At 38.7% G+C, this 288358-nt stretch overlaps 2 protein-coding genes across 3 annotated transcripts; one reads left to right on the top strand and one right to left on the bottom strand.

Moving 5' to 3' along the window:
* Window positions 1-68113: 68113 nt before the first annotated feature.
* On the bottom strand, window positions 68114-69958 carry LOC307098490 (C2 calcium-dependent domain-containing protein 4A-like). The gene is made up of 2 exons (XM_079769338.1): window positions 69847-69958; window positions 68114-69319 (listed from the first exon to the last, which is right to left on the bottom strand). Exon 2 carries the CDS (start codon window positions 69268-69270, stop codon window positions 68173-68175), a length of 1098 nt encoding a protein of 365 aa, XP_079625464.1. The 5' UTR covers window positions 69271-69319; window positions 69847-69958; the 3' UTR covers window positions 68114-68172.
* A 16452-nt stretch (window positions 69959-86410) lies between these two features.
* Window positions 86411-276987, top strand: VPS13C (vacuolar protein sorting 13 homolog C). 2 transcript variants are annotated; one of them, XM_079768767.1, is made up of 83 exons: window positions 86411-86546; window positions 97657-97700; window positions 101405-101447; window positions 103386-103481; window positions 105078-105179; window positions 120646-120755; window positions 123615-123674; window positions 128739-128798; window positions 129650-129730; window positions 131120-131177; window positions 132942-133069; window positions 134306-134412; window positions 134958-135129; window positions 137399-137461; window positions 142957-143086; window positions 145118-145212; window positions 147215-147357; window positions 148456-148648; window positions 149679-149793; window positions 150396-150532; window positions 152019-152142; window positions 153754-153871; window positions 154808-154937; window positions 155983-156061; window positions 157111-157250; window positions 161930-162083; window positions 163665-163744; window positions 166412-166471; window positions 170393-170555; window positions 171848-171964; window positions 172861-172964; window positions 173143-173310; window positions 173824-174128; window positions 177296-177443; window positions 178168-178279; window positions 183180-183316; window positions 185186-185342; window positions 187756-187835; window positions 188299-188358; window positions 189036-189192; window positions 190830-190946; window positions 192218-192321; window positions 192710-192877; window positions 194307-194611; window positions 196230-196377; window positions 205166-205316; window positions 205691-205800; window positions 208850-209019; window positions 210835-211085; window positions 212299-212528; window positions 214190-214282; window positions 217610-217975; window positions 218365-218451; window positions 221194-221349; window positions 221518-221782; window positions 222944-223104; window positions 225924-226045; window positions 226874-227168; window positions 229444-229833; window positions 231602-231706; window positions 233422-233586; window positions 235096-235224; window positions 235500-235633; window positions 237676-237802; window positions 239012-239247; window positions 243358-243499; window positions 244542-244682; window positions 245776-245857; window positions 246123-246192; window positions 246748-246859; window positions 246984-247097; window positions 249404-249543; window positions 251423-251504; window positions 252533-252646; window positions 253938-254013; window positions 254392-254555; window positions 256933-256978; window positions 259326-259449; window positions 259931-260045; window positions 264919-265007; window positions 273063-273186; window positions 274464-274547; window positions 274867-276987. In XM_079768767.1, exons 1-83 carry the CDS (start codon window positions 86447-86449, stop codon window positions 274954-274956), a joined length of 11124 nt encoding a protein of 3707 aa, XP_079624893.1. In that variant the 5' UTR covers window positions 86411-86446; the 3' UTR covers window positions 274957-276987. The 2 variants fall into 2 exon arrangements, with proteins under 2 accessions (XP_079624893.1, XP_079624894.1); XM_079768768.1 differs by lacking the exons at window positions 251423-251504; window positions 253938-254013; window positions 254392-254555; ... (5 more) ...; window positions 274464-274547; window positions 274867-276987 and having other exon boundaries at window positions 252533-252647.
* Window positions 276988-288358: the final 11371 nt, after the last annotated feature.

Here is a 288358-nt window from a genome sequence, read left to right as displayed (position 1 = left end):
TATAAGAAGAGATGAAATAAATAGAGAAGAGTAGAGGACCTAGGACCAAGCCTTGGGACAAACCAACATTTAGGAATTCAAGACTAGAGGGAAAGTCAGTGCAGGAGACAGGGAAGCAGCAGCCAGTGGGGCAGGGGAAAGGCCAGGGGAGTGTGGAGTCATGGCAGCCAAGATAGGAAAGTATCCGAGAAAGAGGGGATGTTCTACCCATTTAAATCCTGCAGGGAAGTCAAGAAAAATGAGAAGAAATACCCATTGGCACGGGTAAGATGAAGATTGGCAGTGGACTTGTGCAGAGCAGTTCTATGAGAGTAGTGACAACAGGAGCCAGACTAGAATGAGTTAAAATGTGAATGGAAGGTGAGCAGGTATAGACAGAAAGTTTTGAAAAGGGGAGGAGGGGGAAAGGGCTGTAGCTCGAAGAGAAGACTACGTGAAAGAGATTTATTTTGTTTTAATGTAAAAGAATCCAACCCATGTTTGGAATAGCCAGTATAGAGGGAGATATTGACAGTGAAGAGAAAGAAAACCAGCAATAACTGTAGGAGTGGAGTCTTTGGGAAAGCAAGAGAGTGTCCAGAACATACTCTTGCAGGAACATGGGTAGAAGCAATGATCAAGAACCCATGTTCCTAATCCGTATCTTGTTCCATATCTCTATGTATCATCCACAGCATAATTCCATCCTGAGATGGTGTAGGAAGCGGTTATAGGGTTAAGCCTCGGACTGACCTGCTGGCAAAGTCGCAAACAAGTCCCAGCTTGGAGGGCACAGCCCTCTTAGCATAATTAAGCTTGATCTTGTAACTGCTCCCTAGATCTTTCCTGGGTAGCTAGTGGGCTGTGGGAGAGGCAGCAAGTGCTGCCAAAACAAGTGAAACTTACAAGAACATTGTAAATTACCTTGTTTGTCCCTAACTAGAAATAAAGCATCAACTTTGCAGTCTGGATCATTCTGTGGCCTCAGCAAGGCACAGAAGATCCACCTACACCCAGCTTATTCTCTTGTCTGTCTTTTTTCTCCATCCTTCACTGCCCTCCCTCAGGCTTGCCGAACCTTTGGCTGTGCTGGCGCGGCACAAAGACAGGTCCCTCTTGTAGTCTACGATGTTGGCCAGCAACAGCTGTGACTACTCTATGATTTCTCCTTAGAGTCCAAGCTGGAGAAAAGGCTTTGTTTCTGCAAGCACTCCCATGAGATTGAGGAAGAACTTACCCAGAAGGCCCAGCAAATTTCTCTATATACAGGAGTCCCTCCTTACCTGCGGTTTTCTCTCCATGGTTTTGCTTTCTGCAATTTTAGAAAGCAAAATCATAGTCTGAAAGTATTAAATGGAAAATTCCAGAAATAAGCAATTCATAAGTTTTAAGTTGCATGCCATTCTGAGCAGAGAGCGTGATGAAATCTCCCATTGTCCTCTTCCATCCTGCCCAGGATGTGAGTGAATCATCCCTTTGTCCAGCATTTGCATGATGTAGATGCTACCTGCCCATTAGACATTTGGTAGCTGTATTGGTTATCAGACCCACTGTCACAATAACGAAGTGCTTGTGTTCAAGTAACACTTATTTTACTCAATCATGGCCCCAAAGCACCAGAGTAGTAAGGCTGGCAAAGACAAACCTTAAAGTACTTCTTTTAAGTGTAAAGGTATGCCTGTATAGGGAAAAAACATTATACACACACACACACACACACACACACACACACACACACACACACATATTTCAGTACTATCCACAGTTTTAGGCTTCCACTGAGGGGTCTTGGAACATATCTCTTTGCAGACAAGGGGACTACTACATTTTATTGGCTCAAATTGGGTTGCAATCCCAATCACAAACCATTCCCTGCAAGGGGAACAGTGCTAGTCTTACAGTATGGGGCCTATCTGTAACTGAGTGCAAGATCAGTGATTACTGAGGCAGATGCTTCTTAGGAAGTAAGAAAAGGGAAATGAGATGGAGTTTTAGAAAGAGCAAGAAGTCTGAAATAAACAGGACCTAGTTTCAAATCTACACTCTGCTACCAGGTATGATCTTAGGGCAAATGCTTAACTTCTTTGAACCTCAGTTTTGCCTTTTCTAAAACACTAGGTGTGAAGATGGCAAGAGTTAAATGAGATAATTGCATTTAATCAAAGCAAGATTCATGGTAACAGGAGTAGGCACCCTTTTGTTTTCAAATATAAATTGAACATCCCCTCTTCCGCTCATGCAGATGAGTATAATTTTGCTGAATGGCTTTTATGTACATCTGTGGTTCTCGTCTTAAGCCTGTACAAAGGGCACTCTACTGGGAACATGTTTGGGTGACTGCACTAAATGACACAAACACAAAGAATTGCATCTTTCCATTCCACTGGTTGGACAACTTCGGACTCCATCTGCCATGTTCCAGAGAGAGGGGAACAACAGCTCAGCTGATGTGTGCTTCTAAAACCCAGCCATTGCTATGAGAAGTTTTTCATCATTGGTGAACATTAAGGCCTTGATAAGATATCCTTATGTGACCAGATACTAATTTATTCTCACAGGGAAAATCCATATTTTATTTGGCAAAAAGAATAGGGTTTCTTTTCTTTCCTTTTTTTTTGGGAGGAGTGGGGGGGTGGTGGTGATGGTGGTTTGGTGTGTGTTTGTTTGTTTTCCACATTGGTAACAGTTCATGATTTTAAAAAGAAGCAGTGTCTCCTGTCTCCATCTGTTTGTCAGGAGGCGGTGCTTCATTTGTCTGAACTGTCGGAGCAGCAGCAGATCTTTGTCTCTTCCTCCTCCTGGTCACCTGGACCAGAACCACCATATCTTCCTCCTTTATTCAGTCTGCTCTGCACTTCCCTCTTCGACATGATCAAGTTTTATTACTTCTAAATAACCTGAGATTCACAGAACAGTCTTCAAATCAATACAAATACCCTTCACCCAGATTCTATAAATGTTAACATTTTTCATAGTTGTTTATATTATAAAGTTCCTTTATTTAGAAATAAAAGGGGAACTTCAATGTGTTATTCCTAAAAATAAAGATATTCTCTTCCATAATCCTATATAATAAAAGCCTAATATGCAAATCGATCGAACTGTGGAATGACCGGTCACTATGACATGCACTAACCACCAGGGGGCAGACGCTCAATGCAGGATCTGCCCCCTGGTGGTCAGTGCGCTCCCAACAGGGGGAGCGCCAGTCAGCCAGAAACCAGGCTAATGGCTGGCGAGCACAGAGGCAGTGGCGGGAGCCTCTCCCATCTTCGCTGCAGGTGGGAGGTAAGGAGTGAGGGGTCCCAAACTGCGAGAGCCCCAGACTGCAAGAGGGGGGATCAGGCCTAAGCCAGCAGGCGGACATCCCCTGAGGGGTTCCAGAGGATGCGAGAGGGCACAGGCCGGGCTGAGGGACCTCCTGAGTGCATGAATCTCATGCACTGGGCTTCTAGTTCCGTAATAAAAATTGGGGAATTAATATTGACTTAATACTATTAGATAATCTATAAATTCTATTCAAATTTGTTTAATTGGCCAATAACATTTTGGCCTTTTTTTTAGGAAAAGAAAATCCTCCATCACAAGTTGCAATTAATTGATTTATGTCTGTTTAATCTTCTTTAATCTCAAGCTTTTGTGAACTTGACTTTACATGCATAAATTTCGTTCATCCCCACAACAATCCTATCCTTATGAGGTGGGCATGGAAAGAAAAATAAGGCTCAGAAATCAAAGACTAGATTTTCAAGTGAGGCAATTGCAGAGCTAGACCTATAACCCAGGTTGTTCAAAGTCATGTTAAGAGCATGAATTTTGCAATTCAACTGTCTTTCTTCTATTTATGAGCCAGGTGACCCTCATAGATTTACTTTTTTCTCTGTGCCTCCATTTCCTTTTGGAAATAGAGATGACGTATCATCTACTTTGGAGAATAGTTAATTCTTGTGAGGTTCAAGTCAATTAATGTGTAAATTACTAGCCTATTCCACGCCTTTTTATAGATATCAAGCACCTGGTCATACTATTCCCATTACAATAGGATTGAGATGAAAGGATCTTTGAGGAACCCAGAGCCAGAGTAGGAACTCATTTTTAGCTGGAAGTCTAGATGCCTGGCTGGACTTCTGTTCTGGTCCCTGACCTTGTCCCAGTGTTGACCCCCACCCCCTAATTGAGGTAACCCCGGATCTGCTCTGCCTGATCCTGCCTGCTGTGGAGATGTTGAGCACCTAATTCTGTGCACCTGGCCCTGGAGTGATCACCTGTGACACGGACTGCAGGTTTTAATTACATGAGTGAGTTTGAGGAAAAAGCCGCTATGTGCTCCTGAAGCTGTTTGCATCAGTACCTCAGGTGACGGGGGTGGGGGAGCCATGCTGGGAGAAGGGAGGGGGTTGCTGGAGAAAACCCCTGAGGTAGGTGAGGGGGGGGCAGATTTTCATCTATGGAGGGTGTGATTTAGAGATAAGAGACCATTTTTGCCCCTCCTCAGAGCAAATGAAGAAGAATCAGTGATGGGGGAACTCATGTACTGGCATGAGCTGGTTTCTCCCCAGCATCTCAGCAAGGAAGGCTTGGACTCTGTCCCATGTGGTAAAAAGGCCAAAGCTTTTTCTGGAAGTGAGGTCCTCTGAGAAAGAGAGCAAGGGCAGTGCAGGGTCTCTCAGATTCCCAGAGCAGAACCAGCCCTGGCTTCAGAGGATCAGGCTTACAGGGTATCTCACTCCCCTGTGCCAGGTAGGAAGCCTCTATTGAGGTCTTGTCAAATCGCCCTGGGGCTGAAGGCCTTAGGGGGTAGGCATCTTCCGGGATGGGCTGTAGGCTTCCTGGTGAGCTGGGCAGGGGAGGCCACGCTGCAGCTGATACATGTAACCTATACGCAGAGCTGTTTGGGATCAGAGAAAGGCAAGGGAGCAAGGGAGCCAAGGGCACTGACAAAGGAGTGGGTGGTGCAAGTGGACAGGGGAGTGAAAAGAGGAGGGTGACGGGCAGAGTGAAGCAGCCCAGGAGCAGCTTTGTCTGCCTGAGACTGTCAAAGGAGGTAATTGGCATAAGGGATGAGAACAGGAAGGAAAGAGAAGTGTGATCAGGGAGAAGATCAGGACTCTGTTGAAATGGACAGTTATTGGCACTGCTTTTGGAGGAATGATCTGGGTGGGGTGCTGCAATTTAAAAATGTATAATTATTTATCAATTCATTCTGAGTACAAGGCATTGTTATAAATCCTCTGAATTTATTAAGATAGTTCTTCCTCATGGCAACATATTCCTACTTTGCAAATGAGCAAATTGAATGACAGTGAAATGTAGTAACTTGCCCAAGGTCACATGACTAGGAAGGGGCAGAGCTTAGGTTTGAAACCAGGCATGCTGGCATGAGAGATCAAGCTCTTAATACTAGCTCATCTCTGTAGAAGACCAGATGGAAGGGCTGGGGTCCTGCGGCGGGCCAGAACAGGTGTGTTGGGGAGTTGAGCGACAATGAGATGATAAAACAGAGAATTTGAAAACAAACTTCATCCATCTCACAACCTTTCTCCAAGCACAAGCCTGAAAAAGTGAATCCTGCACAAATCAGGCATTAGAGCAGGGGTCCTCAAACTTTTTAAACAGGGGGCCAGTTCACTGTTCCTCAGACCGTTGGAGGGCCGGACTATAGTTTTAAAAAAACTATGAACAAATTCCTATGCACACTGCACATATCTTATTTTGAAGTAAAAAAACAAAACGGCAAAAACACCCGCATGTGGCCCGCGGGCCGTAGTTTGAGGACGCCTGCCTTAGAGAGACTGTCCTAATGCAGTTTACTCTGCACCAGGAACCAAACAGAATCTTTTCTGAAGATTGATATCTTAAGGGCACTTTAACATCAAATAAGAAGTAGCTACATTCTTTGAAAGGGGACAAATAACACACCAGTAAGCAGAAGAAGAGTATAAAAAACTTCAAGAGCCCTGAATGGAACATCTGATGTGAGGTTGTTTCCATGTTGATCACGTGACAGGAAACTCCAAACAGCTTAATCAGTTTTGTTCTTTGTGTTTCCATTCACCACAATGTGGTCATGGCCATAATGTCAGTTTTGTTCCAATGAAAAGAAATACAGAAAGGGAAAGGTGAGGAAAATAGGAGAGGGTGGAGGGAGGGGAGGAGGGGAGGTTTTCTGATGTTCTCAGCCTCCTACAAAGTGTGCTATAGCCTGTACTGCCACAGGCCACCACTGGGTTCCCATTCTCCAATAGAGGAGAAAATGGGGTTCCTCCTCTTTTAAAAAGGAGGGAATGTTTATGGAGCATTAGAGAAGGTTTATGGGGCACTTACTCTGTCCTGCCTTCAAGGAACGTAGAATCTTATAGGAGAGAAGGCATATCTATAAGGCAAGATGAAGTGGAAGCTGTCCAAGGAGGCAGATGTGCAGATGAAGAAGGCTGATTAGCTCTGATTTTTAAGGGCCCCCTCCAGGGCTAGGGTGTTCTCTTTCTCCCTCTTGGCTGCCTGAGTGGGAACACAGCACCTGGGACTCGCCCTGATGGGATTTAGCTCAGTTCACAGGGCGCTTCCCTTCTACACACATTCAGGGCATCATGAGGGAAGGTGATCCAGGTGGAGAATTTGATTTTCATAGAGGTTCACTGGGTCTGCTCAGGGCATGGGGGGGCCTGGACTGACAGAATGGCCTGTGGTAACCTGTATGTGCCTGGGAGGCTGGGCCCAGGCCAAGGCTGAGGATGCAAAGAAAGGGGTCTCCATCTTGTTGGAAGGCTGGCTTACTGGAGCTGGAGAGGGCAGGTTCCGTCTCGGGGTGTGAGGAACAAGGAGGAGAGCCTGTGAGCAGGAGGGTTGGGGGCACACATCCTAGTAGGATCTGCAAAACAGTTAGTTGCACCAGGTCTGCTTCCCCATCCACCCCCAGCCCAATTCCTCCAGGTCTGTTCCCAGGAACTGAATATTTGTGAAATGGATTCTATTTTTACACCTTCCTGTATTATGTTTCCTGAGATGTTTTTATCATTTCTGCTTGGTCCTCAGTTGTGTTTTCACAAACTTGAGCTTTAACAAACCTCTATTTATTTAGTTTTAACAAACTTTCTCTATTTCTCTTTAAGTTTGCTTTGCTTTTCTTTTTAAATTTTGCTTTTCTTCTTATGGATTTTCCTACTAATTTTTTTGGAGGTAGAGTGATGTCAGCCCATCTGAGTCTCATTAAGGCTCATCCACTTAAGACCTGTGTGACCTCAGGTAATTGACTCAGAGTATATCAATCTCAATTTTCTCATTTGCAAAGTGGGGCTAATAATAATAACAATAATACCTACCTAATTTAGGATTGCACTGAGAGTTAGAGATAATACATGCAAAAACTCTGGCATAATGCCTGGCACAAATTAAGCACTTAGTAATGGATAACTACTTACGTTGTCTTTAAAAAGGTCCTTTCTGTACTTTTTAACACCCTGGTAAACAAACCACAGGACAATACTAGGAATTTGTAATTCTCATACCGTGAGAATTGCTCAGAACTTACAAAGCTTTCAGGAATGTCCTGTTTTGGGGTTGGAAGGCGGAGTTTAATATTTCATGGGTTGTTTAGATGTGACAATCAAAATAAGGTCAGTTTTCATTGTGAAATGAGATCCTGTTTATTGTCTGTCTTAACACAGTAGAATCAAATTTCCACAAGATCAGGATTCATGCCTTGTCTTACTGAATACTGTATCTCCCCACCTAGAATGGTACTTGGAAAATAGGAGGCACTCAATAAATATTCTTTAATTGGTAAATGTATGATCAGATTATTTCTAGTAAACTGTTTAAGGAAGCAAGGAAACATGTCTATATCTATAGATCCATTCTTTTTAGATCTCTGACAACATTGGTAATCACACTCAAGGTAAATAAAAGAATGCCTCATCTTGGGGCCTGCATGGGAGGACACCCAGGCTGAGAAAGGAGTGCTGTGAACTAGGGGAAGCCCACTATGTGTGACATGGCCTGAGAGGCACAAGAAAGAATTATAGAATTCTCATGGCAGCCAAAGAAGGGCTCAGAAGTAGCTGAGAGCCAGCTGGTTCACCCAGAAAGGCCTGGTATCAGAACCATGGAGAAGCAGAGTGAGGGGACCCAGGGGCCAGAAGCCATGGTGAGGCATGACCATCCACAGTGAGGCTAGTTCATGTAAACGACGACGAGGTGAGGACCAACCACGAAGCCACTGCTCAGCAGAGCCAACTGCTCCTGACAATGGCTCTTGGCACAGACACCTCCCCATGGGAAAGAGAGATGAAAGGTAAAGAAAGGTGGAAAATCATGAACTGACTGAGTTTAAACTCTGAATTCACCATGTTTAAATATGGAATTACTGAGTTACCTTAAACCCAACACACACTTTTTGTAGGAAACAGCCAGACAAAACGACTTTTATGATATCTAAAGTCAAGTGTTTAAAATCATGTGATTTAAAAATAACATGACTAACAAAACAAAATCTTAAAACATGTGCTCTCTAAAATCTTGTGAATTGGTCTGCCCTGGCAGGTGTCAAGGTCATAGTTCATTTGATAACTAATTATCAGAAATGCAGCTGCTTGTTGGAATTATAACCAGATTGAACTTTGGTCTGAGTTGGCAGTTTCTAGAGAAACAGGTGGCCTAGGTAAAAACCTGGGGTTGGGTTACATAAGCCAGTGTCTGGCTTTGTTTTCAATGGGGTATTATGTCTGAGGGCAATGACATGCAGCTGCTGCAGGTGTCACTTAAGCAGGTTTCTGATGGGTAACATGAGACACTTGGATCTCAATGGCTGCTATATCTTATCATTTTGTTGCTCTTGTTTTTCCACAAGAGCACCACAAGATGTGTTGTTCAGCTGTATGCAGAGCATGTCGATGGGGAATCTGGGTTTGGGGGCACTCTGGAGTTCTGGAGGAAAATTTGGTGCCATGAATAGGAGGCTGAGGATAAAGGAAACTTCTAGGCACCAGAGTCAAATGGGAAATATATAGGAGATGAGACCTGAGCAAGAATTGGGGTGTTTCAAATACCAGCGGCAATCAAGGTATCAGACCTGGGGCTAAATTAGCTGCTAAGACGACTTGATGCTGAACTCCACAAGGTGTGGCTGGTCTGGTTAAGTGTTTTCACATTGGGTCAAAATAGGGCGTTGGAGCTTGGAGGAAGGTTGACTCTGCTGGTGCAGGTCCTGCAGCTTTGGCCTGGAAACAGGCGGTGTCCGAGAGTCTGGACCAGCATCTGCTGCCTTGAATTACAATGTAACAAGGTGATGAGTCCCACATGCCTGTGTGTCCTATCGCTCCAAGACTGGTGGTCAGGGACCATGCTGCATACTTCTTTCTATCAAACACATCACTCATCTTTTTGTTGGTACTCAGGAAATGTATGTTGCAAATGGATGGGTCTGGGTTCCTTCAAGTTATAAAAAAGATTGAAAAGATCGCCTTCTAGGTAGTTTGCTAAAATCATATGATTTTAAAAAACTTGACTTTAGATATCATAAAAAAAGAAGTTATTTTCCTGGTTTCCTGCATATCAAATGACAAGAAAATAATCATGGAGCTGGAAGCTGGGTCTAGAAGGTCTCACTGGGAAAGGGAAGTATATGAGACAGGGTGGCTCTTGGTCAAGTCAGGGAGCATTAGGGACACTTTGGAGATGCTCTTACTCTTCCCTGCCATAGACTCCCATGGACTTGGATTCCTCTGGAAGATGGATCTAAAGGCAGTGCTGGACTCTAGGCTCTGCACCACTTCTCAGTTACAGTAACAGCACATGTGCCTTTCATTTTAGGTTTTTCTCACCAAATACTCATGTCCTCTATCTCCCAGAAAGCCCATGCTCAAGGACCTCTCTCTCCACTGGCACTTCTGAATCCACCAGCTTGGGTGCATAGGACAGGCCCAGGAGTCCTTCTTAGCTCCCCATGATTGTCATTGTAAGGAAGGTCTAGACTTCCTTGTCATGATTCAGAGACAATGGGAGAGATGTAGAGATTCTTCATTTGGGCCCAGGAAGGCCAAAGTGTTTAGTGTGGCCTCCCCTCTGAAGCTCCTGAAATTCCAGAGCAGGGTTGGGGAGGTTCACAGGAGCTGAAGGGCACCAGAGTGCTGGAGACAGAGGGAACCAGAGAATGAATGTGGGTCTCAGGGAGGGCCTGAGGTCCCACTAAAATCAGATTGAGGGTTGGAAAGGAGAGTGGGGTCAATCAGATGAGTTGGCTCAATTCAAAGGCAAAAGGTCGAGGGAGACACCAAAGCTCTGACAAGATCATGATTCACTTTTGAAATAATTATTCTTTCTTTAGAAGGTGGAAAGAACCTATATGAAGTCTCAGTGCAGAATATGAAAAAATAGTTTAGATTTACACCTGTGTTGATTATTTTACTGTTTGTAGCCTCCATGTTATTGCCATGGTAGTATCTACCCACACTCAGTGTGCAATGTGGAGATCCCTAACCAGGATTCAAGGGCCTGGTCTCTTCATTGTAAAGCCACTGATCTCTCTGATCCTCGGTCTACTTATCTATAAAATCCTATCTAATAAAAGAGCAATATGCAAATTAAACAGCACTCTGCTACACCCACAAGCCACGCCCACAAGCCAATCAGGAGCGAATATGCAAATAAACCCAACCAAGATGGCTACGGCCACAGAGAGCAGGAGGGAGGCTTGGGTTTCCCCGGCAATGGAGGAAGCCAAGCTTTCTGCCTGCCCTTGCCAGCCTAGGCCTCCACTCAAGGCTACAAAGTTTCAATGATAGAAGATACATAAATCCAAACAGAAATGGCGGCAGCCATGGAGCTGGAAAGAACAGGAGGCTAAGGTTGCCCCCAGCAATGGAGAAAGCCAAGCTTTCCACACACCCTGGCCAGCCCAGGCCTCCGCTTAAGGCTACAAAGTTTCAATTTATAGAAGATACATAAATCCTAACAGAAATGGCTGCCGCCACGGAGGGAGCAGAAGGCTTGGCTCCGCTCCAGGCTACAAAGTTTCAATTGTAGAAGATAAATAAACCCCAGATACCAGGGCCTCCGCTTGGGTCACCAGGGGATGTGGCCGGCCTGCAAACCACCACCAGCCCCTTGCCCAGGCCGCCCCACACCCCAAGGGAACCCCCACCCTGATCCGGGACACCCTTCAGGGCAAACCAGCTGGCCCCCACCCATGCACCAGGGCTTTATCCTATCTAATAAAAGAGTAATATGCAGATTGACCATCACTCCAACACACAAGATGGCTGCCCCCATGTGGTCAAAGATCCTGGCCCCATGTGAACACAAGATGGCCACCACAAGATGGCCAGCAGAGGAGGGCAGTTGGGAGGCACCAGGCCTGCAAGGGAGGGCAGTTGAGAGGGACCAGGCCTGCAAGGGAGGGCAGTTGGGGGCGATCAACCCTGCAGGGGAGGGCAGTTAGGGGTGACCAGGCCGGCAGAAGAGGGAAGTTGGGGGCAAACAGGCTGGCAGGGGAGCAGTTAGGCATCAATCATGCTGGCATGGGAGTGGTTAGGGGGTGATTAGGCTGGCAGGCAGAAGCGGTTAGGGGCAATCAGGAAGACAGGCAGGCAAGCAGTTGGGAGCCAGCAGTCCTGGATTGTGAGAGGGATCCCACATTGGAGAGGGTGCAGGCTGGGCTAAGGGACACCTTTCCCCCAATGCCCCCGTGCACAAATTTCGTGCACCGGGCCTCTAGTAGGATAATAACAGCACTCTCAATGTACTGTGAGAATTGGATGAAATAAAGTGAGCAAAGATATTTTTTAAGCCCAGGGGCCAAAACAATTGTAAGAGCAAGAATTATAATTATTTCTTTACCCAGCTATGGAAAGATGTGGATCTGGAGGGGTTGTTATGCACAGAAATCATTTACAAGATTATTTCACTTGTTGTTTTGTTTTTTTTCTTTCATGTGAGATAACAGTAGGGCCTCTGAGGTCAACTTTTAAAAGGGAAAGAAAGACATCAATGAAATGTGGGAGCCGAACCCAGTCTTTTGATAAGATATTTACATTTCCACTGGATATTAATGGACACGTGTCTTAAAGGAAAAAAGGCTTTCAGGTCTTGGTAACAAGTTACCTGAACCACATTTCTTAACCACCTCTCTTTCTGCTTGCCCAGAGAAACAAGGGCTCTGTTGCTATTGGTTACTCTTTTCTTTCTTTCTTCTAAATACTAGTATCTTGATAATCCCATTACAATTCCACCACTCTTTAGTATTTTGTAAACAGTATCTTTATGGGATATTTTTAATTCCAAAGTTTTCAAAGAATTCTGATGATGTAGTTGTGCAGTGTTAACAGTGTGGACCTGTATCAAAGTGGAGATTTGTGATGGAATAGGGGCTTCAGGGGCTTACCCACAAATTGTCAAAATGATAAAGAGAGTGAAAGATGTCTACTAATGAAAATAAAAAGAGTTCTTAAAGAGATGGGTTAACCTGAATGAGGAAAGTTTTAAGTGTGACACCAGGGGGAGGTCTAATAAAACCACCAGGAATCCTAGTAAAATTTTTAAGAATAAAGATAGCAATAGTGGGAATAATGACCAGTAGAAAAGCTAAAGAAATAGAATCATAAGTGTTGGGGTCCCCAATTATAAATAATATGCCTTTGTTGTACTGTCTTATAAAAAATAACTTACTGAGGTTATTTCAATTTGAAGGCTATGCTAACATTTCAGAAAGTTTAAAATCAGAGGCGCTATCTACCTACCACCTTACCACAGCAGTTAGAATCTGTTCATATTCCCTTCCATCTTTGTCTCTTTGCTTAGTTTTCAAAATTACAGTTGTACACTTCCTACAATGTCATACATTTTCACAATCTTCATAATTATAGTTTTAAAGAATATATTTTATTTTTTGCTTTCATCACTGGTTTCTTCCCCTTGTCCTACAAACATACTCAGATTTCTTCATTGTAAAAAAAAAAAAATGTCTTCTTAAGCATTTTATTTTAAATAAAAAGATTCAGTATATGTTTCCAAGTGAAATAAAGCAAAGCTAAGGGGTCAAAGCAAACATGGAAGGCTGCTTGCTCTTTAGTAAAATTAGACATCCTCTTTGGGTGTAGCGAGTATTATTTTTGAGATTTCTCTACTTCGGAAGGGTTATAATCCTATCAACAGCAAAGCTTTTGTGCTCTTTTGAGCAATTCTTTGGCAGCTTTCTCTTCTCCCTAGGTATAGTAGTTCTCAACCTTTCTAATGCCGCGACCCTTTAATACAGTTCCTCATGTTGTGGTGACCCCCAACCATAAAATTATTTTCGTTGCTACTTCATAACTGTAATTTTGCTACTGTTATGAATCGTAATGTAAATACCTGTGTTTTCCGATGGTTGTAGGCGACCCACAGGTTGAGAACCGCTAGCAGGGTTGCCTAAGACCATCGGAAAACACAGATATTTACATTACGATTCATAACAGTAGCAAAATTACAGTTATGAAGTAGCAACGAAAATAATTTTATGGTTGGGGGTCACCACAACATGAGGAACTGTATTAAAGGGTCGCGGCATTAGAAAGGTTGAGAACCACTGAAGGAACTCTTGTCTTCCCCAAATTGCTTCTTAATCTAATGAAAAGTTATTTCCATGTTATGCCCAAGGAGCCAAATTTATTAAGTCATAGCCTCAACTTTCTAATTCAACATCTACTAGGTACCCATTGTTAGAAGATAAACTGGGGCATATTAAAAATGTTCAGAGCTGCAGTGGAGAGAGAAAGAAGACAAAAGGCAGGAGGATCTTATTTGACCAGCATTTATCTGATTTTAGTTTCCTCTGACTTGGCAAGTGTTTAAGGCCCATTTTCTCTTTTGTGGATTTCTTGCTGGGGGTGGAGCTGTGTCTTCTGGCTGGTCTCTTGGCAGCTCCTCTCTCCACCCCTCTGTCTCAGTACAACTTCAGCCCTCATTCTGCCAAGGCTACTCTCTGGGGTGAACCTCCAGGTCGCAGGTAAGCCCTTTCTGCCAGGGCCCCCATCTGGACCTGGGCAAACACCAACACTTCCTTGGACCTCCAGGAGGTTCAGCCCACTCCGCTGCCCCAGACTGTTCCTGCCAGCCTCTCCTCTTCAGCGGTCTCTCCCACCAATGGAAGCCCTTTGAGCAAGCCTTTCATGCACCTGAGGAGAGGTGGTGGGAAAGAAACCCGCCTTCCCTCCCATCCCCCCACATCCCTTCCTCTTTGGAGTGGGGGCTGGGATTCAGCGCTGGCAGTTCTTTAAAGAGACGCTCAGGTCTCCAAGTTCCCTCCAGCTCTCCAACTTCAACTCGGGTTTGCAAGTGCTAACAGGGTTTCAGCCACCTCCTTTGAAAACAAAATCGACACTTTGCCCTGCTGCTGTTTAAGTAACAGGCACATGATTTTTTTACAGTGGCGGTTGGGGGGACCAAACCAGGTTGCACTGGGAGATAAGACAAAAATAATCAGCTCACTAAGTCTGGTTCTAGTCCCCTCCATAAACAAAGCCTTGAACTTCTCCAGTAAAGATAGGTTTCCAGCCTCTGTAATCCCTTCTTCTCCAGACTCCAGACGGGGGTGGGGGTGGCGTAGGGTGGCGGAGTGGGAAGGTTGGGGGGAGCTGTCATTTGACTTCTACGGACTCTAGCAAGAACTTTACCTTGACTTTTGCAAGGCTGACATCTGAACTTTTGTTATGACTTTGAGGCTACGATAATCATGTGGGGGAAGTCGCTGCTTTCTACCATGACAGGCTAATATAATGGAGGTAACCTTGCTAACCCTGAGAGTGTTTTCCCCAGTAAATATGTACCACAGATTTAGTTTTATTTTTTTATTTTTGCCAGCCCGTCCTTCTGAAGTCTAACTCCCTTGAGCTCTTTTAAAAGTAAACTTCTTTCCTTTCCTACATGCTTTTGTCTCTGAATCTTCTTTTCTCAAATCCCACATAGGCTGTCTAGTATTTCACTTTGGAATGTGGGAGTAATGGTACCTATTGTCTTGGAGTTTCAGCCAGAACTGAGATTGGCATCACTCCATTGTCATTCCTGGCCCACAAGTCTATGCAGGACTGGGATTCAGAGATGGATCATTTGAAGCCAGTCCATTTGCTGCCACACTTTGGTCTCCTGGGTGTCATGGAGGTAAAGTGCCCGAGTTTCTCTTCTGGTTGGTTGTGTTTAGACTTTCATCTCTCCTGGAGCAATGGAAGGTGTTGTCGTCATTGCCCCCTTTTGCCTTAGGTGACTTCAGGGAAGGAGACTGTGGCGGGCTGTTGTCCCAAGGTCTCTAAAATTCCATCTTGGAAGAACATTGATTCTAAGGAAAATAAGTCAACACTAACCTCATTTTACAAAGGAGTTTTAGCTCAGTTTGAGATTATCCAATAGTGTCAATACCTGGGTTCCAGCTTCTATAATTTGCTCTCCTTCCATAATTGGTGATCATTTAATTCCTACACAGAGGATTCACCTCCCTCCCTCCCACCTGTCACCCCCAATCACCTGGTCCAATCCAAATGGAGGCACGTGATTTTCCACCAGCTTCAGTCCTGGGTTCTGGGCATTGAGAACCCCTTGATGAGAAAGTGCACTCCCCTTTCCCATATACCCCATTCTTATCACTGAGCCTTGACCTTGGTCTCTATACCTAAATCCCTCTTCTAGTAAACTGCCCATTACCCTGTTCTCTTCAAGGGGCTTTGACTCGGAACTGGAGGAGAGATCTCTTCTGCCTGTCTCAAATTTTAGCCCGGTTTGTCTCTGGGTTCCACTCACTGGTTGGCATGCCCTGACAGTGTCATGTGAGCATCCTCATTCTCCTCCATTGCCCACATTTGCCTCTGCTGTGCCAGTTGAACAGCATACCTACACACCAGGTGCAGCCTCCCTGGGCACTCAGTTCTCATAGGCTCTGCTCTGCTGATGAGAAGCCTTTGTCTCAAGTACTTATTGCAAGTGCCTCCATGATGTCTCATTTTCTGAGTGACTGACTGGCAGAGGCATTTTTTTCTTAATATGGAGATGAAAAAAATGTTAATGGCTTTCCAGTTACCTGGCAAGGTGGGACTGATTGCTGTTCCACTTTGTTCCCAATTGGCTATTTCTAAAAATTGTTTAGTTTCCCACTCATGTGTTGCTTCCATAACTTCAATAAGGGGTTAGGACAGGCCACTATACAAAGGGCAAATTGAAGGGATTACCAAGAATCATAGTGTCCTTTCCTTTCATCCAAGTCTCTATTCCCACCTAATAGATTTATCTCCCACACGTTGTTTCTTAGAGCCGTGAGCTGAGAACAGAACACCTTCCAGATGATGTGCAGTAAGTGTGGACCAGAGAGAACATCTCCCAGTGGAAGGGCCCCGTTAGACCTACTGAACCAGGCAGACTGCCTAGCTCTTCCTTTTCCAGGCCAGGTGCTGTCCCATCACTGTCTTCTTAGCATTGCCCATCAGCTCTGCCATTTTCAGTTTGGGCCTCTCCCCTGCTCACTTCAAGATGCCTCCTGTCTCAATATTGCCCTTGCACCTGCACTTGGTACCTAGTGCCCAGATTTACCTGATGCACCTCAGTATGTCTCTGTATACCTACTCCATGCACCCCATCCTATTGAGCCTGACCTGAGGGGTTGTGAGCTCACGATTGTGCAGAATTAATCCTATAAAAGGCTAATATGCAAATTGACCAAATAGTAGAATGACCGGTCGCTATGATGTGCACTGACCACCAGGGGGCAGATGCTCAACGCAGGAGCTGCCCCCTGGTGTCAGTGTGTTCCCACTGGGGGAGCACTGCTCAGCCAGAAGCGCTCATGGCTAGCAAGCACAGCAGTGGTAGCGGGAGCCTCTCCCACCTCCACGGCAGCGCTAAGGATGTCTGACTGAAGTCAGTCAGACATCCCCCGAAGGCTCCTGGACTGCGAGAGGGCGCAGACCAGGTTGAGGGACCCCCTGAGTGTACGAATCTCTTGTACCGGGCCTCTAGTATTAGCATAAAAGCCCTAGTAAGTTTATCTGGCCTCATGCCCCTCATCCTCATTTTTTTAAAAATATGTCATAAGCATCAAAAGTATCCTAGGCACTATGGAGACCTGAATAGCTCACAGTCTGGTGAGGGGAGTGGACTTGGAACCAAATAATTGCCATTCACGCCGAGGCCGGTTTGGCTCAGTGGATAGAGCATCGGCCTGCGGACTCAGGGGTCCTGGGTTCGACTCCGGTCAGGGGCATGTACCTTGGTTGCGGGCGCATCCCCGGTGGGGGGTGTGCAGGAGGCAGTTGATCGATATTTCTCTCTCATTGATGTTTCTGGCTCTCTGTCCCTCTCTCTTCCTCTCTGTGGGAAGTCAATAAAATATATTTAAAAAAATAATAATTGCCATTCAGTGTGAAGTCAAGTTCATTCATAAAAATGGACAGTGATTTTAAGGTGGTCTCATTCCCAGGTGAAGCATTGTATGATGTCAGGCATTGTGCTAAGTGCTTTGGTTCATTCAATATGAGTATGAAGTGGAATGGGCACCATGACAGTTGTGTGTGTATATTACATGTGTGTGCGCTCACTCACAATCTCCTAGGCTTATCAAAGCCAGTTTTCCTTTCTGTGATATCAAGTGTAGGGCCAAGCCCACAGGATTTAGTCAGAAGCTGTAAATTCCCTTCCGGACTCTGCCAGGAGATCTGGGAAAGGCCATTTAAATTCTCTGAGTTTCGATTTCCTCATCTTTGAAACAAAAATCAGATCCTGCCTCCTGGGTTGTTGTGAGGATAAAGAGGTAATAGATATGAAAATAGCTTTGTAAACCCCAAAGCGTGGAACACGTGTGATTTGCAATGACTTCAGCCAAGGGTCAAAATGCTTATTAGAGCAGGCTGGCTCCCCAGCCAGCCTTGTAAATGCCTCTGGCTCTTGGAGAACTCGAGGAACCCACCCGGCCACGGAGTCTCCTCCCACACTTTGTGTCCTGCACACTCAGGGTGGAACCTGCCTGCCCTGCTGCTCAACTTGCAGGGGATGTTGGCTGCTGCTGGGAAACTGAGAGGAGGCAGTGAAGAAGGGGCCGCAGGCCAGGAAAAATAGGAAGTTGGTGCATTTGGACAATGATGGGGGTTTTTTTTTGGCTGCGAGATAAGAGTGTTTTTGTTAGCTTAAGGGGGGCAGGGGGTTCATGGCAGTTATCTGAACGGGCCTTGTTTGTGGATGGCTCTAGACTTTGAGACCTGGCAAATGCTGGCACTAAGCGAAACTGAAGTGTTTTTAACACAGAGGAAAATCCCCAGCCTCCTGACTATGGCTATAGTGCTAAGGTCTGCAGAGGGAACAAGCTCCCAGGCCAGGGTGTACCCACTTGAGGAGGTCACAGGGGTGCACAGGCCCTGTCACTTCTGTTGGGCTTTGGCTTAGATAAATCGGGGTGGGGGGGGGGAGCCCTGAGAGTGCCAAAGTAGAGGCCTGTTCCTCTCTCTGGTCTGCAGTGAACCACCCCAACAACTAATCAGGGGACAAGGGAAGGGCTTGTCATGGCCCCAAGGCTTCAAGGTGAATTTTCAGACACAGACTCTGCACCCCTCTTGTTGATGAGCTCCCCAATCCAGGGGCAACGTCCTTTGTGAGCTAGCCCAGTCCAACCCTCTCTCAACCTCCTGTCCATCATGTGCCCTTCACTCTCCGCCATTCCCTGATCCTTCAGGTGCCCTTTTCTGTCTCCATCCCTTTGCCCCTGCTTGGCGTACCTTCCCCATCTCCTAAGCCTGTTGACTTTCTCATGTGTGACCCACGCGTGCTCTGAAGCCTTCTCCATGCTCCCATGGGGACTTACTGGCTTACTAGTCAGATATTGAGACTCCTTTTAGAGGGCCACCCGAGTAAATTAGAAGGATCTCAGGCTTAAAAATATAAACAATTTTATGTTTGCATGGTACATGAGGATTCGAGAGTGAACTCCTAAGTATGATTGATTGTCTGGGATGAAGCGGAGAAGGGAGCTTGCTGCACACTTCTGGTAGTTATCACAATTATGCCCAGATAAGCTCTTGACAAAGGAAGTGCTTACCTTAGCAATGACCAGCTCTCCAGCTGTGCTAAGTGCTCAGTGGAGCGCTGCCAATGCTGGGAACTCCGGATGCAAATGTTTTATGTTCCCCGAGCGGGAATAAGCTGCTCTTTCCCTCTAGGGCGCCTGCACTCTGTCTAGCGCAGAACACAGCTGGTTGGGTGTAAGTGTCAGGTGTCTTCTGGCTTCCTTAGTCCTACTCCCAGCACTCGGGGTCAAAGGTAGTGAAAGGCAGCAATAAAGTACCCTTGGGTTTTTATTGAAACTCTTGTCATAAGTACATGCTGTTTGTCATGAGGTCTGACCCAACATAAATAAGAGCAAAATGCATCATAGTGAAACCGCAGAAGTGGGAGGATACAGAGAAGACCTTCGAAGGGGTGAATGAGATGAGAGGTGATAAAGAGACAGGTGATAACTAGAGGAGGACTAGGAGAAAGCGACTTGCTTTGGTTTTGTTTGTGGGTTTTGATTCTGAAGATCAGAGTGATTTGAGGCTAGTAATACGAAGACTTTAAACATTTTAAAAGGTTTAAGATAGAGAAGAAAACTTCTCCAGAATCTCACCGATGACCACAACTTCAATAACCATTTAAGCTATTATTTCCAGGCCTCTCCTTCAAGATCCATATTCTTAACTACCTACTTAACTTTAGCCTTATTTGTAATATCTTAGTTTCTTAAACAGAGAATTCATTAGTGTGGTGAATGAGTATTTGGAAATTAATTTAAAACTATGACCCTCAGGATAGGAGGAAAGCAAGTTCTTTTATTTTAATATATTTATTTATTTTTAAATATGTTTTTATTGATTTTAAAGAGAGAGGAAGGGAGATAGAAACATCAATAGACTGCCTCCTGCATGCCCCCTACTGGGGATAGAACCTGCAAACTATGTGCCTTGACCGAGAATCAGGCCGGTGACCTCCTCATGCTTGGAACAATACTCAACCAGCTGAGTCACACTGCCTGGGCGAAAGCAAATTTTTTAAAAGAATCAAGTCCAGAGCATAGATGACATAAGGATTAATCTTGCATTGAGAGGAGTGAGCGGGGTAATCATGAGTAAGGACAGAAGGAAATTAATATACAAAAGATAGCATTTTCCTCTGTGAAGCAACTTGCCCATCATTTCACCTGCTGGGCACTGTGAGAATGCCTTTTTCAAACCTTTGCAGATTGGGGGTAAAGGGGGGGGGGGTGGGGGGATATTCTCGGCCTTCATTGAAAGCAAGTGTGACCAGGTCTCATGCTCCACCTATTAGTCACTTGAACTTGAAGAACTGGTACTATGTAGCCATCCTGGCTAACTCCTCATGCTGAATTCCACGAAAGCAAGCCTCTTCTGCTCTGAGCCTAGCAAAGCTTCCAGCAGTGAGGCTTGCTTTTGTGGACTGGCCGAGGTGTAACACCTGAGTGAGTCTACTTGGCCTAAAGGACCAGGAACGGCGCGGACACATGAGAGAGAAGATAAGCTGTCAAGTGTCAGGGAGTGTGGGACAGAGAGGGGCTGAGGATGGCGTGTCATGGGAGAACTTGCTGACCAATGAACTTAGAATAATTGCCTATTTCACTGAGGCCCCAACTGAAGTTCTTAACCATTCTTTCCACATGTAAGTGGGAGATAAGGAACAATTTTCAGTTTCATTTACCTAAAATATCGCAACTTCTTTAACTCGTGGTACTACTGAAAAACGACTATATACATCTGAATTTTCCCGGGGACACATGCATTTCCAACAGCTTGCCTATGACATTAGTGACTCAGGAACAGTCAATATTTGTACTGTGGTACTTAAGGTTGCAAATCATTGTCAGTAAAATACTGAAAACAAAGCAGTTTCCTAACCCCTGAATATGCTTCTTTTTCTGCTATTGAAGCCTTTATCTTTGTCTTTTTGTTGAGAAAGAAGCCAGCGTGCAACAACTACCTCATCCTAGTGACTAAGAACACAGTTTCTGAGGGAAACTCTCAGAGTGTGAATCCCGATTTCACTATTACAGCCATGAAAGCCCTTCAGATTCTTTGGGTCTCAGTTTCTTCATCCTGTCTAGTGTGAATAATAGTAGCATCGGTCCCACAGCAATGTTGTGAGGATGAAATGAGACAATCTATGCAAAATATTTGTCAAGGTGCCAGAAACTAGTAACTACTGAATGCATCCTGGTCATATATAATATACATATTATACATGTTAAAAGATTCTGGGTAGCCCAGCCAGTGTGGCTCAGTGGTTGAGCATCGACCCATGAGGTCACTGGTTCAATTCCCAATCAGGGCACATGCCCAGGATTCCATCCCCAGTAGGGGGCATACAGGAAGCAGCCCATCAAAGATATTTCTCTCATCATTGATGTTTCTCTCTCATCAATGTTTCTATCTCTCTATCCCTCTCCTCTCCCTCCCTCTCTCTCTAAAAATCAATAAAAACAATTAAAAAAAAAAAAAAGATGCAGCATAGCCCTAGCCGGTTTGGTTCAGTGGATAGAGTGTCAGCCTGTAGACCAAAGGTCCCAGGTTCGGTTCCAATCAAGGGCACATACCTCAGTTGCAGGCTCCTACTCGGCCCTGGGCCCTGGTCAGGGTGTGTGCAGCAAGTAACCAATTGATGTGTTTCTCTCACATCGATATTTCTCTCTATCTTTTCCTCTCTCTTCCACTCTCTCTAAAAATCAATGGAAAAATATCCTTGGGTTATAAAAATATCCTCAGGATTAAAAATAAAAATAAATAAAAAGATGTGAGGTTGTCCATGAACTACTAAAAATAAATCAGTTTAGAACTTGAAAGGAATGCTTGAGATTTATAAAAGGATGGCAAACATGTAACACACTTACCATCATTCTTTTTCACGAACATCCATAACAGACATCAATAATCAACTCCAGAATTCTTTCCTAATGCTACACTGTTGATTAGTGTCAGAGCCTGAACAAAAACACAGTATCTGGTTGCATTGATGATTATACCCATTGCTGTATAATTTATAGCTTTATATAACATAAACTTTTAAAAGGATCTAAAAAATAAATGCTCTTTGAAGGAAAAGATTATTTAGAAGAAAAATTTGTGGGCTGAAGAAAATGGGAAATTATTGTTGTCTATATTTTAACTGTTTTCTTTTTAAAAAATATTTTTTATTGATTTCAAGGGAGGAAGAGAGAGGGAGAGAGAAACATCAATGATGAGAGAGAATCATTGATTGGCTGCCTTCTGCACACCCCCTACTGGGAATCAAGACCGCAACCTGGGCATGTGCCCTGACCTGGACTGGAACCTTGACCTCCTGGTTCATAGGTCAACGCTCAACCACTGAGCCATGCCAGCCGGGCTATATTTTAACTCTTTTCAATCTTGATTATTGGTCATGGTTTGGTTAATGAAAGAAATTAAGCTGACTGCAGCCCTAGCTGGTTTGGCTCAGTGGATAGAGCGTTGGCCTAGTCAAGGGCACATACCTTGGTTGCACGGCTTGTGTGGGAGGCAACCAATCGATGTGTCTCTCTCACATTGATGTTTCTCTCTCTCAGTCTCTCTGCCTCCCTTACACTCTTTAAAAACAAAAAAAAATCAATGGGAAAATATCCTCGGGTGAGGATTAACAAAAAAATTAAGTTGACTACAGAAACCATATATTCTGCAGCTTTCCAAGGGACTTTGCTTACTGTTTCAACGAACATATTTGGTGCCAGCTTTATACTAAGCATTGAGAAGATAAAATAGTCATAATATGACCTTCACTTTCAATAAGCTCAAGAAACAGTAGGGGAGACAGACATGGACAAACTGGATGCACCCCAGCGGCGTACAGGGAACTGCAGGAAACAAAGTGCTCAATTCTACCCACAGGGGTAGGAATCAGGAAGGCTGCTTGACCTGAATCTTCAAGGAAAGAGTAACCTCATAACCAAGAGATTTTGGAAAATGTTAGCAACCACTACTAGCAAACCAGAAGTGGCGTTTTTGGATGATGGAATATGTGTGATTTGAATTTACTTTGTTAAAAATTGCTTTTAGTAGCCCATATGGGTTTGTTAAGGGAAGGCCAGAGTAAATATTGTTTCCTGCTATAAGACTAAGCGCACAAAACAATGTTTGCCACAATCATATTTTCAGGAACAGATTATTTTATATATTTGCCTGAGGGGCAAATATACTTCCTAGTCTAACAGACTCTTCCTTGTGTGTCTATAGGGTGGATATCAGGGAGTTCAGAGTTTGACACTGGCTGAACCAGTATGGCTCAAACCTGCATGGAACCACATGCAAGACCAAACTGATGGTTTACCCTGTTTGACGTCATGGCCTTAAAATCAAATTTGCTTACCCTCATTCTTTTATTGTTAAGCACACTCTGGTTATTGTTCTGCTGTTTAGGTAAGAGAGAAAGATAAAGAGCCTCTATCCTGAAAACTCTGGGTTATAAACTAACTCATGGTATCTACAGACCAACCATCCAAATGCCCTTTGGCAATTGGTGACCAATGAAACCCAGTGCCAAGCAGGTTGTCCAACTTGTTAAGGCTAATGTTGGTACACCTACTTCTTAAATTGTTTTTCCACTCTCTTTGGCAGGGGTGAAAGGGAATGCGTTCATTTAGAAAGGTCAAGAAAATCAAGCTCGCCTGGATCTACCCCAATGTATTCCATGGCAAATTGTCATTGACCTAGATTCTGTGCAAGATGATTAAGAGTTGCTGACCCAGTTTCCACGTTGCCTTTACTTTCTCTTTTTACATTTGAATTGCCTAGGTTACTGCAGATGCTAAGAAACAGAGGTCCCATTGGGTAAAAAGACTTGGTGTGAAATTGCCCAAATGCTCCATGAAGAACCCTTGAAATGAAATTTGTGGCCGAGCCTGGGATATTCTTGTGTAGTATCAGACACAGATTGGACTTTTTTTCTATCATAAGGAAATTTGGCTAAAACAAATGTCATTGTACCCAGTGGTAGCTCTGAGTACCTGAAACCGTTATGGGGTTGGGGGCATGACTGGAAATTAAGATGGATTAGGAATGACTCTTTGTAAGCTATGGTATGAGGGAGGGGGCAAGAGTGGACTGAGGTGAATGGGCACCTTGAGGCCCCTTCAACAAGTTATTGAATATTCATTTAAAGAAGTCGCCTGTGAAACTAATACAAAATAATACTGAATGTAAACTATTATTGAAAAAAAATTTAATTAAAAATATATATAATAAATCAGCCTGCCTGGGAGAAGAGAAACGAAGCAGGTCTGTCACCACCAAGAGCCTCTTCTCACTGGCCTGAGCTGGTCTACTCTGGATCCAAACTCCTAGACCTCACTAGCAAGCAAAAATTCAAAAGCAGCTGAGGTTCTTATTACCTGTTGTTACCAGAGCACACCCCTTGGTGTATGTAGCATCTTATTACTACACTAGAGGCCCGGTGCACAAAATTTGTGCATGGAGGTGGGGGTCCCTCAGCCAGGCCTGCACCCTCTCCAATCCGGGACCCCTCGAGGGATGTCTGACTGCCAAGTTAGGCCTGATCCCTGCTAAACCAGAAGTCAAACATCCCTCTCACAATCTGGGACCGCTGGCTCCTAACCGCTCACTTGCCTGCCTGTCTGATTGCCCCTAACCACTCTGCCTGCCTCCCTGATTACCCCTAACCACTCTGCCTGCCTGCCTCATCACCCCTAACCACTCTGCCTGCCTGCCTCATTGCCCCTAACCATCTCTGCCTCCCTGCCTGATCGCCCCTAACCACCTCTGCCTGCCTGCCTGATCATCCCTAACTACCTCTGCCTGCCTGCCTGATCACCCCTAACCACCTTTGCCTGCCTGCCTGATTGCCCCTAACTGCTCTCCCCTGCTGACCTGATCACCCCTAACTGCTCTCCCCTGCTGGCCTGATCTTCCTGTCTGGAAGGACGTCCAGAAGATGTCCAGTCTATCCGGTCTAATTAGCATATTACCCTTTTATTAGTATAGATACAGTACTGAGAGGAGTTGCAGTAACTACGATGTTCTCCATATCACTGCATTTCTGGTGGGGCTTCAACACCCCTTATGCACACTGTCCTGGGAGAACAACTGGCTGGCCCATCCATGCTGTATTGAGGGTAGAACCAGTAATGCCAGGGAAGAAAAGCCAGATGCCTGCTCTGAGTCTGCATGTGGGCTCAGCCAGGGAGATGGAGTCTCTGAGGGCACATAGGGCCAGCTGAGCATGGCTGGGCAGGACTGAAAGCCAAGTCTTGAGAACAGCAGGGCGGCCAGGAGATTGAAGCAGCCAACTCTGGCTTTGAGGCTGGCTCACCAAACAATGGTCCCATTGTGCTAAGTGCCGTGAAGTACAACATTTTAAAACATAATAAAAATATTAATTTTAAAGACATGTGAGCCTTGACATTTGGAGTTTCTCACATTAGTGACAAACTCATGTGTGTTGCATTTTGGACTTTGACTCCATGCCACTTTCCTACTTTCCTGTCCCTTTTTCCCTCATTTATTCACCACATGTTTATAGAGCATCCACTCTGTTTTAGCACAATTCTAGGCACTGGAGGTGGGATGGTGGGGAAGAGAAACCCATGCCCTGCTCTCTTGGACACTATGTTCTACTGAAGAAACAGACAAAAACAAAGATGTAACTATATACTATATATTGTATATTATGTTATAATATACTAGAGGCCCAGTGCATGATTAAATCATGCACGTGTAGGGTCCCCTACACACTTTCGCTTTTGATCACAGGGGAGCTGGGTGCCTGTCCACTGGTGCACCTGGCCTTTCAGAAGCCTCTGGCACGGCGGAGGCTTCTGAAAGGCCTGGTGCCGGAGCGGACAGGCACCCAGCTCCCCCGCTTTTGATGGTCCAGCGGCGGGACGTGAGCTCGTTGCCCCAGAGGCCCCTTCTGTGCCGCAGCACAGCCATGGCACAGATGCTGAGCTCACGCCGCCGCTGGTGATGCGAGCTCAGCGTTTCGCCGGCCCAATCGGCCACCCCGGCCACCCGAGTCCCGCCCCCCCGCACCTCCTGGCCAATCGTGGGCATAGCGAAGGTACGGTCAATTTGCATATTTGTCTATTATTAGGTAGGATTGCAAATCCTATATAATAAAGAGGTAATATGCTAATTATACTGGTCAGTGGAACAACCTTCTGGAACCACCTTCCAGAACAACCATTGGGTAGAGGGTGGGGCCCCAGGGCCGCAAGACAGCCGGGGCCATGAGAGCTGAGGCAGCTGGAGCTGTGAAGGCCTGTTCTTGCACAAATTTCGTGCATTGGGCCTCTAGTCTATATATATAAAAGCCTAAGTGACTGAACGACCTAATGACCAAATGACTGGTCAACTTATTGCTATGACATGCACTGACCATCAGGGGGCAGATGCTCAATGCAGGAGCTGTCCCCTGGTGGTCAGTGCACTCCCACAGTCAACCTCCTGTGGCCAGCCAACCTCCCACGATCCCTCCCCACAGCCGGCTGGCCCCTCCGCCCCCCAATCAGCCCCAATCAACGACCAGGCCAAGGGACCCCACCTGTGCACAAATTCATGTGCTGGGCCTCTAGTCCTATTTAATGAAAGAGTAATATGCAAATTAACCATCATTCCACTATACCCACAAGCCACGCCCACCAGCCAATCAGGAGCGGGTATGCAAATTAACCCAACCAAGATGGCTGCGGCCACAGATTGAGCAGGAGGCTTGGGTTTCCCCGGCAATGGAGGAAGCCAAGCTTTCAGAACACCCTGGCCCACCCAGGCCTCCACTCAAGGCTACAAAGTTTCAATTATAGAAGATAAATAAAGCCCAGATACCAGGGCCTCCCCTTGGGTCGCTGGGGGCTGTGGCCGGCCTGCAAACCACCACAGGCCCCTCGCCCAGGCCACCTCATACCCCAAGGGAACCCCCACCCTGATCCGGGACACCCTTCAGGGCAAACTAGCTGGCCCCCACCTGTGCAATAAGCCTCTATCCTCCTATCTAATAAAAGAGTAATATGCAAATTGACCATCACTCCAACACACAAGATGGCTGCCCCCATGTGGACACAAGATGGCCACCACAAGATGGCCAGCAGGGCAGGGCAGTTGGGAGGGACCAGGCCTGCAAGGGAGGGCAATTACGGGTGATCAGGCCTGCAGGGGAGGGCAGTTAGGGGCAAACAGGCTGGCAGGGGAGCAGTTAGGCATCAATCAGGCTGGCAGGGTAGTGGGTTAGGGGGTGATCAGGCTGGCAGGCAGAAGCGGTTAGGGGCAATCAGGCAGGCAGGCAGGCAAGCAATTGGGAGCCAGCAGTCCTGGATTGTGAGAGGGATGTCTGACTGCTTGTTTAGACCTGATCCTACTGGGCTCAGGCCTAAATGGGCAGTCGGACATCCCTTGAGGGGTCCCAGATTGGAGAGGGTGCAGGCTGGGCTGAGGAACACACACCCCCGTGCACAAATTTCATGCACTGGGCCTCTAGTTACACTATAATATACAATATATTGCATTATGTTTACATATTTTTAAGGTGGTGCTGAGTCTTCCCAGGGGATGAGGGAATAATGGAAAAGAGAGAGGTGTCCCTTGCATTTGTGCTCCTCAGGCTCAGAACATGGGCTAGGGAATCAGTGTTCTGTTCAACAGGAGCAATGCAGGAAGTGTGGTGAGATCGGAGGGGGACACTTGTGCCCTAGCTGAGGTCACTGCAGTGTTCCTAATCCCTCAAGCTGTCCTTATACATCCTGAAGGCCCATTTCTTGCTTTTTTTAATCGATTGAGTTTTGTTTGTTTCTTTTTAGAGAGAGAGAGAGAGAAACATCAATTTCTGTTGTTCCACCTATTTATGCATTCATTGGTTGATTCTTGTATGTGCCCTGGCTGGGAATTGAATCCACAACCTTGGTGTATGGGGATGATACTCTAACCAACTGCACTGCCTGGCCAGAGCCAATCCTACAGGCCTAATTTTTTAGCCTGGCTGGACTGCAGAGAACCGTGCCAGCAGTGAGAGGCAGCTCGAACTCAGGGCTTCCTGCCCTCTCCATGTGCTTACATCCCGGTGAACTCTGGATATCAGTTGTAGCAGCCTGGTGGGACTTCTCCATCAGAGATGACATTGTGCTGGGTGGCAGAGCCACCCTTATGGCTAGTGAAAGGACAATAACTCCGGTCTTGTGCTCAGCCAGAGGGACTCATCTCTGGTGACCTGGCTGGTCACCTGGGTTGTAGAGAGAGGGGAGATAGGGTGAGGAGGAGCAGACATATCTAGATGGGGTTGACACACAGCAAAGGGACGTAGGGAGAGACTGCTAAGAGGATAGAGTTACTTTGGGGAGTGATGAAAATGTTCTGGAATTAGAAAATGGTAATGATTGCCCAACTTCGTGAATATAAAAGAACCATTGAATTGTACCCCTTTCAAGGGAGAATTTTGTGGTAATTACATCTCGATAACAAAAACATCTCCAAATTCAGCAGAAAGTAGTCATCTGACTTCAGCTGTTACCTTCTTCCTGTCACACCACAGACACCTCTTACTGATGTTGTTTGTTACCCTAGCTTCCATCAAAGGAAAACACCATAAGTCCAAAGCTATTTGACCAATTCTGCCCAAGGATTTCCAGGGACTTTGGGTTCCACTTTTGCTATTGGCTCCGTCATTTAATCCCAGTTCAGGTAAAAATAAGAGCAGTGCATAACAGGAAGTCAGGGCCAACGCCTGTACACAATAACACAAGTGTGAATTACTACAAGAACAACAGGTTTCTGAATCATTGTTGTGATGAGTAAGTGGGAAGAAGGCAAATCAGGTCACAGTACTGATGAAGGTGAGAGCTAAAATATGTTTCCCAAACTGCTGAATTCTGGAGTGGCCTGGGATGGACCGAGATTAAAGTCAGTAACCCCATATTCTAAACACGTCACGGCAGAACTAGCTTGGTAGGAGAGAGAAGGGAAGGAAGCACATTGAGCAGAAGGTGAAACTTTCGTTGGGAGGATGAAAGTGTCTTCTCACTGCTTCCTACAACCATGCCCACTCGGCTCCTAGATAGAGATACATCAAGTTCTTAAGCCCACACACTAGGTGTGGGCTTCAGGGTGGGAGAATTCTGAGTTAAATAGTTTGAAGCTTTGTAGAACAGAATTGCAGACACTGAGGTCATATATCAACAAAACAACCTTATTTTTCTTTTTGCACTTCACTAAAATAATAGCAACTATACTATTACTAAACCATCAGTAATATTTTTGCAAACATTAAGTACTAATTCCTTATAAATGTTTTAGAATCTGCCTTCATTGCAGTTTCAACGATAGGCTTATGTATACATTAACTTTATACACATAACTAGAGGTATTTGAGTTTCTTTGTCTGATGTTATGACTTGAAGCTGGTGACTCTTGTCATCAGTACCCATCTTGTCCCAGAAGCCCACTTAAATGCATGCCTTAACTCACTTCCTTCTCACGAATGACGAAATGCAGATAAATGACTTGGCTTACTTTTCCTTGTCATTCTTTATCTCTCCCCAGGATGCTTTGAAAGTAATTTTACTCCTGCTCTGCTATGTGAGCTATCATCCTTTTCTCTCCAGTAACCCTTTTGTTTTTCCTAATTATATCCAAAGCAGTGATGTGATTCTCTGTTTGCTGAGAAGGTGTATAGAAGGAACTATGCAAATCCCAAAATTTGGCAAAAGGAAAATGCATCACTAGGATGTAATTACCTTAATTATGTTAATTGGGGGCGAGATGGAGAAATGCTGATTTAATTATGAGCAAGTTAAATACAAGAATTTATCTCCCTGCTTTCTGAGAATCGGGCTATGATTTATCCAGCTTCATATTTCCAGTGCATGGCCTGGTTCCCTGTAGACTTCCTAGTAAAAGTTTGTCCCAGAGATGAATCAACAAATACATTTGTAAAACAGAGTCGGGATGACTAAAGTGCAGGATGAACTTAGGCTTGAGGAACTCTAATAATGACTGTTGTTTTTATTTGATTCAAAGCAGGAAGAACTGCAAAAGCAGGAGCCTATTGTTTGGGGTGGATGATGTAATGTTTACAGGTGACAAAGAGGAAACACAACTGTTTTTTAACTTTGCTATTCTATAAAGGTTAGCTTGATAGAATCTGCAGACTGAAAAACATGGAGACCAGGAAATGGAAGCCCAAGATTAGGGAAAGGAAAGGCAGGGAAACACCTGACTATTTTGAGTAAGTTCATATCCTGGTTCAGGCAAATCACATTCAAATGGACTCTAATGCCTGTCAGTTGTCTTTGAGATATTATGGAAAAGAGGAAAGTCCTAAAAGATTGGAGACAGGAAGACACTGTCCTAATTGTCAAAAAAGGAGAGAAGGTGGAGTCCAGAAACTTTGCAACTAAGTGTTAAATGAATGCTTTGTGAACTCAGTCCAGCGAGAAGAAATTCATCAAAAGCCAGCAGTGGTTCACTGTAAGTCATGCCCAATGACCTTTATTTCCTTTTAAATAGTACTATGAGGATGCTTAGCTTCTAAAGGAGAAGACTATGGGGAAAAAGAGAGATATATTCATGAATCTGAATAGGAAGGTCATGACTATAGGAGAGTGAGAGGCAGCAGCAGGGTCAGGGCAGGGAGGACTTGTTGAGATACTGGGAATCTCACAGAGCAGGGATATGGCCAGGCCATCGTCACAGGACCAGGCTCCATGGTAGCAAGGACTGGAGGACTAGAGGCATTGACCAAACTGAAGTCTTGAGTAGAACTAGGTCTGAACTCAGGGAAGTCAGTATAACACCAAGTTGGGTGGGAATGGGGACAAGGGGTCATGGTACAGGCCATAGAGCCTCTCACACTGCCGGGAGTCCAGTGGAGATGGGACCAGAGCAAAAATGAGTGGGAGCAGGAGAGGGTGTTGGGTACAGTCTGGGCCACCTTCTGGGCTGAATGGATGGGTTGCATGGATGGTGTGCTAGACTAAAGGACCAACAGTGGGACAGACATCCGTAGGGAGAGAATGACTGCTGACCAAGAGATACATATCAGGGCCTGCTCTGTGTTAATGTGTGTGGGTGATGGCAATTGAAAGGATGAGACATGAGGGAGTTGCAAGTTGATTACTACTTGATAGTCAAATGAGAGAAATGAAGTAACCCCTGGGAATGGAGATGGTGACTAGTGCTCACAAGCTTTGAAGCCAGAGTGACTCAGGTTTGAATCCTGGCACTGCCACCAGTCAACTGTGTCCTCAGGCAGGTTTATTTAACTCGTTGAGCTTCCCTTTCCTCTCTAGTGTGAAGGGGACAATGATACTGACTCTCATGTTGTTGGGAGGACCAGTGGATTCTTGGGTGTCTTGCTTCATATTCTCCTTTCCTCGTTTTCATTTATTTTCTCCACTGCAATAGGCTGGTTGCAGCGGAATGCAGGGTCAGGGGCAAACACTCCTACAGGAAAATCTGACAAAGAGGGTGGAGCCAGGGTTGACAGCTCCATGGCTGGCAGGCAGGTCATGGCCAACAGCTGTCCTTCCAGGGCCATTATTTCAATAGATTATCCCCTTGTTCAGGGGATGGAATATAGCCTCCAGCAACATGGTTGTACTTAACAACTCCCTTCCCCTCAAGGAAATGATGTAGAACCGTGGTCGGCAAACTGCGGCTCGAGAGCCACAGGCAGCTCTTTGGCCCCTTGAGTGTGGCTCTTCCACAAAATACCACGGCCTGGGAGAGTCTATTTTGAAGAAGTGGCATTAGAAGAAGTTTAAGTTTAAAAAATTTGGCTCTCAAAAGAAATTTCAATCGTTGTACTGTTGACATTTGGCTCTGTTGACTAATGAGTTTGCTGACCACTGACCTAGAGCTCCTGGGAGTTCAAATAAGATTTGTCTATGTTTCCTATTCACAGGTCAAGGTGTCTCTAGACACTAACCATCTTCTTCTTAGCAACCATGTAGGCCAACTTTCTTGCCTTTCCCACATCCCCTTTATTCTCAGACTTGGTGTTTATACAGATCTCCCTGAATTCAGACCTAGTTCTTCTCCAGACTTCAGGCATCTATTCTGCTCTCCTCCATTCATGGATATTCTTGGTTCAGATTTTTGGGAATGCCTTGGAAAAACATACACACATTTTCAAAATAGATAAACATACTTTTGAAATGATGGAGAAACTAAACCATAAATCCAGATGCACATGGAGAGGTCACCCCCTCCCAGCATGAGAACATACCACAGCAGTACCTGTAAGCATTGCATTAACGATGCAAAGCTTCCTTCTCATCCTATACAAGTTTTTGGTCTTCCGTTTTGGGGGCAATATAGAGCTAAGACACCTTGTACATGAAGTCATAAAATCACCCTCAACAATGATTATGCAAGCTTTTAAGAAATAATTTAGAAAAGCTAATAATTTAGAGAAGCTAATTAGATTTTAAGCAGTTTGGACTTCCCAGAGCCAAGAGTGCAGCCACAGTCACCTGGGAACATCAGTACATCCATCAGCCTGACCTGGGTGTGTGATGGTGAGCTTGGGGTCTGGCTGGGGGCAGGACCTGAAGCACTGGTGGGTGGATGTATGCCACTGTTTGACCATCTTCTCTACAAGTCGCAGACCTGACCATTGGCGTGTCAGTTATGGGTATTGTTGGACAGAGCCATCCCTATATCACACTTCCTCTAACCTTCCAACACAAGCCATATGATGCTCCTACCAATGTGTCTCCTTAAATTGTTGAAAATGCACCTTGTTCCCCCAGGTAGGTCCTGTCTCCTCCTGAGCTCAGCTTCCTAAGAAATATCCCAGTTCCCTCCCAGTATAGTTCCCGGCTTTTGTTGAGCTAGTTGGAGAGGGTTTCTGTGCTTTGCTCCCAGGTTGCACAGGGATAAAATGACAGTATTTGCTGCGGGGGGTTGGCGGGGAGGAGGGTCTGACCAGAGAGGAAGGTGCAGAGTTGCCTCCTGAGCCCAGGGCAGTGCGAAGGTGCCTGTGGGAAGAAAGGGACAATTGGTTTCACTGAGGCAGCACAAGAAAAGCATTTTAAATAGCTGAGGTGTGAACGAAGGTGCAAGTTATTATTACTATTTTTTAATTATACCTTTTTTTAAATCCTCACCAGAGGATATTTTTTCCATTGATTTTTTTTCAGAGAGAGTGGAGGAGAGGGAAGAGGGGAAAAGAGGGAGGGAGGGAGGGAGGAGAGAGAGAGAGAGAGAGAGAGAGAGAGAGAGAGAGAGAGAGAGAGAGAGAGAGAGAGAGACATCAATGTGAGCGAGACACACATTGATGGTTGCCTCCCACACACGCCCTGACCAGGGATGGGGACCAAGCCTGCAAATAAGTATGTGCCCTTGGTTGGCAGTTGAACCCACGACCCTTCTGACCACGGGCCAACACTCTAACCACTGAGAAAACCTGGCTAGGGCTGGAATTTATTTGTTAATTCAAAGTTTGATAATTGTCCGTTGGTTCCATGATTAGAAAATGTGGGCTTACCCTTTGAAAACGGAGCTTCACAGCTACTGCTGGAAAGGCTTTGTATTTTATTCTCATGTTTACCACGTCTCAGCTCAGCAGGGAGAAAACAGAGCTCATCGGTGACTTTAATATTAACACGTACAGGGAGAAACATGAATAGTGTTTGGCTCAAGCAGAGAACACACAATAATGAGAGAAATGTGAATAAATTACTCTGACAGTGACTCAGTAATTCCGATGCCCCAAATGAATCATTTGTAGAGGCCAAACAAATATTAATACACAGGACATTGTCCTAAACAGAGGGACAAATCTGACATTCTTTAATAGCTCTCTTTGTTATTTATGGTAAAAAACACACATGAGCTTTGGAACATGTAATTTTATTGCTGAAATCAACAAAAGCTGGCCTCGGGCCAGTGCTTAGAATAGCTGTGACAACTATCTGGCAGATGGAGAGATTATTGCCGCAAGCCTCCTGGGCTCGCCCTTCTCTTGGCCCAGACTCAAACCTGGCCCCCTACACACCACCTCCCACCCAGTCCGTGGGGCATCGTCCTTTTCCTTCCCCACCTTTACTGAGGGGCTTCCCCAGTGCAGACCCAGCATCTGCACCCCTTGGTGTGATGGATCTTGGCTTCTGTCTTTCTCAAACACCAAACCAAACTAAAAAACAAACAACAAAAACCATTACTTCTCCATGCTCCACCGCACAGGCTGAGTCATAAAGGCCTCTGGTCACTTCGGGACTGTTCTCTCCCGTGTGGGAAAGGATTCCGTGCTTGGCTGCGTGTCTGCCGCTGCCTTCACTGTGGTGTGCGGGAGTCTCCTGGCACCGTGGGGTGGTAGTAAGAGCACTGATAGAGGAGGCTGTTGAAGGTTTGGGTTCTCTCTGTGGTTCTGCCGCTAGTGGGCTGTGTGAGCTGGGCAGGACCCCGTGCTTCTCTGGGCCTTGTTTCTCCCTCTGTATCGGGCTGGGATGGGTAGGGATCAGGAGCTTTCCAACCACTTTGCAGAGATGCTTCAGGGGACCTGCAAGCTCACTGAAATATTCAAGTGTCTTTCAACAGTAAGAAGACGGCAAGAATAATCAAATAGATTGTATTCTAATTTTAACCACAGGAGAGATGAGCCCATTAATTTGTAGTTCCATGTGAGCTTGTTCTGTAGCCTTGGAGACCATCTTGTCTGGACATCTCCCATGCATACATTTCAGTATCGTGTAGATGTGCACTGACCTGGAAGGCTGCCAGTGCTCAGCGGTCTTGTCTTAAAATCAGGGCTGTGCCTAAGCAGAGCTCCTGGGTGTCTCCCTGGATCCCAGGCCTTGCCAAACTCAGATGCATCTGCCTGGAACACACTCTCGGTGCAGAGTAATTCTCACTTGTGCAACGATTAGTGAATGCCAGACATGTTGCGATGTACAAATATTATGTTACAGATCATTTGAGCAATGATGGTGACTTCTGGGTGCTTATTGCCACGTATATAATCTTCAAGCTTTAAGGACATATTTATCAAGGCATCTCCTAAGATTGACAGAAGATTGTGGAAAGACTGGAAACATTAACAGGTACCTGTGTGGCTGGGTTTTCTTGAAACTGAGGAACCGAAACAACAAGTTATTGTAGGTGCTAGAAAACGTAACTTTCACCTGATGTCCCAACTCCCAGACAGCCTCTTGTTTATACATTTTTCAGATTATAATGAACAGAAATGATAAGTTTGAATTAAAATAGATGCATATCAATAAAAGATATGTATATGTTTTATAAACATCAGGATCCAAGGTAAGATTTAGTTTAAAAGACGAGAGATCTTTCCTACTAAACATGCTTGCAGTCCCCTGGGAGAATGGACCTTATGCTTCTGCCATTTCAGCTGAGGCCACTCCTGTACGAGGGAGGCCCCTATTTGGTGTGATTTGGGGCCACCAGAAGGGTTGTTGCTGTTGATGTGGCTTTCTTTACCAAGAGGCAAAGCCTTTCTTTTCTACAATGAGACTGAACAGTTATCATGCCATGCGTTTGGAAGAAATGTCCAGAGAAGTAGAAATTCACATGAGGTGGGAAAGGTTGACATTAGCACCTTCCCAGAGAGTTGGTTTTGGCTGCTGTGGAGCCTCTGGGTACAAACAAGGGACAGAACGGGAATTTCAAGGACAATGTAAACTGGAATTTTCTGATATTCCTCATGGTTTTGACAACAGAATTTTTGTTCTAATTCTAGAGAAGATAATGTCTTGGCAATTGGGGTGGGGTGGGGGGCTCAGTATTCATAGAGTCCCAACTCTGAACTCACTGTGCTTGGGGACATTGTCACATGTGTCATCTCTTCATCCTGGTAACAACTTTGCAAGGTAGATACTATTCTTTCCAAATGACAGAGGAGGAAGTTGAGATGCCGAGAAGTTAAATAATTTGCTCTAAGTGCTCTGCCTGGTAAAAGGCAAATGGGGATGGAAAGCCTGGTCTTCGCTTCCCATCGCACAGTAGGCACAGGGAAAGCCCGCAGCCTCTCTTCCTTTTGCTCCAACTAGGAGACTGTGCTTGCCAGGACACCCGAGGCGTGTGCTCCCCGCCAAGAGGGACAGACGCCGGACGAAACTGGAGGCAGCTGGGTAAGCACTGTAGGGCTGAACTCATTAGTGCTCAGGTTTGGCCTTCGCAGGGAATCACACTGCACCCTGAGCTGATTCCCATCTTCCGGTTGTTCCCTGGAGAAACGTGGACTAAGCTCCAGGGAAGGAAACCTTGAGGGAGAAAGCAAGCTGAGTCTGAGTCTCTGAGCCTGTCCTTGTGGAACTTCCTGTTTGTTACTGATTGATAACACTCACAACAACTCCTCCTTGCAGCCCCTCCTTCTAGTTACTGATTTAACCAGGGTGTGGTAACCTGATGTGGCTGCTCTTCCATCCACAGGCTTTGCGGGCGTCACGTCCTGGTGGGCAGAGGCTGCCCCATTCAGCACCCTACCCACTCCCAGCACCTGACACACCAGTGCTCAAGCACAGTTACCCTCTGCAGAGATGGGGCCCAGGAAATGCACTAAAAAACAAAATCTCCACTGGTAATTTTGTTGTAATATAATCAGAGTTGAGACTCACTGACTTAGTACCTAATAGGCGGTTAATTTACTTTTCTTGAGCAGCCCACAGGAAGCGTGGTCTTGTGCAAACATGGCGGTGAATATAAAGAGGCTGCAGCTGGGGGCACCAGCTAATTATCCTCCTGCCGGCAAGAGCCTGAGAGGCACATTTCCATGGTCACTGCACGTTCAATCTTTATTATTTAACTTGTGGTTGAGTTTTTGGGGCCCCCTCCAATTTCACACCTGAGGCGAGTCCCAGCTCAGGGATACCTGTTGCTTTCTGTCCAGTATTTATTCCACTCTTCCTTGGCAAAGTTGCCTTTGAAAACAACCCCTCTGTCTCTATTCTTAACTATGTGGTTTGAGTGGAACTACCCTACCCCCAGCTCCAGAATGGGTCGTGATTGGCTTAAACCAGACACACATCCCTTCCCCACAGGATGGTTGGCTCAAGGGGTGAGCAATGGAGCTGGTCCAAGAAGAGTGAACCTAGGGCTTAAGCTGGGAAGCGGGAATGCAGACTTTCTTCTCCTTGGGTTTGTGGTGTGAGGATGTGTGGCCAGGAACTGCTGGGACTACTAGACTTGAGCTTGACGCTCTAGGCCGCCCTCTGTATCCCGCCATAAAAGGAATGCAGGGATGGATGCAGGTTCTGTGAGGTCTGGAGCTTCCACAATTTCAGCACTTTCTTTACGAACGTGAACACATAATTACAAATACATAAGTATAAATGTGAATTAACTCAAATGAGAAAAGAAGTCATAACAAATTGAAAAGACCTGACAAATGCCCCAAACACAAAATCCAAGTAAACAGCAAACCATTTTATTAATATCTGACACACCTCTTAAGTACTTTTTCCATGCTTTGGCTGCATACTATTTGATCATATCTTTATATTGCAATGATTTAGCAATATCATTGTTATAGAGAGGAGAAAGTGATAGCCTTTCCTTTAGTATGGGAGGTTAAAATATTTTATTATCGGTAGTGTAGAAAAGCTAGTTTCAGTGTCATTGTTTATTATTGGTAATGTCATGTAACATTTTTAGGATTACTGTCAAATATGGGCAGTTTGAGCTTCATTAGTTTCGTGGTGATTCGATCTCTTACCTTTTATCCCATTCATTTCCCAACATAAACTACATATTAGATAATGCCTCACTGCCTCTAACTATCTAATATAAGACTTTGGCAGATTTATAAAACATAAAATGCCCTCTCCAAGGTTTCTGGGATGCTTAGGAAGGGCCTCATATACTCCTGGTAGCTATCTTGGGGTAGCCGAGCATCTATTCACCCTATTTCTACTGACAGTGTTTTGGGTCTTCCTTCCCCTCTCCTATTATGTAGTTGAATGGGATCCCCCTCTGAATGTCCAGGTTGGAGCACATGTCCCATACCCGAGACCAGCAATACTGGAACATTGCATTCCTCCTGGCCAGCACCTTTGGCCCTGGGATTGGCATGAGACTCAGCGTTCTCCACACTCAATTAATCTTTGGTTGAAACTTGGGGAAGAGGCATTTGCTCTCTCCTGAGAAGATGTGAGGTCTGAACAAGTATTTAAAATGTCCAAAGGATTGCAGGAGTATGTGAGCTAGGTTGGAAAGAGGGCGAAATTGAGCTAAATTTGCCTTCTCTGGTCCTTTTGGGAAAAGGGAACTAATGTTCCATTATAACATTGACAGATGCCAAGGTTACTGCCAAAGGAAAGGAGAGACAGGAAGGGAACTGAAGAAGATGAATAAAAAAAATGAATTTGATTATCTTAGAAAGGGGAAGACATCCAGCTTCTTAACCTTTAAAAGTAAATGATGGGCCTAGCCAAGGGCAAAACAACACATGACTTTACAGCCAAAAAGGTTACTAAATATTAGCCAATGGCCCATCTACTTAAAGTCACATAGAATGTCTAAGTTGGGAGGGCCCTTCTTAAAAGCCAACATTTTTAAATACTTCGATTTCATGAGTAAAAAGTAAGTTTCATATTCAATAGGAGTCTCACTTGTAATTTGTATTAATCTTGCTTCTCAAACTTCCCATGACAGGGGGAATCCCCATCTATATATAGAGATCAAGGAAACTCAAAACAGAATTAGTCATGCAGCCTTATGATCTCCCATGGTACTTTCCAATCCAGTCCTTTGCTCAGTCTATGTTAGTATGTTTATGGATCTATCTTCCCCACTAGACCTCAAGCTCCTTAAAAAAATCTTGCTTATATTGCATGTTCCCCAACAATGCCTGGCACATAATGGGCACTCAAAATGAGCTAGACAGACTTGGGCTTAGAGTCTCAAAGTTCTTTCACTGGCCGAAGGGATATTCTTGGACAAATTTTATTTTAAGCTTGTTTCACTGTTATTTTATTTTAGTGAACTATATTAAGCTTTTAATTTGGGAAAAAGATTTCTGCAAATCATTAGTCTCTAAATCAGGTCCCCAAACTGCTAGCCCTCTCTAACCAGGACTCCTTATACTTTACTAAAGTGGTGGGGCTTATTAGAGAGAATCTTTCTCATTTTCCAACTGCTTCATTTAAAAACATTTAAATATAAATGTTTATATTTAGTCTCAAAAACGTGTCTCTCCTCCTTTCAAAGGTTATCCTCACTACCCATGCTCTTAATCTCATTTCCTCATGGACAAATTATTTTAACCTTTATGAAAGCTCCCAGCACACACTCGTAGTTGAATGGGATCCACCTCTGAATATGCACTCTTCCCTCTGAATGAATGAAAGTAAGGAAAACATTGATAATTTCCCAATAAACTATTAAGGAGAGGTGTGACAAGAATCCGTAACTTTCTACTATTAGTCTAAGAGTCTGATGTGCCAATTTTTCTTAATCAAGAGGAAGCCATTAATGGAATTTGTCTGCCAAATCCAGCTTTCTCATAGTTGACAGGGGAGCTGTAACCCATAGCAACTCCTAGCCATGGCGGATAGAACTCCATCCAGAAGGAACCCATGCACAGCTGATTAAATATTTGAGCAACTCATTTTATAATGTGACTTCACTAAGTGCCTACCTATTGCACCAAAGCTGTTGGCAATTAGAGGGCTCAGAAATTGCCTCAGAATGCAAAGGCACATCCTTCACTGCTTAAAATAGAAAAATCACTAATGCTCTCCCGAAGGACGCAAATAGAGATGTTGGGACATATGCCATTTTTAAAATGACTCAGCCCAGAGACAGGTTCATGTCAATGGGACTTATCCGAGGTTGCCCAAATGTTACATGACAAGCACTTGTAAAGCATAATTTAGAACTTGTGCTCTGGTAGTAAAACCCAACGAGTGTAGGTAAGGTTGGGGTTCTCATTCATGTTAAGCTCTTGGAGAGCTTTTGAGTTGTCCACAGCTGCTTGACTTCCTCTGACGTCAATGAATTAGGCAGACTTCCTTTTAAACACATTTTTAAAAAAAGAATCTAATGAGTGAGAATTTTCCACTCAACTGGAGCATGTTGAGTCATGACCAGGGTTTTATTTTTTTAGGAAATGGAATGGAATGGCATAGAATAAAAAATATCAGCATCCATCAAATGTAGTAAGAGTAAGGGATGTTCCATGCAACATTTTGTTTTTATTTCATACATGAAATGTATTATTATATAAATGTATTACTTATTGTGAGTCATGATTTTTAAAAAAATAGGAAGCCACTGAATTTGAGGACTCTTCTGTTTTTAAGGCAGTTTAACCAAATATTTGTCTTCATCTATTGCCACAAATACTTCAGTGAAAATTAAATACTGTCACAATTCAAATACCTACTATTTGTTGGATACCTATTACATCCTGACAGTGTGGAAGAGGCTAGATATCCCTATTTTAGCATTGAGGAGTCTAAAGTTTAAAACTGTTTATTAAAAAATAAAAAACCCTGTTAATTTATCTGTCAAACATCACACCACTTGCAAATACCTCTCTTTAGGCTCCATCTCCCTTTCTCTATGCATGGCATTTTAATGAAAAAACAATTAAGGCATTCTTAAAATCTGTTGATTTGGGTTTGGAAGAGATATGGCCCTCTGGAGTCGGTTATTGGAAATTTGCCCTGCACTCACAAAGATCTGGACCTATTGGGAGAATGCTGGGAAACAGGAGCAAAAGAACAGATGTACAACTGCCTAAAGACTGACTCAAATGATCCAAGGAAGATAAAAATCGGAGACATTTTGCATCAACTCTGAAACCAGAGAAAATACCCCCTACACGTATGCTTGGAGGAATTTCTGTCACATAAAATCACACAGGCCAACTCATAGCTTTATTTACTGAGAAAGTAGCAGTATATCATGGAAAATCCTGGCATATATCCCTTACTAGCTCCTACATTCCTTAATTTAGAGGAGCAAATTTCAACCAGTGTGCCTCAAGAATTTTTAAGACATGCAATAAGTATCCAACTATTTAGTCAGGGGCACTGACTTCTTTTCCCTTCCCGTGGTCGGCGAACTGCGGCTCGCGAGCCACATGCGGCTCTTTGGCCTCTTGAGTGTGGCTGTTCCACAAAATACCACAGCCTGGGAGAGTATTTTGAAGAAGTGGCATTAGAAGAAGTTTAAGTTTAAAAAATTTGGTTCTCAAAAGAAATTTCAATCGTCGTACTGTTGATATTTGGCTCTGTTGACTAATGAGTTTGCCGACCACTGCCTTAGACTATCAAATTAAAAAAAAAGACAACAGCCAACACAATAATAGCCATCTGGTGTGAATGAATCAAAATTATACTTTTTTTGTCACATCGGCAAAAAAACATATTTTTTATTGTGCCACAGAATTTTAGTAATTAGTTTTCCTGTGCCATAAGATGAAAAAGGTTGAAAGTTACTGATTTCGAGGGTTGATAAGCTACCATCTCTAGCTCTAATCTCTCTACCTCCTTATCAACACATGCCAAGAAACACCAGGGGTTGGTGTATCCTGGGCTTGCTTGCTCTTAGGATGTTTCCTTCTTCTCTTCCCCTTCTTAGCTCTGTGTCATTGGGGAGGAGGGTCATAGAGAGCAGAGTAGGGGGGCCAGCAAAGGTAGCTGACCTCCGCAGGTTTGTTTCTCAAGTTCCCACATCAGCTGGCTGCTACCAATGGGAGGTACGGGTGGAAGAGATAGGCGGGTAGAAGGGAGAAGCTGGAGTATTTCTTGGCTTCCCTCTAACTCAGAAGGCATCTCCAGCAGCAGCTCTATTTCCTCTGTGGCTCCAGCTCCTATTGGACAGGCCCACCATAGTTTCAGTTTCTCCTGTTTGTCCTTCGTCTAGAGGTCAGAGTGCTTGCCTGCTGTAGCTAATCTCTGAGTTGCCTCATCACACTTTATTGGTTCTTTGCTTTTATAACACTTGTGTAATTTGTTTCCTGCATTAAAGTCCCATGGTTCCTATTTTTCTGGTTGGTCCCTGACTGATACAGTGGGGTGGGTGGGGCATAGGCCCAGAGTCATGGTCTGAATCCTAATTAGGTTCAGCTGGATCACCTTGCTACATGTTTACCTGATATAAATAACTACAGCTGAGTGAGTGGGTAAACAATCAAAGTGTCTGAGAAACTACTGACATGCGGGCTCCATGGAGAACACAGGCTCTGGATCTTGGATGACCTAATTCTGCAAAGCAGCATCATAACTGCTCTCCAGCTCCAGTTCTGTGCAGTGGACTGACGTCACTGCCTGGAGCACAGGGCTAGCTGAGCCTTGTTAACAAAGGGGAAGGAAGGGAGGAAGCACTCCGTCACCAGCTCCACCGTCCCATGCATATTTAATTGCTGTGCAGTGGCTGTGGCCAAATACAGGTCTTGCCTGGTTGTAAGAAAGGATACCCGGGGCGGGGAGGTGGGGGGGGGGGGAGGGGTGTTCCAGCCAAAGTGTATTCTTCACCTGGCCTTGGCAGCTTCTTTCTTCAACTAGTGGCCCGGTGCACAAAATTCATGCATGGGTAGGGTCCCTAGGCCTGGCAGGTGATCAGGGCCAATCAGGGCCTTCCAACTGCTGTCTGGGGCCTTCCTTCATTCTGTGCACACACACGCACCCACCCCCCTCACCCCCCGGGTTGGTCAGTGCATGTTATAGCGAGCGATCAAACTCCCAGTCTCCCAGTTGAACTCCTGAAGGGACACTTTGCATATTAGCCTTTTATATATATAGACTAGAGGCCTGGTGCATGAAATTCATGCATGGGGGAGGGGGGAGGGAGGTCCCTCATCCTGGCCTGCACCCTCTCCAATCTGGGACCCCTTGGGGGATGTCCAACTGCCAGTTTAGGCCTAATCCTAAACCAGCAGTCAGATATCCTTCTAGAAATCTGGGACTGCTGGCTCCTAACCACTCACCTACCTGCTGGCCTGATCCCCCTAACTGCCCTCCACTGCCAGCCTGATCCCCCTGACTGCTCTCCCCTGCCGGCCTGATCCCTCTAACTGCCTCTGCCTCGGCCCCACCACCATGGCTTTGTCTGGAAGGACATCCATATTACCCTTTTATTAGTATAGATGACATATGTGCTGAAATAAAATTCATAGCTAGTAAACCTACCTATGCTTATAACTTAAAAAAGGAATGTAACACCACAGCTATAATATAATGGAGAAACAAAATAAATGCAATAATGATACAATTTATTTTAACATATAAATGTAAGATAGGATTTCACCAGAAGACATCAGGAATTGGTAAGATGGTTGCACCTGTGCATAATAAATGAGATGGGCTGTAAGAGAAGGAGCCAGATAAGACCCCACTCAATATTCAAGATGTAAAGGAGAGAGAAAGAGCAGTAAAGGACACTGAAGTAGGAACTAGTGTTAGGCTACATAATAAGAACAGACCAGAATTATTTTTCTGTGATAAGAGAAAGCGGGAAATAACCTTAATTGACGTAGAGATAACATGCCAAGATAAAGTACATACTGACATAGTGGAGAAAATGAGGAAGCCTCACTAATGAGCTGGGACTTATTTATAGCTGTAATATCAGTTATTGCCCTGGTTATGAGGTAGACTGAGAAGTGACACAGCTTCATGGAAAACACGCTTCCTATCTTGAAATCCTGCCAATTGTGTGGTTTATTTTTAGTCCATCTCTAATCTCTATATATAAAAAGCCAGCGACAGGAATGCCGTAATGACTGGTCGCTATGACGCCCACTGCAGCCAGCGAACTAGCCTGACTGGGGGGTGGGGCTGGCCAGTCAACCTCCCATAGCCCTTCCCCACTACTGGCCCCACCCCTGATTGGCCTCTCCCACCCCGATCCAGGGTGGGACGGGTGGCCAACCCCCCATGGCCCTTCCCCCAGGCTGGCCCTACCCCTGGTTACCCCCCCTACCCCAATAGGGGGAGGAGCCAGCAGCCAACCTCCTGAAGCCCCTCCTGAAGCCCAGCCCCGCCCAGATCAGCCCCCACACCCCAATCAGGGGCAGGGCTGGCCAGCCAACCACTTGTGGCCCTTCCCTCTGGCCAACCCCCCCCATGATGGGCCCCCACCACCCTGATTGGCTTGCGATCCCTCTCCCCAGCCAGCTTCACCCTCGATCGACCCCCCCCCTCCACTCCAATCAGGGGCAGGGACGGCCAGCCAACCACCCATGGCCCCTTCCCTGGCCACTGACCCCCAATCGTCCCCCCCCAATTGGGGGTGGGGCTGGCTGGCCAATCTCCCCCTGTATCTTCTTCCCAACAGTCCCGACCCCAATCCAACCCCCATGGGCCAGCCGGACTCCACCTGTGCATGAGTTCATGCACTGGACCTCTAATACACAATAAAGGTTTTGGGGACCATAAACTTCAATAAGTGATAGAGAATAAAAGGTGGACTGGAAAGAAGAGCAGTGACTCAGGAGTAGACATTGAAGGTCATTACTAGGGTAAGATGGGGAATAAAGGCAACCCTAAAATAAACTTCAATACTAGATTTATTTATCGTCATTCTAAATAATTATAAATAATGATGGTAAAGTTGTAAATAGTAAAAACTTTTATTAATGATTTGCCATGAGATTCTTGCATTTTATTAAAAATTTTATTAAAAATTGCATATTTTAATAATATTTGGATCTTAATCAGCTAAAGAATCTGCTAAACCTGCTAAAGGAAGTCTCAGATGTCTTTTGTTACATTTCTCCATGGGACAGCTGAAAGTGCAGACTAACAAGGTGTGTACAGCACACAGCAAGCATGTGGTGTGATTCTCCACAATGATGAGCACCCTCTTGGTATATTTCCAAATAAAACAAAGCACAAATGTCCTCTGATTTGCATAATAGTTGTATTCTTGGAAAGATCAGTGTTTATATGAAAACACGGCAAAAACAATTTCATGTTATATGCAAAACAGAGCTAGGTTCTAGGCTCATCTATACTAATAAAAGGGTAATATGCAAATTTGTCACAGTGCCCTCACAGTAACAACCAAATAGCAGGCTGCATGGGGCGACAAGGCCGGCAGGGGGCTTAGCGAGGGACGACCAAATGACTGATCAGCAGGCTAGCAGTGGGGGCAGTGAGGGGTGACCAGGCTGGCAGAGGGGGGCAGTAAAGGGCGACCAGGCTGGCAGAGGGGGGCAGTTGGGGGCAAACAGGCCAGTGGGGGGATAAGTTGGGGGAGATCAGGCCAGCAGGGGGGCAGTTGGGGGCGATCAGGCTGGCAGGGGGAGCAGTTAGGGGTGATCAAGCAGACAGGCAAGTGAGCAGTTAGGAGCCAGTGGTCCCGGATTGTGAGAGTGATGTCCAACTGCTGGTTTTGGCCCGATCCCTGGGATCAGGCTGAAACCAGCAGTCGGACATCCCCCAAGGGGTCCTGGATTGGAGAGGGTCCAGGCTAGGCTGAGGGGACCCCCCTCCCCCCGTGCTTCTAGTATAATTATAAAAAGGTTTTTCCACTAAATACCAGCTGTAACATTAAAAAATGAAGCCAGATTTGAGAAAATTCTCAGTCTACCCACCAAATGTGGACAGTGTTCCTCCAATCATTGTACTAATCAAAAAATCCTCCTCAAATTATCGATTGCTCTCTGAGATATACCATCCCATTGAGAACCACTGCTTTAAGCCATGAAGGGGTCTAGTCTGCCTGTTCTGCAGTTGTTTCATATGTAGCCTATCTCTCCTCTACACTGGCATGCTGTGGGCAATTCCAAGGACTGAGACAACAGCTGTTCCCTGCTGCCTGGCCCGTGTGGCTTTCCTAGGATGAGATCCAGCTGCTGTGGTCCTGCATGTCATTAAAGGCTCACTCTCTCACCTACTAGTACACTCTCCCTTTCAGAACAGTGGCCAAGAGCCCACTGACTGGGATGTGAATAGAGAGAGTGAGCAGCAGAGGTTCCATCACGTGCCACACTGAGACGAAGCAATACATTGTCCCCTAAACTTTTACCACAAATATGATAACTGCTTATTTAGCAGGATTCTTCTTGCTGCTTCCCCCCATTCCAGGGATTTAAGTGACTCTGAATTAAATTAATAAGCACCTATTACTCACCTACTATGTGTAAGGCTCTGTTCTCAGCACTAAGAGGGAAATAAATATAAGAGATCAAGACATGGCCCCTTGAGAAGCTCCTAATTGAAGTTTGTAAAAAAAGGCATATTGCCCTGGTTGCTGCTTTAGGTCAGCAACATGATGTTAGATAATGTACTTAATCTCCCTGCAGATGGTTTTCCAATAGAGATTCAACTGGACTCCTACTAATGTCATAAAATGTGTGAGATATAAGGATCTGGGGAAAGATAAAGCAACTTAGACATTTAAAAAGGAGGGGCGTATATGATTTCCTTCTACATAAACATAACTCCTTTAGAACCGGAGTCTTGCTGGGAAAGTACAACCTCTTGCCTTTTAAGAGACTTAATTTTATCCTGGGGCAGGTTGAAAGATATATCACTTTTTTGGAGTGTCTACTGAGCATTTTCTTCTAGTAATTTCCTGGTGATTTTCTTTTACTTTTCAGCTAAGAATGTACATAGGCTGTGCCCTTCTCAGGGAAAACTACAGGCTTGTAATAAGAAAAAAATCAATGACTTTAATTACCCCTTTGACATAAACGCAAGAATCATATCTTCCTTTATGAGCTCCTCAACACAGCTCTCATGATTCAAGTGCACTAATAAAGTTCCCATCCCAGGAAGATGAGCAAACCATGCAAAGTCCTTAGGAAGATGGGCCTGGGATCCTTCACTATACTAGTCAGGGTTCTCGGTCATAAGCCATTAAAACAGACTCCAGTCATTTAGGCAGAAAATAAATTTATTGGAAAAATATCCATTTCTTATGGGATTTCTAGGGAGACTGGAGAATCAGTTTATAATATGAGGGGAACAAAAGGAATCTGTGTAGTCAGAACAAGAGCTCAGGGCACATCTGCCACTCAGTGAGTCCCAATCAATAAAGATGCTGCAGCAGCATAAGCCCTAATGCTGGCACTGCCGCCCCTGCCTGGGAGAGCCTGGGCTGCTGTCACCTGGCCCTGCTTCTCCGAGTCCATCTCTGGAGACATCGAGTGGCCATGCCAAGGTCACGCACAGGCTCCTGCTCTAGTTACAAACGAGGCTGGAAAAACGAGTCTGGCCTTTTCAGCTTCTGTGGTGACAGCTAGGCTCTGCATTCTCCCAACCCTCACACCGAGGGGATTCTGAGACAAAGGAAGACAGTGCAGATGCAAGGTCGTTCAAGACAGGCAGACGTTCATTTCTCTCATGGCATGACCAAGGAGAGTAATCAGGACATGGATGTGGTTTATCTTATTTTAACCTTCATCACTTTTTACATCTTCATCCTTTTCTAAAAGTAAATGTAAAAGTCCAAGTAGCATTTGCCTGTATTTCCCCAAGAGCATGTGTTTGTAAATAAGTGTCCTTTTTTGTTATTTAATTTTTAAATTAAATTTATTAGGATATTACTGGCTAATAGCAGTACATAAATTTCAGGTGTACAGCTTTCTGATCGGTGTATCTTTGAGAAATCAGTGTTACACTGCACACTCTATTGTGTGCTCACCACCTGAAGTCATCTCCTTCTGTAACCTTGTATTTGACTCCCTTTATCCTCTTAATTCTCCCTCCACCCCCTGTCCCCTCTGGCAACCACCATTCTGTTGTATGTATCTATAAATTTGTTTTTTTGTTTATTTTATTTGTTCATTTGTTGCTTTTGGTTTTATATCCCACATATGAGTGAAATAATAAGATCCATTGCATTCCTATGTACTAACAATGAAATATCAGAAAGAGAAGTGGAGAAAACATTTGCATGTGCAAATGCAACAAAAAGGATAAAATAACTAGGAATAAACTTAAAAGGAAGTGAAGGACATGTATACAAGACTGTTGAAAGAAATTGAAGATGACACAAAGAAATGGAAAGATATTTCATGTTCATGGATTAGAAGAATTAACATTGTTAAAATGGCCATATTACCTAAATATCTTTTTCCTTGCTTAAGAACTCAAGACCGGGGAATATAAATTGGTTCAACCACTATGGAAAAAAGTAAGGAGGTTCCACAAAAATTTAAAAATAGAACTATCATATAATCCAGCAATCCCACTTCTGGGTACATACCTGAATGAAAAAAAAATACTATCTTGAAAAGATATCTGCACTCCCATGTTTGTTGCAGTGTTATTTATAATAGCCAAGACATGGAAACAACCTTCGTGTTCATTGATGGATATACGGATTAGGAAAATATTACACACACACACACACACACACACACACAGGGATATTATCTATAACTAGAGGCCTGGTGCACAAAATTCATGCACGGAGGAGGGGTTCCCTCAGCCCAGCCTGCACCCTCTCCAATTGGGGACCCCTTGGGGGATGTCCGACTGCCGGTTTAGGCCCAAGGGATCGGGCCTAAACCGGCAGTCGGACATCCCTCTCCCAATCTGGGACCACTGGCTCCTAACTGCTCACCTGCCTGCCTGCCTGATCACCCATAACTGCCTCTGCGTGCCTGCCTGCCTGGTTGCCCCCAACTGCCCTCCCCTGCCAGCCTGATCTTGCCCCCAACTACCCTCCCCTGCAGGCCTGATCTCACCCCCAACTGCCCTCCTCTGCTGGCCAATTTGGTTCTGATTGTTCAGTTTCTATGCCAGTCAGCATCAAAAGCTCTGCCTGTGAGGCAGCCATTGGCTCCCCACAGCACCCAGATTTGGTTCTGATTGTTCAGTTCCTATGCCAGTCATCATCTCTGGGCCTATCAATGGGGCCTGATCAGAAAGGCGGGACTGATCAGCAGCCCGGTGAAGGCCTGGAGAGAAATGGAGGCACGGCTGCTGGCCAGACTGGGAGAGAAAGAGAGAGGCAAGTGCTGATTAAAAGCTGCCACAGAGGCAACAGATCAGTCCCTGCTTCCTTCTTCAGGCCTCTCTGGCCCTGATTCACAGCTCCCTCAGCATTCAGTGCTGGGGCACCACACCTGCAGCAGATGGTCTTCCAATTGGTCGAGCCTTGGTCTTTACTGGTCGTTATGACCCAGGGTTTTTATATATTAGGATAATAAAGTGTAATATGTTAATTAGACTGGACAGCTGAACGTCATTCTGGACTAAGCTGTGGCAGTGGGGGCGATCAGGCAGGCAGGCAGAGGCAGTTAGGGGCAATGAGGCAGGCAGGTGAGTAGTTAGGGGCGATCAGGCAGGCAGAGGTAGTTAGGGGCAATGAGGCAGGCAGGCAAGCAGTTAGGGGCAATGAGGCAGGCAGGCGAGCAGTTAGGAGCCAGCAGTCCCAGATTGCGAGAGAGATGTCCGACTGCTGGTTTAGGCCCGATCCCGCCTGCGGGATCGGGCCTAAACCGGCAGTCAGACATCCTCCGAGGGGTCCCAGATTGCAAGAGGGTGCAGGCTGGGCTGAGGGACCCACCCATGCACGAATTTCATGCACAGGGCCTCTAGTCCTATATAATAAAGAACTAATATGCTAATCAGACCGAACAGCAGAACGACCATCCAGGCAACCTCTGGACAAAGCTGGGGCTGTGAAGGCTGGCCGAGGCTGCGAGGGGCTGTGAGGGCTGGCCGAGGCTGCAAGGGGCTGTGAGGGCTGGCCAAGGCTGCGAGGGGCTGCGAGGGCCGAGCCCCTTGCCTGAATTTCATGCATTGGGCCTCTAGTTCAACTATAAAAAGAAGGAGGTCCCACCCTGCTAGTGTGGCTCAGTTGGTTGGCGTCATCCCATGCACCAAGGGGTTGCTGGTTCAATTCCCAGTCAGGGCATATGCCTGGGTTTCAGGCTCCATCCCCAGTAGGGGGTGTGCAGGGGGTGTGCAGCCAATCAATGTTTCTCTCACTCACTGATGTTTCTCTCTCCCTCTCACTACCTCTCTCTAAAAAATCAATAAAAACAACAACACCTAAGCAACTGATAAAAAGAAAGTTATAAATTTAACAATGATCTGAATAATGTTTTAAAATTTGTTTTATATTGACAGAATATCTTCTTTACTTTGTTGTTGCTTTTGATTTTAAGCTTCCAAGTTATTATACATAGTAATTTTTTTTCTTCACAGAGAATGCTATTTGATTATTAAAATGATGTATCCAGGTGTGGCAAAGTAAGCTTGTTTTTATGTACTGATGGTAGGTGTTGGAGGACTCACATCTGTTGTTTTTGTCTCCCATTCATGCCCTCTCTCTTCTGGGACAGCACCCCTTTCCTGACATGAACTGCCCCTCCACTTCTCCATGTGGTTCTTGGTACCACTGCCCACTGCTGAACCCAGGGCCACAGTGGTTAGCTTAGGGAGGTCACAGTCAAAGGCTTCCCTGGGGATTGTGTTGCTCTTCTTTCTTTTGGGGTCACTAGGCTAGTTTGAAATATGCTGGAAATGTTGACAGCCATAGCCTTCACCTCCTTTCCCCACCACTCCACGGCAGAAGCCTGAAGGAGAGGAGGAGATGGGGGGGCGGAGGGTGAGGGTGGACATAGACTGCGGTTGCTGTGGTCAAGCATCTTTTGAAAATCCACATTTCTGCCATGCTTGACAATACCCTTGTGTACCCCCTTGCCAGTGTAAGGTGACAGTTATCCATATCCTATAACCAGTAATAAACCATAATAGTATGAACTACAATAGTGAGTACTCACGGAGCTTGTCTGATGTATTAAGCTTTACTGAGCCCTTTACCTCCAGTGTCATATTTTGTTCTCACAGCCACTACAGAATTTTTATAGATTCAATCACTACTTCTAGTTTATAGTTGAGGAAACAGGCGCAGAGAGGTTAAGAAATGGGTCCAAGGTCACAAAGCTCGTAAGAGGTAGAGCTGGGATTCAAGTTGAGGAAGTCAGACCCCAGAGCGTCAGTCAGGTTTCTAAGCTTCCAGTGGGAGAGATGCAGACACAGGAATTCATGCCTCCTCCTTGAAGCCCTCCAGCATTACACAGGCCACAGTGAATTTCTGTGTCACAGCTTTATTTGTACTTATGACCACTTTACCGAGTAGTTAACATGAGAAGCAGTACAAAGTTGTATTTAAGAGTCTGGGTTCAAATTCTAGCTTGGCTTCCTATTAGCAGTGTGACCCCAGCCTCAGTTTACTCATTTGTAAAATGGAAATAAATATGGTAACTAATTCCTGATTAAACATGTTAATTATTAAATATGTTACTATATGTAAGGTATTTAGAGCAGGTTCTGTCATATGAAAAATAGCTATGTAAATGTTAGCTCTTACCATCCAGGTGGTCTCCAAATGTTTCTGGTGCCTTCCCAGGTAGAGTTTAAGTTCTATGAATCCTGGATCCCTTGTTGCCCTGGCATCCTCTAAAGATGCTGGTATACAGTAGGTACTTGTGGGTTAAATATTTGTGGGGGAAGTCTGCCATGTTTTAACTCAGTGTCTCCTCTCATAAGTATTATTAAAGATGCATATGGCAAGAAAGCTCATTTGGAATTTTGCTTTTTACTCCCTAAATTTATAATATCTATGTCAGTGGAAACCTACAGTTAAATGTTTTTGTTCTATAAAGATAAAAAAAATGCAGAACTGAATATCAGGCATACTTTCTGGGGAACTTCCCACTCCTGGCTCAGCATTTGGAAACCTGCCATTCTTCCCAGCAACTGCTCCGACAGGAGGTGACTTGGGGAGGAGTGGGAAAGGGAGGGAGCCGGAGAGGAAATGTGAGTTCCGAGAAAACAGTCGTCTCTTTCAAAATATCATGGCAGGATGAGGCGCGTCACGTCCAGCTGACATTTCCACTTTATTGAAGAGATACAAACAAGTGATCCGGTGAGGGCTTCGGCCTTTATTGAATCAGTGCTAATTGCCCTCCGGGCTTAGTGAAATCACAAAGATCACCAGGCTTAAGCTTCTAGAGTCATCTTTGGGATGAACAGCTTTATCATTTGTCAGCTGGTGACAGCCATTAGTAGATCATTTCCCTCTGCAAGCGGCTGTGCATGAGCTCATAGGGCCAATTCCTAATGTTTTAAAAAAGGAAAGAGCAGAGTAGCAGAGGTGGACAGAACTGGGTTCAGAATCTTTATCTGCCTCCCATAGCTGTGAGACATTCCAGAGTCTCCCGTGTAAAATGGACATAAGTCACACCTACGTTTCTAGATTGCAGTTAGAATTTGAGATAATATATGGAAAGCACCTACACTGTGCCTTGCAAATACTGAGTGCTCAAAAAGTAACTTTCATAAAAGAAATGATGCCAAAAGGCAATAGAAAAAACAGTGGGGTTAAATGTTACTGTTTTTTTATTCAACAATTATTCCTAACTAAGCAGATTTGGGCCAAGCTATGTCCTATGGGCTTCATTACTGGTAACGTTTTCTGTTCATGTCTGTATTTTCACTGGTGCCTTCTGAATATAATTTAAGAGAACGGTTCAAAATAGAGTGTGACAAAACAAACATCCATCTATCTTGAACCTCTTGGCAATTTTGCTGTTATAGTAAGTACTAGAGGCCTGGTGCATGGATTCATGCACCAGTGGGGTCCCTTGGCCTGGCCTGCGCCCTCTCTCAATTCAGGGCCCCTTGGGGGATGTCGGACTGTCGTTTCGGCCCAATCCCCACAGGCCAGGCCGAGGGACCCCACTGGTGCACAAATCTGTGCACCTGGCCTCTAGTATGCATATAAGATCTTTAGTTAATCTCTTCCTGCCCTCCCCGCTACCTCCTTCCCTCTGAGATTCATCAGTATGTTCCATGTTTCCATGCCGGTGCATTGAGTGTCTGCCCCCTGGTGGTCAGTATGTGTCATTGCTACCAGTCTAACGGTTGAACAGTTGAAGAAGGGTCGCTTAGGCTTTTATATAGAGAGATTGTGGAATTACTGGCACAGATTTGAATCACAACAACCTATTTCCCTTGAGAACCCACTACCTGTAATAGAGTTATCACAGGACAGTGCAGAAAGCATAGAGACAGCCTGTGGAGGGTCTTGAGGTGACAAGTGGATGCTGTACCCTTTATATCATCCAGAGGAGAAGCAGGGATGGAACATGCACACCAGAGACCACTTGCCTGCAGGGAGGCCTATGAGGCTATTCTCAAAGCCAGAATGCTAGGGTGGAGGTAGGTTTGGGGTAGACTTTGGTGATAACTTCTAAGCCCAAACATATTTCATTACCCAAAATTTAAATGTTTTAGGCTGAAAAAAAGTTAGGTCCATCAGATCATAGGCTACTCCTTGAACATTATTGTTCTAGCTCCCCTGGAGATGGGGACCAGAGCCAGTAGGACACCCACAGATTTGCAAACTGTATTCCTAGAAGTCAGGGGGATTCCAGGAAGTACCCCGGAAGCAGCTGTGGGACTGAGCAGGAGGCAGAGGGGTGGGACTGGGACATAGTTTCTACCATTGGTACTGCTACTGCCCTGGTATGCGCCACCTCGTTTCTGGCCTGAATTAGGCAATAGCCTCCTAAGTGTTGCTTTCATCCCCAATGCCATCTGGTTTATTCTCAATGCAGCAGCAAGAGCGAACCTGCTAAAACATTACATCAGGCCACCACTTCTTGCCTCAGAACTCTTCAGTGGCTCCCCATTTTACTCTGCAAAAAAGCTAAATTCCTGACCGGATTCATCAAAGCCTTACACAGTCTAGCCCCCACTCCACCCCACCCCCCCATTACCTCTCCAGTCTCCTCTCCCACTGCGCTCCTCCTCACTCTCTGCACTCCTGCCACCCCCTCTTCGCTATCCCTGCAATGTGCAGGTGTGATTCCATGCAGGACCTTTGCTCAGGCTATTCTTCTCCCAGATATATGCTTCGTGGTTTCCTCACTGCCTTTTCAAATCTTTGCTCAAACCTCACATTCTCATGAGGCCTTCCCTAAATTCCTTCTCTGTTTCCCCCACACCAACTGAGCACTCTGAATTCTCCTTCCTCTGGTTTACTTTTTTTTTTTTTCTTTTCTATTTTACATATCACCTTCTGCCATACCACATAATTGGTTGATATACTAGGTTTCTTGTTTGTCTGCCCCCACCTTGCTAAAAAGTAAGTTCCATATGGGCAGGGATATTTGTCTGATTTGTTCAGTGATGTTTCCCAAGCCTTGGCACACTACCTGGCACATTAATAGGATTTCAAAAAATGCTTGCTGAATCAGTGAATGAGTGAGTGAATGAGTGAATGAATGAATGAATGAATGGGTTTCTGGGTCTATCACCTCTTCATCAACCAGGGCAACTTCATCTTTTAAATCAGCTTTGATATTAGGCTTCTGAAAAGGATTCCACTTGAAGAAAAGACAGCAGCTAAAAAGCCCATTCAGAAACCCTCTGGTCCAATCCTCCCTTTACCTGGATGGGGGAACCCGGACCAGGGGAGTCACACATCCAGTTAGAGCAGAACTGGAAGATGACCCATCTCTCCTGATACACAATCTCAGCCTTCCTCAGTCTGTTTCACACTCATCATTTCCACTTAAATGCCTTTCCTGCTCCTGTCTTAAATCTTTACACCTGCTTTTAGAAACAACAGCATTTCTCTGTTAGGAAATAGTAACAGGAGCTGTGCTCTGCAAAGTCGCTCTCCCTTTTTCGAAGCTTTGATTTCCACAAGTGACAGGTTTATAAGTATGTGATAAGCTGAGTTTTCTATTTCCAGCTCAACCAGCCCAGGTGTGGTTAGGTTTATTGATGCTGTTATTACCAATGATTAGCTGCTTTTTTTTTCTTCTTTATGGCAACCCCACGTTCCTAGAAATTTTGCAGGCATTGCCCACGTATGCAAAGGTGAAGGAAGTGGTAAACATCACCATCTGTTCTGTATTTTCCTCCTCCAAAGTCCTCCCCCCCTTCTTTTCTCCTTTATGGCATTTTATGGGGAAGCAGTTGGTCAATCATCTAGCCACAAAGTGGACATTGTTCTGTTTCCAACTTTAAATTAAAAAAGAAGAAGAAAAACAAGTTCCACAGAGGAGTAGCTAATGTTTAGTTCAGTGATATTTTGTTGTTTAGGAAGCAGTTTGACACAGAGGAACTACATTATAATGCTACTCACAGGATTATACTGGAGATCCTCCTTCTAGGTATCCCTGTCTACAGGCTCAGATCTTACAGAAGAGAGGCCCTTTGGTTGTTTTATCTAGAGATCCATAAATTATATTGGTTTCTAGTGTGTTTTCTCAGTAAGGCTATTGGAATATTTATCTCCATATTAAGTATTTTTCAAGTTGGCAATTTACCATTTTATTTTTTCCTTATTAAATCCCTCAATTCACACTTAAGCCCATTTACAAAAAGAGAGGGCAAATTTCCCTTTTATTTCAGTACTAGAGGCCTGGTGCATGAACTCTGTGCATGAGTACAGTCCCTAGGCCTGGCAGTTGATCGAAGTGCGAGCGTCTGGCGTGGAAGGGCAGGTCCCAGCTGACCTCTGAGACTTGGGCCTCTGGGCCTCTGGGCCCCCATGCATCCCCCTCTGCCTGAGTCACGGCTCCCAAGTCCCCATGCGGAGATGCGGTAAGCGCAGCTGGATGCTGCGGGCTGGGGTGCAGCATGGGCCTCTGAGCCACCCAGGGGCACTGCACGGAAGCCAGGTGTGCAGTGTGGTCTCTATTGGCCTGCCTCGCAGACCAGCTCCTACGAGAACCCACAGGGAGCCAGACCGGCCCCTGTGGTCCTGGTGGCTGCAGCCCAGCTCACCTGAAAGAAGCCACATGGGTGTGGGGTGGGCTCCTTGAAGGCACCTGGCACCTGAGCACGGGGGCTTCCCTGGCATGTGAGCCCTGGCATCCTGGGGAAGGCTAACAGGGGGAGTGAGAGCGAGCTCAGCAGATACCCTGCATTCTCACTGCACCTCCATCCCCAACACCCCCGCCCCCAGGTAGCTAGTGAGAGGTCGCAGCCCCCACCTGGGCACCATGGGAGATTGGTCAATGCCACACACCCCCAGTTCCCTGTTACAGTCTGCCTTGGCTTGGTGCCGCCCTCTCACCTGCTTCACCATCCCTCTGAGGTCCTGCTCTCTTCGGGGCCCATTGGGGCCAACAGCACCTCCACTGCTGCCCGCTGCCAGCACCACATCACTGACACCCGCCATGTTCCACGCTGCCCCCTGATGGTCAGCGCACATCATAGTGAGTGGTCAAACTCCCAGTCAAACTCCTGGTCGAGGGGGACAATTTGCATATTAGACTTTTATTATATAGGATTAGGTTCACCCCAGAATACTGTTTGAAATTATTTGAACTTTATTTTTTAATCTTTAGTTTACCAATTTTTAAAAAAAATTATTTTACTTTTAATTTGGGTTACAAATACATAACATTACATTGTTACTTTACAAACTTGAATCTAATTTGATCTAAAAAAAGACTTCTGAAACTATCTTATGTAGTATATTTTCTATTTATTAAAATTTTATACAGCTGGGATATTTATATTTTTTCTTTTTTTACCTTGATATTTTAAAATATAATTTTCCACCTGAGGGACTAAAAATAATTGAACTAGTTAGGATAGATCTATAGTTCAGGACAATAAGTATCTAACAATGTTTGAATTCTGTAGCAATAGTTTGCCTGTGTTTTGAAGTTCAGGAAACTTCTTAATTATAGCCCTTGATTCGGCTCTAGACCAGAGTTTTAATTTGCCTTCTATAAATCTCTTTCTGGCCTAGTCATTTTACAGTGGGATTTTTTTTTTTCCCTGAGAAAACCTTGAAGAAAAGGTAGCTTATTAAGGAGGTCAGGTAAAGTTGAGTAGAAAGAGAGAGAAATGCAAGTGTAGGTTTTAGAAGGTTACAAAGGCTTTGAAAGAGATTGTCTTCCATTTAGGCTTTTGTTTTGAGGCCTGGGATACCAATTAAAGAAGGGAATATTGATTATGTGTCTTTCTATCAAAAGTTCCCTACAACAACTTGTTACTCTAAGTCAGTGGTTCTCAACCTTTTTAATGCCGCAACCCTTTAATACAGTTCCTCATGTTGTGGTGACCCCCAACCATGAAATTATTTTCGTTGCTACTTCATAACTGTAATTTTGCTACTGTTATGAATCATAATGTAAATATTTGTGTTTTCCGATGGTCTTAGGCTCTACAGCAGCAGGTTGAGAACCGATAGCAGGATCGCCTAAGACAGGTGTCCTCAAACTACGGCCTGCGGGCCACATGCGGGTGTTTTGCCGTTCTGTTTTTTTACTCCAAAATAAGATATGTGCAGTGTGCATAGGAATTTGTTCATAGTTTTTCTTTTTTAACTATAGTCCGGCCCTCCAACGGTCTGAGGGACAGTGAACTGGCCCCCTGTTTAAAAAGTTTGAGGACCCCTGGCCTAAGACCATCAGAAAACACAGATATTTACATTACGATTCATAACAGTAGCAAAATTACAGTTATGAAGTAGCAATGAAAATAATTTTATGGTTGGGGGTCACCACAACATGAGGAACTGTATTAAAGGGTCGTGGCATTAAAAAGTTTGAGAACCACTGCTCTAAGTCAAAATGTTTTACTTTTACCAAGAAAATGTAAGAATCTTAAGAATATGGCTTTATACAGGAAGCAAAAGCTCTTTTAGGAGGAGGCCGAGACTTTGCTATAGAAAAACTCAACATGAAAAGAGAGAGGCTGCACCGAAACTGGTTTGGCTCAGTGGATAGAGCGTCGGCCTGCAGACTGAAAGGTCCCAGGTTCGATTCCGGTCAAGGGCATGTACATTGGTTGCGGGCACATCCCCCCGTTAGGGGGTGTGCAGGAGGCAGCTGGTCCATGTTTCTCTCTCATCGATGTTTCTAGCTCTCTATCCCTCTCCCTTCCTCTCTGTAAAAAATCAATAAAATATAAAAAAAAAAAGAAAAGAAAAGAGAGAGGCTGCTGTGATCAGTCAATAGTACCTCCGTACCCCAGCCACACCAAGGCAAGGAAGGGATCATATGATCAACAACTCAGCGGGGACCTCAGGTAAGGAACAAGCAAAGTGAATGTCTGAATAAAGGTTTTGCAGGGGATCTGAAGCAAAGTTTGACCAATAGCTTTTCCACAAATTGTACCATGACTTAGAGCAAGCATGTCAAATTTGCAGCCAGAGGGCCGCATGCCTCATTCATTTGGACCGTGTTAGCCTTTGAATTTGAAATGCTTGATTTAGAGCAGTGGTCGGCAAACTGCGGCTTGAGAGCTGCGGTTTGCTGCTCTGTTGACTAATGAGTTTGCCGACCACTGACCTTAGACTCTCAATTCCAATAATTATAGGCTGTTGTTGTTCCTTGTGAGTAAGCCCCTATCCCAGTGGTCGGCAAACTCATTAGTCAACAGAGCGGCAAACCACGGCTCGAGAGCCGCAGTTTGCCGACCACTGATTTAGAGGACTTCTTTAGAGGACTTCTTTTTTAAAATTTATTTTATTTTATTGACTTTTCACAGAGAGGAAGGGAGGGGGATAGAGAGAGTTAGAAACATCGATCAGCTGCCTCCTGCACACTCCCACTGGGGATGTGCCCGCAACCAAGGAACATGCCCTTGACCAGAATCGAACCCGGGACCCTTCAGTCCGCAGGCCGACGCTCCATCCACTGAGCCAAACCGGTTAGGGCGATTTAGAGGACTTCTGATCGTTAGTCTTCAGAGCTATCTTGGATTGGAGACTTAGCAGGCCTATGCCTGGATCTCTTCTTTATGGACTTCATTCTTAAACATTTAACAGAAAAAGACAAAACAAAACTAAAGCACATGGAAAAAGACAAAACAAAACTAAAGCACATGGAAAAAGACAAAACAAAACTAAAGCACATGTAGACAATAGCAAAACAACGCAAACAACAGGAGAATAAGAAGGTTTATGGTAAAAATATTTATCAAATGATATACTTTCAAAACAAAAAGGTGCTAATGACTTTATACAAAGTCTTAAGTCTAATTATTTACCAAGTGGTGCATCTCTAAACCAAGAGATCTCACTATTTAATACAAAGACCTAACCCTAGTAATCTTAGCAAGTCACCGAAGCAAGGGAGAGACCTACTTGCTTATAATGAGCGGTGAGAGCTCAATGAAACTAGTTAACACTTAGATTGTTGTTGAGACGGACTCACCTGGTAACAGAATCGGAAAGACAAATGGGGTTTGGGCACAGGGGGCCCAATGAGTGCCCATGTTGGTCTGACAGTTTCCTGGAACACTGTCAAGCCAGTTTCAAAATGATCTTAGCAAAACCTCTAGAAGCATTAAAAGATCATAAAAGAGCCACTCAATATTTGAAAAAAAAATCTTTTTTAAAGCTGAATTGTGTATTGTATGTAGTAAGAGAGAACTATGCTGAGCAGACTGTCTCTCTTAGTACGGCAGTCTGATAATATGGTGTAGGAGTTTGGAGAAGCATGGAGTTCAGGGATTGGAGGCCTTTAGAAGCATAAATGTGGTGAAGTTATCTGTAGAAACTTGGTTACTTATCTGAGAATGTTGTGGATTGGCTGTCACTCTGAGGAATGTTCATCGAAGTGAATCCATCCCTGACTGGCTAAATGCCAGAAGTGAGGGTTGACACTGATTGGGTTGGCCTACAAAAATATGTTCATCTGCAGCAACTTGTTGATCGGTTAAACAGGTTTAATACCAGTCTGCTTGTTACCAGGGTTACATAACTATCAGTCTTTTCCTAAATTAATAGGAACACTTTTTTTTATACTCACCCCTAATTGAAATACCTACCTTAGTCTAGGTCTAGACCCTTGGTCGGCAAACTTCAGCTCTCGAGCCACATGCAGCTTTTTGGCCCCTTGAGTGTGGCTCTTCCACAAAATACCAGGGCCTGGGCGAGTCTATTTTGAAGAAGTGGCATTAGAAGAAGTTTAAGTTTAAAAAATTTGGCTCTCAAAAGAAATTTCAATCATTGTACTGTTGCTATTTGGCTCTGTTGACTAATGAGTTTGCCGACCACTGGTCTAGACTATACGTCTATTTCCCCACTACGTCCTTTATTAATGTAATGTTTCTTGAAAAAGCGATTTATCATTACTAAACTGCAGGCTCCTCATTTGTATGCTATGGCTAATGATACCTACCTCCAGGATTATTGTGAAGATTAAATATTATAATGATTGTGAACTGTAAATAAAAAACATCCTGAAAATATAAAAAGCACTTGAAATCCTCTCAAAATTTGATAATATATGCCAAAATGATATGTGAATTCTAAACTATTTATATTATTATTATCATGTCCTGTTCCTCAAGACCCAACTCCAATGTTCTTTCCTCCAAGAAAATATTATTGATTATCCCAAGTCTTTATTGATTTTCATATTCTCTGGATTTTGACATTTATCATCTGTACCATTCAAATTAGCCCTTATAATGAATCCATCTTGATTTATTCATTGTAATTCCTATTTTCCCAAACTAATTTAAAGTTACTTAGAGCAAGAATCTTCTCTTCATTAACATCAAGGAATATCAGAGCCTAGAATTCAAGAGCCCAGAGTCAGTAAGTAGTAGTAGTAGTAGTAGTAGTAGTAGTAGTAGTAGTAGTATCCACACTTCCTTGTGAATTGATACAGGATGCAGGCATAGCTAATCAATCACAGAGCTCTTTCCCCCTTCTATCCCGCAGCCCAGACTTTACTATTCTTTTGCCATAGCACTCCTGCAGTAAAGGCCAAAGAGGAAGTGACTTGCTCATGGAGTATAGAACCAGAGTCTTTTACTCTTTCTTCAATATCACTAAACACGCTGCATTGTTAATATACCCAACGGTGCCTGACACAGTTGCTGAACTCATACTTGGTGCTCCACAAACACCTATGACCATCCCTTTTAGGACTGAGATTACTCAGGTGTTTGGAAAGCAGAGAATTCCTACAACACTGTTGACATTGTAATTTAATATCATTGGGTTGGCCAGGGGTGACAGCTTAATTAATGATTGTGAAATATCTGACATTTCAGTTCAGTTTGTAAGTTTTAAACTCTTGTCTTTCTATAATGAGGTCCAAAAAGGATACCCCAAATCTGTTAAAGTACATATTTCCCCTCACTACCTGCCAAAATCTGCACCTTTCATACAAATGAAAAGAGTCAGTAAGTGCACAAAATCTCCCTGGTTAAATACAGCAATGGAAAAATATACCAGTCACATTCACAATGAAAATTAGATTTAAAAAGCATTAAGTCTAAAATCATATTTGCAATGGAATTAGTTTATTCTCCTCAGATTATTTAAAACTGAGTTTGATTCATTTGAGCTAATTCTGTTCTTCCTGGTTCTCTCTCCAGGCACTTAAGTGGACACTTAACAAAACAATAATTAAAGGAAGTCTTTTTTTGTTTTTTGTGGTTTTTTTTTAAATCCCAACACAAATAGCATATTTGCTCTTTGGAGGCTGGTGTGTAAACCAGACCTTGATGTGAGAGAGAGGGGAGGTTCTTGATTGGAAGCAACACAAGCCAGGGAATCCTTTCAAAAAGAGTTCCTAAACCCATTAATGTGTAACAGTAATAGTCTTATTTACCATAGCAACCAAACCTTCCTTATTCCTTTTCACTTGCCATGTTATCTCTGGGCATTCCGTGCCCTCTACAAACAGGTTCGGTTCTTTATAATCACAAGCCATTAAGTTTAGGAATTTTCTCTCCCTACCCCCACTGTCCTTCCTTTCCCCATTTTACTACATAAAAGAAAAAAGGCAACTTATCAATGTGTATTAGGAGCTATACCAATGATCATAGCCTTTGATCCTGAAATCTCATCACTTAGAATTTATTCTGAGGAAAAAATCAAAAGAAGAAAAAAAAGTAAATAAATTGGGGAGAGTGAAAATAAAAAACCTCAAAATAAGGAAATTTATACATTAATTATTATATACATAGTTCAAAGGCTATGGTACCAAAGACAAATAGAAATATGAGCAACTCTTAATTATAACCATAAATTAAAAATAGAAAAAATTAGTATGTATATATAATATTCTTGGAACCATATAAAAATAGGTATACTTATAAACAAAAATGGGAAAATAAGTAGTGGACAAAGAAAAAAATTATTTATATCAGAGTGGCAGAAGAATGGTTGTGTTTTGGTGGTCATCATTTTTCAAAACGTTCTTTAATAATACAAAAACCTAACTATTCACCGGTGTAGTTAGTATTATGGCATATGAAAGCTCTAGTTTGGGAGTCAGGAAATCCACTAACTGGCAATATCATACTGGAGAAACCTTTCACTCTCTGATCTTACTTTTTTTACCTATAAAATAAGGGTACTGAGCAACTTGTTTCTAAGTTGACTTGTAGTTTTAAGTTCTATTATTCTTCATGAACTTGCTTCTTCAAGTTGATGTTGGAAGTGTTTTAAAATGTTTAAGGATGGTAAATATTTGTCAAATTTCAGGACTTTGGTCTAATAAAGAAAGTCTCAAGCTTAGAGAGATGGGTTACATAAAATAAAAAGTAATATATCTATCTTGGTTCAAAACTAGTCATTTTTTCTTGAACATAAGGCTTTGATATATCAACTTTTCAGAAAAGCTTAAACTTTTAGCCTTTACTTACATAGTTAATCATGCAGTAAAATGTACTTAAAAGATGGAGAAATAGCCCAGCTGGCATAGCTCAGTGGTTGAGCATCTACCTATGAACCAGGAGGTCCTGGTTCAATTCCTGGTCAGGGCACATGCCTGGGTTGCAGGTTCAATCCCCAGTGGGGAGGCAGTCCATCAGTGATTCTCTCTCATCATTGATGTTTCTATTTCTCTCTCCCTCTCCCTTCCTCACTGAAATCAATAAAATAAAAATAAAAAAGATGGAGAAATAGTGTTATCCACGGGTAATGTGATATTATGAGTGAATAAATCATACCTGTTGACATAGGATGAGCTGCTGTCTTCTAATTGTTGCAAGGCACAATGATATCTGTATTTTAGTTTTATGTGCTAAGAAGTCAGCAAGTCAAAGTTCTTAGCACATGGCAATATGATCACCAAAGGTGCTCCCAGGAGCTGTTGGGGACCCAAAAAGCAGTGTTTCAAGAACACATTTTATGTATCTTGGATCCAAAACTTAGTTCTTTTTCTAAGGCTGCCATTCTCTCTTTTCTCTTTAAAACCAAATCCAGCCCACCTCTTGGTGGTACCCAAGGTCTAGCAGAGGCTTTGTGTTCGTACTCATATGGTTCCAAATCATTGGCTTCCCCTTTACCAGCTGTGTGAACATGCACCTTCTCTGAGCATCAGGAGTTAAAGTCCTTCCTCACACATCTGTGGAACAAAGGGATCTAATAATTAATGTGTCTCTAGTGTAGTGTTGGGGATATGGTGAGTATGAAATAAATGTCAGAACCTTTTTCATTTCCCGATTATGTTTTTTTTTAAATCCTCACAAGAGAGAGGGAGGGAGGGAGGAAGGGAGAGAGAGAGAGAGAGAGAGGGAGAGAGAGAGAGAGAGAGAGAGAGAGAGAGAGAGAGAGAGAGAGAGAAAGAGAGAAACATTGATGTAAGAGAGGAACATTGATTGGGTACCTCTCTTTTGCACCCCAACTAAGGATTGAACCCACAACCTAGGTATGTGCCCTGACCAGGAATTGAACCCACAACCTTTTGGTGTGTGGGAGGATGCTCCAACTAACTGATCCACCTAGTCAGAACCCAATTCTGTCTTTTTAAGAATCCTTGTCTATAGTACTGTTGTTTGTAACACAGACTTTGGTACTTTGTAATGTTTCTCAAATGATTCATACAAGTATAACTTATCTATTAAATCTCTTAGTTATAGGATCCCAGCTACAGGATATGCACCTATTGGATATTCTAGAAGTTTGGGGGAAAGTCCTGTAACACCATCCATTATGAAAAGTCCTAATATTTATTGAGTAGTTCTACATAACAGGGAATTACTTTGAGGACTTTGAATACATTATTTCCTTTAACCCTCACAAAAAATCCCATGTGGTAGGTAATATTACTGCCTCTTTACTAATGAAGAAATGACATTTGGAAAGGCTATTTAATATGACCCAGAGACACAGATAGAAATGACAGCTGAGATCTGGAATTCATATCCCTCCAAGTTTGAATATAAACTCTTCTTAAAATATAAATTTGCTATCAACAACCAACACTTGTAGAGTTGCTACAGAGTACCCAGGGCCCATTATTCAATACCAGATTTGTGAATGAAGTGGCTTTTTGACTAATGACTGATAGAAACTGGATCTGTAGCCCTGTCTAGCTCTGATGTCACTAAAGAGCTCATATTTCTGCTCCACCAGCTGCAGGGTGACACAGAAAGGAAAGGAGGGATTGTTGACTCCTTAACAAAGGTTATCTCTATTAACCTACCTAGGAGAAAAACAAGTGTCTACCAGTCCTATCTCCATTCAGACTTTTCTCTAATGATGTAATCGTTATTTCCTTTAATTGACTCTCCCAAGATGTGATCCTACTCAAAGATAGATCATTTTTACTTGTATTGGTTTTAAATGATAAAATTAATGGCTTTGGGAAAGAAAATCAGTGACTCATTGAACTTTAAAGCTATTGAGTTTGGCCAAGGTGGCTTAGTGGTTGACGTCAACCTATGAACCAGGAGGTCACAGTTCAATTTCTGGTCAGGGCACATACCAGTGTTGTGTGCTTGATCACTGGGGGCATGCAGGAGGCAGCCAATCAATGATTCTCTCTCATTATTGATGCTTCTATCTCTCTCTCCCTCTCCTTTCCCCTCTGACATCAATAAAACAAATTTCTCCCCAAAAAAGCTATTGAATAGACATTAGGATTGTGGGAAGGAGTGGTTAGCATACTTTTACCTCCAGGAACTCCACCAGGTTCTCATGGTGAAGAAGTAAGCAAAAACCTTAGTAGTAACCATTTTGAAAAACTCCCAGTGTGTTATCTCTAACAAAGTCTAGTCTACATAGAAAAGATTTTACCAAAACCTTATTGACTTGGGGAGAAGAGCAATTACTCAAGTCCAACCTATCTATGCTTCCCATCTCACCTAGAGAGGAAAAAGTAAAAAATAACCACAACAAAATTTGTTAAGGTCACAACCCAGGGACAAAGGCCCAAGAAAAGACTGAGATTTAATCATCGGGTAATGCCTCCCCTCCCCAGAATTTACCACCAGAATTTACCAGTGGATAAAGGCTGGAAAAGCTGCAAGGTAGATACTTTATCTAAGAAGGTATTCTTAGGGAAACCCCAAAGTACAGACCAGACAAACACAAGGACACTTGTTATTTTGCGATGTGAATCTTCATTATCATCTTGCGTTAGCACAATCTTCAAGTCATTGGGTTCTGGCACTAGATCCGTCTTTATATTCAGTTGAGATGGTCTAATAATACTGAGGAGACAGACCCCCTTACAAAACACATGAAGGATCCAGTAGAGGGCAGCAAAGCATAAACCAAATTTAAATTTGTCCCCAAAAGGCTGATGTTACCATAAAAAAAATTATTGCAAATATGATTTCTGAAATGCAAAAAATTCAAATTAGTTCAGTGATGTAAAATAAATTATGTGAAAATGTTTCTCCTAGTGATCCAAGGTTGAAGAGGAAAATATCCACAATTTGCCTCTCTGGTTGTTTTATATTTTACATGATTTTGCACAAAATGATTCTTACTGTTCTTTAAAACTCCTGGTTTTGTGATTTCTGATTATATTTTAGTCATTTAAAAATTATATTGATTAGGTTTTTACATTATTTGACCAACCATAACTTGACATTAGTGGAAATCTGGAAAAGCCCACTATTATTTCATGGAAAATTTAGGTTTCTGAAATGCATTGATTTACCTTCTTAATAAAATGACACTTCTGCCACCAAACTATTACTTATATATAATCTAGTGACAATGGTGATTGCAATGTTTTCTGGAGTAAGATTTTACTATTTAAGCCATCAAAGTGATCTGCTTTTATTTGGGAAACACACACACACACACACACACACACACACACACACACACATACACACACACCAAGAAAAATAAAACCCCACAATAATCTTGTATTAGCCAAATGGTTTTCACTCTCCATTAATTTTCCTTTTAAATACTATATATGTGAAGTCAGCATTAGTTACAAGTTCTAAAATCATGAAGGTTAATCATTTTAAAAATAATTGTTGCCTTGAAGGCCTAAAAATGGTGACTTAGAGTAGATAGAAGAGCACATGATCTGAGCTGCTGTTATATCATCATTCATTTGGTAACCAATTCTAGTTTCTGGATGTGGTTGATTTTGACAGCTAATGAATTCTCACTTATTCTTCACATTTATTTAATGATTGTCATTATAAGTACCCATCACAATAATCCATTTTCATTTTATACCAGAGTTGTGACTGAAATGGAAACTTTTCTAAAACAGCATTTTTCATGAGCATCAATGAATAAAACTGTCAACAGTTTAATGAAAGCAGAAACCATTTCTGAATCAAGACTGATAATGTAGTTATCTTTAACACCACACCACATATTTAAATATTTTCAACCCTCACTTAAGGCACATTTCCTCCTATATGCATAAGAAAGGAAGAAATATGCCTGATTGGCAGTGAATGGGATGGATGAAGAAAAATCATTCTTTATAACATAGTAAACCTATCTATATATATAAAAGCCTAAGTGACCTTACGACTGAATGACCAGAACAACCAGAATGACTGGACCACAGGCAGGTAGCTATGACGTGCACTGACCCAGACCTTGCTGCTGGGGCCCTTACAGCCCTGAATCTGGTTCACCCGCACCCCGGACCCAGACAGGAGGGAAGAGGGAGCCCAATTCCTCTCGGAATTGGCCGCTGGTTAGCTTATTGCTGGGACCAACCTCATGCAGTCCCTGCCCCTGGCCACCCTCCCCCCATCCCCTCCCCCAAACGGATCACCCCCAATCACTGGCTAGGCAGAGGGATCCCACCTGTGCACGAATTCAGGAACCAGGCCTCAAGTTATTATTATCAAAAGCTAGAGGTAGGACAATGTTATAGATACACTCTTGACTCCCTGCCTTGTCACATTAGCATACATGGTGCTATTATGGCTGGCATCCCTTTCTCTTTGGAGGCCAGTTAGCTTTCTCTTTAGACTCTAAAGCAGTGGTTCTCAACCTTTTCAATGCCGCGACCCTTTAACACAGTTCCTCATGTTGTGGTGACCCCCAACCATAAAATTGTTTTTGTTGCTACTTCATAACTGTAATTTTGCTAGTGTTATGAATCGTAATGTAAATATCTGTGTTTTCCGATGATAGTCTTAGGCTCTACAGCAGCGGTTTTCAAACCTGTGGGTTGAGAACCGCTAGCAGGGTCGGCATTAAAAAGGTTGAGAACCACTGCTCTAACGTTTAGAGCCTTAGACTCAGCTCATCTCAATGCCTGAAGTCATTAGCATGAGATAAATTATTCATTTAACTGATTTGGTTTCCTAGTGGGTGAGGAATGTGAGGAGACCCACCTCAGAGTCCACAATTTTAGATATAAGCTGCAGTCTCACAACATTACTGAGATAACCCATTGAGACACTGTGGTACTACTTACTGAGATTAATGAGTACAGCATTTACTCAGGTGTAAATCCTGACTCGCTCTTATTCTGTGCCTCAATATCCTCATCTATGAAATGAGGTTACAATGCTGTTTAAGCTTAGAATACGAAAATGGTTTTAATTCCTCCAGTGCTTTTCCAACAAGATGTTGCCAAGAGTATCACCTAGGAATTCCTAATAATTCTCTGTTGACTTTGGGCAAGCCACTTCACCTCTCTTGGCCTCATTTTCTTATCCAGGGTCTTAAACAATGCTTCAAAAGTAATACATCCTCTAAGCTGGTTTCAGTGGATGTTGTGGAATAAACAAACTGTAAAATGAAGAGAATGGAGCAAATAGATCACCAAGGCACCCTCTAGTTTTAATACGTCATGTAATTCATTATCTCCCAATATTACTGTGGGGAACAAAAGAAATGCAATGAATCTGCTGTCTGCATTGGGAACCTCTACTGCAGAACACCATACCACTTGCTAAAATGAATTTTGAAGGTATCCACACAAAATATCACATCCTTTACTGTGATAATTAAGCCACTATCATCTCTGCCAATATTGGACTTAAATAAAGGACTCAGTGGAAGAATAAATACACGTTTATTTTGTACAAAACGGCTGGCAAGTGTCCTCGAGTCCCCAGCGGGCAGAAAGCGCCCCGCGGGCAGGGCCTGAGCGCCCTCAGAGCAGCAGCAGGGAGCCCAGCAGCAGCTCGCCCTGGCCCAGCAGGCGGCCCCGCTTCAGGCCGCGGCCCTTGGCCTCGGCCTTGACGCGCACGGCCAGGCGGCGCACCTCGTCCTCCGACAGCCCGTCGAAGCAGAAGTCCTGGTCAAAGGCGGCCTTGCGGCTCCGCCGGACCACGGCGCTGCGCTGCTGGCGCGTCTTGCCGGGCGGCTGCAGGACCAGGCTGACGCGGCAGCCCACGGCGCAGGGCTCTGAGGCTCCTCCGGCCGGACCCTCGGGGCGGAGCAGCCGGAGGCGCAGGTGCCCGCTGGCCGGACTGTACTCGGCGGCCAGGCGCAGGGCGCCGCCGGCGCGACCCAGAGCCACGGTGCCCTCGGCCTCCAGGAACTCGGGTCGCGAGCCGGAGTCCGACGGAGGGGACGCGGAGCGGGACCCCGAGCTAGAGCAGCGCTCCCCGTCCAGGTCCCCGCTGGACACCGAGCGGGTGCGGGCCAGGCCGTGACTCCTCCGGGCCTGCAGCGCGCGGCTCAGCAGCCCTTTGGGGGCGCGCAGGGGGCGGTGGCCGCGGGGCTGCGGGGCGAGCGTGTTCCGGGGCGGGCGGGAGCCGCCGAGTGCTGCGGGTGTGGTGAAGCGGGACCAGAGGGGGGCGTCTCCGCTGCCGCCGCCGTAGGTGTGGGCCCGCGGGCGGAGCACAGGCGGCTGCAGGAGCGCCGGGGTTCCGGGGTCCCCGAGGAAGAGCGACTCCTTGCGGCGGGTGTGCGGGCTCTCCAGGAGTGCGCAGAAGCCGTAGGCGGTGCGCGCGCGGGGCAGGTGAGGCAGCGAGAGCGCGGCCTGTGAGCGCGGGTCCCAGTCCGTGCGCCCCGCGCCGTCGTCAGTTCCAGCTTTTTTAACCCACGAGTCCCGGTGTGCAGCCAGCACGGGGCAGGGCGCGAATCGTGGGGGGATGCAGAAATCTGGGATGCGGTCTGGGGTGAGCACGTTTGCACACTGGGCGGGCGTGTTGGCAGTGGTTCTTCTGGCCCAACCCTGGAGACGTCCGTTCCCGCCCCGCAGGAGGCGCTCCGGACCTAAGCCGAGCCGCTCCAGGCACCACATCCGGAGGCAGGTGCCGGATCTGGGCTGCCCTCTGTTGGAGCTGGTCAGCCTGCAACGCACAAGCGCACATGGATTGTCAGCGTGAGCCCTGCAGGGCACAGCAATTCCTATCTCCTTTCTTCTACTTTTGGGGTGCCTTCTCCTCCCTCCTTCGGGACTAGGCAAACTGTGCCCCCACCGCCGCCCCCACGCTGCTATTGCAAACTATGCTTTGGTGCCTGACAATCGTTCTTCATTTGTCCAGTCTCCGTTCAGTAGTCATGAACATTTCGGGGCTTATTGCTTTAATCTGATCCGCCCTAGCTGGCCTAAGGCAGAGACTATCAAAATGTTGGCCTCGCGCTGTCCTCGATGCTTGTGCAATCATTCCCTGAATCCTTGGATTATTGCTCTAGTTCTGATTATTGAAATAATTACCCCGCCCCCCTCCCAAGAACACTCAGCTTGGTCTCCCTTTTTAGGGGCAAAGAGCCTCAGACGAGTCCCGGGGAGTTAAAGCAAGGCTTTGGGTCCCACCCTATGTACCTGAGGTCCAGTGCCAGATGGACCTCGCACGATTCTGTCTGGGGCACTTACCAGGAGGGGCTCAGGGGCGCGCAGCCTGCGGGAAACTCAAAGGGCGCACGGGCGGGGTAATACAGTAGAGCAGTCCAAGGACATCGGGCTGGAGCCTTTATAAGTGGAGCCTGGTACGCCGGCCAATGGTTGCTGGGTAACTTGACTCCAGGCCTCCCTCCTCCCCCCCCCCCTCCCCGCCCCCCACCTGGTTCCTTTTGCCACGTGGCTGGATCTGCTATGCAAATTCAAGAGTTCCAGTTCTTTTTCTCTCCTGCTTCGTGTGGGGATTGTGGACAAAAGGAGCCACATGCTAACCTGACAAGCTCAGGAGAGGCCTGCGTGGCAAGTCTTGCAAACTCAGAGACCTAAAATAACCACAAAAGATGGTGTGAAAATTAAATATTTAACTACAAACAGGTTATAGTGGGTAGTCCTGTCCTGACCTAGGCCAATATTTTCCCTGACAAAGATCAACTTAGATCTTCTTTACTGAGCCCATTTGCCTTTTTGCCTCTGAGATAACACATCTGTGAGATGTCTGGGTAACTTATAACTTCCTTTTTACCCCGGACCCCTCAGGGCACAACAAATGGCACCGGGACATTCCCTCATTGTTATTGTTATCAAGTTAATTGTCAACTGTTAATTACGTTAAAGTATCCTGTATCCATCTCTGTAAAGAAGCACATGTCCATCATTTCACTTTTTACCCTATCCCAGAGGTTTCCGGGCTTTGCTTTATCCCACCTCCTTAATCTATCACCAATGGATTTCATGTAACCCACCTACGTCCCTTTCCTTTGATTGCAATGTATAAATATAGATGTAACCCTCCATTCTCCAGAGCATTATCTCAATTCATTGAGATTCTGCTTCCTGGCATATGTCCACAGTTTGGCTCAAATAAACTCACAAAAATTCTTTACAGGTTTCAATGTTTTTTTGTTTGTTTGTTTGTTTTTCGTTAACATTACGTTGACCTCAGAAACCCTGAACAAGTTTCATCAGGTGCAAAAGAGGGTTAAATCTTTACTATGTCTAAGAGTCATAGTGAGCATCTAGGGACACAATGTGAATGCACAGCACTCTACACCTACCACTAAGAGAAGATAAAAGTCGGTTTGTCTAATTCTTACTTAATACCCTCTTTCGGCCTTTCACTGCCCAGCTTTCAAAGTTTCTTGACTTGCTTTACGGTTTTCTGTTCTGATGTAAGTGTTTTTTTCCCCTTTGTTGATCACTCTGAGTACCAGGAACCTTTTGGGGTGCTGAAAATATTCCACACTGATCTGGGTGGAGTTACAGGGGTGTAGCCTTATGTAAAAAGTCACCTAGCATAGCCCAGCCAGCGTGGCTCAGTGTTTGAGCTTCCACCTATGAACCAGAGGTCAAGGTTGGATTCCCTGTCAGGGCACATGCTGGGGTTGCAGGCTCGATACCCTATGTGGTGCGTGCAGGAGGCAGCTCAATGATTTTCTTTATTGATGTTTCTATCTCTCCCTCCCCCTTCCTCTCTGAAGTCAATAAAAATATTTTTTAAAAAAATATAAAAAAATAATCTAGCATACATTTAACAATTACATGTAAGATATGTATGGTATACCTCTATATATTTTTTAAAAATCTTAACAACCCACTTTTTAAGCCATGTTGTGCTGAGTTGGTCTTTTCTTGTTGTTTTTTGGTGAGTGCTGATTTTGTTTTGCTTTTTAATCCTCACCTGAGGATATGTGTTTTCTTTTTAAATTGATTTAAGAGAGAGGGAGAGAAACATCAATGTGAGAAACATCTATTTTTGCCTCCTGTAGGCACCCCAATAGGGAATCGAATCTGCAGTCTAGGTATGGGCCCTGACCAGAAATCAAACCTGCCACCTTTTGGTGTAGGGGAGGACATTCCAACCAACTGAGCCACACTGGCCAGGGTTATATGTACTGAATTTTGATTGAAAAAATACATTCCTGAATACAATGGGGCTGTTGGAATCATCCTTTGGAGGCACCTTGATCACATCTGGCTTTTCTAGGCTGTACCCACTCAGAGAGCCTTTTCATTCCTTTTGAAAGTTACATATGTTAATTCTGTAAGAGCCACTTCCATCTAGCTCAGGTTGAAAGAGATCTGAGGCATTTTGTTCAGAATTTGGGTGTATGCTAGCTAGTTCTGACTTGTAAATTAATTGCTTCTCCAAGTAATTTTTCATAAATTAAATGATTTCATGCATAGAAGCAGTGATCATTATTTTTAATAAAAATAGAAGGGAAGTTGTAGAATATAGTGATTAAGAAAACTGGGTCTGAAATCAGATATGGTTTTGATATTAGAATGGTGGCTCCCTATGTGACCTTGAGCAAGTTTAACTTTTCTAAGCCATAGTATCAAAGGTAAAATTAGGAAGTGGAGCCTTTGGGAGGTAATGGGATTAGTGAGAGACCCATCATCATCATCATCATCATCATCATCATCATCATAATATCTACTTATAGAGTTGTATGAGTATATAATTAGACAATGCATATAAAGAGGTTAGCATAGAGCCCCACATACGCAAGTGCCAGATATCATATTTATTATTGTTACAGAAGGGAGAAAATGTTCATTAATTCATTTATTCATTCAAAGCAATATTTGCTAAATGCTTCCTGGGTTCCGACCACCTTATTAGGTAGGTGGGTCCAGGCTGTACAAGATCATATCAGCTATGTATATTTGTCAGAAGAGGAATAAAATGATGAGGATGAAATATTTGAATTCCATATGGCAAAAGCAGGAATGAGGAGAGACTACTGGACATCATTTATATATTTAGTCTGGGGGGCAGGGTTGGTAGGTTTCTGGGTTTACCATGACCTTGACTAGTTACTTAAGGTCTTTATATCATCTCCATTCCTGGTTAAAATTCTGGAGCCAGTGCTAAATCTTTGGGAGAATAATTACCAAATTATATACTTGCAGGTCACATGCATGTGTTTTGACTTAACTTTTCTCAGGAGACAAGATGCTGTTAGCTTTGCAAGTAAGAGCCCAGAGAGTCCTTGGTTAAAAGGCTGAGGCTCACAATCAGAGAAGCTGGCTGAGAAGTTAAGAAAGCTATGTTGCCCAGCGGGTGTGACTCAATGGTTGAGTGTCAACCTATGAACCAGGAGGTCACTCTTCAATTCCAGGTCAGGGCACATACCTTGGGTTACAGGCTCGATCCCCAGTAGGGGTGTGCAGGAGGCAGCCGATCAATGATTCTCTTTCATCATTGATATTTCTATCTCTCTCTCCCTCCTCCTTCCTCTCTGAAATCAATAAAAATATGTCTAAAAACACTTTTTTTTAAAAAGAAAGAAAGTGATGTTGTGGTGGGAAAAAGGAAAAAAACACACCAAGGCATGAGAAATGATGTAGAGGTAAAGAAATATATACTTTGGAGTGAATCTGTCCTAGGTTCAAATCTTTTTAGCTATAGGACTGTGGGCAAGTCAATTAGCCTCTTTGAGCCCACATTGTATATTGGAGGTAATAATACCTATCACATGAGATTGTTGTGAGAGTTAAAAATGTATGAAATTCCTCTCACACAGTAAGTGCTAGCTAACAGTTACTGGTTATTATTATAAAGGTTTACTTGGCCCGGGATTAGCTGATTCATCCATAGATTCATTTAAAAACAATTCTCTTCTCGGCCAGGAAAACAGATTTGCTTTGTTTCAGTTAACAATTCACCTTCTTCAATAACACGTTAGCAGCATTTCCTGTATAAGATTTCTTGAAAACAGCAGAGATGTGCCTTTGCATGGTCCCTTGTGACCACATTAAGCCCTTATTTTGGAAGCACGACCCATGCGGTACTTGGGAGGATGATGTCACAGATTGAGGCCCTGTGCCTGGAAAACAAATCTACTCAGAGGAAGATTGCGGTCATTCTGAGCTCACAGCTATAGCTATGGGGACTTCCAGTAATGGAGCTGGCAAACAATTCTGTGAAGTGAGTATAAATAGATCATCAACCATGGAGGCCAGAGGTACTCTTAGAGAAGAAGGAAACTAAACAATTTAAAGCAGACTTCATATATACACTGAGTGGTCAGATTATTATGATGTCTGAACGCATAATAATCTGGCCACTCAGTGTATATCCTATATAATAAAAGGCTAATATGCAAATAGTCCCCTAGACCAGGAATTCAACCAGCAGGCAGGCCGGCCAACCGCCCATGGCCCCTCCCCTTGGCCAGGCTGGCCGGACCCCACCCATGCACGAATTCATGCACCGGACATCTAATATATATATCCTATATAATAAAAGAGTAATATGCAAATTGACCATCACTCCAACACAAGATGGCTGCTCCCATGTGGTCAAAGATGGCTGCCCCCATGTGGACACAAGATGGCCACCACAAGATGGCCAGCAGGGGAGGGCAGTTGTGGGGGACCCAGGCCTGCAGGGGAGAGTAGTTAGGGGCAAACACGCTGGCAGGAGAGCAGTTAGGCATCAATCAGGCTGTCAGGGGAGTGGTTAGGAAGTGATCAGGCTGGCAGGCAGAAGTGGTTAGGGGCAATCAGGAAGGCAGGCAGGCGAGCAGTTGGGAGCCAGCAGTCCTGGATTGTGAGAGAGATGTCTGACTGCCCATTTAGGCCCAATCCTACCGGGATCAGGCCTAAATGGGCAGTCGGACATCCCTCGAGGGGTCCCAGATTGGAGAGGGTGCAGGCTGGGCTGAGGGACACACACCCCTGTGCACGAATTTCGTGCACCGGGCCTCTAACACACACACACACACACGCACACGCACACGCACACGCACACGCACACGCACACGCACACGCACACTGAGTGGCCAGATTATTATGCGTTCAGAGATCATAATAATCTGGCCACTCAGTGTATATATATGAGTATATGAGGTTGGATGCCAAGGAAAGCAAGAAGATGACTTTACAATCAAATAAAATACTGCTATTCTGAGTTATCTATCATTCAACAGAATTAGAGTATGGAGTAATGGAAAGAGTGCAGACCAGAAGTCAGGACACTTGGGTTTTAGCTCTGACAGTCACTAACTTGTGAACTTTGACATGTCCCTTAATTCTCTCCTCTACTCAGTGTTTCCATCTGTCAAATCAGAGGGTTGGATTAACCAGATGATGTTCGTTTTCCCCTGGCTCTAACCCTTTGCAATTCACTCCCATGCTTTCTGCCACTTAACCTTCCTAACTTCTCTGACTGTCCATGGTGTTATGCTTATTCTCTAGCTTTCTTCAGTATTTCTGCTTTATTTTTTCCCCAAATCCCTTTTGCTTTTCTTAAACTCCAGGATTGGGGAATGGATTGTAGGTAAGGGGTAGTGTGAAGTTAGACTTTCTTATTTTTCTATTTTTTTAAGCAAGAGTTGTTATTTATTTACATTTTTAATTTTTTTTTGGGGGGGGGGGAGTTTGACCTGGTTTTATTTTATTTTTTTAAATTTCTTTATTGATTAAGGTATTACATGTTTCCTTATTCCCCCATTACCCCCCCCCCCCAACCTCTCCATTCATGCCCTTACCCACCCTGTTGTCTGTGTCCATTGGTTAGGCTTATATGCATGCATACAAGTCCTTTGGTTGATCTCTCCCCTTACCCCCATCCTCCCCTACCTTCCCTTAGGTTTGATGTTCTGATCAATGTTTCTCTGTCTCTGGATCTGTTTTTGTTCATCAGTTTATGTTGTTCATTATTTTCCATAAATGAGTGAGATCATGTGATATTTATCTTTCTCTGCCTGGCTTATTTCACTTAGCATAATACTCTCCAGCTCCATCCATGTTGTTGCAAATGGTAAGAACTCCTTCTTTTTTACCGCAGCGTATTATTCCATTGTGTAGATGTACCACTGTTTTTTAATCCACTCATCTGCTGATGGGCACTTAGGCTGTTTCCAAATCTTAGCTATGGTAAATTGTGCCACTATGAACATAGGGGTGCATATATCCTTTCTGATTCGTGTTTCTAGTTTCTTGGGATATATTCCTAGAAGTGGGATCACTGGGTCAAATGGGAGTTCCATTTTTAGTTTTTTGAGGAAACTCCATACTGTTCTCCACAGTGGCTGCACCAGTCTGCATTCCCACCAGCAGTGCACGAGGGTTCCTTTTTCTCCGCATCCTCACCAGCACTTGTCATTTGTTGATTTGTTGATGATAGCCATTCTGACAGGTGTGAGATGGTACCGCATTGTTGTTCTGATTTGCATCTCTCGGATAATTAGTGACTTTGAGCATGTTTTCATATGTCTCTTGGCCTTCCTTCTGTCTTCTTTCAAAAAGATTCTATTTAGGTCTGTTGCCCATTTTTTGATTGGGTTGTTTATCTTCCTTTTGTTAAGTTGTATGAGTTCCCTGTAAATGTTGGAGATTAAACCTTTATCAGTGATATCATTGGCAAATATGTTCTCCCATGCAGTTGGGCTTTCTTGTTTTGTTGATGGTTTCTTTTGCTGTGCAAAAGTTTTTTATTTTGATGTAGTCCCATTTGTTTATTTTCTCTTTAGTTTCCATTGCCCTAGGAGCAGTATCAGTAAAGAAATTGCTTTGGCATATGTCTGAGATTTCGCTGCCTGTGGATTCCTCTAGTATTTTTATGGTTTCCCGTCTTATGTTTAAGTCCTTGATCCATTTTGAGTTTATTTTTGTGTATGGTGTAAGTTGGTGGTCTAGTTTCACTTTTTTTGCATGTATCTCTCCAATTTTCCCAACACCATTTATTGAAGAGACTTCTTGACTCCATTGTATGTTCACACCTCCTTTGGCAAATATTAATTGAGCATAGTGGTTTGTGTCGATTTCTGGGTTCTCTATTCTATTCCATTGATCTATATGTCTGTTCTTGTGCCAGTACCAGGCAGTTTTGAGAACAGTGGCTTTGTAATACAGCTTGATATCTGGTATTGAGATCCCACCTACTTTGTTCTTCGTTCTCAGGATTGCTGCAGCTATTCAAGGTCTTTTTTTTATTCCAGATTAATTTTTGGAAAGTTCGTTCTAGATCTGTGAAATATGCTGTTGGTATTTTAATGGGGAGTGCATTGAATCTATAGATTGCTTTGGGTAATATGGACATTTTGATGATGTTGATTCTACCAATCCATGAACACGGTATGTTCTTCCATCTGTTTACGTCTTCCTCTATCTCTTTTTTCAGTGTCCTGAAGTTTTCTGCATATAGGTCTTTTACCTCCTTAGTTAAATTATTCCTAGGTATCTTAATTTTTTTGGTGCAATGGTAAATGGGATTGCTTTTTTAGTCTCTTTTTCTGTAAGTTCATTATTGGTGTATAGAAATGCCATAGATTTCTTGGTGTTAATTTTGTATCCTGCTATATTGCCAAATTCATTTATTAAGTCTAATAATTTTTTGATGGAGTCTTTAGGGTTTTCTATGTACAGTATCATGTCATCTGCAAATAAGGACATTTTACTTCTTCTTTTTCAATTTGGATGCCTTTTATTTCTTCTTCTTGTCTGATCGCAATGGCTAGTACTTCCAGCACTACGTTGAACAGGAGTGGTGAGAGTGGGCATCCCTGTCTTGTTCCTGTTCTTAGGGGAAATGGTTTTAGTTTTTTGTTTTTTTTAAAATATATTTTTTATTGATTTTTTACAGAGAGGAAGGGAGAGAGGAGAGAGAGAGTTAGAAACATCGATGAGAGAGAAACATCGATCAGCTGCCTCCTGCACACCCCCCACTGGGGATGTGCCCGCAACCAAGGTATGTGCCCTTGACCGGAATCGAACCTGGGACCCTTCAGTCCGCAGGCTGACGCTCTATCCACTGAGCCAAATCGGTTTTGGCTGGTTTTAGTTTTTGTCCATTGAGTATGATGTTGGCTGTCGGTTTGTCATATATGGCTTTTATTATGTTAAGGTATGATCCTTCTATTCCCACCTTGCTGAGAGTTTTATCAAGAAAGGGTGTTGGATTTGTCAAATGCTTTTTCTGCATCAATTGATATGACTATGTGATTTTTATCTCTCAATTTGTTTATGCAATGTATCATGTTTATTGATTTGCAAATATTGTACCATCCGTGCATCCCCGGGATAAATTCTACTTGGTCATGGAGTATGATCTTTCTGATGTACTGCTGGATCCTATTTGCTAGAATTTTGTTGAGAATTTTGGCATCTATGTTCATGAGGGATATTGGCCTGTAATTCTCTTTCATTGTGTTATCTTCATCTGGTTTTGGTATTAGGGTGACGCTGGCTTCATAGAAGGAGCTTGGAAGTGTTCCTTCCTCTTGAATTTTCTGGAATAGTCTGAGGAGGATAGGTTTTAGTTCTTCCTTGAATGTTTGATAAAACTCCCCTTTGAAGCCATCTGGCCCTGGGCTTTTGTTTGCTGGAATCTTTTTGATGACTGCTTCAATTTCTTCCATAGTTATCAGCCTATTGAGATTTTTAGAATCTTCCTGAGTGAGTTTTGGAAGGTTGTATTTTTCTAGGAATAAGTCCATTTCCTCCAGGTTGTCCAGTTTGTTAGAATAGAGTTGTTCAAAGTATTTTTTAACAATCCTTTGCATTTCTGTGGGGTCTGTTGTTATTTTGCCTCTTTCATTTCTGATTTTGTCTATTTGGGTCCTGTCTCTTTGCTACTTGGTGAGCCTGGCTAGAGGTTCGTCGATCTTGTTTATCCTTTCAAAGAATCAGTTCTTGGTTTCATTGATCTTTTGTATTGTTTTTTTGGTCTCTATGTCATTCATTTCTGCTCTGATCTTTATTATTTCCTTCCTTCTGCTCACTGTGGGCTTTTCTTGTTGCTCTCTTTCTAATTCTTTGAGTTGTAGAGTTAGATGATTTATTACCATTTTTTCTTGTTTTTTTGAGGTAGGCCTGTAGAGCTATAAACTTCCCTCTCAGGACTGCTTTCATTGTGTCCCATAGCATTTTCATTGTTGTGTTTTTATTGTCATTAGTCTCCAGGATGTTTTTAATTTCTTCTTTGATCTCATTGGTAACCCAATCATTGTTTAATAGCATGCTATTCAGCCTCCAAGTGTTTTAATTTTTTAGAATGTTTTTACTGTAGTTTATGTCTAATATTATGCCATTGTGGTCTGAGAAAATGCTTGATATGATTTCAATCTTCTTGAATTTGGGGAGACTTTGCTTGTGACTCAATATATGGTCTATTTTTGAAAATGTCCCATGTGCACTTGAGAAGAATGTATATTCCGTGGTTTTGGGGTGAAATGCTCTGAAGATGTCAATTAGGTCTATCTGATCTAGTGAGTCATTTAGAATTGCTGTTTCTTTGCTGATTTTTTGTCTAGAGGATTTATCCAGCAATGTCAGTGGTGTATTAAAGTCCCATACTATGATTGTATTGTTGTCGATCTCTCCCTTGATATCTTCCAGGAGTTTTTTTTTTTTTTTTTTTTTATGTATTTGGGTGCTCCTGCATTGGGTGCATATGTTTATCAGGGTTATATCCCCTTGTTGTATTGATCCCTTTATTATTATAAGTGGCCTTCCTTATCTCTTCTTATGGCCTTTACTTTGGGGTCTATTTTGTCAGATATAAGTACTACTACCCCAGCTTTTTTTTCATTTCCATTTGCCTGAAAGATGTTTTTCCATCCCTTCACTTTCAGTCTGTGTGAGTCCCTTTTTCTGAAGTGGGTCTCTTATAAACAGTATATATATGGGTTATGTTTTTTTATCCATTCAGCCACTCAATGTCTTTTGATTGGAGCATTTAGTCCCTTTACGTTTAAAGTTATTATTGAAAGGTACTTGTTTGTAGCCATTTTTATGTTTTGTGCCTGTGTTCCTTCTTACCTTTTATATTTCTTCTTTTTATACCAGTCCCTTTAGCATTTCTTGCATTGCTGGCTTGGTAGTGATAAACTCCCTTAGTCTTTTTTTTGTCTGTGAAGTTCCTTATTTCCCCTTCAATTTTGAATGATAGTCTTGTTGGATAGAGTATTCTTGGATTCATTTTCTTGGTTTGCATCACTTTGTAAATTTCCTTCCATTCTTTTCTGGCCTGGTGTGTTTCTGTTGAGAAATCATTTGATAATTTAATGGGAGATCCCTTGTATATAACTTTCTTTCTCTCTCTTGCAGCCTTTAAGATTCTCTCTTTGTCCTGAATATTTGCCATCATAATTATGATGTGTCATGGTGTGGGTCTTTTACATTTTTAATTTTTGAAATGCCATCAGTTTCTGAATATTGATTTTTTTATCCTGCAACTTTGCTGAATTCATTTATTAGATTTAGTGTTTTTTTGCTGGAGTCTTTAGGTTTTTCTACATACAATATTATGTCATCTGCAAATAATGACAGTTTTACTTTCTCCTTTCCAATTTGGATGCCTTTTATTTCTTCTTCTTGTCTGATTTTTATGGCTAGAACTTTCAGTACTATGTTGAATGAAAATGGTGAAAGCAGACATCCCTTTCTTGTTCCTGATCTTAAGGAAAATGCTTTTAGTTTTTGCCCATTGAGTATGATGTTGGCTGTAGGTTTTTTATATAGCCTTTATTATGTTGAGGTATGACCCCTTTATTCCCACTTTGCTGAGAGTTTTTATCATAAATGTGTGCTGGATTTTATCGAATGCTTTTTCTGCATCTATTGATATGATCATGTAATTTTTATCTTTCATTTTGTTTATTTGATGTATCACATTTATTGCTTTGTGAATATTTTACCAACCTTGCATCACGGTGTGTGATCTTTTTAAATATATTGATGGATCTAATTAGCTAATATTTTGTTGAGGATTTTAGCATCTATGTTCATCAGGGATATTGGTCTATCATTTTCTTTCTTTGTTGTGTCTTTATCTGGTTTTTGTATTAGGATAATGTTGCTCTCATAAAAAGAACTTGGAAGTCTTCCCTCCTCTTGAATTTTTTGGAATAGTTTGAGGATAGGTGTTAGTTCTTTGAATGTTTGGTAAAATTCGCCTGTGAAGCCATGTGGTCCAGGACTTTTGTTTGCTGGGAGTTTTTATTTTTATTTTTTATTACTGCTTCAATTTCATTAGTTGTTATTGGTCTAGTCAGATGTTCTGCTTCTTCCTGATTCAGTTTTGGAAGATTCTAGGAATTTTTCCATTTCGCCCAGGTTGACTATTTTGTTGGCATACAGTTTATTTTTTGGTAATATTTTCTTACAATGATTTGTATTTCTGTGATGTTGACTGTTACCTGTCCTCTTTCATTTCTGATTTTATTTATTTGGGTCCTCTCTCTTTGTTTCTTGATGAGTCTGGCCAAAGGTTCATCAGTCCTTTCAATGAACCAGCTTTTGGTTTCAGTGATCTTCTGTATTTAAAAAAAACACTTTATTGTTGAAAATATTATAAAGGCCCCCCTTTCCCCCATTGACCCCTTGTAGTCTGCCCCCATCCCCCACCCCAGGCCTTCACAACCCATTTTGTATATATATATATATATATATATATATATATATATATATATATATATATTTAGTTTCCATAAGAGTATTTTTTAAAGTGTCACTAATTTTGATTTTTGTTTTTAATAGAAAAAAATGTTTTGCTCATCTGTGTTTATTGCTTAATCTCTCATTGCAGGTTAGTTTTGCAATTGCCTTTTTTTGTCCTTCTTTTAAATTTTTTTTATTTATTGATGAGAGAGAGAGAGAGAGAGAGACATATTGAGATTGAGAGATTTGTTGTACCACTTATTTATGCATTCATTGGTTGATTCTTGTATTTGTCCTGACCGGGGATTGAACCTACAACCTTGGTGTATCAGGATGATGCTCTAACCAACTGTGCTAGTTGGCCAGGGCCTTCTCATTGTTCTTAGTCAGAATTAGTTTAAGAACTATAATTACCAGAATGTTCCTTTTCTTTGCATTACCTCTGTATCTAAATTCCTTTGGGTATTGTGCTTTACATTAACGTGCTAGTGATGTTTCCTGACATTATAGTTTGTTTTGGATAAGGACTGTAAATTTCTTCTTTAAGAAATATGGAAAATTTGGGGCATAACTGTGTGCACAAAACATACTTAAAAATAAAAATATTAAAATGTTAATATTATATGGTAATAGTATTTATACTGACAATTTTGAGCTGAATTTTCCACTCCGAGATTTCCTATTCTGTCATTAACCTATTAAAAGAAGATTTCAGAGAAGTACTAGTAGCCTAATGGTGATTTAACTAACTATTGAAAGAAAAGAGGGTGGCAATGCTTAGGAAGCTGGAGGAAATTAATACCTGCTGTGTAATTTTGGGTTAAGTAATTTAATATTCCTGACCTTAATTTTACTATAAAATGGAGACAATCCTACAACCTGCATTACTTACCTTACAAATCTTTTGTGACAATTACATGAAAATGCATACCTTGGCATAATAATGGCATGATAGCTCATGAGGTATAACTGAAGAAGTATTAATAAAATGGAATAATGTATATAAAAGCACCCATATGCATTATTCTTTCAAAAGTATAGAAATACAAGGAATTATTAGAGAAGGATTAGTATTGTCCACTTCTCCAACCAGATCCAACCTCTGTTCCATTCGCTTGACCTTGCTTTTCTGCCTGTGGCATCTTTTATCTTTGTTATTCAAACTTTGTATGATGAATGAGGCTATCCCATCCAGAATTTATTTATTTGTTTATTTTTTGTATTCCCCTCAGTGCATAGTTGGTGGGAGTGTATAAGGAGAGAGGGATTATTGGAAGAGGGCATGTGGACTAGGAACAACTTGGGGACAGATTGAGGAGGGCTTTCTGAACATTGTAAACTTTTTGGGTGCTTTTGATACGGTGACCAACCTGTGCTCACTTGTGCTGAAAACAGCTTCTGTGGTGGTGTGCAGATGGATGAAGAAGGGAAAAACTGAAGGCCAGTGTAGACAGCGCCTGGGAAGGCATTTGGGCATTTCTTTAATTATTGTCAGCTGAATCCAGTGGCATTGGCAAAGCCAAGTCCTGGAAACACACTTTGCCAGAGGCAGGAGTGTTGTCAGCTTGACCTTCAGCTCAGGTGCCAGGGGGTGGGTTTTGTTACTTAAATCCATCCAAGCACCAGGAATGAATACAACTCGGGCCCACCCAAGAATGCACATAATCTCCTTTGTCTTGACTTTTAGTAAAACTTCCTGTTGTTTTTTTTTTTCTGTATAAAATAAACATCCTGTATTGGCCCTGGGTCCCTGTCTCTCCATCTGAGGACAGTGGTCCCACCGGGCCCTAGCCTTTTCTTTCTATCTCTGTGTCTGTCTCTTTCTTTCATTTTCTCAATCCCCAGCAGCCCCTACTCAGGAACTGGACCGCTCTCTAGCTGCGCTGGATGCGGAAAAGAGAGAAATATTCACAGGCCAGGAAGCCAGTAAGAAGGTGATTGAATGGTCCAGGTGAGACATAAAGAGAATTTAGGAAATATGGCAAAAACAAAACGGACATGTTTGGCTATTAGTTCGTTGTGGATGGTGATGGAAAGAAGTGCTAAATGCCTCCTAGGTATTTTGTCAGGGTGACTGAGATAAGAAAAACAAATGGTAAAGAATTAATTTTCTGTGTGAAGGAATGGAGGATTAAGGTGGGTATTGATAGTGAAGCATAATAATAATCTCTCCTTTGGAAAAACTATTCGAAACTGCTGTTTTAGAATTCTGCTATTTTTGCTAGTCCCTCTGTTATTTTTAGACTGTAAAATAACTTTGTTTTTTGCTTGAATAGAAAAGATAAACTTAATTGTCTGACCTTGCAAGCTAGCCATCTAACTTAAGGGACTGATACGCTGATATTGATGCCAGGTGCCTTTATAGATATGATACTCAAGGTTACAGGTGTCTGTATAGATATGATATGATACTCAAGGTTACAAGTTGTCTGTATAGATATGACAGGTGTTTGCTAGATATGATATGTACTCAAGGTTACAAGCTGTCTGCAAAAATAACTTACACAAAGATACTAGAAGGATATAGCCCTCCTGTGTTTGTTCCGAATTTGACAGAGGTAATCTGCTCTGAACCTGTGCGCAATAAAGATGATTCCTAACTAATTGGCTCATTAAGGCGTCTTGTCCAGCTCGCTGATTTGCGATACAACAATAGTACTGATTAGTACTGGTTTTTTCTTTTATATCAATTTTACATATAACCTATTATAGACATTTGACTTTTTATTTTCTTCTTCAGTAGACTTTGAACTTAAGACAATTTTTCTTTTGATCCTATCTTAGTCCTTTCAGGCTGCTCTAACAAAGTATCATAGACTGGGTGGTTTAAAAACAATGCAAATTTATCTCACACATTTCTGGAGGCTGGGAGGACCGAGATCGAGGTGCCAGCCAACTCAGTCCGGTGAGGGCCCATTTCCTGGTTCATAGATGGTGGTCTCCTTGCTATCTCTTCACATGGCAGTCGGGGGAAGGAGCTCTCTGCCTCTCCTTTATCGGGGTACCTTCAATTCACAAGGGCTCTGCTTCATCACCCAACTACCTTCCAAAGGCCCCACCACCCTAATCCTATATAATAAAAGGCCAATATGCAAATAGACCGAATGGTGGAACAACTGAACCACCAAACAACTGGTCACTATGATGTGCGCTGACCACCAGGGGCATGCGCGGAATATGGCAGGCATCAGCTGTGGTGGGATGGTGGAGTAAGTGAGCAGGGGCACCAAACCAAGGTGGAGCGCCGGTCACTGTCATTGGGGCGAGCCTTTGGTGGTTACTGAAAATTCTTTGCTCCCACACTCCGCAGTCCCTTCCGGCACTTGCACCTGTTGCCGGCGCCTGGCACCAGCCCCAATCGCCTGGCGCCGTCAGTGGGTGCAAGCGGTGGCTGCCGGCCCCAGTTACCCCTCAGGGCTTCTCCACCTTCCCTTGCTCCTGAGGGGTGATCGGGCAGCAGCCCCCACTCGCACCTGCTGCTGGTGCCGGCCCTAATCACTCCGCGGTGTCAGTGGGTGCAAGGGGGCCAGCACCATCAGCGTGTGGGAGCGGCAGCAGTGGGAGTGGGGCTGCCGGCAGACAGGGGACAGGAGGCCATAGCAGGATGGGCCGAGACCCGCCCCTATGCCCACCACAGCCTTGAGGCCCACAGTTCCTTTCAAGGTGTACGAATTCATGCACTGGGCCCCTAGTCTATATTAATACAAGGGTAATATGCTAATTAGACCAGACATCCTCCTGGTGACTTTCCGGACTTCCTTCTGGACAAAGCCATAGTGGCGGGGCCAAGGCAGAGGCAGTTAGGGGCAATCAGACTGGCAGGGGAGAGCAGTTAGGGGCAATCAGGCAAGCAAAGAGGTTAGGGGTGATCAGGCAGGCAGAGGCAGTTAGGGGCGATCAGGCCAGCAGGGGAGCTATCAGGGGCATCAGGCAGGCAGGCAGGCGAGGTTAGGAGCCAGCGGTCTCAGATTGCAAGATGGTGCAGGCCAGGCTGAGGGACACCCCTCCCCCGTGCATGAATTTCGTGCACCAGGCCTCTAGTATCATCATATTAGGGGGTAGGATTTCAACATATGAAATTTGGGAGGACACAGTCAATCTATAGCAGTTGTTTAAGAACAATTCTCACAGTTTTTCAGAAGTAATGTGTAGCTAAGCATTTAATAAATGCTAAGGACTACAAATAATCTACCATTTCTGAGGTTTACTTCTTTACTGTATCTCCACAGCTTTTTGAAATATATTTTAGAAAAAACGTCCAGTTCTCTAAACAGAATTGATTTGTCAACGGGTAAAATTCACTAACATAAATAGCCCTTGAATTATAAAAGCCTTACTCTCAATGTCTTGATACACCAGAGACAGTTCAATGATAGCATGGAAGAAAGTCATACATTAATATCACGTAAGCCACATATAAACAAAAAAAGTACCACGTTTTTGTTCTTTGTGTTCTTAATCAAACACAGAAGGGAGTAAAATAATGAGTTAAGAACAAAATGCAGGTTCAGTTCCCATTCTATGTACCATCTTATGATGCGATTCTGTTCCTACCCCACCCACTTCTAAATTATTCAACTATGTTTTCGGGAAGCAAAAAGAAACGGAGACCTTGCCCCAGGCGGAGTTGACAGGTAGCAGACAGAACAAGGGTGCGGAGCCTAGTCCCCACCCGGAGGGGGGCGGGTGGCTGCTTAGGAGGTGTACTGGGTGGACTCCGGGTCTGGAGAGCGCCGCGCAGCAGGGCCGGCTCCAGTGGAGGCGCCGCGCGGCTGCTCTCCCCGGAGATGGTGGAGCTCTGCGGACCCGAGATCCACAGAAGATGACGGCGGGCAAGCAGACGGCCCCACACATGTCCGCGCTCAGTGACTCCTGCCCTCCCTTTCATTGACTTCTTTCCCTCTCGTGCAGCGCTCGGGTACGGCTGCCGAGGCAGGCCCGAAGCCACCTTCCCCTCCGCTCCTCCGCCCACCCTAGGCCCTGGGTGCCAGCTGTACGAGGCGGCGAGTTTTGGGGCCGGGTCCGCGCACCTTCGGGTCCGGGCGGCGGCGCGCCTGCGCACAGGCCGGGTCACGCGCGCGGCGGGGGCGGGGCGGCGCCGGAGGGGCTGTCATTCGCCGCGCGCTGCGCCGCCCTCAGCTGCGCCCCGCGGTTCCGGCTCCTCCCTCCCCGCCGCCTCAGCCCCACCATGGTGCTGGAGTCGGTGGTCGCGGACCTGCTGAACCGCTTCCTGGGGGACTATGTGGAGAACCTGGACAAGTCCCAGCTGAAGCTGGGCATCTGGGGCGGTAAGCGAGAGAGCGCGGCCGGCGGGGTGCGGGCGCGGGCTGCGGGGCCCACGCTGCGGGCTCCACGCCCAGTCCTGCCCGGGCCCTGCTCCCTTCGCTGCCGAGACCCCGCCTCCGGGGTGGGCGCTCGCGCGGGCCCCCCTCCCAGCCGGCAGGTGCGAGGCGCCGAGAGACCAGTGCCGCCTCCCCCTCCCCCTCCCTTAGGTGCCGGGGCCGGCGCGGGTGGGAGATGCGGCTAGTCGCGCTCGCGCTGCCCGGACCCCTGAGGCCCGAGCCCTGGCCCTGTCCCACCTGCCTCCCTTGGGGGCGGGGGGGGGTCTCGCCTCGCAGCCCTCAGCGTGGCCCCTGTGGCTCCGTAGCATAAAAAACAAAAATAAAAACCTTTTCTGCTCCCGCGTCACGTGAAGCGAGGATGGTTGCATGGTCGCACACGCTCAAAGAAAGTGGCATCAAGGAAAGAGAAAAGGGAACTTGCATTTCGCATTTATCTTTGGCATTTTATAGCGACCAGGAGCTGGCTGTCTTCTCTGGGATTGCAGGGCTTGGGAAGGGATGGGCAGGGGAAGATCATTGCAAAAGGCGTGTCAGTAGGGCTTCCTACTCCTAATACTGTCAGCTTCCGAGAAAGTGATTTCTTTCCTTCGTATTTACTTTTCCCCCCCAAAGAGGAGGACTTTCAGTTTTGTTTTGTTTTGTAGCGATGGGAAGGAAGGCAAGCCACGACCAGCATCCTCATTAGTTAGGTGCCTGACCAAGAATGTACGCCGACCTTTCTATCCTAGGGGCTGTGTATAGAAGTAGACAGTAAGTAGTATGCTTAATTACTTGCACTAAAGTAGTAACTCTTCATAAAGCTTAATTATTTGCACTAAAGATGCGTCACACTTTGGGGTCATTGGGGATACTTTCTAACTCTACGAAGAGTTTTGGGAATTTTTGTCAGGCTTGGAGGGAAATCAGAGAATTACTCAAAAGGATGGAACTGCTTTTAATTCAGTCAGCAAGCTATGGCTATTGAGCACTTGAAATGTGGTTAGTGCTGTACGTGTAAAATACAACCAAGTTTTGAGAAAATATTCAGGAGGGAGAATGTAATATCTCAACTTTTATGTTGATTACATGTTGAAGTGATAATATCTTATTATATTGGATTAAATACAGTATATTAAAATTTATTCCTGACTTTATTTTTAGTTAAAAAACAAAAACCTGGCCCTTGAATGTGTTTGAACCATGTGGGTCTACTTACACTTGGATTTTTAAAATCTGCCTTGCTCAAGGGTTAACTGCAATTACACATATGTGAACTATATATATATATATATATATATATATATATATATATATGCATGTATATTTCACAATGACATCCACAAAAAAAAAAGTTGTAGAGTGAGAAGGATGGGGAAATTTATTTGAATGTCTAGAATCAGGAAGTTATATGTAGATACTGTCTTTAAATTGGAGAAGCATTCTTAAGTCTTAGTTTCCTTATCTGTGGAATGGAGAAATAACACTGAGAGATAATGTGAAAATCCTTAGTAAGTATAATTTTTAAGCTGTTAATACTGATAGAAATAGTGATGATAAACAAACCTGGCTGAGTGATTGAAAACAACCTGCTTTGTTTTACTTTATTTTCATGAGTATGTTTCTTCAAGACGTCAGATTTCAAGGCTTTCATATTCTTCTTTTTTAATTTTTATTTTTTTTAAAATTTCTTTATTGATAAGGCTTTCATATTCTATAGTGTGATAATTTTGTGTAAAGCTAACACCACACAAACAGTTCTTATTTCCCAAACAAATTTCTTAAAAGAAACAAAACCTACTTGCATTTGAATTTACACTTACATTACTTATATTACCTGCTAGTTAGCTTGTAAGTCAGGTTTTCAAAGGTTCAGAAAAGTGCCTGGTGGGCATATTGCTGCCAAGGCAAGTAGGGTTTATCTAGATTTTTGTTTCTCACAAACTGCTACTGGGAGATAAATTGCACAGCCCTTGGCTATTTGAGGTGTGTCCAGGTTATAATTGTTTTAAGAGTAACAAATACTTGAAAAGGTATGTTGAAATGGCAGATGTTTTGCAATTTGGTTCAAGTAGTATTGCATATTATGTAGAACCCTTGTCAATTTGATTTTTCAAATTGATGTACTGTGGAAAGTAAGGAAAATCCTCCATTCAGAGTTCGGCTGCTCTCATTTCCATTTGATAAGTAAATATACTTAGAGGCTGTGATGTGTTGGATGTCAGGTGTGACCAGGAGTAGGAGCCAGGTGGAGTGCCCTCAGAGTTTGTAGATCTGCAAACCAGGCTGAGCCCCTGCTGATCTTTGTGCTGTCTGTCCTTCACTTCACCCCTGATACTTTTCCACCAGCTGCCAGATATTGTTGGAGCAGCATAAGGAAGGAGGAAACCTGGGATCTAATTCCATCTTCTATACTGCCTACTTGTATGGTGTTTGGCAAATTACTGAACAGTGATCAGTAGTTTATCTGTAAAAGGTTTATTCAGGGTCATCTTTTCTGACTAAACTTTTGTGATTTGAACAAGACCAGAGCAGTGTGTGCTCCTTTCTTAGATAAGTCATACTGCTCCTTGCTCTGTCTTCATGGTAAGAAATGATAGTCAAATAATGTATTTTTCCTTTTCTTTACTCAGTACTGGTGAGCAGAGGCCACAGTCATGAAATATGACAAGATAAATGAAGATAAATTCCAGTCTTTTGTTGATGTTTGTGAATCCAAATCTAATATATTAAACTAGAGGCCCGGTGCATGACCTTCGTGCACTGGGCGGGTGTCCCTCAGCGTGGCCTGTGCCCTCTTGCAGTCCGGGATCCCTCGGGGGATGTCCGCCTCCCGGCTTAGGCCCGCTTCCCACCAACAATGACCCTGGCTTCTGGCTGAGTGGCGCTCCCCCTGTGGGAGTGCACTGACCACTAGGGGGAAGCTCCTGCATTGATTGTCTGCCCCCTGGTGGTCAGTGCGTGTCATAGTGACCGGTCGTTCTGCTGTTTGGTCAATTTGGCTATTAGCCTTTTATTATATAGGATAGGATTGTCTTAATAGATAGCTGCAGGGAGCTTGAGAATGCAAGAAAAAGCAGGCCTCTTTGCTTCTTTTTACCATGACACATAAAACATAGCATATCTAGGTATTTCTAAACTTGTAGAGGTATTTTTTTTAGTCCTATCCCCCCAGCTAACACTTGATTTAGTGAAGGTCACATTTCTTATTAGCTTGTCTATAACATATAAAATAAATAACAAGCCAAAACCGGTTTGGCTCAATGGATAGAGTGTCGGTCTGCGGACTGAAGGGTCCCAGGTTCGATTCCGGTCAAGGGCATGTACATTGGCTGCGGGCACATCCCTGGTAGGGGGTGTGCAGGAGGCAGCTGGTCGATGATTCTCTCTCATCGATGTTTCTAGCTCTCTAGCCCTCTCCCTTCCTCTCTGTAAAAAATCAATAAAATATATTAAAAAAAATAAAATAAATAACAAAAAGTTCAATATTGTAATGTAATATGTTTAGGCTCAGTTATCATCAATTAAAGCAGTGCCTAAAATTTAAATTGAAAACACTTTTCCACATATTTATATAGCATCAAAAATTTAAAATTCACCCTTTTTATAGAAATAAAAATGGAAGTTGGTACTTTGGTAACCTTCCTGCTAGGAAGCTCTGCCGCATTACTCACTAGTATGAGATCTGTGAAGTGTACTTGAAAGGGAGAAAGTTCAGTGGTAACGTGGCAGATCTCCAGCTTTCTTTGCCAAGACTTCCTGTTTCAGTAGGGAAATGGAAAGAGTAAGAGTTAATTGTTTCCTCCCCCCTCTCCCACTTTCCCCTCCCAAGATAATTCACTGTGCATTCCTATTGAAAGGTGTCTAGATTGGTTAATTTGGTTTAAATAGCTACATTCAATTGAAATGAATCCCTACAATATTTTCTTCAGTATTTACTAAAACATTAGTTATTAAAATAATTTGATTTGTGCTTTAAAAAAATGATCAGTAATTTACTGCAGCTCACTTATTTGGAAAATGAATGTTTGAATATTTTAATATACTTTTAAATAAATGAGTGTTTATGTTATAGATACATAAAGGAATTCTTAAATAAAAAATACAAAGCACCACATATTCTTTTTTCATTATTTTCTAACTAGAGGCCCAGTGCATGAAATTCATGCACTGGGGGCATGGGGGGGGGTGCTCTCTCAGCCCGACCTGTGCCCTCTTGCAGTCTGGGACTCCTTGGGGGATGTCTTACTGCCGGCTGAGGCCTGCTCCTGGTGTCGGGCTAATAGTCGGACATCCCTCTCGCAGTCCAGGACCCCTTGCTCCTTACTGTCTGCCTACTTGCTGCTCCTTACCACTCGGCTCGCTGCTCCTTAGTGCTGCCATGGAGCTGGGAGAGGCTCCCGCTACCACTTCTGTGCTCGCCAGCCGTGAGCCCGGCTTCTTGCTGAGTGGCACTTACCCTGTGGGAGTGTGCATCATAGTGACTGGTTGTCCTGGTTGTTCCGCCGTAATGGTCATGTAGGCTTTTATTATATAGAGATCCAGTGCATGAATTCATGCACCAGTGGGGTCCCTCAGCCTGGCCTGTGGGATTGGGCCGAAACTGGCTCTCTGACATCCTTCAAGGGGTCCCTGATTGCGAGAGGGCGCAGGCCAGGCCGAGGGACCCCCAACGGTGCATGATCGTGGCTGGAGAGGGACGTGGGAGGTTGGCCAACCAGGGAGGGACTGCGGGAGGGCTCCAGGGCGAGTCTGGCCCATCTCGCTCAGTCCTGATGGGCTGGACCCCAGCAGCAAGCTCACCTACCGGTCAGAGCATCTGTCCCCTGGTGGTCAGTGCATGTCATAGCGACTGGTTGACCTGTCGACTGTCTGCCCCCCTGTGGTCAGTGCACGTCTTAGCGACTGGTCGACTGTCTTCCCCCTGGTGGTCAGTGCATGTCATAGTGAGCGGTTGAGCGGCCTTAGCATATCATTAGTATATTATGCTTTGATTGGTTGAACAGCCTATCTGACATTTAGCATATTAGCCTTTTATTACATAGGATATACAAAGCTTGTTTCATGGACTAGGCATGAGATTTTTGTTGTTGGTTCATTTTTTTGTTTTTGTTTTTAATCACAGTTTTGGGTTAACTTGTATGTTTTATGTTAGGAATATTGACCAGGGAGTCAGGAGATATAGGTTCTTATTCTTAGCACTGTCATAAATTAATTGTATAACTTTAGGCTTTGATTTTTTCATGTATAAGTGACAGGAGATTAGGCTTTAAAGATCTTTATGATCCTAAATAGTTGTAAATTATAAATTGTGAATTTCTGTCTTTTGTTTTTGGAAAAATGTAGATTAAAAAATATGTTTTTATTGATTTCAGCGAGGAGAAGGGAGAGGGAGAGGGAGAGAGAGAGAGAGAGATAGAAACATCAATGATGAGAGAGAATCATTGATCCACTGCTTCCTGCACACTTCCTACTGGGAATGAAGCCCCAAACCCGGGCATTTCTATGATCTCCTGGTGCATGGGTTGAAGCTCAACTACGGAGTCACACCAGCTGGGTTGGAAGAATGCAGAGTTAAAAAAAACACACAACTGAAATGACCATTTTGCAGTGTTATCTCTTGCTTGTATATTTTCAACTGTGGCACTGTCCTTTGCTCTGGTAATCTTCCTAATATAAACCTTGACTATCCAGCCTTTCTGGTTATGGTCTTGTTCGTTGTACTGGTTTTAGTTACCCTTTTTGTTTTTGAATTTCTTCACAGTCTTAAAATGCAAAGACTAGAGATGGATCTACCAACTACACATGCCTCTTAATGCTGAGTCTAATTCTTATATGGCATTTTTTTTTTCCTCCAGGGAGATAGAATTATCTTCCAATTAAAATCCTTTACCCTTTCTGCTCTGTTTTTTTTGAGGGGGAATGGGGGAAGGGATAGTGTGATATTCTGAACACAGCATTGGGAATCAGAACTTGAGCACTGGTTCTACCACTTACTAGTTGACATAGTGTTCTTAGACCAGTCATTTAATCTCTCTAAGCCTCAGTTTCTCTTGCTTAATATACTAGTACATGTCCTGCTTCCTTTACCAGGAGGCTGTGAGGATCAAGTAATGTAATAGATCTGAGAGTGTTTTCTAAAATATAAAGATTTATAGTCTTGTAGTTGTTTCTATCACAGTGTAATATGCATTCTAAATCAATAAAGTCAATATGTATTGAGCACCTACGATGAAGAGAATCTGGAGTTTATAAATCAGGTTGGGGATTTATATAGTAAAGTGCCATAAGAAAGGTATAACTAAACCTCTGTGAAAGTTCAGATAGATTATTTATGACTAGAGGTATTTAATGTTAGCATTATATTTCTTACATTTATTTTATAGGCTATTTTGTGTTTTAAAAGTTATTCTTGGACCTAGGCCGGCTTATTCCATATTATGCCAGCACCAGTGATGACAGAAAAATGTGAATGGCAGAAAAAAATCTAGGAAATAATCTTCCAGTATTCGAAACCTCTTATCTGATTCAACTGAATCAAGAAGTTGTTCACATCACTGAAGAACGAGTGAAGTTCTAAAACAGCGTTTCGCTTTCCTCTTTCTTGTTAATGTAAACAAAAATACCAACCAAAATAAAATGGTAATGGCATAATAATGGAATAAGCCTGGTTTTTTTTTATAATTTATCAAACATTTCTTTTTCTATTATTTATTTATTAGAGGCCCGGTGCACAAAATTTGTGCACGGGGAGGGGGGTGTTGTCCCTCAGCCCAGCCTGCACCCTCTCCAATCTGGGACCCCTTAAGGAATGTCCAACCACCTGTTTAGGCCCGATCCCAATGGGGACATCTCTCTCGCAATCCAGGACTGCTGGCTCCAAACCGCTTACCTGCCTCTGCCTGATTGCCCCTAACTGCTTCTGCCTGCCAGCCGGATCACCCCCTAACAACTCCCTGGCCAGCCCGGTTGCCCCTAACTGCCCTCCCCTGCTGGCCTGGTCACCCTTAACTTCCCTCCCCTGCTGGCCTGGTCACCCCTAACTGCCCTCCCCTGCAAGCCTGGCCCCACCCAACTGCCCTCCCCTGCTGGCCTGGTCACTCCCAACTGCCCTTCTCTGCTGGCCCGGTCACCCCTAACTGCTGGCCTGATTGCCCATAACTGCCCTCCCCTGCAGGCCTGGGTCCCCCCCCCCCCCCAACTGCCCTCTCTTTCTGGCCTGGTCCCCCCCCCAACTGCCCTCCTCTGCTGAACTGGTCACCCCCAACTGCCCTCCTCTGCTGAATTGGTCACCCCTAATTGCCCACAACTGCCCTCCCCTGCAGGCCATCTTCTGGTGGCCATCTTGTGTCTTGGTGTGATGGTCAATTTGCATATTACTCTTTTATTAGATAGGATTTTGATTTCTCAGGAACATTTTATTTCTACAAAAATAAATGTCGTGTGTGTGTTTAACTCTCCCAGCCTTCTTCTCACATCGACTATGTTTTCTTCCTATTTTATTTTTTGAAATAACTCCAGCTCTGCTTATCTTGGTGTTACTTGCTAATTTAATGGATTTACTTTCATTTTCATCTTCTGGTTCATTAGTAAAGATTATTAGGTAAATTTTGATCAGGTATTTACCATTTCAAGGTGTTTAAAATATCCTTCAAGAGTAGCTTAGAAACTTTATGTTGAACTCTCTAACCATGTACGCTCATCCAAAAATGTTTCTAGTTTATTACGGAGAATCATATAGGGTCAAAATCAGAAACCTTCTCTTCTGATGCACAGACTACACTTACTGCTTACTCTCATCCTTTGGGCCTGTCAGTCCATCATAGCAGGAAATTACTTTATAGAAATTCCAAACCTCATGGAATTAGAGACACTTGATTGAGGGTTTGGCTTTAATGCCTTCCTTATTGACAAAATTAAGTTTATCCATCTCCAATTATTAGTCATTCTCCCTGCCCCCCGCCTTTTTTAAAAGATTAGACACAAATATTTACCCTTCCCTCAGGTTTTCAGGAACTTCCTATGGCCTTTATGTATTCTTAAGCCCAGGTAATCTGGCTATAGCAGTAAAGTGACTTGCATGTGTATGAAATTATCATGTTATCTTGATGTAGAAATGGAAAACTAAATCTTAACCTTTTTCTCAGTATTCAGTTAAATATAAAATGGTTGTCTAGGAAGGGTATTTAATTTTAGGTTTATAAATTATTTTTATTTTAATAGAACTTCTGATATTCATAGATGGACAGTGTAACTCCTATATATGTATCTGCAGAAAAACATGTACTTTAATGGAAGAATACTTGTTAGCACAGTGCCTTACTTAGATAAGGCACTCATCTACTGGTTGAATGAGTGAATGCACTTTTAACCTGGTGTTAATCTGAAATATGCTGTTATTCCTCCCCTTTTCTTTGTATTAAGGCTAGTGGCTCCTCCTTCATTGCAAATAGTTTTTTGACTGTATCATTCTTATTTCATTGATATATTTACGGTTTGATAGATAACATTCACATTTTTCAGAGAGGAAATATACACTTGAGTGGCCAGATTATTATGATCTCTGAACGCATAATAATCTGGCCACTCAGTATATATATGTGTATATATACTGTATATATATTAGAGGCCCGGTGCATGAATTTGTGCATGAGTGGGGTCCAGCCAGCCTGGCCAGGAGCAGGGGACATGAGCGGTCGAACTCCTGGTTGAGGGGACAATTTGTATATTAGCCTTTTATGATATAGGATATATACTGAGTGGCCAGATTATTATGCGTTCAGAGATCATAATAATCTGGCCACTCAATGTATACATTTGCTTGCTAGGCGCTAAGTAAAAGGAAAAGATTTTTTTGTGTATCTATAGATAAGGTAGATATCAGATATAGAAGCAATTTATATAAAACATATTGAGGTCATACTGACATTAGAATTTACCTTTATTTATTGTTTAAAGTATTACAAATAGGAGGAGGGTTCGGGGGAGGGTTAAGAGATCAACTGAAGGACTGGTATGCATGCATATAAGAATTTACATTTTTTTGTTTCCCCATTTCTTTTAAAAAATATTTCTATATGTTTTTATTGATTTTAGAGAGAGGAAAGGAGAGGGAGACATAGAAACATCAGTGTTGAAAGAGGATCATTGATTGGTTGCTTCCTGCATGCCCCCCACTGGAGATCAAGCCTGCAACCCAGGCATGTGCCCTGACGGGGAATCGAACCATGACCTCCTGGGTTCACAGGTCGACACTCAATCACTCAGCCACCACAGCTGGGCTATCTCTTATTCTTTTCTCACACTCTACAGCTAACCAGATCTTTACTTGTGGTTTCTAAAATGTCTTACTCATGGATGTCTGCCCTCTTTTCTTATCCACATGGTAAATATTTCTTCAGCTTTCTAGCCTAAACTTTTGTGTGAAGTTCTGGATCTTCCTTGGCAGAGTGAGGTGGTTCCTACTTTGCATCCTGTAAACTCTTTTGTTGGAATGCCAGTAGAATAGTTGCAAAATTTTAGAAATTTAATCTCCTTTGCTAGGCTGTGAGCTCCTCAGTAGAAGGGATGTTGTTTTAATAATCTCTTTCTTTCCAGCACCTAACTCAGAGTAGGTGCTTAATAAATGCTTGAGTAAATCTGAGGTCTGGGGAAAAGCAAATTTCTAACAATGGAGTAATAAAGAGGGAATATGCAAATGGACTGTCATGCCGTCACAAAGATGGCGGCACCTATAGCCACAAGATGGTGGCACCCAGGCCCCTCAGATCTGCCAGAGTCCCCTAGTCCTTTCAGCCCCGCCGGGGGGTAAGGAGTGGCAGGCACATGGTGCGGCTGGACCCGTCCTCAGCCCCCCAGCCACTCAGGGCCAGCCCGAGGTACAGGCAAGCCTTGGATGTTGGCTGTCCAGCTGACGCCCAAAGCGCAGGCAATTTTCGGATGGTGGCTGCCCAGCTGATGCCTGAGGCACAGGCAAGCCTCGAATGGTGGCTACCCTGCCACCCAGGGCCGCCCGAGGCTCAGGTAAACAGGGCTGGCCGAGGCTTGCGCTGCCGGCAGTGGCAGCAACAGAGGTATGATGGGGGCATCGCCTTCCCCTTATCGCTGGGTCGCCTCCTGCCCCTGAGGGCTCCTGGACTGTGAGAGGGGGCAGGCTGGGCTGAGGGACCCCCCCCCTCCAGTGCATGAATTTTCATGCACCAGGCCTCTAGTATAATGTATTTTTAATTCACTCCAAAATACTATGAGGAAAAAATTACTTGATTGAAAAATATTTATGGAGAACATAGGAAGCATAGTATTTGTTCAAAAATAAATGTGTAATGAGTGATTAAGAATGTATAACTGAAGAATTTATGATTGCATTTAATGTTGACACTAGTTTTATCAACATTTAGAGATTTGAGTGAAATGAAAACTTTTGCTTACATTTCTAGGTAAGCAAGAATATATAAGTATTGTGTATTGACAAATACAGTATGGGTACAGTGTTTAAAATTTGAGTAACGTAACAGTATCATTATGGTTTTAGTTTTTGTAACTTAATACCTGAATAGATTTAAGAAACATTGGATTAATTAAAGTATGTTAGAACCTCAAACAAAAATCATTGGAAAGGTAGGATGTTTGGAGTTTTAAAAGACCAAAACCATATTTCTATAGAAAATGTTCATTGACAACATAATTAAAGAAAGAATCCTGAAAGGATAAATAATTGATCTGTTCTAGTAGTCATCTCTTTATGTCCTTGTTTTGAGATTTTGAATTAATTATTCAAAATGATGGATACTTTCTTTTCTTCTTTAGGCTGAAAGTTTCCAAATTCTTTCTCATTGTCTGTTTAAATGTTAGGCAGTTTAAATATTTTGTAATTTCTTTTGCATTCGACTCATCTAAAGTGTGCTACAACCAACAATTCCTATGCACATATAGCAAATCTTTTGTGCCAATAGCTTTTTAAGTTCTTAAAGTTTGCTTTGCTCACTATTGTCTTCTTAGCACTTAGTGTAGTAGTTAGTACTGCCATATGACAGGTTTTACTTATTAGTATATTAACTATATTTTTCTTCTTTTTTAAAAGGTAATGTGGCTTTAGATAATCTAAAGATAAAAGAAAATGCTCTGGTAAGTTTTTTAACTATGTTACTCATTTAATTTGGTAAGCTCTTAGAAACCCTTGGTAAATAAAGTATCTGGTACTAGGTGCCAGATAAAGTGGTTGAGTCACTCAAAGAAGGATTACTTGTTTAACTATTTGCTGTAGGAAAATCTGAGATTAAGATTTAGAAATATTTTTTCCCTGATGATCAAAATGGTATCTTTTGGCAACAGAATATTTTTTATTGACCTACTTTGACTACATAGCTTTGTAGTAGGCCTTTGTCTTCAGAAATATCTTTGCATATTTTTCAGGTAAATAAGACCTTGATTTTAACAGTTTAATCTAATGAATAATTGTATTTTTGAAAATATTCAAGTTCAGTCATATAATATTATGGTAATATTAAGGGATAAAATAGCCCTGGCTGGTGTGGTTCAGATGGTTGGAGCGTCATCCTGTACAACAAAAGGTGGTGGATTCTATTTCTGGTCTGGGAAACATGCCCAGGTGCAGTTTGGTCCCAGCTCGGGGGTGCATGCAGGAGGCAACTGATTGATGTTTCTTTCTCTCTAAGATAAAAAAAAAGGAGGTAAAATAGATTTTTTTTCAGACTCTAGCTTCCCGAGAGTAGTTTGTGTCATTTACTATTGAGCTGAAAACAAAACAACACTCTCCCCATCCTCTCAGTCCTCTACCCCCTGTTATGCTTTAGCTAAAATATTAAACTTAATTTGAGTTTATGAAATCACTGAAGAATGATTTTGTTCTTTAATTAATAGGTCATATTTCTAATGAATCTATTGTATGTTTTAAAGTTTTGCTTTTGACTTCTGGTTGGATTTCTACATGATGAAATGCGTTATTAGGGAGAGCATTATATATTAAATACTCCCATGACTGATCTGAGGGAAGCAAATTGGGGATATTGAAGATCCTAGGAGTAGAACTTTGCCACAAGGAGTAACATTAAATTTTGTTAAGTTTGGCATAGTGGAAAGGGCATGGACCTTGTCATCTGGAAGATCTGGGTTTGAGTGCTAGCTCTGCCTTTTACCAGCTGTTTGTTTTTTGGCAAGTTTCTAAATTTTTTGAGCATTAGTTTAATCATCTTTTAAGTGGAGTTAGTAATATAAAACAATGTAATATCTCTCTGCCTTTGTGGCTTGAATAAGATGGAAAGTGAGCCTGGCAAGTAGTGGGCATTCAGAATATTTAAATGTTCTTTCCCTCCCTTTATGTAGGGTGCTATGACTTAAAATATTTTTATTGACTTCAGAGAGAGGAAGGGAGAGGGAGAGAGTGATAGAAACATCAATGATGATAATCATTGATTCGCTCACAACTGCCACAGGGTATTGAGCCCGCAACCCAGGCATGTGCCCTGAGGGGGAATCAGACCATAACTTCCTGGTTCATAGGTTGACACTTAATCACTGGGCCAACTTTTTAAAATTTATCCCAAAATTTAGAAATTAAGATTCTATTGCTAGTGATTGGATGAAAGCTTATTTTTTTCTCTTAATTTTAGAAGGAAATAAGTATAAATAGAGTTGTGGTGACAGGATATATATCTTAACATACATTGAATTGATGTGAACTCTGTGTTAGCTTAATTTGAATTTTGGTTGTAATTAAATATAATAAAGTATTTTGTAATTTATATTCTCCATTAATTTAAATTGCAAATTAACCATATTGGTGAGGTTTTGCTTTAATATGGATCCTTTACACTTATTTTGTGTGAGAAATTATTTCAGGAAGATTACTATGAGCATGAGGTCACCCTTTTAGAAGTGTTTAGTTTATAGTTTATATCCTCTATAATATCAATTCATATGAGTTTATTCTCCCTATCCCCCCAAGGGTAGAGCTGCTCCTTTATCATGAGTAAGGATTTTTTTTGGTCTAAAAAGAGACTTTTTATAAAAAACTATTAGTATTCTGTTCAATTCCTGTTCACCTAGAACGCTTGAGCAATCAGAGATTGGGTAAATTGATTATTTTAGTTAATTATTAACTAAAGTACTGTATTTCATATGCCAGATTTTTAAAAAATATATATTTTTTATTGATTTCAGAGCAGAAGGGAGAGGGAGAAAGAGATAGAAACATCAATGATGAGAGAGAATCATTGATTAGCTGCCTCCTGCACACCCCCTACTGGGGATCAAGCTGGCAACCCAGGCATGTGCCCTTGACCGGAATGGAATCCAGGACCCTTCAGTCAGAAGGCCGACACTCTATCCACTAAACCAAACCAGTTAGGGCTCATTTGCCAGATTTTGATAGTACAGTCAAACTTCAGTTCTTGAACATCTCCCATCTGGAACAATTAGGTTCTCCATCAAATTGTTCACAGAAAAAAATGTCTAGGTTGTTGAACAAGCTTCAGTTTTCTACCTGACAGCCCTTTCATGCTGATACATCAGCATGACAAAAAGCATCCCTCAGGCCACAAACAAAGGAGAAAATGCATCTGAGTCATTTATGGCTAACATCTCATGAATTTATGCTGTGAATATATGGTGTGTGTGTGTGTTTGCTTTTGTTGCTGGTGAAATGGACAATTAGCACAATTTTAAAACATAAAGAGGCCATCAAGAGTGCTAACATTGCTAATGGTGTGAAAGAAACAATAATTACAGGCAATTGAAGAGGTAGAAAACTGTTGTTGATTTGGATAAACCAAAAGTAGTTAGCCAGTGACAGCAGGAGAAGATGCTGCATACTGACCTCCTGACAGACACCCCTAGAATGAGTGGTGAAAGTGATTTGTTTAAGGCTAGTAGGGGATGTTTTGTTAAATTTAAGAAGTGTTTGTTCATAGATTAAACAGTACATTAGACGTGTATTTAAGAAAGGTTAAAATGGAATCATTTGAGGGTCTGGAATGAATTAATTCAATTTACATTATTTCTAATGGGAAAGAATGATTCGATTTGTGAATAAATTGCTTCTCAAACAGCCTTCTGGAATGAATTAAGTTTGAGAACTGAGGTTCCACAGTATTAGTATATACTATGGTACACCTAACAGAAAGGCTACTGTCATTATTTCAATTTTTAATAATTATAATAACTCAAGTGATCATTGTGAATATCATTTATTGTTTAGTACTCTGTGCATAAAAAAGTTATTTGTACTTTCCAGTGGTTTGAAATCTAGAAAGTAAAAGTTCATTATTATTGACTGGTAATTGTCAGTAATCTAATGTAAATGCTAATTTGGTAAACACTATGCTGGGAATCTGCCTTTCCTTTTAAGGTTGTTTTATTTATTCATTTACTAAATATTTTATTTGAGAGAGAATTGGTTAGTTATTTTTTTTTCAACTTATTTATGTGAAGGAACTCTTCCTATTCTAGTATTTCAGATAAACAGTGTTCATCTATTATTTTAAGAGTTTATGGAATTTCCATCTGGTTTGGTTTGGTTTATTAAAACAATTAGATAACTCAATTGCTTTCTTTAACTACGAACTCTTTTTCTATTGTTTATATTTATAATTTTTTTTCTCGTGAATTCTTTCTTCAAAATCAAAGTTTAAGTTAATAAAAACTATTTGTTTCAGCCATAAAACATCCATTATGAGTTATTTAAATACAGAAAATTTGTTTCATGTTTTTCTTTAGAGATGGTTGTATACTTAAGCAATGATACAGAGGTGATTTTTTTTGGAGAGGTTTAATAATTTAAGATGTCTTTTACATTTTTTTCTTCTTTGCAGAGTGAATTTGATGTTCCTTTTAAAGTCAAGGCTGGCCAAATTGGTAAGTACTTCTCGTCATTTGATATATTTTTAGTCCTTTTAGTTTTATTTTTCCTGTTATTTAATCTAAAACATCTTTTTTTTTACTTTGAATAAAAATGTGAGTTTTTTTGGTTATGTTGATGAGAGCTTTTGTAGTTCTTAACCTAATATATATTGCTAGTGACCCGTCACACAAAATCGTGCGAGACCTGGGACCCCTCCCCACGCACCCCCCCCCAAGCCATGGGACCGCCCCGAGTGGCTGGTGCGCTGCGGGACGGCCCCGAGTCCTGGAATGCTGCCCCAATGCCCCGCCTCTGGGCCGCGCAGAACGGCTGCCGGGCACCGCCCCTGCAGCGCACACGTGGGGCCACACAAACCCCGGCAGAAGCCGCGGGAAGTGGCTGCTGGGATCCCGGCAGAAGCCACGCGGAACGGCCGCCAGCCCCGCCCCTGTTGCCCCATCCCTGGCGTGAGGGTTAATTTGCATATTCTTTATTATATAGGATGTAGTCATACATATATACTTTGAAGATTTTGACAGTAGGCTAGAGATTTACCCTCTAAAATGGAAGGACATTTTGAAAACAATTTTTATGTATTTATCTATCTTTTTTGCTCTATCCCTCCCACCCAGCTTCCTAACCCCTTAACCCCCCCACCCTGACAGCTGTCAGCTTGCACTCTATCTATGAATCTATCTCTATTTTGCTGGTTAGTCTATTTTGTTCATTAGATTCCACATATGAGTGAAATCACATGATACTTGTCTTTCTCTGCCTGGCTTATTTCACTTAGCATAATGCTTTCCAGGTCCATCCATGCTGACACAAGGGTAAGATTTCCTTCAGTTTTACGGCCCAATATTAGTCCATTGTATAAATGTACCACAGCTTTTTTATCCACTCATCTACTGGCTACTTTCATATCTTAGCTATTGTAAATAAAGCTGCAGTGAACATAGGCATGCATATATTCTTTTGAATTAGTGTTTGGGGTTCCTTTGGATAAATTCCCAGAAGTGGAATAGCTGGGTGATAAGGAAGTTCCATTTTGATTTTTTTTTGGGTAACGCCATACTGATTTCCACAATGGCTGCACCAGTCTGCATTCCTACCAACAGTGCATAAGGGTTCTCTTTTTTCCACATCCTCACTAGCACTTGTTTGTTGATTTATTGATAGTAGCCATGCTGACAGGTGTGAGATGATTATAATTTGTATCGCTGTGATGATTAGTGACCTTGAGCATTTTTTTCATGTCTATTGACCATCCGTATGTCCTCTTTGGAGAAGTGTTTATTTAGGTCCTTTGCCCATGTTTTAATTGGATTGTTTGTTTTTCTGGTATTGAGTTGTATTAGTTCTTTATATATTTTGAAAATTAACCCCTTATCAGGTGAATCATTGGCAAATATGTTCTCCCATACTGTGGGTTCCCTTTTTGTTTTGTTGATGTTTTCTTTGCTGTGCAAAAACTTTTTAGTTTGATGTAGTCCCATTTGTTTGTTTTTCTTTTGTTTCCCTTGCCTGAGAAAATATATCAGAAAAAACAGTGCTATGAGAAATTCCTGGTTCCAGCATCCTCACTGATGACTTTGGTGGTCTTAGGCAGTTAACTCGGGGACTGAGTTTCCTTTCTTTTTTTTTTCTTCTTTTAAAGAATTGAAGTAATAGCTGCCTCATCCTTCTTACAATTGGAATGTTAAATAAAATAATAGTTACCAAAGTTTGAAAAGTATAAAGCATAATGTGAATAGTCACTTCTAAAAGGAATATAATATGAAAAAGATCTTTGTAATCTTTAATGTTGAAATTTTTTCATTTTTTTCTGAATGATATACTTACTATATGCATGAATGGTTTTGTTATACTTTTTCCTCTTAATGGAAAGTGAGAAATGTATATCTTTTTGAGCAGCCAAATAAGAATTTAAGTTTGAAATTATGTTTCTTCAGATAAATTAACTTTGAAGATTCCTTGGAAGAATCTTTATGGAGAAGCAGTTGTTGCGACTCTGGAAGGATTATACCTGCTTGTTGTTCCTGGAGCAAGTATGTTATTTTAGGCTGTAATCATTCAGTAATATCACAGTGCAATGGAATGTGACCTGGGTTAACTATTTTATATGTTTAGTAAAATAGAAGATAATTTAAATAAAGTAATCATATACCTACATATGCACATAATTACATACATTTTACATGTACACCCACTTATATATCACCACATTTGTATCCTATATAATAAAAGCCCAGCGACCGAATGGTGGAACGACCAGAATGACAGGTTGACCAGTCGCTATGATGTGCACTGACCATCAGGGCACAGATGCTCAATGCAGGAGCTGCCCCCTGGTGGTCAGTGCACTCCCACAGGGGAGCGCTGCTTGGCTGACCAGAATGAGCGGCGCTCCCACAGCGGGCCAATCCCACAGGCCACGCTCCCCACCTGTGCACGAATCCCGTGCACTGGGCCTCTAGTATAAAATATTTTTATGTTGTTGGAAAGAATAATTTAAATCATTTGTTAGATTGATTCTATTCTGTATGAATAATTATTTTGCAACTAAGGCTTTCTATCAAGTTAAGATGCATTAGGCAGATTTATGCTGGGGGAATGAAATGAAGTGATATTTTAAAAATGCACTGATGTGTTAATCTATAGATTTCAATATTGGAAAAAATTTTCCCCCATTTTGTTGCTTTTGATTTTGAATTACTATTCCCTCAAAAATGTATATAAAAGAGGTAATTCTTAAATTATAATATTTTAATATTTTAATGAATGTTTTAAAGCAGTGGTGTTTATTTAAGTAATACTTTTCATTACTAATGTTATTTCAGTTTTAAGAACAATATAATGTTAAGGACAGTTTGGATATTTTAGGGAAAAATTGTTATATTTTCACAACTATAAAACAAAATTTTTTTTTTTTTGCTTTCCAGTCTTTACCACATATATACTTGATTTGATATAGCATTTATCACATTATATATACTATATAGATCTGGCTTTTTCACTTTATGTACTTCGATATGTTTTAGTTTTCATGATGATAGTGAGTTTTGAAAGGCTGTATGCTACTTCATTGTGGGCTGCTTGCTGTTTTTACTATTACAGTGCCTTTTTTTATTCTTTCGTTAGGATACATGATCAGAAATGAGGTTACTAGATAAAAAGGATATATACATGATTGTTGATATTGATTCATAATCTTAAATTACTTTCTATAAGACTTCTTATCAATCTGTACTGATACCAGCTGATATTAGATATTATATGTTTTTTGTAGTTATAATTTTACCACTCAGATATAATAGCTGGACATTTTCTGACATATTTTCTGCCCTCCCCCTGCTTCTTTCTTTTACTTTTCTACTCAGCTTTTCCCCACTTATCCTTTTTCATATCTTTTTTTCTCCCTTTTAATTTCATTTTTCCCTCATTTCCTTTTTGATATAAGTTTGTAAATATAATAGAAATCACTTATGGTTAAATTTTTTGTAAAACTAATCTAAAGACTATACCTGTTCTTTTACTTACAAAAAATGACACATCACACACACACACACACACAATCATGAGGCTGAACTTTTCCTATTTACTTATTAATTGCATTTCTTTATTTGTGAATTAACTATTTTTAGGTATTAAATATGATGCTGAAAAAGAAGAAAAGTCTTTGCAAGATATTAAACAGAAAGAGCTATCCCGAATTGAAGAAGCCCTTCAAAAGGCAGCAGAGAAAGGTACTATAAGTTTATGTTCTAGATAAACTTAGATATATCTATATTTTAGATATATTCAGTGCACTGTAAATAGGAAGCTTTCATAAACCTTCATAAACTGTTGTTTCAAAGAAAGAATCTTCTTTTAAAATCATCTCAAAATATTGATTATAAATATTTTAATGACAACATTTTTCTGTGACTATTTTATCTCACTGCTAAGACATTTCTCTTTGGTCTCTCTTAAAAGGTATGACAACTATTGAGTTAGAAATAACAGAAATATCTATATATATAATAGAGGAATATGCTAATTAACTGGGACACCATAACGGGTCGACCGGACAGGAGGAGGTTGCATGCGCAGCGTCGGGGGCAAGGCGGCAGGGGTCTCCGTGCGCCTGCGCTGGAGGAGGGCCTGATCAGCAGCAGCCACAGCTGCTTCAAGGGCTGGAGAGGGAGGCAGGGCTGGACTGGCAGTGGCTGTGGCTGCTGTGGGGCCTGGGGAGTGAGGCAGGGCCGCACCGGCGACTCGAGGGTGGGCGGCGCCACGCAATTTCGAATTGTGCGCTGGGCTCCTAGTTTGGATATAATAAGATTTCTTAGTTTAATCTGCTGACATCTAACTGAATCCATAAGAAATCTATCTTTAAAATAGATTGCGCATTAAAATTGTTTTTTATGCCCAACTGGTGTGGATCAGTGGTTGAGCTTTGACCTATGAATCAGGAGGTCACAGTTTGATTACCAGTCAGGGCATATACCTGGGTTGAGGACTTGATCCCTAGTATATAATAATTACATTGTAGCTTCTTGGATGATAAAACTTAGGTTTTGTTGGGATAGAACTGAAATTCAGAAAGTGAAACTCAGTTTTAACCTTTTGCACTCGGATGTCGAGTGTGACTTGACGCGGTTAGCATTAGAATAAAGGAATTGAGAAAAAAGCAAGCGAGTGCAAAGGGTTAACATTATTATATTAGATTTGTCAGAAAAATATTCTAAGTAGATAAAAGAGATGAGTTTAGAATTGAGGAAATATGTTGCCAGAGATTATTTTTCCTTCATTGACAAGAAATACATTTAATTATCTTGACTGCATGTAAATAATTTTTTTCTAGTTTGTATGAATATGGGTCACATCTTCGCTATATAATACTAAAGGCCTGGTGCATGAAATTTGTGCACTCGGGGGGGGGGGGGTTCCCCAGCCTGGCCTGTGCCCTCTCACAGTGTGGGAGCCCCACGATAAATCTTCCCAAAGCGGTAGGCCCCGCCCACCCATCTGGGGCTCCTTGATGGATTGCCCCAAAGAGGTAGGCTGGCTCTGTGCGGAGCCGCGGGGACCCGCTTCCGAGGCACGCACACAGCGTCAAGTCCCTGCCCACCTGTGCTTGCCTCGCTGTGCACGCAGTCCCGCCCACCCGCCCGCTGCGCAAGCAGCCTCCTGGTGATGGATTGTTACGGTGTGAGGGCGTGACGACCACATAGGCTTTTATTAGTATAGATTATTCATGTGATGATAAAAGACAACCATGGCCCTTCTGATACTTCACATTTCACCATTATTAATTAATAGTTACTACTTAAATACTATAGTTTATTTTTCAGACTTATTATTTCCCAATTACCTTTTGATTTTAAAAGCACAAAAGCACCATTACACATGTATAGAGACTCAGTTGAAAAGAGAAAATGAATCAGTTCTAAGCAGTAGATGATAAAAATGAAAACAAAGTGCTCATGCTAATCTGCTGTAAAGAAGGGTTTTTACTTAATTTGTTTCATTTGGTAAAATAGAATGTGGTCCACTATCATGTGGGGAAAAAGGACATTGAAATATAACTATGAGTTTATTTCTAGAGAATTTGTGTAATTGTAAAAATAAACTCCTTGATATTTTTCTTTTTATTTCATTGTAGAGAGTTTATTTTCTCTGAAGGGCTATTGTAAAATAAAAGATTAAATTTTTAGCGAGGCCAAAAGATTCTCAAATGCTGTAGATTCTGTATTTAAAATGTTAAATTTATAAAAATAATATAAAACACATTTTGTAATCAAATAGTTTTGCCAAAAAGACTTCTGATGAAAAATCTCAGTCCCCAGTTTCACCCTTCTGTATCCTTTAGACTCACTCCTTAGAGGGAACCATCATTTTAGGAATGTTAACATTCTGCCACTATCTACGTTATTAATGTAAGGCATTACCTAGGATTTCCTATTATGGTAGTCAAGGAGCTTACCATCTCCTTTTACCCTAAATTCTCCTCCATTTTTTTCCAAAATATGGTTATTTCACAATTTTTGGCCAATTACTAGTAAAAATTTACATTACTTTGACAGTATTGTCACTGCATAGGTCAAATGATGTATTACGCTTATATTTTCTTTTTGCAACTGGTTTTCTCCTTGAATTTGTTATTTTCTTTATTTGCTTATTAATCTTTTATGTAAACTTGTGTTTAATTTTTTTTCACAGGGTATTTGAAATCTGTTATATGACTATCATTATTTCCAATTGCCCAAACCCATCTATTGGTTCCCTCCCCTCTTCCCCTTTTTCTCATGGAGATCTTCAGTTGAATTGGGAGTTTTTTTAGTCCTGCTACACTAAAAGTTGTCATCTTGGGACTGGTCTTAATCTCTCTTCTGTATTTCATTAATATTTCCCGGGTCTCTTGCCTTTTGTTCTTCTGTTACTTTGTTCATGGTTGGATCATATCTAAAAACTTTTAAGAAAGGATGCACTGGATTTAGTTTTTAAAATTCTTTCAAGTCTGAGAGTCTTTGTATTTTACTTCCATGCTGGAAGCCAATTCCAGCATGTCAGCAGGGCTGAATCATCTGGGAATGGCTAAAGGCATTTTCCCAAACCTGAAAAGGATGCATAAATTGATTGCTTGCTGCCAGACAGCTGAGGGCACCTTAATCTACATGTTATTGCCTCCTCCTGGCCAAACACCTGAACAGCTGGAGGTAATTCTTTCAATCTGACCATGCTTCTGTATACAAACCCTGGCCTTTGAAGTGTATATCTCCACCTTGCCTTAGGACAAATTGTGTTAATAAAAAGCAAGGGGTCCTGAGACAAGGAGAACTTAGTTCCTTTAGCTAAGTCTTCTCTGACTCCCTATAATGCCTTTCAAAATTATTTTTTGTCTCTGGACTCTTATTTAATTTATGCACAGCGCCTTCTCCAGATTGCTGAACCCTTCTAGATGCTGGATCAAGACCACCGGCATTACTTCCACACTTGTTTGATTTGGCAGGAGAGAGAATCCTAGGTTTAAAATTAGAGTTTAGAAAGCAATACCTTTTAGCTTACAGGTACTTTTGAGAAGTCTGATGCTAATCTGCTCAATGCATTGTTGGAAAATCCCTGGATCCTACTGTCCACAACCTTACACTGTAGCTGGGAAAATAAGACATGCATAATAATCAATATGAGAAAGTGTTGGGTCCCATCAAAGAAATACAGATAGAGTGTTAAGGGGGTTCAGAATGGACATATGCTTAGTCAAAGAGATCACAGAGACACTGATGGTATATATTTCAGCTGTGTCTAAAGGATGAGAAAGGAGAGAGGGCATTCTAGGTAGAGGGGACAGTGATGGTGGAAAAGTATAGAGCAGTGATGGCGAACCTATGACACACGTGTCAGCACTGACACGTGTAGCCATTTCTGATGATACGCGGCCGCTGAGGTTTATTAAATACAATTATATATAACAATTATACATTTATGCTATTTAAACTATAAATATCGCGAAATAATGTTTTTTTCCTCAAAGTGACACACTACCCGAATTATGCTCAGTTTTTTGGCGAAGTTTGACACACCAAGCTCAAAAGGTTGCCCATCACTGGTATAGAACATGTATGTGAACAGCTAAGAATTTGGGAGTTTGATAGAGTGTAGTTATAGGTAAGTTAGAAAGCTATGTTTAGGTAAATTTTAAGATATTTGAATGCTATGATAATGATAATGACTATGAACTATAGCAGCTAACATTTATTGAGCATTTGCTATTTGTCAGTGATTCTTCAAAACACTTTATAGGAATTGACTCATTTAACTGTCATAACTATGATTTAAAAGCTGTTATTATTCCCATTTAATATTTGAAAAAGCTGAAAATTAAATAACTTGTTCCATGTCACACAGCTAGAAAATGATAGAGCTAGAATTTGAATCCAGTCTTGCTCTAGCTCCTATATGTTTAACTGTGAGTAATGGATATTCATCTAGCCAGTGGGAGAGTCAGTAACTTGCCCCTTTTTCTTTCTTTAAAAAATCAGGGAGTGACTTGATTGATCAGAGCTATTTTAGGAAAGTTAAACTTGCTGTGTCTAGGCTGGATTTGGGATGGGAAATGGGAGATGGTACTACCTAGTTATCATATGCATAGGAAGGATTCAGACAGTAAAGTAAGTTAATTTCAGCTGACTAAAATTGTATAAATATGAAAATGGTTTATTCTGAAAATGGGCAAAGTGGTAGTCAAAAGGGAACCAAAATAACAGACTTGCTCTGTTTGAAAATTTGTCAAGTAATTTAATGAGACATTAGCCATAATTCATATTTGTCTGTCTTGCTTAATTTGAAATTATTGTTACAATTTTAATTATTAAGAATTTTTGTTTTAATATTATGAAAATAGTTTGTATGTCCAAAGAATTAAAATGTTGTCATTTGAATGTTACCTTAGAAATACCAGTTTTTATAAAAAAGAAGTATAGTTTTACTGAATTTTACTTGTTCTGTTACATGACTTCTAATTCTTAGAATTAAGTTTAGACGTTTTACATGTGAAATTAAAGATGTTTTTAAATGCTTTGCATTTTGGTTATTGCTGCCATGCGGATGCAGGCGCACATTCAGGGGAGTTCATATATGGCTTGGAAAACTTTGTTTACAAGGACATCAAGCCTGGTGGGTATGCATGGTTAATTATATCCAGCTATATAAAAATTATATTTTTATCCATGCATGTGCTTTTAATGGAGCCCATTTGATGACGTGCCATCTTTCAAAAAATATGGAAATGTAATTCATGTTTTTCCATTTTACCATCATTTATTTTCCCCTACCTTCCACAGTCATGCTGAATGTTCATGGGGTAAAACAGAGTTCACTGCTCTGTGAAGCTTGAAGTTTGATCTATAGATAACATTTAAAATTTTTTTCCTAACTTTTAAAAAATTAAAGTATAATGGAAACACAGCATTCTATTAGTTTCATGTGTACAACATAATGAGTCAACATTTATATCCACTGCAAAGTTATCACTGCAGTAAGTCCAGTCACCATCCATTACCCTATGAAGTTATAAAAATTTTATTTTTCTTCTGAAGATAACTATTAAGATTTACTTTCTTAGCAACTTTAAAATTTGCTATAGTCACCATGCTGTGCATTACATCCCCATGGCTTATTTATTTCATACCTGGAAGTTTATACCTCCTGACCCCCTTTACCCATTTCATCCCCCCCAACTCTCCTTCCATATGGCAACCACCAATATGTTCTGGTGTATCTATGAGTTTTTTGTTCTTTTATTATTTTTTTTTGTAATATTCTACATGTAAGAGAAATAATGTACAGTGGAACCTCGTTTCTTGAACTTAATTCATTCTAGAAGGCTGTTTGAGAAGCTATTTGTTTGAAAACCGAATCATTTTTCCCCATTAGAAATAATGTAAAATGAGCCTGGCTGGTTATGGCTCAGTGGTTGAGCATCAACCTATGAACCAGGAGGTCAAGGTTCAATTCCTGGTCAGGGCACATACCGGGGTTGTGGTCTTGATCCTCAATTGGGGGCATGTAGGAGGTAGCCTATCAATCAATGATTCTCTCTCATCATTTATGTTTTTATCTCTCTCTTCCTCTCCCTTCCTCTCTGAAATCAGTAAAAATATATTTAAGAAAAGAAATAATGTAAATTGAATTCCTTTCAGACCCCCAAATGATTCCCTGTTTTAACCTTTCTTATATACAGTACATGTCTAATGTACTGTTTAATTTATAAATAAACACTTCTTAAATTTATCAAACCATCCTCTACTAGCTTTAAAGGAATTTTTCATATGTCACTGCCTCAGAAATGCTATCACTTGCTAACTGCTTTTCATTTATCCAATCAACAACATTTTTTCTACCTATTCAGTTGCCTGTGATTGTAGGTTTGTGAGCACTTTCATACCCTTAGCAACGTTAGCACCCTTGATGGCCTCTTTATGCTTTAACCCCACTTCTTCTAATGCCACTTCTTCAAAATAGACTCGCCCAGGCCGAAAACTGACTTCTGCGCATGGGCCACGAAGTTTCAATTGCACTGTATGTGCGCGCCCGCACGTGGTGTTTTGTGGAAGAGACACACTCAAGGGGCCAAAGAGCCGCATGTGGCTCGCGAGCCGCGGTTTGCCAACCACTGCTTTAACCAGTTAACTGCCATGTGTCCAAAACGGGACGAAGTTGGAATTTCTTCCATATGCACTGGAATATTTATGAATTTAAGTTACCATAATTTTCTTTACAAACCCAGAGATGTCACTAACAAGTCTGATTTTAAAATTGGATGACCAGAGTTGATATGTGAGGTTTGCGGCTTTAGACGCGCATGGTGTGTGGGGAAGGTCTGCTGCTTGTGTCTATAGACGCTTATGGCATACAAAGGGTTAAAATTGTGCTAATCGATTTCCCAGCAACAAAAGCTTTCTCTCCTTTGTTTGTTGCCTGAGAGATGCTTTTTGTCATGCTGAGGTATAAGCATGAAAAGGTTGTCAGGTCGAAAACTGACGTTTTGGTCAACAACCAAGACATTTTTTCTGTGAGCAACTTGGTGGAGAACCGAATTGTTTGAGATGGGAAACGTTGGAGAACCGAGGTTTGATTGTCTGAATTTTTTCACTTAGCAAAATACCTTCAAGATCCATTCATGTTGCAAATGGCAAGATTTCATTATTTTTCTTGGCTGAGTAGTATCCCATTGTGTATATATACCACATCTTTTCTATCATTCATCCAGCACATCCAGTACATTTTCTATCTATTCATCCAGCACATCCAGGACATTTTCTATCCATTCATCGTGAACATTTAGGTTCTTCCCATATCTTGGTTATTGTAAATAATGATACAATGAACATAGGGGTGCACATATCTCTTCAAATTAGTGTTGTTGTTGATTTTTTTCAGATAAATATTCAGAAGTGGAATTGCTGGGTCTTATGGAAGGTCTGTTTTTACTTTATCAAGAAACCTTAATGCTGTTTTCAATAGTGGCTGAACCAATTTACATTCCCACCAACTGTGCAGGAGGGTTCCTTTTAACTATACCTTTATTAACACTTGTTATTTCTTATCTATACTAATAAAAGGGTAATATGCTAATTAGACTGGGAGACCTTCTGGGAAACCTTCCAGACATCCTTCCGGACAAAGCCATGGTGGCGGGCTGAGGCAGAAGCGGTTAGGAACGATCAGGCCAGGAGGGGAGGGCAGTTGGGAGTGATCAGGCCGGCAGGGGGGGCCAGTTGGGGGCGATCAGGCCAGCGGGGGGGGGAGGGGCAGTTGGGAGCTATCAGGCTGGCAGCGGGGGCAGTTGGGGGCAAGCAGCCCCCCTTCCCCCATCTGGCCCCGCCCCTATTGGTCCCCCCAAACCTGATCGGGGGTGGGGCCGGCTGGCCAACCTCCCATGGCCCCCCCACACCGGACCGCCCCCGATTGGCCCCCATGGGGCAGGTGGCCAGACTCCACCTGTGCACAAATTTGTCACTGGGCCTCTAGTCTATATAATAAAGAGGTAATATGCTAATTGGTCCTAACGGTGTCCCAGTCACGACCAGTCAACAGGCTGCGCGCGCACAGGAGCTGGTGGGTGGGGACTTCTGCCCCCAGTGCAGGCACATGCAGGCCTGCCCAGCGCTAATGTCATGCTGCCTCAGAGGCGGAGGCCACTCTCGACAGAGGCATGCGCAGGCAGGAGCTGGTGGGCGGGGACGGGGGCAGGGACTTGTGCCACCAGGACATGAGGCTGCCACCAGGGGCGGCGCCCCCGGCGGAGGTGCGCAGGCCCGCCATGCTGCCTGGCCCGGAGGGGGGTATTAGGATGGGGATGGCTCCCCTGGCGGAGGCATGTGCAGGCCCACCATGCCGCCCTGCCCGGGGGGGGGGGGGGGGCGTCAGGATGGGGGCGGGGCCTCGGTGGAGAGCTCTCAGCACTGCTGCGCTGGGGTCTGAAGGCGCGGAGAGGAAGGGAGAGCAGATGGGCAATTAGGGGGTTTAGGCCAGGAGGGGAGAGCAGATAGGCAGTTAGGGGGATCAGGCCAGGAGGGGAGAGCAGATAGGCAGTTAGGGGGATCAGGCCAGGAGGGGAGAGCAGATAGGCAATTAGGGGGATCAGACCAGGAGGGGAGTGCAGATAGGCAGTTAGGGGGATCAGGCCAGGAGGGGAGAGCAGATAGGCAGTTAGGGGGTTCAGGCCAGGAGGGGAGAGCAGATAGGCAGTTAGGGGGATCAGACAAGGAGGGGAGAGCAGTTAGGTGGATCAGGCTGGCAGGGGACAGCAGTTAGGAAGTTAGGGGGATCAGGTCAGGAGGGGAGAGCAGTTAGGGCCATCAGGCCGGCAGGGGAGCAGTAAGGGGTATCAGGCAGGCAGGAGAGTAGTTAGGGGCATCAGGCAGGCAGGAGAGCAGTTAGGGGCATCAGGCAGGCAGGTAGGTGAGCGCTCAGGAGCCAGTGGTTCTGGATTGCGAGAGGGATCCCAGATTGGAGAGGGTGCAGGTCAGGCTAAGGGCCCCCCCCCACCCCCATGCACAAATTTTGTGCACCGGGCCTCTAGTCCTTTTGATAATAGCGATTCTGACAGGTGTGAGATAATACTTCATTGTGGCTTTGTTTCACATTTTCATGTTGATTAGTGATTTGAACATTTTTGCATATGCCTGTTGGCCATCTGTGCCTTCTTTGGAAAAATGCCTATTTAGATTCTCTACCCATTTTTAATTGGATTGTTTGTTTGTTGTTTTTCTGTTATTGAGCTGTATGAGTTCTTTATATATTTTGGATATTAACCCCTTACCAGATATATGATTTGCAAATACCTTCTCCCATTTAGTAGGTTGCCTTTTTATTTCATTGATGGTTTCCTTTGCTCTGTAGAAGTTTTAAATTTGATGTCCTATTTGTTTATTTTTGCTTTTGTTGCCATTGTCTTTGGAATCAGAAAAAAGAAATATTGCAAAGAGCAACACCTACATTTTCTTTTATGAGTTTTATGTTTTCTGTCTTATATTTGAGTCATTAGTCCATTTTGAGATAATTTCTGAATATGGTTTAAGATAGGTGTCTAGTTCCTTTTTTTTGCATGTGGCTGTTCAGTTTTCTCAGCAAAATTTATTGAAGAGACTGTTTTCCCCCCATTGTATATTCTTGCCTTCTTGGTCATAAATTAATTGACCATATATGTGTGGGTTTATTTCTGGGCTCTCTATTCTATTTCATTGATCTGTGTGTTTGTTTTTATGCTAATGCCATATTTTTTAAAATTCTTATAGCTTTGTAATACAGTTTGAAATCAGGGAGTATGATGCCTCCAGCTTTGTTTTTCTTTCTCTTTTTTTGTTTTCATAAAAAATTTAGTATTCTATTTCTGTGAAAAATGCCTTTGGAATTTTGATGGGGATTGCATGACATCTGTAGTTTGCTTTGGGTAATATGAACAATTTTATAATATTAAGTTTTCCAATCCCTGAGCATGGAATATCTTTTCTTTATTTGTATCTTCTTTATTTTCTTTCATCAGTGTCTTATATTTTTCAGTGCACAGGTCTTTCGCCTCCTTGGTTAAATTTATTCCTAGGTTTATATTCTTTTTGATGCAAGTATAAATGAGATTGTTTTCTTAATTTACCTTTTTAATAGTTCATTGTTATTGTATACAAACACAACATATTTTTACGTATTGATTTTGTATCCTGCAGCTTTACTGAATTTGTTTATTAGTTCTGACAGTTCTTTTGGTGGAGTCTTTAAGTGTTTTTTATATTATGAAAACATGTTATCAGCAATTAGTGAGTTTTTCTTTTAAAAAAATTGTTATTTTATTGGGGTGACATTGGTTAATAAAATTATATAGGTTTTAGGTGTACAGTTCTATAATACATCAACTATATATAGTATTGTGTGTTCACTACCCCAAGTCAAGTCTCCTTCCATTAACATTTATCCCCGCTGTGCCCTCTCCTATCACCCCATCCACCTTCCCCTCTGCTAATCACCATGCTGTTGGCTGTGTCAGTGAGTTTTGTTTTGTTTTTGCTTAATCACTTCACCTTTTTCATCCAGCCTGCAACCTCCCTCCCCTCTGACAGCTGTTTGTCTGTTCTCTACGAGTCTGTTTATATTTTGTTTGTTAATTTATTTTGTTCAATAGATTCTTTCTTTTCAATATGGATGCCTTTTATTCTTTGTCATGCCTAATTGCTCTGGCTAGGACTTCCAGTAGTTACTATGTTGAGTAAGAGTGGTGAATTTGTAATGTCCCTGGTCTTAAGGGGAAAGCTTTTAGCTTTTCACCAACAAGTATGATGTTAGCTGTCAACTTGTTATATATGGCCTTTATTATGTTGAGGTATGTCCTGTCTATAATAGTTTATTATGAGTATTTTTTAAATCATAAATGAATGTAGAATTTTGTCAGATGCTTTTTCTGCATCTATTGAAATGATCATATGATTTTTTACCCTTCATTTTGTTAATATAATGTAAGACATTGATTGACTTGTGGATGTTGAGCCATGCTTTCATGCTTGTATAAATCCCACTCAGTAATGGTATATTATCCTTTTAATGTATTGCTGAATTTAGTTTGTTAATATTTTGTTGAAGATTTTTTGCATCTGTGTTTATCAGAGATATTGGTCTATAATTTTTTTTGTGTGTGTGTGGTGTCTTTTTTGGTTTTGGTATCAGGTTAATGTTGGCTTTGTAAAATGAGCATAGGAGCACACCCTCCTTTTGAATTTTTTTTTAAAGAGTTCGAGTAGGATAGGTATTAAATCTTCTTTGAATATTTGATAGAATTCACTAGTGAAGCCATCTGGTCCTAGGCTTTTGTTTGTTGGGAGTTTTTTCTTTTTTTTTTTTTTAAATTATAGATTCAATTTCCTTACTAGTAATTGATCTATTCAGATTTTCTATTTCTTCATGATTTAGTCTTAGAAGATTGTATGTTTTAGCATGGAGATACTATGTCTCATTGTTCAATTTTGTTGGTTATAATTGGACCATCTTTCTGTGGTCTGCCATGGGCAGTGTTATCTAATCCTACTAGGAGCAACCTGCCTCCAAGATATAAATGAATTCCAGTGGCTCATCCTATGTAATAAAAGCCTAATATAGGAATTATCCCCTCTGGAGTTTGACCGACTGGGAGTTCGACCGCTCACTATGATGTGCGCTGACCACCAGGGGGCAGTGTGGAATGAAAAAGGCCCCGATTGACCCTGATCTCTGGCCAGGCCTAGGGACCCTACCCATGCATGAATTTCGTGCACCGGGCCTCTAGTTTAAATGTATAACAGAATCATTGGATAGTATCATTAAAAAAAAACAAAACCCTAACAGATAGGGGTTGCTATAAAGGAATACCTAATTGATTCAGAGTTTCCTGTTTTTTTTCAAGAAAGATACCTTAGCCTGGTAAAAAATAGACCTGGAATATTGATGATTCTGAAATGAAAATAATTTTGTTGATGATATCTTCATTTAATTGGCTGTAACTTAATGTGTACTTTATGATCCTTTCATCTTTTAATTTTTTAAATGTATATTCCTTCTTATTTGATGTCATTTTTTCAGTTTTAGAACCTTGGCCCTTAAAAAGTCAAAACTATTTTCATAATAATACTAAGGCATTTTTTGATTTTTAACTGTGTTGACTTTGGTGCTGATGGTGCAAAGATTAATGATGAGTAAAATTACTGGGTTCCTTAGCATGAATCAAGGCAGTGGCACCAAACAGTACTAGTAGCTATTGTATTGTTGATTACCATGCACTCCCAGTAGAAAACTAAATTAAATTAAATTACCCCCCCCACCAATTTTACTTATGAATGCTCTTGATGAAGTAGGAAAATTTTAATAAACCTCAGCTCTTGATTATGTGTGTCTTTAATATGTCATGTGACAAAAGAGGAAGTATGCATAAAGCACTTATACACACTGAAGTAGGATAATTGTCTGAAAGAAAAGTACTTGTGTAGTTGTTTGTATTCCTAGCTGAACTAGTTTCTTTTTTCAAGGAAAACCATTTTACTTGAAAGAATGACTGACAGAGCATTTAGATTTGGGTGTTTGGTAGATACTTCAGTAAAACAAATTCAAGGAAAACAGTTGACAATGTTTGTCATGATAAAATTTGAGCTTTTGAGCAAAGATTAGAATTATTTGGAAACTTGTATTTGCCATCTAGAGCTTGACAGCTTCCTCGTACTTAAAGAATTTTCTGATGAGATTGTTAGCAATGTTAATAAACGTGATTTTTGATACTAAATAATGAAATGACTCATCATTCGGAAGATTTGCATAGTTCAATGAAGTAATATTTCCATATTACCAGTGCATGATAAGAAATCAGGCATGTGTAAAAATCCATTAAAAGTGCAAAGTAGACCAATTGATTTTAATTTGAATGAAAAATTTATTGATAGAGTTTCAGAATTTAAGATGAAACTAATCTTTAAGAAACTACCGTATTTTCCGGCTATAAGATGACTTTTTAATCCAGGAAAATCTTCTATACGCCCTGTCGTCTTATACACCGGAAAATACGGTACCACTTGTTGAGTTTGGGTATAGTATTTATAATTTCATGAAAAGGCCATGAAAAGATGTTTATCCCTTTTATTATTACATATCTGTAGTTCAGATTTCCTTCATGTACTTCAATCTAAACAAGATATTTCACCAGATCTAAGGCAAAAACATATATGCAACTCAACCTGTCTTCTAAGCCAGTCATTAAAGAGATTTGTAACATTGTAAAATCATTTCATTTGCCTCACTACAACCTTTCGTTTGGCAAATATAGTTAATTTTCATAAATATATGTTAACCATATTATCAGGTAATGGTTTTTAAAAATTAATAAATATTTAAAAAATTTCTCAGTTTTCATTTCTAGTATGGAAATATCAATAGTTGTAATCCACACCAATAAAAATATCTTTAAGGTTCTCAAATTTTATGTGAGATCAAAATATTTAAGACCTGCTTTAAAGAGTGATTGAGAATCATAAATTTATTATTTATCAGATTAAAAATAGAAACTTTCTCTAAAGAACTGTGTAGCACTCAGATTTTGAAGTTATTTGGAGAGGTTTAAACATGGTGCACTTAACATTGAGATCAATGGTGCAACATGATGCTAGAACAAATGTGAAATCAGAAATAAAATAGGGAGCTCAGGTGAGAAGAACAAATATGGGAGAGTCTAAACCCAGCCAGCTGACCCTCTATCTCTGAAAGCTGTTCTGGCCATTTTCAAGCCTACTCTGGCTTTCCTTTTTGTTTCTTTTCAAATGGTATTTTGTCAAGAACTCAGTCTTTTTCTAAATGTTTTATTTATGAGTGAAAAATATTTAGGGACCATCACTATGACAAGCAATATTGATAATAGCAAAGTCCACATTCTGTTATGTATTTATTAAGTCTTTTCTTCTTGAAACTCAGGGTCTTATTCTTGTAATATAGGGTTTAGTTCTTAGTTTTTGTAATGGAAGGACAATTTGCTTTAAAGTATCGAGGAAGAAAAAAATTTAATATTTCAAGCTAAATTTCATGTACATTCTTTCAAATATACTAGTATATAACATTAAGGGGGCTTATATATTTTATTATACTGGTAATGTTCAGATGTATATTTTTTTATTCTTTTGAAGAGTTATATGCTCTGTACCCAGTTATAAGGGTAATTCCTATCTTAATGAAGCCTTGGAGGCAAGACAGTTGTGAAAACACTTCAAATACAGTGTAATCACTGCTTTGGAAGTCTGGTCCTGGGATAGATGCTTGGAATAGTTAAAAAGGCTTCAGATAGTGCTGGACCTGAGATTTGGAAGCTTCTTGGAGTTTTCCTAGTGAAGAAGTTCAGGGAGGGGATGGGAATGACACATGTAGATGCATTAGGCATTAGAAAGTTTTTCTTATCTTGGAAAGTATAAATAATATTTCTGAAGTATCCAGTGCAAGGGGGAGTGGTAGGAGATAGAACAGGACAGGGAGTTAATGTCAGGTCATGACAGGATGTTTGTGTCATGCAAACACTTTTTATTTTATTTGGAAGGCTGTAGAGAGCCTTTAAAAAAAGTTGAGCAGGGGATTAAGCAAGCTGTGAATAGTGTTTTAGAAGTAACAGTCTGGTAGTAGTATAGAAGGATGTTTATTAGGAGTGGAGTGGGAACTAGAAGGTGGGGAGACTGTATACAGAGACTGCTTCAAGGGTACAGACTAGAGTTGATGTCTAGTTGAATGTAAAGGTTTGTAATTTGGATAAGATAGGTGTTAGGTAATTTAATAAAGTGAGGCAGTGCCAAATAAAAGAGGGTTAGGTTTTAAAGAAATTATTAAACCAGTTTCAATGTACAGTTCAATGTACATTTTATGTCTTTTTTGTGTTTATATCCTTAAGTCATTAAAGGATTTTTCTGTGAGGTATATTATCCAGAGGAAGTCATTGTCGGTAACCTACCCATTCATTACATTTGTGTTCCTTTGTTCCTACCACGTGTTTATAAAAACTTTACTTGTCATTATTACATTTCCAATATTTTGGTAACATTGAAATTAAAATTAAACTTCGTGTTGTGAAAAGTCATAAATATTATAAAGGGCATTGTATATGTATATTTTAATTAATTTTTGAATAATTGTACCTGCCAAGTTATTTCTAGATTAAAGAAGGTTATTCCTAGACTAAGTAAGGTTTGTGAATTTCTGTTTATGCTGTGATAACAGGTCAGCTTAGAATCAAATAAGGTGAATTGTACCAAAATTTGATGTCAGGAAGAATGCTCTTGTTTTCTCTTCTGTCCTCTTGTCTGCTAACTTGAATTTTATCCTTTTCTCACTAAAATGCTTCCACTGAGAAGGACGTAAGCGTAAAAAGCACAAAAAACATTTTAAGAAACCTTTTAAAGGTCTTGATCGCTCAAAAGGTAGGTAAAAGTAGTTTTTATGCCATGTGTTATTTATACACATTGCCACTTAATTTCTGTCATCAAAGGTAAAATGAATGTTAGTTTATAATGTAACTTCAAAAATAAATTTTAAGTTGGAAATGTATATTAAAATCTAAAATAAAACAAAGACACTAGAAAAGCCTATAATTTCCATTGAGTAGTGTCTCAGCTATCCTTTGGTCATTGATTATGAGCTTTGTGAGAATTTCAACTTTTGAGCTTGTGTTTTTCTGTTTTTTTATAGATAAACCAAAAGAAGCTAAAAAGGATACATTTTTGGAAAAATTGGCAACTCAAGTAATTAAAAATGTACAAGTAAAAATCACAGACATTCACATTAAATATGAAGATGATGTAAGTAATTTTCGGTTCCTTAGTTTAGCTTAGTAATTTAATGTTTATTTTACATTAATACTAGAGATCTGGTGCATGAAAATTGTGCACTTGCGGGGGGAGGGAGGGGTCCCTCAGCCCGGCTTGCGCCCTCTCACAGTCCGGGACCCCTTGGGGGATGTCTGACTGATGGGGAGCGGGCCTAAGCTGTCAGTCGGATATCCTTAGCGCTGCCGCAGAGGCGGGAGAGGCTCCCGCCACCACCATTGTGGTCGCCAGCCATGAGCCCAGCTTCTGGCTGAGCAGCACTCCCCCTATGGGAGCGCACTGACCACCATGGGCAGCTCCTGCATTGAGTGTCTGCCCCCTGTGGTCAGTGCATGTCATAGCAACTGGTCTGTTGGTCAACTGTCTGCCACCTGGTAGTCAGTGCACATCATAGTGAGTGGTTGAGCAGCCTTAGTATATTATTAGCGTATTATGCTTTGATTGGTTGAATGGACGACTGGATAACAACTGGACACTTAGCATATCAAGCTTTTATTATATAGGATTGATATGTCTATATGTGGATTATCTGTACCCAGTTTTAAATACAAGATTTTTTTTTCCTAATGAGTACATTACCATTTCTCTTTTTCTGTGTTGTGCTTTTTTCATGGGACACTTATGAGTGTAAATCTATAATAATAAAAACATAATATGCTAATTAGACCGGACAGTCAAATGGCCTTCCAGACATCATTCTGGACGTCCTTTCAGACGAAGCCACAGTGGCGGGGGCTGAGGCAGAGGCAATTAGGGGCGATCAGGCAGGCAGGCAGAGGCGGTTAGGGGCGATCAGGTAGGCAGGCAGAGGCAGTTAGGGGCCATCAGGCAGGCAGGTGAGTGGTTAGGGGCAATCAGGCAGGGAGGTGAGTGGTTAGGGGCAATTGGGCAGGTAAGCAGAGGTGGTTAGGGGTGATGAGGCAGGCAGGCAAGTGGTTAGGGGCAATCAGGCATGCAGACGAGTGGTTAGGGGTGATCAGGGAGGCAGGCAGAGGGGTTAGGGGTGATCAGGCAGGCAGGTGGGTGGTTTGAGGTGATGAGACAGGCAGGCAGAGTGGTTAGGGGCAATCAGGCAGGCAGTCAGGTGAGCATTTAGGAGCCAGCAGTCCCGGATTCCTAGAGGGATGTCTGACTGCTGGTTTAGGCCCCATCCCACATATTGATGAATGAGAAACTCAGTTTGAACTTAAAATAAGCTTTTTTATTGAGCAAGTGCAATTAGAAAAGTACATTATTTCTCATTAATTAAAAGAATACAGAGATGTACAGGAGTGGGATAAATAACATTGTTTATATTTAAATTGATGTGACAAAATATACTAAAAGAATCTAAAAGGAAAGGAATTTAAAAATGAAAAGGAATCTATTATAGCATTTGTCTTTCATGTGGTAACCTTAATTATTGTATCTAGAAGGATAATGAAAAATATAGTATAGGAAGTGGGGTAGGGAATGGATAATAATTTATCACAAAAATGCTAATTGGATGATAGTAGTTTGTGGGTATTACATTGGCAACTGAGGAGTTGTGGTTTACTGAAGTTCTTCTGATTAGCTCCAAGTTATTTTGAGCTAATTATCTGTAAGTATAAAAAGATGAGTGTGGGAATAAAGGAAAATGTATTGCCACAATCACAATATCTCTGATATTAAAAACAAAGCTCAAAAAGCTATTGGTGTTTTTCAGCTATACCGGATCATGCATATTTCCTATTTGAGGAAGGTTTATATGACTAAACTCTGGAGTCACTATTGGATGATTTAGAACATTATGTTTTTTCTTCACTCTCTAGTTCCTCTTACAACCAAAAAACTGTGACTTTTGGACATCTTTAAGATGTCTAAAACAATGATATTTTCATATAGTGGTACAGTTTATTGTGTGTAAATTTAACATGTATTGAAGATCAGAAATAAAACAAAAGTTTAACATTGGCAGATTTGGGGTTAAGAGACTAGGGAAATTAAATATTGGGCATTTTCTAACAGAAAATTTTTGAAGTGTCAAGAAAATTAAAGCTTAAAGAGACAGTTCACGCCGAAACCGGTTTGGCTCAGTGGATAGACCGTCGGCCTGCGGACTGAAAGGTCCCAGGTTCGATTCCGGTCAAGGGCATGTACCTTGGTTGCGGGCACATCCCCAGTAGGGGGTGTGCAAGAGGCAGCTGGTCGATGTTTCTCTCTCATCGATGTTTCTAACTCTCTATCCCTCTCTCTTCCTCACTGTAATAAATCAATAATATATATATATATATATATATATATATATATATATACACACACACACATATATATATATATATAATTGATATATTATTGATTTATTACAGTGAGGAAGAGAGAGGGATAGAGAGTTAGAAACTCTCTTTTATATATATATATATATATATATATATATATATATATATATATATATAAAAGAGACAGTTCACATTTCTAAATGTGAAAATCTTAACTGTTTCAAAAATAATTTTGTGGCAGTGTTTTTACCTGTGATCCTTTGTTTTATTTATCTATGAAGAACATCTTTAATGTTATACATAAAGACACTCTCTCTTTGTAACTATCTAGACAAGAATCTGTTTAGTTGTAGTTAGTCTTTTCATATACTAAGAAAAGAGATTCACTGGGAAGGTATATGAGTATCATGCCTATAAAATATGGATAATCCCAGTCATGTTTTGGCTTCCTTCTCTTTCTTTTCCACATATCCATTTGGTTTGTGTAACTTATTTGTAAACTAATTGCCCTGTGTTGCCTATCGTAAAGAGTGGAGCATGGATTCACCTTCACCATCAGTATATTTTAATGTTACTTTTTTTTCTTTGATAGGTTACTGATCCAAAGCGGCCCCTTTCATTTGGTGTCACACTGGGAGAACTTAGTTTGTTGGTAATGTTGGACTTATTTTAAATATTTGTGGAACCTGTAAAATATTATTCCTAAGTCATAGGGAGTGTTGCCTAAAATCAACTATTGCTACAAATTGCTATTTTATTTTTATGTATAATCTTTCTATAGCTTTTCCAGAAGTTCAAAATTTTTAGTGATGCTATTACATTCTCTAATTAATTTTGATTTGTCTTCGAATTTAACAAATATCCAAACACAGTAGCAAATATTCTGAAAGAATGAAAAGCTGTCTCTTAACCATGTGGGAAAGTAGGGGAAGATAAATTTCCATAGAGTCATGTTCTCATTCTTGGTTAGGTAAATGGAATTTCCAAATAGCTTATATGTGTTTATGTGTTTATATGTTTATATGTACGTGTGTGTGTACCATACTGATATCTCTATCTCTATCTCTATCTCTATCTCTATCTCTATCTCTATCTCTATCTCTATCTCTATCTCTATCATCTCTATCTAATCTATATCTATATCTATATCTATATCTATATCTATCTATATCAGTAATTTATTATGATTATTTTATAATGTAGTTTGGCTTTTCTCTTAAAGGTCTTTAAGGATAGCATGTATATATATCCAGGTTAGACTTTTTTTCTTTTATGGACAACTAAGGGGTAGGAAATGTTTTAAAGTTAAGGACAGTGTCTCTTGGCCTTCCTTCTGCCAAGAGACACATGAAAACATGCTCAACGTCACTAATTATCCGAGAGATGCAAATCAAAACAACAATGCGGTACCATCTCACACCTGTCAGAATGGCTATCATCAACAAATCAACAAACGACAAGTGTTGGCGAGGATGCGGAGAAAAAGGAACCCTCGTGCACTGCTGGTGGGAATGCAGACTGGTGCAGCCACTGTGGAGAACAGTATGGAGTTTCCTCAAAAAACTGAAAATGGAACTCCCATTTGACCCAGTAATCGCACTCCTGGGAATATATCCGAAGAAACTAGAAACACCAATTAGAAAGGATATATGCACCCCTATGTTCATAGCAGCACAATTCACCATAGCTAAGATTTGGAAACAGCCTAGGTGCCCGTCAGCAGATGACTGGATCAGAAAACTGTGGTACATCTACACAATGGAATACTATGCTGCCATAAAAAAGAAGGAATTCTCATCATTTGCAGCAACCTGGGAGGAATTGGAGAACATTATGTTAAGTGAAATAAGTCAGTCAATGAAAGAAAAATACCACATGATCTCACTCATTTATGGATAATAAAGAACATTATAAACTTGAACAAAAAGATAGATACAGAGACAGTAAAGCATCAAACATACTGTCAAATTACAAGGGGAAGGTTAGGGAGAGGTGGGGGAGATAAGAGATCAATCAAAGGACTTGTATGCATGCATATAAGCATAACCAATGGATGCAAAACTCTGGGGGGTGGGGGCATATATGGGAGTGGGGTGTGGGGGGGGCAATGGTAAGATATGTACACATATAATACTTTAATAAAAAAATTGAAAAAAAAATAAAGTTAAGGACAGTGAACAGTAAATTGTACTGAGTACATGTTTGCCTTATGATTAGTTATATGGATAGGGCTTAGTACAGAAAGAAGAGAAAAAAAATTGAAAGAGAAGTGGACTGCCAGAGAAAGAGAAAAAGGACATGTTTACATGGAGGCCTTGAGAAGGATACACGCATGCAGAGAAGTAGAGATACATAGAGTTGAAGACCAAAGCAGAAACATTAAAGAAAAAGAACTAGAGAAACAGGAAAGGGAGTTTGGAAGCTAGTGTTTAATATACTGTTTGTCCTCTGCATGTTTCCAAAATGAATTTGAAGTAGCTTTTGATAAAGAATATCTTTAAGGAGACCAGAATCTGTGTTGTGAAAGGTAGAGAGATACTTGTTCCAGAAATTTTAGACTAACATTAGTCATAAGTGAGCATGGTATTTAACATTGAGCTTCTAGCAGACAAAAGAAAAAATACGAAACAAATAACTGCCATTGACTGATGACAGACAGGCATACTTGTGCATGAGAATGATACCTACCTGTCTTAGTGTGTGCTGTTGTTTGGGCCCCTCTGTATCTTTGCTCAGACTCTATACTGTTTTCTTTGTCGATATTATACCCTTCCCTTTGTCTGCCTGGAATTCTATTCAGGTTTTAATACTTGTGTAAGCTATTACCTTGCTATTTCATTCCTTCTTTACCTTCCTCTGTGAATTTATCATTCCTTATTTTATGCTCCTCATTATACTAGGTGTACCGGTTAGTAATGGCGGATTTTGTAATCAAAGAAAACAAGATAATGTCAAGAGAAACATCAAAGTGCTTTAGTCAAAGTAATATTTGTTGCTAGCTACACATTTCCCCCATCTTTTAGGTAGTTTGTGGATACCATCCCAATAGAACTTTTCTTGTTTTGAGGCAAACTATTCAGAGACCCAATTTTCCACTTTGTATGTTTTGAAGTGCTGCTCAGAAAATGAGTGTGCAATGGATTGGAACAAGTGGTAATCTGAAGGAGCAAGGTCTGGTGAATACAGCGGTTGGGTTAATACTTCCCAGGCAAGATCTTTTAATGCCTCTTTAACTGGTTTTGAAGTGTGTGATGGTGTGTTATCATGAAACAAAATTACTTGTTTCATATAATCTGTGTCTTCTGGCACATTGTAGTCATTTCAGGATCAAAGCCTGGGTCAAATTGATTATTTATTGTTGGTAGTGATCAGTATTAACGGTTTCACCTGGTTTTAGAAGCTCATAATACACCACACCTTCCTGATCCCACCAAATGCAGAGTATTGTCTTTCTGAAGCGATTTGGCCTTGCAGTTGATGTTGATGGTTGACCTGGGTCAACCCATGATTTTGTGCGTTTGGGATTCTCAAAATAAATCCACTTTTCACCGGCAGTCACAATTTGATGCAAAAAAAGACTTTCTTTCGTGCCACTGAAGCAACAGTTTACTGATGACTTTTCGGTTTTCCATTTGTCTGTTGTTCAGTTGATGTGGCACCCATTTTCCTTCCTTTAAAATCTCTCCCATTGCTTGTCAACGATCGGAAATTGTTTGCTGAGCAACGTTTAATCTTTCTGCAAGTTGTTTTTGAGTTTGACATGCATCTTCATCCAATAATGCTTGTAATTGTTGGTCTTCAAACTTTTTCGGTTGACCTGGACCTTCTTTGCCTTTCACATCGAAATCATCACTTTTAAAGTGTTTAAACCAGCATTCACAAGTATCTTGAGATGGAGCATGTTCACCATTAGCTTCCTGAAGTATACGATAACTTTTTCTTCAAAATTAAGTAATGAATTAAAACTTCCCACAAATGCTCTTTTTTTGGCACGAAATTTGACATTTTTAAGTGTAAAAATTTCTATGATGTTAACACCTTCACCAAATTTGACATATGAAGTTTTGAAGCTTGCTGTCAATACAACAAAATAGCATGCATATAAAATTGCAGATATATCAACATATGTGTAACTCCATCTATTGAAAAAAATCTGCATTATTAACTGGTACACCTAATATTTGATGAAAGCACCTGTAACTGGTTACCATGTTGGTCTCCTGCTGTCTAATGTTCATTCAGTCACTGATGCAACAGGAAATAAAATACAGTACTGATAAAATGTATCTATATTTTAGTGTTGATTGAGTGAGATTGTTTGTGTAAAGCATTTGGCACATTGGCTGGCTCATTTATTTCCTGCTTCAACTACTACATTGCCTATTATAACAACCGCAAACTTACCTCTTTTTGTATCCATATCATTCTTGTATCTTTCCATTTGTAATTGAATTCCATAGGTAATCTTCCCACCTCTGATCTGAATCCTATACTTCCACATGCCCTCAGGAGCCGTCCCCTTACCCCCTTTGCTTCCCTTCCTTACTTCTTTCCATCCATTTCTTTCTCTTTCCTAAATCTTCAACTCCTCTCCCTCTGCCTTTCCTTTCTCCCACCCTCCACCCCACTTCTTTTTGTAAGCATTTAAATACATGCAAGTATCTCCTGTACAGCAAAATTAAAAAGCCTGATTTATTTATTTATTTATTTATTTATTTATTCATACTTCTTTATTGTTGAAAGTATTACATATGTCTCCTTTCCCCCATTGACCTCTCCCAGCCCACCCCTGCCCTCCAGCACAGGCTCTCATCTCCCCCCCCCCCATTGTCTGTGTCCATAGGTTATGCTTATATGCATGCATACAAGTCCTTTGGTTGATATCTCACCACCACCACCCCCAACCCCCACCCACACCTTCCCTCTGAGGTTTGATGGTCTGTTGGATGCTTCTACGTCTGGATCTATTTTTGTTCATTAGTTGTTTATTATATTCCACAAATGAGTGAGATCATATGATACTTATCTAAAAAGCCTGTTTTTTAACCTTTTCCCACTCTACCCAGGCCCCATCTAACTACCTGCCTTCTCTTTCTTTTCTTTCTAAGGAAACTTTCTAAGAGAATTTTCTACCTTTGCTATCTTTCTTTCCCCACCTCCTGTTGACTCCCTACCTACTGTACTCTGACTCTGCTACTCCATTGAAACTGTTCTTAACAAGTTCATCAATAATGCCCTGGCTGCCAAATAAGTTTAATTTAGTTTATTATATTGCAGCTTTTGGTATTGTTGACCATGCTGATTTTCTGGAAACATGGTCATTCTTCAATTTCCATATTCTGGTTTTCTTCTTACTTTGCAATAATTATTTATTTGATCTTTTATAAAAAGAAGTGGACCTTTTTCAATAGATTATAGGCAAGCTCTCTGTTTTTATTCATACCCAATTCCTTCCATACTTCTGACACATAGTACTCAATAATTATTTTGTGGGTGAAATAACTTATTTAAATTAGAACCTCTTCAATTCTATTTTTACTGTTATTCCTTTGATTTTTGTCATAAAGTTATAAAGAAACAGATTGCTAACAGCAGCTAACATTAGCTCTATGTGTTTTCTTCCTAAGTTACTTAGTTATAATTTAAAAATGTTAGAGTATTATTTTGAGATATATACGTATATATATTTCATTTCACAATTCTTTTTTTCTTTTAGACTGCAAATGAACACTGGACTCCATGTGTGTTAAATGAAGCAGACAAAATTATATACAAGGTATTAGACTGGATTAAACATTTCTTGAATTTCTAGATATAAACTTAATGTATTTTCTTAAAGAAACCTTGATGGAGCAGTTTTGGCACTGCTACTTACTGTGTAACCTTCTAAAACAAAACCACTTACCTATTTTGAGGTTTAGGTTCTTCACCTAACATATAAAGAAAATGCATAAAATTAACATATCCCAGATTGTATTTTATGGAGCATTAGGTAATTGAGGTATTATTAGATTTGTAGAAAAATATTCTCTGGTCAAGTAAGATTACAGACTAAAAGTATTAAGCATTTGGTACATAGTTAAATAGGCATGTTTAATTTTTTTTAAACTATACAACTTCAGAATACTTTAAATATACTAATAAACATTGTGAACATTCAAGAGTGATATTGAGTAAGTAGCTTTCCCCACCTTGTTGATTGTAGAATCTGCTCCACTCACTCCTCCCTCAAAACACCCATTCCTATCCACTGGAGGAAACATATCTTTTTTTTTTAGCAGAACATGTACAGGGCCCATTAAATACTAAATTCTCAATAAATATTTGATAATTGTATGAATGAATTCCCTTTGAAGTAGTGTTCCTGGAAGCACAATTTAGCAAATGCTGGATTAATAATAAAGTCTGAGAATAATATTCAAACCCTCCCCCCCATTTTTACACTTGATCTTAGCCAAAAGGCTGAGAAGCAATTATTTCCTCCATTTTTGCATTATTTTCTTTCCTTTATAAACTCAAAATGGCAATTGGATAATTTGGGATATTGAACATGAGAATAATATTTTAATATTTATTCATAACTTCAATGTGTTAGTTGCTTGACCTCTTTCAATTGTTCTTTTATAGCTTATCCGACTTGATAGCCTTAGTGCCTACTGGAACGTAAACTGCAGCATGTCTTACCAGGGATCAAGGGAGCAGATCTTGGTAATTTCTGTTTTTATCTGGAAGAGCTAACTACACTATATTTGTTTACATAGAAGATCCTTAATGAAGACAGGCTATCAGTCTTTTGCTGAAGTTGTATATAATTAAATCAGAAGTATAAAACACAGTTTTTGGTATCCACTCTGTCTTTCAAAAAGCACTTTTGTTTTTGAAGATCTTTGTGAAATCATTCATTAAGCAGTGAGATGAGAACCTATACTATTGAATCAAAACTGTGCTTAGGATTTTTTACACCATTTTGATAGCATCTGGTTACATTGTGGTGTTTTATGAAAATGATTACTTGAAGAGTATTGTCAAGAAAGATGATACCTTGCCCAGCTGGTGTGGCTCAGTGGTTGAGCAGCGACCCATTCACTAATTCAATTCCCAGTCAGGGCACATGTCTGAGTTGTGGGTTCGATATCTGTCAGGGGTGTGCAGGAGGCAGCCAATCAATGTTGGTGTTTCTATCTCTCTCCTCCCTTTCTCTATCTCTAAAATCAATAAAAACATATTTTAAAAAAAAAGAGCGGTATTGCTAGTACAAAAAAAAAGAAAAAAGATGATACCTTTCAAATCTAAAGAATATATTCTTAGCCCTGGCCAATGGAGCTCAGTTGATTGGCCTTGTCCTGTGCCCTGAAAGGTTACCGGTTTGATTCCCATTCAGGGCACATGCCCAGGTTTCGGACTCTTGATCCCCAGTAGGGGGTGTGCAGGAGGCAGCCAATTGATGTTTTACTCTCATATTGATGTTTCTCTCTCAAAAAAAAAAATCAGTAAAAAAATCTTTTAGGCATTTGTGATAATAATTTATCGAACAGTGAAAGATTAACTTAAAACTTCAGTGTGTTAAGCCAGTCTTAGTCATGTTTACTTAGAGGAGTAAAGAATTGTTGAATTTTGGAACTGAATTAATTCTAAGATTCTGTCTCTTATTTCTCAGATACTGTAATACAAATAATTTGCCTTTGTCTAGAAATTGTTTGAGATCCCAGTTCATAGACATTTATATATAAATATATATATATTTTAAAGTCACAATGTTATAATTCTAGATATTTAGAATTATAAAAAAAATTTCTTCTATGTTTTATTCTAAAGAAATATATCTATAAATAATGTTTAGTGTTTTTTTCTAATGGATTACTAGTGGGGAACACAATGTTATAATATTTCTAGATATTTAGAGTTAAAAAATTATATACTTTTATATTTTATTCTAAAGAAATATACTTGTAAATAAAGTTTAGTGTTTTTTTTTAATGGATTGCTAATTACAAAGAGGAAATAAAGGTACTGATGTAAGACCAAGTATTTTTTTTTTGTATATGTGGCTCAATATTTTATTTTTAATTTTCATATAATTCAATTTTTTTTGTTAAGGATCATCTGAAAAGTGAAATTCCTACAAGTAATGATATTCTACCAAGCCATCAATATAGTAAGTAATGGTAAAAGTTTATTTTATGTTTTAGGAAGCCTGGTATTAAATACTTTATTTTAGTATACTTTTTCTGATAAAATTACTTTGACAAAGAGAAGGTATTAATTTTATACCTTAATTTTATGATATAGCATGTTTGAATTATAACTAATTATTTAGGAATAGATTATAACACACACACTGCTGAAGAATAAGGAAGACAAGGACAATATGGCTATTGTTCACTCCTAACAGCTAACCCCATTTGACCTCCACATTTCCTTCTTACCTTGCTATCAGCTTCTTTGTTTCAGGAATTAGGTTTTCTTTGCTTTGCTTTATAACTATTTCTCTGAGATCTTGGTATTCAGTCTCACCCCTAGCATGTCACTATTGCAGTGCTAAGACAAACCAACCACATTAGAGATTGTTTTATGTGAGTTTTCCTTGGCAGCCTCGCCTTTATTTCTTTTTAAATAGATCTCTAACAAATCTTCCTGCTTATTTATTTATCTCATCTGTTTTCTCCATTTCCATTTTATTAGTCTACCGAAGCTATTGATTTGTTTGCATTTACTATATCCCTTTATGCTCATCCTCGAATTTTATGCCCATGTTCTCTGTATTTTATATCACCCTGTTCACTATTGTTTTCTTCATATCCTTTTATGGCTGAAGAGTTGGCACTTTCTCTTTTATGTTCATTGGCCTCTCTATTTACTGATGACAAGGTTTTCACATGCTGTTAGTTTGTGAAAGCATTTTTACTCGTGAAAGAACTAGTTCAGAAAATTCTCCAACTTTATTCTTAGGCATCTTTCACTTATAAATAACCTCTAAATTAGTTGAAATTTTATACTATTATGCAAACTGTGAACACTTTATAAGGTATCACAATTTATATAATTTTAATAGTATTGTAAGTTATAATTATCACTTTACTTTGCTCTGTTATCCTAATACACCTTTTCATACTACTTCTCACTTTTAAAAACATTTCCTTTAGTTTATTCTAAGAATATGTGCAGTGATTGTTTTGAAAATTGTAAAGTAGTAAGCAATTTTCTTCTGGGTTACATAAATTTTATTCATGGTTCTATTCCTAAATTCTGGCAGTGATTAAATAAGACAGAAATTAATCAAATTTTGTTTCCTACTGTCTAGCCAGAGTAGCTCAGTTGGTTGAGCCCTGTCCTGTACACTGAAAGGTTGCCGGTTTGATTCCTGGTCAGGGCACAAACCTGGGTTGCTGGTTCGACCCCCTCTCAGGGCACCCATGGAAGGCAACCAATTGGTATTTCTCCCTCCTTCCCTCTCTCCCTAGTTCCCTTCCTCCCTCTCTTCTTCCCACTTTCCCTCCCTCCATCCATCCCTCTCTCTCTGTAAGCATGTCCGATGGTGAGGATTAAAAATTTTTTTTTGTTTCTTGTATTAGTATTTTAAATGCATAATAAAATCATTAAGTGTCTTGAGGCAAGGAACAGAAGCCTAATTTTACACAGAGTGTGAATTCCCAAGTGTAGATTGTCTGTATTTTGCACATTTCTTATTTAGAAGCATAGGACCCCAATTTTCTTTTTGGGGATTCCACTTTAACCATTGAGTTTGACTGTTGGTATTATGCAGATAAATAGATACCTAAATATTTTTTGGTAGTTCTTTTTTTTAACATATTTTTTATAATTTTTTTTTACTTTCAGAGTAACAGTGTTCTTAAAATTATTTATAGTCATTCATATGTAAGAGCATATAGAGGTTATCTTACTTCTCATGTGTTCTCAGTTTTCCAGCCAATATCAGCCTCTGCAAAACTCTACATGAATCCTTATGCAGAAACAGAGCTCAAAACACCCAAACTTGATTGGAGCATAGAAGTACAAAATATTGCCATCGAACTGACCAAACCTCAGGTAAGATTCAGTTGGATGTTTCTAACTTTGACAAGCCTTGAATTTCGACAGCTTTTGTTCTTTGTGATTATTCCTTCTTCAATATTCTGATGGTTCCTTTTTGTTTCTTATGTTAATATTTGACTCCTAAAAATAGATGTATTATACATATTTTTTGGAAAGTATCAAATTTAAGAACTAGTTTTATTTTATTGGATATTTTCCTTATTAGTGCAGAGTCTTACCAAATTATAGTGAATGACATTATTTCCATCTAATTCCCAGTGGTTGATGGAGATTTTAATGTGTTTTTCTTCCTCAGATTTTAATAGCAGGCACTCTTATATTCAACATTATTTACTTATTTTTTTAGAACAGTTATTTTTGGCAGCTTTTTAAAAATTTGTTTCTTTTTTTTATTAAATATATTTTATTGATTTTTTACAGAAAGGAAGAGAGAGTGATAGAGAGTTAGAAACATCGATGAGAGAGAAACATCGATCAGCTGCCTCCTGCACCCCCTACTGGGGATGTGCCCGCAACCAAGGTACATGCCCTTGACCGGAATCGAACCTGGGACCCTTGAGTCCGCAGGCCGACGCTCTATCCACTGAGCCAAACCGGTTTCGGCAAAATTTGTTTCTTAAGTTTGGTTATATGCCCAGGGAGTTTGGATAACAGACCTGGAGAAGTGAAAGTGAAAAGAGGACAGGGATTTAACTAATAGAGCTTTTAACCCAGTGTAGTCTAATAAAAATACAATGCAAGTTATAGATATAACTTAAAATTTTCTAGTAACTACATTTGCAAAGTAAAAACAAAAGATGAAATTAATTAAAATTATAACATTTTATTTAACCTGTCTAGAATATTATCATTTTAACATGCATTCAATTTAAAAAATTAAGGTATTTTACATCCTTTTTTTTCCTTAAGCCTTTGAAATCTGAGGTATATTTTACACTTAGAATACATTTACATTCAGACTATCCACATTTTAAGTGCTGAATAGCCATATGGTAACCCTTAGGTAGAAATGTATTATGAAAAATAAAGAGAAAGAAGCTAGAGTTGCCCCTTTTTTTATCTTACCTACAGTCCTTACGTGTGTGTGTGTTTTCATCTATTTGAGCTATTTACCAGACACACAGAATTGTTATATTGGTGGTCATATGGGCGATTAAGTAGCTTTATTTTACTTAAATGTTTACTCATATGTACAATCTAATCAATATAAGTTTGTTTTTGTCTTAATAGTACTTAAGTATGATTGACCTTTTGGAGTCAGTGGATTACATGGTTAGAAATGCCCCTTACAGGAAATATAAACCTTATTTACCACTTCATACCAATGGTCGACAATGGTAAGTTAGAATTATTTTTTTTTAAATAAGAAACATACAATCATATAGTTTGGGACTCTCAGAGTTAAGACATCTTTAAAGCCACGTAAAGAAGCCACTTTTTTCTTTTATATAAACATGAGAGTGTTATCTTCTATATTATGTCCTTGTTACTTTTTTTCATATATATTCTGTTGTACTTCTGCTCCCAGATTATTTCCAAATTCTTAATTTAGTATTCAAGACTTTCAACGTTTTTTGGTCTTATTGCACTTTAGTCATTGACATGGACTCAATGTTTTAACCATATTGGATGCTATTAATTTTGCGCAGCATATCATTTTGTGTCTTTATGATTTTGCTTTGATAAACCCTTTTTCTGGAGTGGTTTGTTCATTTCATCATTTATTTAAGTCAGAAAATTATACTGGGAAATTGAACTCTTATTATTGAGCTCTTACAAGAAAATAGTTAATAACAAAAAGTATAACAGGTTAGGTCTAAAGTCAAAGCTATTTTTTTAAACCTCTATATTCAGATGTGCATTAAAAATTTTTGATTTGCAGGTGGAAATATGCTATTGATTCTATTCTTGAAGTTCATATAAGAAGGTGTACTCATATGTGGTCATGGAGTAACATAAAAAATCACAGGCAGTTGCTCAAGCGTTATAAATGTGCCTACAAAACCAAGCTGACCCAGACTAAAGTCCCAGAAGAAATACAGAAACAAATTCAGGTATATCTTGCATATGTTGATGAAAGGTATTGTTTGTTAAATCATCCTTTTATGTTAATTTTTCTAAATTTAATTTGAATTAAAATATTATTTTAGAAAGAATAGAGTTGATCTGTTTTTGAGAGAAATTTATGGGAAAATGCACAGTATTTCCCCCCAATTTTTATCTTCTTTGAAAAATCCTTCTCACCCATCCTCATATTAGATAAAAGGTTACTGTAAACGATTTGGAGAAATATGTTTGGTATTTGTAATAATGTATAGAAAATCAGTGTTTAGATCTGCTTATTATTAGCGAGGTGTTTATTATTAGGTTTGTTAGTGGCTTTTTAAAAATACTTCAAATTATTATTTATAAAAAACAGCTCTATTCTCAAGATAAGAAGAGTCTTACCCCCCTTTGAAACATAGAAAAACAAATTGCTTAATATCATCTGACTTTGATTATATAACTTTCATAATGTAAGTTCACAAATTCATAATGTAAAGAACTGAATTCTGCCTGGCCAGTGTGGCTCAGTTGTTGAGCATCCACCTTTGACCCAGGAGCTGACTGTTCGATTCCCAGTCGGGGCACATGCTCCGGTTGTGGGCTCAATCCCCAATGTGGGGCATGCAGAAGGCAGCCCATCAATGGTTCTATCTCATCATTGATGTTTCTCCCTCTCCCTTTCTGAAATCAATAAAAATATATTAAAAAAGAATTGAATTCCTATTACTATGAAGCATATGACAATCACCAGTATTATATATTAGAAAAAGTACCAAGTTTCTAAACATTTCAGGTATCATGTTCTCATGTACAAAATGGGAACAATATCTGTTTTACAGAGTTGTGAGATGTGTATAAGATAACACTTAGAGCATCTGACACCCAGGTCACTAGGGCTACTTTTTAAAAAAATTCTCACCTGAGGATATATTTTAAAAAGTATATTCTATTTTTTGCCCTGACCGGTTTGGCTCAGTGGTTAGAGTGTTGGCCTGCAGATCAAAGGGTTGCAGATTTGATTCCCATCAAGGGCACATACCTCAGTTGTAGGTTCCCCAGCTCGGGTAGGAGTGTGTGCAGGCCAATCAATCAATGTGTCTCTTTTATGTCAATGTTTCTCTCTCTCTCCCCTTCCTCCCTCCCTTCCACTCTTTAGAAATCAATTAAGAAAATATCTTTGGGTGAGGATTATAAATAAATAAATAAATAAATAAATAAATAAATAAATAATATTTTATTGTTATTGTTATCATTATTACAGATGTCCCCCATTTTTCTCTCCTTTGCCCTCCTCCATCCAGACCGTGCCCTCCTTTCTCTCTGGCCCTTACCACATTGTTGTCTATGTGCATGGGCTATGCACATACGTTCTTTGGCTGTTCTCTTCACCTTCTTTCATCCTGTACACCCCACCCACCTTCCCTCTGACATGTCAGACTCTGGTTCTATTATTAGGTTTTGTTTAGAACACTACATGGCTGTAAAAAGGAAGAAACTCTTATCTGTTAAGACAGCATGGATGGACCTGGAGATTATTATGCTAAGCGAAATAAGCCACTCAGAGAAAAATACTATATGATCTCACTTGTATGTGGAATCTAATGAACCTGAGGATATGTTTTTATTGATTTTAGAGAGAGAGGAAGGGGGAAAGAGAGAGAGAGAAACATTGATATGAGGGAGAAATGTTGATCCGTTGCCTCCTGTATGCGCCCTGACTGGGATCACTAGGGTATGTACCCTGACCAGGAGTTGAACTTATAACCTTTTTGGTGAACAGGACAATGCTCCAACCAACTGAACACAATGACTGGGGCTTCTCTTATATACTTTTATGTAAATTCCCCAAATCACTTTCTACTTTAGATTACTTGTGATTTGCAGAAATTTACATTTAAAAATTTTGTGTTTTATAATGGTGCCTTTAGTACAATGTTTGTAAAATAATATAGAATAGAGGGAGTCAGAAGTAAGAACCATAGGATAATACCCCTCCTAGATATTCTTGTTTCCATTTGCATATATGGCTACCTATGTATTGTAATGTCTCATTAAAACTCTTATTTTTATACTTATTGAGGATTTACTTTCTTGGAAAACTTAATTCTTATATTGCAAAAGTTAAAAATGTAAAAGCCAAGTACATATTCAAATTTATACTTAAACTTTCATTAGATCACAAATACTGCTTGTTCATGGACTAATAAGTAAGCCTGGATATCATTGAAGAAAAAAATAGTCTATCTAATGATCAATTTCCTTGTCTTTATTTTATAGGATTTGGAGAAGTCTCTAGATGTTTTTAACATAATTTTAGCAAGGCAACAAGCACAAGTTGAGGTAATTATTTTTATTAGCTGATTTTATGTTTTAAACATGTTACAACTACTCCTTTAAACCTAGGATCAAGAAAGCTAAGTAAGTTTCATGGTATGTTGTTGAGATTTACTTAATTGAGAATAAAGGTTGAATTTTCACTGCTTAATTTTGTCTCAGGAAAAAATTGAAATATTGGGGGGAGAGGGAAGGTGACATTAAGGGGAAATTTAAGAAAATTTTATGACAAAAATTCTGAACTCTACCCCCGACTCCCCAATAGAAAGTAAATTAAGAGTCATCCATTATTCTAGCAATACAGAATGCTAACTGTTAACATTTTGACATACAGTCTCTTAGGTCTTTCTCCCATGCATGCATACCTACCTATTTATGCTTCTTAGCCCCCATTTCTTTCACTTTATCTTTGCTTTCTTTTCTCTTCCCTCCATTCCTTCCTCCTTCACTTCACTGATCTTTTTTCTTCCCTTCTCTCTCTCCTTCTTTCCCTCTTTCTCTCTTCTTCTCTTCTCTTCTTTTTTCCCCCCAAAATTGGAATCAATCTGTTCATAATGTTTCATAAATGCTGATTTTTCCAGTTGGCACCTTGTCTGCATTGTTTCGTGTTTTTTCTATTATTCTGTAACATGACTTTTTTTGGTATTTAAAAAATGAATTACAAGTGCAATACAACTTATTATAGAAAAGTTAGAAAATATTGATCTACAAAAAAAAGAAAAGAAAATAGAAACCACTCATTATGTCACACACCAAAGATAACTATTGTTAATACATTTCTGTATACTAGTATTGTTTTAGTTTTTTACATTGATAGAACTTGATACACATGCTTCTGTTTTTGAATGGGATTGAAGCATATACATTTGTGCATTCATTTACTTAGCAAATACTCATTGAGTGCCCATCATGCTAGCATAGTGATTTTCAAATTTTTTTATCTTATGGCACACATAAAGTAATTACTAAAATTCTGTGGCATACCAAAAATGTATTTTTTGCCAATCTGACAATTTTGACTTATTCACACTGGATGGATATTCTTGTGTTGTCTGTTGCTTTTTTTTTTTTCTCAATCTTAAGAGTAAAGAGGTCAGTATAGCTGACCATTGGTCAGGTGTTATTCTTGCATCACACCATTTGGAAATCTCTATACTAGCATTATGGTTAAAGAGTGTGGACCTGGGAGTCAGATGGTTTGGATTTTAACCCCAGCTTTGCCAACTAATACTTGTGTAACCTTGGGCTGGCTATTTAACAGGAGTGCCTCAGTCTCCTCAGTTGTAAAAGGATTAATGTATTATACCTACATCATAGAGTTACTGTGAGGAGTGCATGATAATTGATGTAAACCACTTAGATTGTTATGTGCCTGACATATAATAATTACTAAATAAGTGACTTTTTCTTTATCATTATCATTATCATTATCATTTGCATTAGCATTCAGAAGTGAACAAAACAAGACAAAAATCCCTTACATTATAATAGGAAGAATGATAATAAACAGTAAATAAAAATAATGTACCTTTTAATATAAAGAATGCTGAGGCTAGGCAGAGATCACAATGGGGTTGCAGTTTTAAATAAGATGGTCAGGGAAAGTCTCACTAAGAAGGATACATTTAAGCAAAGACCTGAAGAAGATGAGGGAGCCAACCAGAAAGATACCTGAGGGAAAGTGTACCAATCAGAAAGGATATAGCAAATGGAAAGATTTTTGGGGTGGGAACATACTAGTAACTAGCTCATTAAGGGGAGTAGAGTGGTGAGCGTGAGGAGAGATGGTGGTTAACGTGGTCAGAGAAGTAAAGTGGTGGAGGAGTTGGAGTGGTGATTGTTGGAATTATGGAGGATGCTAGATTCTGTAGGGCAAGCATGTCAAACTCATGGCCCGCGGGCCGCATGTGGCCCACAACGAATATTTTTTCAGCCCAGCCAATATAACGGTATGTAGAAAATGTTTCAATAAAAATTTCATAACTTAATTTTTACAATATCCTGTTACACATAATCCTAATATATAAAAAGCCAGGGGCTATCACGACTGAAACAACAGCATGGATGACCGAACAGCAGGCTGTGTGGGGCAACCAGGCCGGCAGGGGGGTTAAGTGAGGGACTACCCAATGACTGAACAGCAGGCTGTGAGGGTTGACCAGGCTGGCAGGGGGGCCAGTTGGGGGCAATGAGGCTGGCAGGGGGGCAGTTGGGGGCAACCAGGCTGGCAGGGGGGTCAGTAAGGGGCGACTAGGTCGGCAGGGGAGCCAGTGAGGGGCAACCAGGCTGGCAGGTGGGGTCAACGAGGCTGGCAGGGGTGCAGTGAGGGGCGACCAGGCCGGCAGGGGGGCAGGTGGGGGTGACCAGGTCGGCGGGGGTTGGGGGGGCAGTTGGGGGCGACCAGGCCAGTAAGGGGGGCAGTTAGGGGTGATCAGCCAGTAGGTAGGGGTGATCAGCCAGTAGGCAGAGGCGGTTAGGGGTGATCAGGCAGGCAGGTAAGCAGTTAGGAGCCAGTGGTCCCGGATTGTGAGAGGGATGTCTGACTGCCGGTTTAGGGATTGGGCCTAAACCGGCATTCGGATATCCCCCAAAGGGTCCTGGATTGGGGAAGGTGCAGGTTGGGCTGAAGGGGACCACCACTCCCCCCACCCCCGTGCACAAATTTCGTGCACTGGGCCTCTAGTTATTAATAACAAACTGCAACCTTTGCTAATGACTGATCACTATAATCATGTTGCATTCATTTCCCTTATGCACAGGCGCACCATTTCTCTCCACTAATACTAGCAGCGAATATTTTAGCAGCTTAATTGCCACATCATTAGTCTTGTACTGACTGGTTTGGTGTGTGCAACAGGAAATACTTTGCTTTCGGAAAAGAAGAAAAATAGGTTTATTTGTGTTACGGTTATTAGTTTGTGCAGTTATTCAGTGTCTGGTAAGTTAATGTTCAAGAAAATATATTAATTTTTACTAAAATGTTCTATTATTTTATGTTAATGATTACTCATTTATTTTAGCCCTTTGTATTCAGCATGTCTCTATTGAAATAAACCTATGTTTTTTTGAAAAGTGAAGTTTTTGTTTTTTTGCGGCCCACATAAACTTAAACCTTGTTTATTTGGCCCGTGTTACCCTTTGAGTTTGACATGCTTGCTGTAGGGTCTTAAAAGCAATTTTAAATTTTTGTGGATTTTGGTTTTTACTCTGAATTAGGGAGCCATTTCATGAATAGAATAATATAATCTGACTTAGGTTTTAAAACTTCCTTTGGCTGCTAATTTGAAAACAGACTGTAAAAAGGAGGGCAAAAATGAAAACAGATTAGTTAGGATGCTCTTGAAATACTTGAGAAATGATGGTAGTGTGGCTGAGAATGGTTACAATGGAGTGATGCCTCAGTGTCAAATTCTGGATTTGTTTTGTCCAACCGGTGGGGCTCAGTGGTTGAGTATCGACCTATGAACCAGGAGGTCCCCGTTGGAGGTTGGATTCTCAGTCAGGTCACATGCCCAGGTTGCAGCTTGATCCCCAGTAGGGAGCATGCAAGAGGCAGCCGATCAATGTTCTTTCTCACTGTTGATGTTTCTGTCTCTCCCTCTCAGCCGACCAGTGTTCTCTCTCACCATTGATGTTTCTATCTCTCTTTCCCTCTCCCTTCCTCTCTGAAATCAATAAAAAATACAAAATAATTTTTAAAAATATTCTGTATATGTTTTAAGGGTGAGCCATTATTTCCCAACTGACTAAATTCGGATTTTAAGAGAGAGAAATCAGAGATGACTAAGAATTTTGTCTTGGAGGAGTTGGGAAAGTGGAGTTACCATGAAATGAGATGGGGAAGACTAGATGGAACAAGCTTGGGTGAGATAGGAGATGAGTAGTTCAGTTTTGGACCTATAAAGTTTAGCTATCATTTAGACATTAATGTGGATATATGGAGTAGGCAATTGATACGTGAATGTAGAGTTTAGAAGTCTGTGTTGGAGATACAAATTTAGCAGGGGTCAGCACACAGATGGCATTTAAAGCTATGACATTGGATGAAATCACCTAGGTTAGAGTAGCTAGAAAAGAGCAGACTCTAAAGACCTGTAGCATTCTATTGTTTATAGGTCAGAGAGATGGGAACCAGTAAAGTTCACCATAGAGAAGTTGCCAGAGATATAGGTGGAAAATTCTCTGAATGTAATCCTCAAAACCAAGTGAAGAAAGAATTTCAAGGAATAGGGAGGGATCAATTGTGACAGGTGCATCTGATTGGTCAACTGACCTGAGGACTGAGAATTGACCATTAGGTTTCCCAAATATGAGATGTTTTAGCTATTATTTCTTACAATGATTTTATGAACACACATAACAAATATGTATGTATATGTACATATGTATGTCCATATATACATATCTATGACTTTTGATATTATATTGCAAGTTCCTGAGGCTTTGTTCATTTTTTTTCACTAATGTTTTTTCTTTCTGTTCCTCAGATTGGAAAATTTCCATTGCGCTTTCTTCAAGTTTACTCTTTCCTTTATCATTTCCATTTTCAGGTCTAAAATTCCTATTGAGTTCCTGTAAAGTTTTCATTTTTCTGCCAAAAATTCTTACATTTTATTAACTTTAAGAGTATTTTCCTTTAGCTAATGTAACATAGGTTACAATGTCTCTGATAATTTCAACATCTAGATTATCTGGTTATTGGCATCTGTTGATTATCCTTTTCCTTGATAATTGGTCATATTTTCCTAGGTTTTTGTTCGTTTTGTTTTCATAGTTCAAGTAATTTTGATTATGTTTATGGACATTGTGAATATTATATTGTGTAGTCTCTGTGTCCTGTTATCCTCCGGAAACTGTTGATATTTTTGTCTTAGCACATGCCTTTTATGGATAGTGGTTCAAATCTCAATTCATTTGTTTCAATTTTTGCATTTTGGTTTGGGTCTATTTTGTACATGAACAGTATAGGAGTTCGAGAGTTGTGCAGATGGTTTACTAGTATATCTCATTTCAGGTGTCTGAACCTTTGCTACTTTCATTGAGGTCAGTTTCATACATAGGAAGCTTAGGTTAGTCTGAGGTTTGTGCAGACTTATACCCAGATATCCCATTCTCTGGCTCTTCTCCCTCTAGGAGTCTCCTCTGTATACTCTGGCTTTCATGGACTGCATTTACTCATCCAGTGGCCAGACTTTTGAATGTGGAAGCATTATCCTTTCAGTCCCAGTGGCTCCTGAACTTAAAAATTTGGGAGATATATCACTGGAATCCTTGACTATAATTCTTAACAAAGTGCAGTAAAATGCTATTGGTAGATGTGGAAAGTAAATTAATAGACTACATTAATGACATGTTAAACATTTCAGAAGGAACTGTCTTTCTTGACTATGGTTAATCTAATGTAGTGTTTAAAAAAGTTAAGCATTGTTTTTACCTGACTATACCTGAAAATGAAGAGGACATTTACTCTTTAATTAAGTTTTTTAATTTTGATTTTTTAGGTGATTCGGTCCGGGCAGAAATTAAGGAACAAGTCTACTGACACAGGCGAGAAACGTGGAGGCTGGTTTAGTGGGTTTTGGGGTAAGAAGGAATATAAGAAAAAAGATGAAGAATCTTTGATTCCTGAAAGTAAGTTCAAAGTCAAGTAATTTATTGTATGCTGATAAGACAAACTATATCAATTATATCTTAGTCAGTTAGATGGATTTTATTTCATAACTAGAGGCCCAGTGCATGAAATTCATGCACGGGTAGGGTCCCTAGGCTTGGCCGGCGATCAGGGCTGATCGGGGCCTTCCAGCTGCCAGTGGGGGCCTTCCTTCCAGCTGCCGGCCAGGGCCTTCCTTCATTCTGCGCCACTCCCTTGTGGTCAGCGCACATCATAGCAAGTGATTGACCTCCTGGTCTCCCAATTGAACTCCCGAGGGGACACTTTGCATATTATCCTTTTATATATATACTAGAGGCCTGGTGCACGAAATTCGTGCACTTGCGGGGGGGGGGGCAGCCTGGCCTGTGCCCTCTCACAGTGCGGGAGCTCCGCGATCGATCGCCCCAAAGAGGTAGGCCCCACCCACCCATCCAGGGCTCCTTGATGGATTACCCCAAAGAGGTAGGCTGGAGCCAGGGGTCCCACCTCTGCGGCAGGCATGGGCTTCAGGAACCCCTGCAGAAGCCGCGTGGAGCGGCTGCCGGGTCCCACCCCCACTGTGCGTGCAGCCATCTTGTGATGGCATGAGGGCATCACGGCATGATGGCGTGAGGACCACCCAGGCTTTTATTAGTAAAACTAGAGGCCCGGTGCATGAAATTCGTGCACGAGGGGGTGTCCCTCAGTCCAGCCTACACCCTCTCCAATCTGGGACATCCCTCTCACAGTCCAGGACTACGGGCTCCCAACTGCATGCCTGCCTGCCTGATCACCCCCTAACCACTCCCCTGCCAGCCTGATCAGTACCTAACTGCTCCTCTGCCGGCCTGATTGCCGCTAACTTCCCTCCCCTGCTGGCCTGGTCACCCCTAACTTCCCTCCCCTGCCGGCCTGGTCACCCCCAACTGCCCTCTCCTGCTGGCCTGGTCCCCCCAACTGCCCTCCCCTGCAGGCCCAGTCGCCCCCAACTGCCTTCCCCTGCAGGCCTGGTTCCCCCCAACTGCCCTCCCCTGCAGGCCTGGTAACCCCCAGCTGCCCTCCCCTGCAGGCCTGGTCCCCCCCAACTGCCCTCCCCTGCAGGCCTGGGTCCCCCCCAACTGCCCTCCCCTACAGGCCTGGTCATCCCCAACTGCCCTCCTCTGCTGGCCTGGTCACACCAAACTGCCCTCCCCTGCAGGCCTGGTCCCCCCTAACTGCCTTCCCCTGCAGGCCTGGGTCCCCCCCAACTGCCCTCCCATGCAGGCCTGGTCCCCCACAACTGCCCTCCCCTGCAGGCCTGGGTCCCCCCCAACTGCCCTCCCCTACAGGCCTGGTCATCCCCAACTGCCCTCCTTTGCCGGCCTGGTCACCCCTAACTGCCCTCCCCTGCAGGCCTGGTTCCCCCCAACTGCCTTCCCCTGCAGGCCTGGGTCCCCCCCAACTGCCCTCCCCTGCTGGCCATCTTGTGGCGGCCATCTTGTATCTACATGGGAGCAGCTATCTTGTGTGTTGGAGTGACAGTCAATTTGCATATTACCTCTTTATTATATAGGATACATACTTTTGAAATAAAAGTAGCTCAATGTGGCAAACATATAAGCAGATACATCAGGCTGGCACATTTCTGTGTTTCAAATTAAAGCAAAACTTTGATTATTTTTTTTTGGAGAAAAATTATTTGTGTGAAATTTAGAAAGTTTAAATTCAGAAATCACTACATTTAACATTCCTAATTATTACTTTTTACATGGATATTTAATTAGAAGTTTCTCTTAGTTTTTAAAATACTTAGGGAATTCAAAATCCGTATAGGAGACCTGAATTTCCTTAATGGTTTCTCTGCTTTTTCTTGATCTAAAAGAGCAAAGACATGATATTTTAATATATTAGAGGAAATCACCTGGCTGCTTTTGCTTTAGCATTTGTTTTTATTGATTTTAGGGCACTTGTTAGTTTGGTTTGATTTTTTTTTTTTATTGTACCTGTAAAACTGAAGCAATCGATTTTAAAATACTGCCTTTTCTTTGTAGCTATTGATGACCTTATGACTCCAGAGGAAAAAGATAAGTTCTTCACAGCTATTGGTTATAGTGAGAGCACCCACAACCTAACTTTACCCAAGCAGGTAATTATTTAGGTGGTCTTAGAGGTGTTTTGTTTCATTTTACTGTATTATCTTGTATTATCAAATTAATTTTTGTGAGTGGTGTAAGCTAGAGGTCCAGATTAATATCTAGAACCATTTATTAAAGATATTATCTTTTCTTTATGAGTTTTCTTCTTAATTTTTTTAAATCCTCCCTTGAGGATATTTTTCCCATTGATTTTTAGAGACAGTGGAATGGAGGTAGGAGAGAGAGAGAGAGAGAGAGAGAGGAGAAAGAGAGAGAGAGAGAGAGAGAGAGAGAGAGATTGATTGGTTGCCTTCCACACATGCCCCAACCAGGTTGGGGACTGGGGGATTGAACCTGTAACTGAGGTATGTGCCCTTCTCTGTATATATGAGTCTGTTTCTGTTTTGTTTGTTAGCTTATTTTGTTCATTAGATTTCACATATAAGTGAAATCATACAGTATTTTTCTTTCTCTGACTGGCGTATTTCACTTAGCATAATAGTCTCTAGGTTCATCCATGCTGTCACAAAGGATAAGATTTCCTTCTTTTTTATATATTCCATTGTGTAAATATACCACAGCTTTTTTATCCACTCATTTACTGATTTGGGCTGCTTCCAAATCTTGGCTATTATAAATAAAGCTGCAATGAATATAGGGGTGCATATATTCTCTCGAATCAGTGTTTTGGGTTTCTTTGGCTATATTCCCAGAAATGGATTTGCTGCATTATAAGGCAATTCCATTTTTAATTTTTTGAGGAAGCTACATACTGTTTTCCACAGTGGCTGCATCAATCTGTATTCCCAATAGTGCCCAAGGGTTCCCTTTTCTCCACATTCTCACCAACCCTTCTTGTTTGTTGGTTTATAGATGATAGTCATTCTGAACTGGTGGTAGGTGATATCTCATTGTGGTTTTAATTTGATGATTAGTGACTTTGAGCATCTTTTCATATGCCTATTGTCCTCTTTGGAGAAGTGTCTATTCAGATCTTTGCCCATATTTAAATTGGAGTGTTTGTTTTATTGGTGTTGAGTTTTATAAGTTTTTTATAAATTTTGGATATTAACCCCTTATCAGATGTATCGTTGGTGAATATGTTCTCCCATTCAGTGAGTTGTCTTTTCATTTTGTTGATGGTTTCCCTTGTGCAAAACCTTTTTAGTTTGATGAATTTATATTAGTTTATTTTTCTTTTGTTTCCCTCACCCAAGGAGATATATCAGAAAAAATATTACTACGAGAAATGTCTGAGATTTTAATGTCTATGCTTCTGTATTCATTCAGGATTTTTATGGTTTTGAGTCTTACATTAAGCCTTTAATCCATTTGGAGTTTATTCTTGTGTATGGTTTAGTTCATTAAAATAATTATTTAGTTCATTAAAATATTCTTGTGTATGGTTTAGTTCATTAAAATAATTCTTGTGTATAGTTTATAACATTAAAATAATTATTAATAGGTAAGGACTTACTATTGCCATTTTGTTAATTGTTTTCTGACTATTTTGTAAATACTTTGTCCTTTGCTTCCTCTCTTGCTATCATACTGTGTAGTTTGATGAGAATCATCTCCCTGGTTCTTTGTCCTACCTCTAATCCTGACTTATCAATTTTTGGATCAGGATTTTTTTTTCTCAGTGTGTGATTAACTCTCCAAAGGCATAAAACAAATGTTCTTTATATTTTGTCTAGTTTTTGAGCTCAAGGATTAATCTGAATTAGTTTGCTTTAGTGAAAGCTGCTGAATTAAATTCTTACACCACAAAATGTTTTATTTTATTTTGATTACTTTTAAGAGAAATTAGTTTTGGATTTTGTAAGTGTCCTATTTGAGCAAGCAATTTGTATTGAATTTTCCAATGTATATATATTTTTATAGTGAGTGTATTGATACAGAAACCTACCATAATGTTTTATAGATCACTATAACTCAACAAGTTTAAATGAGTAAATTATTAAGTAAAGTAATAATTGCTTAATCTTTAACAATATTCATTCTTTTGTTTAGTATGTTGCTCATATAATGACAATGAAATTAGTAAGCACATCTATTACAATAAGAGAAAACAAAAATATTCCAGAAATACTAAAAATTCAGATAATTGGCCTGGGCACTAAAGTATCTCAGCGACCAGGAGCACAAGCACTTAAGTAAGTTTTAAAAAACTTATTTAAATTTTTATTTTGTATGACTTGAAGCCCCAAAGATGTAGTGTTATTTGCCATTAAAAACTGATTGATAGTCATCCTTCTCTAATTTTATTTTGTGGGTATGTTTGTGTCACGATAGTCATTTTATATTTGAGTTTGTTTTGTTACAGAGTAATATGACAAGCTCATCATTTGTTCTCCTCTATCCTTTATAAATATTTATTGCATACTGTTTATAGATTTGATATTATGAAGGCTATAGGAACAATAAGTTTCTATTTTCAAGAACTTTATGCTGTAGTTGATAAGAGAGGATATTAAAAAAGTTACTTTAAGATCTGTTTAGCAAATTAGAGAGCTCATAAGTTAGAAGGTACTATAAAATTAATACCTTATTGTTAATGCTATACAAGTTCAGTTGTAGAAGAGAAACTTGGCCTGGGTACAGTGGTTGGCAAACCGCGGCTCGCAAGCCACATGCGGCTCTTTGGCCCCTTGAGAGTGGCTCTTCCACAAAATACCACGTGTGGGCGCTCACGTGCAGTGCGATTGAAACTTCGTGGCCCATGCGCAGAAGTTGGTTTTCGGCCTGGGCGAGTCTATTTTGAAGAAGTGGTGTTAGAACACTCAAGGGGCCAAAGAGCCGCATGTGGCTCTCGAGCTGCGGTTTGCTGACCACTGGCATAGGAGAACTGGGACTTAAACTAGTTGAATAGAAAGGACTAGAAGAAGGGATGAGGTAGGAGAGTGTTCAGGGTGGCATAAAGTAGGGATATGTGTCTCATGAGTATTGAGCATAGCTTGTATTCATGCTGCAATTATGGGAACTTCTGCAGTGTTCTGGAAGTTGACTAAGTTCTGTTTTTTATTTTATTTTATTTTTTATGTGGATGACAAGGAAAATAAAAGAAGAAAAAAGACTACCTTAGGCTGTGAGGGTTATTGAATGCTAGGTTGAGAAGTTTGGATTTCAACTCTGAGTAATGACTCGGGGTCATGGCTCTCAGTGGAGTTGTTTTAAAGGGAAATTTGTGTTTTAAACCATTATATTACAAATAATTGTGTTTATATCACTTCTTTTTATTCATTGGATTGCAGGGTGGAAGCAAAATTAGAACACTGGTATATAACAGGTCTGAAACAGCAGGGTACTGTACCATCTCTTGTGGCTTCAATTGGTGATACTGCATCATCTTTGCTTAAAATTGAATTTGAAACCAATCCAGAGAATAGTACTGCTGACCAGACTCTCGTTGTTCAGTCTCAGCCTGTGGAGGTCATCTATGATGCTGTAAGTACAAAGAGAAAGTGAATCTTGTATCTTACATGTTTGACTTATGGTTTTCTTATTTTCTCTCTTTCATATTTAATATTTATTTACTTACCACTGTTTTCTTATTCTAAAAGCAGTACATGTTTTTCAGTTAATTTTGAAAATTTTTTATGTGCTATAGATTTTTTCTACCATAAGGTGTATTTATGCTTATGTGAATTTTAAAAAAATTGAATCCACTATTTATAAAGGCCGTGTTCATTGTACCAACTACTCCCAGTCGTTACATGCTTACTACTACAGTTTATCTTTGCTTATTCTTCTTTCCCCTCAATGTTTGGAACCAACTTAAAGAGCTTTAGAAATAATTGAAAGAATTTAATGTGTTGTTCACATGAGAAAAAAACATTCACATTTAGATATTATTGAAAGAGCTGGATCGAGTTCTGTATCAATATCTTCATCTTTTGTTTAGACTCTCTTAACTCATCTCAAGCTAGCCAACAGGATGTGTATGGTTCACCACTCATTGCATCACTTCAGGCTGGCTCCACCTTGTTGTTTAGATCCCTGACTTATTTTTACTGTATAGTTTAGAAATGGATTCACATCGTGGGTACATTCACATTGTTGTACCTCCAGTCCCCAGAACTCATTCTGTTTTGCAAAATGTCTGATTTTTTACATTCAAGTTTTGGATGTAAGTAAGGGCTCAACAGCTTCCTTATTTCCTCTTCAAAGTGTAGGGGAATTCATTTTCAATATAAAGAAGTGGAGTTTTACCTTCTGGCTAATTAGGGCTAAAACTAGAGATACTATAAAATATATTTAAGGTTACTTTAATGATATGCACACATTTGTTGCTTCTTCAGTAAGCTTTCTTGGGCTATTCCCTTTTTTAGGTTCTCTTTCACTCTAGAGGGAAAACTATTTTTGGAGGTACCTCCTCAGTTTAAAGCCCAGTTGTTTAGAATTAAACCAAAACTTAAAAATTTGTAATGTGGAAAGTATTGTGTATAATTTCTTTATATTTTAAATTGTTTTACAGAAAACCATTAATGCAGTGGTTGAATTCTTTCAATCAAATAAGGGTTTAGATCTTGAGCAAATAACATCAGCTACATTGATGAAGCTGGAAGAAATTAAAGAGAGAACAGCTACAGGTAAAGAATTTGCCTGTCTGCATAAGCATCAATTAAACATTCAAAATTTTGTGTATTCTAATGTAAATATTATATTGAAAATAGTATAGGTTGCTTTTTTTCTTTATCTTAAATTCAGGCAATATTCTGCAGTAGAGTAGCATTGTGTGTACGTGGTTTACCCAAAGTCAAATATGCCAGCTAGACTAAGTGAGAAAGAGAATAATATTGGGCACAGATGATTCTGTGTGCCATTACCTTTAAGAACCTGAGCTTGTAGTAGAAGCTATCCCTCTGGATCAATTCTTAAAAAAAACTGTGATACAGAAGATACATACTTTTGTACATTATCTCTGAACTGAATCTTACTTAATTAAAGTAATTATCTGTTTACTTAATTAAAGAAATAATGAATTATTCTCTCGAAAAAGCACTAGCTATGTTGGGTTTACTGTGCTGTGCGAAGATAAGATTGATTGTTTCCCATTGAACATATACAATTCTCCTTTACTTGCTGAATTGAAAATCCTTCATAATACTTCCCAACTGATATATTTGTTGTGAGTAATATGTTTACACATTTCAACTTGACCCTCTGACCTTTCATTTTTTTCTTTTTTTAGGACTTACACATATTATTGAAACTCGAAAAGTCCTTGATTTAAAAATAAATCTGAAGCCTTCTTATCTGATAGTTCCACACACAGGCTTCTACCATAGAAAGTCAGATCTTCTCATTTTAGATTTTGGTACATTTCAGGTAGGTACACAGGCATTTCTGTCTGCCCTTTTTTGCTTAGCTTGGTACCTAGCTATGTGATAGTTTGCTTTCCCCCACTCAAATTTACTTAAACCTAGACTTACTTATTCTTAGCATTTTGTCAAGCCAGCTTAGGTTATTATTTTATATATATACTAGTAGCCCTGTGCACGAATCCGTGTGCAAGTAGCTCACTGCCGCTTGCCTCAGGGGGCCGCTTGTAGCCCTCTGCCCCACGTAGCTTGCTGCCCCGACCTCCTGTAGCGTCCCGCTCTCCTGTAGCTCTCCAAGGCTCATAGGTAGCTCACTGCTCCGCTCTTCTGCTGTTTGGTCCTTACGTGTCATGGTGTAACGATCATTTGCATATTACTTCTTTATTATATAGGATTTTATGGCTATTAAAGAAGCAAAGAAAAACCTAAAATTGTTTGTAATAGTAGATGATTTGACTTTGAGGACTGGATTACTGTTGTCTTTTTCTACTTGGAGAGAAGCACTAGTAGTTTTCAAACACTCCTAGGTTTCCAGAGTTTAATTTCAAAGTGTTATTTGTTAATTTTTTTTATTTTGACAATAGGAAACGATACACATATGAATATGTGTTTTATAGAATAAGAGAACTTAAGGTTTTGTTTGGGTATTGAAGCTTGTAGAAATCCAAGCCTCTGAGAAAATGTGAAGATTTAAAAATATATAGTCCTGCCGAAACCGGTTTGGCTCAGTGGATAGAGCATCAGCCTGCAGACTGAAAGGTCCCAGGTTCGATTCCTGTCAAGGGCATTGACCTTGGTTGAGGGCACATCCCCAGTAGCTGGTGTGCAGGAGGCAGCTGATCGATATTTCTCTCTCATCGATGTTTCTAGCTCTCTATCCCTCTCCCTTCCTCTCTGTAAAAAAATCAATTAAATATATTTTAAATATATATATATATATATATATATATACATATATATGTGTGTGTGTGTGTGTGTGTGTATATATATATATATATATATATATATATATATATATATATATATATATATATTCCTGAATTAATCCTTCTTTAAAAGATGGAAAAGGAAGTAGAGATTGGAGCTGAATTCTAATGGACTAGTTATTCTACATATGTAGTGGGGAGAAGAAGGAATAAAACTTGCTATTTCAATGTGGCAATAACTCCTGAGAGCCAGGAAGAGTTGTATGTGTAGACAGATTATTTGAGGTAGACAGCTATATAATTTCTAGCTAGTTAGTGAGGATGTATATTGTATTGTATTACATATCTCTAATATGTTTGAGTAATGTATTACTCAAACATATTAGAGATATATGCTGAAATATTACATTTTTAATAAAATATTTGCAAATAATTATCAGAAAACTAAGCAAAATGTGAATTAAGGGCAATGTTTTCATTTTAGTTAGTTTTAAGAAAACACAACTGAAGTATATTGATTTATGTACTTTTCTGTTAAAAAATTGAAGTTCTTCCCCTCCATTTTAGCTTAACAGTAAAGATCAAGGTTTGCAGAAGACTGGTAATTCATCTCTGGAGGAAATAATGGATAAGGCATATGACAAGTTTGATGTTGAAATAAAAAGTGTACAACTACTCTTTGCAAGAGCAGGTAATAGGTTGCTCAATTTTTAGGATCTTGAAATTATGTTGAGTAGCTTTTGTAAATATATGTGTATGTGTGCATGTAAATCAACTCTGGTAACATTTTGAACAGATATCCTGTTGGTTTCTTAACCAAACAAGAAAGCCCATTATTGCAAATCTTTCTCACAGTTACAAATGGAGATGAAAAATTTGGCTATTCATCTTAGGGTATGGTACTTAGCACCATTTTAATCTATGTATAGTCATTGCCTATTTTTTTTTTTTTTGTAATATGACTGTGAACCTGCCCAAAACACAAAATAGAAGTTGCTATTGGCTCCATTCCTCTCAATCTGTTTTTGGAATGTTTTAATGATGTTTTCCCTTGCTGCCTTTATTTTTAAATATTTTACTATATTAGATTAGTTTTTATTTCAGTAGTATTACATCTTTTACTTTTGTAGATATCTGAGAAGTATGGATATAGTTTTAAAACCTAAAAGTAATTAATTTATTTTCCAAAAGCTTTTGTATTTTCTACTGCTTAAGTAAAGATTGCTGATTCTCTATACTTCTTTAGTTTCTAGAAGCAGTAAGTATTTGCCAAATATTCTAGAGTATATCACTTTGTAGTAGGTCATTGAAGGAAAAGATAGTCTTTGTGTATAGAATGTATACTTCTAGCGTGAGTAATGAGATTTATTAAAATGTAAATATATAATGCTCTACTTAGTTTTTATATATTAGGATTCTATTATCCCTTAAAGGGAAGTACCTACACAGACCATTAATTTGCCTTTTCTGTTGTATGTACTTTATACTGATTGCTTGAATTATAAGTGGTAAAAAGATGTTTAGTCATTGCCATCTGTTAAGATATGTGTAGGATTCTGTTAGTCATTGGAAAGTCTGGTTTTGGGACCTTCCTATTTCAAGAAAAGTAATTATTGCACTTTTTTGTCATGAAAACTCATTTTTGCTTTAGAATTGTGTGCTAAACTAGTGTAATAGTACTTAGGAATCACAGAAGCCTCTTTTTCTGTCCTTCATTTTTCCATTTTTTTTTCTTAATTGCAACAACCCCTCTGATCTCTAATTTTGTAATCAAGGCAATACATTTCTGAGCTTTTCCTGTTGGTTTTAAAATGACAGCTGTTTTATAAACATTCTCCAAAGAAATATTTTGAATTATTTTTATATCACAGTCCTATCAATCTTTATTTTAAAAATATAGGTTATTTAACTTATGCTAAAAGCAGTAAAAGTTGACATCCATTGAATATGTTTATTAACTATTTTTAATAAGCTAGATTATTTTTCCACAGATTCAGTAGGTTTTGACATGTAAAGCTATCTGGTGATCTAAAAAATATTTAGCCCTGGCCGGTTTAGCTCAGTGTATAGAGCATCAGCCTGCGGACTGAAGGGTCCCGGGTTTGATTCTGGTCAAGGGGTTGCGGGCTTGATCGCCAGTAGGGGGCGTGTAGGAGGCAGCCAATCAATGATTTTCTCTCATCATTAATGTTTCTATCTTTCTCTCCCTCTCCTTTCCTCTCTGAAATCAATTAAAAAATATATATAAATTTAAAAATATTTAATGAATTTAAAAGGTCATTAATAAAAATTTTTGTTTAAGAGGAAAACTGGAAAAAGTGTCGATTTCAGCATCCATCAACTATGCATATTTTGCAACCCATGGATATTCATGTTGAGTTGGCCAAGGCAATGGTAGAAAAAGACATTAGAATGGCCAGGTAATGTATGAGTTTCTTTTATATTATTAAAATCAATAAGATGAAATATATCTGTATCGGTGTCTGGATTTTAATGAAGAAAGCTAGATTTCTGAAGAAGAGAAAAAAATGATTATTTTATAGCAGAAATATATTTTTAAGAAAATATTTGTTTGATTTATATGTCACCTCTCTTTACTTTCTATATAAGTTGGTTATCTCTGTTTTTGAATGGATCAAATCCAAGGTCCAATATCGATGAAATAAAATCTTGAAAAATTAAAGGTTCTTTTGATTATGAAACTATAAAGAACCTTGAGAAATATCTAAGGGGATGAAAAGTAAGAACTAAATTTTGAATTTAAGTAGATAATTATGAAATATATATGCTGCCTTCTTAAAAACAATATAATTATTGACATTCAGTAAGCTGTATCTATTTAAAATGTACAATTCAGTAGGTTTTGATTTGTAAAGCTCTGACACCATCACCACAGTCATAATGAGCACATCCATCATCCCCCAGAGTCCTTGTGCCCCTTTGTATTTCCTCCTTCCTCCTTTCCTAACTTCCCTGGACAACATTGGTCTGTTTCCTGACACTGTAGATTTGTCAAAATTGTCTAGAATTTTGTATAGATAGGACCATACAGTTTCAACTCTTTTGTTTGGCTTTTTTCATTTAGCATAATTAATTAGAGATTCATTCATGTTGTGTGTATCAATAGTTCATTATCAGATGTATATTAAACCAGCCTTGCATTATTGGATAACCTCATTTGGTAATGATTATTCCTTTAAAATATTGTTAAATTTGATTTGCTAAAATTTTGTTGTGAAATTTTACATCTTATTTGTAACTTTGACCCTACCGTGTAGTTTCTTCTCCAATCCTTTCCCCTTCCCTATTATAGAGAAACTGGACCTTAAAACTATATTATTGACTTGCATTTTTAGATTTAAAGTATCAGGAGGGCTTCCTTTGATGCATGTGAGAATTTCTGACCAGAAGATGAAAAATGTACTGTGTTTGATTAACAGTATACCCTTGCCACAGAAATCATCTGAACAGTCTCCCGAGAGACAGGTAAATGGATATAATAAAATGCTAAATCTCTTTACCTTTGTATTTATGATGAGTTCTTTTTTAGTGTTCTGTGAACAGTTTTATTTTAAAATATTTTTTAGGGTCAGTTTCATTTATTTGGTGCACTTTTGAGGTTTAATGTTGTTGAATCTATATAGAACTGCATATGACATTGAATAACAGTTGTAGCCTAGTTTCACTACTGTTTTAGAGTGGTGGTAGAAAATCAGTTTTAGGGACTGAAGGGATAAAAAATACATACGTGAAAGGAAAAATGTCTTTCAAATTTATGAAATATCTATAATAATAAAAGCGTAATATGCTAATTAGCCCGGACAGCTGAACAACTTTCTGGACGTCCTTCCAGATGACCTTCCGGACAAAGCCAGGGCTGTGAGGGCCGAGGCAGCTGGCGCAGCTGCAAGGGCCAAGGCAAGCTGCCATGGCTGCGAGGGCCGAGCACCTTGCATGAATTTCGTTCATTGGGCCTCTGTTGTTTTAAATGAAACTAGATATAGAAATTTTTATATTGTTGCAAAATAAAATAATTGGTGTAAAATTTACTTACAATTTCTAGATGACTAATTGTAATTGATCTTTACAACTGAATATAACTGTTGGATTTTCACTTACTTTGAAACAAAATTTGAGAGAGCCAACTAATGCTTATACCTTTTCCAGGAACCTATAATAAAGATACACAGTTTATCCTATATAATAAAGAGCTAATCTGCTAATTAAACTGAACAGCCGAATGACCTTCCGGATGTCCTTCCGGATGACCTTTCAGATGAAGCCGGGACTGTGAGGGCCAAGCCCCTTGCACTGATTTCATGCATCTGGCCTCTAGTATTATAATATATAGCAACTAATGACACACAATGATAAATAGACTCATCTACTAGAGTTGTACATTGTTCTGCCTTTATAATTGCAGGTAGTAGTCTTAATAATTAGTAGTTACTTTTTCAGTATTTGTTTCATTTCTGTATATTTAATCCTGCTAGATTAGTATATTAAGGAAACTTTTTATATTATTTGCTAGGTATCCTCAATTCCTGTTATTTCAAATAGGACAAAAGACCTACTTGATACATCACTGTTGCTAGATGGAGTGGAATCAGGTAAGGAAAGTAATATGTTCTTTATTAAACCAAGTATATAGAGAGAACATTTTCAGAAAATAAAGAATTTTCAAAGTATTATAGTAATTTACTGGTTTTAGTTCTAGTTGTGCTACTTACCAGCAGTATATTTTGAGTCCCATTTTTTTAAAGCCCAAGTTTCTTCATTTGATTGAAAGGATTTTTGTGAATGAAAATACTTAGGATTTTAAAAAGCTCCTTTTTTTTTTTTGCCACAATTACTACCCAATTCTTTTGTTTAGCTCTAGCCCAGTGGTTCTCAACCTTCCTAATGCCGTGACCCTTTAATACAGTTCCTCATGTTGTGGTGACCCCCAACCATAAAACTATTTTCATTGCTACTTCATAACTGTAATTTTGCTACTGTTAATGAATCGTAATGTAAATATCTGTGTTTTCTGATGGTCTTAGGCTCTACAGCAGCGGCTCTCAACCTGTGGGTCTTGACCCACAGGTTGAGAACTGCTAGGAGGGTCGCCTAAGACCATCGGAAAACACAGATATTTACATTACGATTCATTAACAGTAGCAAAATTACAGTTATGAAGTAGCAACGAAAATAATTTTATGGTTGGGGGGTCACCACAACATGAGGAACTGTATTAAAGGGTCGCGGCATTAGGAAGGTTGAGAACCACTGCTCTAGCCTAACTGATCTCTTTTAATTTTGAACTAAAATATAAGCTTCAAGAGGACAAGGATCATGCCTGTCCTTGTCATTCTGGTGTCCTTAGTGACTGGTACAGACTAATGATGCATGATAGATGATACCCAGTAAATATTTTATTGAAAGTTGAATGAGTAGACTAAAGTGAAAAATATAGGGCAGTTTGATTTTGTTTATACTTATTACTTGCCAGGTTGAGTCACTGTGTGAGACCTAGAAAAACATTGAAACTATATTCTTACTCTGAATATGAAGATTATATCTAATAAATGAATTTAATTTTTGAGAGATTTAAATTTGAGTGTTTTATGCAGCCCTCAATGGACATTCTCTCAAGTCAAATGAATATCTTCTTCCTTAGAGTCCGATGATGAGTATTTTGATGCTGAAGATGGAGACATACAGACTGGTAAAAGTACGAAAGGATCAGAACGAAAAAAAGTTGCAGAGGCTCCAAATGAGGAGCTCATTAATCTTCTACTAAAGTTTGAAATTAAAGAGGTATGCATATTTATTTTGTCTGTAAATAAATGTATTCTTATTATCACTATCCTTATAAACTGTCCAATATGAGACCCAAACATTAAGTATATATAAAATGTGGGTACTCTATTTTTCCTAGTGCCCTCCCTCCCCCCGCCCCACAAACAGTTCCAAGAAAATGAATTGTTTTTTTGTAAAATCTGATATAAGAGTGATCTATAGTATATCTGATGTATTCTGAAAAAGCTCAATACTCTTAATTAGGATTTTCTTTTCTTTAGAAAATTTCTGTGACATTTATTTAAATTTTTTCCCCTCTAATTCTCACCTGAGGATGTTTTTTATTGATTTGAGAGAGAGGAAGGAACGAGGGTTGGGGGAGGAGAGAGAGAGAGAAACATTGATGTCTGAGAGAAACATGGATTGGTTGCCTTCTCTACGCGCTCCAGCTGAACCAGGGCCAGAATAATCCTTTTATTTTTATTCTTTATTTTTAATTTAATAAATCTTTATTGTTCAGTTTATTACAGTTGTTTCTCTTTCCCCCCCATAGCTGCCCTCCACCCGGTTCCCACCCCACCCCATTCCCTTATTCCACCCCCCCACTATCCTCGTCCATAGGTGTAAGATTTTTGTCCCATTTCTTCCCATACCCCCCACACTCCCTTCCCCCCCGAGAATTGTCAGTCCACTCCCTTTCTATGCCCCTGATTCTATTATATTCACCAGTTTATTCTGTTCCTCAGATTTTTTATTCACTTGATTTTTAGATTCACTTGTTGATAGATAATGTATTTGTTGTCACTTTGTTGTTCATAATTTTTTCCTTTACCTTTTTCTTCTTTTTCCTCTTCTTAAAGAATACCCTTCAGCATTTCATATAATACTGGTTTGGTGGTGATGAACTCCTTTCGTTTTTTCTTGTCTGTGAAGCTCTTTATCTGACCTTCAATTCTAAATGATAGCTTTGCTGGGTAGAGTAATCTTGGTTGTAGGTTCTTGCTATTCGTCACTTTGAATATTTCTTGCCACTCCCTTCTGGCCTGCATAGTTTCTGTTGAGAAATCTGCTGATAGTCATATGGGTACTCCCTTGTAGGTAACTAACTGTTTTTCTCTTGCTGCTTTTAATGTTCTCTCTTTATCTTTTGCCCCTGGCATTTTAATTATGATGTGGTTCTCTTTGGATTCCTCTTGTTTGGGGTTCTCTGTGCTTCCTGCACTTGTAAGTCTATTTCTTTCACCAGGTAGGGGAAGTTTTCTGTCATTATTTCTTCAAATAGGTTTTCAATATCTTGCTCTTTCTCTTCTTCTGGGACCCCCATAATTTGGATGTTGGTATGCTTGAATTTGTCCCAGAGGCTCCTTACACTATCTTCATATTTTTGGATTCTTTTTCTTTTTGCTTTTCTGGTTGGGTGTTTTTTTGCTTCTTTGTATTTCAAATCTTTGACTTGATTCTTACAATCCTCTAGTCTACTGTTGGATCTCTGTATATTATTCTTTATTTCAGTCAATGTATGCTTAATTTCTGATTGGTCCTTTTTCATATCCTTGAGGGTCTCACTAAATTTCTCGGAGCTTTCTAGAAGATTCTTGAGTAACCTTATAACCGTGGTTTTGAACTCTATATCCAGTCCTTTGCTTTCCTCCATTTCTTTCATTTATGACCTGTTTCTTTGTCTCCGCATTTTGGCTGCTTCCCTGTGTTAATAGAGTGGCCTTGTGTGGTAGGTGTCCTATAGGACCCAGTGGCTCAGCCTCCCCAATTACTTGAGGTGGACACTCTTGATGCACCCCTTTGTGGGCTGTGTGCACAGTCTTGTTGTAGTTAAGCCTTGATTGTGTTGGTATAACTGGGAGGAATTGACCTCCAGGCGAATTGGCTGTGAGGACCAGCTGTGTCTACAATGGGAGAACTGCTGTGCTGGAGACATCCTTATGAGGCAGGATTTGCTTCAGTGGGGCTTTGGTGCTCACTGAGTCTACCCCTTTAGTGTGTCGCTTATGGATGTGAAGGGTTGTAATCTGGTATGGTTTCACACTGACCACTGGGTACACTGGCTCTGGGATCTCTAAGGAGGTGAAAAGTCAGCCACTGCCTGATGCTACCCAGCAGGAACTACAGAGAGATCTGCAGATTCCTCCTCTTTGTTTGGAGTTTGGAAGTGCCCAGATGAGGCCCAGCTGTGAAGCAATGCAAGCTGCTGCAGGGCCTTAGGCCTTCTTTTGGATGCTTTGGAGCTCTGACCCAGCTGCAGTTTGTTAGGTTTTAGGTTGCCAGGGGAACAGGCCATTCATATGCAAAAGCTGCTGTGCACAACTTGGGTGGGGTTGTAAATTGGGTGGGGTGGGGTCTCAGGGCGTAGCAAACAGCAATGGCTGCCAGTCCGCCCTGCCCCGGAGAGGTCCCCGGGTCTCTGTGTCCCACGGCCCTGTGCAGGAACAATGATTGCTGCAAGTACCTCTGGAAGAAAGCCGCCCTCTCGTTCCTGCCTGATGCCAGACAGTCCAGTTTCTCCCCATATGAGTCTGGGTCCCCAGAGTCTTGCTTGGAACTGGAGTTTAGAGCAATCGGGAGCTTGTATCTACCTCCTGATTGAGAAAAACAACAGCGCCCCCAGTTGTCAGCCCGTTTCACATGTCTCTGTACCTCCGCACTTCTGCACCTCCGCACCTCCTACCAGTCTCAATGTGTTTTTTTCTTTCCTTCTAGTTGTAGAACTTGCACTCAACCATGTTTCCCGTGGTTCTGGATGATATCTGTTTTATCTTTTAGTTGGAGTTTTGATGTGGTTGTGAGAATCAGCAAGTACAGGTGTTCACCTATGCCGCCATCTTGGTTGTTCAAAACAGAATAATCCTTATAAACTTAAAGTCACATTATGTCACTGCTTACCTACTGGCTTCCCATCTCAGAGCAAAGGGCTTAGTCCTTCCTATGGCCTACAAGGGCTTTCATGGAATTCTTTTCACTCTACTCCAGCTATATTTCATTCATTCCTGCAGTAAGTATTTATCAAGTGCCATCATGTACCAGGCATTGTTTTAGGTACTGGAGCTAAAGTAGTGAGCAAAGTTCTTGTCTCATATTGTTTTCACTTGTCTTTTAGTCTCCCTTACTTATACCAAAGCACATTCTTTGTGCTTACTGTTTCCTTTGCCTGAAATACTCTTCCTGTATAACTTGATTCTTTACTTCCTTTAGTATTTACTCAAATGCCATCATATTGGAAAGGTCTGACCCCCCAATACAAGATAGCAACCTTCATTTTCCTCCATTCTCCCTAGAATGTAGGCTTCATGAAGACAAGAACCTTGTCTCTCCAGGTCACTTCAATGTCTTTAGTGGCTGGCACAACTTCATACATGGTAGATGATGCCCAATAAATATTTTATTAACTATTGAATGAATGAACAAAAGTGATAAATAATTAGACTCCTTTAAGAAAAAAAATAGTAGTACTGTTTGAAATATTTTTCTCAATTTGACTTTTTTTTTTGCCATTTTGAAGTTTTAAATGTTTCTGTAGTGAAATTTATTGAATTTTGTGTTTATATCCTAGTTTTAGTGTATGTATAGAAAATTATTCTCCATTGCAAAAAATACCCATGATTTTATATTTTATGACATCAATGTTTTCATTTAAATCATCAATATATCTCAAATTTATTTTTGTATGTCAGTTCTGTATTGAATATTTTTACTATAGATTCTGTTTTTCAGGTGACATTCTTCCTGGTTTTTCTTAAGTATATAGTTTTATTACTGCTTATAATACTGATTTTTGCTTTCTTTCAGCATTTATAGTGTTTCAGTTATTATTGCTGCCTCACAGGTTATCCCAAAATGTATTAGCTCAAAACAGCTATTTTATTTTGCTTACAGTTTTGTGGTTTAGGAATTCTGGAAGGGTACAGTTTAGTAATTTTTGTGTATAGTCTTTTACATACTTATAGTCAGATTTGACTGATGTTATAGTGACCTGAAGTGTCAGAGGGGCTCAGAGGTGGCTCACCGATGAGGCTGGCCATTGATGCATGGCAGCTAGCTTCCCTCAGGATGAGCATTTACGGTGGAAGTTTCATAGCCTTTTTTGACATTGGAAGTCATTATAGTATTACTTCCTTTGTACTCTGTGATTAAGGCAAATAACAAGCCTGCCCAAATGTAAAGGGACAAAGACCCTCCATCTCTTGTTGGAGTGTCAAAGAACTTGCATGTTTTAAAAATTGCCACATATGTATTTTATTTTTCATCTGCTAAATAAATTGAATAATAGTATAATAGTGAATTTCCAGAATAAATTTGAATAGTAGTATAATAGTGAACATCCTTATGTTTTTATTTTAGTGAGAATGTTTCTTTTATCACTAAATATGATTTCTTTTTTGAGATACAGGTTTAAGAAAGTCTTATTATGGAAGAATCCAGACATTCTATTTTTACTAAATTAAAAAATATAAATCAATAATGGATATAAAATTTCATCATGATTTCATATAGATATAGTTATAATTCTTAATAATAGAATTTAGATGATAATTTCCAATCATAGTAAATAAGTTAATGGTAGAAAAGTGTGAGCAAAATTTTTACGCTTCTCATTGATGATATGTGCAAAGAAGGATTTTGTTTTTGCTTTTTTTTTTTTTTGGTATGATTCAGATTGCTTAACCTTTCATTGATTCTTTTAGGTGATTTTGGAATTTACCAAACAACAGAAAGAAGAAGATACAATTTTAGTATTTAATGTTACTCAATTAGGAACAGAGGCTACAGTGAGAACATTTGATTTAACTGCAGTATCTTACCTAAAGAAAATCAGCTTGGATTACTATGAAATTCAAGGTAATATACATAAAAATGGAAACAATAGCTAATAATAAATATAAAACCACTTTTCTGTGCCTGAAATACTTTAATTTATATAACAATGTTTATAATAAAAAATAGCTAGCACTGTTCTAAATATTTTTCAAATAATAACCCATTTAATTCTTATAACAATGCTATGAAAAAGGCAATGTTACTGTCTCCAGATTGCATATGAGGAAACTAAAGCAAAAGTTTTTTATGTAATTCATCCAAGGTCTTTCATCCTCGTTAATGGCTCAACCCTTGAAATCTGGATTCTTAACTACTATGATTTACTACCTCGGAGAGTCCATATACTAGTAAATCTCTTTTATATGGGAGTATTATTTCCATTTTACAAACAAAGAAAGGATAAATAGTTTACTTACTCAAGATCATGCGTCTTTTGAATGGCCAAACCTAAAATTTATTTCTGGGTTTATAATATTGAAGTCCTTGTTCTTTCTATTGAATAGGGAAGCAGCACCACGTTATAAAAATAAAAATGGTGGAATGTAAAATTCTTTATTTCAGATGTGCTTATAGTTTATTTTAGTACATCTTGTGTGCTCATGAGATAAATAAGGAATGAAAGAATCGGTGAACCCACTTAAATTAAAATTACCTAATATTTTAGTCAAATAAAATACCTACATTTTATTTTTTTCAAAAATAGTTGAAACCAAAATAAATCTCAGTTTACGGGGAAAAAGGGGTTATATGTTAGTAAGTTTCTCTTAGCACTGTTAAGATGGAGTTTATATTAATATTTTAAGGTAAACAAATACAAATAAGTTTTCTAGGCTATTTTTTTCTTTAAGGAAAGTTATTTCAAGGGGAAATTCTAAATGTCTCAGAAACAGGAGTTATAGAACTACAAATAATAAAACAAAGATGGATTCAGTAATGGATAAATGACTTCTCCCTCCACAGCTTCTTGAGGCAGTTCTTTGGTACATCTACTTAAGGATATAGAAGACATCTGGTAGTACCTGTTGTTTTTAAATTCAAAGAAATATAACATTTCCACTCCAATAAAATATTTTTCTATGTAAGCCTTCTCTTGGTCTAAACAAAGAAAAACTATTTATATTATTTGTTAAGAATGAGATATTTGTTCAAAGAATTTTATAGTTCAACAGGATATTACATATATTTCTAGTGCAACCTCCTTTTTATATAGTTGAGAAAACTGAAGTTAAATGGGTTTTGATAAAGGAGATGAACTAGAATTCACATTTTCTGATTATTACAACTGTAGTCTTTCTACTGCCTTACAAATGCATACATGGCCTTAAAATATCTAGAGAAATTTAACTTTTTTAAAACACAGGTATAAAATGAAAGAAAATAAATATGCATGTTTTTATGTTAGTTGGATGAGAAAGGTAGGTTAAGGATTTGGATTAATTTATTTCTTCACCAGTGATAACTTTAGCATTTAATAACCATGTAAATATGGGCAGATAGGCTTTTAAAACTTAATTTTTTTAAAAAAGAATAAGACATCTAGAAAATTCTAAACTTAAAAGAGAGCAATTTATTTGAAACACTTTTTTTTTTTCTTTAATCTAGGATCCAAAAAAAAGCCACTTCACTTGATTAGCTCTTCTGACAAACCTGGATTAGATCTTTTAAAAGTGGAATATATTAAGGTATAGTCCATATCATCCTGTATAATAAAGAGGTAATATGCAAATTGACCATCATGCCCTCCCACAAGATGGCTGCTCCCATGTAGTCACAAGATGGCCACCACAAGATGGCTGGCAGGGGAGGGCAGTTGTGGGCAATCAGGCTAGCAGGGGAGGGCAGTTAGGGGCGACCAGGCCAGCAGGGGAGGGCAATTGGGCACGATCAGAATGGCAGGGGAGGGAAGTTGGGGACAACTTGGCCGTCAGGGGAGGGCAGTTGTGGACGATCGGGCCGGCAGGGGAGCAGGCTGGCAGGGGAGTGGTTAGGGGGTGATCAGGCTGGCAGGCAGAAGCAGTTAGGAGCAATCAGGCAGGCAGCCAGGCGAGCAGTTGGGAGCCAGCAGTCCTGGATTGTGAGAGGGATGTCTGACTGCCGGTTTAGGCAAGATCCCACAGGGCAGTTGGGGGCGACCAGGCTTGTAGGGCAGGGACGTTGGGGTCCTTTGGGATCGGGCCTAAACCGGCAGTCAGACACCCCCCCTAGGGGTCCCATATTGGAGAAGGTGCAGGCTGGGCTGAGGGACATCACCCCCCAGTGCACGAATTTCGTGCACGAGGCCTCTAGTCCTATCTAATAAAGAGGAAATATGCTAATTGACCGTCACTTCCTCACAAAGATGTGCCACCCACAGCCAATAAGGAGGGAGTATGCTAATAGACTACCATGCCCTCAAAGATGGTGGCACCCACAGCCACAAGATGGCGGCACCCAGTCCCCCCCTCAGCCCCATTGGGTGGCAGGTGCGTGGCAAGGGTGGGCCTGCCCCCAGCTGGGTCTGGCCACTCCATGCTCCTGCCTCCAGAGTCCCCTGGTCCCCTCAGACCCCCTGCCGCCCAGGGCCAGCCCAAAGAGAAGACCAGCCTTGGATGGCAGCTGTCCAGCCACCCAGGGCCAGCCCGAGGCGCAGGCAAGCCTTGGATGGCAGCTGCCCAGCCGCCCAGGGCCGCCTGAGGCTCAGGTAACCAGGGCTGGCCAATGTTTGCACTGCCGGCAGTGGCAGCAGCAGAGTTGTGAAGGGAGCATCTCCTTCCCCTGATCGCCGGGTCGCCTCCCGTCCCTGAGGACTCCCGGACTGTGAGAGGGGGCAGGCCGGGCTGAGGGACCCCCCCTCCAGTGCATGAATTTTCATGCACCGGGCCTCTAGTGTTTATATATTTATTGTATACTTCAAACTATCCCCTGAAAGGAAAAATATGACAATAGATTACTACAGGCTCTGCATGTGTATCATAGGTTTTAATTATAGAGCTATCTACTCTTTCTCTTTTTATTCCTACACCTTCTTTCTTTTTTCACTTAAGTACAGGACTAGACTAGGATTTTTACAAAGCCATCGAACATCTTGGGTTGAAGTAGGTCCTACTTCTAATTTCTAGGGTATATTCACTTACCTGTATTCATTGCATATATAGGTTACATTTGTCTGAGTATTCTACATCAAGAGGGATAAAGTAAAATTGAATTGGGTTCAGTAGAGAACTGCCAGAATTAAGGACTCAAAAATTTACCATATGAGGAATGGTAAAGGAACTAATGTTATTTAGCTTTATTTAAGACTAGAGGCCCGATGCATGAAATTTGTGCAAGAGTATGCCTTCCTTCCTCCAGTTGCCGGCACTGGCTTCCCTCTGGCACCTGGGACCCAGGCTTTTCTCGCAGCCCCGGCTTCGTCCGGAAGGTCGTCCGGTCTAATTAGCATATTACGCTTTTACTATTATAGATTCGTTGATTTGTTTAATCATTCAACACTATTGAATGTCTTTATGTGTCAAGTTCTGTTAAGTACTTGGGTTACAAAGATGAAGACTATTAGGGAGATAGATAAAAAACAATGATAACATAATGTGGTGATTTTCTAATAAAGAAGAGCACAAAACATATGGGAACAGGCAGGCAGGAAAACTGCCTCACATAAGGTAAACTTCTCACATAAGGTAAAACTTTGAATTTACTATGTATATTTCCAAGGAGTAGAACTTGAACCAATGAGATAGATTTTTATTCAGTGTAAAGACATCACTAAGTCAAAGTTTTCTAAGGATTGAATTTGTAAGAAAAAGAGGTATTCTCACTGGAGATATCATAAAATAGACTTGTCAAAGACATTATACAGGGATTCAAGCATTACGTGGTAGATGGGCTAGCCCAGTGGTCGGCAAACTCATTAGTCAACAGAGCCAAATATCAACAGTACAACGATTGAAATTTCTTTTGAGAGCCAAATTTTTTAAACTTAAACTTCTAACACCATTTCTTCAAAATAGACTCGCCCAGGCCGTGGTATTTTGTGGAAGAGCCACACTCAAGGGGCCAAAGAGCTGCATGTGGCTCATGAGCCACAGTTTGCCGACCACAGGGCTAGATGACCTTTAAACCTTCCAAACTCCAGAGTTTATAACTCTGATTCCTAGCTGCATTTTCCACAAGTGAATGTTGTATGTTTGAAGAGGACAAATTTGCATAATTATAATAAATTATTTGGATGTAACCTAAAATGACAATATTATTAAATATATAGTATATATAAAATACAACTGTAACAATATAAATAAACTAGAGATCATAAATAAGTAATTTATTTATTTGGCCTTAATTTCTTCAGAACTTTTGTTTGTTTGTTTTTTTAGGCTGATAAGAATGGACCTAGTTTTCAAACTGCTTTTGAAAAAACTGAACAAACAGTTAAGGTAAGAAATTCTATTAAAAGATTATAGCCTGTTTGAAAATAACCTACTCTGGAAGTCTCTAGTATCCTCAAAGGAATATTGACTGGGTAATTCGATGAAATAATGAAGAACCAATAAAAATTATAAATCAAACTCATAGATACCATGCTCTGTGTTCATGAGCACTAAAGCTATTGTTAGGACTTATATCACATCATAATCTCTATACAGTAGGTCCTCGGGTTACGTCGGAGATCCGTTCCTACAGTGCGATGTAACGCGATTTTCGCAGTAAGTCAGAACCCACATATGTCACCTACGTCACTCACATGGAGCACATACACAGCAATAATGAAGTGAAACAATAAAAAAAAAATTAAAAGAAAGATAACAGTTCTTGACCTTTACTTGTGCTAAATCTATATAAATAAAAATGTAAATGTTCGTTTGTTCAAAATCTTAAATCTCTGAAAGTTCTTCACCGATTGCTTTGAAATTTTGACACAACTTTGCATTCTAATACGCCCGTGTTTTTATATACCTTATACCTACTATTATATAAATGTCACACCTGTGACAGGTAAAAACATGCTTTTTTTGAAAAACAGCGCTATCAGTTGAACGTAATAGCAACACACACTATCCTAAATATTTTACGATTCCATTTCAGTGTTTCTGATTTACGATCCATTTACGATTTCCAAATTTTCAATTTTATGATTCCATTTCAATGTTGATAATGATTGAAGATTTGTGCTTAGAAATCTCGAACAAAGTTCTCAATCAATTGGGAATGCCATCACCGAATTGATCTGCTGCTGTTTCGTTCGATGTAGAATTGCGTTGTGAACAAAATTACAACACGGGTGATCTTTTGTCGTATGTGCAATCAAATATTCTTAAGCTAACGCTTGAGCAAAAAGGCATTTATGATCAAATAATGCAAACTGTCAATAACGCGGTTGGAGAAATCTTCTTAGATGCGCCAGGAGGAACTGGTAAAACGTTCCTAATTAGATTGATTCTGGCAGCAATTCGATCCCAAAATGACATAGCCTTAGCTCTTGCGTCGTCCAGAATAGCTGCGACATTGCTACCAGGTGGAAGAACTGCTCATTCTGCTTTGAAATTGCCATTGGACATGCAATTCATTGAAACTCCCATGTGCAACATTTCCAAAGCATCCGGCATGGCAAAAGTATTGCAGAAATGCAAACTTATTGTTTGGGATGAATGCACAATGGTGCACAAAAAATTGCTCGAGGCTCTTGATCGATCATTGCAAGATTTGCATGGAAATATCAGACCATTTGGGAACGCATTAATATTGCTTGCAGGAGATTTCAGGCAAACATTTACCTGTAATTACTCGATTGATACCAGCGGACGAAATAAATGCTTGCCTGAAATACTCTACTTTGTGGCGACACGTAAAGCCGTTAAAATTAACTACAAATATGTGTGTCCAGCTGCAAAACGATCCATTAGCTGAGATATTCTCACATCAATTGCTGGAAATTGGGAACAGAAAGGTGCCGGTTGATCTGACCTCAGGACGAATTTCATTGCCTCATAACTTCTGAAATTTAGTGACGTCAAAAGAAGAATTGGTTGAAAAAGTATTTCCCAATATTCAAACCAATTATAAGAATCACGATTGGCTGAATGAACAAGCTATTCTTGCTTCCAAGAACAAAGACGTCTACGAACTTAACAATATTATTCAGTCTAACATTCAAAGCGAGGCAGTCACATACAAGTCCTTCAACACTGTTGTGGAAGCAGATGAAGCGGTTACTTATCCAACAGAATTTTTGAATTCACTTGATCTGCCAGGGATGCCACCACACATACTGCAATTGAAAATCGGCGTGCCAATTATCATGTTGCAAAATATCAAACAGCCAAAGTTTTGCCACAGCACGCGGCTTGCAGTAAAAAAATTAATGAGCAACGTCGTAGAAGCAACAATCTTGACAGGACCTTTCAAAGGTGAAGATGTCCTCATTCCTTGCATTCCTATGATTCCAACGGATATGCCATTCAATTTAAGAGATTTCAATTCCCAATTCGATTGGCGTTTGCAATCACCATCAACAAAGCTCAGGGCCAATCTTTAGAATTGTGCGGTTTTGATCTAGACACGGATTGCTTCTCACATGGACAATTATATGTTGCGTGTTCTAGAGTCGGCAAACCAGACAATCTCTATATCTGCACAGATAATGGAACAACAGAAAATATTGTATACCCACAAGCATTGTGAAATTAAACATATTAGAAACGTGCGCTTTCTCTTTTCTTTTCCATTTAACCAGACTGAGCCACAGCAACGCGTGGCTGGGTACAGCTAATAAATAATAAACATAAAGCACATATGTACATACATCGAAATGACGGAACTTTTTTTAAAATATAAATAAATGGGAGATGGCAACGTAACCACAAAACAACGTATGTCGAGTCTGATGTACCCTGAGGACTGCCTGTATATAAAAGCCTGATATGCAAATTGTCCCCTCGGGAGTTCAACTGGGAGACTGGGAGTTCGATCACTCGCTGTGATGTGTGCTGACCACCAGGGGGCGGTGCGGAACGAAGTAAGGTCCTGGCAAGCAGCAGGCAGCCAGGGAAGGAAGGTCCTGGTCAGCAGCCGGCAGGCCCCAATTGGCTCTGATTGCCAGCCAGGCCTAGGGACCCTACCCATGCATGAATTTTGTGCACCAGGCTTCTAGATATTTATAAAGAAGGGAGAGCTATAGACGGGAAACTTTGATTTACAAAGAACAATTTTAAATATATCAAATTAAATAACTATTGCTTAATGCAGGTCTGAGAAAATTATGTGAATTACAAGGAGAGATGTTGAGTACTTCCTGGAGCCATACTAAGATAGTTGTGTAGAGGAAGAACAGGCAAAATGTAGTTGTGGGTTACATTATAAAGAAAATGAAAGAAATGTGTTTTAGATTACACTTTTGAGAGATATGATACCTGTTGATTATGGTTAAACTTTCTTTTTATAATTTTTATATCTACTTAAGTGTTTTGAAGCAGTGCAAAGAAATTTTTATATAAACAAAAATTTTAAAAAGTTTTTAAATTTTCTATTAGAAAATTCTTAAAAGCAATTTGCATTGCCCTCTTAGCTTTCCGGAGTCATTGTTTCAAAAAAATCGAATATTTTTCTTTTTTATGTTATATATTCTTTGGTGTTTTTTTTTTAAAAATGATACGACCATCATTTTGGTTTCAGAAGATCATTTAATGACCGAGAGCTCACTTATAATTGTACTTAATTTTTTTAAAAAAATTGATTTCAGAGAGGAAGGGAGAGGGAGAGAGAGATTGAACATCAATGATGAGAGAGAATCATTGATTGGCTGCCTCTTGCATGCCATCCTTGCTAGAGATCTAGCCCGCAATCGAGCATGTGCCCTGACTGGGAATCTAACCATGACCTCCTGCTTCATAGGTCGACATTCAACCACTGAGCCATGCAGGCCAGGCTGTAATTGTACTTTTTACATTTAAGTCTCATGAATGTCACATTTGAAGTAATTTCTTGACTTTTGGAGTTTCATATTCTAACTTACCTGTTCATAAAATAAATAGTCAATTGCAGATCCCAAAACCCACTTATATGTTGAATATTGGGATGGCCATGACAAGCAGATTATATACTCTGTGATAATTATGCTACTAAAGTAGATTAATTAGGTTACTTTGATACTCAAATGAACCTCCGAGGTAAGTTAAGTGTAATTTTCTCTCCATATATTCCTATTTAAGGAGTGTATTGTGAATCTTCCTCTCCTATCTCTTCCTTCCAAGTTGTGGAAGGCAGGAGGCAAGCCTAGCTAAGAGCCTTTTGGTTTCATCTTGGAGACTACTGTTATAATTGGCCTGGGAAACTAATTTTTCTCTTTTAAACATCTCTAGGTGGCTTTTTCATCTTTAAACCTGTTGCTGCAAACACAAGCTCTTCTCTCTTCTATTAATTACCTGACAACCATTATTCCATCAGATGGCCAAAGGATGGGTGATACCAAGGAAGTACAAATTTCAACTGAAAAGCAACAAAAAAATTTAGCTCTGCAGAAAGGTATGAAAACAGCTTGTTTGTTTTTTGTTAGTAAGGGTTTTAGAATTCTAGAGCTAACTGGGGAATTTTAAGGGACCTTCTAGTGTAATCATTTATAGGCCATTTTCCTCATTTTTGTTCTTTTCTTTAAACTAAATCTTTCATGAGTGCCTTACATGTAAACCAAATATAATTTTTTAAAAATGTCTGTTTTTGTTCTTATTTTGGTGGTGGTGGTGGATGATTTTTGGTGGGTAATAGAAGAAAAAGACCTGCATTTGCACTGAGCTTTTCATACCCTCTTAGTGGCTCCTGAATGGGCTCCATAGAGGGTTAGCTTTCCCTTCCATTTTACAAATAAGGAAATTAAGAATCACAGACATGAGGTCAGAGGTATAGGGATAGCAGGTAATTGATTAGGAGCCTAGATTTTGGATCAGAGAGAACTCAGTTCAAGTCCCAACTGATACTTAAACCTTATTATTGAACTTCTTTGAGTTTCAATGTCCTTATCTTATTTAAATTCTTTCCTGTTAAATGATAAAAGTAGCACATCTCACTATTAGAAATGAAAACTCTACAGAATATATAAAGCAAAAGAAGTATTTGAAATGTTTAAGAATTTTATAATTTTATTTTTGCTAAAATTTTTTGGTGACATCCTATATAATAAAAGCCTAATATGCTAAGTGTCCGGTCCTTTGGTCAGCCGTTCAACTAATTAAGGCGTAATATGCTAATTATATGCTAAGGCCGCTCAACCGGTCGCTATGATGTGCACTGACCGGGGGCGGGGAGGATTGGGCCCAAGCCAGCAGGCGGACGTCCCCTGAGGGGTCCCAGACTGCAAGAGGGTGCAGGCTGGGCTGCGGGGGCTCCTCTCTCCCTCCCCCACAGTGCACGAATTTCATGCACTGGGCCTCTAGTAGGTTAATAAGATGATATAGGTTTCAGGTGTACAGTTCTATGCTACCTCTGTATATTGCATTTTGTCTACCATCCAAAGTCAGATCTTTTTCCATCACTATATATTTGACCTCCTTTACTCTTTCTTATTCCTACTTACCTTCCCTTTGGTAACCACAATACTGCTGTCTGTGTCTATGAGTTTTTGTTTTTCTTGTTTGTTCATTTGCTGCTTTCAGTTTTATATACCACATATGAGTGAAATCATATAGTTCTTAACTTTTTCTGTCTGACTTATTTCGCTTTTTAAAAACAGAATTGTGATTCACTTAATATAGGAAAGAAACCTTAATAGAGTTTAGTTTACTAGGATTTCACTGTGATAGAATGCTTTGTTTCATTTGTAGTGATTGTATCCTCTAAAGATAGTGACATTATTGACTTCAAGCTGTTTGCCAAGTTGCATGCTTTCTGTATCAATGTTTGTGAAGAGAAGAACAATATTGCTGAAATCAAGATTCAAGGTAAAGTTCTCATAGTATTACAGTTTGTTCAAAAGATAAGGTGGTTTTTTTTAAACTGCTAAATAATATACAAATAGAGGGCTCTGAGCTGTAAAAACTGGGTACTTTTATTAAGAACATAATTGGACAGCATGACACCTACTCTTTAGGATATAGATGTTGATCAGACTCAGATCATTAAATTGAACCACACTTATTGGTATTTAGCACCTTTCTGAGAGTTGTCTTGGAGGTGAGGATTACTAATGTATATGTAGAGATGCTACTAATGATCTGAGATAAGTGACGATCCAGAATTCAGGTAAAGGTCTATGAAAATGCTTTATCTTGGTACAAAATGCAGAGCAGCCTTATCATGAAGAATAAAACCTGGCTATATTATTCTTTTAGGCAAAAGCTGCTAAGAGTAATTTAGCTTCTTTCTATGACTCTATCTTTATTAGCTCAGTGTGATCTGCTAAAGGTCAATAATATGTTTAATGAAATTCTTGAAGAATTTAAAAACGAAACAAACTAGAGTTGTTGTCTTTGTTCTTTCTAAACTGGAAGTGCATCTATTAGTCTGAATTTAGTTCATGAAACTTTTATAGTGTTCATGTAAATGACTGGATATAAGGTGTAAAGGATTAACTAAAATCCCAAAAGATAATCTATTTGTACTAGATTTTTTTTTAGAAGGTTGAAAATTCAGTAATTATTTTTTGATGAGTTAACAGGTTCCATTGTTTATAAAAATAAAAATATCTAATATCTCAACTTATCAATTGGGAGTTCAAACCATGCTAAATTTATAAATGTATTACACCCAAAATAAAATTATGCAATGGGAAGAAACATCTTTAAGATCTTACTTTATTAAATCTTCAGAAATTATAATAATAAACATTTTTTTTCAGGACTCGATGCCTCTCTCCTTCTTCAGTCAAGAAAACAGTCTCTATTTGCGAGACTGGAAAATATTATTGTCACAGATGTTGATCCCAAGACAGTTCATAAAAAAGTAGGTGATAGTAATAGTTAATATTTTTTGATGACTTGAGTATGAAATGTTATTTTAAAGTATATTTTATTTTTAAAAATATCAATGAAATATAATTTAATAGAAAATTGTTTCTATAATGGGCTTTTATTTTGTCATTATCCTCTTGGATGAGTACATTCAAATCTCTCCTTTCCAGGCGGTGTCAATAATGGGAAATGAAGTTTTTCGTTTTAATTTGGATTTGTATCCAGATGCTACTGAAGGAGATTTCTATACTGACATGTCCAAAGTGGATGGTGTGGTTTCACTGAATGTTGGCTGCATTCAGATTGTCTATCTTCATAAGTTCCTCATGTCATTCCTGGTAAAATCATTATTTATAGATTGACTACTCAACTTAGAAATAATTAAGTCTGATAATAATCATTGCAAATATTTCAAACTCCGGATTTTAGGGAATGCATTGTTTTGATCATAGATGTTCTTTATGTATTAATGTTGAAGTCAGACTCGCTCTTTAACAGTTGAAATATGAATCATTTAATGATTTTCATCTAAAAGTGCAATTATTTTGGCTAAAACATAATGAAACCAAATTCTTAAGTACAAAGACTATTGAAAATATTTTTGTCTAAAAAAAAAATAAAATACTTTTTTCTCTGTTCCTCAGCCATGTAACTATAGTTACAATGAGCACTTCTGAGGTAACTAATAAATATGGGTGGATAATCAGTTAATCCTTTCCAATTCTTGAAAAATAGCCCTCAACTGAAAGTTATCTATTGGAAAAAAATTAGCTCATAAATAAAATGATGGTATTATTAATGATGTGCTTGTCTTCTGTTTGAATTTATCCTTTTATATTTTGTGTCCACAGAACTTCCTGAACAATTTCCAGACAGCCAAAGAGGCTCTGAGTGCTGCCACTGCCCAGGCTGCAGAAAAGGCTGCCACAAGTGTGAAAGATCTTGCCCAGAGGAGTTTTCGTGTTTCTATCAATATTGATTTGAAAGCACCAGTTATTGTCATCCCACAGTCTTCCATTTCCACCAATGCAGTAGTGGTAGATCTTGGGTTAATGAGAGTTCAAAATCAGTTCAGTCTGGTGTCTGGTGAAGACTACTTAAACCCACCAGTAATTGATAGAATGGATGTACAACTAACAAAGCTTAAGCTTTCTAGGTATACACTTTGAGTATTATTTAATGTTTTCCATGAAATTTTATGATCATTGAAATCCATACCCAACATCTTCCTATGGCACAGAACATTTTAAAAAAATGTTTTTATTGATTTTAGAGAGGAAGGGATAGGGAAAGAGAGATAGACACATAGATGAGAGAGAAACATCAACATTGATTGGCTGCCTCTAGCTGGGGATTGAGCCTGCAACCTGTCTATGTGCTCTGACTGGGAATAGAACGAAGACCTCCTGGTTCATAAGTTGGTGCTCAACCATTGATCCACACTAGCCAGGAAAATTTTTCAACTTTTTATTTTGAAAAATCTCAAACCTATAGAAATTGCAAAAATAGTATCATGATTGTACCATGGATCCTTCACCTAGATTCACCAATTGTTTACATTTGCTTTAACTCTATGTATATGTAGTATCATTTATGACATTTAAAATATTTTATTTTTTATTGAGTATAATACACATATTACAGTATATGGGTTTTGGGTGTACAGCATAATGATCCAATACTTGCATATATAGCAAAGTGATCACCACAGTAACTTTAGTTAACATCCATCATCATGCATAGTTACAAAATTTTTTTCTTGTGATTATATCTTTAAGGATCTACTCTCTTAGCAAATTTAAAATATACAGTACAGTATTATTAAGTATAGTCACCATGTTGTACATTATGTCTCCAGGACTTATTTTATAACTGAAAGTTGAAACAGTTTTTTGCTAAATCACTTGACTTTAGACATCTTATATGGTGATTGCCAGAGAGAAGGGGTGGGTAGGTGGAGGTAGAAGAAGGTAAAGGGGGGATATAAATGATGATGGAAGGAGATTTGACTTAGTGTGGTAAACACACAATACAATATACAGATGATGCATATTGTCTACAGATGATACAGTAGAATTGTATACCTGAAACCTATATAATTTTATTAACCAATATCACCCCATTAAATTCAATTAAACAAAAAGAGAATCAACATCTTAAACACATTAGCATGTGTTTTCTACAAAAAGGGTATTTAGCCTCTTATATAACCATAATGCAAATTCCACATAAATTCTGGAAGTTTAACATTGACATACTAGCCTCCTATATAATAAAGGGCTAATATGCAAATTGACCAAACAGCGGTATGACCTGTTGCTATGACACACACTGACCACCAGGGGGCAGACGCTCAATGCAGGAGCTGCCCCCTGGTGGTCAGTGCGCTCCCACAGCGGGAGCAACGCTCAGCCAGAAGCCGGCCTCACAGCTGGCGAGTGAAGCGGTGGTGGTGGGGGCCTTTCCCACCTCCGTGGCAGTTGGATATCCCCTGAGGGCTCCCGGACTGCTAGAGGGTGCAGGCTGGGTTGAGGGGACCCCCCCCCCCCGCTAGTTATCTAATATGCAGTCAGTATTCGGATTTTACCAGTTGTTCCAAGAATATCCTATATAATAAAAGGCTAATATGCAAATCGACTGAATGTTAGAATGACCAATCGCTATGATGTGCACTGACCACCAGGGGGAAGACGATCAATGCAGGAGCTTCCCCCTGGTGGTCAGTGCATTCCCACAGGGGGTGCATCGTTCAGCCAGAAACCCTGAGCTGGGCTCATGGCTGGTGAGCACAGCGGCGGTGGTGGGAATCTCTCCCCCCTCCGTGGCAGTGCTAAGGATGTCAGACTGATGGCTTAGGCCCACTCCCCATGGGCTCCCGGACTGCGAGAGGGTGCAGACCTGGCTGAGGGACCCCCCTGAGTGCACCAATTTTATGCACTGGTAGGTCCCTAGCAGCTGCCAGCTGCTGGCCGGTTACGCCCTCCCTTCCCCCAGTTGCCTGCTGCTGCTGCTGGCCGGTGCCTCCCTTCCTTCCCCTGGCTGCCTGGTACCACCACCGCTGGCCGGGGCCTTCCTCCCTTTCCTAGGCCGGCCCCACCCCCTGGTTGAATTCCTGGATGACCTCCCCATCGAGTGGAAAATTTGCATACTACGCTTTTATTATATAGGATTTTCCCTTGACCCAGGATTACATATGGCATTTAATTTTATGCTCTACTGCTAAGGGGGATTTTGTACTGATAGACATTTTTCCTGGAATAGCTCTTTAGCCTTTCTTTGTTTTTTATGATGATGACAGTTCTGAAGAATACAGTCTAGTTTTTTCATGAAATGACTAGTAATTTTGTCTGGTGATTTTTCATGATTTAATTGACCTTAGAGATTTTTGGCAGGAATACTGTGTAAGTAATTATGTATTGGTAGAGCTAATACTAGAGGACACTTGAAAGTCTGTACATAATTCATTTTAAAATCATTTTCTACCCCATCCAAAGAGATTTAATTATCCTGAATAAAAAATGAATGATTACCTGGCAAGTCTAAAAAATAATCCTGGGAAAGAACTCCTTAGTAAATACTATTCATCTTGACATTTTTCCTTTAATCTATACCAATGCACATATTACTTTTTGAACAATGGTACTTGATGGTTTCCCCCCCATATATTCAACAATATGAATTTCTTTTTAAAATTTATTGTCACCTGCCCTGGCCAGTTGTGCTCAGTGGTTAGAGTGTCAGCATACATTCAAAGGGTTGAGGGTTCCATTCCTGATCAAGGGCACGTACTTTGGTTGCAGATTTAATCTCTGGCCGGGTGCTGGAGGCAACCAATCCATGTATCTTTCTCTTATGTCGATGTTTCTCTCCCCCTGCCCCCCCCACCCCCCCGCCCCAAACCTCCCTCCCTTTCACTCTCTCTAAAAATCAATGGTAAGAACATCCTCGGGTGAGGATTAAAAAAAATTTGTTGTCATCTATCCTCTGTTCAAAGAAAAAAGTTTTCTTAATGGCTGATTTTAATCTGTCCTTGCTAGGGTATATAAGATTTGATAGACTGAGTGTAGAAAACACCCAAACAGTATATTTAAAATCAGTGTTAGAGCAGCAACTTTTTTTTTTCTTTATTAAGGTATTACATATGTGTCCTTAACCCCCATTTCGGCCCCCCCACCCCCCACCCTCCCACCCCTCTGCTCATGCCCTCAACCCCCTGGTGTCTGTGTCCATTGAGAGCAGCAACTTTTGACTTTGTGTTTTTTTAAGATATGCTGCATTTGCTCCCTATGTTTATGCATATTTATCAATTATATTTTTCATTAGGACAGTGATCCAGCCTGGCATTTCCCATCCTGATATTCAGCTGCTGCACCCAATTAACTTGGAGTTTTCTGTAAATAGGAATCTGGCTGCATCTTGGTACCACAAGGTGCCTGTTGTGGAAATTAAAGGACATCTTGAGTCAATGAATGTAAGTATGACAGTTTAAAGAAATCTTTGTTACCAAATTTAGATTCTGAAGACTTTCTCAGTACAAATACAAATGAAATATGGAATTTTTTACTGATTGATGTAAGAAAAATTTCAGTATGATGTCCAACAAAATCTGGATTACTTTTAGTAGGATTTAATCTTCAGTTAAGTATAATTAACTTTTAAATTTGTATTATGTACATATTAGCAGAGGTCTGTATGTAAATTACTTATTAGTATATTATATTACATGTCATTCTATATATTATATATTATATATACACACTTTTATTTTAGGGATATCTAAGTACCACTAAGGTAATTATAGCATTGAGGGAAATGCCAATTTTTCATATTTTAGGTGGCCTTTTTTTCCATTCAGATTGTTATTGTTTAAAAGTGGAATTTGTATATTTCCTTAAGTTGTCACATTTTTTAAAATAAGATGAATTATTATTAACTTTCACTAAGGATCATATAAGTTAAGTAGATGGGACTGATGTTGACTCATAAATCACATTGTTTTTCTCCAAATACTTTCCTGTCTTTCAAAATAAAAACTTTAACATGAAATAAGTAGTGAAATACTTGAGTGAGTAATGAAGGTATAATTTTTCGGTCCTTGTTAAGATTATTTATACTTAAAGTCTTGTTATGTTCTGTATTTAAGTTGTTGCATTTAAAAATGAAATATCTTTATCTTTCAACTTCATATTGTGCAGGTTAATCTAAATCAAGAAGACCTTAATCTTTTATTTAGAATACTAGCAGAAAATCTTGGTGAGGCTACTACTGAAGACTTGAATAAAGTGAAACCAAGAACACAAGAGACTGGTAAGAGGCTGACAGTAGGTGGCATAAACATGTGTCTAATTTACAATTTACTAGGGGAGAGAGACAATAAAAATGAAGTAAACAAGTATATATTTACATATTGCAATTTGTTGTAATAAGAAAACAAATAGTATGGTATTGGATACAACCATAGTTTGCTTTTTAATTAAGCAAATAGTTATAGTTCCAGACTTCTGAGTTGCATAAGGTAGGAGGAGTCTATAAAGAAGGGTTTCAGATTGATAGTTGATTCTTGGAATAATTATTAAATTTGCATTTATAGAAAAAAATTTAAGTTGGTACTAGGTTATGGTAGCATATTTGTTCTGATTTTTTGTTGTTGTTAATCCTCACCTGAGGACATTTTTCCATTGAATTTTAGAGATAGTGGGAGGGAGAGGGAGAGACAGAGAGAGAAACATTGATGTGAGAGAGGCACATCGATTGGTTGCCATCCACATGTGCCTCGACAAGGGTTGGATGAAGCCTGCAACTGAGTTACATGCCCTTGACTGGAATAGAATCCACTGAGCCAAACTGGCTAGGGCTGTTCTGATTTTTAAATAAGGGTTAGTAGTAAAATATCTATAAGAATTGAAATGATTTATACATTGCTCTTCAACAAAGATAGAGAAAAAAATTGTCCTTCAATAAAAATGCAAAGAGTGTTTAAATGGTTACAATGTCCCTTTTGACTTAAAGACAAAGTAACTACCACACTTATTTTTTAAGCTGTTTTATATGTATGCATATATACATACATGTATATAATATTTAATTTTTAAAGCAAATGGTACCATTCTGTATGTGTGCATGTGTGTGCATGTTTGTGTATTTCTGCACTTCGCTTTCTAAAAAATTAACAGTGTATCTTATTGTTCATTCTGTATCTGTCTGTATATACTATGTATAGAAGAACTGCCTCATTCTTTTTAAGGCTGCCTGGTACTGAATTCTGTTGAAGTACTATACTTTATTTAGGAAGTCCCTATTGATGGACATTTAAGGTTGTTTTCAGTCTTTCACTCTTAACTTGTTGCACTGAATATCTTTGTATAAGTGTAGGAGAAATACCAGGACTGCTGGGTTAAAGGTATTTAATTAAATTTTAATGAATACATTTAATAACATTAACTAAATTTTGACAGATCTTGCCAGTTTTCCCACATAGAACTTGTACTAATTTTGCATTCCCACCAGGTTTTTTTGTATATACCTTTTCTAACAGAGCACGTTATCAGATTTTTAAATTTTTGTCAGTTTGCTAAATGAAAAATGGTATCACATTATTTTTTTATTTAAAAAAAACTTTTAAATACGAAACTAATACTGTTATACGTAAATTATATATCAATTAAAAGAAAAAACCTGAACTAGGTAAAAAATACTTTTTACCGCCTGCATGTTAAAACACATAGTAAAGTGCACAAATCTTAAAGTGTACAATTCAATGAATTTTTACACCAGTATAATCACCATGATTAAGACATAGGACATTTACAGTGTAGCACCACAGAAGGCCTCCTCCCTGTGCCCCTTCTCAATCAATACCCAGTGCCCACCTTGACTCCAAATCCACCCAGCATTAACTACCATTGTAATTTGTAATGCTACAGATAGGTTAGTTTTGCCTCTTCTTGAATTTCATATAAATGGAATCATACAGGATTTACTGTTGTTTTTTTAAAAAATTTCCTTTATTCAGCATTTTGTGAAATGCATCCATGTTCTATGTAGCAGTTGTTTGTTCTTTTTATTCCTGCACCATAGTCATTATATGAATGTATCAACATTTTATTTTATCCACTGTACATTAGATGAACATTTGGGTTTCTGGATTTTGGGTATCAATTATAAAGTTGCCATGAATTTTATTGTAAACGTCATTTGTCATAGATAAATACTGTTTTTTATTTGGTATATAGCTAGGAGTTAGAATTACTGGGTCATATGTTAGCTTCAGTAACCTATGCCATATTATACCAAATAGATTTTCCTACGAGCAATGAGAATATGAGAGTTCCAATTGTTTCACATCCTCACCAGTATTTGATATTGTCAATCTTCCAAAATTTAGCCATCCTGACTGATATGCATTGATATCTCTACGAATTTTGTTTGCTGATTACTAATGAAATTGAAAACCTTTATATACTATTTGCCATTTGGATACCCTCTTTTGTGACATTTTTATTGAAGTCTGTTGACCATTATTTTTATTAAGTTATTTGTATTTTTTCTAATGGATATATAGAAAAATTTTATTCATTCTTGATACATGCCCTTTACTGGTTATATGTATATGTGTTGATATATGTGCCGAAATATATTCTCCCTCTCTGTGGTTTACCTTTCACTCTGTAAATGCATCTTTTTTTTTTTTTTTTAATATATTTTATTGATTTTTTACAGAGAGGAAGAGAGAGGGATAGAGAGTTAGAAACATCGATGAGAGAGAAACATCGATCTGCCGCCTCTTGCACACCCCCTACTGGGGATGTGCCCGCAACCAAGGTACATGCCCTTGACCGGAATCGAACCTGGGACCCTTGAGTCCGCAGGCCGACGCTCTATCCATTGAGCCAAACCGGTTTCGGCTGTAAATGCATCTTTTAAAACAAATCAGTGATTTTTATTTTCTATTTAAGAAATCTTTGCTTATTCCAGGAATTGGTTTATAAAAGCAAAATAATTGCTAGAATTATTTCCCCTGGATCACATTATGTTTAGAATAGTGCTTTGCATAAAGCTGTAATTAAGAAACCTTTCCCTAGGAATTGCTTTCTCAAAGGTAATAATTAATAGTAGTGGTTTTTCATCTGGGTTTCTGGAATTTATTTATTTATTTAAGTTTATCGGGGTGACATTGGTTAATATGATCATATAGGTTTCAGGTGTGGGTTTCTGTGTTATAAGATCTGTATATTGCACTGTGTGCCCACCACCCAAAGTCAAATCTTCTCCCGTCACCCTTAACCTCCCACCCCCTTCCCTCTGGCAACCACCACACTGCTGTTTGTGTCCACGAGTTTCAGTTTTATATTCCACTTATGAGGGAAATAATATTGTTCGTAGCTCTTTTGGATTGACTTATTTCACTTAGCATAATATTCTCAAGGTCCATCCATGTTGTTGCAAATGGAAGTATTTCATCCTTTCTTATGGCTGAGTATTATTCCATTGTTTATATATACCGCATATTCTTTATCCAGCCCTCTATCGCAGGACACTTTGGTTTTTCCATGTCTTGGCCACTCTGAGTAATGCTGCATTGAATATTGGGGTGCATATACCTATGTAAATACCCAGGAGAGAGATTGCTGGGTCTTAATTTTTTGAGGAATCACCAGACTATTTTCCATAGTGGTTGTACCAGTATACATTCCCACCAGCAGTGAATGAGGGCTGCCTTTTCTCCACCGCATCTTCCACACTTGTTATTATTTGTCTTGTTGATAATAGCTATTCTAACAGGTGTGAGATAGTGTCTCATTGTAGTTTTGATTTAAATTTCCCTAATTGGTGGTGAGGTTGAACATCTTTTCATATATTTGTTGGCTGTTTGTATGTCTTCTTGGGGAGAGGTGTCTGTTCAGGTCCTCTGCCCATTTTTTGATTGGGTTATTTGTTTCTTTGGTGTTGAGTTCTTTATATATTTTGGAAAGTACATTTTTGTCAGAGCTACTGTTTGCAAGTATCATCTCCTATTTGGTTGGCTGACTTTTTGTTTTGTTATCAGTTTCTTTTGCTGTGTAGAAGCTATTTAGTTTGATATAGTCCTATTCATTTATTTTTGCCTTTACTTCCCTTGCTTTTGGGGTCAAGTTCCATAAGTTTGGTACCTATATTTTTTTCTGTGTAACTTATTATTTCTGGTCTTATATTTAGGTCTTTGATCCCTTTTGAATTAATTTTTGCACATGGGGACAAACTGTAATCCAGTTTCATTCTTTTTCATGTGTCTTTTCAATTTTCTCAGCACCATTTATTGAAGAGACTATCTTTACTTCATTGTGTATTTCTGACTCCTTTGTAAAAAATTATTTGTCTATACACATGTGGTTTTATAACCGGGCTCTCTATTCTGTCCCACTTACCTGTGAGTCTGTTTCTCTGCCAATATCTTGTGTAATTAATACTGGGCAAGGTACTGAATCTATTGGAACCTCAATTTGGTCACCTATGAAATGAGAGCAATAAAGTTTTTATCTCATAAGGTTGTTGTAAGAATTGAATGAGATTATCCATGGATAACCCTTAGTACAGTGTCTAGCACAGAGGTAAGCACTTAGCAAGTGATAGCTATTATTAGTTTTGTGTATTACAGTTTAGAGAGCAATTTTATTGCATCTCAAGGTGTACAAATTTCCGGACATTTTATTTGTATAGCTTTACTTTGCTTCTTGGTATGGATAAGAGGCTCTAATTACTCCCTCTTTTTTTCTTGTTATGCTCCTTATGATTTAATCATATAAAACTACATTCTGTTTGAAAAATCTATTGGGATGTTATCTCTCTATGGTTTTCCACAACCTCTCTTCTTATTCCTGGAATGTCACTTTTGTGTGAAGACGTCCACTTGAATGATAACTCTCCTATTAAACTTTTCTTGACCTCCCATAAGAGTGTCATGCCTAGTTTTGTGCTTTCTGTGCATTTTATATTAATATTCGTTTATTTAATATGACTAGGTGTAGCCTGCTTATTTTGTTTGTTTGTATGTTAAAGTATACATCTCTTCTACTAACCCATAAGCTTTCTAAGGGCTGGAGCTGTGTATTACTAATTTATGGATTTTCAGTTCCTGCACTAGGTTGAGTGTACTTGTATAAGTCCTCAGTGAGTATTTGTGGAAAAAAAAGAATTTAAAAGTGAATATATTTCTTTTAAATACCTTTAGGTGAAATTAAAGGGCCACTTGAAATCTCTGTATCACAACAAGATGTACGTATTTCACAAGATACTTTAACAGCTGGAGTAGAAGAAATTAGATCTGTAGACATCATTAATGTGCTGCTGAATTTTGAAATCAAAGAGGTATGTAATTTTTATCTGTTTTTATAAAGTAAGGTGAATAAATGATATTTACAATTACCTCTACTAAAATAAACTTGTAGTTATTGATATAAATGAGAAAATCTTATATAGGCTATTTGTAATTTGTATGTAGTAGTAATGTTTGAGAGTTTGTTAAAGATGAATTATATTTGAGGGATATAATATTTCATAGAGAAAATGGTAGCATGCCCTATAATGTGCTTTTCAGATAATTTTAGGATAATTAGGAGGTGGCTTGCTTTGGATTTCATATAGGAAAGACAGGAAAGGGAAAAGATGATAGGAAAATCCCATGCAGATTTTAGAAATCCTTAATAGAATAAAACATAGTATGTCTATATTTTTAAAATGTTTCATTACCACTATCTGGTTTCCATCTGCAGATTCTTGAGAGAAGATTAAATGTATTTTTCTCTTCTGTATTCACACATTTAAGAAATATTCATTGCATGTGCTTAGTGCCAAGGATACAGAGGTAAAAGGCACAGACTCTGAATTCAAACAAAAAAACAAACAATTAAATTTTGCTAGTGTTCCCATTAAAAATATGCCTAGTGGAGCTTGAGGCAGTGATGGTAGGGAGAGGGCATCTAAGCTGTCTGGGAGCATCAGGGAATATTTCCTGAAAGGAGTAACATTTGAGCTGAATTTTAAAAAAAGAGTAAGATACAGTCTGAGAAAAGGGAATCAACAAAGGGGCTAGGACAGGGCATAAAGTTGTGAATATGTGAGAAAGCATAGCGGATACAGGGACTTGCAAGAACTTCCTCCAAAATCCCTTCATCATTAAATAGTTGTATAGAGGTTGTGTTCTTTCTCTGAGTTAACAAAAATAAACATTTAAACAAATGAGTTCTACTTTTTTGATCTGAAATACATGTTTTGAAACTAACTTCCTTCATGTTAAACCTCTGCTGTTTTTCTGGTTAATATTTAAAGATTTTTAAGCTTTGATAATTGAAACATTGATAGATGAATCACTCTATTTGCAAATGGGTTTATTAACATATACATAGAAAATCTGTAAGTCCTTTTTAATATCATTTGTAATACATATTACTACAATCCCCTTTCCTTAGGTCAGTGATTGGGATAGGGGAAGCAGTTTGCACTGTCTCTCTTCGGCCAATATTTGGCATTGTCTGAAAACATGTTTGGTTGTCACTATCTGGGGAGGTGGAGCTACTGGTAACCAGTGAATAGAGGCCACTAAACCCTACAATGCACAGGACTGCTCCTCACTGTAAAGAATTATGTAGCCTAAAGTGTCAGTGGTGTCAAGATGGAAAAACTTTGCCTTAGGTTTAGTATAAAAATTGACCGTTTATCTTACAGACTTTTGGGTGAAAGGCCATTCATCAAGACTAGGACTTCTGGGAATTAGGGAGAAATACTTTTTTTTTTTACTTTACCTTGCAAACCACTAGAATTTAGTGGCAGTGCTTTAAAAGTCTGAACAAGTAAATGTGCCTTCCAAAGTAAATAGCCCAGGCAATTTCCAGGCACAAGTAGAAATAAACATATTTACATGGTGTGAATTTTTGGGTTATATCACTATGGATGGTTATTAACCCTTTGCACTCGCTTGCTTTTTTCTCGATTCCTTTATTCTACTCGGGATTTAATTTTTTAAATACCCCAGATTTTATAAAGCGCGGCATTAGAATAAAAAACTGGAGTTTCTTTTCATACAAACTTATTTATTTGGATTTTTTTATATTTCAAATTATTGATACATTCAAAGAGTAATTTTAATCTCGACATCCGAGTGCAAAAGGTTAAATTGTTGACTTATTTTCCTTGTATACTAATGAAATAGTTTGTGGTAATACTGGTACTTTTTTCTAGGTTGTGGTTACTTTGATGAAAAAAGCAGAAAAGAAAGGAAGGCCTTTACATGAACTAAATGTCCTCCAGCTTGGAGTGGAAGCTAGAGTTAAAACCTATGACCTAACTGCTAAAGCTTATCTAAAAAAAATTAGTATGCGATGCTTTGAGTTTACTGGTAAGTGTGAAGTATAGTCTGTATATTATCCATGGAACTAGAGGCCCGGTGCACGAAATTCATGCACTCCGGGGGAGGGGTGGGGTCCGCCAGTCTGGCCTGTGCCCTCTCACAGTGCAGGAGCCCCACAATCAATCGCCCCAAAGAGGTATGCCCCGCCCACCCATTCGGGGCTCCTCGATGTATTGCCCCAAAGAGGTAGGCAGAGCCGGGGGTCATGGGAACTCCAAGGCAGGCATGGGGCCGTAGGAACCCCAGTGGAAGCTGCATGGAGTGGCCGCCGGGCCCCAACTTTGCATGCAGCCATCTTGTGACGGTGTGAGGGCTTCACAGTGTGAAAGCATGAGGATCACCTAGGGTTTCATTAGTAAGATAGCCAGATGGTCCCTACCTCTTTATCAACATTAAGCACATTTACTAGTGTCACCATAACTGTTTACTTCATTTAAATTTATTACATTTATACAAAGGAATGTGATATTTAAAAATAAATTGTCAGTGTAGTTATCATAAATAAGACTATATCTAGATGTCTACATTTAGCATGAAATAGAATATATCTAAGAGAAAAATGAAAAAATTTGTCTTCAGTGTCTGTACTTGTAAACATTTCAGTACTTGTAAAAGGCAGGAGGTCATTATAATTATGCTTTGAGAACTGATATATTAGGAAATCAGAAATCAAGTACAATACCCAGGTATAGAGCCCAGGGACCCTTTTTCAAAAGGTAAGTTAATTTACTAGGAAATAACTTTCTATTTGTTTCTTTATTTTAAAATTATATCAGTGTTTTTAATTTGTTTTTAATGAAATTAACATACGGGGTGGGCAAAAGTAGGTTTTCAGTTTTCCATATGGAAAAAGATATGCCGGTTATGATTATTACTAGAGGCCCAGTGCATGATTGAATCATGCATGTGTAGGGTCCCCGACACGCTTTCGCTTATCGCGGTGAAGCTGGGTGCCTGTCCGCTGGTGCACCAGGCCTTTCAGAAGCCTCTGTCTCGGCGGAGGCTTCTAAAAGGCCTGGTGCCGGAGCAGACAGGCACCCAGCTCCCCCATTTTTGATGGTCCACAGCCGCTGAGGGGGGCTGCCGCGGACACCTGGCTACCCTGCCGTTGAAAGGCGCAGCTGGGTGTCCGCGGCAGCCCCCCTCAGCGGCCGCGGATCTGGCCATTGAGAGGCGCAGCTGGGTGTCCACGGCAGGCCCCCTCAGCGGCTGCGAATCTGGCCATTGAGAGGCGCAGGGGGCGGGAGTCCCACCCCCTGCGCCTCTCAACAGCAGGGTAGCCCCCCTCAGTGGCAGCGGATCCGTGACTCTCAATGGCCCGATAGGCCACCCCGAGTCCCGCCCCCCAGCCTCCCGCCGCCCAATCATGAGCGTAGCGGAGTGGTGGTAATTTACATGTTACTCTATTATTAGATAGGATAATAGGCTTATTAAATGACTATGTTTTGCATATTCACAACTGTAAACCTACTTTTGCGCACTCCTGTATATATGTAAAAATAAAAATTAAATAATACAGAAATATATAGAAGAAAAACTTAACATCACTATGTAGCCTCACTCCCTAAGGTGTGAGAATTTTGTTCACTATGGTTATTAGACATAGTATTGATGGAAACATGAAACATTTGAATTATATATTGGCTTTAGGATTAGAATAAATTTAAGGACAAGACTAACAGCGTAGCTCAGTATAGATATTGCTCACAGTCCATTTAGTGTTGTCTGTCTTAGAACCCATATTTAATGTGACTGAAAAATAAAAGGATATATACATTATTAGTTTCTGAGAAAATGTTAAACATGGTAATCTGATTTGAAATTAGATAAATGAAGAAGGAAATATTAAAATATTTTGGATAACTTAGCTTCTTTAAATCCAGGATGTTAAAAAATCATAAATTTTGTTTTGGGTATAAATAAAATATTAAAATAAAAAAATACTGTTAATTCTTTAGTGATAACCTGGACCTTTCAAATTCACTTTCTAAAGTAGATCAAGCCAACTTTTAGAGTTGCTGTGGGTGTTTAAAGTTTATAGGAATTCTCTGGGATAACTTGAAGTAAAGCAAATTTATATTGAGAATAACCCCTAATTTATGTATTTTTTTAGCTTTATTCTTTAATATAGTCTGATTTGTTCAGAGTAATACCAGTAGTATCAAATGTTACAGCATTTTAATTGGCTGGTGCTGTTTGTTGTTTTTTTTTATGGACTTTCTTTTTTTTTTAATCCAGTCTTATTGATGTATGATTTATATACAGTAAAATCCATCATTTTAATGTATAGCTCTATAATCTTTGCAAACATATATTTGTGTAACTGGCTCGTCTGTTTTAACATATGTTTGAAATGTTGAAAAGACTTAATGGATTTACCCCCCTTCCTTTTCTCTTTTAGACTCTAAAGGAGAACCTCTTCACATTATTAACTCTTCTAATGTAACTGATGAACCCCTTCTGAAAATGTTATTGACAAAGGTATCTAGTTTCATTTATAGGATTTTTAAATATGTGAACATATGTAATCCCCCCATATTTAATATTTCAATTTTCTCCCTTAAATTTTTTTATTCTAAAACTGGTTGATTATAGTAGATTATGCAATCTACTATCTGACAATCCTGGAAATCTCAATAATCTTCGGAGTTAACCCTATGTTTTGGAATAAGTGAGAGCATATAAAGTTCTGTTTTCATTCAAAGCAAGGTCTGTTGAAATCTGGATATACTAGTATTTTCCCCTACCTGTGGCATTTGAGTTTTTGCTTCTGCAGAATTTGAGAAATGCTTATGTGGTCATTTTTTTTTGGCATGCTCTTCTTGGCATGCCTTTAAGAAATATGTTTATAGTATTTTCATAGCATATAGTATTTTGAAAAGAAAATAATATATATAAATTTTAGTGTTTGCAACTCAGTGATTTAATCCTCCACTATTTGTAGGCAGACAGTGATGGACCGGAATTTAAAACCATTCATGACAATACCAAACAGAGACTGAAGGTAAATCCTTTTAAATTCACTATCAGGTGGGGTTATATTAATGAGTAAATCTAGCTTCATAGCCAACTTTACTTGTGAGATTGTAAATTCTAAAATGAAAATAAGGGTGGCAATAATAATAGCTCTAATCTTATAGATAAGAGAAATGCATATAGAGTTTAAATAAAATGTTTAAAGAGAGTTGATTTGATTTTCTGCATGATTGTTTCCCAGGTAGGAATTAATCATTACTTGTTGAGTACACAAATAACACATTTTTAAGGGAATTTTGTTCCCTTAAAAATTGTTATTTGGCATAGTATTGATGGAAGTGTGAAACATTTGAATTATGTATTGGTTTTAGGATTAAAACAAATGTAAGGACAAGGCTAATGGCATGGCTCAGTATAGACATTGTTCACAGTCCATGTAGTGTTGGTCTGTCTCAGAACCCATATGTAATGTGACTGACCTAAGTACGGCCCGATAATACTTCCTATATCTTTACTTAAAACCATCAAGTTCTGTTGAGGTTAGAATTATGGTAAAGATTGAATTTACAATAATGAGTTCTTTTTTTTTTTAAAAAAAGCCCTTAATGGAATGATTTTGTGCTACTTGTGTATGTGGAAGTGGAAGTCTAACATAAAAATGTTACCATATCTGACATCTGCCTCTCTAATTGTTTATTATCTTAGGTTTCATTTTCATCCTTAGACTTAGTACTTCATTTGGAAGCTTTATTATCCCTCATGGGTTTTTTATCATCTGCTGTTCCATCCTCTGAACCTTCCGAGAAGGAATCTGAACTGAAGCAACTTGTGGGGGAGTCCAGAAGTCTCATTGTCAAAGCTGGTATTAACTTTTGACTCATGGTCTAATATTTTCTTTCTGAACTTTAATAATCATATAATAACTTGTATTTTCAAGCTAAGATAAATATTTAGCACCTTACTCTTAAAGTTGCTGTGACAGATTAGGTTAGTTTCAAAAGAAAGTGAATTTTATCCTGTATATACCAGTATGTTTGCATTGATGTCTCTGCACTGTTCACATCAATGAAGGTGAAAAAGGAAGAAATTAAAATACAAATACAATCATGCGTAGTAACAAAAGTCCATTTCAGTCCAACAAGTAAACCTGTCTGGTGCTCAACAATTTTAGGTGCTTTTCTAAGACACAAAAGGAAGAATCTCATGGAAGAGACAGACTCACTTTGGTTTCTCTTCAAACTGTGCTTAAATCACATACTAATATGGGTACATGTTCCTCAAACATATGATTTATGCTATTAAATATTAAATATTTATATCCTGAGTGAACAAGTGCCTATTTTTAAGCAAATATCATTTTAATTAATTTTCTTCCATATCATGTGATATGGATATCTAACATCTAGCAATGTAATTTCAGACCATTACCAGTTTGAGTTATATTAATCTTACTGGCATCTTTCAAGTGTAAAGGATCAGATTTTCTTTAACTAGGGAACAGAGCAATAATTTGCTATAAACTAGACTAAAAGTTTTACTTTTGTTGTAATGTACTTGTTACATTAACATTTGTGGAAATACTTATATAAGATAGATACATACTCTGTTGAATAAATGAAAAAGCAATGTTTAAGTTCACAATAAACTATAAAAATTTAATTAAAAAATAGTCTTTCCGTTATGCTGTATATTTGATTTTTAAGGTTTGATTATGCTACTTTAAATCTTAAGGGGAAAAAACCATTATCATCTTGGTGGTTAAGGACTGCTGTCCCCATGCTTTTACCTATTATAGGAAAAAGTCTGTTTCCCTCAAGCAAAATGGAACTCTAGGAAAATATATCCTGAATTCCTCAATTAGGACCTGAACTCAAGTTGGTTAAGGGAATCCATTTGATTGTGATTCTTATACACATACAAACATACACATTATAAAACTGTTTTTGGTATTTTTCTAAACTTCAGCCCTTTTGTTCACTTTTCATAGAATTCATTTTAGGATTTTTTATGGAGAAACAGGATACAATCTAGAAAAAATGATTCTATAGTTAATAACATGTATGTGTCAGAGTTAATCAAATGTATTTTATCAACTATTTATTACAATTTTAGTTTTTCATGAAATAGTCTTCTTTCATCTAACATATGACATTAAAAGGAATTCAAAATCAATTAGCTTCAGTAGCATTCTAGAATTTTAACATAGAGGATTTTTTTCCCCAGAAAAAATATTATAGTAAAGTTTTCATTTATCAAATTGTACTTTTAAGGCACTATTAAAGGCTGTCTTTATTTTGGAGGGGAATATGCTAGCTTTTGTCTCATGGACATTTGAAAATTGATTTAAAATCCATATTAATTTTATATCATCTTAATGAAGGTCTTTTTGGTTCTTCATAGTTCATAATGTACTTTTATTTTAGTGAATTTGAGAATATTTTGCATCTTATTATATCAACTTTGCACTTTGCTGATGATAAGGTTTCTATTACTTTTCAGTGTCCAGTAACACTTCTCAAGATGATGTGTTTGACTTAAAGATCATGGCTGAATTAAATTCATTTAATGTCTTGGTCTGTGATCAGAAATGTAGCATTGCAGATATTAGAATACATGGTAAGTAATGATTCATTGGTGTATATATTTCTGTTTTCTTATGTAGACCTCAAGGAAGAATGAGTGTGTGCATGGTACATTTCTCATTTCTTTTGGCTTACTTGCATTGAAGACTCATGCAAACTTTTCAGAGTTGTACTTCGAAATGTTAGAAGTAAATTTGTTATGATTCATGGCTGACATGACACATTCCCATGTATTTTAAAACTCTCAGGATAAGTCTAAGACTTAACCTCCTATGTTCTGTTTGCATTTTCAGAATAATATAACTTTAAACTGTGAATATGTATTATGATAATATCTCACTGGGCAAACAAAATGTCATTATCCTTATTGTTGTATTTTGTGCTTACATAGCATCAAGAGTAGACATTTTAAAAAGAAATTTTGTAACCTTTACCCACCATCAGCTTGATATAAGGATGAGTTCAGATTATTCCGTGGGTCTGGAGCCAACTTGCCAAGGTTCAGTTTTGGCTCTAACACTTACTGGCTGACCTTAAGCAAATTAATTAACCTTTCTATGCCCAAGTTCCAATTTCTATAAAATGGAGATAATTATTCATGGCATTGTTGTGAGGATTAAGTTTACACACTTACATATATTTAGAAAAGTGCCTGGTACAACGTAAGCAGTTTAAAAAGGTTAAAAATCTGTTTTGTTAAGCAAATATTTTATTATCTGTTTTATGGTTGGTATGGTTTATGGTTTGGTTGATTACTTGATCTTAGCTTCAGGCATTCTTTCTGTACAGAGGAGCTGTTTCAGAAATCATGCCTTTAGAAATTATGAGAATGACAAAAATTCTTTTGGAGAAAAATCTTACAAGATTGTATTTTAGATATAGTTTATTATAGAAAGAATAGGACTTATTCATCAAATTATACTTATTTATGCTTAGTTTTCAGAGCAATAGTTTTCATAATGTAATGTTTATGAAATGGCTATGTAACTAACATATGTGTCTTTCTAAATGACCACTTCTGATCTTGCCAACGCACAGAATATTTTGTGTTTGGAGACCTATAATTAATTTTCCTTGAAAAAAAATTTATTTTACATTTCCACTTTTATTTATGACTTAACTGTAGCACTTAAAGATATAATCTTCCTTGGTATCTCATACATAGAAGTTGATACTTTTAGTATGTCTAACAGTAAGGAATTTTTATTAATTCTTTATCTTTGTAGTATATTATTGAACTTAAGTACCACTTAGTTGGTTCACTTGGATTAGGAGAAAAGTTTGTAAATGTAATGTTTCCCTTAGGAATGGATGCCTCCATTTCTATGAAGCCAAAGCAAACTGACATGTTTGCCAGACTTCAGGATATCATTGTTACCAATGTAGATTTAATGTCCATTCACAAAAAGGTAATTAAAAAAGAGTTTCTATATTGAAATTTATTTTTACCTTTGGTTTTGAGATGCCTTTATCCATTTGTTCTGTATATACTTAGCGTCTGTCATGTGTTAGGTACTTGTTAGGGACTGGTCATGAATGTAGTCATAGCCTGCTTTCACAGTGTGTGTGGGCTAAGTGATTTGTAAGTTTTTTCTAACCAATTAAGTGCTTGATCTCTACATTGATAAAGTAATTTTTATAGATACAGGAAAAATTATTGTCAAATATGTTTTTAACTAATAATTTGTTGAAAGTTTATTTTGATGGTGCTTCTTTACATATCACAGATTCTGTAATGATGTAACTTACTATAATACAGATATTTTGATGTAGTAACTAGTTAATTTAATACTTTAGGCTGTCTCTATTTTGGGAGATGAAGTCTTTAGGTTCCAAATGACTCTTTATCCAGATGCCACAGAAGGAAAGGCCTATGCCGATATGTCTAAAGTAGATGGCAAACTTAGTCTCAAAGTGGGCTGCATTCAAATTGTTTATGTTCATAAATTCTTCATGTCTCTTCTGGTAAGTTTATTTTTAAATATATTTCTCTCTTACTGAAGCCCAAATATCTTTGCCTATGTATCTGAACCTAGATAGTCAAAATTTTTACTAAAAGAGTTGTGTGTAAACACCCAAATGCTGAACAGAACATTATAGTTAAGGAAATCATCTACATGAGGATAACCAAATGAATTTTTGTTATCATTGTTTTGAACATGTAAACTATTATGCTTTAACCCTTTGCACTCGCTTGCTTTTTTCTCGATTCCTTTATTTTAATGCTAACCGTGTCGAGTCACACTTGACATCCGAGTGCAAAAGGTTAACATTTTCATAGTTATATATTTTAAAAGTACTTTAAAAAATTTAGGGCTTTTCAGTGTTGTTTGTTTTATGAAATACCCTTAAAGGTATTGAGGTAAAAGAATTTTTTAAGGAAATCAGTTGGCATTTGAAGGACTAATATTGGAACTTACAGCTTTTGATTATAATTGCGATCAATAAGGCCATAAAATTCTTTTGTAAAAGTTATTTATTTCCATGCAAGTATTGTGGGCTAAATCTACCTATGCCTCTTAGCAGGGCTAAAATTCAAAGCTTACAAGACATAGATTTCTACTTAAACCTATCATATTTTATTTTGTTATTATTGTTTTTTCTTAGGGGGGAGAAAAAGGGAGTAGGGGTGAAGGAGAGGGCCATGTTTTATTTTTCAGGGAAGTAATTTATTTGGCATGAGGGGAGTTTAGGTTGCTTTTATTAATGGATGAGCGTCAGGAATAATATTTCTAAGAATGATCTTTTCTTTATTGGGAAAAATCTTTGTTTTTAGTTAAAATTGAGGTAAAATCCATCTTACTCTAAATAAAGAAGTTTTGATTCTTATTAATGATAGCAAGATTGTAGACATTTAAGCATCTTCTGCCTGAGTATATTAGTACTTTTAAAAAAATCTTCAGAAATAAGCTGATAAAACCATAGTTTCTAAGAATAACTTTATTCATGTGACTTAGAGAAATAGATTTGAACTTAATTTGGGAAAAGTAAAGTGCTCTCCTCCATTCTTCATTTAAATTTGAATTTAAAATGAGTAACATTCATGGATAAAAAGGAGATTAAAAAAATTGTTACTTGAAACCTGTCTGACTTTGTAAAACAATGTCATCCCAATAAATTCAATAAAAAATTAGTACCAAAATTTGTCATAAGAACCAAATAATTCTGAAATATATAAAATGAAAGTTAAAAGATTCTTCTTTCCTAGAAGTAATTATTATTAATATTTAGGAGTGTATCTTCCTAGATTTTACTCTCTCCATAAACACAATAATAAATAACATCTCTTATATTACCTTTTATTTAATTTTTTAAAGTAAATAATTTCTAAAGTTTTTCCTTTTTAAATAAATGTTGTTTTTGGGGAACTCTAAATATCACTTTCTTCCAACAGAACTTCCTCAATAATTTCCAAACTGCCAAAGAAGCTTTGAGTGCAGCCACAGTACAGGCTGCAGAAAGAGCTGCTTCCAGCATGAAAGACTTGGCTCAGAAGAGTTTCCGCCTTTTGATGGATATCAATTTGAAAGCACCAGTTATTATCATTCCTCAGTCTTCAGTATCACCTAATGCTGTGATAGCTGATCTGGGTTTAATCAGAGTGGAAAACAAATTTAGCTTAGTTACTATGGAACATTATTCTCTTCCCCCAGTCATTGACAAAATGAACATCCAACTCACTCAGTTGAAACTCTCCAGGTATAAATATAGAATCAAATTGTATGTTACTTAGTATAAATAGAATTTCAGAGACTCCTTTCAGGGGTAAAATACTCTAGTGATTTGTGGTTCTCCTTATTTTTTCTAATTATGAAACCTTGACTATTGGTATTTGATCAGTGGTTAGTAGCAGAGTATGTATGGTATCTGCATTTTTTCTTACTAAATTTATGATGTGATTTTTTTTTTATTCTATAAACATTTCCTGTTACAAATTACAGTTTACCCAATAATAATTTAGGTTTATTTTTTATTTGTATATAGCTATTTTCTGTAGATGGAAGAAAGCTGCTTAAAATGTAATAAAATTTAAGATTTATTTCTTATTTCTAAACCATATCACATTTGGGAATTCTCTCTGAGGTTTATAAAGGATTATCCTATCTAATAAAAGAATAATATGCAAATTGACCATCACTCCAACACACAAGATGGCTGCCCCCATGTGGTCAAAGATGACTGCCCCCTGTGGACACAAGATGGCCATCAGGGGAGGACAGTTGGGAGGGACCAGGTCTGCAAGGGAGGGCAGTTGGGAGGGACCAGGCCTGCAAGGGAGGGCAGTTGGGAGCGATCAAGCCTGCAGGGGAGTGCAGTTAGGGGTGATCAGGCTGGCAGAGGAGGGAATTTGGGGGCGACCGGGCCTGCAGGGAAGGGCAGTTACGGGACCCAGGCCTGCAGGGGAGGGCAGTTAGGGGTGACCAGGCCTGCAGGGGAGGGCAGTTAGGGGCAAACAGGCTGGAAGGGGAGCAGTTAGGCATCAATCAGGCTGGCAGGGGAGTGGTTAGGGGTGATCAGGCTGGCAGACAGAAGCAGTTAGGGGCAATCAGGAAGGCAGGCAGGCGAGCAGTTGGGAGCCAGCAGTCCTGGTTTGTGAGAGGGATGTCTGACTGCTCGTTTAGGCCCAATCCTACCAGGATCGGGCCTAAACGGGCAGTTGGACATCCCTCGAGGGGTCCCAGATTGGAGAGGATGCAGGCTGGGCTGAGGGAAAACTCCCTCCCCACCCCCACCCCCGTGCACAAATTTTGTGCACCGGGCCTCTAGTTGAATATAAATTGAGAAGGGTTGGCTCTGTTAAATGACAAGAGTACTTACTTGGTTGTGTAAATGGTTGTTGGTAGACAAGCTAGAAATTACTGTTACCATATGTTTGCTTAACTTCTGGGTTTGATGAGTTTTTCCCTTTAATTTGGAGAAGTACCAACAATTTGGAGAAGTACCAAAACTGAGGGCTAAGTAGACTACCATTTTCTTTGTCCTCCATGTTTGAGGAGGATGTAACATTTATTTTTAAGACATTGCACTGTTTGCCATTATTAAATAGTTCTTGTGAAGATAGTCAATAGTGCAATAATCATACTTCGTGAAATTTATGTCTTTGAAATCAGCATAGGCTTTGTTTTAGAGAACTCTGCATGTAACCTTGATTTACTTTGATTCGACTGATCTGTGAAAAGAAGTATGTTCTAAAAGAATTCTGATAGCAGCCCTTATTATTTAGGAAAATGCTGTGTGGAAACTTAAATAATATGATAGTCTTAATTTTAAAATATAAATTTCAAAAATATAAAATAGATTCTTGTTTATCTTTCAGAACTATCTTGCAGGCTGGCTTGCCACAATATGACATTGAAATTTTAAAACCAGTCAACATGCTTTTGTCTATACAGCGAAATTTAGCAGCAACATGGTATGTGCAAATTCCAGGGATGGAGATAAAAGGAAAATTGAAACCTATGCAGGTAAGTGTGTGTGTGTGTGTGTGTATGAAAATTGCCCTGGCGAGTGCCCTGGATAGTGTAGCTCAATGGTTAAAGCGTCGGACCTTGAATCAAAGGGTCGAGAATTTGATCCTAGTCATGCGCAAGTACCTGGGTTGCAGGTTTGCTCCCTGCTCCTGGTCGGGAAGCCTGCGGGAGGTAATCATTTGATGTGTTGTCTATCTCACATTGATGTTTCTCTCTCTCACCCTCCCTCCCTTCTTTCACTCTCTGAAAAACAATGGAAAAAATATCCTCAGGTGAGGATTAACAAAAAATAAAAAGAAAGAAAAAGAAAGAAAAGAAAATTGCCCTGGCTGGGTGGCTTAGTTGGTTGGAGTGTCATCCCATACACCAAAAGAAAGGTTGCGGGTTCAATCACTTCTTGGGGTGCATAAGGAAGGCAACCGATCAATGTTTGTTTCTTACATTGATATTTTTCTTTCTCTCTCTCCTTCTCCTTTCCTCTCTCTTAAATCAATAAAAAAACATCTCCTGATTAGGCTTAATATATATATATATACTAGTGGCCCGGTGCACGAAATTTGTGTATGGGGGGTGTTCCTGAGCCCGTTCTGCACCCTCTCCAATCTGGGATCCCTCAAAGGATGTCCTACTGCTGGTTTACAGGGATCTGGCCTAAACAGGCAGTCAGACATCCCTCTCACAATCCGGGACTGCTGGCTCCAGCCGCTCACCTGCCTGCCTGATTGCCCCTAACCACTCTGCTGGCCTGCTCACCCCCAACTACCCCCCGCCGCCGGCCTGCTTGCCCCCAAATGTCCCCCCCGTCAGCCTGATCACCCCCAACTGCCCTCCTGCTGGCCTGTTCACTCCAAACTGCCTCCCCCCCCCCCGCGCTGTCCTGATCACCTCCAACTGACCCCCACTGACGGCCTGCTTACCCCCAACAGCCCCTGCCATCCCATCCTGGCCTGATCACCTCCCGGCAACCCAAGGTCCCAGCCCCTCCTTTTTTTTTTTCTCTTTTCTTTTTCTCAGCGCCTCCTTGAGCGGAGGCAAGGGCCGGCTGGAAGCAAGTATCTAGGATTTATTTATCTTCTATAATTGAAACTTTGTAGCCTTCAGCGGAGACCAGGGTGGGCGGGAAGCTTGGCTTCCTCCATTGCCGGGGCAACCCAAGCCTCCTGCTTGCTCCAGCTCTGTGGCTGGCCGCCATCTTGGTTGGGTTAATTTGCATACTCGCTCCTGATTGGCTGGTAGGCATGGCTTGGTGTAGCAGAGTGATGGTTAATTTGCATGTTTCTCTTTTATTAGTGTAGATGTATATGAAAATTGATAGACAGGCTTTTATCATTGATCATAGTGCAGCTCTAGCGCACATCAGAAGTGATGATACCTTAAAAGGGATACTTTAACTGCAAATGAAGTCGTTTTAGTTTCCTACATTTTCCTTTATTTCATTTTAGTCAAATATTTGGTAAAGCCAGTAAGAAGGCTGTGATAAAAACTGTTGGAGTTCACTGAAAATATTATTAGTAATTTTGGAAAATTCTAATAAAGTTTTAAGGCAGTTAAATTATAAGAGTATAAAGTGATATTTAGATACTATATTCAAAACACGTTAATAGTATTTTTATAAAATCACTCTTAATGATAAAAGTGGTCATTTAAGTGAATGTGTTTATTTGATAAGCATGTAAATACAGCAATATTTCTTAAAGGGTAGTTATAATATCATATATAGGCTCACAGGGGAGGATGAAACTGGTTGAAAATGGTCATATAAGTGTAGGTATCTTATGATTCTTGTGTGCCTGTGTGTGAAATTGTTGAAGCCCAACAGTAGGGGACAAGGTACTGGAGAGAGGAATTAAACAAATAAGAGTGTGTGAAAAACAAATAAAAATTGAGTAATTTAGTGATTTTTGATATCTGTGATTATTTCAGAGTTAGTTCTAAGATAAAATAGAAAGGGTCAAAGGAGCTGAGTTCCACTAGGGAAGAAGTTAAAATTGAAATTTGTTGTAGGAATGTCCCTGTGTGTAGTATGAGCAGATACGTTATATGAGGAACAGTGTCTGTTTATGTGCTTCATAGAGAGTTCTCTATTGCAGAGTATGGGACAACTCTTAATTTCTCCCTTACTATTAAGACATTAGATCTTAGGACTAATATTTGTCCCATTTCCCTTTCTTTGAAAGAATGAAGTCAAATAAAACCTAAATGTCTCTATCAGTTGGAGGATGTGGATCAAATTATGACATAGTCATACACTATAAAGTAGATAAAGTGAAGGAGCTAGAACTGTACAAAGCAAAATGGGTATATCTTAAACGTAAAAATGAAAAGAAAAGAATTGCAGAATGATAGTGCATTTCTATATCATTTCAAATTTTAGAACAAGCAAGCTAACAGACAGTGCTGTATATTGTTTATAGTGGTAAATGTAAGAAAGCATGTGTGGAAAGAATAATTCTCTAATTCAGGATATTGTTTTTCTTTGAGGAGGAAAGGAGAAGGGAATAAGGTCTCAGAGAAGTAAACATGGGGCTTCAACCATATCCATAATGGGGAAAAAGATCTGAATCAAATATAGGAATTTGTTAAGATTTGACTCAGCTACATACTCTGGGGAGGATTATAGTAGTCTCTGTGTTTTTCCTTTATGTTTTATGTATTTCAAAAGAAAACAAGAAAGTATCACCAGTTAAGCATCAAAGTATGGTTATTACTTTAACTAAAAAAAGTGCAGCCTAGTGGGTATGGTCTCCATTGCCTAATTTGACAGAGATCCAAGCCTCTTTAAACAGCCCTTCCTTGGTCAGGAAGTGTATTAATTTTCTTGGGCCCAGAGTGCATCTCAGAAAGGGTGTCAGGCAGGTGACATCAGAAGTTGTTTTGGGTCCATCAGCTTGACAATTCTTTAAGAACTATGGGGCTGCCTCTCAAATTGACCTACAGACTTAGTGAATATCACTCTATGTACCTTATTTTCCGGCGTATAAGACGACTTTTTAACCCAGGAAAATCTTCTCAAAAGTTGGGGGTCTCATACGCCAGAAAATACGGTATATGATAAGGTTGCTCTTTTCACCCACAGGAAACCAAAGGCATGGTGAAGTTAGCTGCTCTTCAGGCAGTTGGGATATTGTGGTTGGTATCACAAGTGGAAATTAATACACAAGGAAGTTCTAGGGTGTTACAGAGATGTCTGTTATCTGAGGACGGGGGCTTGTGACAAACAAGTGATCCCTAGTTATTATCTCATGCTAAAATATCTTCCCACTTTTATTTAGACTGAGAATCAGGCAATTTCTCTGGCAATAGTGGCCTAATTTGAGGGACAAAGGATACTGTGGTGTTCAGAGGAGAAAGTGCCATGAATGCATGCATGCTTGTATGAATATGTGTTTAAGTACTTGAAACAGGCCCATTGAATTATTCTATGTGTAAAGAAAACATACAAAAGATGGAAGGATTAAAAGGTTTAATGGATCTTAGCAGCTAATGACAGCTTCATTTGTTCTGTTTCATTTTCTGTAGCCACCTATGAGGAAGAGGATATTATTATTATTTTAAAAATTAAGAAACTTGAATTAAGGAAGCTGATTTGGCCAACAACACAGTTTGAAAGTGGTAGATTTGATACTGATCTGCCGGACTTAAAAGCTCTTGCTTTCTTTTTTGCCTTTCTGTCATATAAAGTTAGGAGATAAGGAAAATACTTTCCTGGTTTGTGTTTTATGTATTAAAAATACTTTGTAGATGTGTCTTAGAAGAAAGACAGATGCATTGTTCTTTACAACTTAAACAAATGTTTTATATATGTCCAGATGCATATGTACTGAGAATGAGAGCTACATTATAGGAGATCATATTTTTATTTATTTATTTAATTTTTACTCCTTGGAAGAGTCCAGAAACTGAACAGCACTTTTCCTGTATTGAGTTTGGAGGGGAGTAAATAATAATGTGGAGGAAGGAACTGGTACTGGGTGAGAAGAGAGAAAGACAGACTATAGATGAGGAGCAAAGGAGAGGGGAGAGAGGTACAAGTCCAGGAATGAGACGAGACAGAATAACAGATGAGGCAGAAGAATGATGGAGTGCCAGAGGCAGGGGCTTGGATATGGGTGGAGGCAGAGTGTGCTCACACACAGGAGGAAAGTCTTATACTATACACGATGAAATACTTCTCTCCTGGTACCCTTTTTAAAAAAATTAAATTTATTGGGTGACATTGGTTAATAAGATTATATAGGTTTCAGGTGTACAATTCTGTGATACATCATCTATGTATTGCATTGTGTCCACCACCCAAAGTCAAATCTTCCATCACCATATATTTGAGCCTCCTTAGGTTTTACTACTACCACCCCCCTTCCCTCTGGTAACCACCATACTGTTGTCTCTGTCTATGAGTTTTTGTTTGTTTTTCTTGTTTATTTTTTTGTTGCTTTCAGTTTTATATATTACATATGAGTGAAATTATATGGTTTTTAACTTTTTCTGTCTGACTTATTTCACTTAGCATGATATTCTCAAGATCCATTCATATTGTCGCAAATGTCAGTACTTGGTCTTTTCTCATAGCTGAGTAGTATTCCATTGTATATGTTGGCCACCGTTAATAATACTGCAATGAACATAGACATGCATATATCTTTGTGAATAAATGTTTTCAAGTAGGTACCCAGAAGAGGGCTTTCTGGGTCATATGGTAACTCCATTCTTAATTTTTTTAGGAGCTTCCATACTGTTTTCCATAGTAGCTGTAACAGTTTACATTCTTAACAAAATGTAAGGGTGTGAGGGTTCCTTTTCCTCCACAACGTCTCCTACACTTGTTATTACTTGTCTTATTGGTAATATTCATTCTAACAGGTGTGAGGTGGTATCTTGTAGTTTTGATTTGCATTTCTCTAGTAGCTAGTGAAGTTGAGCATCTTTTCATATATCTGTTAGCTAGTTGTATGTCTTCTTAGGAGAAGTGTCTATTCAGGTCCTCTGCCCATTTGTTTAAATTAGATTGTTTGTTTGATGTTGAGTTGTATGAGTTTTTTATATATTTTGGATGTTAACCCCTTGTTGGAGCTGTTGTTTGCAAATATTGACTCCCATTCAGTTGTTTACCTTTTTGTTTTGTTAGTGCTTTCTTTTGTGTTATAGAAGCTTTTTAGATTGATATAGTCCCATTCATTTATTTTTGCCTTTACTTCCCTTGCCTTTAGAGTCAAATTCATAAAATCTTCTCGAAGACCAAGGTCCATAAGTTTAGTACCTCTTTTCTCCTATGTAATTTATTGTTTCAGGTTTTATAGTTAGGTCTTTGATCCATTTTGAGTTAATTTTTGTGTATGAGGAGAAACAGTAGTCTAGTTTCATTCTTTTGCATGTGGCTTTTTTATTTTCCCAGAACCATTTATTGAAGAGGCTTTCTTTTCTTTATTGTATGTTTTTGGCTCCTTGATTGAAAATTATTTACCCATGTACATGTGTATTTATTTCTGGGCTCTCAATTCTGCTCCATTGGTGGTCTGTGTGTCTATTTTTACTTTGCTTGTTTCTTTTTAAAATTTTGAAATTGAATTTATTGGGATGACATTGGTTAATAAAATTATACAGGTTTCAAGTACCCAATTCTATAGTACACCATCTGTATATTGTATTGTGTGTTTACCACCCCAGGTCAAGTCTCCTTCCATCACCATTTATTCCCCCTTTATTTTGTACTTCTCCTCCCTTTCCTCTGGAAATCACCGTACTATTTTTTATTTTATTTTTGTTTGTTTGTTTATTTATTTATTTATTTATTGTCTAAATTTTTACATATGTCTCCTTTTTTCCCGATTGACCCCCCTCCCCCACCCAGCCATTCCCAACCGGGCAAGCCCTTACTGCCCCACTGTCTGTGTCCGTTGGTTATGCTAATATGCATGCATACAAGTCCTTTGGTTGCTCTCTAACCCGCCCCCCCCCCCCGCCTCCCCTGCCATTTGTCTCTGGATCTATTCTTGTTCATCAAATTATGTTGATCATTATATCCCACATATGAATGAGATCATGTGATATTTATCTTTCTCCGACTAGCTTATTTCACTTAGCATAATGTTCTCCAGTTCCATCCATGCTGTTGCAAATGGTAAAAGTTCCTTCTTTTTTATAGCGGCGTAGTATTCCACGTGTAGATGTACCACAGGTTTTTAATCCACTCATCTGCTGATGTGCACTTAGGTTGTTTTCAAATCTTAGCTATTGTAAATTGTGCTGCTTTGAACATAGGGGTGCATGTATCCTTTCTGATTGGTGTTTCTGGTTTCCTGGGATATAGTCCTAGAAATGGGAATACTGAGTCAAATGGGAGTTCCATTTTTAACTGTTTGAGGAAACTTCATACTGTTTTCCACAGTGACTGTACCAGTCTGCATTTCTACCAGCCGTGCACGAGGGTTCTTTTTTCTCCACATCCTCATCAGCACTTGTCCTTTGTTGATGATAGCCATTCTGACAGGTTTGAAATGGTATCTCGTTGTTTTGATTTGCATCTCTCGAATGATTAGTGACTTTTTCATATGTCTCTTGGCCTTCTGTATGTCCTCTTTCGAAAAGTGTCTATTTAGGTCATTTGCCCATTTTTTGAGTGGATTGTTTTATCTTCCTTTTGTTAAGTTGTAGGAGTTCTCTGTAAATTTTGGAGGTTAAACCCTTATCTGAAATCGCATTGGCAAATATGTTCTCCCATGCAGTGCAAATCACCGTACTATGTCTGTGTCCATGAGTCTTTCTTTTTTTTCTTTTTGCTTATCCCTTTAATACCATGCTGTTTTGATTATTATAGTTTGATTATTATAATTTGAAGTCAGAGAGTGTAATAACTCTGGCTTTGTTCTTTTCTCTCAGGATTGCTTTAGCTATTCTGGGTCTTTTGTGGTTCTATATAAATCTGATATTTTTTTTGTTCTATTTCTTTAAAATATATCATTGGGATTTTGAAGGAGAATGCATTAAATCTTTATATTGCTTTCAGTAATATGGACCTTTTAACTATGTTGATTTTTCCAATCCATTAATATGGAATATCTTTCTGTTGCATTGTGTCTTTTTCAATCTCTTTCAATAATACTTTGTAGTTTGTAGTATAAAGGTTATTCACATCCTTTATTAAGTTTGTTCCTAGGTATTTTATTCTTTTTGTTGCAATTGCAAAAGGAATTATTTTTTTCATTTATTTTTCTGAAATTTCATTATTACTATATTGTAATGCATTGGGTTATTCTACATTGACTTTGTATCCTGTAATGTTACTGTATTTTTTAATTGTTTTTAATAGTTTTTTGGTTGAGTCTTTAGGGTTTTCTATGTAAAGAATCATGTCATCTTCACAAAGTGACAATTTTACTTCTTCATTCCCAATTTGGATTTCTTTTATTTTTTTCTCTTACCTGATTGCTCTTTCTAGGTCTTCCAGTACTATGATGAATAACAGTGGTGAGAGTGGGCATCCTTGTCTTTTTCCTGATCTTAGAGAAAAAGCTTTCAGTTTTTCACCACTGAGTATCATATTAGCTGAGGGTTTGCCATATATGGTCTGTATTATGTTGAGGTTCTTTAAATGTAAATTGGCTAAAAAGGCACAGAATAGCCGATTGGATCAAAAAACAAAACCCAACCATGTGTTGTCTTCAGGAGACACCTCTAAGCTGATAAGGCAAATATAGACTTAAAGTAAAAGGGTGGAAAACCATTCTTCAAGTAAATGGCATCCATAGAAAAGCAGGTATAGCCATACTTACATGTAACAAAATAGATTTCAAGATAAAAAAGGTAAGAAGAACCCTGGCTGGTGTGGCTCAGTTGGATGGGCATCATCCTGTTCAGCAAAGTGTTGCCGAGTGGATTTCCAGTCAGGACATGTGCCAGGGTAGTGGGCTCGGTCCCATGGGGGTGGTGTGCGGGAGGCAGCCAATAGATGTTTCCATCAATGCTTCTCTCTCTCTTTCCCTCTCTAAAAGTCAATAAAAAACCTTTAAAAAAAGGTAACGAGACAAAGATGGTCATTTTTTAAAAATTTCTTTATTGATTAAGGTGTCACATATTTGTCCTCATCCCCCCATTCCCATCCCACACCCCTCCCCACCAATGCCCCAACCCCCTGTTGAACTTAACCATTGGTTAGGCTCATATGCATGCACACAAGTAAGATGGTCATTTTTTAATGATAAAGGGCAATATATCAAAAAGAGATAACACTTCTCAATATATGTATCCAGTCAGGGAGCACCGAAATGTATAAAGCAACTACTAACAGAACTAAAGGGAGAAAATTACAAAAACACAATCACAATAGGGGACCTAAATACCCCATTGACAACTATAGATAGGTCATTCAAACAGAAAATCAATAAAGAAATATCAGCCTTCAATGACACATTAGACCAAATGGACATAATTGACATTTACAGAGCCTTTCATTCCAGAACACCACATTATATATTCTTCTCTAGTGCACATGGAATATTCTCAAGGATAGACAATATGTTAGGACACAAAACTAGCCTCAACAAATTTAAGATAATTGAAACTATATCAAGCATATTCTCTGACTGCAGTGATTCGAAATTTGAAATTAACTGCAAAAAGGAAGCAAAAAAAATCCCATAAATACTATGTGGAGAATAAGCTAACTTTGTTTTTAAAAGTTAGATGAACAGTCAGTTAATTTGAGGAACCATAAATTAAGACATAGATATGATATTCTGCATTTTTTATTACTTTATATTTATAACAACTTATTTTTGGTTTTTAGGTTGCTCTCAGTGAAGATGATTTAACAGTTTTAATGAAAATTTTGCTGGAAAATCTTGGAGAAGCTTCTTCACAGCCAAGCCCTACACAATCTACCCAGGAGGCTGTAAGAGTAAGGAAAGATATTTTGAGTGGACCTGACCACCTCAAAGGTAAAATTGAAGATTTTTGATTTGATTATGGAGAAAAATGAACATTAATGCCATATTTATATTTAGTGGTTTTTCTTAGTTGTCAAGCATAATATGATATGAACTGATTCAGTATTGTATTGTTTACTGTGGAAAAGCTTCCAGGGGAAGGAGGTATGTATGCTCAGTGTCTGCTGTAAGGGCAGGGCCACCTGTGCTGAATATATATGGAACAAATCATTGGCATTTTTATTGTCTCGTAATATGATTTACATAATTGTAGAAAATATGATATAAATTTAGGATAATAAATTATTCTAACTTTTAAAATATAACTAAAATCATACACCTCCCTAAAAGTTTTTTAATTTTCATATTTATGTTTGAACCATCAGAACAAGATTTAGCAGACTCACAGCTTTCTATGGATCAGAGTGTCACTCTGCAATTTGACTTTCACTTTGAATCTCTTTCCATTGTTCTTTACAACAATGATCTCAACCAGGTATGTACTAACTTTCTGTATTTAGAAATAAATCTTAAGCTCTTTATTGAATTTGGAATATTGGCATTTTTTGATATGTTTATTCATAAAAATTAATATGTCTGTGAAATTCTGTTTGGACTACAGAACATATATTTGTCTTGCTCTTTGACTTCACTTTGTTGGTGTTGTTAATACTACTAGGAAAAGGCAATTTTTTAATTTTGTTCTACGTAACATTAACACTAAAACACTTAAATCCATCACTAATAGAAGAATGTTATACATGAGGAACTAATTATATGCACTGTTTTATTATATAGCTTGATACATAAGTATATATAACTATTTAAGGAGAATAACTTAGTAGTGGCTTTGGAACCTTAGGGGAATATTTTTTAAATTTATGATTATTTATGATATATAAGCATTAGCTATGTTTTTATTGAATAAATTTTATATGTAGTAATGTGTTCAGAATACTCATTAATGAATTGAAGAACCAAGGTCCAGTACCATAATTATTTGAACTAAATAATGTATCAGTGGTATTTTTAGAAAGCTATTTTTTATTATGTAGTGTCTTTTTAAAAAAAATTAATCTTTATTGTTGAAAGTATTACAAATGTCCCCTTTGTTTTTTTTCTCATTGACCTCCTCCACCCTGTACCAACCCCTTCCAGGCCTTAGATAGTATCTTTTAATAAATATTTTTGGTTATTATAAATCATGCATATAATAATCATAATACCAATAAATTACATTGATTAATACCCATAACATATTCTAATTATGGGCTTATATCTGTTGTTAATGTCCATTTATATGTTATCTTATATTTTATATTATTTTCTAAAAATTATGCAATATTCATACATTGTTACTGTTGAGCCTTGGCTACTATCTGTCATTTGTACAACAAACTGCCTTAATTTCTAATGTTTAATGTTAATTAAAAGATCAGAAAATTACCTTCTGGAAAATTAATAGTTAAATATATACTTCATTTCACTTAAGGTACCATCATTCCACTAGTTGCCCATTTTTAAAATCTGTGTCTGTTTATTTCCTTCTTTGTTGACTTTTATTCATTTAGACACTGATTACTATCAGTTTTTTCTTTGATTGAACATTTGTCCTTTCCTGTCAATTCTCACTGCTGCTTTATTTGAAACATCTTAGCTCACAATTATAGTACCACAAAGGCTTCCTTGTTTGTTACTCTTTTTCTTTTTATCCATCCTAGATATTGGCACACGTTCAGCTTCCTAAATGATTTTCATGCAATTTACAACTTCCCAGTGTTATGTGAATTTTGTCTTACTAAAAAAGATTCAGTGGTTCCAAGTTGTCTACAACAATATCTGTACCACAAATATAAGTATATTGTGATCAGTAGATGTGTCACAGTTCATTTCTGTTAATAGCTACAAATCAGTAGTTTGTGCCTTGGCTGCATGGCTCAGTTGGTTTTGGAGTGTCGTCCTGTACACCAAAGGGTTGCGGGTTTGATTTCCAGTCAGGGCACATGCCTAGGTTGTGGCATGTGTGGGAGGCAGTCGACTGTTGTTTCTTTTCTCTCTCTCTCTCTCTCTCTCTCTATCTCTCTCCTTCTCGCTCTAAAAATCAATAAAAATATATCCTCTGGCTAGGATTAAAAAAACAACCCACAAATCAGAAGTTTTTGAATTATTTACATTCTTAAAAAATGTATTTTTTATTGATTTCAGAGAGGAAGGGAGAGGGAGAGAGAGATAGAAACATACATGATGAGAGAGAATCATTGATTGGCTGCCTCCCGCACACCCTCAACTGAGGATCAAACCTACAACCCAGGCATGTGCCCTTGACCAGAATCGAACCTGAGACCCTTCAGTCCACAGTCTGACGCTCTATCCACTGAGCCAAACCAGCCAGGACTATTTACATTTTTATAAATTAAAGTCATTCAAAGTTCGCTGCTAATAATGTCATTCTGACCCACTTGCATGCAGTGTACTCTCTTAAGTGAGAGATGTGGAGTTATAACGTGTGCCCAGAATTGCACATCACCAGTACCCCTCATAAGAATGTTATGGTCTGTAGTGAGCTATCAGGACTAAAGTTCTTTAATTAATTGAAGACTTTTTTTTCTTTGGTTGTTTGTTTGGGTTTTGTTCTTTTAAAGTCTGGGCATACCTACAGAATTTGGAGCTATGTGTTTGGTGACATAAAGATTGAGGTCCTTTTTCCTATAAATACATTTTAAATCTTTAGGATTTGAGACCTCTCCAGTCCTCATTCCCTAGCATTCTTTAATTGGACTCTTCAAGCCTAAGCAGCCTGTACCTTGTGCCTTCAGAGCATCTTGTATAGTTTGTTCATGTTTTCTCCTTATCTAGATTGTCTTCTACACTTCTTAGCCTGCCTAATCCCACTCAGTTTCTGAGGCTCAGTTACGTCCCACCTTCTTCATGAATTTTTCCTGGCCCACAATGATCTCTTTGACCCTCTGAGCTTTTGCTATTTATATTCTTTACCTAATCACTTCATGTCCTTTGTGGAATATGGGAGGATATAAATATGAACAAATAAATAGCTACATGTCTTTTTTTTTTTTTTTTTTTTCATTTACAACTTACAACATCTCTTTGTGATGTTTGTTGCAATGTATTTTTTTTTTCTTTTCAGTTAAGGTATAAGCTCACTGGCTCACCTACCATGCCTTATCCTTTCTTGTAAACCTCATAATTCCTGTCATGGTGTTTTTTACAGAAGAACTCATTAAATATTTATTAGTAAGAATGAATGATTGACAAAAATATCTTCTGATTATTTTTATTTGCCATGAACTGATAAATTTTTACATATTAACTGTTGTTGAAGATTAGCACACATATATGTATTTATTTGCATGTACATATACACTCATGAAACAATATTATTCACTGTTCTGTTTTTTGTGTTTCAACACCCATTTTTTTAAAATTTGTGATATTGATTTGCCTTTAATTTCTTAATTAAAATATGTTTACAAGTAATTACATAATATTTAAAGTTAATTGATTCTTTTGCTTGAAATATACCACAGGAGTCCAAACTTTCATTTCATAATGACAGTTTCCGGCTTGGTGAACTCAGACTACACTTTATGGCCTCTTCAGGGAAGATGTTTAAGGATAGTTCCATGAATGTGGGCATTAAACTTAAGACATGTACCCTGGATGATCTAAGAGAAGGCATTGAGAGAGCAACATCAAGGTTTGTCGTTTCTGAATTTGCTGTACATTATTTAAGGTTGACATTACACCTTTCATTTGCTACCAGGCATTGATTGCTAGGCTTGGGATGATCAAAAGAGGTCTTTGGTCATACTGCAATTTGAAGAGTATCAAGAAGTAGTGCTGACATAAAATTCAGTTGCTTTAAAGTTTGAATTAAAGGCAAGTTTAATAATAAAATGGAGTATTCTTAAAAGCAGGAACCAAGAGAATATAAGAATTTTAATAGTTAAATCCACATGGGGTGGCCCATTGGTAATGTATTTTTCTAAATTGTTCCCAGTGGGCAGAATCTTTTTTAAAAGCCTTAAAATTATATATAAACTTTTTTTGGTCTTATTTATTTTGTCTATAAACAGTTCTGTGAAATTTCTCTCAAAGTTTTAATAGAAGTGGAATTCCTCGAATATTCATATTATCAACACATTTTTGAAAGATTAACTTATATTAGCCTGCTATAGAGTGAGGAATGTGTAACTTTAAATAGACTAATGATGTTTTTATTTCTTTCCCAAATAATGAGACACAATATTTTTGTCCTTAAATTTTTTTTTGAAAAACAAAACAACAACAAAAAACTGTGCTGCTACCTAAACTCAGATTCATATTGGATACTTCTGAGCCCTTTGTTCTTCTAAGAGATGAATAAATGAGAAAATAATGCTGCCATGCATCCAGCTTTTCGTTTTCATATTTCATATTTGAGGTGGCTGTCCACAGCTGCCTAGCCAATGGTGATTAAAGGCCATCATCTTTTTGGTAGTCTGCTCTTTCCAGCACATGTCCTGTGTGGGAATTATCATTGTAGTCAGTTGATGAACACTGGCTGATTTGAATTATATTGAATACTTTTGGACTCAACTTGTATAGGATGATTTTTGGAGATAAGGAGGAGGTTTTATTTTGGTAAATAATCTAAAGAAGTGCCCTTTAAATTTTGTGGGACAGCGTTAATGTGTTTAGCTAATTGTTGAAATTTCTTCCAACACTGATTGTTTTTCTAGTATTGCATTATAATAATAAAATATCCTGTAATTGCCCAATAATTTGAATCTTGCTGTAGAGATAAGGAGACCATGTTTTGAATGCTCATTAGCTAATTAGACTCTAGTTAATAGAGGTCTGTTTTCTGTTCAGATGAGAAAGTAAGATTAAGATATCCTACATAATAAAAAGGTAATATGCAAATTGCATCACTCCGCTACGTCCACGATTGGGCCGGCTGAAGGTGCTGGGAGCGGGGACTCAGGGTGGCTGATTGGCTGGCGGGAGGAGTGGGGGGCGGGGACTCGCGAGTCCCTGCCCGCCCCCCTCCTCTCACCTTAGGCCGGCGCTGCAGGAGGACCCATGGGGCTCGCAGAAGGCTCTGATGGTGGAACTCAGGGTGGCAGATTGCGTGGCTGCCGGCATCAGTTTTCCGCCAGCACCAGTTTTCCTCTGGCCACCTGCCGATCGGAGCACCTCCAGCCAGCGCCATCGGCCACCCCGAGTCCCGCCCCCAGCCTTCGGGAGGTGCTCCGATCGGTGGGTGGCCAGAGGAAATGGCGCCAGGTGGCCAATCTAGCTGGCTGGAGGCGCTTCGAAACACGGGTGGCCAGAGGAAAACTGGTGCTGGCAGCCAGATGAAGGAAAGTCTATTGCACGAAACTTCGTGCAACGGGCTTCTAATATATATATATATGAAATATATAAGGTATGTATATATATATATACACACACATATATATGTATAAGAACATTTTCATCTTTTAAATTAATCTAGCAGGAACAAAATAATGAATGTATATTTTTTCAGAATGATTGATAGGAAGAATGACCAAGATAACAACAGTTCTATGATTGATATAAGTTACAAACAAGGCAAAGATGGAAGAAGTCATCTTGATGCTGTTCTTGACAAGCTGTATGTATGTGCCAGTGTGGAATTTCTGATGACTGTGGCAGATTTCTTTATCAAAGCTATGCCTCAGAGTCCAGAAAATATGGCAAAAGAAGTACAGATTCCACTGCGACAGACTTCTACAGCAAAACTCAAGATAGAAAAAGGTTAGCAGAGCTTCTCTGTCATAGATGACAGCTTGTATATTTTAACAAAAATTACAAGTAGGCAAAAAAGTGGAGACTAAGAATGTAAAATTATTCTTTAAATTTTAAACATATTTTATAGAAAAATTTTAGTAAGCATAGATTTTTAAGAAGAGGTAGAGTATAAAAAAGAGGTAGAATATCTATCTATCTATCTATCTATCTATCTATCTATCTTTCTATCTATCTATCTATCATCTATCATTAGGAACCAGGAAACTATTGCTCCCAACTCTGCATTACATTTCTTTACTCATTCAGAAAAGAGTGAGTTAATCTGTGTCTGTGGTTCCCCTTCTTATAGAAGGGAAATTTTTATTCAAAGAAAATATTTGGAAGAATTATAGCATATTGAAGAGCAAATTGTACATATGAAAGCAGAAGGTGGGGTGTTGGAAGACAGCATGATGCCCTGGACATCACCTTAGATTCCTTCAACTCAGTGGAATGCTTGCAAATGACTAGTCTGTGTACACTGAAGTCACTTCCTGCTGTATTAATTCTTTATTCCAAAATTACCAATACATCAGTCATTCCTATGTTAAGTTACAATTCTCTGAGGTCAGGTATTTTTCTCTCTAATGTATAACCAGTAAGATTGGAAAATTACTATTTACTGGCAAATTCAGAATTTTCTTTTTTCATTTACCTTTACTAAACAGTAATCATATCTAATATCTTTGTATTCGTGTGTACATTTAATACACTTATTCTATAGATTGTATACAGTATGTACTTTATGGCAAAAAATCAATTAAATAGATATAATGGTCTGTCTATTTTATTATTATCTCTTATCTTCTTTGTGATATTTCCTTCTCCTGTTTCCCCTCCTTGCCCCAGAAACATAACCTAATAATATACACTTATGTGTATATACATGTACACACTTTAAGTCTGATATAAATAACTTCAAAACAAGGATATCCCTGCTAGGTCAAAATGGGAATGGTCTTCTGATGACAGGGATCAGCTTCCATTATCCTGCTCAATTATCGTTTGTTAATGATCATTCATTATTAGTATGTTTCAGTAATTTATTAATATTGTTAACTTTACCATATCCATTAAAGCAGGATATTAGAAACAACTTAGTATTAACTAGATAGCATGTACTCAAGCAACAAGATTTACTTTACTGTAACTTTTCTGGTTCCTATTATTGTTTCTTCAGATGACTCTGTGAGACCAAATATGACTTTAAAGGCCAGGGTCACAGATCCAGAAGTGGTGTTTGTTGCCAACCTGACAAAGGCAGATGCTCCTGCTCTGACAGCCTCATTCCAGTGTGACCTCTCTCTATCAACATCCAAACTCGAACAGATGATGGAGGCTTCTGTGAGAGATCTTAAAGTGCTCGCTTGCCCTTTTCTCAGAGAAAAGAGAGGAAAAAACATTACCACAGTAAGAATTACCATCTGTATATATATATAAAAGCCTAATATGCAAATTGTCCCTGCAGGAGTTCGACCAGGAGACCGATCACTGGCTATGACGTGCGCTGACCACCAGAGGGTGGCATGGAATGAAGGAAGGCCCTGGCCGGCAGTCGGCAGCCAGGAAAGGGAGGCCCCGGCTGGTGGCCGACAGCTGGGGAAGGGAGGCCCTGGCCGGCAGCTGGAAGGCCCCAATCGGCCCTGATCGCTGGCCAGGCCTAGGGACCCTACCCGTGCACAGATTTCGTGCACCGGTCCTCTAGTATATTATAAGCTTAGATTGAAGGATGGCAGAAATGATTGATTTCATAGAATCCTAGAATGTGAGAATTCTGTAGGACTTTAGAGATTATTTACTGACAAACTTGAGGTTTAACAGACCAGGATGTTAAATTCCAAAGATGTTAAATGATTTAGCCATGGCTGCTAGTGACAGAACTGGTACTACCTCCAGTCTGGTTTTCTTTTCATTATGCCATCTTTTGAACTGTATTTGAATTTTAGTACAAATCAATGTGCCTTTTCAGCTGTTTCTTTTTTCACCAAAGTATATCCAATGAATGAATGAATGAGTATTAAAATCTTGAAGTTTATAACAAAAAAATTCAGTTGGACTTATATGATCAAAAGATGTTGTGTTTTGCTGTATTAAAAGTTATATTCAATTATATTTTTACATTGTTGAAAAATATTATTTTAGTAAAATTATCAAACTGTTTTTTTAATCGCAAATTGATAGTTTTATGTTATGTGACCCATTTGTAGTGTTTTAAACTAAAAATCTGTAGGCAAAGTGACTTTCATAAAGAAGTGTAGTACTAGGCTTAGTCTATACTTTATCATGAAACATTTTTTAGTGCGATCATCTCCTTTTGATATGTCACAGAAAGCTCTGTTAATCACTCCATTAAATGCTCATCATAATGTTTTTAAAATGAAAGTTTATGTAGTACCAGTTCCCCCATTCAATTCAGGTACAAGGTTATTTTATTTATTTTGTTAATGATATATGAGAATATGGGCTTCATGGTTTTAATAAATCAAGATTTGAAATTTATTCTAATAAGGACCTTATTATATTCAAGACTTAACTTTTATTAAGCAATCTGGAAACTGTTTATTTACCATCGTCTTTTTTTAAAAGGTATTAACAGAACTATTTGTTGAAAGAAACAATTTCGGGTGATTTATCAGTCATAAAAATTATAATGACATAATTTCATTTCCTCGTGTACCTCTTTGCAAATGTCAGATCTTATCACCATCTTCAGCTCATTTTAATAGATACCTTAAAAGTAGATTTTACAGTGGGCATCATTTAAAAGATATTTAAGAAAAGTAAACATTTCAATTTCCAATAGTAAATGTACATCATTAGTTAAGAATTTGGCATAAAGAAATTAATCGGAACTCTTCTTTTAATTTAAATTCTTTATTGTAAGTTCTTTAACAATGTTCATAGACTTGGATTACTTTAGAAGAGCTCTCACAAGAGCTTCTCAGCTAATTTGCCTTTTTGCTTTTGGTTGTAGACTGTAATTAAAAATGTTAAGTAAGATGTTCTTGTGTGTTACATATATAACAGTTCTATTACTAAGAAAATGTGATTTTTCATTTATTTGTATCTAGGTCTTACAGCCCTGTTCTGTATTTATGGAAAAATGTGCATGGGTTTCGGGAAAACAAAATATAAATATTGTAGTTGGAGAATTTATAATTAAGGTTAGTGCCTATTATCTTATTTGGGTGAAAATTATTTTTCTAACAATATCTTTTGATATCTCATAACTAGACCATTATGCTAGTCACATATTTGGTAATTAATAAATATGTCTAACATTAAAATATATTTTTTTGCCTTAGCTGGGTTGCTCAGTTGGTTGGAGCCTCATTCCATGCATACACCAAAAGGTTATAGGTTTGATTCCCGTTCAGGACACATACCTAGATTTTGGGTTTGATCCCTGGTCAGGGTGTGTACAGGAGTCACCTGATAATGTTTCTCTCTCATTCTCTCCCTTCCCCTCTTTAAACATATCTTTAGGTGAGAATTTAAAAAATAAAATAAAATATATTTTTCTTTAATGCAATTATTTGTTTCTACTTTCTTTGCAAAAGTACTTTCAAATATCTACAAATGATCAGGATAGTTTTTATCAATTATATTTTATGTGTGTGTTGGGGAGATTGGGTTTGGAGAGAGAGGATAGATGGGATGGTAAGAGAAGGGAAGAAAGAATAGAAAAATGAGGTTTTTATTTATTTGTAATGGTTATTTTTAGGCTTTTTTGTATAATTTGATTGAATGCAATAATTATGTGATTAACTTTTATTTGGCTTATGAAATGTTTATAATGACAGATGTATGCTAGAAATACATTTTTAGTTTTTTTTTTTAAATCTCTTACATTTAAAGCAGTCTCTTTTCTCCATTGACATTCATATTCTTTAAGTATGACTTTATGACCAGTTATAAATGGAAGATATAGAATAATTTCCTACATTTATTTCTCTCTCTGTCCAAAGGACACAAAATTGAGGTGGCTAATGCCAATTTTGCTAGTAACTTTACTATATAGGTAAATAAGCAATAGCAATTAAACCAAGGCTCAAACAAAAGTTATTTGAATTACCATATAAATAACAATGCAGTTTTCTTTTAATATTTTAAAATAATGGATAGTTTAGATTGTATTTTGTTAACAGATTTACTTTTTTAAAGGCTTAAAGTAGTAAATGAGGAAGAAACTGAATTTGCATGCTCTTTGTCTAAGGCACCAAGGGGGATTGTCTTTCCATTTCTTTGTATATCAATTTATTTATTTAGTCAACAAACATTTTTTGAACTCTTACTATGTGCAAAAAATCTCCTGTACTTGGTCCTTGCCTTCAAAAACTTAATGACATGAGCGAGAAAGCAATAAATCAGAGACTCCAGCTTTCAGTGCTAGAGGCATGCACTAGGTGCTGTGGGAGAACAGTCAGGGGTCCTCTGGCTCAGACCAGGACATCTGGAAAGCTGTCTCTACATGGGGCTACTTGAACTGAGCTTTGAAAATCTGAGGGAGGTTAGACGGAGAGAGACAGGAGGGGTTATCCATACAGAACTGACAATATTCACAAAGGCAGAGGTGTGAAAAAACCTTTAAGGACCTAGAGATGTGCCCATATGCCTGGAGAGAATGGTGTGATGGAATTGTAGGATTGAGAGCACTAATTATAGGTGACATTAATAAGGTAACTGAAAAAAAAGAATTCAGTTGACAGGTAAGTTGGGAGCAGTGCATACTAGATCCTTCTTTTGGTGAAATAGTCATCTCTTTAGCATATTAAACAAGTAAGCGTTGTGAGAATGAACAATAAAAGAATCCATTTAACTTATTTAACCCTGTATGGCACAAACTTTGGGAAACCAGCCAATTGATTAGATTAGCACTTTTCAGCCATTTTCATCTCATGGCACACAAACTAATTACTAAACTTCTGCAGCACATCAAAAAATATATTTTTTTGCCAATCTGACAAAAAATAGGTATAACTTTGATTTATTCACACTGGATGGCTATTGTTGTATTGACTGTTGTCATTTTTTATTTGACAATTTAAGGAAAAAGAGGTCAGTGCCCCTAACTAAATAGTCAGGTATTGCATGTTTTAAAAATTCTTATTGCATACCAGTTGAAAATCGCTGGATTAGATAGCGGCTCACAATGAACTTTGTGTCCTAAACTAAAGAGAGTTTGAATTTTATTCTGAAAGTTACGGGAAACTGTTGAAGATTTTAAGCATAGGAATGACATGTCCAGATTTGGGTTTTAGAAAAATCATGTTGGTGGAAGTGTGGAGGGTGGGCTGAGAGGGTGCTGACTGGATATAGAAGACATCATTAGTGTAGAACTAGGGCTTAGTGATAGGAATGAACAGGTGGGCAAAGGCACTATTCAAAGATAATAAGAGGTAAAATTTGCAAATCTTGGGGAAAGTGAAAGGGTGGGTATCATAGTGATTCTCTGGCTTCCTGTTTCAATAAGACAAATGAAAACCATGTATAAATCTTTTAAAAATATATATTTTTATTCATTTCAGAGGAGAGAGAGAGATAGAAACATCAATGATGAGAGAGAATCATTGTTCAAGCCTGCAACCCTGGGCATGTGCCCTGACCGGGAATCGAACTGTGACCTCCTGGTTCATAGGTTGACACTTAACCACTGAGCAACACTGGCCAGGCACCATGTATAAATCTTGATGAGGATCACACATGTTGGTTTAGTTAATGCCGCTGGTTGAAAATGAAAATTTCAATTACACTTCTGCTTTTTTCTCCTTATATATCATTATTTTACTCTGAATTGATCAGTGTAACTAGGTTTTGACAATCCTATATAATAAAGAGGTAATATGCAAATTGACCCCCACACCCTCGCACAAGATGGCTGCCCCCATGTGGTCAAAGATGGCCACCACAAGATGGCTGGCAGGGGAGGGTAGTTGTGGGCAATCAGGCCAGCAGGGGAGGGCAGTTGGTGGTTACCAGGCCAGCAGGGGAGGGCATTTGGGGGTGACTGGGCTGGCAGTGGATCAGTTAGGCATTGATCAGGCTGGCAGGAGAGTGGTTAGGGGGTGATCAGGCTGGCTGGCAGGCAAACAGTTGGGAGCCAGCAGTCCCAGATTGTGAGAGGGATGTCCGACTGCCGGTTTAGGCTCTGGCAGTCAGACATCCCCCGAGGAGTCCCAGATTGGAGAGGGTGCAGGCTGGGCTGAGGCTCGCCCCCCTCCCCCCCGCCTCAGTGCACGAATTTCGTGCACCGGGCTTCTAGTTGATGTATAACGTTAGTTATTTAATTCCAGAGTAATCTGAGCAGAATTTATTGTTATGAGGTTAATTAACTTGACACATGATTTTGTGTGTTCTCTCTTATTTTCTTTAGTTAAGACTTTAGTATATTTAAATTTTTAATTAGTTACTTTTAAACTTCTGTATTTTGTATTAATTCTTCTCATCTGGGAAAGTTTATTCTAAACATTTTTCTGCTTTCTTTTTTAAAGATTTCACCCATAATTCTTAATACTGTGATGACAATCATGGCTGCTTTGTCTCCAAAGACAAAAGAAGATGAATTCAAAGATACATCTAAGGAAACAGGAAATCTTTGGGGTGTCAAATCTATTAGTGATTATAACTCTTGGTTTCTTGGTGTTGACATGGCAACAGAAATAACGGAAAATTTCAAAGATGTTGAACAGCCATTGATAGAGGAAAATTGTGCTGTTGCCGTAGAGTCAGTTCAAGTTACCTTAGAATGTGGACTTGGTCATCAAACTGTACCTTTATTATTGGCGGAGTCAAAATTTTCAGGAAATATAAAAAATTGGACTTCCCTCATGGATGCTTCGGCTGACATGACACTAGAGGTATGACCACTTCATTTAGAATCTCCACAACCAACTTTTCAAAAGTACCATTATAAAACTAAGTTGTGAGCATTTTTGGTTTGTATATGGCCACAACAAATATATATATGAATTCTGATGTTTAATCTGTTGATTTGTGGTATTGGTTATTATTTTTAAAAGATTCTTTGGCTAAATAATTTGTTTAAAAATTTTTCTGCTTTCTTTTTTAAAGATTTAGAGTAAAGGAAATAGAGTAAAGGAAAATGCACCTTCTTTGTATATATTCTTTGTGTCTTTGTTAAAATGGCTTTTGACATAAAACATTAATTACTTAATATTTTTTCCTACTGATTATAGAAATACAAAGTTAAAGTTGAAAGACTCATTATAATTCTGTGCCTTTTTAGGTTCACTATTACAATGAAACCCATGCTGTTTGGGAGCCATTGATTGAGAGAGTGGAGGGAAAGAGACAATGGAATTTAAGGCTTGATGTAAGGAAAACAAAATATCTTTGTGTAGAATGACACTGTGTATATTTCTGTACATATTTTAATGCAATAATTCTCAAGATGTGGTCTAAGATCCTTGAGCCCTATTAGGGAGTCCAAAGGGGTCAAAACTCTTCATAGCAATATTCAGACGATACACACCATTATCTTTCTCATTCTCTCATGAGCATACTATGGAGTTTTCCATAGTATGCTAAGAGACTAAGCAGTATTGCAACAGAATGAAAGCAGAGGCAGAAATGAGAATCCACCTGTCTTCTCTTAGGGCAGGCTCTAAAGCAATGTCAGTGTCCCTCTTATCACTATATAGCTTTATATTTTTAAAATTAAAAACTTCTTTTAATTGTTGAGAGTATTACAGATGTCCCCCATTTCCTCCCTTCTCCCTCTCCACCCAGCTTCTGCCATTCTCCAGGCCTTCGTCTATCCTATATAATAAAGAGCTAATATGCTAATTAGACTGGACAGTGGAACGACTTTCCAGAACCACCTTCCAGAACTACCAGTGGGTGGGGGGCAGGGCCCTGAGGCAGCCAGGGCCGCGAGGGCCGAGCCCCTTGCACAAATTTTGTGCATCGGGCCTCTAGTATAGTTATAATAGTTATTTTCTATTAAAATGTTATTCATGTTAACTTGTAATTGTAATTTTTAAATGAATAGTTACAATTTTCTCAGTTTTAGTTTCTATACTTGATCTTAGCCAAAAGACAGCCATAGCTTTAGTTTCTAATAGAGTACATATTGATAGATATAATCTACATAACATGAAGCTCTTTGGGATCCTCAATGATTTGAGAACTGCTATACTAGTTCACAATTCTTTTGTGTTATCTCTGAATGGTGCTTCTTGAGAACACTTCAGAAGCCTAGATTTCAAAAGTGCATTTTTCTAGATTAACAGGAGCATGAACAATATACCCTTAACAAATTTCACAACACACCTTTCTGGCAGTCTGACTGAAGTGTGAGGCACTGAAATGGACTCAACCAATTCTTATTTCATTATTTATTTATTTATATTTTTAATTATTTATTTACTAGAGGCTCAGTGCACGAAATTCATGCACTCGCGGGGGGGGGGGGGGTGTCCCTTAGCCTGGCCTGCGCCCTCTCACAGTCCAGGAGAGGCTCCCGCCACTGCCGCTGGGCTTGCCAGCTATGAGCCTGGCTTCTGGCTGAGCGTCTCTGCCCCCTGGTGGTCAGTGCGTATCATAGTGACTGGTCGTTCTGCCATTCAGTCAATTTGCATATTAGCCTTTTATTATATAGGATTTTTTTTTTCCTTTTTACTAAATTTATTGGGATGACACTGGTTAACAAAATTATACAGGTTTCAGGTGCACAATTCCACAACACATCATTTGTACACTGTATTATGTGTTCACCATCCCAAGTCAAGTCTCTATCACCATTTATTCCCCCCCCCATGCCCTCCTCCACCTTCCCATCACCTCCTCCCCCAGCAATTACCACACTATAGTCTGTGTTCATGATTATGTTTTTATTTTATTTTTTATTGAGTTTATTGAAGTGACATTGTTTAACAAAACCATACAGGTTTCAAGTTTACAACGCAATAAAACATCACCTGCACACTGCTTTGTGTGCCCATCGCCAAAGTAAAGGCTCTTTCTGTCCCCATTTATCTCCCCTCTACCCTATTAAACCTCCCCCATTCCTCTTTCCCTCTGGCTATCACCATACTGTTGTCTCTGTCTATGTGTGATGTCTATCTGTCTATCTGTTTAGTGTTGGTTTTTTTGCTTAATCCCTTCACCTTTTTATTCACCTGTCCTCCCAACACTCCTCCCCTCTTACAGCTGTCAGTCTGTTCTACATATCTATGCTTCTGTTTCTGTTTTGTTTGTTAAGTTATTTTGTTCATTATATTTCAGATATAAGTGAGATCATATGGTGTTTGTCATTCTCTGACTGGTTTATTTCACTTAGAATAATATTCTCCAGGTCCATCCATTCTGTTGCCAAAGTTTATTTGCCAAGATCTGGAAACAGCCCAAGTGCCCATCAGTAGATGAGTGAATAAAAAAGCCATGGTACATTTACATAATGGAATACTAGTTGGCTGTAAAAAAGAAGGAAATCTTACCTTTTGCAACAGATTCTTATTTTAAAGACAAGAAGCCACTTAACCTATTTCCTAGTTTCTTCCCAGTAAAGTAGAAGTAATATTTATGATCTACTTCTCACTGGAATAGACAGGCTAACAAAGAATGTTTAACAAAGCTTTTGAAATGTTATTAGAGTAAAAACTATGATAAAGTCTGATGGCTGGTTGAAAGCTTATCATATTACTTATTTATAGGTGTTACTGGTAAAAAAATAGAAGGAATTCCAGATATTACCTCCAGCAAGGATCACTTTAAACTTAAGGGTCATCTTAGATTGCTCATCAACTACCAATTAGTCAGGCAACACTGGGTTATAGCTTGCTCTGGGGTGCACACGAGACAAGTATTGTAGCTGACTTTGAGTGCTTTCATGGCATAGTTCTAAACACTTCTCCGTGCCCTTGACTACACATTAAAAGAAAGAATGCTGATCTGTGCTAAATAAAAGTGAAGCACTGAATATTTTTGAAAATGAGACTTGGGGAGCCTTAATATAAAGTGATAAGTTTAGGAGAATTTAACTCTATTGAGAATATTTTAATTTTATTATGAATCGACTAGTAACTTAAACTTGTTATGTTATTTATCCTTACAGGTAAAGAAGAATCCAGTACAGGATAAAAGTTTGATGCCCGGGGATGATTTCATTTTTCTTCCTGAGCCACAAACAGCAGTTCATATTTCTTCAGGAGATACAATGAATATAACAATATCCAAAAGTTGTCTTAATGTTTTCAATAATTTAGCAAAAGTATGTTTGGTTCTTTTTTGGAATATTTCAAATGGAATTTTAAATTGAAACATGTATAGATTATTTTTGTTTGTAATCAAAAGTAGTTTCTAAAATGTGTAGTCATAGTATAATTTTTTTAAAAAATTTCATCTTGCAAAATTTTTGTGATGTTGTGTTCCTTTTCAGGGTTTTTCAGAAGGCACTGCTTCTACCTTTGACTACTCTTTAAAAGACAAGCCTCCTTTTACAGTAAAAAATGCTTTAGGTGTTTCCACTAAGGTGCAACCCAATCATAATCTCAGAGTAATGGGCTCCCCTGAGAAAAATGATATTTATGATGTTGATGCTGGTCAGAATTTGGAATTGGAATATGCCAGCAGGGAACCTTCATGTCAAGGGAAACTATCTATATTGAGCCGTCAAGAAAGCTCCTTCTTCACTCTGACCTTTGGTATGCTATATTTATTTGTTTTATTTATATTTTATAACTTTATTTTTTATTATTGACACTTACAGATATTCCCATTCCCTGGCTCCCCGCCCCCCCAGCTTTGCCCACCTCCACCCAACCCCCACCCCCTCTTCCTTCAGGCCATCACCACACTGCTGTCTGTGCCCAGGGGCTGTGCATATATGTTCTTTGGGTAATCCCTTCACCTTATTTCATCCAGTCCTCCTACCCTCCCGCCCCCACCCTCTCCCTTCTAAAAGCTGTCAGTCTGTTCCATCTATCCATGCCTCTGGTTTTATTTTGTTCATCTGTTTGTTTTGTTCATTAGATTCCACATATAAGTGAGATCATATATTAAGGGCATCTTTGGGATTGTGGGTGTGGGCTTATTTTTGACAAAATATGGAAAAAATATTTTATTGAATATGCCTTTGGAGATGACATTTCTAAAGGCTTGAAACAAATATTTGATAAACTCATGTCTCTTTTTTCTTCCTTTAAACTTGAGAAAATTAATTTAATTACCTTAGAAACTACATTAATTCTATGTTTTTAAACAATGCAGTATGTGATATGTTTCAATAAGGATGGGAGTTCAATGAGGAGAGAAAAGTAACGATATTCAGAAGTCCTAAAATATTGACAGTAATTATTACCACCACAAACAAAAGTTCCTATGTGGTTGAGGGGATATGGAACAATTTAGATTTTGTTACTTTATTTTTTAAAGAAAACATTTTACTGCCCAGCAATTAAAAGTATTCAAACATGTATTTTCTATATAATTTTATTGTGAGTTGATCCATGTTAAATAAAATGTTACTTTTCATCATTTGCTTCAATTCATGTCTTCTTGATCAATTCTTTGTTTTCCTTCCAAAATGTCGCATGCCACACCTGAGGCAATGAAGAATTTCTAAACACAACAGTGTTACTTTATTTTAATATATTTACAACACCAAAAGAAATTATTTTGGGTCCTATATATTTACAATAATAGTTCATTTTCTTTCTTTGCTAGTTCCTATGTCTTAGACAAGCATATTGTGTAGTTATTTCTAGGCATGAAGGAGAATACTTGTCGTTACTTTTAGACAGGATTATTCTGAGAAATGTAATTAAATTAATATTTGGATGCTTCTCACTTATGCTCTGTCTTAGTACCTCATGGATATACAGAAGTTGCAAAAATCCCTGTTGCCAGACCTGGTCGGCAGTTGTACAATGTACGGAATCCCAATGCCAGTCATTCTGATTCAGTCTTGGTACAAATTGATGCAACTGAAGGGAATAAAGTGATCACCCTTCGCTCTCCTCTTCAGGTAATGTATTAAACTGAACTGTGTCCCTTTAAGTATATCGATTAATATTAAATAATTTGGGTAAATATAGGAATATAATAAAACTTCATTAAGTTATTATTGATTATCTTATCCTCTCTAATAAAATGGTAATATGCAAATTAACCATCACTCCGCTACATAAGCCACACCCACCAGCCAAGCCATGCCCATCAGCCAATCAGGGCGAGTATGCAAATTAACCCCAATCCAAGATGGCTACAGCCACAGAGAGCAAGGTTTCCTAGGTAACAGAGTAAGCCAAGCTTTCCATAGCCGTTGCAGGCCTAAGCCTCCACTCAAGCTACAAAGTTTCAATTATAGAAGGTTAACAAATTCAAACAAATGGCGGCAGAATGGAGCTTGAGAGAGCAGGCCAGGGTTGCCGGCGGCAACAGGGGAAGCAAAGCTTTCCGCGCACCCTGGCTGGGCTCACCCGCTTAAGGCAACCAAGTTTCAATTGTAGAAGGTGAATTAACTGCCACAGAAATGGCTGCCGGAGCCCCAGGCTTGGCTCCGCTCCAGGCTACAAAGTTTCAATTGTAGAAGGAAAATGAATTCCAGATACCAGGGCCTCCCCTTGGGTTGCCAGGGGGCGTGGCCGGCCTGCAAACCACCACAGGCCCCTCGCTCAGGCCGCCCCACACCCCAAGGGAACCCCCACCCTTATCTGTGACACCCTTCATGGCAAACCAGCTGGCCCCCACCCGTGCACCAGGCCTCTATCCTATCTCATAAAAGAGTAATATACAGATTGATCATCACTGCAACACACAATATAGCTGCTCCCATGTGGTCAAAGATCCTGCCCCCATGTGGACACAAGATGGCCAGCAGGAGAGGGCAGTTGGGAGGCACCCGGCCTGCAAGGGAGGGCAGTTGTGAGGGACCAGGCCTGCAAGGGAGGGCAGTTGAGAGGGACCAGGCTTGCAAGGGAGGGCAGTTGGAGGTGATCACCCTGCAGGAGAGGGCAGTTAGGGGTGACCAGGCTGGCAGAGGAGGGAAGTTGGGGGCAAACAGGCTGGCAGGGGAGCAGTTAAGCATCAACCAGGCTGGCATCGGAGTGGTTAGGGGGTGATCAGGCTCGCAGGCAGAAGCGGTTAGGGGCAATCAGGAAGGCCGGCAGGCAAGCAGTTGGGAGTCAGCAGTCCTGGATTGTGAGAGGGATGTCCCAGATTGGAGAGGGTACAGGCTGGGCTGAGGGACAACCCCCTGCCGTGCACGAATTTCGTGCACCGGGCTTCTAGTATATATATAAAAGGCTGATATGCAAAGTGTCCCCTTGGAAGTTTGACTGGAGTTCGATTGCTCTCTATGACATGTGCTGACCACAGGGAGCAGTGCGGAACAAAGGAAGGCCCTGGCCGGCAGCTGGAAGGCCCCGATCAGCCCTGATCGCTGGCCAGGCCTTAGGGACCCTACCTGTGCACTAATTTCATGTACTGGGCCTCTGGTTTAGAAATAAATAACAGATTGAACTAGCTACTATTTCCTATACAATTTGCTTTTGTAATATTCTTTATTTTAAATGTCTGATTAAGACAATTTTGCTAATTTAAAGCCCATTTTTCTTCCCTCACGGGCTTAATTTTAATGAAGCTTTTTGCTATTCCTTAAAGATTCAGAACTGAGCAATTTTATATAAATTGTTTGTTAAATAGGATAACATTTCATTCTGTTTGTGTATTAGTTGGAATTGAATTTTTCAAGTATGTGTGAAGGAATATTGGAATGCTCTACCCAGATCCCTACCCCTAAATTTTTAAAAAAATATATATATTTTTATTGATTTCAGAGAGGAAGGGAGAGGGAGAGAGAGATAGAAACATCAATGATGAGAGAGAATCACTGATTGGCTGCCTCCTGCACGACCTCCACTGGGGATCGAGCCCACAACCCAGACATGTGCCCTGGCTGGAATCGAACCCGGGACCCTTCAGTCCACAGGCCAATGCTCTATTCACTGAGCCAAACTACTCCTAAATTTTAACATCTTACTCTATATGATTATTTTCTTTTATACCTTTAAGGCTTTATCCATTTTTTCCTTTTCTGTGCATTATTGCAGATTTTAGTATATAGTCAGAAGAATTTCTTCCTATCTATAACATCAGATAAAAAGGAAATGATTTCAAATTTTGGCTATTGCTAGCTCTCAGTTTGCTATTAGTTCAAGCCTAAATCACATTGTAGTAAAGAAAAGAGAGTTGTACTTTTTTCTCATAATTCCTTTTCTATCCTTTTCAATATAGTCATGTAGTACATTGAGAAAAGGTTTTAATGGAGAAAGTATTATGCCTGAAATCTTCAGTTTAATATATATTTGAACGATAACATTATACACTAACAATAGACATCAGTATGGCCAGGCCTGCGTGGTTCAGTGGTTGAGTGTTGACCTATGAACCAGGAGGTCACAGTTCCATTCCCAGTCAAAGCATACACCTGGGTTGCAGGTTCAATTCCCGGTAGGGAGCATGCAGGAAGTGTCTGATCAATGATTGTCATCATTGATGTTTCTGTCTCTTTCTCTCCCTCTCTGAAATCAATAAAAAATATATTAAAAAAATAAATATCAGCATGTAGTAGAGTATGGAATATCCTAATAATTTTTAACTGCCACTTCAACATCCTTTCATGTATATAGCACTTAAGTGTTCTAAAAATTTTCAGTGACGAATAAAAATGTTCCAATATTGGCCTTGAAACTTTTTATATGTAAAAGTAATTGTGTGCAGTTCACATTTTTCTTTTGAACTTCTGCATCTTTTTAAACAGTGTTTGTCTTTTTTATCCAACAGATTAAAAATCATTTCTCTATTGCATTCATCATCTATAAATCTGTTAAAAATGTTAAGTTATTGGAGCCCATTGGAATAGCAAGACCTGAAGAGGAGTTCCATGTTCCTTTAGATTCATATAGGTAGGTACTTCCTTGAATATATTAAGCTTTTAAAAGTTCATAATGTATATATTTTTTTAATTCTATGAATTGGGGACTTATATTTTAGAAACAATAGCCTTACAGTTTTATTATCTAATGATCTGTAAAAGTAGCTTTTAGAGATATATGGGGTTACAGAGATACACATTTATAGTATCATTGAATCTACCAGATGAAAATTTATTGTATATTTTATGTTTTAGAATCTTCTTAGACCTGTTTTTATTAGATTGTCTTTGTATTTGAAATGACTTTAAAAAAATTATCATTGTTACCCTGGCCAGTTTGGCTCAGTGGTTAGAGTGTCAGCCAGGAGGCCCTCACGTGTTTGATTCCTGGTCAAGGGCACATACCTGGGTTAGGGGTTTGCGCCCTGCCCTCAATCTGGGTTGCATGTGGGAGGCAACCAGTCGATGAGTCTCTCTCACATTGATGTCTCTCTCTCTCTCTCTCTCTCTCTCTCTCTCTGTCTCTGTCTCTGTCTCTGTCTCTGTCTCTATCTCTATCTGACTCTCCCCTTTTTCCCTTCCTTCCACTCTCTCTAGAAATCAATGGGAAAAATATACTCGGGTGAGGATTAAAAAAAATTATTGTTTACAGAGAGGTTTTCCCCCCAGAACATTTCTCCATCTGTTAGCATTGTGACTGCGCAAGTTTCTGTAATCTTTCTTAGCTTTGGTTTTCTCACTTGTAAAAATAGGGTTAATAGTGCTTACCTTGTAGAGTTAAGAAGAAGATTTAATGAGATTCTTTTTTTTACATTCTCAATAAAAACTTTTTTCTCTACCCTGCTTTCTTTTTCTGTAGATGTCAATTATTTATTCAACCAGCTGGTGTCTTAGAGAATCAATACAGAGAATCCACCACTTACATTTCCTGGAAGGAAGAACTTCACAGGAGCAGGGAAGTCAGATGCATGCTGCAGTGTCCATCAGTAGAAGTCAACTTCTTACCTCTCATAGTCAATACAGTTGCTCTGCCTGATGAGTTAAGCTATATATGTACACATGGGGAAGACTGGGATCCAGCTTATGTTATTCATCTTTACCCTACCCTCACTTTGCGGAATCTTCTCCCATATTCCCTAAAATATTTACTTGAGGTATGTTTCTTGCATTTTGTTTGATTTTTATTATTGCATGGAGTGAATTCTAATTTTTTTAAATAATATTTTTAGTTGAAGTTAGTGTTTTACATAGCATATTTATAATGCATTAATCCTATATAATAAAGAGATAATATGCAAATTGACCCGTATGCCATCACAAGATGGTTGCCTACTACCAGGCCAGCAGGGGCATTAGTGAGGCACGACTAAATGACTGAACAAGCAGGCTGCATGGAGTGACCAGGTCGGCAGGGGCGTTAGTGAGGGACGACCAAATGATTGAACAAGCAGGCTGCGTGGGGCGACAAGGCCGACAGGGGGTGGGGGCTGTTGGGGGCAACCAGGCCAGCAGGGGGGCAGTTGGGGGCGGCCAGGCCGGCAGGGGGTTAGTGAGGGACAACTAAACGACTGAATAAGCAGGCTGCGTGGGGTGACCAGGCCAGCAGGGGGGTTAGTGAGGGACGACCAAATGACTGAACAAGTCGGCTGCATGGGGCAACCAGGCCAGAGGGGGGGGCAATTAAGGGTTACCAGGTCAGCAGGGTGTCAGTTGGGGGCGACCAGGCCAGCAGGGGGTACAGTTAGGGGCAACCAGGCTGGCAGAAGGGGTCAGTTGGGGGCAACCAGGCTGGCAGGGGGGCAGTTGGGGTGACTAGGCTGGCAGAGGGGGGGCAGTTGGGGGCAACCAGGCTTGCAGGGGGGCAGTTGGGGTGACCAGGTCGGTGGGGGGGGGCAGTTGGGGGCAACCTGGCCAGCAGCAGGGGACAGTTACAGGAGACCAGGCTGGCAGGAGGTGCAGTTAGGGGCAATCAGGCCAGCACGCAGAGACAGTGAGGGGCGATCAGGCTGGCAGGGGGAGGGCAGTTAGGAGCGACCAGGCAGGCAGGCAAGAGCCAGCTGTCCAGGCTTGTGAGAGGGATCCTGGATTGGAGAGGGTGCAGGCTCGGCTGAGGGGACCTCCCCCCCACCCCCCGTGCATGATTTTTGTGCACCAAGCCTCTAGTAATCACAGCAAAAATTAGTATAGCATTATTTGGTGCCCGCCACTATACTGTGTGTTGTAAGTGTATTAATAAATTTAGTCCTTAAATAACCTCCTGAAGTAGGTACTCTTTTTAGACCCATTTTTCAGGTGAAGAAACTGAGTCACAGTGGGCTGGAGTGACAGGCTCAAGGTTCTACAGCTAATAAATTGTAGAGCTGGAATTTGAACAGAGGCAGTTTGCCTCCTTGTTCCCTATCACCTAACTCTGCTGCATCTGTCATAAATTAAGAACCATAATAATTTATCTATTTTTGTAATTTTTTATTTTTAAATTACAGTTGACATACAGTATTTTATTAGTTCCAGGTAAACAACTTAGTGATTAGACATTTATGAAGTGATCACCCCAATAAGTCTAATTCCCATCTGACACCATCCATAGTTATTGTAATAATATTGACTATAATTAAGTAAAAATCTATTAGCTGAAGGACAGAAAAAAACCAGAGAAAATATTTTATCTTAATTCTAAAGTTAATTTTAAAGTTAATATGATTATTTTTTCCCAGTTTTTATGGAACTTAAAAATAATTACTGTCCGTGTTAAGAAATAATTGGGAACATTTTCTAGTAATGAAGTATTATAAATATTTTTAAATCTCTGTATGTCACACATTTTAACATACACAAGTCTGGGAAGTGTTTGAAAACTAAATTATTTATTTTCTTTATCTGACAATTAGCCAAACCTGATTTGTGAAGACTAAAATTAATTAAATGAACTAAATAGTATTTATACTAGAGAAGCCTTCAGTAAAAATGCCTAACTTATTACGTTATTTTTCATTTAAAAAATCCTATTTTACTTAGATAGCTTGTCAGAATAGTTTGATATAACTTTTCTTTGTCTATTTATGTGGAAACTATTAGGCATAGTATGTGAATGGAGGATGAAGCTGAATCTGTCACTCAATTAAATGGCTTATTTAATGACATAGCTTTTAATGGACAATAGCCAGGGCTCCTAAGTCTATGATTCTTGTCAAAGATCTGACTTTTTTTTTTAACTTATGGCCAAAAGACCTTTTCTGCCTTTGGTTATGATTTAGTGTTTTATTTTTAGGCCTTAATGATTAGTGGCTATTCGTATAATATGTTACTTTATTGAAAACTTGTCAATTAATCTGTATCTGGTAGGATACTTAGCATTTATATAATATACAGTGCTGTTATTGCAGAGGTTTAAAAAATCACTAAGCAAATTCAGTCTTTGTTTGTTTTTAGGGAACAGCAGAAACTCACGAGCTAGCAGAAGGCAGTGCTGCTGATGTTCTACATTCAAGAATAAGTGGAGAAATAATGGAATTAGTTCTGGTGAAATATCAGGGCAAAAACTGGAGTGGACATTTCCGTATATGTGATACACTTCCGGAATTCTTTCTTGTGTGTTTTTCTTCTGACTCTACAGAAATGATGACAGTCGACCTGTCAATACATGTCAGAAGAATTGGCATTCGGATGGTGCTATCTGTCTTTAGTCCCTACTGGCTAATCAACAAGACTTCTCGGGTTCTCCAGTATCATTCAGAAGATATTCATGTGAAACATCCAGCTGATTTTAGGGATATTATTTTATTCTCTTTCAAGAAGAAGAACATTTTTAGTAAAAATAAGGTGTGTATTTGTTGATATAACAAGTTAAAATAAGTTCCTATTTGGAAACTAGGGAGTCGTTAGCCTCTCCTAACATCATGCTTAACCTGTTTGCTAAGTGCTGTTGATACGATTTAGGTCTAAAAGACTTGTAAGGAATACATAGTGGGATGTTAGGAACTAACAACAGCTGTCTCCAAGGCTGAGTTACCCTTTTCTCTAGTGCCCCTAGAATTACTTCTGCTCTTGAAGTAGCGTTGGTAGAAAGCTTGGTTTTATGTAGTTTATCAGTGATGAAATGACATTTCAAAAGATAAACAGTTGAATTTGGCGTATATTACCTGAGCCCTTCTATGTATGAAGCACCAAGCCAGGCCTTTGAGAGAGAAACTAATGCCTATGCCTGGTCCTTTTTTTATGCTCTGGCAGACTCTTCTTTCTTTTTCAGACTCATATCTTGGTATTGCTCACCACACACTTCCCAAGTACTTACCTCTAGGTCTTTGTATATTCATCCTCTGCCTAGAATGCCTCTTCTATGATTTTCCTGTCTGCCTCATCTTTTCTGGTTATTTACTTTTCATCCTTTGACATTCTGCTCAGATCTGATGTATGTGAAGGATTTTCTGGCCAAGATATTCCATCCATGTTCTCTTAGGGCAGTGATCGGCAAACTGCGGCCCGCGAGCCACATGCGGCTCTTTGGCCCCTTGAGTGCGGCTCTTCCACAAAATACCACGGCCTGGGAGAGTCTATTTTGAAGAAGTGGCGTTAGAAGAAGTTTAAGTTTAAAAAATTATGGCTCTCAAAAGAAATTTCAATCGTTGTACTGTTGATAGTTGGCTCTGTTGACTAATGAGTTTGCCAGCCACTGTCTTAGGGCATGGTTCTCAAATTTCAGTGTGCATTAGAATCACCCCTAGAGGGCTTTTAAAATAGATTGCTGGGCCATGCCCTCATAATTTGATTCAGTATTTCTGGGTGGGGCCTGATAATTGCATTTCCAATAGATTCCCAGGTGATGCTGATGGTGTTGGTCCCGTCACCACACTTTGAGAACCACTGTCTTAGAGTGCTGGTTCATTCTAATACATGGTATTATAATAACTGCTTATCTGTCTGACCTTTGGTTGTCCTCAGGTTTTGTATAAGGTTTTGTATAATATGGTTGGGTGGGTGGAGCTTAATACAGGAATACAGTTAGGTCTCTTCTATAAAACTCTTATCTACATCCCATAGCCAGAATAAACTTTTTACCCTCTCACCTTGGTATCATTTTGTACCTTTTGTATGGCTCTTAGCACATTGAGTCTTGCATCATAATTAGTATGTATTTCCTATCTCTCTGTTTAGTTGGAAGCTCATTGAAGAGAGGAATTGTGTCCTATTGTCCATTCTGCTTATCACGATGCCTTTTATTTAACATTGCTGGATAATGTTAGAAGCTAAATTCTGTGCTATAACTTTATTTCTTAGCTCTATATCATAAGTCTGACACTGGAAAATATTTTACATTTTAGTTCTTTTTAAAACAGCAGAAGGTCTTATTGGTATAGATCTTTAAATTCAATATACTCATTGCATAGGTAAATGAGCAGGTCAGAACATTGCTTTTATTGTATTGACCCCCAGAGTTTTGTGGTTCTGATACCCATTTGCAGTATGGCTTTAAATATATTTTCCTGTGTCCCATGATACTAAATTTCTAGTGGTCTAGCAACTTTCCATCCAATAAAATTAATATAGTCTTTTAGGTTTCTTATATGATGGTATGTGTTCTCTGGTCTAGGTACAATTAAAAATTTCAACTAGTGCCTGGTCCAATGGCTTTTCATTGGATACAGTGGGAAGTTATGGATGTGTGAAGTGTCCTGCCAACAATATGGAATACCTGGTAAGATTCTGTTTATTTATTTACCTTTGAATTTATTCGTATGTTTTTCAGCAAAACAGCTGGATCTTGAGTACAGACATTTTATTTATTTATTTATTTATTTGAGAGTTTATATTTTATTATCAATTTTCCAAACCATCATATTATTTATCCACTGACTGGCAAAGTTTTCACAAAATGTTTATACAGGTTTAGTTTTCTTCTTTCTTTCATTCTCACCCCCACCCCAGGGAAAAACTAGCAAACTTTATATCCACTGAGTTCCAAAAGTCACCCCCAATTTTACTTCATAAAAACAGCTTTTCAATAAGACAAATTCTTTAATTCTTAGGGTATTCTACCCATTCATTAATGTGCCATTTAACTTTTTCCAGACCAGAATTAAAAATAATTTGTGCAGAGAAAATGGGCAGAAGAAAACAATTCACCAAAGAAGTGAAAATTAGCTATGAAATCAACAACCAGTCCAAGACTCTTTCCTTAAGAAACACACAACTCACAATCTTAGAATCTAGCATTTTAGGGAGAAAAACAAAAACAAAAATTGAACTATGATCTTAAAGATTTGGGGTTTTAACTGAATAGATTCTTAGCCAGATGATAAACCAGATATAATCAAGCTAGAAATTGTTGCTGCTCTCATTTAGTTGCTGTTATTACAAAGGGTCACTTATTTTAAGAAAAGAAAACACCAACACTAAAATTTATGTTTAGGGTCTTTACTCTGTTATTGTCACATTAAATAAAGCAAGAACCCAGAAGTTACAACTATTCTGGCAAATTCAAACGATAAATGCTTAGTGGAGATAGTTCAAATGTGAAATTATAGAATAATTTTAGTAGTCTTATGCCATCTTAAAAAGATGTGAACATTTCAGAAAGAAGCTTTGCCATCAATGCAACTTAATAGAATCAAATATTCTAATGATATTGAATGCTTTTCACATATTAGGAAAAATTATCAGTATGGAATATTTACTCCAGTTTATTTTTATCAATAACTTAAATTAATAATAACATAAGGAGATGATGTAAGTCTATAAACTTTTTAATTCAGAGTATTATATCTCTATAAATTTCTATGGCCACTTAATACCATAGCAAAACCAGAATTTGTCAAAGTTTAAGACAGTGAGTTGAATCTATCCAAGTAAGCAACTTGGTAAATATTAATCATATGCTAGAATCCTCCTTCCATTCTACTCCCTGCCAAGCATTTCTTAAATCTTTAATTTGACTGAAAATTTGAGCAACCTGATACTAGTTGGCCTGTTTTAGTTCCACTTTGAAATTTTCATCTTACGTTATTAACAGCAGAGATAATAAATGCAGCAAAACTTGATCCTTTACACTAATTTAAAACAACTTATGTTTGGAATGTTAAAAAGTAAAGAATACAAATAAATTAAATCTGTTATTACAAGTAATCATTAGTTAAATTTGCCAGTTGATATTTCTTGAGTTGATTTTTGATGTAGCCAAACTAAAAACCAAAATTTTTCTTATTAGTGAGAAGATAATCATTAATGGGATATGGCTTTAGTAGTTACTTTATAGTAGTTACTTTAAGAAATCATATTTTAAAATGTTTTAAGAAGTCTCTGTGTGAATGGTGTGTGTGTGTGTGTGTGTGTGTGTGTGTGTGTGTGTGTGTGATTCAAAGAAGCTGTATAAAGTATTGGGAAATGATAAGCTTGTTTGTTTCCTTTCCACAGGTTGGTGTTAGCATCAAAATGAGTAGTTTTAATCTTACACGAATAGTTACTCTGACTCCCTTTTGTACCATTGCAAATAAGTCATCATTAGAACTAGAAGTTGGTGAAATTGCATCTGATGGCTCAATGCCAACTAATAAGTGGAACTATATTGCTTCTTCAGAGGTAAACTTTTCCTTTAATATAACTGGCTCCTAAAATGTACAAATAAATATGGACATATAAATAAGAGTTGTATATACCTCTTTGCCGTACTCACTTTGCTATCATATTTGTGTGTTAAAATATGACAGCCAACTTTGAAAGACTTTTCTTACGCAATGTAAGCATAGGTTAAAAAAGAAAATGGTTGCTGATATTTACCACTAGCACAGTCAATGTGGTTAATACTAATTCTCTAGTTCTTCCTATCTGTATAGAATGGGATATAAAGATAATATAAAAAAGTTTTATCTCAGTAGTTAAGATAATGTATTCTGTATTTAAGTAGCTTATAATCTTGTTGGGGGCTTAAGACTCATAAATTAACACATGGAAAAAGAAGATAGTCTATACCAAGTTATAGGTGGTTATAAATTTCTGAATAGATGAGCTGGAAGTCTCCTTGAAAATTTCCTAAAATTCAATCCTTATACTTTACAGAGAAAGACATTTAATCTCATACTTATCTAAGGTTAATAAGATTATTGGAAATTGTGGTCATTGTGGTATACATCAAAGGGGAAAGTTTCATAGAAGAGGTGAGATTTGAATTAAACTTTGTAGGCTGGGAGTAAGATTTGAGGAAGTGAAGAGAATAAGGGTATGAGTAGGGGAGGGGACAGGTACAAAGACAAGAATTTGAATTTACCTGAGTTTTCAACCAAACGAGCTGACTTTAAGGATAGAGCCATTCTTCTATACATCTCAAAAAAATTCTAAAATCATTAAAAAAAATACTTAGCAAAAGTTTAAGAAGAATGATTCTAAATATAATACAAACAGATTGAGAGCACTAAGAGGCATGCACTTTCCAAGGCACTTAGAATGATCCCCGCAGACTTGGCAACACCTGCTCACTATCTTTTTATCTTTGATGTGGGTTTGGTGACAGTAGTATTTTTATTCAGAAATAGAACTTCCTCAATATTCTATAACAGACATTTTGTATTAGGAGCTAAGATCTCAGTTTTATAGATAAGAAAACTGAGGTTCAAAAGGTATATGATTTGATTCAAAACAAGCAGCTGGGAAGATGTTAGTAGTACTCGTAGCAAGGTCTATAGACTCTCCTCTGCCTTTAGATATCTTTCTGGTTTATTCTGGATAAGATAATCTGAAATAATTCAAAGTGCATTAAGGAATTTAAGTAAGATATGCACAAAGAGTGTTATTAAGATTATAGTTTTTAAATACTTGAGATATTTGAGGCATTCTTAATCAGTAAGCTCTTCAGTTTCTCATATTGTAATAATTTCATAAAGATGTATAGACTAATATATCTATATTCATCTTTGATTTCATAAATAGTCATTATATTATCAATCATGTTAATATGAGATGTAGAGGGAATATTTTAAGGAACTTAGTAATAATTGAAACAGGATCCTATTTAGAAGTGAAAACTTAAATAACCACTGTCTTATTTATACCACAGAATTGTTTTAAGACTGATGTTAACTTTTCTATTTTTAGTGTCTTCCATTTTGGCCTGAAAATTTGTCAGGCAAACTTTGTGTGAGAGTAGTAGGCTGTGAAGGATCCTCCAAACCATTCTTTTATAACCGACAGGATAATGGCACTCTATTGAGCTTAGAAGATCTGGTACGTTTTCATGTTTTAAAATAAAGTATCTCTGATTTATAAAATTTGCTTTAAAATATTTTATTAAAACATGCCTTAAAATCTACTTTTAATTATATGAAGGTACTACTGTATCAATATGCCATGCCATACATATATTTGTAAGAGATCAGAGCCAGTGTGCTTTTCATAAGAAATTAAGAAAACCTTTTTGTGTCTACATAGTTGATTGAAATTCTAAATATAAGTGCATGTTAAAGCATTACCTCAAATGTACTTTTCCCCCCCTATTATAGAATGGGGGTATCTTGGTGGATGTAAACACTGCTGAACATTCAACGGTCATAACCTTCTCTGATTACCATGAAGGATCTGCACCTGCTCTGATAATAAACCATACACCCTGGGACACCCTCACATATAAACAGAGGTATGAACAAAAAGAGCTCATGGAAAATTTTATTTTCTTCTGCTGGCCCCAAATTCCTCTAGAAAACACTTGAGACTAAATGTGTTCTACGTTCCGAATATGTTCAGTTTAGAAAGGTAATATGGAACACATATGTTGTTTACTACTAATACCATCAGCAGGTTTTGAGAGAGTATTCTATAATCAAACACAATATTTCTGCAGCAAAATTTATGAATATTTATACCAATTGGGATAAATAAAACTATTAATAGTCTCACATCGTTTTTTCAGATCAGGTTTTGCTGCCAAATGACTGTCAAAACCAAACTAATAGAAAAATCTTCGGACTTTTGGAGTTTTCTAAATTTCAGAATTGCATTTAAGCAATTGTGAATCTGTTTAAACATTATTCTTCTTTTGTAATCTGATGATGCTTAGTGAACCTCTCCCTATAAATTTATATCCAGTTTTTTATTGATAGGGGTAGTAAAAGATTAAATGGGAGGACATTGAGTAGATAGTCTTGTTGACTATATAGTACACACTGATGATGCCATCTATATATATAAAAGCCTACCATTCGATCGGTAGCTATGATGCACACTGACCACCAGGAGGCAGACACTCAATGCACAGGCATGGAAACATGGAACAGACTGATGAATCTCAGAGGAAAGGGGGGAGGAGGAGGGCAGAAAGAGATTAACTTAAGATCTTACATGCATACTAGAGGCCTGGTGCACGGATTCGTGCACCAGTGGGGTCCTTTAGCCTGGACTGTGGGGATCAGGCCGAAACCAGACTGGTGCAGAGATTTGTGCACTTGTGGGGTATCTTGGCCTGGCCTGCAGGGATTGGGCTGAAACTGGCTCTCCAACATCCCCCGAGGGGTCCCGGATTGCGAGAGGATTCAGGCCAGGTCGAAGGACTCCACCAGTGCATAAATCTGTGCACCGGGCCTCTAGTTATATAATAATGGATGATACCATTATATAATAATAGTTTTAAACCCTTATAGTATATAACATTATGTATTTGCAGAGAATTATTATAAATCTGCAAGGCATTGCTTTATTATAAAGTAATTCTACCTATATAATTATATATATAAAAATATAAAATAATGCCTTACAGATTTGTCTATTCTTAACTCTCATGGCTTGAATGCACTGAGAGATTTAAAAGTGCAGATTGAGATGGAAACCTAATAGTGTTACTTTTTATTTTTTTAGTTCTCGGAAAAGTTGTTTATATTATGTGGACGAATACTTTTTAAAAAAAAAAGTATATTTCTTTATTGATTTCAGAGAGGAAGGAAGAAGGAGAGAGAAATAGAAACATCAATGATGAGAGAGAAGATTGGCTGCCTCCTGCACGCCCCCCACTGGGGATAGAACCCGCAACCCAGGCATCTGCCCTTGGCTGGAATTGAACCCAGGACCCTTTAGTCCTCAAGCTAATGCTCTATCCACTGAGCCAAGCTGGCTAGGGCTGGCCAATACTTTTTAAACTTCAATGATAAATTTCAAGTTCTCCTGGAAATCTTGTTAAAATGCAGATTCTGATTTAGTAGGGTTTAGATGGGGTCCAGGATTTTGCATTTCTAGCAAGCCCAGTTAATGCTGATGCTGCTGGTCCACAGACTGCACTTGGAGTGGCGACAGTATGGACCCAATTATTTTTTTTCTGTGACACATATTTCTATGAATTTTATTTGATTAAAAGCTTACATTTAAGCACTAGTGCTACTATTCACAGCTTTTTTTTTTTTACAGGTGTACTCTGACATACCAGTTTGTTTACCTTAATGAATTCTATTGGTGTGATCATCCTTGCATCAGTTTAGAGAGTACACTGAAACCTCGGAAAGAGAAATATTCTGTTACCTCCTGCTTCAAAACCATTAGTTTACTGGGCTTTTAGGCTATTTATTTTTAAGCAGAGTTGTGTTTAATTATTAAAGGCAATTTTATAAGATTTCTGTGCCAGTTTCTATCTCAGTAAAACATAGTCTTGGTTTCGCAAGCTGATATTTTAATCTTCCACCGGTTGTGTTTCAGTGGATTACAGGAAGAAGTGGAATTGCTGCCAAGACAAGCTCGACTTTTTGCCTGGGCAGATCCTACGGGTACCAGAAAACTTACATGGAGATATGCAGCAAATATTGGGCAACATGATTTATTAAAGGTATCATTTGATGTGAATCATGGCAAAGGAAGTAAACAAGCTAGCTTCACACAGATATCTTTAGTTTTTGAACTAAAAATGAATTGGAAATATTTCAAAATAGATTACTTTTGGACTTTAGATTGCAAATAGTTCATACCAATATTTAATCTATAAGATATGTCAAAATAACTCATTTATAATTTCAAAAATAGCCCCACTTCATCTTGTCTAAATAAAGATTAGCAAAGCACTTTTTTATCTACCTGTTTTTAAAAGGAAGGAATTTTAAGGCTAAATGAAAAACAACTTTATTTTGAACATACACATAGCACTGTTGGCTGTGAGATTTTTAGGCATGCTTTCCAATCAAGGCCATATGTTTTTTAATTAAAAGAGTCCTCCCACTCTGACCCCACCCCTTTCCCTCTGGCCATCATCACACTGTTGTGTATGTCTATGTGCCATGCATATATATTCTTTGGCTAATCCCTTCACCTTCTTTCATCCAGTCCCCTCCTCGCCCCCCCCCCCCCTTACAGCTGTCAGTCTGTTCCATGTATCCATGCCTCTGTTTCTAACAACAACAAAACTATTTCCATACTCTTGTTAACATCCTTTATTTGTTTTTTGTTTTTTCCAAGAAAGCAAGAGATGAAAAGCACGTAGTAGGTACTTGTACTACCTGTTGAAATTAACTGTGATTATATTATGTTAAGCCCAGATGAAGAGGAATCATTATTTTAATCTCTGAAAACAGTAATCAAGCATCATATTTTCAGGCTTTTCTTGGTGAACTTACTATAAATTGATCACCGTATTTTGACTGTTTAACAGTGTGATGTATATAAATTTTTTCAGTGTTATAAAATTTTAAAACAAAAGTAAACTAGGTTAGTTTTACCTCAGGTCTAATAAACATCTGAACCATTCTGTTGGCCATATTGGAGACAAGTAAGCATCTTATGGCATTGGTGCCATGGAAGGCTATTCTTGTTTCTGCTAAGTACCTTTTTTTTAAAAATTTAGAAACAAATTTTATTTAAGATCTGAAATACAGTTCCTAAAATATCAACTTCTCCAGAAAACCATGGCTACACAATAATGCATTGCTGCCTCTATCATTATAGTCATGCTTTTTAAACTTTTATGAACTTTCTTAGTTACTGCAGTTCAACTTTATGGATTAAAACTGTTCGTGGGTTTAATATAAAGTCTCTTTTCCCCCAGGATGAGTGTGGACAGTTTCCATATGATGCAAACATCCAGATACACTGGGTGTCATTCCTGGATGGACGCCAGAGAGTTTTGCTTTTCACAGATGATGTTGCCTTGGTTTCCAAAGCACTGCAGGCAGAAGAAATGGAGCAGGCTGATCATGAAATAACCTTTTCTCTTCATAGTCTTGGGCTTTCACTGGTTAACAATGAAAAGAAGCAAGAAGTTTCATATATTGGGATTACCAGGTATGGAAGAAGGAAGATAAGGCATCAGAAATCTTTAAAAGACATTGAGGTCATAATATCAAATTTGAGAGTAAACTTTTACCTGTTCTGAGTTTTATATACTGTACATTCTTTTAGGAAAACTTTATGGAACAGTCATTTTCACAGCTAGATGGTTGAAAACCACATAATATAGAAAGTGACTAAGATAATATCTTTGCCCTTACAATATTCATTCTCGGTGGGGAAAAAAGAGATTTGCTTCTTTCTTTGTTGTTTGTATGTGCTTTTCTAAGTGAATTATAAAAACACAGAGAAATGCTACAAAGAAGTATGCACACATACAGTGGAAATACAGAGTTTTTCGTAGAAGCAACTAATTTGTGTGGTAGAGGCTGGAGAAACTGGCAGGGGTCAGGGGAACCCAACCACATGGGTCAGATAAATTAGAAAAAAGGTTCACAGAGGAGGCAGTATTTAACATGGGTACATAATTGTTAATGGGTGATTATTTAGAACTTGTTAACAGTGATGGGACCAATTTCTCTAGTTCTGCTTACACCTTTATAAGAAAAATATTTGAATTTATTTAATTTGGTTTTTCTGATCACACTAACTGGTAAAAACTAACTTTTTGGAGGCTAATGGGTGGAATGATGAACACGTGATCATGTACAATCAGCATAGAATCTCTTGATATTTATATGTTTAGTGAAATAAAAAATTGAATAAACAGAGAGGCCATGTATGTAGGCCACTTTATTTTATTTTATTTTTTAAAAATATATTTTTATTGATTTCAGAGAGGCAGGGAGAGGGAGAGGGAGATAGAAACATCAATGATAAGAGAGAATCATTGATCGGCTGCCTCCTGCACACCCCCCCAGTGGGGATCGAGCCCACAGCCCAGGCATATGCCCTTGATCAGAATCGAACCTGGGACCCTTCAATCCGCAGGCTGACGCTCTATCCACTGAGCCAAACCGGCTAGGGCAATATAGGGCACTTTATACAACAGCTGACAGATTAAACTTTCTATAAATGCTATTACAATACCATTAATATAATATTAATATATTTATGTATATGTGAGTAACATGTTCTCTTGGGTGTACATTTTAGTATTGTATAGTGTCTTTAAAGTTTTTAAATTGATGGATTGATTTTGTTTAGAGTGGAAGGGAGAGAGAAAGGGAGAGAGAGAGAGAGAGAGAGAGAAAGAAGAGAGAGAGAAAGAGAAGCATCTATTTGTTGTTTCACTTATTTATGCATTCCTTGGTTGTTTCTTATATGTGCGTGACCAGGGATCAAACCCACAACCAAGGTGTATGGGGACGATGGTCTAACCAACTGAGCTACCCAGCCAGGACTCAGTCTTGTATTGTTATTATTTTATTATTTTTTTTTTACCCTAAAGTTTATTTATCAAATTTCATCAGTGGAGTCTTAGACTGGCTTTAAAATAAGGGCAGTCATTGGCAAACCATATAAGTACAGAAAACTTTTCAAGTGTATTGTGTTTTTAAACTAAATATGAAAATCATTTTAAAATCATATAAATCCATTTTTCTTTTCTTTCTTGTTCTTTGACATAATGTATTTATACAAATATTATATGTGCTATTACAGTATTTTGTCAGGTTGGCCTTTATTTATAAGGTCATTTAAAACTTCATCTGAAAGAACTTGAGTACCTTTTATCTGACACACTGCACTTCAGTAAGGATGTGTACTGAGGAAAAGTAAGTCAGTTACATAGTATTTTTAAATAGATTTAGTTTTTGAGCAGTTTTAGGTTTATAAGAAAATTGAGTGTAGAGTTCCCATATGCCTCCAAGTTTCCCCCATTATTGATATCTTGAAATAGTGAGTACATTTGTTACTATTAATGAACTAATAATGATACATTATTATTTAAAGTCCCTTGCTTATGTTATGTTAGAAATGCTCTTTGTATTATAAATTATATGTGTTTTGACAGATGCATAACATGTATTCACCATTACAGTATCATCATATAATAAAAGCCTAATATGCTAAGTGTCCGGTTGCCTGGTTGGCCATTCAACCAATCAAAGCATAATATGTTAATGATATGCTAAGGCCGCTCAACCACTCGCTATGACGTGCACTGACCACCAGGGGGCGGATGCTCCAACCAGTAGGTTAGCTTGCTGCTGGGGTCAGGCTGATCAGGACTGAGCAAAATGGGCTGGACACGCCCTGGAGCCCTCCCACGGTTCCTCCCTGCTGGCCAACCTTGCATATTCCTTCCTGACCCCGGTCATGCACCAGTGGGGTCCCTTGGCCTGGCCTGCATCCTCTTGCAGTTTGGGCTGAGCCCCCTTAACCCCCCAAGTGCATGAGTTTTGTGTACTGGGCCTCTAGTGTAGAATAGTTTCATTACCCTAAAAGTCACCTGTGCTCCACCTGTTCCTCCCTCCCTCTTTCCCCTAAACCACTAATCTTTTTACTGTCTGTGAGTTTTCCAGAAAGTCATGTCATTGGAATCAGGTGGTGTGTAGCCTTTTCAGATAGGCTTCTTTCACCTAACAATGTCCTTTTAAGATTATTCATTTTTTATCACTGAAAAATATTTCATGTCTGGATGCACCATAATTTATTTATCCATTCACTGACTAAAAGACAGTTCCAGTTGCTTGCAAGTTTTGGCAATTATGAGTAAAGTTACTATAAACATTCACATGCAGGTTTTTGTGTGGATACTAAGTTTTCAACTCATTTGGGTAAATATAAAGGAGCATGGTTGATGGATCATATAGTTAGAGTATATTTAATTTTATAAGAAACTGCCAAATTGTCTTCTAAAGTGGCAGCACTAATTTTGCATTCCTACTGAGAATGCAAAATGAATGAGATTTCCTGATGCTCCACATCCTTGCCCGCATTTGGTGTTGTCAGTGTTCCAGGTTTTGGCTATTCTAATAGGTATGTAGTGGCATCTTGTTGTTATTTTGATTTGCAATTCCCTAATTACATATGATGTTGATCACCTTTTCATACGCTTAATTGCCATCTGAATATTTTCTTTTTAGCCCTGAGCTAAAAGTATCCAATATATATTGACATTTCCAAACCAAGCATGTGTCACAATATACCCAACTCTCAGGAAAGCAATAGCTAGGAAAATAAGAAAATTTAAGACTCTCTGTTCACAGCAGCTTTTCTTTAGAAAAATAAAATGAGGTTGCAACCAAAGTTAGTTTCTGAATGACTCATTTGTAAGTCAAGCAAGGAAAGCCTTTAACCGTGGTGAGTTAATTGAATAATATGATTGTAACAGCTGAAGAAATGTATCCAGAGAAAATAAACTTAGGACCATTAGCCTTTTGGTGAGAACAGTTGTTTGAAGAATTGAGGACATTCAGAGCATCAATAGTCAATTATAAAACAAGGGCAGTTATTTTGAGTGGTTTTCCGTGTCCCTTGATGAGTCAACAGATGTTACCAATACTGCTCAGTTGTACACATATTTGAGAAGGCAGTGTTGAATTTGAAGTGACTGAAGAATTAGCCTTTATGAATAGTTAGCAAAGAGCAAATAGGTGAAAATATTTTCAAACAAGATTTATTGTGGTGATCATTTCACAGTATATACAAATATTGAATAATTAGGTTGTAACCTGAAACTAATTTGTTTTATGTTAATTATACATCAATAAGAATTTAAAAATAAAAATGTGTTTTTCTCATTAATAATAGATTTGTGTTTTTAAAAATTATACACAATTGTTATTTTTTTGTTTTGAATTTCATCAATTAAAAAATTTGTGGAAAATTTTTTTCCTCTCTCATATTTAAGTTGCTTCATAGTGACTTTAATGTTGCCTCAGCCATGGAGCCTAAAATAATTATTGTATGGTCCTTACAAAAAGTTTGCCAATTCTTTAATTGATTGATGTCAACTCATGATAAAAAAAAAACATTTCCCACTGCTTCTTTTCCTTATGTTACTTTGTAACACAGGTATATTCTGGTATTTCAAAAATATCTCTTGTATAAATGTAATTTTCATAGAAGATTGATAGTTGCAATAATTTTGAGTTGAAGGACAGTTCCACAAACTGAAATATGTATTCCTAATTTAATTTTCTTTATGGATTATTTTAGTTCTGATGTTATTTGGGAGATGAAACCAAAACAGAAATGGAAGCCTTTTAGTCAAAAGCACATAATGTTACTGGAACAGTCCTATAAGAAATATCAAGCAGCAAAACAACATGGCTGGATTAAGCTAGACAATAATTTTGAGGTATATCAGAGTTTTTTGTTTTTTATTTTATTGTATTTTGTTGTTGGTGGTGGTGATAAGTAAAATTTTACTATCCAAGTAAAAATGTGTGTGTGGAAGCTAATTTATTAGTAAATAAACTCATTTATTAGTAGGATTGGCATGACTAATATTTATTAATGCATTTTTATTAGTACATTTTTAATTAAATATATTGTTATATGCTGTAGTACATTTTTATAATCTATTTACAAGACAGATAGTTTCACAGAATTAGTTTTGTTGCCAGTAAGATTATGGAGAAATTAAGATTGCTTGAAATTTTTTTTATTGGTATTGAATTATACCAATATGTATTATCTAATAAAGTCTGTACAAAGTTATCTATTTTAATGATGGAAAACTTGCTCAATTAAATTCATTAAATGTGAATGATAGTTGGACATGGGGAAATGTCCACAAACAAAGGTGTCCATAGGCCCTTACAGTGTTGCCTCTGAAACTTAATTTGCTCCAAGAAGACCCCAGAATCTTGACTGCAATTTCTAGTTTGTTCTGGTTCAGTCATACAGCTCCTTGTCTTTGATATCTGATGGTTGAATTTGCATTGGCTACCAGCTATGCTCCCCATCCTATCTCCTCCCCTATAAATGTCAGCCATGTGCAAGTGAAAATAAACAACTGTACAATTAGTGTCAGATATAAATAAGCTGTCAACTATTCATTGTTTAACTTTGTTAAAACAAAGTTTAAAAATGATCTAGGCTTATCCATTACTATTGAGGTTTTTAAAAAAAATATAAAGCATGACTTACCTTACGTACAGTTTATGTAATTGAAAAGTTCTCAGTTGTTTTCGTTTTCCTCATAACTTTAGTAGAAAAGTGATGATTTTGTTTCAAACATCTCAACTGTATTTCACCTTAAGGTAGATATTTTGGTGAGGGAAAAATTACGATATTTTCCTCTTTCAATTTGTGAGTAAATGAGTATTTAAAATGGGCTACACTGCTAATTAATTCCTGCTCATCACAAACACATGTTCTTTTTGTTTTTTCCCCAGGTCAATTTTGATAAAACTCCAATGGAAATGCGCCTCCCTATTCCGTGCCCTATAAAGCGAGATTTTTTATCAGGAATTCAAATTGAATTTAAGCAGTCTCCTCACCAGAGAAGTTTGAGGGCCAGATTGTATTGGCTTCAGGTACCACTGTCATCCTCACTTCAGTACCTATACAGACAGTTCCTGACTTACGATGGTTTGAATCACAGTTTCTGGACTTTACAATGGTGTGAAAGCAATAAGCATTCAGTAGAAACTGTACTTTGAATTTTGAATTCTGACATTTTCCCACATTAGTGGTATGTAGTACAATAGTCTCGTGATGCTGGGCAGAGGCAGAAAACCACATCTCCCAGCCACGTGATCACGAGGGCAACAACTGGTACTCTGCAGTGTATTAAATGCATTTTCAACTTATGATATTTATCAGGATGTAAACCCGTAACCCCATCGCCAGTGAAGAAGCATCTGTATCTAATCACTTTGGGAATCTTGGGGATTCTAGCATACATTGTAATTAATGTCTTTCTTTTTGTTTGTGTGTTTATTCTCCTCTAAAATATCATGTGGATTCAACATACTATTACCATCAAAGTCCAAAGATCTTGTCACTGTTGAGACTATTTAATTTGACCAGTTAGCCTGCAAGAGTGATTCCTTGCTTTGAAATAGTTGTTTTTAAATACTCCTTTGAATATTTCATGAGATCCCCAAATAGGGTTTTCTTTTGTCATTCTACCTGGGAATGGGCAAGGCTCTATTGGAGGTTGTTTTGGCAGCTTGTTTGCTTCTTCCCTTCTTCCTTCCTTTCCTCTCTCTCTCTTTTTTTTCCTTCCTTTTAACTGATGGATATTATTTAGGACATTTTTATTCTTTTTCTTCTTTCTACCTATCATTTGATTTCATATACAGTCTCCATTTACATTTTATTTAGATTAAACATAGTTAAAATCTCACATGATCCATAGGTACAAGTATTTCCATTAATGATGTACATGCTGTGTAATGTTAATGTAATGATGAGGATATTTACATATTCCTTCATATAAAAAAGGTTGTCCTTGCTGAGGTATATAAGAATTTTAGATTTAAAGTGAAACTTCTAATAGTACCACTTATACATATGGATACTTAATTATGATGAAATTTGTGACATCTTTTATAATATTGCCTCTGAAAGGAAAAGTTTAAATTATTTGTAATCCTGCTGAGCTAGTTTTCCTTTCCCCCCCAGATTGATAATCAGTTACCAGGAACAATGTTCCCTGTTGTGTTTCATCCTGTGGCCCCTCCAAAATCTATTGCTTTGGATTCAGGTAAAAAACAAAAATTAAGTTGAAAATTATTCTATGTCAGGCAAAAGTTATTTAGCTGGTTATATTCTCCTCTGTAAACTTGGAATAGTAAATCCTCTTGCTTAATTTCCTTTTTGTTTTATATAAATTAGGAATTATGTAAGGAAATGTGTTTTTGAATCTGTAAAAAAATTGAGTTGAAATATACTGTTTATAAAAGTTAAGTAAATATTGTTTTTACGTAATATAAAGCTTGATGGCCCCTTGTTTTATTTCTTCCCCTTAGAACCCAAACCTTTCATTGATGTGAGTGTCATCACAAGATTTAATGAGTACAGTAAAGTCTTACAGTTTAAGTAAGTAAATTTTCCTTTATCTAAAGAAATTTAAAATAAGACTCTACTTTGAAAATAAATTATTTTCTGCCTGAACATTTTAATCCACTTTTGGCCAAGTAATTTTCTATGTTGAAACTTATTTTAATAATAGCCTTTATATATTGTAAAGTATAAAATTCCTTCAAATGCCTTCTCTACTTTGTTATTCCAATTAGTATATAAAATAGTCAGTGAAATATAAATGACATGTATTTGTGAGATGTATTCTTTAAAGTAATTGCTGTTGTCTCTAAAGAAAGGATAATACACGCTATATCATCTCATTGTATTTGTCTCTTCTGTAACATGATAAGTCTGGGAATTTGGGACTTTAAATGCTAAGTGTCACTTTCAGTGAAATCTGTAATGAAAAAAAATCTCAGTCTAAGTAGACTTTGAACTTGTTAACATGACACATTTTAAGAGATGAAGGAACAAGATCTTACTATGGCTTTTGGCAAAAATTAAAGTTTAAGCATTGAAAATTACTAGGCTTGAAACCATTTTCCATTAAAAAAAAATGTTTTCCTTCAGGTATTTTATGGTCCTCATTCAGGAAATGGCCTTAAAAGTTGATCAGGGATTTCTGGGGGCTATAATTGCGTTGTTTACTCCAGCAACTGACCCTGAAGCTGAAAGAAAACGGGTAACAATTTTTATTTCTTGGGAAAATTATAAAATTTGAAAAATTAAATCAGCCATTTTTTTGAAATAACAGTAGTAGAAGAAAATAATTAAAATAGAAATTCTTGATTTATTTATTTTTTCAGACAAAGTTAATCCAGCAAGATATTGATGCTCTAAACACAGAATTAATGGAGACTTCAATGACCGATATGTCAGTTCTTAGTTTCTTTGAACATTTCCATATTTCTCCTGTTAAGGTTTGTTGTAATTATTACTTTGAAAATTTGGCAGAATTGTTGTACAACTTTTAAAGGGTCTGTGTATAATCATGGATTTTAATTTGTTGCATTAAATATTTGGTGGGAATTTTGTTTGGTAAGTTGAAATAATTAAGATAGTTTTCTGTAACACATATAACAACCGTAATTCCCACAGAGAAACCACCAGAGCCTGTTTTCTAGTCTTGAATTAATAACCCCTTTATTCAAGGAAGAAGCTGACAAAAGCATTTCTTAATTAAGCAAAGAAGTGCTCACCAACCTTTAATGTTTTGGTTGCACTTTGTAACTACTACCACTGCTTAAAAACAAAGTTATAATGGGTGCCCTCACCAGAATGTAAAAACGCTGAAGTTGCTATTATACTGTTGATGTGGTGTTTTTCACTCTTCCAACATCTGATTGTAACTAAGGGAGTAGAAAATTGGATACCTTTCACTTGCCTGATTTTGTACTTTATGAACCCATTTCCTTTTCTTCTTTTGTTGTTCTTTTTAGGTTTTATAGGAGAAGGTGACTGCTCAGGAAATTCACAAATGCTATCAACTATAATGCTGTAAACTTGTGTAATGAGGCAGATTAACAATTAAGTAACTCTTTAAAATATTGATGACCCATTACATTTTCAAAAACTGTTCACAGCACATTGTTTTCTGTAGCATTCACCAATCCATTCAGCTAAGTGAGGGATTTATAAAATGGAATTATTTTAAATTGACATATTAGTTTGGTGGTATCAGACATATCCAGTGTTAGGTTTAAAATTCATTGTTTTATGTGGTAGTTTACACACAATTTCTTTTGCATTAAGTGGAAATAAGTTATTTCTGAGATTGAATAATACCTTCAAGAAATATTTATTGAAAGGCTACAATCAAAGTTTCTGTGGGAAGTATAAAGTGACTTTATGGAGTTTATAATCTAGGGAGTATTACAGATTGATAATTCAGATTTTTAGACACACTGGGAATTGTGCCATGAAGTTGAATAATTAAGATCATGAACTATAATTATTTTCTTATCCCTTGGTGTCTTTGCCCTGCAGTGGTTCTCAACCTTTCTAATGCCGCAACCCTTTAATACAGTTCCTCATGTTGTGGTGACCCCCAACCATAAAATTATTTTCATTGCTACTTCATAACTGTAATTTTGCTACTGTTTTCCGATGGTCTTATATCTGTGTTTTTCCGATGGTCTTATATCTGTGTTTTCCGATGGTCTTAGGCTCTACAGCAGCGGTTCTCAACCTGTGGGTTGCGACCTACAGGTTGAGAACCGCTAGCAGGGTTGCCTAAGACTATCAGAAAACACAGATATTTACATTACGATTCGTTAACAGTAGCAAAATTACAGTTATGAAGTAGCAAAGAAAATAATTTTATGGTTGGGGGTCACCACATGAGGAACTGTATTAAAGGGTCGCGGCATTAGAAAGGTTGAGAACCACTGCAAAGGCTGGATCTCTATCTATCTAAGCTTACCTTTCCCGGATCCCAACACTCTCTTGACTCTGCAGGTGGGCAAAAGTCCACATCAAAGAAAAAAAGCCAACAACCAGGCTTTCCTGGCCTTACCCCAAGTCTGTTCTATTGAACTCTATCTGGGTTAGGTGGAATGCCTAGGGAATGGCAGAATGAGAAAGGAGAGTCATCTGTTCTGTTTACACAGGTCACAATTTGACCTGTTTTTTTTTTTTTGGTTTTTTTTTGGCACTGTTTGCAAAGTAGAGTAAGCTAAATGGGAATGTGAAAGTCTCATGTGTAAGTACTGAGTTGGGGGGCCTGTGGAAGCTGAATACATTATTATTACTCTTTTAAAAACTTATTTAGCAACTTGCTAATTGTTGCTATAATGGTCACTTACTGTTACTTGTTATTATTGTTACTTGTAATTGTAATAATTGTTATAGTTAATTGTTTCCACAAGTTATTTACCTTAATTGGATGAAAATAATTAATTATCCATTATTTTGACTGGTAGCCTACTTGTGTGCCATTTGACATTTTTCTTCCTAAAATGATTATGCTATTTTATAAGAGTATTTTTGGCCCTCTATATAATCACTTTGAATAAAATTATAGCTCTACATTTGGAGCAGACTAATTTATATTTCACAAAATACGAGAATCAGGTATTCTGTGATAATTATATACCGAATAACAAATAATGGCTTTCTTTAGGACCCTAATGAAAGATACAACATTTGTTTGTATCTAAAAGATCTATGTGTAAATGTTTTTGTTTTGTTTTTACCTTCTATTTATTGAACATTATTTTTCTTTTAGTTACATTTGAGTCTGTCTTTGGGTTCTGGAGGTGAAGAATCAGACAAAGAAAAACAAGAAATGATTGCAATTCATTCCATCAATCTGCTATTGAAAAGCATAGGTGCTACTTTGACTGATGTGGATGATCTTATATTTAAGTAAGATTTATGTTATATTGGGAGGCTTTTGTACCAAGGTTATCTTTGGTTATCTGGATATTAAGTTTCTTCATTTGTGCTAGAATATTAGCTTAGAAAAATGATGTCTTACCACTTAAACTTGAAGAGGTTGGTCCCTTTATAATTAGTCTTTTTTGGTATGCTTATTTTACTCATAAGATAAGGTAAAGGATCTTATGTTTTCTTAAGTTATTAATATCTTGATAATACATTAATGTAGAATAAAAATTGAATTATTTTAGTAGTATATTATATATTGACCATGTTTTAAAACAATTATATTCAGAAATATGTAGCTACAGGGTAAGATTTAAGTATAATCATAAGGCAAATTATAGATAATAACTCCCTGCTGCATCTAATATTATAATACTTAATGTGTGCCAGAAACATGTATTCAAGAAATGTTTATCGAATTGAATATTCATCTATGGGATTGGAACAAGTAGTTAACTTGGGGAAAAAGACATATTATATATCACTTCTACCTTACTTGTACACTATCAAATTTCATGGACTCAAATAATTAAATATAACGTTCAAGTTGAAAAGACTAAGAAAAAATAGAAGATAATTGCTATCAGGTCTCTGATTAAAGGAAGTCTAAGTTTAAATGTAAAGAAAACACTTTATAACAAAATCAAGGAAATTTAAAAAAAATAATTGAGAAAATATGACGCAAAAGATTAAGAGTCTTCTTATTTAACATTCATGAGAAAAAGCTAAAGATTCCAATGCCATATTGCCAGAGACAGTAAGAGATAACTCACAAAAGGGAAGATACAGTGGCTGATAGAGATCTTAAATGTTACTTTTTATTATTTATCAAAGAATATATGAAAATTAAAGCAATTGTCAAAAGATTTCAAAATATGAGCAATTCTAGTACAAAAAGGGGGTGAGCCTGAGAAAAGGGTACCTTTGAAAAAAAACTGTATGAATGGAAAGTGATATATATCAAGAGTCTTAAATGTTTTTAGTTTTTCACTCAGTAATTATTTTGGGGGGAATTCCATAAAAAATATCTTTAAATTTAACCAAAGAGTTATATTCAAAACTTAGAAATGCTTGACAGTGGAAGAATTGTTACGATACTTTACACAAAAGGGTTACATAGAATTTTCAGTAACAGAGATAAATATTTATTTACAACTAGAGGCCTGGTGCAGGAAATTCGTGCATGGATTGGGTACCTAGGCTTGGCCCATGATCAGGGCCTATCAGGGCCTTCCTTCCCCCAGGTGCTGGCTGCTGGCTGGGGCCTTCCTTCATTCTGCACTGCCCCCTGGTGGTCAACACACATAGTGAGCAGTAGAACTCCCAGTTGGTCGAAATCCCGAGGGAGCAATTTGCATATTAGCCTTTTATTACATAGGACTAGAGGCCTGATGCACGAAATTCATGCAAGAGTAGGCCTTCGCAGCCCTGGCTTCGTCTGGAAGGTCATCTGGATGGTCATTCTGCAGTTCGGCCGTTAGGTCAATTTTCATATTATACTTTTATTATTACAGATGTTAAGTGTAAAACTGCATACAGAATTTAAACATCTTAAAATTGCATAGAAGAGAAAAGAAAGGATTCAAAGTGGTAATCACAAAAAGAAAAACTTAAAAATCCACTGTACAGGGGGATTATGGTTGACTTTTTTAAACCTTTTTATTTGTTATGAAAGACTTGTATGAGAATGTACTATTTAAATAATAAATTTGTCACCATAATGTCAAGATCTCAAACATATATGTGGCAGATGTACAGATCTAATTGTAAAAGAATTAGCAATAATTAATCATTGAAATTTTAAATATCTTATATTCACAATATAATCTTAATACCTTTGAATCTTTCTTTCTTCTCCCAGACTTGCTTATTATGAAATTCGTTATCAGTTTTATAAAAGAGATCAGCTCATGTGGAGTGTTGTTAGACATTACAGTGAACAGGTAATTTCCTATCATAATAGCTCATAAGGAATATGCTTCATAAAATGTCAAAATAAAACATTTATATGTGATTGTGTGGTATGCAGTAATGTTTACCTAATTTAACCCAATTTGCAATCTCATTACTTAGTAGTTTCCTTGAATGATTAATTTCTATTTGTTTTAGTTCTTTCCCCCTATATATATATACCCTTTTAAAAGTTTTTTTCTGGTGCCTTTTTCCCTTTGCAATTATATATTTATTCACTTTGGGAAAGAATAATGACTTAGGAATCATTACACTTTATTTTTTCAGTGACTGCAGTTTCTAAGCTTAAGTGACTGCAATTCTAGTAGAATTGCAAGAGGAATTCTAAGCCAGGTTCCTCCTCATGACTCTGTTACTCTGGTTCAGTTTGACTACCCAGAATAAGGAGTTGTTTCAGGGCACAGGAGCACCCTTGCTTACTATGGTACTAAGGTTCCATTCTCCTTCCTTCCTCTGCTGGAAGGTGCTTTCTCCTGTGGTGTGTAGAGACATTCTGATTATTAAATGTTCACATAAGCATAGATTTTTATTTGTTTTTCTTTTGGTTGTTATTCCCTATTTAGTTTCATAGTAATAGTGATGATAACAATATTAAAATTAAGGAACAATTACTGAATTATATATTCACTTAATATCCATACTCAGTCATGCAAGGTCAGTATAATACACCTCCCATTTTACAGATGAGAAGACTGAGGCCTAGAGACTCAGGGACTTGTCCAAAGTTATATAACTGCTAAATGGCCGACTGTGCCTCAATCCTAGTTCCATCTAATTTGAAAGCCCCATGTAAAGCACTAGCATACTGCCTGCCACATTGTGAAAGATCAATTAGTGAACATGTAGTAAACATAGTACTGGTTATTCTGCATTGCTTTCCTTTAACAACCTTATTTAACAAGTACTCCCTCTTTTCCCTATTTTATCAAATTGTTGTCTCTTCTAATAGTTGTAAAGGACTTAAATTCCTTTTCTTTCTTTTCTTTTTTTTTTTTTTTAGTTCTTGAAACAGATGTATGTCCTTGTATTGGGCTTGGATGTGCTTGGAAACCCATTTGGATTACTTAGAGGTCTATCTGAAGGAGTTGAAGCTTTGTTCTATGAACCCTTCCAGGTATTGGTCTTTTATTTATTTTAAGTATAGCTGTAGGAAAATGAATGTTCTCTTTTATTAATGACAAATAATTTGTATTTTAATTGTATTTGGGAATTGAATAATATTCAGATAACAAAAATACAGCAGAAAGCAACAAACAAAAACTCATAGGTACAATATGGTGGTTACCAGTGGGGAAGGAGGGAGGAGGGAGGTAGAAAAGGGTAAAATGAATCAAATATATGGTGACAGAAGGAGACTTAACCTTTGTGGTGAACACACAATAATGTAGTATACACATGGTTTATTATAGAATTGAACACTTGAAACCTATAGACTCTTATTAACCAGTGTCACCCCAATTAATTGAATAAAATTTAAAAGTATATATCAATATTCTATTTTTTATTTAAAATTACTTGAGATGACATTAAACGATTGTGTTAGAATTAATTGAGCACTCTGTTGTCTGGGCAATAAAACATGCCCACATTTTCCAGGATTTAATTGTACTTGTAAGGAAGAATGCTACATAGATTAAGACCATTTCAAGGCTGTTTCACCACTATGGAAGGAACTAATGGGGCATTAAAAGCTGACTTTGTTTTATATTCAAGTTTTACTCTAACCTGTTCTCCTCCATTTAAAGGATCCAGGAGCCCAAAGTATTGAGGGTTTCAGAAGGACAAAGCAGAAAAAATAAATGGGAGCACAAGGGAGCCAGTACTATGTGGGCTCAGTCTTGTTACCAGTGGGGCTTGTTTAGATTCTGATGGAACTTGGTGCTGAGAGGGCAGCTTCAGATTGTGACTGAGGCCAGGGGTTACTCCTATTCAATTTTTGTCATCTTAAAGGGTATGTTGAGATCACGTGGGTTGAAAGTGTCTTCAGAAATAATAGGTATTCCATCAGTATTTGGGTTTGAGGGCAAAAACTGTGTCATCACAATGTTATGGCTTGTTACAGATTCTGTATCTTCATGGAAACCCTGAAATACTAGATTAATGGTCTTAACCCTTTGCACTCGCTTGCTTTATTCTCGATTCCTTTATTCTACTCGGGATTTGATTTTTTAAATACCCCAGATTTTACAAAGCATGGCAGTAGAATAAAGAACTGGAGTTTCTTTTCATACAAACTTATTTATTTGGATTTTTTAATATTTCAAATTATTGATACATTCAATACAATTCGACATACGAGCTGCTACCGATGCTAACCGTGTCGAGTCACACTCGACATCCAAGTGCAAAAGGTTAAACTTGTTTCTATTTTAAATAGCAATTTTTTGTTTCTTGTTTTTTGCCAGGGTGCTGTACAAGGCCCTGAAGAATTTGCTGAGGGGTTAGTGATTGGGGTAAGAAGTCTCTTTGGACACACTGTAGGTATGTACCACATATTTATGTATATGTACGTTTTATTATAATAATTATAAAATTCATTGTTTATGAAAAAAATTATTATATTTTATAAAAAGACTTTTCTAATAATCGCTTTTAAAAGATGTGTTCTCTTGTTCTTAAATGGAAAGTAATTTAACACTGACTTGCTGGATTTTTTGTGTCTTTGTAGTATAGAATCCATGTACTTTAAATAGTTTTATTCCTCTTCTTGATAAATGGGAAACACAAAAAATAAATGTTTGCATTTTTATGTATGAAACAGAATTTTAAGCAGCGGCTAGTGTAAGCATTCATGTGCTATGTACAGTGGTAATGCTTGTTAAAGAAACAATGCAGCTTACTTCTCTGGGCCTTTTGTAGGTGGTGCAGCAGGAGTTGTATCTCGAATCACTGGTTCTGTTGGAAAAGGTTTGGCAGCAATTACGTTGGACAAGGAATATCAGCAAAAAAGAAGAGAAGAGATGGGTCGACAACCTAAAGATTTTGGAGATAGCTTGGCCAGAGGAGGAAAGGGCTTCCTGCGTGTAAGTCAACTGCTGAATCTTCAAGAAGCCCTCGCCTTTTATATACACTTTAGATATGTACTCTAGGAATACTCCTTGAGAGCCAACGTTGGTTAAAGTGGCAGTAGTGATAAATTGTGAACTTTTCTGTTTCCTTTTTGCTCTCCTTCTCCATTATCATCATCAGATCTATCCCCAATATTGCAGACTTACTTTGGCACTTGGGTTGTAGTGAAAACTCCATAATGATGGCAGGTTAGCACTGGTGTGGAAGGGAAGAAATATATAAGCAGAGAAATATGGCAAATGATGATACCTGGGGGGAGAGGAGTTCTTTAGGTCATCATTAATGGACCATTCTATGGAAGAGAGGTGTAGAAGTTGTGTATAAACCAGAAACTGCCATTCACTACGTCTCAGTACTTTAAAAATTATAACAGAGGCATAGATACATGGAACATACTGACAGATCTCAGAGGGGAGGGAGGTGGGGGGGACTGGAAGAGATTAGCCAAAGAACATATATGTACAGCCCATGGACAGAGACAACAATATGGTGAAGGCCTGGGGGGCAGAGGGAGGGCATGGTCTGAGGTGGGTAAAGGAAGGGGAATAGGGGACATCTGTAATAGTGTCAATAGCAATAACAACAAACTCATTCCCCCAAAAAACCATTCTCTCTCTCTCTCTCTCTCTCTCTCTCTCTCTCACACACACACACACACACACACACACACACACACACACACATAAGTAGTGGGGAGTTAGTGTCTAAACGGTAAGTTAAAATATTAAGAAAACTTTTAGGGCAAACATTACACTAAATTTTGTGAATATAGCACAATAATGAATATAATTCTAATTCATAATATACTGAGAGTTAAGCAGGTAGGCCATTATTGGGTAGAGGGGTTTAATCACATTTTCTAACAAAGAAACAAAAAATTATGCAGGTAATATATGAATATGGTTTAATTATAGATTACATATGAACATTCTCCTTAAAAGTAATTATAAAAACATAACTTTTCCTTTTATATTTAATAAGTAATGAAATCATTATAGGTTAGCTCTTAAGTACTCTTTGGTCACCCCTCATCTCTTTGCAGGTGTATCTAATCTTTTCAATAGAGTGTATGTCCTTTAGTTCTTTTTCTATATGTTTATATAATATGCAGGTAGTTTTAATTACTGCTACTACTTGACAGTTATTAAGAATGTATAAATATATTACTATTTTAATTTTGGAAATTATAACTGCTGTGTTTGTACCAGTGATTTGTAATGTTGTATGTTATTTCCTCAAAATCTTTCAGGGGTCCCTTCATTATCAATTTTTCACATTTTCATTAAGTTATAAGTAATCTCATTAAAATTTACAAGTAGATATCAAGGATAATTTGGTTCAACTCACTCATTTTGCAGATATAGGAACAGATTTAACACCCAAAACTAATCCCATATAATAAAGAGGTGATATGCAAATTGACCATCACTCCAACACACAAGGTGGCTGCCCCCATGTGGACACAAGATGGCCACCACAAGTTGGCTAGCAGGGGAAGGCAGTTGTGGGCAATCAGGCCGGCAGAGGAGGGCAGGTTGGGGGCGATCAGGCTGTCAGGGAAGGGCAATTGGGGGGCAACCAGGCCTGCAGGGGAGGACATTTAGGTGCGACCAGGCTGGCAGGGGAGGGCAGTTGGGGGTGATCGGGCCAATAGGGGAGGGCAGTTGGGGGCAACCAGGCCTGCAGGAGAGGGCAGTTAGGGGTGACCAGGCCTGCAGGGGAGGGCAGTTAGGGGCAATCAGGCCAGCAGGGAGCAGTTAGGTGTCAATCAGGGTGGCAGGGGAGTAGTTAGGGGTAATCAGGCTGGCAGGCAGAAGCGGTTAGGGGCAATCAGGCAGGCAGGCAGGCAGGCAAGCGGTTGGGAGCCAGCAGTCCTGGATTGTGAAAGGGATGTCTGACTGCCCATTTATGCCCTTTCCCGGTGGGATCCCGGATTGGAGAAGGTGCAGGCTGGGCTGAGGGACACCCTCCCCTGTGCATGAATTTTGTGCACCGGGCTTCTAGTACAGAATAATAATGGAATGTAAGCTGTAATTGAAAAAATAAATAAAACAAAAAATACTATATGAAATAACAACAAAAAATAATCTTTTCACCTTCTTTACTGTTCTTTCTATTATAAAATTTTACTTCTACAAGCTGCTTTCATTTAACATTTGCTGTGACATATTTTAAAAATCATAGTGTTCACCTCTATGTATATGGTGTTCACATTATCAAATAAGTACTGGTGGTTTTTTTTTCTAGTATGTCTGTAGAGACCTCTAGTGGTTGATTTAAAATTAAGCATCCTCCATTCAAGTTTGACTGTATGATTGATTTCTCTTTCAGGGAGTTGTTGGTGGAGTGACTGGAATAATAACAAAACCTATGGAAGGTAGGTTGATAATCTTTCCCTCTTTTATAGGCTCTGAAGAGTTGATGCATGGTAAACATAGTAAATTTTATTGCTAATAGGTATTTGATTAGGAGAATTTCTGATTAATTTCATGTTCATAGTCCTAAATTATTTTTTAATGGATATATTTTTCTCAGAAAGGATGGGGTTAAGTAGTAGACTGTAATTTAGACTTTGTATGTTATTTTCAGCAAGTTCATAAACTAGATTGCTTTGGGCATTCAATAACTACTGCTGATTTCTTTTTTAACCTATTTTAAAAACCACATTGCTTTACTTAGTGCAGTATTTATCAAAATCCCAATTGGCTTCTTTGTAGAAGTTGATAAGCTGATTCAAAAATTTAAACAGGAATTCAAAGGATTGCAAATAGCCAAAGCAATCTTGTAAAAATAGAACAAAGTTGAGGACTTACACCATCCAATTTAAACATTTACTATAAAGTTACAGTAACTAAGACAGTGTGGTACTAGCATATGGATAAACATATAGCTGGATCAATGAAATTGAATTGATATTCTAGAAATAAACCTTTACATTATAGTGAATATATTTTTGAGAAGGGTGCCAAGATAATTTCATAAAGAAAGAATAGCCTTTCAACCAATGATATTGGGACAACTAGAAGTAAATATATAGAGTTTATATTTTATGACATAGCAATTCCACTCCTAGCTATATACCCTAGAGAATTTAAAACATGTTTGTCCCAAAACTTGTCTATAAATATTCATGGAAACATTATTGATAATAGCCAGGTTGTAATAGCAATCCAAATGTTCATCAACTATATGCATGGATAAACGAAATGTGGTATATTGATATAATGAAACATTATTCAAATGTAAAAAGAAATCAAGTACAGATGCTTCTCAACTTATGATGCAGTTATGTCCTGATAAACCAAATTTAAGTTTAAAATATCATAAGTCAAAAATGCATTTACTACCACACTGTAAAGTATTGGTTGCTTACCCACATGATCACATGTCCACCTGGGAGCTGAGCCTTACTGATGCTGCCTTGCATCATGAGACAGTATCATCCGCATACTGCTAGCTCAGGAAATTCTAATTAGTTTTTACTGAATGGATATTGCTTTCATACCATCGTAAAGTCAAAAATCATAATTCGAAGCGTTGTAAGTTGGGAACTGTCTATACAGTATAAGGTGGATGAACCTTGAAAACATGATGGCAAGTGGAAAGGATAATTAAACATACCATCTATTGAATGATTCCATTTATAGGAAATGTCCACAATAAGCAAATCCATAGAGATAGAAAAAAAGTAGATTAGTGACTGCCTAGGTCTGACTGGTGGGAGGAAGGAGGTAAATTGCATAAGATTGGATGGGGAAGGGCCAGGGGAAATGGGGAATGATTGCTAATAGGCATAGGGTTTCTTTTTGAGATGATAAAAAATTTTTCTAAAATTGATTCTGGTGATGGTTACACAACTCTGAATATACTAAAAGAACATTTAATTTATACTTTAATGGGTAGATTATATGGTATGTGAATTTTATTTCAGTGAAGTTCACATATACATACATATATATACACATATGTATATATTAAAAGCAGAATATGCTAATTAGACCGGACATCCTTCTGGACGACCTTCTGGACGAAGCCCCTTGCATGGATGGGCCTCTAGAATAAATATATATTAACATACACTGCTTGAAAAATTTCCTGATGGCTGGCATAAAAAAAGAAGATATTTTCTGGTCAGTTCTTAGACCTTCTTGTCACAAGTACTGACTAAACTCCTGAGTCACTAGTTGTAAACTTGAACATGCCTCAGGATTACCTGGAAGGTTTATTAAAACAGATTGTTGCACTGGCTGGGGTTTCTAAGTGGTTAGAGTATCGCCTGCAGACCAAAGGGTCTGGGTTTGATTCCCGGTCAAGGGCTTGTACCTGGGTTGCAGATCCTATTCCAGCCTTGGTCAGGACGTGTACAAGAGGCAGCTGATTGATGTGTCTCTCTCACGTCAGTGTTTCTCTCTCTCTGCTCCCTCCCTTTCACTCTCTTTAAAACTCGATGGGGGAAAATATCCTTGGGTAAGGATTAATAAAAACAGATTGCTGGGCACCACTCCGAGAGTTTCTAATTCAGTAGGTCTAGGATGGGGCCTAAGTGTGCATTTTTAACACATTTTGAGAACCACTGATTATCATTAAATTTAACTTCTTCAGAAAGCCAAATTTTAGAAGCTTTTTGAGTAAAGCAGTTTGGCATTTCGCTCAGGCTTCTGTTGTGTTCAAACTTGATTATTTTAAAATATCTTTATACATTCATTGTCTTTGGTTTTATGAAGGTGCCAAAAAGGAAGGAGCTGCTGGATTCTTTAAAGGAATTGGAAAAGGGCTTGTGGGTGCCGTGGCTGGTCCCACTGGAGGAATCATAGATATGGCCAGCAGTACCTTCCAAGGAATTCAGAGGTAATTAAGTATATACTGTGTGCAAGGTGTGTGTCTGTGTGCTAATTGTTGCTAGAAACACATAACTAGTAAATATTTTGCTTCCTGTATGACAGGTTCACAAGGTAGAGTGCCACCAGAAAGAATAGGAGACATTGTTTATGCCTAAATTTCTCTTTTTTTTTCAACAAATGTTTATTGATGCCTACTATATGCTACACATCAAGGATACAAAGAGTGGACAACCTAGCCTTTGCCTTTATTTTTTTGACATTTCTTTCTTTTTTTTCTTTAATAGTTGGGAGAAGTTGGAGTCAGACAGACTTGGTTTTAATACTTGTATTATTATTTGGGGCAAGTTATTTAAAAGTACTCTGATTGTTTTTATCAAATATTGATATAATATGGAGCATGGTATAGTGTTTAATCAACATATATATACTTGTATTATTTTGAAGGATTTTCACATAGTTTCTTATACTTATTCTGATGTCTTGTACAGGGCAGCAGAATCAACTGAGGAAGTGTCCAGACTCCGTCCCCCTCGCCTGATCCATGAAGATGGCATCGTTCTCCCATACAACAGACAGGAATCCGAGGGCTATGATATATATGAGGTATAAATTCTGTTCTTATGGTCATGAGTGAAATTTAATTTTAAAGATATCTAGGATCAGAATTTCATGGGTGGTTCATAAAGTTCCTCATTCATGAACTTCTTTAGGGATTACACAAGGAACATGGTTTGTAGAGTAGAATTTGATTGTTTTATTTTAGTGTAATGTGTTAAATGGGAATAACTGGTAATTTTTTTCTGCACAGGCGCAAAGCTTTTTTGTACAGAAAGGATAATATTAAAAGAAGTTGTAGGCTTTATTACTATTTGTGTGATAGCTCATTTAGTCAACATTGTTAACTTTGGTTTTCTGCTTTGTAGCTAATTACTGGAATTTCACTGCTTTCTTTTATCCCAACCAAATCTATTTATTTGGACTACTCTGTAATTCTAGATTTACTTAGATAAATAGAAGCTGGAGGAGAGAAAAAAGATTATGTACAATTATAATATTTTCAAGCCTTAAAAAATTTAAAGGATTTTTTTGGCTTTTATTTTAGTTTTTACTGTATTTAAATAATATATGCCTGTATAAATATACTCCAATGATTAGCTTTCCCAAAAAATAAATTTATTAATGTTTTCCTACTTTCATTTTAAAATAAAATGACTCTTCATTGTTATTAGTCTATGGTTTTTATTATATGTGCTTACATTTTATTTATCTGCATGCTTCTAACTTTATTTTCTTTCTTTTTCTGCCTACACAGCAAGAACTGGAAATACAGGAGTAAATGTCTCCTATACCACTACTTGATTTCATCCTTAAAAATCAAAACAAACTGTGATATTAATTGACTGTCTTTGATTTATTTAGATTGAGAATCCATTTTCATGAAGTTTTTTTAAAAAATAAGAATCTGAACTTTTTATTGTAGTGTCTTGACTACAAATAAAAATGGTGGTATTTTTGGTAATACTATACAGGAGTAAGAGATCAATATAAAAGATTAAATAATGCAGAAAAATCAACTCTCTTCTCCATTTGGTTGGTGAAAGACTTTATTGAGCTCAGAAGCACACATTTTAACTATTATTTTGAAAATTTTACTTTATGATATTCATGTACATTTCAGATTAAGTTGGAAAAAAGGAAAATTATGTCCAATATATTATGTATTCTTATGTTTGAGTCCTGATGATGGAATTACATAACTTAGTTTCATAAATAACCCTAAATTTATCCAGGTTATGGAAGTATTAACTGGGGAATATGTTTTAATAACTGAAGTATCAGTTATTCTATATCTGTCAATGAATTTTGAGAATGTGTTCCCTTAATCTCTTTTACCTTTTTAAAACTCTTAGTATTCTTGCTAGATAAATGGCAATCATTTTATAATTATGTACATACATTCTCAGCTTTTAGCATTTATACTTTTCAAAAATTGAATCTCCTTGTTGGTTATGCTAATTTCACAGTTATATTAGTTTTAATTAATGTAAATAGAAGTTGAACATGTAATTAGGCAAATTGCTTATGTGGCATTTGAATTTATAGATATATTTATTTTTAAAAGCCAACGCTTTTTGTTTTTAAGTCCTCATTATCTCAATGAGAACAAAAATAAAACAAATGATAATTTTGAAATTAGCGCCTCCATAGTTAATTTTCAGAATAAGTTATCTTATCATGGAACTTTCATTCTTTCCCCCCAAATTGAAACCAAAGTATAAATTTAGATTTAATGTGTTATACATTTGAAGAGAATGAAACTGTTAGCATACAGCTGGTCAGTTGGATAATATCTATTTTTGGTTAATATACTTATGATCATTAATATTTAAAATGGTGTTTCTTGCTTTTTTCATTTTAATTATATTTTAAACCATAATTATCAAAAGAGTAAATTAAATGCTTCACATTTAAAACAAGCACTTTAAAGAAAAAGAATGACAGCCAAAGACCAGCCTAAAACTCTAGCTGACAAATTTTTCTTGTGCCTAGATAATTGGCAAAAATGTCACTGCATATACAGTTTCTATAAGAATCCGGCACAATAACTAATTCTAGATGCTGTCTTAAATCATCACTAATAATTACTCTTCCTTCTTAGGTAAAAGTAACTATTTTTAATTTCCCTGGATATATTGCAATTTAAATGAGACTTGATTTTTGGGAAATTGTATTAACTTGTTAAACATTTTTTAACTTATTGTTTGCTTTCTGTTTGTTTAGCTCTTTATATTATTAAACTTGTCCTTGTAATGATCCATTTTACAACTGCTTATGAATAAGCACAAAACTTCAAGAAGCTTTTTATTATTAAAGTTAAATGTAGTTATCTTGTCTGATTTATTATTTTTTGTTAATATCAGACATCTTTTAAACTTTTACATATTATTTTAGTTACTGGAAGAAATAGAGTGATTGTACATTAATGAGATGACTTGGTAATTTTTCTCAATGAGTGACAAGTGTAGGCTGTTTCATCTCTTGTCCATCTTGCTATAATCAGTTACATATGATGTATTTATTGATTATCTAGACTATGCTGGATATACAAAAGAAATAAGACTTCTGTCCTTAAGAGACTAAGTATAACATAATGTGTAAATATTAAAGAGAATTAGAGTATAAAATTATTTCCTCCTCGCCTTGATTGTTATATGGGTACATTCTAAATATGTATTTGGGAATTTTTTTATTTTACCCATGTTTTTTCTTCTGATTATTGCTCTGTATCATTTAATGCCCAGATTTGAAAGTTACTAAATCATATACTGTTATTATAGGATATATTTTGCTTATTCTCTATTCTCCTATGATAATTACTGTTTATATATATATACTTCAAAATATATATGTGTATATATTATGTATATATATATGTATATATACATATATGTGTGTGTGTGTGTGTGTATATGTATATATACATATACATACACATATATATATATGGCCAGATCTTATTTCTTATTCATCTTGGTTCACATACATATGTTCATATAATATTTAAAATGGTGTTTCTTGCTTTTTCATTTTAATTATATTTTTTCATGTTCATAGAAATATTTCATTTTTAATTCTTGCATTATCATCTATTAAGGTAACCATGTACTGTGTGTTTGACCATTCCTAATTCTTGACATTAAAGTTGTTTCTGTTATTTTAATAACACTAATAATGAAACATCATTATATACATTGATTTTTCATATCTTGTATTATTTCCTTAGAATTTACTTGAAATATAAATTGAATGCTTTTCCTAAATATTGTAAATTCCTCAAAATGCATTTTGGGAAGAGAGAGAATATTTTATTAACCAATCTGGTATCTTGCTGCCATCAGTGACTAAATATCTTAATCTGAATCTCAGAGTATAGTGGGTTTTAGTACTGCTTAAAAAACAAGGTTTCTATAGTATATTATGGTGATAAATTATACTTTAAAAGCTTTCAATAGTTTAATGATAGCAATAGATTGATAACTAATGAAAGTGCATAAACAATGGAAAGTTGGTAGTATTTTTTGTATAATACAAAAAATTAACATATTTAAATTTCAACACTGAAAATAACTTTACTAAATTATTATATTTATTTTCCATTCTCTCTTTATTAAATAAATTAAGTTATAGATGTTAAAAGATTTTAGCTAATTCACACAGGCCTGATATAAAACAAGTGACTGTTAAACTCCACTTCTCTGAGACTCATTCTGAAGATGAGACCCCAGTTCTTTGAGGATTCATCTTTCTCCATAGCTTTTTATAATTGTCAAAGAATGACTGGGAACCAAAGGCCTTTAAAAAACGTGTATTTAAAATTGAAATAATAACAGGTCTATTTGTGATTATTATTGATTACATTATCTTTTAATATTGGTGTTATATTCTTGGTTATTCCTAGTTATAAAATGTTAAGGTCTTGAGGGTGAAAAATTATTAAGGTCTTATTTATTGGGTATGTTTATGTTTTGTGTTTACATATATCTTAATTATCTAATCTTTAGTCATAAGTTATAGATAATATCAATAATATTTCATTAACATTAATTATAAAACATAACTATTTGTTGGTTTTTAATGTGTTGACTAATTTAAGTAGTTTTGAGATAGCTGAAATGTAAACAAATGCATTTTAATGTGCTATTTATACTTGAATTATTTTGTTTGTAATTGTCATTAGCAATAAATTGTAACAGCTATTTGAAGTCTTAGAAATTTTTTATGTGTGTATTAATATTAAATTTTCTTCTCCATCAGGAATATAATTTGGTACATACATATACTTCTCATGCATATTTAACCTATAAGACTAAATACTCAAAACATTAAATTGATCAGTTATCTTGGAATTTTATTATGCATATATCTACCTCTATGTAAAAGCAGTGGTTCTTAGCCTTTGAGAAGGATCACAGACATTGAAAAATATCAGATGAAAATTATGAACCATCATCTGAAAGAAGTAGCAGAACCACATTTTCAAAATTTTATATTCTATTTTAGGTAGTTCATAGTCCTGCCAACATGTTTCCATGGACCCCAGGTTAAGAACCCTTGTAATATTAATGTACCAGCTTTATATTAGCATATGTTCATATTCTCATGAATGAAAATGTGTGATTATTTCTGGTAGATATTCTAAAATTTCTAAGTTATCACAGAACAAAATGTTAATTTACCAGAAGATCACTTAGTAAGCATTTAATACATATTTGTCTTTTAAGGAACAGTGGAAGTTAATTTATAAACATGTGATGAATATATTTTTAGCTTCACATGTGAATATATGGAATTGTGCTTTTGTTCCTAATATTTTTCCTATCATTGTTATTAAAATTAGCTAATATACAATATTAAAAATACTGTTTCAATGCATGTAGTATCCACATCTTGAGGTGTTTTTTTTTTTTTTTTTCAGAATCATGTCAAAAAGTTAGAAGGAGAGACATATCGATATCACTGCGCTATTTCTGGAAGCAAGAAGACAGTCCTTATGATTACAAATAGGTATGAACTTCAAGTGACATCTTTCCAATTGCCAATAATATAGATCTTAATAATTTTGAAGACTAAAATGTTAGAGGATGTGGAGAACTATATTCCAATTGCAAAATGTTCATTGTCATAGACTCACAAAAACACTGAGCTGATGGGTCCTTTGAGATCATCTGTTCAGACCCTCTCATTTTGGAGATGCTGAAACTATGAGTCAGCATGGCTTAGGGGCTTATCCAAGTCACAAAACTACTAAAAAATAGCGTCTAGAATATATTTCATAAATGCAATAGCCATATGGTTATATGTGAACTATAAGTTTATTTATGGAGGGTGAATTCATGAATCTTTTTCTCAAAGGTTTTTTAAAAAATATTTTATTTATTTATTTATTTTATAATCTTTATTGTTCAGATTATTATAGTTGTTCCTCTTTTTTCTCCCCCATAGCTCCCCTCCACCCGGTTCCCACTCCACCCCACCACACACCCTTTACCCCCTCCCCCACTGTCCTCATCCATAGGTGTACGATTTTTGTCCAGTCTCTTCCCTCACCCCCAACACCCCTTCCCCCCTGAGGATTATCAGTCCACTCCCTTTCTATGCCCCTGATTCTATTATATTCACCAGATTATTCTGTTCATCATATTTTTTATTCACTTGATTTTTAGATTCACTTGTTGATAGATATGTATTTGTTGTTCATAATTTTTATCTTTACCTTTTTCTTCTTCTTCCTCTTCTTAAAGAATACCTTTCAGCATTTCATATAATACTGGTTTGGTGGTGATGAACTCCTTTAGCTTTTTCTTGTCTGTGAAACTCTTTATATGACCTTCAATTCTGAATGATAGCTTTGCTGGGTAGAGTAATCTTGGTTGTAGGTTCTTGCTACTCATCACTTTGAATATTTCTTGCCACTCCCGTCTGGCCTGCATAGTTTCTGTTGAGAAATCAGCTGATAGTCATATGGGTGCTCCCTTGTAGGTAACTAACTGTTTCTCTCTTGCCTTATTCTCTCTTTGTCTTTTGCTCTTGGCATTTTAATTATGATGTGTCTTGGTGTGGTCCTATTTGGATTCCTTTTGTTTGGGGTTTTATGCGCTTCCTGAACTTGTAAGTCTATTTCTTTGACCAGGTGGGGGAAGTTTTCTGTCATTATTTCTTCAAATAGGTTTTCAATATCTTGCTCTCTCTCTTCTTCTGGCACCCCCATAATTCGGATGTTGGTACGCTTGAAGTTGTACCAGAGGCTCCTTACAGTATCTTCATATTTTTGGATTCTTTTTTCTTTTTTCTTTTCTGGTTGAGTGTTTTTTGCTTCTTTGTATTTCAAATCTTTGACTTGATTCTTGGGATCCTCTAGTCTGCTGTATATTATTTTTTATTTCATTAGTATATGCTTAATTTCTAGTTGGTCCTTTTTCATATCCTCGAGGGTCTCACTAAATTTATCGGCCTTTTCTAGAAAATTCTTGAAAAACCTTATAACCGTGGTTTTTAACTCTATATCCAGTCATTTGCTTTCCTCCATTTCTTTCATTTGTGACTTGTTTCTTTGTCTCCACATTTTGGCTGCTTCCCTGAGTTGATAGAGTGGCTTTGTGTGCTAGGTGTCCTATAGGGCCTAGTGGCTCAGCTTCCCCAGTTACCTGAGGTGGACACTCTTGGTGCACCCCTTTTGTGGACTGTGTACACAGTCTTGTAGTTAAGCCTTGATTGTTGTTGGTATAACAGGGAGGAATTAACCTCCAGGCCAATTTGCTATGAGGATCAGCTGTGTCTACGATGGGAGAACTTCTGTGCTGTAGACACCCTTATGAGGCAAGACTTGCTTCAGTGGGGCTTTGGTGCTCACTGAGTCTGCCCCCTGAGTTTGTCGCTTATGGATCTGAGGAGTTGTAATCTGGATGGTCCTACTCTGTCCCCTGGGTACACTGGCTCTTAGATCTCCAAGGAGGTGCTAATTTAGCCTCTGCCTGAGGCCACCCAGCAGGAGCTACAGAGAGATCTGCAGATTACTCTTCTTTGTTTGGGTTTTGGAGGTGCCCAGATGAGGCCTAGCTGTGAAGCAATGCAAACTGCTGTGGGGCCTTGGTCCTTATTTTGGATGTTCTGGGTCTCTCTGACCCAGCTTCAGTTTGTTAGGTAAGTTTAGATTTCAAAGGACCAGGCCATTCATATGCAAAAGCCTCTGCGCACAGCTTTGGTGGGGCGGAGTCTCAGGGCGGAGCAAACAGCAATGGCTTCCCGTCAGCCCTGTCCTAAGAGGCCCCTGGGTCTCAGTGTCCCGTGGTAATCGCTGCAAACACCTCTGAGAGAAAGCCACCCTCGAGTTCCGCTCGCTGCCAGACAGTCCAGTTTCTCCCCGTATGAGTCTGGGTCCCCAGAGTCTCGCTCAGAACTGGAGTTCAGAGCAGTCGGGAGCTTGTGTCTCCCTGCGGATTGAAAAAGCCAGCTGCGTACTCAGTTGCCAGCCCTCTCCACGCGCGCACCTCTGTACCTCTGCCTTTACTTCCGCAGCTCCTCTGAGTCTCAGTGTGCTTTTCTCTTTCCTTCTAGTTGTAGAATTTCCACTCAGCCAGTCTTCCTGTGGTTCTGGATGATGTCCATTTTGTCTTTTAGTTGTAGTTTTGAAGTTGTTGTGGAAGGTGGCAAGTTCAGGTGTTTACCTATGCCGCCATCTTGGTTTTTCCTCACTAGGTTTTATTTTGGATGATAAGCATCGCTTTTTTAAAGGATGATAATTATTTCTGTAGTTTTATTCCATTTTTTTCTAAATGTTTTGGGAGTTGTAGATAATTTTTCCAAATAAAAGAACTTTTAACTACTGTTAATTTTCTCTATGTCACTTATTCCAAAATTATAATTACAGATTAATAATTTTCAAAACGTTCTAAGTTATGTAATTTTGTAGGACTAAGGCAAAGTACTTACAGTAAGCAAAATCTGCATTAGGTTTCTTACTAATGCATTTAAATATATTTGATTGGTAAGGAGAGAAAGTAAAGCTAAAATGATAGGATTTAGACTTAAACCTACAGGCTTTTTTAAAAAAATAGTTTATTGAATTTTAGAGAGAGAGAGAGAATTCGGTGTGAAAGCACAACATTGATCTGCTGCCTCTTGCACACCGCCCCTCCCCCCCAAACTGGGGATCGAGCCAGCATGTGCCCTTGACTGGGAATTGAACCTACAACCTCCTAGTGTAGGAGATGATACCCAACCCACTGAGCCATACCAGCCAGGGCTCTACAAGCCTTTTTAAAAAGAGAATTAATCAGTCATCTGATTTGCCCCTTGATTAAGAAATTAAAATATTCATAAAACAATCTAAGATGCAGTTTTGGCAGACTTGACAAGTAATCTTTTATTTTTTATGCTTAAATTTTTATATTACATCCATTAGATTAGACCAAAAACAATGTTTATTTGTATTGTGTATTGTACTTAGCTGCAATAGCAATGTGTTAATTCATTTTAAAATTGTGTATCAACACTGGGCAATGGAAATGTTAAATTTTTGTTTTTTGTTTGGTAATACTTAATATTTGTTTGATTAGACATTTTGTGGGAATAGTACTGTATACATTATTAACCTTTTGCACTCGTATGTCGAGTGTGACTCGACACGGTTAGCATCGGTAGCAGCTCGTATGTTGAATTGTATTGAATGTATCAATAATTTGAAATATAAAAAAATCCAAATAAATAAGTTTGTATGAAAAGAAACTCCAGTTTTTTGTTCTACTGCCGCACTTTGTAAAATCTGGGGTATTTAAAAAATTAAATCCCGAGTAGAATAAAGGAATCAAGAAAAAAGCAAGCGAGTGCAAAGGGTTAATACACTAGAGGCCCGATGCACGAAATCGTGCAAGAGTAGGCCTTCCTTCCCCTGGCTGCCGGCACCGGCTTCCCTCTGGTACCCAGGACCCGGGCTTCCCTCTGGCCGCCAGCAGGCACCTGGGACCCGGGCTTCCCTCGCAGCCCCGACTTCGTCCGGAAGGTCATCTGGAAGGATATCCGGTCTAATTAGCCTATTATGCTTTTATTATTATAGATTATACTTTTGGTTTTTCTTAAAATAAATTGAAAAATCATGGTAATTTTAAATCTAGTATCTCATAGAGCTTTTCAGAAGACAATTAGGAAAATAACATTCCTGACCAGAACAATGACTTAGTTTCCTTATAGTAGACTCTTTCTAACAAATTTCTTTGATTCAGGTGGTTGTCAATATTTTGATCTGTTTGATTTTTAACATTGTACATAAAATAGCATTGCTTCCAAAATCAGCATTTAAAAAATAACTCAATTTTTATTAAGCTAAATTTTTATTAAACTAAAGTTATGCTTATTCATTGTAGATAATATAGATCAGGAGTCAACACAATTTCCTTAAAGAGCCAGTACTAAAAATTTAGGCTTCAAAGCCATCTCATGTTTCTGGTCTATATTCAACTCTGCCCTTGTAGTGGGAAAACAGCCAGGAACAATAGGTAATAAACAGGGTGGCTGTGGCTGTGTTCCAGTAAAATTTATTTACTAAAACAGGCCATGGACTGGATTTGGCTTAGAGGCCATAGTTTGCCATATAGAGAATAATTAAGAAAATGAAAATAACTAAAGCTGTGGTTTGCCTTGGACAGAGCTGGTTTGTACTTTTTGTCCCAATCTAACTATTAGTGGCTATCCCTTTCATTCTGAAAAATGTTCTGATTTCAATGATATAATAACCAGTAAAAATAACCTTTAGCAGTGGTCCCTTCATCCAGAGATATTAGCTGGTATATCAGATTTTTGTAGTATATGTATTTTATAAAAAGTATGTATAAAAAATGCACCATATACATGTAATTAACCTAGGTTTTTCACCTAAAAGTATATATTGTGATCATCTTTCCAAAACATTAAATATTCTGTGACAACATGATATTTAATGACTATATAATATGGTATTTGTGGATACACTGTAACTTATTCAAATGCTGCCTATTTGATTTTCTCTTTCCCAATATTGTATTATTATTAACACATCTTTGCAGCTAAGTATCTTTTCTATAATTATTTCCTTCAGATTATCTCTTATCAGTGGGATTGTTGATTTAAAAGTTGTGAAGATTTTTGATGCCCTTTCTATTTATTGCCAAGTTGTTTTATCAGAAAGGCTGTGCCAGTTTTTTTACATACAACTAATAGTATCTGGGGGTGTCCTTTCTCCTATGCCTCGCAAGACTAGATGTTATTTAAACTTTTTTGTTTTTGCGAATTTAATGGGTAGTAAATAATGAGTATGAATATTTTAAAACATTCATCCTTCCATTTGTATTTTATATTCTGTGAATTGCTTATTCATATTCTTTACTCATTTTTCATTATGTTAGTCTTGTTCTTACTGAATTTAATAAGCATTGTATAAATTAATGACATTAGCCCTTTTTATCCAATATATCATTAACATTTTAATTATTATTTATTGAGTTTTTCAATACATAGGACTTTTAATTTTTCTATATTGAAATTCATCCAAAATTTTGTCTTGATATTTTTTTATCAGTTATTAGAAACAGAATATGAGTTCTCCTGACCTAAATTTATTAGCCTGCAGTTCCACTAGTTGGTCCTAACTCCTACATAATATTTTATTTTAGTAATCTTCATTAGGAAATTGTTCTCTGAGCAGACTTTTTTTTTTTTTTTAACCATCTGTCTTAGTCTGTTTGGACTGCTATTCCAGAAATACCATAGACAGGTGGCTTAAACAGCAAATGGTTATTTCTCACAGTTCTGGAGGCTGGGGGTCCAAGATCAAGGCGATGTCTGTGTCTGGGCCCACTTCCTGGTTCACAGATGGTTCTTCCCACTGTGTCCTCATGTGGCAGAAGGTGCACGGGGGTTTCTCAGGCCTCTTATAAGGGCACCAATTCCGTTCATGAGGGCTTTACCCTCAGGACCTGATCATCTTAGAAGTCTCTCTACCTCAGAGATTGTGGTTGTTGTCCTGATAGGAAGTGACGAGGGACAAAACTAAAAGAATGAGGATGGATACAGAGGGGCAACCTGACGAGACCAGGGCTTGGTGACTGAGTGAGTGTGGGGGAGAAGGGGATGCAAGATAACTTTCTGGTTTGGGGCTTGAATAGCAAGAGTGGTGGTATTACCGTTTACAGTAATTTGAGTGAAAAGACTATTTTTAAAATTTTGTTTTGAATTGACTGACTTCAATGTGGCTTTGAGATGTCCCAAGTATAGATGCCTGAGTAGCAGAGACACAGATATAGACCATTGATGTTTGGGTAAAGATTTGGAGTTGAGATCTTGGACCCTGAGGTGTTAAATAGAAGAAGACCAAGATTTGAGCTGTGGTAAACACGGAGAAGGAAAATGAAGGAGATTTAAGGTGGAAGAAGAACAACAATATTATTGGTGTGATCAAGAGAAGGGAGTTTTGGGAGGGTTGGAATGGTGAATTGCATTTGACACAGTGATTTGTAATGGGTATCTTTGAGTTTTAACTCCATCATCTGATCTCTACTAGGGCAGGAGGTAGGGGAGTGGAACCCAGTTCCTAGAGACTGGAATATGTGGGGGTATTGGAGGTTGTCCTAGTGATTGGAGGGAATTTAGTAGGCTGGGGCTAGGCGTGCTGAACTCCCTACAGTGCACAAGACAATCCTAAACAAGCCCACAATTTTACTAGCACCTCTGCTGAGAACTGTGGTGCCACGGGTCTATTTTGGTTCCCACACTCCATTGGTTACCAAGTTCGTAGAACTGTCTCCCTTACAAATGTTTAGAATTGAGCTTTCCCCCCTTCTCACAGCCACTGCTTTCATTGAGGCTTTCACTGTTTCCTGATTGGACTATTAAATAACTTCCTACCTTGATTACCTATCCCACCTCTCCTCCATGACCACTAGAGCTATGACTGAAGTAAGGAATTTTATCATGTCACTTCCCATTGCCTGTAGGTTAAAGTCAAAATTTCTTAAAATGGAAAAAAAAAAAAATCCCCTTCAGATCTAGCACTAAGCAAATTTTCTTACCTCTGTATATATCTGGTGCTCTAGCTAGTCCCTCACATTCCTCAGATAAATCTCCCTTTTTGTAGCACTATGTATGTCAGGGCCCAGGTCCCTTTGTCTGGGCTTGAATTTCCCTTTCCCACCTAGAAAACTCTTTCCTTTTGAGAAGCAGCTCTTAACGCCCCCTCCTTTACCAGCACAATCAGGCCTCCTCTGTGCTTCAGAATTTTTCTGCACACTCTGCTATCACACTTACCTGTTTTATTTATTTACATGTTGTTTCCCCTTCTAGCCTCCCGAGTACCTCTCCAGCAGAAACCCTATCCTTTTTGTTTCTCTGGCACTCTAGCTACTGTAGGATTAACAGTTCTTCTATTTTCCTAGTTTTTCTTTCTGTTAGAGACACTTTAGAGCCAAGTATAGTTATATCGGTAATTAATCTGAATCACACACTGGGGAATCAATGTGTATACACTTTAAAGATTCTTGTTATTTTTTTATTGTAATTGAGTAAAATGGGATACTTACTCTGTGATATAGTACATTAGTGTTAAAGAATTCAAACCTGATATTTATTAGTAGGCCTAACATGAATCTTTGCTGACATTTGAGGTTTGTGACATTTCCTGCACATTCTTTCTTGACTGGAAGGCATAAATGATTGACAGTAAAGAGCAATTAATAATTTTCCAAGTAAGACATTTTCAGGAGCTTCTGCCTTTATTGCTTGCCAGATGAGAGTACAACCTGTTTCTATGTGTTTAAAAGACGATTTCAGTTTTTTGCTCAGTTTAAAAAAATGACACTTTTGTAAATTTTGCAAGATTAGCAGAAGCAGAATTTTTGAAAGTCTGCTTTGTTAATTGGTAGGTGCCATATTTGCTCTTTATCTAGACTTTTTATGTGAAGTGTACTATTTTTAATGCCAGGTTATATTGTTTACTGAGTACCACCTGTTTCATCCAGCAGAGTAAAATATTAGCGATAATCATTAACAGTCTTTATCATTACCTGTATATTTTTGTTTCCTTTTGCAAAATAGGCGAGTGTTGTGTATAAAGGAGGTTGAAATCCTTGGCCTTATGTGCATAGACTGGCAGTATCTATTTGAAGATTTTGTATTTCCTCCTAGTGTCAATGGAAACCTGCTAAACATTTCAGTTAAGGTAAGAAAACTTGAGTCACATTTTTAGAGCCAAGAATTTGTTAAATGAGTGGTATCCAATGTTTTTGACTCTTTTTTTTTTTACAGTTAACTACACAAAATATTTGAAGGATTGTTATTATATGCTGAAATGTAAGAAAAGGTGTAATTGATTTATTGGTATACTGTACTTTATTTTCTGGCAGTCCTTGATTGTGTGGAGTGAAATATCAATTCTATTTACTGAAAATTATAGGATGCTGATACTTCCTTTTTGGGGAGAATGAAGCATTAGTAAATAAAGGTCTTTTTAATTTCATATGAATACTATTTTGCTCTAATTTCAGATACTTCTGGAAAGATTCAATTTTTTAGGCATTTAGAAGGTTATTATAAATATAATGTCTAAGACACCCATGTTTTATAATATTGGGCATTTTTAGAGTGCTAAACAATTGAAGTATGTAATAATACCTTCAAGTATTTCCTCCCCATCATTTTCTAAGGAATAACTTTAATTATATAGCAGGTAATGAGCAAAAGTGATAGCCTATCTTTTGCTTATTTCTCAGACTCACTTTACTTGATATATTATAAATTTATTTTAACCTCTTTAGAAGAAACTAAAAATTGTCACTTCAAAGATGGTGTTTTTCCTGAACAGTAATGATGCTATCTCTATTACTGAATCTATCTGAAAAACATTTATCATAAAATTTAATAGAGATGCAAGTACTATTATTTTTTAATTTATGTTTTCTTTCATAGAAGTTCACAAATGAAAGAAACTACCGTGAAACTATAGTATTTTGTATTCCAGCCTTCCCTCCTTGCAGAGTGTCAAAATGTAGAGTGTCTTAGTAAATGAGACATAGTTTTCAAGCTGGGAAAGAATGTGTCACTGTGCAAATATATTACAGTTTCCTTGTTTATCACTTTTCTTTCATATCAGTGGTGAGAATCGACCCCATGTATTTTGCATTGTATAAAAATTTTATCTATCAGCCAAGGAAATGAAGGAAGGGTTTTTTGATTTGTCAGATGTGATGGTAAATATCATAGCTTGCAAAAAGTCATTATTTTATACAGATAGATGTACACTCCTCTAATTTCATAAATTCTAACAACTCACAGGTGGAACCACTGTTCTTGTACCAAAATGACTTATTTTTTTGTTCTACCTGACTATGTGTATTTTGTATGGTTATAAAATAGAACTGACATTTAAGCATACATTTAAAGGTTATTATGAATTTTTTCTTCTTCCCCAGAATAATCTTTTCTGTCATTCTTTCTTAGGATCAGGGTATGTTCCACAAAAAAGATAGTGCCAATCAAGCCTGTCTCCGGAAAATTTACCTGCTGGATACCACCACAGCAGAGGTAAACAACTTATTTCAAAGAATATCCCCTAAGTTTTTTAGCTGAAAGATATTTTAAAAGTAGGTTATAGTTACCAATACCAATTATTTCTCCAAAAGATCTTCCAGTTATGTTTGGATGCATATATCTGAGCTTAAAATAATATACTGGGCTCAGTGTGCCAGAAGAGTCTTATTTTGCATTACACGTGAGGTATATTCTTGTCCTTGGCTCTTGGACCTGTGTGGAAAGTTCCAGCTCTTGCGTTTGTACCTTTCTCTTCCACAAAATTAGCCTGTACTTCTCTTTTACCATTTATAATAAATACTTTATTTTGCAGAGAGCATGTCATGCCATTGAGGATGCACAGTCAATGAGACACCAGCAAAACTTGAGGAAGCAATCATCACTGAAACTTCTCAGGCCCTAAGTACCTGTAATCATAGATCCTAGGGCTGCTCCTGGGAGAAAATCAGTCATCCGTCTTGTCTATGAACCACCCTTCTTTATCTTACCAAAGAGAATTTTTAAGCAATCCTTCAGTTGTAGATTTTTTTTTTTCTAGAATAGCTAGATACTTGGTTTTCCATGTTTTCTTCCTTTGGTTTTGACTCTAATTTTGTAGCCATGAGTATGTTAATAATCCACTCTACAGTGCCACCAAATGGGTCAGACCCTTAAAGAAATATCACCTCCAACTGAGTGAAATTGCCATTAATGTTAATATTGTGAATCAAATGATAATAGACTTGTTTTTAATTAAAGCCTTTACTTGAAAATAAGAAAGGAGCTTAGATTGAGATTGTTATTTGAGAGGTTTTGGACAAACCTTTGGACAAATATTGGATACTTTGTTCAGTAACTGAACTAATGTTTTTGGTAAACGCGGCAACTGACTGAAGAAAAGCCACTAAAGGGAGACATAATGTTTCTTTTTTTTCTCATGAAAACATTGTTCTCCTAATAAAAATGTTTTGGTTTTATTATACTTGCATTATACTATAAAGACATATGAAAAATCAAAACTTAAAATATCAGTGCTCTGCTCCCTATAATGTACCATTCACAAAATTTTGGAAATTATTTACATGTTCTTTCAAAATGAATTTATATGGCACAATTATAATTTGCTGATACATGAAAATATTGCACTTTAAGTTTTAAAGACTTAGAAGTATGAAAAGTTTCATAGTTTTATATCTCCAGAAGTTGTTTTTCATAAGTTGAAAGATCTTTAAGGGCATTATAAATGAACAGTTATAATGCAAGCCTAGAAATTTATTTTAAATACTTAATAGGAAGAATGCAAAATCTCTAGTTGCTTTATGTATAAGTAAAATAAGGCATATATAACAACACTGGAAAATAATTGGTAGATAACTTGTTTTGAGGGAACAGGCCTGTGAGAATCGGTTCAGTATATAGTATTTTTTTGTTCTTTCTACATTTTGCTTATGCTGATCAAAAATATACTGCCTACTAAAACTTTTTAAAAATTCTCAAAAGTACTTAATTTCCTTGGATGAATCTTCAAATGTGCTCATGGTTTTTAATGTGGCATTTATTTCAAATCACTGAATTGATGATGAAATGAAGATATGGACACACTTGGTTCTGTTTTTGTTGGCATGTGGTGATGTTTTTACTATCTTTATTTGTTTTTAAAAACTGGCCTTAAAACGCTAATTTTTTTCCCTAGTTATTATTTATTGCAGATTCCAAAAAGGAGGATGCAATAACTGATTCCCTAAATATTTGACCTTTGATACAGTATGGTGATCTCTGCTGTCTTTTCAACATCTTTCTTTTTTTCTGTGAAGAAAAGTATCATTTATAAAACTTCGAGGATTAAACAAAATTCATCAGTAGTTAATTGCAGTTTATAAAAAGGAACGTTACATACAGAATTTCATAGCAAGTGTGCTGTATTTTGTATTTTACAACTGACTTAATCAGGAATCTGATATATCTATTTTTCATATGAATCATAGTTATTGACAATGCCCTAAATATTAAATTTTATTGTACTAATGGCATGTACAAAACATTGAACTAAGAAAAATTTATAGAAACCTATGAATTACTCATCTCAAGTTGGCTTATAAATAAATTTTCAAATATTGGTAACATTTTGATTTGGTTAATCCCCTGGGACAGAAATAATTTATTAGTAAGGTATAATAATGTCTTTTGTGTTTTTAAAATGCTTGAGAGTTCATTATTTGCATATGAACTACTGAGAGAAATAAAATATTTGGTACATTGTTTACAAGTGTGAGTTTGTGTTAAATTCAAGTAACATTTTACTTTTCCCCTTTCCTCTTCCAATCTTATGATAGTGAGAAGTTCGATTAATAATGATGGAGGGCTCTGACAGCTCTCAGTCTATTTTTTTGTACCTACTAGTCTGTTTCTATTTTGTTTGTTTATTTTGTTCATTAAATTCCACATATAAGTGAAATCATATGGTATTTGTCTTTCTCTGACTGAGGAGGGGAGGAGATCAGGGAGCCGGTGGGGGGAGGTAGAAAAGGGTAAAGAGGGGATAAATGGTAAGAAAGAGACATGACTTTGGATGGTGAACACACAATACAATAAACAGATGATGTATTATAGAAGTGTACACTTGAAACCTGTAAAAAATTTTATTAACCAATGAAAGCCCAGTAAATTTAATAGAAAAAGAAAAAAAAATAGTTATGGAGGGCTTTATAAGACACTAGTCAGGGAAAGGTTTTCCTGAGGGTACTGAGCCCCTTTACCACACTGGATATCTGTGGCACAGAGCTTCAATACAGGAAGACTACAGAGAACGTATTTGACCTAGGGTTCAGCTGCCACACTTTGTATGGCAGCTGGGTTTGCATTGAGGCCATGCCTTTCATGGTGTCTGTCAGACACTGACAGTGAATGATAAGAATACTAGGGCAGGCGCATTCCTGGGAGACCCAGAGCTCCTCTGACTGCAGACTTTGGCTTGAAGACTCTTAAGCCTTATAGGACCTTTCTTCAACTGCGTGGCAGGGTGGGAGGCCACCACCCAATTTGTCTTTCAGTCTTTTTGGTCCCATCTCCCGCCTCCTTCCTCCACTGGGAGATCAGGGCATAGGTTTCCTTACATGTGTTTCGTGATAGAGTATTGCTTTCGTTCTGAATTATGTATGAGGAAAACACTGTCATCTTTTTGATGCTTTGGGTCTCTTAGGTATGTGGATCTAGTGCTGCCTGTATCTATTTTTATTTTATTTTATGTTTTCATTGATTTTTAGAGAGAGAGAGGAAGAGAGGGATACAGTGATAGAAACATCAATGAGAGCGAAATATCAATCAGCTGCCTCCTGCACACTCCCTGCTGGAGATCGAGCCCACAACCCAGGCATGTGACCTGACCAGGAATCGAACTGAACTGTGACTTCGTGGTTCATAGGTTGACACTCATCCACTGAGCCACACCAGCCAGGCCTGTCTGTATCTGTATTTTTAACAATGCTCCACATGTGTTTCTAAGTTACCGCCAGGGCTAAAAATCAATGTTCTGGACTTAAAATAATCTCTTGAAGAGCTACAAATATAAATGCCAGTTAAAGTACAGGATTGAACTGTCTCTTTATTGGGGAGGAAACTTTAAAGAGTCTTAATTTACAAGCATGTCAAACTCGTGGCCAGTTGGGCATGTGGCCCGCCGGCCCTGAGTTTGACATGCTTGAAAGGATAGGAGATTACTCATGTCAGAATCATCTGTCCTCAAGGGACAAGCCCTTTTGGCTGAGAATCCCTGCCAGACTGTCCACTAATGCTGGTGAGAGTGGGCTCTGTGCCGCGCTGGCTCTGAAAGGAAGTGGAAAGCCCCTTGAGCAGAGGAAGCACGCTCCTCTCGGTAACGGTGCCTGCAGTGTAAGAATTCCGGCTTATTCTTGAATTCATGCTTGAAAGTTTCTTCAGCTACAGGTTGTGCCATTCAAATACTCAACATCGTGGGTGTATTTGAACTGGAAAAGCCGCCGGAAAGGCTTTTTGTTAGTGTTTGTTCATAGTACAGACCCACAGTCCCTTACCAAAATTCAAACAGCTCTGAAAACCAAAAGGCTTTTCCTAAGTTGGAGACTAAAGACATCTGACAGCAAAACTCTGAACGGAACTGACACGAGGCTAATTGTGGTCTTTATTTGGTGTAAGTGAGTTTGGCTGTAGCGGAATTAACATCCTTGGTTATGGGGTGCTGCCGCAGGCTTCACTGGAGGTGTACAAATTATATTGCTCTCCTCAAATCTGAAAGGTTCATATTCTGAAACACATCTGGGCCCAGGAGTTTCAGGTAAGAGATTATAGGTCTGAATCCCCTCAAAATGATCAATTCATTCAAGTTGCTTCCCAAGTTGTAGAAGAATTATAAACATATGAGAAACCCTGAGGGATTGTGCTAATGTTCCATTTTACAGTATGCTGGTAAATTATTTTTGATAAAGTGTTCAAAGTAATTGATGTTGACATATAGGAAACTGAAATGTCATATGATAGTGCATCATAAAGATTTATGGAAATGAGAAAAAAATGTAAAACAAGAATATAGTCATGGTTTCTATCCCTCTTGTATACTAATTAGGTAAATATCTGGTAGTGTAAAGGTTTTTAGAATTGACCTCTAAAGTAATTAGAGTAGCAATGAAAAAGCCAGCATGATCCTCTAGGTTGATAGTATCCACTGACATAAGAGTGGACACTTTACAAAGAGGATTTAGTTCTGTAGTATTCCTTTTAACTTGAAGAACAATCACATGACTCCCCCAGAGATTGACTATAAAGCTAAGTTTCCCAGTTGGGGTTTAAATTCTGTGATAATTTTAATAAAAAATAGATTTCATATATTAGTCTTTGGGTTTTATTGTTTTTGTAGAAAATGTCTAGAACTCCAGTTTTTCTCTGACAAACCAGTTTCCTCTAGTCATCTTCATTTAAGCCTTCCTCCTTTATTCATAATTTTATCTATCTTTTTATGGTACTTCTCTCTTTTTAAATTCTCTGTATTAAGTAGATATTATGCCAGTGATTGGCAAATTACAGCCCATGAGCCAAATAATTTATTCTTGTAAATAAAACTTTATTGGAACATAGCCACACCCATTCATTTGCATTTGTCATGGTTGTTCCTGCACTCCAATGGCAGAGTTGGGTAGTTGTGACAGACAACATGGATGACAAAACCTAAAGTATTTACTATCTGACCCTTTACAGAAAAAGTTTATCAATGAATGAATCTAATACGTGGGACAGAAACAAGACACTAAATGGTTTACCAAGAACCTGTGGTGAGGTAGGAGCTGGAATTATGATCCACCACCTACCAACCTCCCTCTGTTACTTCCACCTCTTCCTCTTATTTCTGCCCAGAAGCAATGATACCTGCATCAAATGAGAATGAATATGGACAGTGTTGGCTTCTTGGATTTTTTTTAGAACCTGATGTCTCTATCCCAGTTATCAATGTCTGTTTTAGGCATTTCCCATAATATCACTTGAAATCTAAACTGACCCTTTGTCTAAACTTTTTTTTTAGAGAATTCTTAGATATGATCTAATATTATGGCAGTTTACTAGGAAACATGGCTTTAGAGGTGTAAAAATTAGGCAGTAAAAACTTTGGTGACAAGACATAAAATTTTCCTCTATTTCTAATGCACAGCCAGAATAGAAGAATCAAATGCATGGCGTTCTCCCATAATCAAACCATCAGAGAGCTTGCAACTAGCTAGGGGCTTGCCAAGAGGAAATGGTACTTTTAAGCACAGGACATCATATTATCTATAATAATAAAAGGGTAATATGCTAATTAGGACGTCCTTCCGGATAAAGGCGGGGCTGCAAGGGAAGCCTGGGTCCTGTGTCCCAGAGGAAAGCCGGTGCCAGCAGCCGGGGGAAGGAAGGCCTGCTCTTGCATGAATTTCATGCATTGGGCCTCTAGTCCTATACAATAAAAGCCCAGTGACCATAACAGCAGAACGACCACTCAACCAGTCACCATGAGGTGCACTGACCACCTCTTGGTCCCTTTCCCTGGCCGGCAGGCTCCGTTCACCCAGTGGGGAACAGGGACCCTGGGGTGGGTGGTGGGGGATGCTGATGGTGCCAGGCCAAGGCCCCCACCCCGCCGGTCCCCTAACACACAGAGGACGACCTGTGGTGGGGTGGGACCGGTGAGCGGGCGGAACAAGGAACTGGGGTGGGTGGTGGTAGGGGGTGGGACTGGCGAGCAGGCGGCCGACCTCTAGGTGCATCCCCCAGCCGTCAGGCTCCCATCGCCCAATGGCGAATGGGGAACTGGGGTGGGTGGCAGGGGATGCGGGTGGCGCCAGGCGAAGGCCCCCGCCTGAGAGATTCTTAACTTACTTTGACACTTCAGATCAACTCTTCCCTACTTCATTCAATTCAGGGCGATTCACACTTTCAAAAGTAGTAAAAAATAAAAAAAAAATTAAAAAAGAGTATGAATTAGCAGATAAACAGAGTTCTTAACTTTGTCAAAGATTTACTGGACTCTAGTCATTTGAATATCAGTAACTGGATTATGCAAATACTAGTAATAGATTGTTGTTGTTGTTGTTGTTTTAAAATCAAGAAAATGGAGTCATACTCCTGAGAAATTCTGTAATAGTTGTAAGGTCTATGTGACATTTTAGTATACCTGAAATTACTGAACACAAATACATTGCAGGAAACAATTGTTTGCCCATGTAAAAGATTTCTATGGTAAAAATTTAGAGACCCAGGAAATGATTCTTTTGAGTTGACCCCAAATAAACAGAGTGGAACTCTTGCATGACTGTTATTACAATCCAGATGGTGAATGGATACTATTGAAAACACACTTTTATAAGGGCTGTAAAGACTTATTACCCATGACTCAGACTGGTGAATAAGAATATATTGCCCATTCTGCCTAAAATTAATGACTCGATCAATTGATGTAGAATTATAATGCAGCTCTTTTAGAAGTACCAGTAATGCTTATTTTTATAAGTGGATGAATTTTAATATGTCACTCATTTTGGAGGGAAAATAATTCACTTGGGGGGGCCTTTGTTTTAGTTGCATTTAAGTTCATAGAATTACAATAATCCATGGTTGGAAGGTTTTTATGTTCAACATCATTCTGTTTTCCTGTGGCTTCCATCCATTGAACTCAGTCCCAAATCCCTGGGGCCCTAGAATAAGAATAACTCTTTTTCTGTATATGGAAGCCTATAGGTACGAGTGCTGCATGATAGAATTGAAGGCTGGCCTCTTGTCCTACCATTCATTCAGTAAAACATAAGTCCAAGATCTCATCTCTTTCTACCTAAATCACCCCTGTTTAGACATAACTTCAATCATCCCATAATCTCCATGGCTCTCTGCTAAACACAGCAGTTGATCCATGTCTCTCTCAGATGCGATGCCCTGATCTGAGTGTTGAAGGCAGAGTGTACCTGGACAATTCCCTACTTTCCAACAATTTTCTAATAGTAGCTATCCCAACCTATTAAATTAGTTCCTTATATAAAACTAGAGGCCTGGTGCACGAAATTCGTGCACGGGTGTGTGTGTCCCTCAGCCCAGCCTGCACCCTCTCCAATGTGGGACCCCTTGAGGGATGTCCGACTGCCCGTTTAGGCCCGATCCTAAACGGGCAGTCGGACATCCCTCTCATAATCCAGGACTGCTGGCTCCCAACTGCTTGCCTGCCTGCCTTCCTGGTTGCCCCTAACCGATTCTGCCTGCCAGCCTGATCACCCCCTAACCACTCCCCTGCCAGCCTGATTGCCCCTAACTGCCCTCCCCTGCAGGCCTGGTCCCCCCCAACTGCTCTTCCCTGCAGGCCTGGGTTCCTCCCCCCCCCCCCCAACTGCCCTTCCCTGCAGGCCAGGCCACCCCCAACTTCCCTAATCTGCTGGCCTGGTAACTTCTAACTGCCCTCCCCTGCAGGCTTGATTGCCCCCAACTGCCCTCCCTTGCAGGCCTGGTCCCTCCCAATTGCCCTCCCCTGCTGGCCTGATCAACCACAACTGCCCTCCCTTGCAGGCCTGGTCCCTCCCAATTGCCCTCCCCTGATGGCCATCTTGTGGTGGCCATCTTGTGTCCACATGGGGGCAGTCTTCTTTGACCACATGGGGGAAGCCATCTTGTGTGTTGGAGTGATGGTCAATTTGCATATTACTCTTTTATTAGATAGGATACTAGAGGCCCGGTGCATGGATTTGTGCACTGGTGGGGTCCCTCAGCCTGGCCTGTGCCCTCTTGCAATCTGGGACCCCTTGTGGGATGTAGGACTGCTGGTTTTGGGCTGATACTCACAGGCCAGTGTGCTAAGAGGCAGGCAGCCAGGGAGGAGCCCAAGTCTAGGCCGGGCATCGTGCCACTCCTGCTCATCCCAGCCCCGCTGCATCTGCCTCCCAGGAGCGCTGCTGCGGAGGTGGGAGAGGCTCATGCCACCACAGCTGCACTTGCCAGATATGAGCCCGGCAGCTGTGGGAGTGCACTGACCACCAGGGGGCAGCTCCTGCATTGAGTGTTGACCAGTTGACCCGTCATTTGGTCATTTGGTTGCTTAGGCTTTTATATATATAGAAATTGCTGCATTTTATAATACTTTTCCCCATTATTGCAATCTACTAATCTGGTAACTTTTACTTACACAAGAAGATTGAGTTATCCCTTTTATGTTTTTTTACTAAAATTAAGAGTGAATTTGTTTGATACTATAAATTGAAAACAAAAAGACCCTGGAAAAAATTCCTTTACTCCTCAGCCCAAGTTTCTTCATTTGAAAATAAGACCTTTGGACCAGATCTGCCTTCTTGTGATTCCAATGGATGTTACATATATTGATAAGATGAGTTTGTAATTGTTATTTTGAAGTGTGAGATATGTAACTTCAAGTTTTTATGCCCTTTGTCTCACAATATTCCCATAGACATTAAATACATATTTTAAATAATGAGGCTTTAAAAAAACACCACAAAGACTCTAAAAGAAAAACCAAGAGGAAATGTGAAATACTGTTGCTATTCTTTGCATGTGAGAATGGCTCGCACAAGGACAGCGCAGGTAAGTGAGAGAGTCACCTGACAAAAGAAAGCCCCTGCGTGACCTGTGAGGAGGACTGGCCAAGCCTGGAGTCCTGGTATTGCTGTGCAAATGGAATCCTGCTCTTCTTCTGGAGAGGAACGCCCTCAGCAGTGACCTGGAGTTGTCTGAGGATGCATGCTGTGTGATGCAGTCACAGCTCATGCCAGGGCACCCTAGGCTCTCCATAAGGTATCACTGCAATGGACTGAATGTTCATGTCCTCCCCCAAATTCACATGTTGAAATTGTAACCGTTTAGGTTATAAGGAGGAGGCCCTCATGAGTGGGATTAGTGCCCTTATGAAATTTTGTATGATTCCTTTTATAGTAAACATCCCTTCCCCTTTCATCATGTGAGGACAGAGCGAGAAGGTGCTGTCTTGTCTATGAAGAAGTGGGCTCTCACCAGACACCAAAACTGCCAGCACCTTGGTCTTGGACTGCCCAGACTCCAGAACTGTGAGAAATAAATGTTTGTTGCTTATAGGCCACCCAGTTACAGCTTTACAAATGGACTAAGACAATCACCCTCTCAGAAAACTCCCCTGGGTCTAGCCCTGTCATCTGAAATTTGAAGCAGGATTGCAAATGAAGCAGGATTAACCCATGTGGGTTAATTTGCATGGATTAATTTACCAAATCAGAAAATCACTGCCAGTATTAGATTGCTAAGAAATTAGGAAAAGAAGTATCCAATAAAAATATTAAACAGATATAGTTTAAAAAGGAATAAAAATGTTAAACAGATATAATTAAAAAGAAAGATTAAAGGTAAGATACTATAAAAAAGTGGTAAATTTGAATAAGAACCAAATAGATCTTCTAGAAATGAAAAATATTATTGAAATAAAAAGTCAATGGACAGCCATGACAGTAAATTAAACACAGCTGAAGTAAGAATTAGTGAACTGGAAAATAGAACTGACTCAACACATTTCCTGGAATACAGCAGAGATAGAAGAGATGGAAAATATAAAAGAGAACTTAAGCAATACAGAGGATAGAATGAGAATGTCCAATATACTTCTAATCCAAGTCCTAGAAGGAGAGACTAGAGAAAAGATTGCTATGTTCCAAATTTATGAAAGATAGGACTTGATAAATGCCAGAAACAAAGTAAGCCTAGAGCAGGATAAATAAGAATAAATCCAAATCTAACATACATGATTAAAACTATTACTGTGCAACACAAAGAGAAACACAGAAAAAAACAACCAGAAGAAAACATTACTGACAAAGGATCAACCATTAGACTGACAGAATTCTCAAAAATGGCACTGTGGAGGCAATGGGGTAGCTACAAATTGTCGAGAGAAAATCAACTGTCTGCCCAGCTGCTTTTAATCAGGGCCTTTTAAAAAAACTTATGAAAAAGGAAGTTGAAATCAGAAAGAAGGAATAAAATACAAGAAACAATGGGAATGGAAAAATTGGTAAACTTTAAAATACCACTTTAAAAAGCTATAAATGTGTACAAGAAGTTTATCAAAACTATGCAAGACACTTATGGAGAAAATTTTAAAATCCTATTGAAATAAAGTTTAAATTTTCTCAAATGGAAAGTTATACAATGTTCATAAACGGCAAGACTCACTAAAGAGTAATCATAATTCAAACTTATCTAGAATGAATCAGCATTCCTTTTTATGTATATTTTTTTGTGGAACTTTGAGGGCTGTTCTGAAACGTCACATGGAAGAATGAAAGGCCAAACATTTTCAAATCAGTTTGAAGAGGAGGCATGTTTGTTCTTTCAGATTGTAAAGCTCCCTAGAAAAACTAGTCATTAAAACAATGTTGTATTTTCAGAGAAATAGAGAGCTAAATGAAACAATTATAGAGACTAACAGACCCATGTATATATGGAAATATGTGATAAGAATAGTAACAAAACATGATTCTTACTAAGTTCCAGGCACTGTTGTGCTTTATATATTCTAATTCATTTATCCTCAAAGGCGACATTACTTTACAGTCAAGCACAGCAGCATTGCTCGTAATGATTAACCAGTTAACTGCCACGCATCCAAAACGGAAACCATCCCCACATGCCATAGACGCTTATGGCATACAAAGGGCCATAAGGTGGAAACAACCTGAATGTCTATCAAGGGGTGAATGGATAAACAAATTGTGGTATACATGCACACTGGAATGTTACTCAGCCATGAAAAGGAATGAACTACTGATACATGCTACGAGAGGGAGGAACCTCAAAAGCATTATAGTAAGTGAACGAAGCCAGGCACCAAACGCTGTATGGCTCCTTTTATACTAACTATCCAGAATAGGCAAATCTACAGAAACAGGAGCAGATTAGCAGTTGCCAGGGGCGGCAGAAATGGGAGCGATTACTTAAAGGGTCTGGGTTTTTCTGGGTGATACAAAATTTGTGAAACGAGAGAGAGGCTGTGGTTGTCCAACATTGTAAATGCACGAAATGCCACTGAATTATACGTTTTAAAATGGTTCCTTGTTAATATACATTTTACCTCAATAAATTTTCAGGAGCTGAAGAATGCCAACAACCCAGGTGAGCAAGGGAACATCCCCTTCCCCGCCTCCCGCCCCCCCCCCCCCCCCCCTTTCAGAAAAGAAGGCAGGACAGCATGATTTTAGCTGTTGGAAATCAGACCCCAGAGCGATGATGAGATATTTCCCCATGACTCCCAAAACCTGCCCAACTTTTCCTGTGAACAACAAGGGGAGGGACACACGCTCTGCAGCTGATGCTGTGTCCTCCGGGCAGGCAGGCCCCACGCTGACTAGGAGCTGAGGGTCCTTGCCCACCACGTGACAGGATACCGCCCGGCTCAGGAGGGACAAGATAAGGGAGAAAGGAGACATAATAAATACATCTTTGTTTCATTGAATAAAATAATCTGGACTTTATAAAATAGCAAGGACTAAATTTAGTTTCAAACGTGGATAATTATCCAGATTCACATCTTTCCTATTATGTAGTTGTTTGAAAAATGGAAATAATATTTTAAATCTTTTCTTCCTTATGGATTTCTCAGGAGCTAAACTGTTTTGCCCTCTCCACACATAAAGACTGTTTTGCTCTTTCATTTTTCCTTTAAATATTGCTTTGCTCTATTTCTCCATGCTGGCTGATTTTAAATTCCCCAAACATTTTCACATTCATGTGGAGTAAAAGCCATTAGCCATCTTCTCACACTGAAAATGAGCCTTAAAAAGAAAATAAGTTCTAGATGTTACAAGTGAAATAAATTTAAAATGCACCACACACACACACACACACACACACACACACACACACATTTCAGTCAGCAAGAGTAAACTTATTCAATAAATATTGCTTGGGAAATTGATGTGTTCATATGACAAAATATAACATCAGATTTCTTCCTGAGACCACACACTGAAGTAAATACCAGGACTATCAGAGACCTACATACAAAGCAGCACTTTAAAGTGTATGGAAGGAAATACAGGAGAATATCTTCCTGGTCTTGGGAAGCTAGAATTTTCTGTGAGAGAAAAGGCCATTAACAAGGTAAATGACAGCCCTCACAGGTTTGGCTCAGTGGATAGAGCTTTGGCCTGTGGACTCAAGGGTCATGGGTTTGATTCCAGTCAAGGGCACATGCCCGGGTTGCAGGCTTGATCCCCAGTAAGGGGTGTGCAGGAGGCAGCCAATCAATGATTCTCTTCATTGATGTTTCTATCTCTCTTTCCCTTTCCCTTCCTCTCTGACTTCAATAAAAATGCATTTTATTTTTTAAAAAAAGGTAAATGACAAGGTGCAAGCCAGGAAGGAATCTTTACAAACCTTCTGCATAACTCACAAAGGGTCAATAGTGAAAATACATGACAAACTGCTTCAGCTCAGTAAGAAAATAAAACAACCCGATAGAAAAATGGGCAAAGACTGTGACCAGAGAGCTCACAGGAAAGAAAGTCTGAAAGTGGTCGGGAATGTGCACACTGAGGCAATGAGACCTCTTCTGCATCTGTCAGATTGGCAGAAACAGGTACATTTGGGAACAGATGACGTTTCACGGGATATGGTGACACGCGCACAGCGGAACATAGCTGATGGGATGTGAAATCGCTTGAGAGAGCCATTTGGCCACAACTGAGCGCATAAAACAGCAATTCCACTCTAGATGTCCAATCTCGAGAAACTCTCAAATAAGTAAAGACAAAGTAAGTAAGTATGCAAGGATGTTCACTGCAACACTTTAAAAAAACAAAAATGTCGAAACGACGGTATCAGTAGTAGATAAAAAACATGCCCAAAATACTGAACTAGCAGCCCTAAGAAATAAACTCGTCTTCTCCTTCTCTGCACACACGCACAACCTACAAAACAAAAGGTTAAGTGAAAATAAGTTGCAAGAAATGTAAGGCACATGAGCATTATACATGCCAGCTTTAGGACAGGGACTGTTTCTGGGAAGGGGGAGGGAGAGGAGATATGGGACAGGAGAAGGATGGTCTATCTGCAGTGATTTGTTCATTCGAAAGCAAAGTGAGTGATTGCTAGCAAAAATGCAAAATGTTGACATCTGTTAATTGCAGGTGGTATATGAGTGCTTATGAGACTATTTTTCACACTTTATGTATTCAAAATATTTCATGTTTGAAAGGAAGGAATAGAGAGAAAGGGAGGGAAGAAGGAAGGAAGGGAAGAAGGAGGGAGGGAGGGAGGAAGAAAGGGAAGGAGGGAGGGAAGGAGGGAGGAAGGAAGGAAGGGAGGAAGAG

The sequence above is a fragment of the Cnephaeus nilssonii genome (assembly GCF_951640355.1).
Source record: "Cnephaeus nilssonii genome assembly, chromosome: 4".
Lineage (NCBI taxonomy): Eukaryota > Metazoa > Chordata > Mammalia > Chiroptera > Vespertilionidae > Cnephaeus > Cnephaeus nilssonii.
Note: the sequence above shows the minus strand (reverse complement) of the source record. Positions and strands in the feature narration are given on the sequence as shown.

What these genes read in the sequence shown, in the direction of transcription:
- LOC307098490 (XM_079769338.1), bottom strand. Translation starts at nt 69,270, where the DNA reads ATGTGGTGCCTGGAGCGGCTCGGCTTAGGTCCGGAGCGCCTCCTGCGG.
- VPS13C (XM_079768767.1), top strand. Translation starts at nt 86,447, where the DNA reads ATGGTGCTGGAGTCGGTGGTCGCGGACCTGCTGAACCGCTTCCTGGGG. An exon ending in TCTACCAAGCCATCAATATA is followed by an intron (nt 131,178 to 132,941) that starts GTAAGTAATGGT and finishes ATGTGTTCTCAG; the next exon opens with TTTTCCAGCCAATATCAGCC. An exon ending in AGTAAAGTCTTACAGTTTAA is followed by an intron (nt 246,193 to 246,747) that starts GTAAGTAAATTT and finishes GTTTTCCTTCAG; the next exon opens with GTATTTTATGGTCCTCATTC.